The sequence below is a fragment of the Esox lucius genome, chromosome 20 (genome assembly GCF_011004845.1).
Source record: "Esox lucius isolate fEsoLuc1 chromosome 20, fEsoLuc1.pri, whole genome shotgun sequence".
Classification (NCBI taxonomy): Eukaryota; Metazoa; Chordata; class Actinopteri; order Esociformes; family Esocidae; genus Esox; species Esox lucius.
This window is the reverse complement of record NC_047588.1, coordinates 11,035,905-11,324,262: the sequence shown is the minus strand read 5'-3', so window position 1 is coordinate 11,324,262 and position 288,358 is coordinate 11,035,905. Positions and strand designations below refer to the sequence as shown.

Below are 288,358 nucleotides of genomic sequence, written 5' to 3'. Positions count from 1 at the left end.
AACAACCCACTGTCATGATTTACGGAGGCAGATGGAGGCAAACGCAAATTCAAAAAGGTTTCTTTAATGACATCAAAAGGAAAACCAAAACTGAGTGCCGTGCACTACAACATATAACAAGGCGGTACAAAACAAACTGAACATGGAACGTGACTTGCAACACAATGACCGACCAGGACAAGGAGAAAATGGCTGAACTAAATACACAGACTAACAAGGAGAACAGAAACAGGTGGGGACTAAACAGAGGAGAAAGGTATAAACTAATTAACTGAAATGAGAACAGGAAAGACCAAACAAGGACATGACAAACCAAGGACTCACAGAAAACACGTCCGGCTGGGACCGTTACACTCACATCAATTCTCCCCTAGAGTTTGCCAGAAGGTATGTGTGAGACTCTGAGACCATGTAGATAAATATTATACAGTAGGATGAGACCGAAATAGAGCTTTTTGTCCGCAATACTATAACAGCTATATTTGGTGCATATCTTCCTGAGGACACCACTCCTAACATTAAACATGGTTGTGACGGCATCATGATATGGGGTTGCTTCTCTGCATCAGGGCATGGAAAGTCTGTGACAATAGATGGCAAGATGAATGCAGCAAATTATAGAGAAATCATGGAAGAAAACCTGCAAGAGACCTGGGACTTGGGAGAAGATTCATCTTCCAACAGGACAATGACCCCAAGCATACAGCTGAAGCATATGGGTTAGTGTCAGGTACTGGAATGGCAGGCCTGCTGTGCCAATGAGATCCAACACCTTCCCTCCCTCATTTGAAGCACGAGGACCTGTTGGTTGTAATTGCCCTCACCAGTGTTCTTATATCTTAGTTCTTTATGAAAAGTGCTCCACTCTTCATGTGCTGGTGTCCTGCCTCCTCCAAACAACTTCACCATTAGGTTCACAATGTTGTTTTTGCGTAACTTTGTGGCCTTTCTTCATGGCAATAGTGTGTGTGTGTGGGGGGGGGGGGGGGGGGGGGGGGGCAGCTCTGTTTCCACCTCATTTTGGAGCCAGTGTGCACATAGTATGACTTCTCTCAATTGTCGGTCTGCCTGTCAAGGCCTCAACAGGAAACAAAGCCATGCTAAATGAGTCTGTAGATATAACATTGTCTTACTAATTTTGGGTCTGTTACAGTGTTTGGGTATTCTGCCACTGAGTACTCTATGTAGAAGCTTTCCAATATGCTTTATTTTTTGGTTGATTACTTCCAGTGTATCAAATAGCCCTCTTTCTGTTTTCTAATGATGTGTTTGGGTCTAGCTGTGTTTCTCCTGGGGCTCCGTGGGGTCGGTTTGGGTTGGTGAATGGAGTTTCAAACCCAGCAGGCTTAGGTGGCCCTCGCTTGGATGAGTGCTCTGCCATGGAAGGTATTAGAGTCGCTTTCCGTACTGTGGCTGTGAAATAGAACAGCTTTGTTCCTGGATTTTGATGATTAGTGGCTATAGTCCTAATTCAGATTTGCGTGCATTATTTGGGATTTTGAGTTGTACTCTGAGGATACTTCAACATAAAGTCTCCATTTGGTGTTTATCCAGTTTAGTTAATTATTGGTTGGCAAGTGGGCCCCACACCTCACAACCCCAAAACGGTATTGAGTTCTATGACTGATTGGAGTATTTTATCAGTCTTTCTCATCTTTATTAACTCTACCCAATGTGAGTCGAACTCCAGTTCACTCAGCTGGCTGAGACCACTTCACCCTGATCATCACATGGGAGAGGTTTCATTCCATCCCTGGAAGCTGATCCTACACGTCTGTCTGCTAACATGTTTTTTCACTCTCCCTTGTCGTGTCACAGTATAGTGGAGGGAAGAGTGAGCAGCGTATCTGCAGCATCTGCAAGAATACAAAATGACCCACCACTTCTCTTTTGCTTCATTATTGAGCTGAGATCACAGCAAGATATTCCAGGCAGGTATCAAGGTGTTTCACCTTACATTAACTCTTGCACTCAACCACAACGTCAAACCACCAGCAACCCTCCAGGGTATCAGATGAGGACGTTTCAGTCTAGCTGTGGTAGAGATGAGCTGATCAGCTATTCAAAAATGACTCTGTTTTGAAACCCCCTTGAGTTTCACAGTATGGCTTTGAACGCAGCTCCTATGAATCTGTTAAACTGCTGTGGACACCGTCATAGAAGTCTTTCTTGACTACACTTTTCTCTTACATGTGTTGTCAGGGGTTATTCATTGTTTAATAATATATTAAAATATGTTTGTAATTTTAATTAACTAGAAACATGCAACAGAGAAACAGTATTACACAGTATTATGTCCGATAGCAGCATTTAGGGATATATTCATTTCTTTGAACACATTTGGACTTCTCTTGCCATTATATCTTATACCAGATGAACTACAGTGTAATAAATGATGCAGTTACTCTAAGGCAGTAAGTGCATGCTATTATAGAGTTAGTCCCCAAACTGTTCATGAAGTTCTGCCCATTTAAACTGAATAGCCTGCTTTCTAGTTTAGAGAACCAGTTTTTCAGTCAGGTCGTGAGAAACCCCTACACCATACAGTCTGTAGGCTTTAAAGCACAACTTGACTGCATCAGGAACAAAATCCCTAACAAGAGGAGAGCCTTCTTTATGGGGAAAGCATGCTTAATGCAGTAAACCATCCCATAACTAGTGTGGCATACCCCGAGTAGCCTGTAGCTGAATCCTGGAGAGAACCAGTCTGAAGAGATGCTTCTGTAGGGAATTCCACAGCTTACACTGATCCTTTTGTGGTGTGGCTCCTGTGTGTAAATAAGCAATCATGGCTTCCTTTAAAAGTGCTGACCCTGAATCCCCTTTGTCTCCAGCTACATTTGCCAGTTGGAGTTAGAAGTCATAGGGCTACAGGTTCTTTAGGCTGCAGCATTTCAAAACAGTTTTAAAGCAGAAAACACAAACTAGTGTTTTTGACACCTCTAAAGCTTACAGAGATACCAGTACCTGCCATCTGATGCATGGATGTTAAAACAAAAGTTGTTTATTGAATAAAGCCTAAACTATATATTAGACATAAAGCTTTCTATGAGACGATGCTCTTTCAATGGTGTGCGTTATACTTTTATACAGTGAATGCAGGCAGTACACTGTTAGAATGTCCACTGGCTCAGATAGCTTCTTGTGATGTCAACAGCTATTGGCTGAATTCTAAGCTGAAATGTGTTACAAATGTTTTAATCGTCTGGTGTGGAGGAATCTAAAAACAATGAATTAATCTTTGTGGGCCTTGATATAGGAATTCCTTTAAATCTTTAAAAGAGAAGATCATTTTCAGTGAATATCTGTCTGTCTAATATGGGCACAGGCTGTACGAAACAATATGCGTGGGCCGTGTGACATGAATGGTGTGTTGTTTGACCATTTGTGTAGTGCATTTAATGGAACTAGCCTGTCAAAATATGTGCCAACACAATGTAAGGCAACTGATCATGAACCCATTTTTTGTCTGTACTTTGCAAATCCAGAATGTGCAAATTCACTGTGTGTAATGAATGGGGAAAGGGAGAGAGGGAGAGGCTGGTTCCAATCGCGGAGCAGGCGGTTATTCAAGGAGACAAACTCCCGGTAGGGCAAGGCGAAGGACGGTCGCACAGGCTAGGGTCAGAATCACGAGATACGAATCAATACAAAATCACAGGGCTAGAGACGGAGTCGAGGAGTAGATCAGGCAATGGTCAAAACACAGGAAATCTATATAAATGTAGCACTAGGCGACAGCGAGAGTAGAATGCTCCGTAATGATGGGTGAAGTGACAAACAATACCTCACAAAGGTTAGGGAGGACTGAACAGAACTAAATAGGGGCATAAACCAGAACCAGGTGGGGACACAGGTGCTCAGAATGAGGGGGATTGGGATCTGATGACTGGGGTGTATTCATGAGCCGTGGATGGAGCGCGGAAGCAGGTCCACGCCGGCGGAGGACGTCACACTGTGAAAATTCAATACTGTCCAGCTTTCCAGCTTCGTCTCGAATTAAGGGGTTTACTAGTGTATTGTTAAATTTTGGGTATAGTAAATATAAGAGCCAATTCAGATTTACTTCTGTATCTTGCCCACTGACTAATATCTTAGTGGTCACAAAAAGAGACAGTTATGTTGTTTTGGAGAGGAAAAAGTGCTAGCCCTGGATATGGTCAAAGAGAGAACTTTCTAGAGCTTTGGTTTTATCTGTGCCTGGAGGCACATAGGCCTATACACAGAGGCAATGAAACATGTGGATGGAAGGAGTTGTACAAAGGTGGAGGTACAGAGAGTGCAGGAAAATTACTTTTCTATTAGCACTATTAAACGGCTGTTGTATATTCAGCAAGTACCCTGTATATTTGAAAAGGTCTCCTATGGGGAAGAACATATAAGCATTTTGATCACTGAGGGTGGCACTGAGGGTGGTGTCATGAAGAATCAGCCTCAGACCTGTCACAAGCCACAGCCAATGACTCCTGGTGAAATATCTTGGCTGCAACAACCTTGAGAGTGCTTTTCTCACGACAAGCCCGTTTAATAGCCTCTTTTCACAAGGACAGAGCAGAGACAAGATTTTCTCGGCTAGCTAGCGCTAAGTGCCTAGGTCTGAGCACAGAGGCAAGGCCCTATCATTCAGCACGCGCGCACACACACACACACACACAGAAGTGCTGGCATACACACATTCTGTACAGAGACACTCACACGCATGCAAACATAGCCATGTTGTTTTACTACATGTCCTCCCGGTTGGATAGCACAAAACCTAAAAAAAGCATCAAAACTGTTGAGTTAGAATGAACACATGGTGATCAGGTCCAAAGACCCAGCCTGGAAGAGGTCAGACCCTATACAGTCTTCAATGGGAATGAAAGACACACACACACACACAAACAGAGAGAGAGAGAAACATACACACACATTTCACAATTACTTTGCCTTATTTAATATACCTTTTGGGTATACTTCATTAATCCTATTTAAAACATTCCCTAACCCTAAACCTAACCTTAACACAAAACTTATAGACCTATCCCTAACTCCGAATTCAAATTCTAAACCTAATCACTAATTCAAAAATAGGCTTTTTGCTCATGGGCAAACACATCCTCAGATGTCCTTGTTGCACATACACTGTACCGAGGCCAGGTTTTTCATCCAGATGCTATGACAACAGAGCCGAACCTCGGCACTCTGCTTTCCTCTTCCTGCAAGACTTGTAAAGGTCAGGGACACCATTCACACACCAACTGACATTGATCAGCTCTCTCTCTCTCTATACACAGTTTATCAACTGACATGCTTGGGTCAAATATCCCCCCTATTCCCTAAGGAGAGAACTACATCTGACCAGAGCTGTATTGTCCTTCTGAAGTTAATAGGGTGCTATTTGGCATGTCCCCAGTGTTTTACATCTAACCAGAAAATAAATCACCTGTTGACTCAATAAGGAGGCAAAAAAATAAAGCAATGACCTTCTCATTCATCTCTCTATCTCTCTATTCTGAAAGGTTCAGGTTTGTCTGAACTTTCTAGTGCAGACATGGTGGAATAATCAAGACACTACAGCAAGGTGCAGTTGGGTGTTCTTTATCTCGTAAGTTCAAAAAGTACTCTTGACTCCTTTTACAATGGCAAATAATCCTCTATGTTCTGCTATGTGTTCTTCCTGGTCTTCTCCCTGATCTTCTCTGAGTTCTGCTGGGTGTTCTCCCTGGTCTGCTCTGAGTTCTGCTGGGTGTTCTCCCTGGTCTGCTCTGAGTTCAGGCTGGCCTGTTTTTTTCAGGATCCTGTTCCTAAATTCACCAGGCTGGGGTTGTCCACAGGGGCCTAAATTCACCAGGCAGCCAGAGCATTTACTATTTAATTATATATATATATATATATATATATATATATATATATATATATATATACAGTGGGGAGAACAAGTATTTGATACTCTGCCGATTTTGCAGGTTTTCGTACTTACAAAGCATGTAGAGGTCTGTAATTTTTTTATAATTAATTTGCATTTAATTGCATGACATAAGTATTTGATCACCTACCAACCAGTAAGAATTCCGGCTCTCACAGACCTGTTAGTTTTTCTTTAAGAAGCCCTCCTGTTCTCCACTCATTACCTGTATTAACTGCACCTGTTTGAACTTATGACCTGTATAAAAGACACCTGTCCACACACTCAATCAAACAGACTCCAACCTCTCCACAATGGCCAATACCAGAGTGCTGTGTAAGGACATCAGGGATAAAATTGCAGACCTGCACAAGTCTGGGATGGGCTACAGGACAATAGGCAAGCAGCTTGGTGAGAAGGCAACACCTGTTGGCGCAAATACTAGAAAATGGAAGAAGTTCAAGATGACAGTGTTTGTGGGAGAAGCCAGAGACGCCGGAGGAGGAAGCTTGGCCTCTCTGCGCTTATTCCGGCTACTCCCCTCGGATTCACCCTATGAGAGGGGAGTATTCCTGGAGAGTCGATTGGGGGTCTGAATCCCTCTCCTCGGACGACGAGGAGGTGGTGTATGGGAGAGTGGAGGAAGACCCCTTGGAGAAGCAAAACAAGGAACTTAAATAGGGTCCCCAATTGGAGGCAACGACTGACACCAGCCTCCAATTGGGGAGACCAAAAGGATTGGAGGTGGCTAGATGTGCCACCTCCTGTCCTGACTATGCCCCGAGCCCAGCGCAGAGATGGCTAAGGGCATAGCCAGGACGTGACAAAAGCAAAAAAAAAAAAAAAACAATCAACCACTGAATCCCAATGGTCATTTCAGAATGCTGATGAATATCTGAATACATGAAAAGATGAAAACTCTACCTGACACATATTTTGGATGTTCTCAGAAACCAGCCTGTGTTGCTTTTTGTTTTATTAAGAGACACATTTTCCGTGGTTTAATGAAGAATTGTGTCTAATAAATGCTTCACACTGGTCTCACACTCTGCTCTACCAGTGAAGTTGTACAAAAGGCTGAACAGCTCTGAGCTACACCCGGTGTGGGTGTGTGTGTGTGCGTGCACGAGAGAGAGCGATTCCTCAATCACGGAAATGTTCCTTTCACATAGCTGTCACTGTGTTATTGTCACGATTTTAGAAATCTTTACACTTCATATTTGTATTTATTTATTGTGTTTCTGTTTTGTTTGTGCCTGTTTGCGTGTGCACATGTCGGTAATCATGCATGTCAGTATATTTATGTTGATCCACTGTCTATTTCCTGCTGTCACACTGACATGACACACACACAAAATGATGTTAATCAACAGTGCAGTGGCTGACTGACAAGCCAGCACTTAGCACGACCATTTCAATTCAATTCATGGTAGGTAATGAAAAAAAAAAAGAAATATTATGTTTCTATAAACGTTCAACTAAAGGAGCTGTCAGGCGAGAGGATGTATGTCCAGAAAGTGGCTACTTTTTATGTCTGCCTCCCAAATGCCCTCCCTCTAGCCTATTCTATATACACCACTTCTCCTCAACAGAGGCTTGCATATCGTACTCTGTGAATGGAGAACGGTGTTTTGGGACACGCCCTACAACAGGTGGCACACTGTCATACTCCTTGTGCTATGTAAAGATCCATAATGAATGATTCTGAAAGGGACACACGTTTGCAAATAACATGCTAATGAGTGTCATGCTGTGTTCCGAATCTGTTCACTTCAGAATTTTACACCTGAACACTTTATAACAGGAGCTGCTGGGCAGGTGCCCTTGGCTCCCTCTGACAACTCAACTGATGACGACTGTCCTTTTTTCAAGACCAATACCTTACCAGACCTATACCTGAATACTATTTAAAGTCCTTTTTGAGCGATGTTCTTTGAGTCTTTTCTTTGTCAGGTGTTGTCAGGCAGGTGCATCAATGCCCCTTTCCAACTTTTCGGTTGTGCCCAAGCAATCTCAATGTGGACAAGATATTTGTTCAACTGGGCCTATTCTCAGAGCAAGTATCTACACTGAACAAAATTATAAACGCAACACTTTGGTTTTTGCCCCCATTTATCATGAGCTGAACTCAAAGACCTAAGACTTTCTCTATGTGCACAAAAGGCCTATTTCTCTCAAATATTGTTCACAAATCTGTCTAAATCTGTGTTAGGGAGCACTTCTCCTTTGCCGAGGTAATCCATCCACCTCACAGGTATGGCATATCAAGATGCTGATTAGACAGCATGATTATTGCACAGGTGTGCCTTAGGCTGGCCACAATAAAAGGCCACTCTAAAATGTGCAGTTCCATTACACAGCACTATGCCACAGGAGAGCCATGAAAACAAGACATGCGAGAAAGAAGGAGTACGAGAGCATGATCAAGAAAGAGACGGCGAGAGGGAGCAAGGTTGACAGAGAGAAAAAGCAAAACAGAGGTAGCTGTAAAAAGTGAGAAAATTTTTTTGTATGCTGAGTGACACCTCATTGATTGGTGGAGCGGGGATAGCGTGTCCACATCAGCACTGATGCATTCGTTTGGGAGTGTATCGACCAAATGGGTCCAGAGTGCTCTGGGGATGAAATTATGGGACACGTTTAATTAAAGGCCAGGTCTACTTCTCTGTTGAAAGGGGTGAGACCATGTTTGGGCCCGAATGTCCCAGACTAAACTCTGGTCCAGCCCTCCATCCTGCTGGGAAAGAGGGGGATGGTGTCGGGAGAATTGGGTTTGGGGGGTGAGGATGGCCGATCGATACATTGAACTGACGTGATAAGGCAGAAGATCACACAGCAGTGCTAATGAAAATACCCATTCACTTAATGAGTTCAATGAGTGGCCAATAGGAGCGTGAAGGTGGAACGCCCTGAACTACACGCACATGTCATGCTGCCATCATACCCTTTAAAGCATGTTGATGAACCATGCTAAATTGTCTCAGAGATAGTGTGCAAAATGAATAACAGCACCAGGGCATAAACAATTCAATACACATTTCCTGAATATGTACTACATTTTCTCAAAACTATAAACACAAATCTCAAAACTCATACCATATTGACTGAACCACTGACTTCTTACACAATATGAATCGTTATACACAAGACCATTATCTGTCATATAAATTACGTTTTTCCCTCAGATGCCAATCAAAAGCATCAATTACAATGACACCATTAAATGCCCATTGTACTCTCCTGTGAGGAATTTAAAAGATGATAACAAGAAAAGGAAGCGGTCAAGCCTAGTTCAGCCAGGTCACAAGGAAATAATGTTGTTGCCCTCACTGTATTCGAACCGGGGTCTCCTATGTGACAGACTCTCTTTAACCACTACTACACTAAGCTTTACATGTACAGAGTGTTCTGCATTGTCAAACCAATTAGTTGAAACTCCACAGTTCTGAAAACTAGTTCCCTACATTAGGTAACAACCAAACCAACAACAGATATAACAGGGTTGAATGCGTTAAAATAGAAAGAGATTGCTGTAGGGACCGTTTGGGAGCCCCTACCTCATCATAAAATTGCGTCTCGACATCAGATCATTTTGTCACACATTAACATCACGGCAAGTTTAAATATTTAGCTAGACACCATTAAGCATTGTTAAACTGACTAACGTTTCTTATCAAGTTTACTTCCAACACAAATAGCATCTATGAACTGTATGGCTTTTGCCCCTGGCTGTTTTAACAGCGTATTAGCAAGTAATAGGCAAGGCTTACTAGTTTCAACTAACTTACTACTTGCAATAGTCATAAGAATTGAGCAATTGCTAGCGAGACTAACTTTACACTGAAAAAGCTATTTAATTTCATGGCACAACAACATCTGTTTTTCTTTTGTTCGTGAATGACATTGATTCAATATTGGTGACAATAACTACTGCGCAAGGGGTTGTGATCTATATCACCCCAAAAAGCATGCACGAATGCGTACTTCGAAAATCCACCAGAAATAGTTGCAATATAACCGTGTATACTTTTATTTTAGGCTTTCTATAACAAAGCCACTAGATTATGAAGTTTTTGTCTATCCTGAACAAATTCTACTACATTCTTTGTTCTAGCTCAAGGTGAGGATCGAGCACCAGTCATCCACATGGCAGTCAGTATCTCTAACCACTACGCTTTTTCACAATGGACAGTCAGTTAGTCAGTCAGTCAGTGACATTTGCTCTTCTTGGCTGGCTCTGCTTATGTGGGCCGGCAGAAAGTCATTAATTAATCAATAGCCCTCAAGCATTCCAGCATTTTCCCTAAGAATTGTACACTCTGCATGATACTATTGATTGTACATTATTTCAAAGGGTGTACTAAAGTGTAAAGACAATTGCTTTCACATTCAGGTTTTGCAAACAATGGAAATTACCAAAACGGAATTGTGAAAACAAAAATAGCCAAAGAATACAATTAGAAAAAGGTTAGGGCACACACAAATAGGATTAGAGTCGTAACAATACATGTTTATTCTGTCTCAGCCAGAGCATCTTCTCTCTGCCCTCGGCCAAAGATATTCATATACATCACAGGCTATTCTATCTCTATACCTTGGAAAATAACATTGTCTTAAATTATTCTTGACTAGAGCCATATAAGTTGGTTTTCAACAAACATTTTCACTTGGGCATCAGAAATCATGGATTGTCAACTGGTTTTCTCAAAAATTTTGCAAAAATAGAAAAGGAAAGGTGTTTGGCAAACACATACATTTAAATACATTCTTCTGCTCCCTCATAAGCTTCCTCATTCCCACTCTGTCTCGCTGTGATGTTGTCATCCATTGATGCACAACACAGGTAAGCTTACCTGTTGCATTTTTAATTCACATCAATGATTCTGCTTGCATGTTAAACTTTTTTATGTTTCTAACTTAAAACCTGTTTTGAAAGTGTTAGAATTGTGAAGATTGGAGTTACGTCATTCAATTGTACATTTTGTCACCCATTCCGTACGTACAATATTTATATAATTTGGGTGTGCAACTTCTACGATATAGTAACACATTTGACCCTTAACATTAGAATTTGGTGTGCTTAAAATCCCACAGTGGGTCATTAGTTTAAGAGTTTTCTCAACAATTTTGAACCCTGAATAGCTCAGCTGTGCACAGCGTGATTGAATTTCCAGTGCTCTCTTCCTCGATTTCTAGTTCTCAATCCCCTCCTCCCTCCCTCCTACTCTCAAGGCCAACCAAACGCTACACAACCCTTTGAGAAAATGTACATCAACAAAGATTAATGACAACGCGGCGCCTGTACATTGAAGAACCTCTCACTGTTCCTCTGTGTGGCAGCTTTGTCAAAGATGGATACCTCTGCACTGCCCAGGCCTGTCTGTTTATACAGGACAAATAGCTGACTATTGTTTCTCGAAGTAGCATTTTTGTATTGATTCACATTATCCACAAGTCAAAAAAAACAAAACACAGAAGATATTTCTAGAACAGTTTTGGTTTCACAGTTGCCTTCCATATCTGTGTAAAACTACTTTTTGACATTTAAATACTTGAAGCATTTGCTTTTACATGTTTGGAGTGCCAATTGTGGGAGTATTGAATTAGTCCATTAAACCAGGCTCCAGCATGTACAGAGAGAGTATTTCATTATTTCAATTATTTGTATCCAGGTCTGTCTCCTTCAAGCTCTTTATATCCTTTGAATATTTGGCCATTTATCTGTCGAGCTGGCACCTTTGCATTAGACTCCAAAAACTGATCAACTCTCTTTTATTTCTCCATCAATCAGAAGACTAACACTCCATAACTTCTTCTTAGGGGGAAAATATTTCTCTGTGCAACTGCTGAGAAGGCTTACAAAGCAAAGACCGTGAATGAGTGAACAAGAAAAATGGGAAGAGAATGAATAGCTCTGTTGGGTTTGTGTGCCTTTTACAAAGAAATATATATTGATCTTGCACTTTTTCCCCTCTACAATAATTTTTGTACAATCGTCCAAAAAACTCTTCTGAGGTTAATGACAGACCATGTGAAGACAATTGAAGTTACAAGTCATGGTTCCAATAGCTAGTCTAACATTCTCACTGTAGGAACTCTGCACTGCTGTGAAGTCTGCAAATGTCCAAGCGTGTTACCAAAGAGTACGCCACCTGGATCCATTTGGTCTTGCACTGTGAATGTCAGTGCATGCCATATTCCGAGGTTTCTTCTACCTCGCAAAGCCTCACACGAATAGTGTATAAACCGAACTGAGATCTGAACTCCATCCCAGTGGTACATCACCTCACAATACACAACAGCAAAGCAGTGTTGGGTGTTTTCGTCTGTCACACTGTTACAGCAATATCTTGTGCACAGCATCACCTCGTGCAATGCAATTCTCAGGATGGAATAGTCTGTGTCCTGATATGCCGTGCACATCTAATCAAGTCATTGTTCCTTAAATCCGCAAAGAGAACCAGGTAAGGGAGAAGAGCAAGAGAATACCATTCTAAATAAGTCACTGCTGATCACAAAGAGCGAGCTGGGGGGGGGGTAGGGGGGGTGGAGAGAGTTGAGACAGGGTGGAGGGGCGGGGCATGGGGCGGGTGGCATCAATAATAAGAGATGGCACAATCAATTCCTGACTAAATGAGAACGATTGATTTGGGGGCAGAACAAAGGAAACGGCTATCAAGTTAGGGGAGAGAGATAGAGAGGGGGCGGGAGAGAGGAGAAGAGGATGAACAAAACAACAGTGCATTACAGGGAGGAATCGGCTGACTGAGTAGAAAGAGGAGACAGTGAGAGGAATGGAGAGAGACTCAAACGATAAGACGACTAATGCTATGCAAGAATTCAATTTCTATGCTGTGCTTTGACGCAACTTTGAATGAGGGCATCTATTCTGCATAAAGACATGTTTCCCCCCGATGCTCATCCACTGTGTTCCTCCCTCATTCACTACAAGATGAGTCCTTTGATTATGCACATGACCCACATAACCTCCGAGGCATTAACCCGCACCACAATTACAAAAAACTGTGCCATTGTGATTTGTCTGAAATATGAATTACAGTAATCAATGGGAACATTTTCCCTATGTTTCAGTCGAGTTCCCTCTGAGTCCCACTCCCATCCAGTTTTTCTCTATTTCTACCCGAGGCACAAACCAAGGTCGCTATCGTAATTAACTTGCTGGCTTACTCAAGCTCACTTCCGGCCAGACCCAACTTCAGCTGCTGCACTCATTACTGCCCAATCAGAGAGAGTGAGTGAGAGAGAGAGAGAGAGAAAGAGAAGAGAGGAGAGTGAAAGAGGAAAGAGAGGAGAAACAAAGAGAGAAGTGACGAGTGAGAGGAGAGAATAGGTATGTAAGGGAGGCAGCAAAAAGAGAAGGAAACAGATGACTGCCCTCGGTAAGTAATGAAAGTTGAGGAGAGAAGAGGAACGAGAAGCGAGAAAAGGCAGACAGAAGGCGAGAGGGAGGATGGGGACACAGAAGCCTTTGTTAGGAAACAGAGGAGGGGCTGAAAGAGATGATGTGTGAGCAAGTTATAAGACTTGTAAGACTCTGTGTTTAAAACTACAGCACTTGGCATGGTGTGATTTGATAGATATCTGCTGCACAACACATGTTATTCATCACTGCCATATTTTCCACAGGCCTGGGGACTGGCAATTTCGTGCAGGGGGGGGTGTCAAGAACCCACTTTCAGAAACACATTCCCGAAATCCTTGCCTTAACTGATTCAAAATGGCTTTCTATACAGCTTTCTTATGTCTGAGTCAGAGTTCAATAAGCTCTACAAACATATGGTTAATTTATGAGGAAGATTGGATTAAAGTTAAATTTCTGTGGAAACCAAATAGTCTGTCCTACTGTCGGTGAAGGCTGTTTTATTTGAAATAATCCTAAAATCCATTCGTTTTCAGTGGTCAGACAAATTGTGAACCATCCCTTTGTCAGTGATCATTACGAACTATACATTATAAAAACAATGTTTTTCCACAATCTATAACCTTATGCTACTCAGAGGCATAAGTTATTCCTCTGGGAAAAGTTAAGTTATATTCTTTAAATAATGTTCATTATGCTATTTTAAACAGGAGTATATATTTTTGAGGCAAGGCTAGGGACAAAAGTAGAAGAAGAGAGTGAGGTCAAGTAAGGCTTTTAAGAAGTAACTGCAAGAGGCACTTGAGGCAACCTAAGCACAACACTTAACCAGTAAGGAGGGAGGCAGACAAGCTGGAAAATGCAGTGAAAGAAGGAAGTAGAAGCTTGGACTAAAGATAGGAATGTGCTTGAACTATGTTGCCATTTTGATGCACTTATATTGATACCAATAATTGGTAATTCTGAATAAACAGATCCCCTAGATGCAGTCTCCCCTAGATGCAGACCTGGGATCACTACTGTTAGCCAGCATCTATCTGAACTCCACTACTGTTAGCCAGCATCTACTTGAACTCCACTATTGTTAGTGAGCATCAATCTGAACCCCACTACAGTTAGCCAGCATCTACCTGAACCCCACTACTGTTAGACAGCATCTACCTGAAATCCACTACTGTTAGCCAGCATCTACCTGAACTCCACTATTGTTAGTGAGCATCAATCTGAACCCCACTACTGTTAGACAGCATCTACCTGAACCCCACTACTGTTAGACAGCATCTACCTGAACTCCACTACTGTTAGTGAGCATCAATCTGAACCCCACTACTGTTGGACAGCATCAACCTGAACCCCACTACTGTTAGACAGCATCTACCTGAAATCCACTACTGTTAGCCAGTATCAACCTGAACTCCATTGTTAGACAGCATCTACCTGAAACCCACTACTGTTAGACAGCATCAACCTGAACCCCACAATTGTTAGACAGCATCAACCTGAACCCCTCTATTGTTAGCCAGCATCAACCTGAACCCCACTACTGTTGGACAGCATCAACCTGAACCCCAATACTGTCAGACAGTATCAACCTGAACCCCACTACTGTTAGACAGCATCTACCTGAAACCCACTCCAGATAGACAGCATCTACCTGAACTCCACTACTGTTAGCAAAGATCCTAGATCTGCACCAAGGGGATGCTTAACCAATGAGTGTCAAGTGTACGTTATGACTCTTAGAAGTGCTAAATGTAATCAGTTGGGTTATAAGTCTGATCAGTTTGTACTAATAGTTTTGTAGTAAAAGTTTTGAAGAATTACAACATACTATTATATAAAAAACTAGATGGTGGGCTTACATCCAGGTTGCGAATGGAGTAGAAGTGTCCGCCTCATTTTCCCACTACACTGATTATTGTGTTAAATAACCCTGTACTCATGTTTTAGCTTTATTTCTTGGACAACCTAATAATAGGTACTATACAATGTTGAAGATGGGCAAATTTGGCAAAAAGGATGCCAGTGCAAAAGACAAAATGCCCGCGGTGATGCCTATATGGCCACCATGGCTAGCTTACTGGAAGAACATAGAGCGGCTCTTTCGGCAGAGTTTAAATTAGTTATTTCACCTCTGGAGGCAAAGATAGGAATTTGGAACTGTTCATAATTCCCTCCACCCTCACTAAGGCCCTGGTTCCAGCTGAAGAAAAACAGCCCCAAAGCATGATTCTGCCACCACCATGCTTCACTGTGGGTATGGTGTTCTTTGGGTAATGTGCAGTGTTGTTTTTTCGCCAAACGTACCTTTTGGAATTATGGCCAAAAAGTTCAACCTTGGTTTCATCAGACCATAACACGCTCTCCCACCTGCTTTTTGGGGACTTGATGTTAGTTTTTGCAAACTTCAGCCGTGCTTGGATGTTTTTCTTTGTAAGAAAATGCTTCCATCTTACCACCCTACCCCATAGCCCATTCATATGAAGAATACGGGAGATTGTTGTCATATGTATCACACAGCTAGTACTTATTACAAATTCCTGCAGTTCCTTTAATGTTGCTGTAGGCCTCTTGGAAGCCTCCCTGACCAGTTTCCTTCTCGTCTTTTCATACATTTTGTTGATATCTTTCAACAATGAGATCCCTCTGATGCTTTGGAAGCTCTCTGCGGACCATGGCTTTTGCTCTGAGATGCGACTAAGAAAATGTCAGGAAAACCCTACTAGAACAGCTGAACTTTATTTGTGATTAATCAGAGTCACTTTAAATGATGGCAGGTGTGTAATTACTTCTGTTTAACATGAGTTTGAATGTGATCGGTTAATTCTGAACACAGCCACATCCCCAGTTATATACGGAAGAGGATTAGTGCCAAGCAATAATAAAAAAATAAAACCATCTGGACATTCACCTACGCGCGATTCATCGAGGTTTCGTGGTTTCCCAGGATACCATAAAACGGATTATTAAACTTTATTCTCGATATTTAATGACTTTATTCTCAAGATTGTATTTCGACTTTTTTCTCAAAATGTAACAAGTTTAATCTCGCATTATAATGACTTTAATCTCGAGATGGTTTTATTATTTTTATTATTGCTTGGCACTAATCCTCTTCCGTAGTTATGAGAGGGTGTGTGTAAGTTTTTAAAAAATATTTTTTTCCCTCAAAGATTTCCGTTTGTTTTTCAATCGATTGTTCACATTATACGTCACATTAAAAGTGGAAAAAGTCTCATTCTTTTACATCACAAAAAGTCTTTGTCTCATTCTTTTACATCACAAAAACCTGTCATTTTCACAGGGGTGTGTAGACTTTCTTAATCGACTGTATATATGCATGTAAATGTGTTCTCATTATTTTGTTTAGGTACATTATTTATTTAGGCATTTGCTTCTTATTTTAATTTAGACTGTTTTTTGTATGCGTTTATTATATGTTGATGTATTCTATCAGAGTTGGGGACTATCGGATTACAAAAAAACTCTAATCCATTAAATTACCAACTAAAATATTGCAATCGGATTACAGACACTTATGATTACTTTTGGTTTACTTTAATAGATTTAAAAATATATATGTTTCAAAAATAACTATCGCGAGCTTCAGGTGTTGGGTGTGATCGTCATGCGCGCAAAGGTGGGCGTGCATAACCAGATTAGTGACCGATGAAGCGCTATTTTAATTGGTAAAAACAGTGTATCTACGATAATATAAGCCTACCCATATAAAATGTGATTTATTATCCACTCCACGCATCTTTTTCTGAACGCTCTACCGCTGTGCATTGTGGAATTGTTGACGTGCTGTATGCTGCTTGCTGTTACCACCTGGCTAGCTGCCAAACTTTTTCTAATTTACTCTATATAAACTAATTGGTTAAATTCTATTTTAAGAGTTTACAAACGCAATAATTTTATCTGTTGACTTTTTACCCAACTTTTCTACACCGGGACTCTTTTTGGACATACTTAACGGAACTCACCCCTGCACTCGAAGCTAAGTACTATTATTAGTCTGGACAGATGAAAAATGTAATAACGCTTTTTCCGGATGAAACTTATATCATGTTTGTCATGGAGGCCAGTTAAATAATATTACCTTAAGCTGCTTGCTGTAGTTTAAAAGAAATCGCAAGAAAACAGGCATAATTTTGGGGCCTTTTTCACCCTGGTTCTTGCTATCATTTCTATTGAGCGCTGTGGCATCGACTCTACAGAACGCGTTCCAAACATTCGAATAATTGCCAATTGTTCTACGTCACAATGCCGTACTAGCCCATAGAGTCAATGAGATTTCAATGCGCCGTAGGTTAGCCTCACAACATTTCCTTGAACAGGCTACTAAATATCTTATTCGCCTGGGCTTTCTGCCACCAACTCATCAAAAGCAAAACCAAAAAAAATCAAAAATGATGCGCACATTCTTGTACTAACAAAACCATACGGTCAGTCATTGCAGCTGCTTAGATCTGAAGCAGTTGCTGTCTTCGATTGAGCACAGCACCCACCAACAGACAGATAAAGTGAAGGTAAAATGTAAAAGAAGGTAAAACAACAACATACATTTTTTTTTAATTACTTTTGTAGTTGGTTAAACGTTTTGCACACTTGTAAAAAAAATATTTGCAAACTTGGAATTACTTTTGTAGTTGTATAAAATGTTCATAACTGTAACTAACTTGATATTTGGAATCATGCAACTCATTAAAAACATTTACTTATGTAAAATACGCTCGGAGTTTTGTCAGAAATATTTCGCTAGAACTTTAGGAGTGTATGTCTGCAGACCGTAAGTCGGGGGCATAACTTAGTATGGGGGTTCCTTAATATTAAGTTACGCCCATTGAAGGTTTCCATTGGTGTGGTGTTTTTGATTAAGTGCATGCGTCTATGAAGGAAGTATTACAGGGTCAATGACGAAGATCATTGACGAAGTGCTTCCAATGGACAACCGCTAGCTATATGTTTAGGGATAGTTAACGTGTTCGCTAAGATCGCTTATCTACTAAAATCTTTGAATCTGAGATTCGAATAGCTTTCCAGAGACAGACAACACGACAACCCTTAGCTACGTTTAAAGATATCTAGCTACGCGACGAGGTAGGCTACTTGTTGTTATTTCTGCCATGATGTGGCACATGGATTGTGATTATTATCTAACACCTATCAGTAATGTACCGAAGCGTTCCAGCTTGCAGTGCAGCTGCAATTCTGTTTCAATCGAATCCTGGTTGAGGCGTATTTACAGTGCATGAGGCTCCAGCAGAGGGTGGTGCAAAATGTACACGGCCCGGGGTTTGACAGGTGGACGTTAAACACGGTTTGGCTTGTCTCGCACCACCCGAGGCTTAAGCCAGGTCTAGTCAATTAGGGTACGTTATAACTAGCTAAAGATGTGTGAGGCAAGATCCATTTATTTTGTAGCTTAATGACACTATGTTGTCATTATTTAGAAATGTAAACAAAATAATAATTTATCATGGCCATCTTCTATGCAGTGGTGTAAAATATAGTATTTGGCTGTGTTCACCTGTTTTGTGAAGTTGCTAAGGATGAGCTAAATAACTAACCAGTGACCTTAATTGATTATTTACACTCTTTTAATTCTATTGATCACTGGTTAATTTTGAACTTCCAAAATTGTCTACAATTAAACCCATTGAGATTATTGTGTTAGGCAACAATTATTAGTAAAGAGCTGGATTCTCAGGCCCTTAAAACCAGGGATCAAGTGGGTAATCTTGGTGTTCTGATAGACTCAGACCTCACATTTAACAGTCATATCAAAACAGTCACCAAAACAGGATTCTATCATCTAAAAAATATAGCCAGAATCAAAGGCTTGGTGCCTCAAAAAGACCAAGAGAAGCTCATCTAAGCTTTTATCTGGCCTCTTAACTGGACTCCCCAAAAGGACTGTAAAACAGCTGCAGCTCATTCAGAATGCTGCTGCTAGAATGTTAACCAGGACCAAGCGAAAAGAGCACATCATTCCGGTTCTTAAATATTTGCATTGGCTTCCAGTCAGTTACAGAATAGATTTCAAAGTGGTGCTTTTAGTTTATACATCTCTGAATGGTTTAGGACCCAAATACATTTCTGATATGTTTGAAGAATATAAACTGACCAGGGCTTTTAGATCCATGAACACATGTCAGCTAGTAGAGCCCAGAGTCCAAACTAAACATGGAGAAGCTGCGTTTAGCACTTAGGCTGTACACAAGTCGGAAAAGGGTGGCTTGCCTACTTCAGGTTGGTGGAGAGTTCTTGCCTCAAGTGGAGGAGTTTAAGTATCTTGGGGTCTTGTTCACGAGTGAGGTAAGGATGGAACGGGAGATTGACAGACGGATCGTTGCAGCTTCTGCAGTAATGCGGTCAATGTATCGGTCTGTCGTGGTGAAAAAAGAGCTGAGCCGCAAGGCAAAGCTCTCGATTTACCGGTCAATCTATGTTCCTACTCTCACCTATGGTCATGAGCTTTGGGTCATGACCGAAAGGACAAGATCCCGGATACAAGCGGCCGAAATGAGCTTTCTCCGCAGGGTGGCTGGGCGATCCCTTAGAGATAGGGTTAGAAGCTCGGTCACCCGGGAGGAGGTCAGAGTAGAGCCGCTGCTCCTCCACATCGAGAGGGGTCAGCTGAGGTGGCTTGGGCTTCTTTTTCGGATGCCTCCTGAATGCCTTCCCGGGAAGGTGTTCCGGACCCGTCCCACTGGGAGGAGACCCCGGGGAAGACCTAGGACACGCTGGAGGGACTATGTCTCCCGGCTGGCCTGGGGACGCCTCGGTGTCCCCCCGGAAGAGCTGGAGGAAGTGTCTAGGGAGAGGGAAGTCTGGGCATCTCTGCTTAGACTGCTGCCCCCGCGACCCGGCCCCGGATAAGCGGAAGAAGATGATGACGATGATTATGACAACTGGAATAAACTACCAGAAGATCAGAGACGTGCACCAAATGTATCTATTTTTAAATCCAGGTTAAAATCACTTCTCTTTTCACGTGGCTATGACTGAGCTCCTAAACGTAACCACACTGTTTAGCCTTATATTTTCCTGTGTTTTATCACATTTTATTATTTTTATATTGTCTTATTCTGATTTTTATTATGATGTTTTAATTTGTTTTGATGTTTTCATTTGAGTATTTGTTTTGTTACTGTATTTTTAAATATATATATATATATATATATATATTATTTTTTTCTTTTTTTTTCTTTGTAAAGCACATTGAATTGCTTCGATGTATGAATTGTGCTATATAAATAAACTTGCTTGCTTTACCTGGTTACTTAGATCTTAATTAGATATTTCCCTAAAGTGGTGAACACAGCCGAACCCAGTTGAGCACTTTTACTTTGTACACCTCTACTTCTGTGTGATTGTTGTGATCTTTCATTTCAGTTCCAAAGATGCGTTGTTGAGCTGGGGGATGCTGTTGCCTGGGTAAATGCCAACATGGGCCTCTTCTGAGACTGGGTACAAGTCTTCACCCCTGAATGATGAGGAAATACAGGGACCTGTGCAGATGCTCAGATAGGCTTCAACTCTAGAGGAAGAACAATAAGCTCTCTCCCCATTCATGTTTTTGTTTAATAATTTTGAAGACACTGAAACATTCATGGACAAAATAGACAAAAGAGGACTTAGTGATAATTTTGAGCTTCTCTGTTAATTATTTTTGTTTATGAGGATACCTATTAGCTGTCTTTAAACCATCATCTAATGCTGGTTTCCACACAACAACAATTACGAGATCCAGAAAACACAATACAATTTGACGAGACAAAGAGACAAGGAACATCATTTATTTAGCAAGAGTAAACTAGACAGTGTTTTGGAAGTGTTCACCTGGCCATACAACATGATAGGATGAATCCAAAGCCTGGGCAAAGCGGAATACACAGTACATAAAGAAACAGTTTAGTTTTGACAGTGTTGGAATGTAATGTTTTGAATATTTAATGGGTAATTAAATGTTTAATTGTCTAACTGGCATATCATTTAATTTTGAATTTCTAGGTTATGCCGTTAACTAAGATTTTGGGCTATATTAATTGACTTTCAATAATGTATGTTTTGCTCTTTTGGACCTGTTCTACTTGTAATTTGTGCTATTGAATCAACTTTTAGGATAAGGGTTAAATTAGATGAAACACTTATATTCTTCCCAACAATGTTTGAAGTCCATAACCACGTCATTACTATATAATAAAAATTTGCTTGTTCCAGACACCCCTGGAAAAAGAAATGTTCCTGTAAACGGATGTTGACCTGACCTCTACAAGATGCAAATTGAAACTTACCACCTTTCTGCAACAGGCTATAGAAAATTCCACACTTCTAGTTACCAATTTCAAATTCATAGAAGATTGCTGTTAAATTGAACAGTGCAAGTCAGAGGAAGGAGAAACCATTACAATGATTTGTATGAAAACTGGTCAGATCTACACAGCAGAGCCCACAGGTCTCGGCAAAGGACCTTCAGAACAGTTTAGCTGACACTGAAGTTGTTGCTCACAGGTCCACCGCGCAATGTACCTTACACAGCATGTTCACATTTGTCTAATATGTTGAATCTATGGAAAATACATAAATGGTAATACTGTATTAACTTGTACAAAAGGAAGGCCTGTTTCTCTTTGTAACACAAAGAGCTCAGATCAACTGCAATAAACAGCATTCTCAACCATCAACCTCCTAATGATGGCCTTCTACTGTATCACATATAACCAAGCAATGGCTACTCAAAGAAAAACTGACCATGACAGGCATAGTGAGTATGACTGTGCATGTGTATGTATGCATATGTCTGTATTATAACTGCACTCAGCAGCTTTCTAAACCACCAGCATCTCATTCTTGACTAACCAAAAACATTTAAAACTTTTTTAGAGGCACTACAGTCTTCAAATTAATATACACTCACCTAAAGGATTATTAGGAACACCATACTAATACTGTGTTTGACCCCCTTTCGCCTTCAGAACTGCCTTAATTCTACGTGCCATTGATTCAACAAGGTGCTGAAAGCATTCTTTAGAAATGTTGGCCCATATTGATAGGATAGCATCTTGCAGTTGATGGAGATTTGTGGGATGCACATCCAGGGCACGAAGCTCCCGTTCAACCACATCCCAAAGATGCTCTATTGTGTTGAGATCTGGTGACTGTGGGGGCCATTTCAGTACAGTGAACTCATTGTCATGTTCAAGAAACCAATTTGAAATGATTCGAGCTTTGTGACATGGTGCATTATCCTGCTGGAAGTAGCCATCAGAGGATAGGTACATGGTGGTCATAAAAGGATGGACATGGTCAGAAACAATGCTCAGGTAGGCCGTGGCATTTAAACAATGCCCAATTGGCACTAATGGGCCTAAAGTGTGCCAAGAAAACATCCCCCACACCATTACACCACCACCAGCAGCCTGCACAGTGTTAACAAGGCATGATGGATCCATGTTCTCATTCTGTTTACGCCAAATTCTGACTCTACCATCTGAATGTCTCAACAGAAATCGAGACTCATCAGACCAGGCAACATTCTTCCAGTCTTCAACTGTCCAATTTTGGTGAGCTTGTGCAAATTGTAGCCTCTTTTTCCTATTTGTAGTGGAGATGAGTGGTACCCGGTGGGGTCTTCTGCTGTTGTAGCCCATCCGCCTCAAGGTTGTGCGTGTTGTGGGTTCACAAATGCTTTGCTGCATACCTCGGTTTTAACGAGTGGTTATTTCAGTCAAAGTTGCTCTTCTATCAGCTTGAATCAGTCGGCCAATTCGGCCCGTCTGGCACCAACAACCATGCCATGCTCAAAATTGCTTAAATCACCTTTCTTTCCCATTCTGACATTCAGTTTGGAGTTCAGGAGATTGTCTTGACCAGGACCACATCCCTAAATGCATTGAAGCAACTGCCATGTGATTGATTGATTAGATAATTGCATTAATGAGAAATTGAACAGGTGTTCCTAATAATCCTTTAGGTGAGTGTATTTCAGTTGTATGTTATCAAACAATTTTAATCCTGAAACAAAATACAATTAAATGTTATTGGAAAATACCATTTTATTTTACATAATTGGTACAAGCATAATCAGACTAGAGTGCTTTTTCAAGATGTAAGCAAAGCAAATACACTTTTGTTTTCTATATCAGTGCTTGAACCTAGTGTTTTATCTTGAAAAATGATATTGAATTAAGTCACATGGACTCTGAGATAAAGTTGTAACTTTAGTTTACTCTTCCTCCATTAGTACACTCAACGTAATGACGTCATACCCATACAAGACACCTAGCGTTGAAACGTGTGTCAAACCAGGATGTAATTGAAACCAGGATGTAATGACATTGGTAACTGGAAGTGTGGAATTTTCTATAGCCTGTTGCAGAAAGGTGGAAAGTTTCAATTTGCATCATGTAGAGGTCAGGTCAACATCCGTTTACAGGAAAATAACTTTTTCCAGGGGTGTCTGGAACAAGCAAATTTTTTATTATATAGTAATGACGTGGTTATGGACTTCAAACATTGTTGGGAGGAATATAAGTGTTTCATCTAATTTAACACTTATCCTAAAAGTTGTTTCAATAGCACAAATTACAAGTAGAACAGGTCCAAAAGAGCAAAACATACATTATTGAAAGTCAATTAATATAGCCCAAAATCTTAGTTAACGGCATAACCTAGAAATTCAAAATTAAATGATATGCCAGTTAGACAATTAAACATTTAATTACCCATTAAATATTCAAAACATTACATTCCAACACTGTCAAAACTAAACTGTTTCTTTATGTACTGTGTATTCCGCTTTGCCCAGGCTTTGGATTCATCCTATCATGTTGTATGGCCAGGTGAACACTTCCAAAACACTGTCTAGTTTACTCTTGCTAAATAAATGATGTTCCTTGTCTCTTTGTCTCGTCAAATTGTATTGTGTTTTCTGGATCTCGTAATTGTTGTTGTGTGGAAACCAGCATTAGATGATGGTTTAAAGACAGCTAATAGGTATCCTCATAAACAAAAATAATTAACAGAGAAGCTCAAAATTATCACTAAGTCCTCTTTTGTCTATTTTGTCCATGAATGTTTCAGTGTCTTCAAAATTATTAAACAAAAACATGAATGGGGAGAGAGCTTATTGTTCTTCCTCTAGAGTTGAAGCCTATCTGAGCATCTGCACAGGTCCCTGTATTTCCTCATCATTCAGGGGTGAAGACTTGTACCCAGTCTCAGAAGAGGCCCATGTTGGCATTTACCCAGGCAACAGCATCCCCCAGCTCAACAACGCATCTTTGGAACTGAAATGAAAGATCACAACAATCACACAGAAGTAGAGGTGTACAAAGTAAAAGTGCTCAACTGGGTTCGGCTGTGTTCACCACTTTAGGGAAATATCTAATTAAGATCTAAGTAACCAGGTAAAGCAAGCAAGTTTATTTATATAGCACAATTCATACATCGAAGCAATTCAATGTGCTTTACAAAGAAAAAAAAATAAAAGAAAAAAAAAATTATATATATATATATATATATATATATATATATATATATATATATATATATCTATTTAAAAATACTGTAACAAAACAAATACTCAAATGAAAACATCAAAACAAATGAAAACATCATAATAATAAAAATTAGAATAAGAAAATATAAAAATAATAAAATGTGATAAAAACATAGAAAGCTATAAGGCTAAACAGTGTGGTTACGTTTAGGAGCTCAGTCATAGGCACGTGAAAAGAGAAGTGATTTTAAACTGGATTTAAAAATTGATATGTTTGGTGCACGTCTCTGATCTTCTGGTAGTTTATTCCAGTTGTGTACAGCATAAGTGCTAAACGCAGCTTCTCCATGTTTAGTTTTGGACTCAGTTTATATTCTTCAAACATATCAGAAATGTATTTGGGTCCTAAACCATTCAGAGATTTATAAACTAAAAGCACCACTTTGATATCTATTCTGTAACTGACTGGAAGCCAATGCAAATATTTAAGAACCGGAGTGATGTGCTTTTTTTGTTTGGTCCTGGTTAACATTCTAGCAGCAGCATTCTGAATGAGCTGCAGCTGTTTTACAGTCTTTTTGGGGAGTCCAGTTAAGAGGCCATTACAGTAGTCAACCCTACTAGAGATAAAAGCTTAGATGAGCTTCTCTTGGTCTTTTTGAGGCACCAAGCCTTTGATTCTGGCTATATTTTTTAGATGATAGAATCCTGTTTTGGTGACCACTTTTTGACTGTTTAATGTGAGGTCTGAGTCTACCAGAACACCAAGATTACACACTTGATCCCTGGTTTTAAGGGCCTGAGAATCCAGCTCTTTACTAATACTTGTTGCCTAACACAATAATCTCAATTGGTTTAATTGTAAACAATTTTGGGAGTTCAAAATTAACCAGTGATCAATAAAATTAAAAGGAAGAGTGTAAATAATCAATTAAGGTCACTGGTTAGTTATTTAGCTCATCCTTAGCAACTTCACAAAACTGGTGAACACAGCCAAATACTATTTTGTACACCACGACATACCCGGCTTCTCCTACCCTGTCGTACCTCAGTTGTTGATACTATACCAATCATTTTATCAGTTCGTTCAACGTGACAATGCATTTGAAAAGTACGAAAAACAGATTTGAATGAAAACTATTTAAACGCTTTAGGAACAATAACGGTCTAAATTACTACAATGGAAAAATAGTAATTAGCTAGGATCTTGACATTGCCAAGTTACCTACTGAAACTGCACTGTTCTTCGGAGCATAATTTCCTATAAAGTATAAAAGAGGGATCAAATGAAGTCTTAACCTTTTTAGATTTACAACTGAGTAATTTAACTATTCGACACCAGTAAAACTTTGTGCACTGATTTAGCTAGGTGAAAAAATCTTCTAAAAGGTTTCTAATCCTGTGAAAACTGAGGTAGGCCTAGGCTACGAGAATCCGACTGTGCTTAGCCAAGTTTTTTTGTTAGAAGGTGAAAACGTGTTGCGTTCACGATGCATTCAGTTCATTGGTCAGAAAATCTATCTCCGCAAACGCTGTGAAACGTACTACCGAAGGCTGTGATTTATAAATAAAAAAAATATTTTGTCACAATTCTAGCAACATTATAGTGACAAAACACTGTGCGTCCGTATTTTACATTGGCAAGTGTTATAACGAGTTGCATGATTCCAAAACGTTTTTACCCGTGGCATGGTTAGGCCTGGGCGTCTGGGGCTATATGAATAGCCCGGGATCTAATTGACCAAAAACATTTATGATCTATTCATCCATAAATAATTTGTATCGCGCATGATGACAATATAGATATGTAAGCCACTAGTGTGAACATCGACATTTTCCGCTTGTACATTCAAAAACCCTGTACTTTCTGTCCCGGGTGGGGCGGGGGGTTGGCTACGCCCGAATGTGTTGTTATCCTAGCGGTGCCTCTGGTTTTTACAATTACAAAAGTTATTCCAAGTTTGCAACATTTATTTACAAGTTTGCAGTCATTTTTACAACTAATAAACCTATGTCTCTGTTTTACCTTCATATGTTATACCCACCAAGAGTGAGAGGAGCAAGTGAGCTCAATAGGCTACACAGTAATACGATAATAATGGCAATCCGCTACACAGCCATACGACATTTAATGGCATTTAACATTAATATGTATTAGCAATTATATATACTGCCTGGGTGTTATGCACCTGTTGAGATGGTGGTATTGCTTAATGTTGCTTTTAGGAAGGGGATTAGGGCGCAATTTTAGCAAGAATAGTGACATTCTGAAACGTCTTTTAGCTATAGAAAAGTACAGAGATATTGTTATTCACGTTGGCACCAACAACGTTAGGATGAAACAGTCAGAGGATACGAAGCAAAACATAGCATCAGCGTGTAAACTAGCTAGAAAGATGTGTCGGCATCGAGTAATTGTCTCTGGCCCCCTCCCAGCTAGGGGTAGTGACGAGCTCTACAGCAGACTTGCCCAAATCAATCGCTGGCTGAAAAGTTCTGCCCGTCGCAGGAGGTAGAGTTTGTAGATAACTGGCTCTCTTTTTGGGACTATCACAGAAATAGGGCCAGGCCTGATCTGCTGAAGTGTGACAGATTCCTTTCTAGCTGGAGTGGTGCTCTTCTTTTATCTAGGACCATTGACAGGAGTCTCACCATGAGATAGGGTAAGGCCACAGGCTGTTAGCCAGCCTGTTAGCATAGTGGATTCAATAGCATAGCCAGAGTAGCTAGTACAGTTTTTCCTATTGCGACAGTGACTCCAGGCTGAGAAAAATTAAACAAGGTAGTGCTAACAATAGCAACCTTATCAAGATGAAGCCTTCCTCCACCTCTGTCACAAATACAAATGACTGTATCACCTCGCATCTCAAAATGGGACTCCTAAATTTTAGATCCCTTGCTCCAAGGGCAGTTGCAGTAAATTAATTAATCTCTGATCATAAACTAGATGTTTTTGGCTTGTGTGAAACTTGGCTAAAGCCTGATGAATTTACTGCCCTAAATGAGGCCTCTTCTCCTGGCTATACTAGTGATCACATCCCCTGTGCATCCCGAAAAGGGAGGGGATGTTGCTAATATTTATGACAGTAAATATAAATGTACTCTTAAACACATCACTGGTTTTAATTCTTTTGAAGTTTTACTCAAAGTTAACCAGGTTGATAAATCGTTTTACATACCTACTATTTACAGGCCCTCCGGGCCATACACACTGTTCCTCAATGAGTTTCCAGAATTCCTGTCACGAGAAATAGATATTGTATATCTAATAATTTCCCCCCAAAACTACAGTTAAAACAAGAAATCCACTTGCTCCGCAAACAATGAGTTTCAAAAGCTGTACTATAAATTCTCAGACTACAAATAGATTTCTTGACATTCTTACAAGCTTGCTCATCAACGACAGAGTAAATAAATCCGCAAACGATCAAATCGAGGATCTAAACTCAACACTAAAAAATACTTTAGATAGGGTTGCACCACTAAAAACAAAATAAATATGCAACAAAAAACTTGCTCCCTGGTATCCAGACAATACTAGAGCACTCAAGCAAGCCTCCAGAAAATTGGAGCAAGAGTGGCACTCCACCAAGTTGGAAGTATTCAGACTAGCATGGAGAGACAGTACACTACAATGCCGAAAAGCACTCACATCTGCTCGATCACCTAATTTCTCCAACCTGATTGAGGTGAACAAAATCTATCCAAAATGTATCTTCGATAAAGTTGCAAAGTCAACAAAAAAGCAACACTCAACAAGTGAAGTGGGTCTTCGCTTAAGCTGTAATGAATACATCAACTTCTTTGATGAAAATATCAACACCATTAGAAAACAAATAACTTACTCCTCCTTAAATAGTTACAGTCCCCAAAATCTCAGTTGTCCTGAGAATGTCCTGAACCTCCCTGACCAGGTGTCAATGGGGACACTTGAATTTTTTGATCCCTTATCGCTCGACACATTCACAAAATTTGTAATGAGTTCTAAACCCCACAAATTGTCAGCTAGACCTGATTCCAACAAAATTATTTAAGGAGCTATTTCCGGTGCTAGGTCGGCCAATGTTGAACATAATAAATTGCTCCCTTTTCTCCGAAAGTGTACCAAACTCACAAAGAATTACTGAAATTACGCCTCATCTAAAAAAATTTATCTGGATCCATATATATTAAACAATTATAGGCCAATATCGAACCTCCTGTTCCTACCAGAAATCTTAGAAAAATGTGTTTCCCAACAACTGAATGCCTTCCTGAAGACAAATAACATTTATAAAATGCACCAGTCCGGTTTCAGTGCCCATCATAGTACTGCGACTGCATTTGTGAAGGTAACAAATTACCTTCTAATGTCCTCAGACAAAGGTTCCGCATCCGTCCTGTTGCTTCTTAGTCTTAGTGCTGCTTTTGACACTATCGATCACTCCCTTCTCTTAGAGAGGCTGGAAACCCATATTGGGCTACCTATACATGTTCTAGCCTGGTTTAAATCTGAAAGATATCAGTTCCTATGTGTGGATGGCATATCCACTGACAAATCAAAGGTATGATTTGGTGTTCCTCAAGGCTCGGTTCTGGGCTCATTATTGTTCTCACTATATACGCTGCCTCTGGGTGATGGAATCCCGGAATGACGATGTCAATTTTCACTGTTATGCTGATGACACACAGTTATATATTTCAATGAAGCATGGAGAAGCCCAAAAATTAGCTACTTTGGAAGCATGCATTACAGATATTAGGAAGTGGATGACCAAGAACAAAAACAGAAATGCTTGTTTTAGTACCCAAGCTTTGTTGGCAGATCTCACTGTGAACCTCGATGGCTGCATGGACGTATCCCAAAAAACTGTAAAAAACGTAAGCCTTACCCTTGACCCTGACCTCTCCATTTATGAACATATAAAATACATGTATATCTCAAGAGTTGCTTATTTTATTCTTTGAAACATTGCAAAAATCTGAAAACTTTCTATCAAAAACTTGATGCAGAAAAACAAATCCATGCTTTTGTTACTTCTAATTAGATTACTGCAATGCTTTAAACAATTTAACACATTACTCCAGTAGTAGCCTCTTTACACTGGCTGTCTGTTAGGGTAAGGGCTGATTTTAAGGTTTGATTGTTAACCTATAGATCAATACACGGACTCGCTCCTACTTACCTCACTGAAATGATCCAGCCATACATACCTACACATAACCTTAGATCGCAAGATGCAGGCCTTTTAATTGTACCTAGAATTTCTAAACAAACAGCTGGAGGGAGGGCCTTTTATCATAGAGCTCCACTACTGTGGAATTATTTGCCAATTAAGGTTAGAAATGCAAACTCAGTGCATATTTTCAAGTGTCTACTAAAGACTCATCTCTACAGCATGGTCTATGATTAAGTGTGGTCTGGCCCAGGGGCATGAAGGTGACCAGAAAGACTTGATACTCTCCACCCTTGCTGTCTTGCCAGGTGGGCTCTCATCGCCACTGGGATGCCCTCGCTCCAATGCCATTCGGGTGCAGAGACACTGGCTTTTTCTGTTTGGCACATGTGCAATTGGGCTGTACTCTGCTGGCCATACTCTGCCCACTTTTGGGGTAGTTGTGGTTGGTGGGTGTCCCTTTGGTTGATGCTTGGCTATGTGTTTGGATTGATTTCCTGCCTGTTGGGCCCTGTCCAGGGCCACAGTATCACTGGACCCCCCTGTCTCAGCCCCATGGTCTTACACTGCTATATTATTGGGCTGAGGGAGTAGAGTCAGTTCTCCTTCTCCACTATAAGGAATGCATTTTCTAAATTTTCCCTGTCTTCTCCCATTTTCAACTTAGGACATGAGGTCTTGGCCCACACCTGAGGAGTACCAGGCTTGAAAGAACCGTTGCTGTCCCTGTCCAAAGTCCTCCTGGTTGTGTTGCAGATCAAGACGATTCCTGACGATTTCAGCTGCCACTGTGCGTGTTGTCCCTGTCCTTGTCCATCTGGTCATGCTTACAACCTGGACTAGGTTTAAATAGACTCTGGACTCACATGCATTTATTTATTATTACAATATGTTCACCCGGCACAGCCAAAAGAGGATTGGTCAGCACTCTGAGCCTGGTTCCTTTCTAGGTTTCTTCCTAAATTTCGGCCTTCTTAGGGAGTTTTTCCTAGCCACTGAAATTCAACACTACTGTTGTTTGCTCCTTGGGGTTTAAGGCCGGGTGTTTTGTAAAAACACTTTGTGACAACTGCTGATGTAGAAAGGGCTTTATAAATACATTTGATTGATTGAATTTGATTGAGAACAATGATAGGCGATAGGCCTACCTGGTGTTATATATTCTTCAAGTTTCTAGGTCTATTTGTCAAATGCCCCAAACAACACAGGCAGGATGAGTTGCACTGAACAACTCAGACAGGAATTGTTTTGAAGTTTAGGCAACTATTTGTTTGATAGCTTTAACATGGCGCTACCTTCAAGATAAAACATTATAAGGAAATTATTACGACATTTGAGGAGGAAATGTGTTGGGAAGCACTTTGCCAAAGGATGAGGATTTGCATTTGAGGCAGCCACCTCATCATTGGCTGCCGACTGCATTGAATTTACGATAAGAAAGCAGGTTTATAATCGCAGTTTATTTCTTTCATTAGCATTTTGAAAATCCATTGCTGGTGGCCCTAATAATCGCAGGTTAATGTCTTTGTTTGCGGGTGTTCACGATTGTAAACGTGCATTCGCATAGCTGTGGCTTTTGCAACGTTTTGACAACGTTTGTGGTTGTGGAGCAAAACATCAGACTACTGTAGATTTAGTGTGCACAAGTGTATGCAAATTCCGTTTTTGGCCAGCTATGTAAACTCTAACATTGATTGATCCTGCAAAATGTGTTCAATTGGTTACAGGCTATTCCTATTGTTTTCTAATGCCTCTTAATATTAAAGTAATCTAAAAGTTTTTCAAAGTAATCAGATTATGTTACTGAGTTTGAGTAATCAAAAAGTTACATTACTGATTACAAATGTGGACAGGTAACTTGTAACTGTAACACATTACATTTAAAAAGTAACCTACCCAACCCAGTCTGTAATACATGCAGCACTTTACCAACTTTGCAAGCTGTCGTTCATGGCACTATGTTAATATTGGTCACTTATTTCAATAGCAAAAACAAACTGTGCAGTGAGTGTACACTACTCACTGTGTAAAACTTAACCGGTATGCTTTGTTTCTTATGGCCTATTTTATTTATATTATTCTATTAGCCAACATCAGGTAATGTTTTACCATGTTGTTAGCGTCATCCATCTTTCTTGAATGTTAGGATTACCATGTGATTTGGTAGGATATGTTTTGGAGGTTCCTAAATGGGCTAGTTAAAGCCCTTAAGAGCTTGCTGCTGCTTAGTACAGTGGCTTTCTTTTTTTATTTTTGTGTCACTTAGATTCATAAGTTGGAATAAGAGAAGGGGTTAAAAGAAGTAAGATTCTTGCTCACATGAAGCAGCTAAAGGCGGGCGTTTTCTTCTTACGGGAAACCCATCTAAGATGAGTGGATCTCTCTTGCATTCACAACGGCTGGGTTGGGCAGCTCTTTCAATCATCTTTCCAAGCTCGGGCAAGAGAAGCAGCCATTTTGATTCATCGAGATATATTATTTACGACCTCTTCTATTGTCTCAGATGCATATCGTCTGTATTTAATTGTCTTGGTCAAGTTATTTAACATGAATGTAACTTTGGCTAATGTCTATGCCCCGAACACAGATGACGCTGGGTTTTTTCAGAAGTTTTTATCTCTTCTTCCTGATCTGAACTCTCACTGTATTATACTTGGGGGAGACCAACTTTTGGCTGGATCCAGTGTTGGACCGCTCTTCAGCTAGACCTTGTGTGGTAAGCAAATCTGCCGCCTATATTCAGCACTTCCTTTCAGAGTATGGCATAACTGATCCGTGGCGGTTTTCACATCGTAAAAGTAGGGGAATATTCTTTCTTTTCTAATGTACACCACAGGTATTTCAGGATTGATATTCATTTCATTGATAGCAGGCTCATGCAAAAGTTTCACTCCTGTGCATATCATGGTATAGTCATATCCGATCATGCCCCACTGACACTCCGTTGAAGGAGACATTGGCGTTTACACTCCCCCCTTTTGGCAGATTAAGATTTTGTTATGTTTATATCTGAACAAATACCTTTTTTCTGGGGTGTAAATAAATCCACTGACATGTGTTCTTCTACTACATGGGAAGCACTAAAAGCTTATTTGATGGGGGAAATAATTTTGTTTACGGCTCACAAATGAAGGTGTCTGAAGGAGAAGCGGGGAAATATCTTCAGATCAAAATATAATTAATGATACGTTTAGGTAATTTTATTATAGCATGTATACATATTTTTTTATATATATAGTTTAAAAGTGCCCACCTTATCCTCAGATGTCAGACTAGATCTTGAGATGCTAAGTACTAAAGTGGACGTTGGGATAGCCATATCCTCCTTGCAATTGGGAAAATCCCCGGGACCTGATGGATTCCCTTCAGAATTTTACAAAAAGTTACATGTACAACTTACTCCTCTCTTCTCCCACCAACAATGAACTAGGCCTGTATCTCCTTACTTGCTAAAAAAGGTAAGGACCCATTAGATTGTGCCTCCTAGAGGCATATTTCACTGCTTAACAACAATGTTAAAATACTAGTCAAAGAACTGGCCCCTCGGCTTAAGGTTGCGCTTCCCACAATTATATCCCCCGACCAAACAGAGTTTATAAAAAACTGACAGTAATTTTATAATATATGTCGCTTATTTAATATTCTATACTCTCCGTGGCAGGACACTCTGGAATGTGTAGTGTTGATGGACACGGAGAAGGCATTTGACAGTGTCGAGTGGGACTATTTACTAAGCGTCTTGGATACATTTGGATTAAACTGGATTAAACTGTTGTACAACTTCCCCTCTGCGCCCTATACTCCAAGCCATTCGATCTGCGATGTGGGACCCGTCAGGGCTGTCCGTTGAGCCCCGCCATCTTTACACTTGCCATAGAACCATTTGCGATTGCCCTGTGTGATTGCAAGCAGTTGCAGGGTGTGTTTAGGGGGGGCATTGCACATAAGGTTTCCTTGTACGCGGACAACCATTTACTTTATATTTCAGACCCGAGGACCTCCTTGCCTATAGTACTCTCCCTCCTCAATGAGTTTGGCCTGTTGTCTGGATACAAACTGAACCTGCACAAGAGTGAACTCTTTTCAATTAATCAACTGGCACTACAGCTGAAATTCCCAAAAATACCACTAAAGGTAGTCAAGGACCAATTTGCATACCTTGGAGTCACTGTTACTTGTCAGTACAAGCACCTTTCCAAAGAGAACATTGAGAAACTGTTTGATCAAACTAAGCAGGATCTGGCCAGGTGGTCTATACTTACTACCTCACTAATTGGACAAATCAATTCTATTAAAATGACCAAATTCATACCTTTTTCAGTGTTTACTTTGTTCATTCCCCTTTCATTTTTTAAATCTCTAGACTCAATACTCTTATCATATATCTGGAATGGCAAGCCACCACGAATATATAAAACTTTCCTTCAGAGGCCCAAATGTGGCAATGGTATGGCCCTCCCGAATTTTAAATTTTACTGGGTGATCAACATACGGTCAATGTTGTACTGGAAACTATATCATCGCCAACCAAATTGTCCAAGTTGGGTTGCCATGGAGACACATGCTCCCAGGCAGATCTCCCTCTCAGCACTTCTAGGAGCATCCCTGCCGTTAAACTCTGATGGGCCTGCTCACAGTCCTGTTGTCAACCACTCGCTGAGTGTGTGGGTTCAGTTCAGGAAAAACTTTGGTCTCCAGGGTTCATCACTTTCTAGTCCAATTGCTTTCAATCTCCTTTTCACGCCATCATTGCATGATGCAGCCTTTCAGGGATAGGGAGAAGGGGCTGGGGTGCTTTTGGAACCTATTCATCGACGCCTCCTTTGCTTCCTTTGAGCAACTTTCAAAAATATGTGATCTACCTGAATCCCACTTATTTAGTTAGGCATTATGTGCAATGTAATGTTCCTAATTTCCTGTTGAGACCGCCTACCAGCTCTCTGGATATGTTTCTTTCTGTAGATCCTCTGACACACTAATCTAAGTGTGCACGCCACAGACTCATTCAATTTAAAGTGGTACACAGTCCATGTATCCAAAGCATAAATATAAGACTATAGATGTGTCTCTGATACCCATGTTCTGGACATGTCAGAGTATAGAATGTTTTTGGAGATCTGTATTCGAGACCCTCTCTGAAGTTTTACAATGCAGAATAGAACCGGGCCCACTTGTAGCATTATTTGGGATCGCGCCCCAAAACTTTGCCCTATCTGGCCCATGGAATAAAGTCCTTACATTTGCCTCTCTATTAGCACTTCAGGGCTATATTGCTTAGATGGAAGGGGTATTCCCCGCCCACGCTCTCCCAATGGCTTAAAGACCTTGCAACATGCTTAAAGCTGGAGAAGATTAGATACTCTTTACAGGGGTCGGGGGAAAGTTTCACCTAACCTTAGGTTTCCTTGACAGATGCACATCTGCGGCCCCTGATTAGCCTGACTTACTATATGATAGAACTCCCCCTATTTACTTATGTTTTACTTTTTTGTTTTTTTGTAGTTTTTTGGCCAGGAAGTAACTTGTCTTTGTACTCATACTCAAGTGTCTCATTTGCTTAGTTCATGTATGTGTCACTTCTTTTTATCACTGTTTATTTTTTATATATTTTTTTTTATCTTTGTACACTTTGGTCAGCTGGGAAAGGGTGGGGTGTGGGGTTAGATATATTGTGTTATGATTTAAAAACTTGAAAAAACTATAAAAAGAAAAAAACTGTAGATAAAATAAAAATGTCCTTTAATGCTGTTTTGAATACAGTGCAATGCACCTACAAATTTATTGCCCCCCTTTAATCCTAGCAAAGGTTATTTAAATGTTTAATTGTTTTCAATCAGCATAATCTTACTCTAGAAATATGAGGGAAAACCTAAAGGTGTTCAAAGAAAAAAACGTAATATTTTAAACAAAGATTCTTCCCCTTAAAAACATATCACCCCTAAAAATATTCTTATCAACCAAATCAAAAAGATACATTTTTTTATTGACATGGATTTTCAATGAGTTCATTTGACTGAATAATAACTCAGTCATCCACTGCACTACAAATTCTGGTTCACTGTAGCATAAATATCAGGTAACACACATACCAAATTCCCTTATTCATCTATCAACATGGGGAAGGTCAGAGCACACATTACTGAAAAGAGACAACTGCTTGTTGACATTCATAAATTAGACAATGACTTTAAACAATCAAATGATGAACCTGTCTGGAATTGGAAACAAATGTACAGTATTTTGCCCTAATGCACATTGGGGAGAAGGTTTTGAGTGGTTTTCCATTGATCAAAGTTGGAGAAGTTAGTTGAATCGTATCTCTATGAGAACAAGCTATTTGGACATCTTGCCATAAGAAAGACTGCTCTCATTAAGACATAAACGTCAGCACCTGATATTGTATTTTTTTTAAACGTCATCATCAATGCAGTTGGAATCAGGTTGTATGGTTAGATCTGCCAAATATATATTCACAGATCAGCCATTACATTATGACCACTAACAGGTGTAGTGAATAACACTGATAATTATCAAGGCACCTGTCAGTGGGGGGGATATATTGGGCAGCAAGTGAACATTCTGTCCTCAATGTTGAGGTCTTAGAAGCAGGAAAAATGGGCAAGTGTAAGGATCTAAGCGACTTTGATAAGGGACAAATTGTGATGGCTAGATGACTGGGTAAGATAATCTCCAAAACTGCAGCCCTTGTGGGGTGTTCCTAGTCTGCAGTGGTCAGTACCTATCAAAAGTGGTCTGAGGAAGGAAAAGTGATGAACCGGCCACAGGGTCATGGGTGGGCCAAGGCTCATTGATGCACGTGGGGAGCAAATGCTGGCCCGTGTGATCCGATCCAACAGATGAGCTACTATAGTTCAAATTGCAGAAAAATGTATGCTGGTACTGATAGAAAGGTGTCAGAACACACAGTACATCGCAGTTTGTTGCGTATGGGGCTGCAAAGCCGCAGATCAGTCAGGGTGCCCATGCTGACCCCTGTCCACTGCCAAAAGCACCTACAATGGACATGTGAGCATCAAAACTGGACCACAGAGCAATGGAAGAAGGTGGCCTTGTCTGATGAATCATGTTTCCTTTTATATCACATGGATGGCCAGGTGCGTTGGTTACCTGGAGAACACATGGCACCAGGATGCACTATGGGAAGGAGGCAAGCTGGCGAAGGCAGTGTGATGCTTTGGGCACTGTTCCACTGGGAAACCTTGGGTCCTGCCATTCATGTGGATTTTATTTTGACACGTACCACCTACCTCAGCATTGTTGCAGACCATGTGTACCCTTTCATGGCAACAGTATTCTCTGATGGCATTGGTCTCTTTCAGCAGGATAATGCGCCCTGCCACAAAGCAAAATTGGTTCAGGAATGGTTTGAGGAACACAACAACGAGTTCAAGGTGTTGACTTGGCCTCCAAATTCCAGAGATCTCAATCCAATCGAGCATCTTTGGGATGTGCTGGACAAACAAGTTCGATCCATGGAGGCCCCACATATTATATATATAATATCCAGTTGTGCTTATAAGTTTGCATACCCTTGCAGAAATTGTGAAATTTTGGCATTGATTTTGAAAATATGACTGATCATAAAACAATTTAAGGATAGAGATCATATGAAGCCATTTATTATCACATAGTTGTTTGGCTCCTTTTTAAATCATAATGATAACAGAAATCACCCAAATGGCCCTGATCAAAATGTTACCCTTGAATGTTTGGCCTTGTTACAGACACACAAGGTGACACATGAAAATGGCGATTAAAGGTGAATTTCCCACACCTGTGGCTTTTTGTATTGCAATCAGTGTCTGTGTATAAATAGTAATTGAGTTTGTTAGCTCTCAAGTGGATGCAGTGAGCAGGCTAGATACTGAGCCATGGGGGGGCAGAAAAGAACTATCAAAAGAACTGTGTAACAAGTTAATGGAACTTTATATAGATGGAAAAGGGTACAAAAAGTTATCCAAAGCCTTGCAAATGCCATTCAGTACTGTTCAATCACTTATTAAGAAGTGGAAAATGTGGTATCTCTTGATACCAAGTCAAAAATTCAAGTAGATCGGCTTTGTTTGATGGCTTGTGACCTTCCATCTTCCTCTTGATTCCAGAGGTTTTCAATGGGGTTCAGATCTGGAGATTGGGCTGGCCATGACAGGGTCTTGATCTGGTGGTCATCCATTGACCTGGCTGTGTGGCGTGGAGAATTGTCCTGCTGGAAAAAACTTCTCAGAGTTGGGGAACATTGTCAGAGCAGAAGGAAGCAGGTGTTCTTCCAGGATAACCTTGTACTTAGCGTGATTCATGAGTCCTTCACAAAGACAAATCTGTCCGATTCCAGCCTTGCTGAAGCATCCCCAGATCATCACCGATCATCCACAAAATTTCACAGTGGGTGCGAGACGCTGTGGCTTGTAGGCCTCTCCAGGTCTTCGTCTAACCATTAGACGACAAGGTGTTGGACAAAGCTGAAAATTTGACTCGTCAGAAAAGATGACCTTACTCCATTCCTCTACAGTCCAATCCTTATGGTCAGCCGGGTCTTCTTTGCTTCTCATTGATGAAGGGCTTTTTCTAGCTTTGCATGACTTCAGCCCTGCCCCTAGGAGCCTGTTTCGAACCGTCCTCGCCGTGCACTTTACCCCAGCTGCTGTTTGCAGTTCTTTTTGTAGGTCACTTGATGTCATCCTACGGTTGTTGAGTGACATTCAAATGACTTGACGGTCATCTCGGTCAGTGGACAGTCTGTAGCTTTGTTGTCCCCAATGTCACTGCTTGACCTTGTTCTCAGGATGGAAGCAACCTGATGCTCACTGTATCCCTCTGACAGTAAAGCCTGAATTGAACCCTTCTTTTCCTCACTCAAAGTTTTTATTTTCTACTCTTCTGTCATGCTAAATAGTATTTCTTTTATTCAAATTGAGGTACACTGTTTTTGCCCTTCCAGCTGGTCCTATTGCAAGAGGATAGTGATGACCACAGCAGTGGTTTTAATACTTTTCCTCATTACATTTGATTTGGTTCAGGTAATCAAATTTGTTTCTCCAAATCAGTACCTCATTAAGTAAAATGGAAGTACCTCATTAAGTTAAATCGGAAGTTAACAGACACTTGGACGGAATGGGTGCCATTAATGTAGAGAGGCTGATTTAGGAAAAATAGGAGTGGTCTCTCAAATTTTTCCAGAGCTGTACGGTATATGGGTAACAAGCAACAGAAAAATAAAATAAATCCACACTGAAGTATTGATGTAAAAATAAATCCACACTGAAGTATTGTGGTAGATAGTGGTAGGATTTTTTTTTGCATTCGAGGAACTAACCTTATAACTTTGTTAGGATACATTGCAGCATAAACTCTGTCATGTAGCAGTAGATTGCAGAGCAAAATCTGACTGACTTTGCAATGAGACTAAAACTGGGTCAGTGGTGGATCTTCCAGTAGGAAAACTATCCAAAGCATTCCTACAGAACCACACAATAATGGCTGACAGGACAGACAATAAAGCCTTTGCCATGGCCATCCCAGTTCCCTGACCTAAATCCAGTTGAACAACTGTGAGGTGAGGTGAAGAGTAGAGTACACAGACAAGGACTCTAAAGGATCTGCATTGATTCATGTTCTTAAATCCCTTGTTATGTGTTCTTTCACCTCATAAAAGAGAATATTCTGTTATCTTTTGAGAGGAAAATGTTTTTCTTACTTTAGATTATATATGTATATTTACAGAACTGTACTTACATTAAAGATTAGAATTCTTTTATATTTTAAATGTGAGATCAAGCAATGAACTACAATGACATGTTTTCATAGCCTTTTTTCTCATCTTGACCAAGGTGGCGGGGGGGGGGGGATAATTTTGGAGGGCACTGTAGTCTCTCCTCTGCTGTGAGAAATACGTCCACAATATAATATACTTACATAAATATTTATAAACATTTATGTATTTATTGAAGCCTGATTGATGTCGAGATTTCCTGGGTGAGGTAATTCCATTTCCTTTGCTTTAAGTATTTAAACTGTGTATAATTTTACATGTCCATTTCGTTATGCTAAATCTATTGTACTCTAGTCACTGAAATGCTATATGACTATTACTGTTCTGGCACATCTACAAATTACAATTTCAGAGTCTGAATTACAATTTCAGAGTCTGAATTACAATTTCAGAGCGATTGAGAACGTTGAATTTCAGAGTGACAGACAGAGCCGGAGAGTGAGAAAGAGACTAAGGTGTGTGTGTGTGTGTGTGTGTGCGCGCGCATGCACATGTGAGAGACAGAGAGAGTCAGCGAGAAACAGACTGTGTGCAGGTGTGCGATGTAAGAGAGAGCAAGAAAGAAGGTGATTGAGAGAGAGACAAAAAAGGGTCTGGTGTGTGTGAGAGGGAGAGACAGAGAGAGAGGGAAGGAGAGAGGAAGGGAGGTGATATCTATACATGATTAAACCCTATAATCTCTTACAGCTTGGTGCTTTGATCTGTCTCCAAGGCCCCACACTCCCACTGTACCACGAGCCTTGAAAGGTGACTAGTTTCTCCCCAACATGTTTCATCGTAGATCTACCATACATAATTAACACAAGCCCCAGGGGATTCATAGGATTAAACACATACACACACATTTTGGACTAAAATAATAATGTCTTCAGAAACTTCACAGGAGAAAGATGGAGTACAAATGTGTATAAGAGTAGCCATTTTAAACGCTAAATGGAGAAAAAACTCCCAAGACACCCTTTTTGTTTTCTTTGACAGTTTTCTTTTTCTATTCTTCCTTCCGTGGTCTTTTCTACGTCCTTTGTTTCCTCTTCCCTCACTCTTCTATGCCTCCTTCAGTAGATCCTTTTCTCTTGGATTTGGATTCAGTTTTTCAATTTCAAGGTGCTTTACAGGCGTAACGTGTTGCAGCGGCAATCAGCAGAGAAAACAATTGTATGTAAGTGGTTGTAACGACATCAAATTGGGCCGCTCTAACAGCAGGCGTGTTATCAAGGGTGGAAAGGAACAAGATTAATACAGCGAATAAATGATTCCTCTACATGGTGAATAGGACGTTCTGGCAGTGGGAGGGCTGGAATCTCACTGACAGAGACAACCCTACACTCTTAAAGAGGATATTCACAGGGCTGTCCACAATGGACAATTCTTATTCCCACCATGTTTGGTTTCAGAGAAAAATACATTGTGTGTTCAATGTAGAACCCTTAGTGGAAAAGGGCTTTACCTGCAACCCACAAAATTTGAATGATTTCTCCCAGAAGTACAGCCAAAAAGCTCTTTGGAACATGTACATTCTGATAGTGTATTTGGACAAAAACCGACGGCAGCTCTTTTATTCTTACAGTGTATCCGGACAACAACAGGAATAAACGCTTTTCTTCTGAGTGTAGCCTATTTGGAGAACATCAGGTGAAAACCCTTTTATAAAATCCTTTCAGTTTTGCACAGACCTCTGCCTCTCTCTTCCTCAGTCCAGCTAATTGTCTCCCCTCCTCACTGAAAGAGGATCTCCGATGGTAAAGGATGTCCCACCTCCTCTCTCACTTCACTCTCTTCCTCTCTCTGGCCTTTTAGGGATGTTCACATGAGACCCAGCTCTCCTATTCACCCACTCAGCTTGCTCAGCCCTTTATTCCTCACTGTCCTTTTACCTTTCGATGTATGTACTGTGCCTTCAGAGAGTATTCAGATCCTTTCAACACATTTCTTATATGTATTATATGCATCATTTAGAATTAATAAAAAGGATTGCCATGAATCTACACAAAATACTCAGTAATAGAAAAGCTACGGCATTTTTTTAAATGAAAGACTAAAATATCTGATGTACATACACTGTATATTCATACTGTTTATTCTGGAGTATTTGTATATGCAGTTTTTGTAGCAATCACAGCTTTGAGGCTTCTTGGGTATGCTTCCATCAGTTTTGCCCACCTGGATTTGGCCAATTTCTCCCATTCTTGCAGATTCTCTCACGTTCAGTCAGAATGCCTCACTCTGACGTCCTGGGTGCTCTGGACCAGGATTACCACCATACATCACCATAGGGATGGTATTAACCAGCTGACTAGTGGTACCTTGGTTTCGCCAGTCATTCAGGCCTAATAGTTCGATTTTTGTCTAATCAGACCAGGCAATATTTTTTCTTATGCTCTCAGAGTCCTTCAGACGGCATGTTATAGGCCTTTAACTCAGTAGTGGCTTCCATCAAGCCACTGAAACATAAAGGTCTGACTGATGGAGTGCTCTAGATTGTCCTTCTGGCAGGTTGTCCTTCTGACAGGTTCTCACATCTCTGCAGAGAAACTCTGAAGCCCTGTTAGAGCGTAGGTTTTTTTGGTCACCTCCCAGACCAAAGCCATTCTTGCCCAGTAACTTGGTTTGCCTGAACAGCCAGCTCTAGGAAGGGTCTTGGGGTTCCAAACTTCTTTCATTTCACAATGATGGAGCCCACTGTGCTTCTGGGAACTTTCAGTGCTTTGGCAATTTAGTTTATAACCTTCCCCAGATCTTTTCCTCAACACCATTCTATATCTGCGGTCTACGGAGAGTTTGGTGGATTACGTTGGCCGCTATATTATGTCCAATCAATTGAATTTGCCACATGTGGACTCCAATCAAGTTCTAGAAACATCTCAAGGTTAATCAAAGGACACAATATTAATCTTATATCAATTTGGGTTGTCATGACAAAGGGTCTGAATACTGAGATTTTTTTTTTTTCATTTTCAATACTTTGGCAGACATTTGTAAATACCAATTTTTGCTTTGTCACTATGAGGCATTGTGTGTAGATGGACGACAGAAAAATATGTTTCATCAATTATAAATTAACTCTTTAACAACTAAATGTGGAGAAAGTGAATGGGTGTGAATCATTTCATTAAGCACTATATGTCTCTCATCCATCCACTCTGTCTCTCATTCATCCACTATATGTCTCTCATTCATTCTCTCTCTGTAAATTGAATTCAATAGATGTTATTGACATGGAAAGTTAGGTAATTTACATTGCCAAGGCATACATAGAAAAACAGTTAACATTAGATCAATGGCAGACCGGCAATACTATCTATGTCTCTCATCCATCCTCTCCCTCTGTTTGTTTCATCCATCCATCCTCTCTGTTTCTAATCCATTCTCTCTGTCTTTCTTTCTCTAATCCACTCTTTCTCTTTCAGCCTTTATCTCTTTCTGTCTTATCTATCCATTTTCTTTCTCTTCATCTGTCTTTGCTCTCTCTATTTTCGGTCTCTCTCTCCAGTCCTCTAGGGATAGCTGGTTTTAGAGCCTCATCCCAATTGGATCCAAAGCTTTCTATCCCTCTGTGCCTCCCTTGTTCTCTCCCTATCTCACTGTATCCCTCTTTCCAACCCCTTATTCCCTCCCTTGCTCCGCAGGGCTCTCAGGGACAGTGAATACAAGCATTTGTCGGTCTCCTCTGCCATGCCAATTAATGTAAGAGCAGGGGGAGGGAGAGGGAGAGGAGAGCACCAGCATTTCAATACATTACCATACTTAACACTGGTGACGGGGCTTTCTTCTGCCCAGGCCCTGGCATGGACACACACATGCACACAGTCAGACAGACTGTTAGCACCACACACAGCAGACCTTGAGGGAAACCTTCCCTGGCGAGTTTCATTCGAAGCGCATCTGATATAGTGATGGGGTGTTTGAATATGGGACAAATCCCAAATAGCACCTTGTTGCCTGTAGTGTGCTTCTGTTGACCAAGGCACACAGGGAACACAATGGTTCCAGTCAAATGTAATGTATTATATAGGGCATTTGGGATGCAACCAATGTACAGACCAGAATTCTGATCTGCCTGCAGTTCATCCCAGACCCCACTTCTGGTTTGTGTTGTCAGTCAATGTTTTCCAACATGTGCCAATAGAGTAACGGTTCTGCTAAGTTTGTAAAATCCCTTTTAATATGTTATGTGGTTGTAAAATCACCATTTCTGTTAATACTTTTTCAGGTATTTGCGCTTTATGGATATACACAGTGGGAGAACAGAGAGAAGAATGTTTTTGCTGAAAGTGCAGATTCAAATCCATGCTGTAGCAGTACATTTGCACCGAAGTCCACAGTTTTGACCAGCTGACCACAGTAGGCCAGAAATGAATGTGATGTGTGCTAGGACTTTCAGCTGTTCAATCTCTATAGCTCTCGCTCAGATGCACCAGAAAAACAGGTCAACTGGCACGCGCAGGCGCCCACACACTGACCCACACATGACCACTCACAAACACACAGAAACTGGGGATTGTGAATCCCAATATTTCACAACCTTCCATTGATAGAAAAATATATTACCTAATTATCATATAACTTTCTGGATTGACATCCTAAAGCATGTCCTTGGTAGATTCAAAATGACATTTTGAGAACACCTGTGAGGTTCGGAGGACTGATGGTAATTGGCTTTGTCAAATAGACTCAAAATGCAAATTCATGTCAACCTTCCTCACAGGTATTTATTTTATTAAAATATATCTGAAACAATGGAATACAAACTAAAAGCTGCTGACAGGTTTATAAATAAATACTGTGCCTTGTACAGCCGCCTGGTTGGATCACTGATCATAAATTCCATTAATGGTGCCCTGCCACCATACTCTACTGCCACATATCTCCCTATCAAATATGTTCAGTTCCATATGAAACCAATGTGTTTATATGCTAATAAAGAACCAGTACTGTCTCCTGCGGCATTTCAATGCAAATATCTCCAAGTCTAGTTATGTGGGTGAGCTTATTAGAAAATACCACACTGTATGTTTATACTGTGTTACAACGAGAAGAATATGGGCTGAGAATGTACACTAATATTGTAAAATATAAAAATATTGTATATGAATAGCATAGCCTATACTCCCTTAAAACCATTGAACGTTATTTAGCGGTAGGCTCTGGGTTCAAAGATGAAACAATTCTTGAGGGAAACCTCCTCGTTGGAACTGGCCACTGTCCAGGTGCTGAACTTCTTAATACCCACTTCAGTCACTATCCATTCGAATGGTGCTGAATCTCTCACCGACGCTATTACATCTTTTTTTAAATCGGTTCTATGCTTTTAGTTTGAATTAATATATGATGTGTGTCGGAAGAATTGTTGTCCAATGCTTCAACACAGTTGCAAGCAGAACAGGTAGTCAATCATAATTCTGTTCATCTGCTGGCTCAATCTCAAATCCCATCTTGACCACACATCCCGCTGTCTGATGTATCCTGTTCTAAGATGGTGGGGCTTCATCCTTACTCCCGTCATGTGGTCAAGCCCAATTCATATGGCCAACAAATCAATCCATATCCTTCACCCATTATCCAAGAATTCAGTCCATTTCCCACAACGCAACGGTTCGTAGCCCAGCCTCAACTTGTCCTCTCTCTCTGTCCCTGTAGGACTACTAAAGGTATTAGTTCCGACCCCAAGTGGCCCACTGTTTCTACGAGTACTGCAGCAACACTAAGCTTGCTATAAATCACATGGCATTATCAGCGCGCGGTTCTTGCCTCGCGTTTTTCCCCGCCCACAATGGTTCTCGGATTGGCCAGTCCGCCTCCTGTTCAACCCACTCCAAACCGGGCTTCAGTGCAATCGTAGGTCCCGCCCCTTCCTTGGTTGTGGTGATTGGAAGAAATGAGTTATCCTTGAACTGTCAATCATGACTTTTCTAGTGCGGTTCGCATTCGTTGTCTCCCGTCAATGCACTGAGTGCAAAGCGACAAGACGCGCTGCATACCGACAGAGAAGGAGAGTAGGCTAATTACAGGACGAATCTTCTACAACCGAACGTAGTATATATTAGTTTTCATTATTCTGTACAATATTTCCAGAAAATATTTGACTCCTTTCCTTCGCGTCCAGATGCGCATTTGAGCAATTTTTCTACCCAAAGCATTGAAAACAACATTTATTCTGTGATTGGAATAACTTATATTTTGCTCCAGGATTTTCTTTTATTTGGCATTCACTGTACGTTTACCAGAACAACAACAACAACAAGAAGAACGGCATCGTTGGCAACCTAAGGGGAATCATCAACGAGAAAAGTCCAGGGACTCATGTTTTTGTTCTGTAACCTGTAAAAGCGTTCGGTTATTATTGTTGTTGGACATAAATAATAAAACAGATCAGATCGATCTTTAGTATATATATTTTTCTCCGTAGCCCATTCTACTACTAAAACAAGAAAGAAAAATCTACCCCAAAACTCCTAACATGGGCTGTCCCGTCTTGTGGAACGTGTTCGTTGGTTTACTACTCGTTTTTCTGTCGAAAGGTAAGTTCTAGTAAGCTTTTCAGATTTTATGTTACAGTTAGAGTGTCTCCATGCATGCGTCTATCCCCTCTCCGTGACGGTGCTGGAGGTGAATACTAATGCTGCGTCTTCGTGATGGGGGTCTACCTGCCTATGAATCATGCGTGTGTGCTACAGTGCACACTCAGTTTCCATTTGCTCACAGTGTGGAGAAAGAGGTAGAGGTGGAGGGGGGGCATGTGTGATGAGATGAAAGAGTGTGTGTAGATGCTACAGGCTAGGTATACGCAGCGCACCATCTCTACTGCTCGTATGAAACTCTCCTTGCGCTCTGTACTGCTACGACTGGTGCATGTTAACATATTTCACTTCAGAAATGAGACAGCCCATTCCAATCCTCTGAGCATGCCACTGGGTCTATCAAAAGGCGGACATTCCATTACGTGACATGAATCATCTGGTGGCAACACGCATATATGACGTGCGTAGATGGTGCTCACACTGCTCCAACATGATTTTCGATGTAATGTGAAAAAAGACGAACAACAGAAAGTGTGGAAAAAAATATTTGTTCGAGGTTCTGATCATTTAAAAGCGTGATGGGGCTATTAGGCATTCCGACACGTAACCTTCAGTATACTTCCATGCGCCGTGGCTACTATTATCTACAGAAGCAACATACCAACCTTGCCTCCTGTCTGGTCTCATTCTCCTTCACTACATTGTGTGGTGTTTTAAAGGACCTACGATATTTGCAGTGCTTTCTTGCACAGCCGGTTGATTCATATTGCATTTTAGGAGGCCAATACGCTTCATTATTAATTGCAAAAAGGATTGAAGCGCGTCCGAAATTAGACGATGGTCAGATCATGTGTAACTGCAGAGGAAATTAAACTTGGACATCACAAAATTGCCATGTCACATCAGTTTGACTGATATTGTTTTATTTTTAACGATTTGTTTTCTTAATCCTCACTCTTGATACTTTATGATGCAGGAGAGGGTAGATTCGCATCCCCCACTCGGTCCAACGTAGTGTGTGCGACGCAAAACGCTCGTTAACCACAAACCACACACATGCTTGCCTTAATTAATCTCCCTCATTACATATGGGAAATCATTCATTAAATAAATAACCTGGTTTTAATAACAATAATTGATGTATCACTGAAATCAGATGCAAGGTTAACTGCTTACAGATGTAGGTGAGGACCAGGTTTGTCTTCTGCTGCCATGTTACTTCACATTGAGTACCCCAGCTGGTTTTGATGGTCTTCCAGTATGGCCTAGACTACACTAGCATTGGGCTTACAGACAGCCCTGCAGAAAACAAAACAGCATGACAAAATACACTCTAAAAACTGAAGGGCTAAAAACAATTGCCTTTGTTTTATTTGATAACTAAGTGCTGGTAGTTGACAGACAGACATTTTGTGGTCTGGTTATTTCGATTTGACTGGGCCTACTTTATATCAGAGCCATTCCCAGCAAGAAGGTGGGCTGCATGTTTAATTTTTTTAGCTACGATATCATTGGTTTCCGAGCCAGTCTGTAGCCCACTGTTAAATTCTGAACAGAACCGCTGATGTGGAGGCATTTATGAATGATGAGGGAGGGAGTATGGAACAGGGCCATTAAAAGCCTGGTCCCCTCCCTGTTAAATCATGCAAGGTGCTAAAGGAGGGGAGCATGTGTTGTAGGGCTCATTGGAGTGTGTCAGATGGAGTTCCCACTCCCAAATCGACCCCTAGGCCTTAGCTGTTAGGATTTTATTAGGATTTCCATTAGCTACTGCCAAAAGCAGCCTCTTCTCTTCCTGTGGTCCAGCTGTTACATCATCTGTGAAGAACTGAAAAGGTCCAAGCAAGGTGAAGAACTTTATTTCCTACCCAGGAAGGTGAGGTAGATGCCATATCTCTTATACCTATACAGTTCTCTGAGAGTTATACACACATATGGATCCATTTTGGATTGGGCATATCGTCTCAGTCATTACTGTTTAATCTAGATTCATGTGTGGGTTATATGTATAATTTATGAATCAAATTTCCAGTTTTTGCTGGAAGCTACATCCATTTAGCCTCTGATCAGTAGCAGTCTCGTTAAGCTGCTACTGTCAGTAACCAGTAATGAAGACCGTGTCAATCATCTTTCTGCTGACCTACGTGGGGTCGTCAGAGTTATAGCTATTGCATCCCTAATCCGATGCTTAGCGGGCATTCTGAGGAGCACTTAAGTGTCATAGGCCTTTTTGTCATAATGGCCTGGCTTTGGCATTATTGAACTGAGAGAGACTAAGTCTTTGGTTTAGTATGGAAGCAGTATTTTTCCATCCTCAGCCAGAGTGCGAGTGAACATAAACTAAATGCAAGGACAGACAGCCAAGCTTAACAGCTATGTCAAAGGGCTACTCAGGCTTGATCTAGGAGGGGATGTATGGCCTCTGATGAAACCAAGAAGTCTGATCACCTATAGCTATCGCATTACCATACTGAATGCACAGCTGGAGCATATTTACTTGGCACATTATTAGCTAATTAACTTAATAATATGATTTTAGCTGCCAAACATTTATAGTGGATTTCAAGGGTCTTGTGGTACTCAACAGCGGATCTTGAATAACAATAACATTGGGAGGGTAGTGTATCTAATCTCTGTACTTCATAGTGCTATGTCAGAATAAATCCAATGTTGAATACAGGGTTATAAAGTATATCACCCAAGCTTAAAAGGACCCGGTTCTTCTATACCTGTCTAGTCTGAGATGCCATGCTAGGAGACATTTCCTACCCACTCATTTTCTCAATAAAAGGGAATTAAGCCTGAGTATGTAACTTGCAACTACACACCCACACACCAAATGAAACCACTTAGACGATCGCTTCCGCACCGCATTCGAATTCTACAACATGCGTCTTGGCAGCCACGCATTCTATTCAAACATGTCTATATTCGGAGAGAAATGGATTCACTTCAAGGTAGCACAGCATAACCTGGCGTTTGACGTTTGGCCTTTTGCCTTGTTAGCCGATCAAGCTCAATCAGAAGTCCTGTAATCCATGAAGTTCACCACGTGAAGCTCTCTCCCTACTACCTCACTGTCTTTGTTTTTGCTCAGACACATCATTAACCTTTGAAAATACACTGCTGTATATCAATCATTAAAGCCATTTCCAAACACCCCGACAGATGCTTCTGGCTCTGACGGACTCCAAACGAGCACCGCACTACAAAAGGTGGCCCAAATGAATTGAAAGGTACTGGCGCGGGTAGAGGGGGCGTGTTTCGGGTTGTATCGGGTGCAGGTAAAACGGGCGGGTCGCTGCATCGCCCCCGGTCCTCCTCGCTACTGCGACATATGCAGGGGGCAAGTGGGGTCAAGGCGCACGGCACATGTCATTGCACCCCCCCACCACCCCGTGTTTGTGTGCCGTTTGGTCGAATTACCGGCTTTGGCATGGAGATGAAGGGCTGGGAGACGCAATGGTGTGCCAGCCCCAACAGATGCCTCGCGCTCCAAATTTGGAGGGGCCTCTGTTCCCCTCCGTCCTCCTCCTCCGTCCTCCTCCCTCTATGCCACCACTTCTGTGCCTCCGTTGTTCTCCGTGCCTGGCTTGCATATGCTCCTTGTTTTTTTAGAGCATGAATTTGTTTGCCTTTCTCTCCGCTTCTTCTTCATCTGTTGCCAGACAAAATTGGAAGTGACACCGAGAAGCCCACGGTTTGGGTCATCTCTGGGAGTTGCTATTTTGGAAAGCAGGATAGGGAAGCTGGATGCGGAGGGACGTGTAGTGGTGACGTGACTGAAATGCCATTTCTTTTTTACCAGGCTCTTTTCATGTGGACAGTATTTTACACCTGACGGACCGGCCAATGCGACATGGACGATGTGTTTCCACCATAGCTCTCATCCAGGATGAGGAGTTGATAAATAGCCTTGTGTGGTTCAGACTAAATCAGCAAGTGTTGTTATGAAGAGTGGATTATGGAGAGAGTCGCCCAGAGCGTTTCTCTGGAATCTTATCTTTGCTTAATCATGACTCGCCTTAAGGACTGTTCCATCCACATCTATACCTGAAAATGTTTCTTTAGGTATTTTCATAGTTTCCAATGACTTTCAAAGACATAGATGAATTTCTCTAGTCAGGTACTGAGCTTGGTCAGTGATGAATCGTGGGTGGGTGGAGTTGGGGGTGGAGACTGTGGGGTCGCAAGGTTAAACGCTAGGTGGGCGGTGCGAGTGCACGGGCGATGAGGGTGTCACAGGGTGACCCTTGACATTACCCCTGTGACGCTTCAATCAACACTTCAGTGGTGTCCCATAATGCTCCTGGCATTTCAACCACACATACATTAACAGTCAGTGCAGAAACAATAATCGTAGCCAGACTGGTTTGCAATCATAATTACAGTTAGGAGTTTATTGTAATGGAAATGAACGAGGATCACTTCCAACATGGGACAGGTCCTTCTACTGTGTTTAATCAGGGTAATTGTGTAATACTTCCCTTCTCTTCTAGTCTACCTCCTTGCCCTATCCTCAGCTAGACCACAGTGGCATGTGCTGCCCAGTGCATGAATATGTGATTGAGCAATGGGCCCTGACTCCAATAGTAATAAAAAGGCCTATGCTTTATTTAATGCGGGATGGGAAGGATCATTCAAGAAGCAGCAGGAGTGTTGGAGGCAGGCAGACGTTGGAGGCTTATTTTCTAGACTCTCACTGTCTCATACAAGCCCACACACACACACACACACACACACACACACACACACACACAGGCACTAAGTCAAATACACATGAGCTCATAGCGACACACACACTCAGTCACGCGTGCACACACACGTACACACAGACACACACACACTAAAACTATTTCTTTATAGGGCCACACTCAAGATGAATTTAAACAATTCTCCCTGTGAAGGTGCAAACACTAAATCAATGAAGCCCATTGGAGCCAAGCGCACCCAGCATTAAGAGGGAGAAAGGAACATCTATATATTCATACATCTTGGTGCACATAAATAACCTTCATTGATCTCTTATCAATACGGGCAAATGGGGAAAATCGAATAAGTCACTAGCATGGCCTAAATCCTCAACCCTCTGTTTTGGCTCGGAGGCCTGTGGATTGAGCTATCTGGAGAGAGAGGGAGAGAACTAGAGATAGAGAGAAAAGGACAGAGAGGGAGAGTTGTTTTCTTCCCTGGATCTCTCGTCTTTTTGTGTGAGGGAGTTAGCATCGTTGGAAAGACAATTCAGATTAGAGCAGCCGTTGCTTGGCTGCTTCTTTCTCCTGTGAGAGCCTTGAGGGACCCGGGTCCCGCTTTTCTCCCTGTCCTCATTACCAGAGACAAGAAGCTTCGCCGTCAAATCAATGGAAAAGGCTTAGGAAACTAATGCTGCCTGGGCCATGCCTGGTAATGGGACTGTGTTGTGTGTGTGTGTGTGTGTGTGTGCACTCGTGTGCAGGACCAGCTCCAGCAATTTTGAGGCCCTAACAAAGATTTGGTTTGGGGGGGGCCTTGATGACAATACATCTAGATGGCATCCCTGTTGTAGGTTTAACATTTCGGAAAATGTTGTCATGGCTTTTACAATTGTTCCTATTTTGCCATGGGCTGGATAGAACATTTTAAAGCAATTCCCCTAATGTTGGGGCAGACATGTATTAGTTTGCAATTCCCCTGTAATAATAGGAACACTTGATGTGATGTCCAGGTGCTATTTATGCCTTTCCTCATCAGCAGCAGCCCACAGCAGGTACGGGAGAGTTCAACATCCTGATGTGTCCGCTGAGGCACATGTTGACACGCCGTTCTGCCTGTCTTATCGCAAGGCTCTTTCAACCAGGACATTTTGGCTGAATGTGAACGCCTCCCCCGACCAGCAGCCACTGTAACACCTGACTGTAATGGTGCACTTCCAGACAGCGACTTAGATCACCACAGAGGCCACATCTTGCAGGGATACAGTTGCCTAGGAGTTATAGGTGTTGTGCGGCAGGTAGCTTAGCGGGTGAGAGTGTTGGCTGACAAGGGGACATCTGTTGTTCAACCCTTGAGCAAATCAGTTAGCCCTAATTGCTCCAGGGTTACTGTCAATACTGGCCGATCCCCTGGCGTTGACCTCAATCTCCAACGGCTCTCCAACGGCTCTTCATAGATGGTGGGATATGGTGGCATATAGTAATTATGAAATTGGACAAAATAAATGTCCACCTAATATATTTCTTATTAGAAATGTTAAATGCTGGCTGTAGGGTAGCTAAAATGTATATACCCGTATTATTTCTTGGGTTAGTGCTTCTGAGGATCACCTTTTGAAGTTTATTTTGAGTAAGACATTTAGTTAACGTTGCTATGGTCTTGAATGCCTTACCCTACTGCCCGACTTTCTCACACTGAGATAAAGTAAATCCTAAACAAAACCTAATTCACTGTGGGGAACTGATGAAAGAGCAGCATGAGCAAGTGATTAAAACCACACAATGGTTATGTTTTAATGTTAATTCCAAGTTATTAAGGGTTAAGGTTTAGTAAACGCTTCACCTTTTGACTTGACCAATCACATATTTCTTATCTTTGCTGTAGCAACAGAATGTCAAAACAAATATGCAACAAATGCTTCTAAATGTTTTCTGAAACCACATTAACAAGGTTTTGCACTAATGTAAAATAACCATCTCCGATGCTTTATACCTCAGCCTCAAGTTTTCAGTGTTAAAGTTAAATGTGAATATTGTCATCCAAGCATCACACAGGAGTGACACTAACACATCCAGAGCCAAACTCATTCCGTAAACCAGTCTAAATTGCAGGTTTTGCTGACAGAAAACTACAAAATAAGTTAATGACCTAGCAGCTGGAGTTGTTTACAATTCCCCACATCTCTGGCAAGCACTTTGGAGCAATGTAATATTGTTTAGAAAAAGATAGATTGTGGTGTCAGCCAAGCTAACTTATGAGCACAGCCATCTTTTGTTTACAAATGAAAACCAGAGATGATGGATATATCAGAACAACCTTCAAAAAAGGATTTTACACTCATCATATCGGTCTAATACAATGTATGCCAGAATCAAAATGCATAATTTGTCACCAGTCCTTCAAATCAAATGTACACACAAGGACAAAATAGACTGTTCCCAAACGGAATTTCCGCTTTCCACCATGCACCAAGTACATCTATTTTCATATTCAGATCCTAAAATGTGTGTAGTGTTGGGAATATATTGAGATGCCTTAGCCCATGGCAAGGTAAATCACATCAGCCTTTGCGGATCCGTGCGAGGAGCGATCCAAACACACACACACCAACACACGCATGCAGAGTTTCTGACCGTAGGGCTCCTTAGTGACCTCCCATGTGGCTGAATCTACTCCATCCTCTACAGGGAACTCCACCCTCCGCCCCCATCAACAAGCTGTAACCTACAAGTTTCCATCAATGAAACGTCTAATATATACTCAGTAGCTGATGTAGGAACAAAATAACACACACAATCAAAAGTAGATGCAGCCAGTGGCGCATCGATCAGTGGTTTAGAGTGATGTGCCTGTTGAAGGAAGAACTCGCACAGCGACGAACCCAATAAATATTTAAAACCATTCCAAAAGTTTCAACAGAAAACAAGTGCCTGGTACTTGTATTGAGCATGTTAGCCCCAGAGTTGGAGTCTCAGAATTTGAGTCTCGGAGTTGGAGTCTCGGAGTTGGAGTCTCGGAGTTGGAGTCTCGGAGTTGGAGTCTCAGAATTTGAGTCTCGGAGTTGGAGTCTCGGAGTTGGAGTCTCGGAGTTGGAGTCTCGGAGTTGGAGTCTGTGCTGTACATCCATCCTCGATATTTCAATACAAAAAATCGTCATTGCCCCCTAGGCTGGTTTTCAAGGGATATATCGACATCCTGGGGACATCCTGGACAAATGTCTAATTTCATCTGAGAACTATTGTTATGTCTCTTAACATGCGTCAATGTGTGCGAATGCGATTGTGTTCGCCATGTGACCGCCTCCAGTACGTGAAGAAGTCGATTTATTTGTACAACACACGGAAGACAAACAGTTGTTTCCATCCCCGTCTCTATTGTGGAACGTTGGAGTACTCTCTGAGCACCCTGTCAACATCAACAATATTTACCAGTGGGATACGACACCACAGAAGCCCCTATAATTACACTGAGAAAACATTGGATTGATCAGCTCAATCTGTCTAATGCTGTGCATCCGTTACCTGATAGTTGCCATGATTACCGTTGTAGTTCTATACTATTGTTACTGGCCTTGAACAAGGAGCAGTGCTGCCTTCCATTCTAACAATAAAGCTATCAGAAATACTATCCATCAGGCACTTGACTTGTCAGAAGCCGTTTTCATGCTATGGCATTGTGTTCTCCCTGGCACATCCTTACACCTCTAGTGTTGTTGTCAGTGCAACTAAGGACCGCGACATAATACTTAATGACCCTGCTATAAACATTAAGTGCTCAGCTTGTCGGAACAGTTCTTGTTCCACAGCTACAATGTAGTCTTGCATGCCCTGACAACTCTTCTGTTGTTCCACAGCTATGAGCTGGGATGCAAAAAATTTGCTAAATCTTGGTGTCATGTTGTGGTTCCTAGTCCCTCCACCGCCTGTCTGACATATCCTGGCTGGTCAGAGCTGAAGGTTTTTGGGTCGGGAGAGAGTGTGAGGGGAGAGTGTGAGGGGAGAGGGTGAGGGGAGAGGGTGAGGGAGAGAAGGTGAGGGAGAGAGGGATGGAGGAAGAGAGAGAAAATAAATAAAGCTGAGAAAAACAGATCAATAAATATTTCAGCAGGTGGCTAGTGCTCTCCTCCTTACGCCAAATGACGGAGAGAGAGATGAGTGAGGAATGGAGAGATGGAGAGATGGAGAGAGAGAGATGGAGAGAGGGATGGAGAGAGAGGTGGAGAGAGGGATGGAGAGAGAGATGAAGAGAGAGAGATGGAGAGAGAGGTGGAAAGAGAGGGATGGAGAGAGAGGTGGAGAGAGAGATGGAGAGAGAGGAATGAAGAGGGAACAGGGAAATTAGCAGGAGAGAGTGAAAGAGGGAAGAGAGGGAAAGAGAAGTTGCGACACAGATAGCCCTAATGAGTCTCACATATGGCGCTGGTCCTCTTATGGTAGATGCAGAACAGTCTGAGAATAATTAACAAAAAAGTGGACCAAGACAGGACACAATGGCTTTCTTAGAATCTCTCCTTCTAAATTCCACATTATGATTCATATCACTTTCATCCCATGAATTACTGACTGAGGTCATCACTGGGTGGGTGGGATGTGCAGTCAGCCGTTCCAGACGATTCTGCATCGGCTGGCTGCTGACTCCCGGAGAAACGTGTTGCAGAGACATCCGCTATGGACGGTTTCTGCTCATTGCCCACCTACTCATTTCAAAGTGATTTCAGAGAATTGAATACAATGAACACCATTTGTGTCCTCTCCTCGTGTACCGCAATGTTTAATTCAACGGGACAGAGTGGGAGGGAGGTGAATGGAGAGAGAAGGATGGAGGGCATATTGAAGTGGACAGGCCGGAGAGAAGAAGAGTTATGAAAAAATGATCGAAGGAATCGAAGGAGGGTGCCGGGAGAGAGAGAGAGAGAGAGAGAGAGAGACAGATGGCAAGAATGAGGAAATGGGAAGGAGGAAGGAATAGGTGGGTATAAGGATGGGAAGAGCTGCAACAGGCAGCGGTCGAGGTAAATTCACAGGACAGATAATTAGATATTACAGAACTGGCAGGTTTTATATGATGTGGGGGGGGAGGGAACGGTTTGGGTAATATTAATGGTGAGTGGGTGTAGTAAACCTGTTTCAGAGTTAGTCACTGTGTGATATCGCAGCGGGTAAATAGCTGGTCTTAATGTGATATTCTATTCATTAGGGATTCGTTCCAGGGAGGCATCTACCTTGAGTAACTCTAATAAGGCTCTCTCACAGTCATTGTTCCACCTGCCTGGCAATAAGTGGTGAGGAACTTAAGGAAACCGCCGACGGCCGAATAAGTCACCATACCCTCTTAAATGTCATTTATTTAATTTTCTGCCGGTAGGAAGTGGTGAATAGTGGTATCAGCGGTGTTGGTAGTGGCTGCGCAACTCTGCTGGGAAACACAAATGTCCATCCTGCTACTCCAGTTCCCACTGCTGTGTCACTTCTCTGCCAACACGAAGAGATTCACGGCACTGTCCGTGCCATTCAAGGCCTTCATGGTCAGCTGTGAAGGTGCCAGTGGGAGTTATTTGTAATAGAAGGTCCATATTAGCAGCATGGATCTGACAGTAAATACCCAGTAAGGCAGGACTTTCATCGGGATTTCACTTGACAGCCGCCTAAAGAGACTCATGGGAGCGGTTAGAAACCGAAATCCTCTCCCTCTAATACCAGCGGGTACTCCGCTAATCGGTATTAAGAAATCTTGGCACGTGCCTGGTCTGATATTCCCATATTCTAACTCTACCTCATTTGGAATGCGATGACGGAGAAATACATTCTTTATTGTTTTGTGATTCTTCCAGTAATTGGGTTTAAGGTGAGATTTCGCTGAGTGATTTCTGTGGCAATGGTCCTGTAATTGGGTTTGGCAGGAGATTGCGAAGGGTTATTGTGTGGTAATATTCTAACTAATTAGATGTGGGGTGAGATACCACACAAGCTAAACGTCTGTGTTCCTGCCAGTTCAGTAATGCATGCAAGACCGTGATTCCATTTGTGTATTGTGTTGAGGGGTATTCCACCAGGATGTAGTGGTCTAGTGGGAGAGAATTCCATTTAACAAATGCTTATCTTCTGATGGTATCGTCAAGTTTAGTTCTGGTTGTATGAAACAATGAGGATTGATCTAAAGATCCTTAGTGTTTTTCCAGAATGAGAATGGAAGATGAGTGATGGTCGTGTACCGGGATGTGTTGCCCTTGGAATGAATGTGTGGAATCAATGGTTATAATTTGGTGCTGTAGACATGCAAAAACTATGATCAATTCTGAGACGTAAACTATGTTGCACAAAGCATACGCTATGGAATAGCAAGCACATACACCGGTTATAGTGGCCGATTACTCTTCATTAATTAAATGGTGTATATGCGTAGTTGATAAATGAGGCTTGCAATTCCTAAGATTAGTAGTATATTCCAGAAAAAATTCTAATTAATACAATTATTTCAACATGCAAATTATAACTTTTTATGGGAGCATAACAACTTTTCCCCAAGCTTATTTGATATCCATGAATTATAGATGTTATATAGATTTAGGCATATTCTAATACCCACTAATGAACACAGTCAAGAAAGTTACATTTTAGGCAATCAATTTTTCCCTGAAGTCTCTCTGTTTCTCAGCAGACCTATGTTCGAATATACATTTCAAAAGTAGTCAAGTGCTTGTTTGAGCATTACTTGCTCAAAACAACCAATTAGTCCTAAAACCTCAAACCTTGGCTAGGTGGTACTCCACGCTGGCTAAAGCAATGTTTGTAAGGACAGTATGTGGAAGATTTCAAGTAGTATTTGAATCCAGGTCTAAATCCCAGTGTTATCTATTGTCAGAGCAATGTAACATCACACCAAATGCCCATTAATGAAGGCTGTATCGATGCAACCTTTATATGGTCAGCGGACCTCTGTTCCTATTAAAAATAATGAAGGTGTCGGAAAAGGCCAATTAGCTGCCTAATGATGGGCAACAGTACTCTTATATGAGCCTAAAATGATCTACAGTAAAGATTAGACTTGCCTAAAATGATCGACAGTAATGGACTGACTTTTGCAGGGAAGTTTTCCGTTGAGTACCCGCAACACTCAGGTTATGGAGGAACTACTGTTGGAAGCTGTGATAAAGTATGATAAAATGCTTTCAAGACAGAGTCAGACTTCTGAATCCCCAGACTAGTTAAGATGTTTCAGACTGACATGTTTCTGCAGACAATAAAAGATGATCAATATTGGTTACCAGCAGTGGTAAAAAAAGAAAAACATTATGCCCATTAGTTTGTGTTGTTACTTTCATATGGTCAAAATTATTCATACCTGAAGTTAAATGTTTAAATGTTTTTATTTTATTTTAAGTCAGTTAGAAGCTTTTGTGTAATATAGTTCAGAGGAGTCAAGTCAAAAGAATACTACATTTAAGTATTGCTTTACACGTTAGGTCTAACTTAATGCCTTGTGCCCAATGCGGCCTCCTGCTGGATATAGTTGGCAGTATTTAATGTGGTTTCAGTCAAGGCAAGCAAGGCCCAGGCCCTAGAGTATAGGAAGGCCCAGGCCCTAGAGTATAGGAAGGCCCAGGCCCTAGGGTATAGGAAGGCCCAGGCCCTAGAGTATAGGAAGGCCCATGCCCTAGAGTATAGGAAGGCCCAGGCCCTAGGGTATAGGAAGGCCCAGGCCCTAGAGTATAGGAAGGCCCAGGCCCTAGAGTATAGGAAGGCCCAGGCCCTAGGGTATAGGAAGGCCCAGGCCCTAGAGTATAGGAAGGCCCAGGCCCTAGGGTATAGGAAGGCCCAGGCCCTAGAGTATAGGAAGACCCAGGCCCTAGGTTATAGGAAGGCCCAAGCTCTAGGGTATAGGAAGTGCATGGTCAGAGCTTGGAGAAAACAGTTTCTGCACTGCTGGGTTGATATAGGTAAAACTAGGCCATACTGTTTGCTTTGCAAACTGCAGTGTACAGCAGAAAAAGGCAACTGGATTCAGCCACGGGCACATTTTGGTCAGAACAGATTGTCGTAGTGGGGGAATATAATTATAGTAATGTGAAGGCGTATATTTGTACAAGGCAAATGGACCACAACTAAGTCCAAAAACAGAATGCATTTTAAACTATCATTACTTCCATGGCATAGCTTAGATCACACATGTGTTATTATTCTTTTGACTGTGGGTTGCCAAAATAAACAATGCCCAGGGATCCGCCATTATTTACATGACCCTGGAGTAATTAGGGTTAACTGCCTTGCTCAAGGGCTGAAGGGAGGGCCATCCATCCAACTCCATGTGAGCTCCCCTAACGGGTTTCAGGTGTACTGCGGTCATGTTGAGAGTTAAAATCCCAGAGCTGATGAAGTGGAACATAAAGAATGTTGGTTTACCTTTGAGCAAAGAACTTACCCTAAATGATTTCTGCGTTACTGCTGCTAATGGAGTCTCATGGACAGATGTACCAAAAAGCGTTTCTACTCCACACCTGTACAGGACTGCTCACTAATAATGTGTAAAACTTGCCAAATATAAGCACCTACTATGACTCAAAGTTACAATGCATCCAGAGCTGTAACATGATTGAACTGTGAGTGTTCGTTTCACTTTGACAGCTGAGATCAAAATGGATCTATATACTAGAGAGAGCATCTTAAATCAGACGCACAAGGCTGAAGACAGTGCAGGTGTTTTCTCAATCAGCCAGACCAGATTGATTCTCCGTGGAATCCATCATGATCAAGTCGCATAGACAGAGAGATGCTCTTAAGATTTTTTTGTAAAGGAAGAAAACCAACATGGCGGCTCACTGATGTTGGAGGAAAACTATGTGGCCTGGTGTTGGAAATTGTTTCAGAATTTATGACAACACAAAGTGAGATGGCCACTCATTGATTTTGGAGAGACCTATTTTTCAGCCTAGTATTGTTGTTGTTTTAGCAACATTTCAGTTCACCAGGCGTATATAAGGTACAACTTTGCAGGAATTCAGTTAGTGCCATTGATTTTCCTATAATTACATTCTTACAAGTCCTAGTTGGTGTGGTTGGATTCAGTTGTCAGTTTATTAGGGTGGATGAGCATTGCCTATGGGTTCAATTAATACATTTATTAAGAAACGTAGTTCACATAGATTTTATCTACAATACATGTCGCAGATTTGTGAGACGTGTTGGATGACCTGTTCTGTCTGCAGAGTGTTGGCTTCCCATTACCTTCCATAAATTCTTTCTACATTCTGGAATCAGACCAGACAAACTTTTTTCTCCTATTCATCCATACAACTGTCACATATAATTCGAAATAAACCCCATTTCAATTGCATTTTTTAGAATTCATGTGAATAAAAAAAGATACTGTGAAAAACACACTGTATGTATCTTCATGTATTTTTAATACTAACATTGGTCAGGAAATAAAAGTATTTGGCAAGTATTATACAGCCATGGTTGTCTTAGCTCAGTATTTTAGCTCAGTGTATTACCTGAGTCAATGTGTAGGCTGTTTAGTGAGTAACATTGCGTTGGCGTAGCCCACTCTTTCGCTCTTCTGATTTGCATCATTTTGTTCAGAGCCTCTCAATGCCCAGACCCCTTACCACCTCCTGCTCTATCATTCCTCCCACCCTCTGCGCAGAGCACGCACTGACAAACACACACACACACACACACACACACACACACACCCACACAGACACACACACACACACCATCTGCTAGCCTTTTACTTGACAGCCGCGTACCACTGGGAAACACTATTGTGCCGGCTACAGTCCTGGAGACATGACTCGGCTTCTTCCGCCCACCCCCCTAAGAGACCCCCTCACCCAGTAATAAGAGCCCTCCACCGTCGCCACGGCTCCCCTTCAAAGGAATGTTAATGGGAACGACGTGAATAACGCCATTATTACCTCAGCAGTCGGCGTCCCATCTGAATATGATACTTTGGAAGAGAGCTGTTCTTACAGGTCTGTGACAACATTAGCGGGTTGTGATCCGTTGGAGTCTGCCCCTAGACAAACACCTTGTACAACCCCACGCCCGCACACACAGAAACACACAGAAACACATAAGGAAACACACAGAAACACACAGAAACACACACAGAAACACACAAAAAAACACACGGAAGCACACAGAAACGCATGCGGAAACACACACGGAAACACACGCGGAAACACACAGAAACACACACGGAAACACACATGGAAACACACACAAAAACACACGGAAACACACAGAAACGCATGCGGAAACACACACGGAAACGCATGCGGAAACACACATGGAAACACACGCGGAAACACAAATGGAAACACACACATGGAAACACATACATGGAAACACACACATGGAAACACACATGGAAACACACACATGGAAACACACACATGGAAACACACACATGGAAACACATACATGGAAACACACACATGGAAACACACACATGGAAACACACACATGGAAACACACATGGAAACACACACATGGAAACACATACATGGAAACACACACATGGAAACACACATGGAAACACACACATGGAAACACACACATGGAAACACACATGGAAACACATACATGGAAACACACACATGGAAACACACACATGGAAACACACACATGGAAACACACACACGGAAACACATGGAAACACACACATGGAAACACACACACGGAAACACATACATGGAAACACATACATGGAAACACACACATGGAAACACACACATGGAAACACATACATGGAAACACACACATGGAAACACACACATGGAAACACACACATGGAAACACACACACGGAAACACATACATGGAAACACACGCAGAAACACACATGGAAACACACACATGGAAACACACACGGGAACACACACAGAAACACACGCGGAAACACACACGGAAACACACGGAAACACACACGGAAACACACATGGAAACACACACAAACACACACAGAAACACACATGGAAACACACAGAAACACACACAGAAACACACATGGAAACACAGAAACACACACGGAAACACACAGAAACACACACGAGAACACAAATGGAAACACACACAGAAACACACATGGAAACACACACAAACACACACAGAAACACACACAAACACACACAGAAACACACATGGAAACACACAGAAACACACGTGGAAACACAGAAACACACACAGAAACACACATGGAAACACACACAAACACACACAGAAACACACAGAAACACACATGGAAACACAGAAACACACACAGAAACACACATGAAAACACAGAAACACACACAGAAACACACACGGAAACACACAGAAACACACACGGAAACACACACAGAAACACACATGGAAACACAGAAACACACACAAAAACACACACGGAAACACACACGGAAACACACAGAAACACACACGGAAACACACAGAAACACACACGGAAACACCTCCAGCGTAGACTGTGGGTGCTGCACACGCGCGCGCACACACTAACACAAAGGCACACACACCACAACTCCAGCACAGACTGTGTGTGCCACACACATACACACACATGCACAAACTAAAACAAACAAAAACACACACACACACACAAACTAACACAAACAAACACACATACACACACAGGCACCTGTCTACATCAACTGTAGCTAAAAACAGATTGCTAACGAGAAAGCCTCAGCATTGAGAGGCCAGCCGGTGGCAACTCTGCAGATCAACAAATGAAATGGAGTCTTTGACCTCCCGGCTAATCAGTGATGATACATCTGGATGAGTGTGTGTGTGAGACAGAGACGGAGACAGAGAAAGAAAGCAAGACTGTCTTATTGGCTCATGTTCTTTTTGCAGCAGCTCCCCAAACTCAAAACAAACCCAACTGGAGAATCAGGCATAGTGCCAGCATCTGAAATAAGTTGTCACCGGGTCGAATTGACACTTCCATTTGATCTGTTTCCAGGTTGCTTCTGTGTGGTGTTATTTTTACTTAGTCCAAGGAATATTCAACTATTGTAACTCTGTCTTAAAAGCCAGACGACATGGGCTGCTCATCAAGCATCTCATCATTTCAGACAACATGATCTGAAGTGAAAAACTGATCCTATAGCGACACTCTAAGGCAGGGGTGGGCAATATTTTACCCTGGGGGGCCACACTGAAAATGCCAGAGAGCATCCTGGGCCAGATTACCTTTTTAACCAACATGCCTAAAAAACACACAACATAGCTAACTCTGTTGACTTGCATATTATATTTATGCATATTTATTTTCCATGCAATGCCGTTTTTTACTTAATTTACTTTAACAGTGTTTATTTATTTTTTTGTTCACAACTGTTATTATGGCAGGCAAAGGCCTAAAAAATCCCTTTTTTGGGTTATTACTCAACAGAAATGTTACAACACATATTTACCTTAAAACTTAACTTTCAACTCAACAGAGTAAGCTACATTACATAAGGTATAGTGTATAACAGTTATATAGGTATAATAGTTATTAGGGCAGACATAAGTCTATGAAATCACTTCTGAAGATTTTCACTCAAAGCAAATATTGGTATAATTGCCGTCATCTAACGTCATACAGTATATTTTTTGTACTACGTGATTTTAACGACAGCGATTCCAGCAGCCCAGACCCAAGAAATCAACTTTTAGGGCTACTCACTCAATATGAACAGGAGAGCCTCGTATGGGCGTTGACAAGTGAGGTGAAGTCAGGAGTCATTTCTGTTGAAGCAGTGTGTGGTACTGTTTAAGCAGTGTGTGGTTCTGTTGAAACAGTATGCGGTTGTGTTGAAGCAGTGTGCGGTTGTGTTGAAGCAGTGTGCGGTTCTGTTGAAGCAGTGTGCGGTACTGCTGCAAGATGTTCATCAGTGAGGCTGCATCTGCTTTGACTTCTTGAATTGTAGTATCGGGTTTTTGTATTTCCCTGCTTGTTTGCTTTGGAAGTGCTTCTGCAAATTGTAGTCTTTAAAAACTGTGACGAGAGTTGTAACATCTGCAAATAAATAGTTTTTTAAATACCCTGCTTTCGTTATCAACTTTTCTTAGACCAATTTCCAGAGATCGCTAGCCATCAATTGCGTATAGTACGTCCAAATGATAACTTCCGCGTGTGGAGTGTGGTGCTGGTCCCTACGTATCATAGAAACGCAAATACCTTGTTTCAACTTAAAGGTATTTTAAACAGACAGTATGATACTGCTGTATTTATTACTGGGAGTGCCACAGGACTTTTAATTTGAAAATAAATAAATATGCAACAGTAAATAAAGTAAAGTAATCTGCGGACCTCTTCAGGTATTTTTTATTTTGTATTATTTGTATGGCGGGCCGGATAGAATGAATCAACAGGCCCGGGGGCCTTATCTTGCCCAGGTCTGCTCTAAGGGCTCATTTCAATCAGGTCTGCTTTGACATATTTCAACAGTAGCCTTGGGTCTTTTATAAAAAATGACAACTACCTTTGCTACTTAGTTACAAATCTGAGCTGTGGCTCACAAACGTATTCACCTTTAGACCTTTCCACATTTTATATACAATAACTCATTGTAAATTCATAAGCATTCATTCCCTTTGCTATGACACACATGAATGAGTTGTGGTGCAACCATTTTTGTCTTTAGAAGTCACATAATACGTTAAATAGAGTCCACCTGTGTGCAATTAAGGAGTTTCATATGATTTAATCTTAAAAAGACTTATGGGAGGTCCCACATTCATGATTACATCATGAAGAAGGAATATTCGAAGTATATCTGGACTAAGGTTATGCAAAAGCATCAATCGTTATAGCTCACTCCCCACATACACACACAACCCTCAAATGGACAAATCAATAACCCCTCCCCACATACACACACAACCCTCAACTAGACAAATCGATCACCCCTCCCCCCACACACACACAACCCTCAACTGGACAAAATATTGCAGCTTACATAGTAATTTTTAGTTATTTTTTTGTAATTTATTAATGCTGTCTACTATTTTTATGGTCAGTTGCCCACTGTTCTTATTCGTTTTTTCCACCTTATTCCTTTTGTATAAATTGTTACAGCAATGGCCAGAACAAATTCCTTGTTTGTTATCAAACTTTCTTGGCATTACAACTCTTTCTGATTTCTGATTCTGATAGAATATAAGAACATTTCTAAGCCATTGAATATCCCCCTGACTCATAGCTGTAATAGCTGCCAAGTTTCCTCTATCAAATATTGACTGATGGGGGTGAATACTATTTTCAGGCAATCAATTATTTTCTGTTTTGTATTCGTAATTAATTTAGGGCAATTTGTACATTTCATTTTTCACTTAGACATTATGGACTGTGTTGATCTGTGGCAAAAAGTCTTGATTTAGATTTGATGTTGTAACACAAAATTTGATTATGAGTAGATCATTTTCCCTTGCATGTGGACTTGCAGTACTATCTAGATCGATTGAAATATGTATTTTTTTGCTAGCCAGCTTAACATTACACGGCAGCGCCTAATGCAACAAACAGGTTACATAGGTATTTCTAACCCAACTCCCTAGTAGCAGGATACATGTTACTCATGCCCAGGGTCTTGTTCAAACACTGCTCAAAAAATAAAGGGAACACATAATCATCACAGTCTAACACCAAGTCAAAATCGAGCGATATCAATCTATCTGGTTAGGAAGCATAAGCGATTGTGAATCAGTGTCACATATTTTGGTGCAAGTGAGAGTGACAACAGGGGCACTGGAGAGGCAACAGCAAGACAACCCCCAAAAAGGGAATTGTTTTGCAGGTGGTGGCCACAGACAATTGCCCTTTCCTTATCCTTCTTGACTGATTTGTCCCTACTTTTGCGTTTTGCTAGTGTTCTTGACACTTTCATATGTGCCAACAGAAGAAGGTTTTCTCTGTCTCCCAATACAGTCTTAAGAGCATGGAGGAGATACCAGGAGATGGGCCATTACACGAGGAGAGCTGGACAAGGCTGTAGAAGGGCATCAACCCAGCCACAGGATCGGTATCTGGTCCTTTGTGAGAAGGAACAGGAGAAGCACTACCAGAGCCCTACAAAATGAACTCCAGTGAGCTACTAGTGCACATGTTTCTAACCAAACTGTCAGAAACACACTCCATGAGGGTGGCATGAGGGCCTGACGTCCTGTGCTCACAGCCCAGAACCATGCAGCTCGATTGGTATTGGCCAGAGAACACCAGAATTGTCAAGTTCGCCATTGGCACCCCGTTCTCTTCAAAGATGAGAGCTGTATCACACTGATCGTTGTGACAGACGTGAAAGAGTCTGGAGATGCCGTGGTGAACGCTATGCTGCCTGTAACATCATCCAGCATGACTGGTTTGGCGGTGGGTCAGTGGTGGTCTGGGGAGGCATGTCCTTGGAGGGTCACACAGACTTGTTAGCCATCGGTACCCTGACTGCTGTGAAGTACCGGAATGAAATCCTCAGACCCATCGTCAGACCTTATGCTGGTGCAGTGGGCCCTGGGTTCCTCTTGGTGCAGGACAATGTGGCCAGAGTGTGTAGGCAGTTCCTGATCTTTAATATATTTCATTCATCAACACCCGATGTGAGATTTACGTGTTCCCTTAATTATTTTGAGCAGTGTATTACTGTACATTTCATGAGACGTACCTAAGTAGACATGAGACGCTATATTTTCTGGTTATATAAACTAGTAGATATCGATAGCCCAAGACACCACCTTCTGAGGTAGCGTGCATCACATTTTGGATAGAGACCCCTGGAGGTTTGCAAGTTTTCAGTTCTGTCGGAAATGTATAACGTTTCTGTTCATTGCGCATATGTATCGCTTGATTTTCCCAGGATTGGCGTACACAGTCCCGCGTGGCACATCTTTAACGTGCTGGTATATATTCAAAAGCAAAATAAATTATGCACACCAAGATAAGTAAGTCCATCATTTTATTCTCTCTCCTAATGTAAACAAGCCCTGGAACATCCTGGAACTCCCTGGTAGCAGGATTATAGCCAGTACTTCTTTCTCTCATTATTTTTATCCATTTGCAATGTATTTTTGGTGAATGACAGCTTTATCTAACATTTCCAATTATGATTAATAGAAAAGCCACATTAGAGAGTTCTTTGCAAAAATCTAAGTTGCTGGAGACATTAGGCATCATTAACAAAGTAATATTATATGTTAAATATGTGGTCAAAATTTGAAACTGAGCACCAAAGTGTGATGTTTTCATGTTTTCACCACTTTATATTAAGTTGGCAGTTATGTATTTTATCATTTCTATTGTTTTTATATTCATTACTGTATAGTTACTATTTAATATGTTGTCAGATGTTATTCATTCAATGTGTAAGACATAGAAGAAAGAAAGGTGGGCTGTGAGTAGGTTTTATGGTTTTATTGTTTTAGGATTTTATGGGTTTGTGCGAGTTACCCAGTGAATCACAAAACTAGCTTTTTAAACCTAAATTCTTTGATTTCTCAGAGGGCAGTCATTGGTAGTTGGTCATATTTTGATTGTGCCATGCGCATGTAAAAATGTAAAAGACCTCGATAGAACTTGGGACTCAAAACCTAAACTTTCTTTTTCACACAGTACATGTTCTGTACTACAGTAGCAATAACAGCTCTGAATTACTGAGGGAAAGTCCATTGTGTGAGCTATGTCTATCTTATTTAACTAGTTCAGCAGAGTTGGCCTGAGCCAGATTCTGGGGATTGTCAGAGGCATGTGAGAGACAGTAGGGTGGAGGCTGAGGCCATTTATAAAAGGGACATAAATGAACGGTCCTCTAAACATGCTCACTGTGACACGTATTACAGTGCTTTCTGTTATAGTTTGCATATTGTACAGGCTAATCATTGGTTGTTCTCATATCGGTTTTGATATATCTTGTATTCAGTCATTTATCTTTAATTGGATTACAAAATAAAGAATTTGTTCAGTGCCCCCCAGAATTCTTGGACCTCTTGGTAAAAAAATGTAGGTTGTGCAAAATGTCGTTTTGTCAGCTTGTTCATACACTGTGACAATGTACATATCTAGATTTCAAGTAAAATGGTTTCCAATGAGGTGCCACCTCCATGCTAACAAAGCTATTTTGACAGGTTTCTACTCTCATCTGACTAATCTGGTTCCCATCAAAGTTCCAGTAACATACAACAAACTCTAAATGTTTACATTTATCTCTTTAGTATTATTTGGCTACTTGCCAAAATAGCTCTTTGGCATGGAGGTGGAATCTACTTTTAGTTCTGGCAACTTGGTATTGACCCCAAGATTCAACCAACATCTGCAGTTCTTGATCAGTGATATTTGGATATTTTTTATCCCTCAATCTATCATGCGTATTGTGCTTGGGGTCACAAAGTAATTTTCTATGCAGTTTGATTAAAACTTGTTAAAATAGTATTTTCAGGCGTGTATCAATATTGTATAGTCTATGCCTGATTGACACAAGCCAACAACCTTTGTTGTGTTCTCTGACCTTTTATATCACATTTAGATAATTTAGCAGATGCTTGTATCCACAGCAACGTAACGTAATAATGCAGCACATACCTCAGCATGCTGACTTATGACTCAGAGAGTTTGACATGTGTGTCACCTTGTAACGAGGCCATCCCTCCCGACGTGGTGTTCGGCGTGCGTCATCGCCGGCTTTCTAGCCACGCCGCTCCTCCTCCCACGGCACTGTCATGTCCTGTTATTGCACACACCAGGTGTCCATTCCCTTATTAGGTTGCCAATATTAGTTCCTGTGTTTCTGGGCGTCTTTGTGAGGTATTGTTCCATGTCTGGTGTTTTACAAGAAGTTTGCACGCTTGTTGTTGCGCTTGAGCATTTGATTTTCTGCGTGTCATTTAAGTATTGATATACAGTTACGTTAACCGCCTCCCTGCGTTTGACTCCTTCATTCTACACACACCACAACGACACCCATTCTGACACACCTCATATTTATATCCCAAACAGGACACCATATAAGACAATTTAATAGTCCTAAGGAATAAAAACAGATACACTGTATATAAATGGGAATGCCCTATTTGAAAATATCTTGGCATGAAAATAATGGTGATACAGATGTACTGGAAAAATATATTTCTTTTAACAAAAACATCAGATTTCAATAATAGTTTTTTGTACATTCCAGCTGAATTACAAAACATGTTTAGCCTTTTTCACTAATATTTTCCAAGGGTCCAATAATTATCCAATAATTCTTGAGAACCCAGTATGGGCTGGTCTGTAAAAGACCACCATGACATTAACACAGCTGCCCAGGGTGGTTTTCTGACTGCCTTACCTGTGGTCGAATGAGCACAAAGACATGTCAAATTGTGTGAAATATCTGACTGATTTCACCTGTGTGAATACACCTTTATAAAGCAAGCCTTTTGCTGCCTAGTTAACTGCTTATGTCAACAATGTGATGTGTTCTTTGACCCCCTACCTTAGCCCTTTAAAATTCACACCCATTGATCCATCTTATTCACACAGGGGTTATAGTGGACAGTCTAGATGTTCACCCTTGTACACCAATAAAAATGTATTGCCAACACAAATCTAGCAACACACCTTACGGATCTAAATAAAACCAAATGTAAATAAGCTGTAAGAAAAGGACCTGAGATGGCCTCTGTGTTGGATGCAAGCAGAATACTTGCCTGTCCGAGAGATTCCCCAACCTAACTGATACCCCCTGTCACCACCCCCTCTTCTCATGGACACTCTAAACCCCCATGGGATTGGACTTGCCCTCTCGTCCTCTCTCCTCCTCCCCTCGCAGCCCCTACTCCTCAGCCCATATCACGCAGACAGCAGCTGCTAAAAGATTCATGCATGTGGACTTTAGGTCACCAAAGAATGATCTTGAGCAAGACTTGACTTTTTTCTCTCACTCATGATGAAATCCATTTTCCCCCACTGTATTTCCCCTCCCTACCTAATTTTCGCCCCTTTCCAGCCTTGTTTCCTTGTGTGTTTACTGTCTGTTTCCTTGGCCTTGTGTGTTTACTGTCTGTTTCCTTGGCCTTGTGTGTTTACTGTCTGTCTCTCCATCCTCGTGTGTTTACTGTCTGTCTCTCCATCCTCGTGTGTTTACTGTCTGTTTCCTTGGCCTCGTGTGTATACTGTCTGTTTCCTTGGCCTCGTGTGTATACTGTCTGTTTCCTTGGCCTCGTGTGTATACTGTCTGTTTCCTTGGCCTTGTGTGTTTACTGTCTGTTTCCTTGGCGTCGTGTGTTTACTGTCTGTTTCCTTTGCCTCATTAACCTACCAAGGGCCTCCTAAAGGCACATTCCAGACCAGAACAGTTAATTATGAGGGGTGACTGACTCCTTGTGTAACATAGAGCAGGGTTGCGTGTGTGTGTGTGTTGAGGGGGGTTGATGGGGACGAGGGGGGCGAGGTAACTGCACTCCCGGGTCTTATGCAGATGGAGGTCACACTAATCAAAGCTTTGTTTTAGCAACTGCCCACGATGTCGAGTAATTGTCGGAGCCGCTGTATTAGCGCATAATCAAGTTAGTAAGAACAATCTGATGCGTGTATGTCCTCCAGGCACGCTCATAATGCCACAGAAGTCTGCACAGTTTATGTGTAGTCACACTGGCGCTGACAAACTGGATCATCTGACATACAGATATATTTTCAAGGACCTACTACTGAGGAAGTACTGGTAGGCTACCCATGCAAACTGTGTGCAACCCTTGTGATTGTTGATTTAATCATCACTGTCATCTCTCGTGGACAGAATATGTAAACATAAATGGTAGTGTAGACCTGTCACGATACAACAGTTTCTATGCGATAACGAGCAGCATTAGTTCCGGTGCGTTGGACAAGATTTTACAGGTGTTAGCATATTTTAATATTTCGAGAGAGAGAGAGGGAGATTTGGTCCGTCGACTCACTCTGAATTCTCAAAGAAAAAGGGATTGAGCTCTTCATTCCTGTTAACAATCACACAAGACTTTAGTGCTGGGTTAATCGTCTTCACATTATCATTAGAGTGACCACATTTTCATTTTTTCAACAGATTTGGATTACATGTTGATTACATATTAATTACATGTTGATTTGGTTGATTTCACATTGAATTCCTAATATTCCTCCTCCTTTTACGGTTACCATTATAATTGTGTTGCAAAGCACAGTTAAAACCACTATAATCATTGTCAACCACAACAACAAGATAACCTTATAACCACAACAACAAGATAACAAGATACATCTTTATAAAATCTTTATGTTCTTCTTCCCTTGTCATCATCAGATTTTAATACAACCACTATCATTACCATCATTATTTAATCACCCTAACCACATATCCTGCTATCTCTTCTCTTCCCATATTGTTAACATCACTGGTGATAATGCCTGGTATCACATTCAGCTCGGTGCTGCAGTCTTGTCTTGTGTTGTGGCTCAAGTCATGGTGTTCTTTACCACAATTACATACTCCACTGAAGCAGACGAGGTAATCCTCACTGTTTCAGATTATATTTTATTGCGCTCGTTTTTCATTTGTCTCCCTCCCCTATCTGCTATCTGTTCAGCTATCTCCAGGCTCCTGAGGCAGATTCTCCAGTACCTTCCCTAACTCTCTCTGTATCACTCCGTCTATCCCTCCGTTTCTCTGTCGCTCATTCCTGTGCCCCCCCCCCCCCCGCCATGTCTTGCTCTCTGAGACCACCTCTTTCCTCCCGCAAACCATGTCATAATTGAAGAGATTGCAGAGTGGACTGCATCGCATGAGGTTGGACCGCAGCTGGAAAGATTGGCTGGACTGTGTGTGTGTTCCTGTGATGTAGGTCTATCACAGAAATACCCAAGAAGATGATAAAACCTGACAAATCAGTACTTGCAAGGTTTTTGGTCAGTCCCCACAAGATTTTTTTTTTAATTCCAGCTTAAGGGTCAGGTTAACTTTCGGGTAAAACAATAGTGCTAAAATTTTAATTACTTTTAGGTTTAGTCATTACGGTTAGGTTTAGTCATTACGGTTAGGTTTAGAGCTAGGCATTAGGTATCGGTTATATTTAAGCATTCTTCTTAGGTTACTGAGGTAAAGTATAGGGTTGGATTTTGGTAAAGGTTAGGATTAGGATTAGGGGATAGGGAATATGGACTTCCAATTGTCCCGTCCCCACAAGGATAGAAAAATAAATATCTGTTCACATGTGTGTGCGTGTGTGAGTGTGTGTGTGTGTATGAATTACAACACATACTAGACTGCTAGTCGGAGTTGTGTACCCTAAAACGAGTCGCATGCTTCTTCGTTTTGGTGTCAGTGGGACAGTTAAGGGAGCTGAGCTGGTAGCGACCATTTATGGCTATAACAAGTGGGAGGAAACCATTGCAGTCACTGCCGAAGTTGACCAATCATGATTAAAGGGCTCAGGCGTTGGATACTAGACTGTCTGTCAATGTTGTGTGCACTAATCCTTGAAGAGCGAAACAACTGCATTCTCAACATGTTTTGTCGTAATACATGCACACACTTTTGCGACTGGGAATCACGATGAATCATACCAATGAAGAGGTGGGGTTAAAAGGTCATTGGAGGAGAGCATTCCTGATGAAAAAATAAGTAATTGGCTCTGGGGTGAAGTCTTGTACAGATCTAACATTGGCTTTTCTTTTCACAACCCATGCAGTCTTTTTAATGTTATTTTATATAATCGATGTTTGTCTAAAAACCTCCCTGAGTGTGTTCACTTAATGAATATTGCCCTTACCTATATGTATATTCACAGAAAAACACTAACTGGTCTACTACACTCAGATCATATTATCATTGGTCATGACCTGGGCCAAAAGCTCAATCCCACCTGAAAAGGCTGATATCCTCTTTTATTTCCGAATCTTGTATCACAGTGTGAAAATATCTTCAAACAAACTGGAAGATTGTTTTAAACCTCTGGCCCTTTTAAAAATGGAAATAAATGCTAAACTGAGCATCAGCCTAGTCTTAGAAGGCACCAGGAAGAGACGCCGGATCAGAAACGTTTTCAAAGAAGAAACACACACCACCCCACACACACAAGACACACAACCCTGGTTACTTCCCATATTGTTATCTCTCTTCCTGTACCGTTAGTTCCAGCTCAGAGGTGGCTGCCAGTGCAGATTGGGGGGAATAAAGACATCATGCCCACACTGGAGAAGGAAGAGAAGCGACAACAGTGGCCTTATTTACACGTGTTTTCTAATTGGCTGTGAGCGCTGACAGACAGCCCAGTATTGCCTAACAAGACACAGTCCCTATCTATAAATACAGTCCAACACGCTGGCTATGCCCCCCAGTGCAGAGACAGATATACAGCGAGGGACACACACACACACACACACATACACACACACAAACTCACTAGACAGATACAAACAAGTGCATAAATCAGGAGCTGAATAAATCGGCTAGATCTGGATAAGGATGCTTTTTTTCTTCTTTCACCTCGTCTTTTCCTTCCGCAGGCTTGTTCTTTTCCCAGCCTAAATGAGAAAAGAGAAATTGAATAAAAATATGCTTTTGATATCTCTTCCTTGCCACCCGATAAATAAAATAGTTTGAATCTGTCAACAGGCTGACTCCCCGACTCTCCTCCGTCCCCCCTCCGTTCATCCCCCCGTCTCCCCCACTCTCCAGATTGGTATCTGCAAACCCATTTGCTTTCGTCTTCTCCTCCCCTTGCCAGCCTGTGTCAGGTAGTCTGTTCACGTCCCGCTACTAGCTTGTTCCCTCTCTACTCTCTTCTCTCTCCATCTCTCTCCATCTCTCTCTCCATCTTTATCCCCTTGCCGTCTGCTGCAGGCTCTGTGGAGAATTTGCCCAAATTACCTGTCATACTGGCAGCTACGTGTAAATAAGCCTGGATAGTGTGTCACTCTCTTCCTCCCATCCATCCATCTCTATAACCTCACTCCACCCCCCCCCCCGCCTACCTCCCTTTCACTCTTACATTACTCCACCCCCCCATTCTCAGATCTCACTTTTCCCCCTCCCATCTGTATTTCATCTCACTGTACCTCCTCCTTCTTCTTTTTTTTGTCCTAGCAGGACAACCAACTAGGACGCCCAGGAAGTCTTTGTGCTCTTTTCCTGGGGAGAAAATGATTTTGGCTCGGGCTCAGTGGGAGACATTTCAGGCATAGAAACAGACCATTGACTACCTGTCATTTATCCCTGCAGCTTTAGAGAATTAGAAACTACAGCCGTTGGTGTGTTACTCACAGCTGGTGGAGGATACGTGTGTGTGAGTGTGTTTGTATGTTTGTGTGTGTTTGCATGTCTGGGTATATGTGGGAAAATGAAACCCCCACAAAAACAGTCAAATCGTATGTCCCCACAGGGCTTTTTGGTCTCCAGTTGGAAGAATGTGATTTTAGGTTTAGGGTAAAACGTACAGTTGGGAATAGTAGAATTGGGGTTGCTTTTTATGTTCAAGCATTAGTGGTTAGGTTATTGTTATCCTGCATAGGGATGTGTTTAGATAAGGCATACTTGTTAGGTTAAGGAGTTTAGCAGTTAGGTTAAGGTTAGGGCAAGGTTAAGGCAAGGTTTCGGTTTAGGGCTAAGGAATAGTGGAAACTCATTTCGGAGGAAGGGTTAGGTCTCAGGTCACCACAAGGATAGAGAAACCTGTGTATGTGTGGATTGGCCTATAAACACACACACACACCCACACACTTTAGATTTTGCTATCCTTATTGACCCTTTTCCCTTATTTCCAAACCGTTACCTAATCCTGAATTCTGACCCTGACCCGAATTGTAACTTTTGCCCTATATCCATGAAAACAAAACATACTTTTTTCCTCATGTGGAACAGCAGGGATGTTAGGTACTCAGAGGTATAGTATAACACACACACCCACGCATGCACACACACACACACACACACACACTCTGAGGATGTGTCTGGATGTTTAGCCCATTTCTGCTGGCTTCAACTGTCAAGTGGGTTCTACCTGTGTCTGTGTGTGTTTTGCCAGGTTCATCAGTGAGGGTGTGTCCAGAGGTATATGTGGCAGGTCAGAGCCACGCTCTCAGTTATTTTTCTAGTTTAGAAGGTGTAATCCTTTCTCACCCAGAGGTTACAAGGCAATTATTTCGAGGAAGAGATGGCAAGTGAATGAGAAACCTGAAGAAGCAAGACGTGCAGAAGGAAGAGAGAGAGGAAGACCAAAATGTGCGGCAGATAGGTACAGAGGAAAGGGATAGAAAGCAAGACAGAGGCAGAAGAAAGTGGGAGAAAAGAGCCTCTCAAAGCCTGTCCTGTTAATACTTTAAGAGTGCAGCCCACCCAGTGACAATCTATCCAGCCTGTAAGATTGAGCCCCCCCCCCCCCCACCCCCACCCCTTCCATCCCATCCTAATCATAAGGCAACAGAGATGTGTCACCCTGATAAATGAAGAAGAGGTCCGGGTTATTTCTGGCCTTTTTAAGGAGCCTTCGGGGAGCAAACACTCCCACAACGTTCCTAATTCAAGGACGACACTTTTAAAACCTGACCCACTTCATTCATCAAAGTCCCTCTTACTGTCCATCAGCCCCCCGTCCCCCCATCTTTCCCCTCCATTTTTTTCACGCTGATTTTAAGAGGACCATCCAGGCTTAGCAGGAGCTAGAATTTACTGCCTTTGGCCAGCATCAGACCTCTTGGGATCAAAAAGCGCTATGATCTTTCAGATACACTCAAGCCAGTTTCAGTCTCCCTGGAGTGACGGGCGGGGTTTGGACCGTTTGGACCATTTCTGTCGCTTCTTTTTCAGAGGCGTTCGCAGTCAGGCAAAGTATTGAAAACAAGCCTGGAGTCAGGCACAGGTGAAGTACTAGAAACAAGCCTGGTCGACAAACATCAGTGATTTCGCGACCGTCATTGCACAATTGAAACCCAGGCTCTTTTTTTTTTGTTCACCCAAAATTTTTACGTTTCCTTCCAGTCAGAGATTTCCCTGCTGCGCAAAGCCTTTGTGGTCTAAGACATGCGTGATGGGCTAAGTGGAAGACGGCAAGGGGGAAAAGTGCTAGAGATTTGCAGGGATGATAGCACCTGTTAGCCAAAGCAAGCTGCATCACGGCAAATCCCGGATCATCTCCCTGCATGGGATCTCACAGTGCAGCACAGACAGGAAGGATGGCTGAGGTGAGGCGCTCGCACAGAGGAGCCACTTAACACCGGGAGAGATCCGTCTACCATTGGAAATGGCATGGTGCGTTGCTTCCTAATTGAAGTTAGCGCTAGTCTGCGCTGCCGCTAGCATGCGGTGAGGGAGGAAGAGAAACCGTGCCCCCAAAACGTTACACGGAATGTGTTATTCATATTTAGTAGTAAAATCGATTCATGCAGATTAAAGAAGAAGCAACACACACATTAAATACGTTAAGACCACTGATAAAATGTGTATTTCAAACAGGAATTTTGGTTATATGCTTGGCCATCTAGGAGCACAAATAGCACATTCCTTCTCTACGCTGAAAGAGCTGCAGTGCCTCATAGGTGCTCTGCTCTGAAGAGGCCAGACATTGACAGCCTATGGACATGGCCAAGAACCTGGAATATCAGCACTGCAAGTTTGCACAGATAATCAAGGCGCTCAGGTGTAATATGAGGGGCTGATGTCTAAGCAACTTGTCAACAAATGCAGAAAACAGGATTATTAAGCCAACCAGGCTTATGTGTGCGCGATACTGGCGTTGCTACTGGTTAAACCGCGCTTTCTCTCAGAAGGACAGAAGTGTACGTGTGTTCGTAAGAGCAGCGAGCGCTCAAAGCATGGGCAACATTTGTGTCATGTACAACGTGACGGGGCTCACGGTTCACGGCAGGGTATTCAAAGTTCTGTGTTGTCTGGAGAACGTGCCATGGCTGAGAATGTCCTCACCAGGTGCAGCGTTCTGACGCGTGGAAGGTGAGACGGTGGTCGGCACAGTCCAGGGCCGTGAGTCCCTCCTGCAGCCTGAGGCCAGTCCTGCACTGCCCTGGACACCCCTAGCTGATACTGAGCCGAGCTGTCCTCCACGTAGGACAAGATGTTCCGTCAAGTGTAACAGAAGCCTCCGCTGCCACACGGGGGTCTGCCACGACGGCACATCTGTCTGAATTTGAGAGATTGCTGAGTGGACTGCACAGCATGGGTTAGACTGCAGATGGAGACACCAGGAGATTGGCTGGACTGTGTGTGTGTGTGTGTGTGTGTGTGTGGGGGTGTTCATGCGTGTATAAATGACAGAACAGACTAGATTGCCTGTGTGAGTCATGTACCCTTAGATATCAGGTGGGATTAATAGGTCATAGCAGGAGACAGAAAGCCTTCCTTATAAAACAATACCCTGTAAAGTGAAATCTTCAGAGTACAGATCTAGTTGTTTATTTCTTTACATTTTATATCATCACTGTAGATCTAAAAAAAAACCTTTGTTTGTTTATTTAATGTAAATATATTAAATACTTAGTCAAGGGGAAAACATGGAATGCACCTATTACAGACTGACTGATTCTGGTCTATTCAGATAACATTGTGATTGGTCATGATCTGGGTCAAAAGCTCAACCCCAACTTAACAGGTGGAAATTCATGCATTTTGTTCAAACTGTTCTTACACTAAAAGGACATTTCAGTGGTATTTCATGGTGGGGCAGTTTCATCAAACAAACTGCTACCGAACTGCCCCTTTTAAAGAAAAAAAAAAAATGTAATGCTTAACCAACCCAAGATCAGCATTGCACAGTCACTGAAAGAAGTTTTTACCTAATGCACAGTTTTTTTTATACCTAAACTGCTTTGCTTTGGATTCACAAGTCAAGGCAAATCTGAATTTAAAGGACAACACACACACAGACACACACAGACACACACAAACACACGCTGATGAACACACGCGGGCAGCGCGGGTCGGTCGGTCAGCTGTCCAGTTGTGTGTGATGCTGTCTTGCCGGGGGCTGTCTCAGATATTGCCCTGGGGCATGTGATCGGCGCTCATCTCCGGCCGATGCCGTGGTAACAGTGCTGCTTTCCCTGCTGTCCTGGCGATTGCCCGTCAGTCAACTAGAAGGCAGCCAGTGACATCGTGATAGGGGACGCTGGCCAGACAGACCTCGGATCACCCGGCTCTGACGTCATTGGATCAGAGACGCGCTTCCTGCTGCTCTGGTCAGGGCTCACTGTCACACGGCACGGTCAGTTAGTTGTCATGGTGTTGGGCGGGGGCATCCCTCTCAACACCTTTACGTCCCAGAGACACACTTAAAACCAGCTTAAACAGACTGCTTTCAGACTGCTTTCCGGTGACGGAGGGTGAACCGAAATCAACGTAATCTGTGAAAATGGCATCGGGGGAGGGGGGACAGGGGGAGGAGAGAAAACATTTAATCAGCGTGGCCTTACCATACCAGAGCAGGGAGTAGGAACATGCATTTCCTAATGAGCTCCCGTTGAAATTCCCCGCCACGCGATGTTGGCTTTTTAAGGCTTGATTTCACATCCATTTATCCACCCCCGCACAACAAATGGGCCTGCGAATGTATTGGTGGCGGAGCAGCTGGAGCAATGCCATCAACACAGGGAAGTGGGAAGTAACAGACTATGGATGATAAAGGAACTGATAGATCAATATCAAGGACTCGTCTCTCTCCGTGTTGAGTCAGTCGACTGGAGCTTAGAGATGATGTAGTAGTCAGTAGTGATGCAAACCCCCAGACATGAAAGGACTCGCTTGAAATAAGTTGTTTGGGTAATTTATTTTCCACTTTTTGGAAGACTAGAATTGTAGAAAAAATAAAAAACAAAATCAACGTATGCCATGCTACAGTATATTTACGCTCTGTTGCTTGGTGAATGCTTCTCCTTTCTCTTTCTTTGTTGCACTATTTTTTCCCCCTCGTTTCTTTAATGTACACAGGACACCGAGACTAAAAGCTCAGACAGAGATATACAGCTTTGGAGGTTGCGTTGCGAAATCTGATTGAATTCTAAAGCCCAATTCCACCCAGAGCGAAAGAGAGAGAGATAGAGAGACAGAGAAAGAAAGCGAAATGATGCATCTCTCCTGTTCTTTAAAACTATCTTCATTCTCTAACCAATTTAACTGTGTAACAAATACAAAGCAAAGGCTTGGAAGATTTGACCTTTTTTTTTTTACTTAGTCTCTTATGGTCATGATAAGCTTGTCCTTGCTTTGGCCACAGGAAGACAAACAAAAGTTTGATTTGTTTTACAAACTTAATTTGAAGTTTCTAAATGGGGGACTGATATCGATTTGTGTATTGTCTTTTAAGCTAATGGTTTGTGGTTGACCAAACGAGCACATAATGCTATCCTCTTGCTGAGTTTTGATTAAATTAAATGTGAATCCAGGAAGTGATATGTTCAATATGACAGCAGTGCAGATGTGGAGTCAGAGGACATGCTCGGATTGTGATGGATCTAAAGGCTGAGTCTCAAGAGGAACGTTAGCCTAGCCACATGTCTCCATGACCTTTAGCCTGCAAAAAACAGTTAACCTGTACTGTAGGTTAGGGTTAACATCCCCTTACTGATGTCAAATGTAGGACATATGTGTTGTGCAGTTCTGATACCATGTTACTTAGGCCTGTGGTTTAGAACCTGTGGTCTGACAGTTTATTTAGAATTTTCAGAATGCCAAAAAGAATAACAGTTGGGAGAATATGATTTTGGCATTACCTTTTACTATTCCAATTGTTAATAATAATAATAATAAATACATATAATATTCATTTTATACACACTCTAAATTGACCAAAATATATATTTTATGTTGAAACATACTATTTCTCTGAAAAGAGCATTTAAAAATACTTGACTTTGGGAACTGCTGGTTTAGTTAAGCTACTATGACTGCCTTGATATAAAGCATCACATCTCTTTTCTTCCCATATTTCTTTTTTGTCTTAGGTGTTTGCCTGTGTTGCGCGATATCTTGGGTGACATGTGGCTTTTACGCCAAGCCAAATTATAACATTAGCAACATCACACGTGTTTTGTACACTCAAGTGATGCATAAAACCGTCAATGTTTTGGGGGTGTTTGACAGAGGAGAGCGGCTTTATATTTCATCCCATCTACGTAGAACCCTTTTTGGGTTTTAAAGGGACAACATAATGACTCTATAGAGTGTCTTTCTATGAGTGTTCACCTGGCATCATCAACTGTGATGACTATCAGCTTTGCCTCTGCCTTTCCATTAGCTTAAATGACACATAAGGGCCATTCCATACAGGGTGAACTGATCCCTTTAGGATTATTGCTACGCTCCACGGGAAACCGATGTGTGTCCACCTTAGCCTGCCATCCCGCCGTGCCGAGGAGACTGACAATGTGCTGGGCAGAATGTCCCGATGACTCCTCTTCAGTTTATTATCAGGACGAAGCGAGTGGGTGGAGGGAGATAAAGAGAGGGGACTGAGAGGAGGGACACAGAGTGGGGATAATAAGAGTGTTTATTGGACTGAAGTCACCGGGAGAGATGTGGAGACAGAGGAGAGGGGACACAGAAAAGAGAAAGAATCATGGGAAATGGAAAGAAATGTAACATGATTGTTGCAGGGACAAAAAAGGTAGCATGGAAACTTGAAGAATGCAGAATGTGGAAGAGGGAGGAAAGATGATAATGAACGGGTGAGAATGGTGTAGGCGGAGAGACGTGAGCTTGTATTTAGAGGAGAGCGGGAGGAAGAGGGAAGGATGCAGAGCCTTGCCAGACTCATCCATTATTGCTGGACCTAAACCTGGGCCTGATACATCACCAGGCCAGCAGAAACACTTCTTCTTGACAATGTAAACATCATCCATTTATATGTCTGCGCTTAAAAGACTTGATAATCCCTCAAGGTTCAAAGAGCTTGATCTATTAGCCGGGTAATTGTGAAACACAAATAATGGAGGTGGAGTGAGAGAGGGAGCTGAATATATTTACTGTCCTTGTGGGTTTTAAAGTGACTAATACTCACTATTATAAATGGCTGCCTGTCTGCCTGCCGTGTTTACCCCTCCAGTCACAAGACAGGCAGACAGATACAGAGCTAAGAGGTAGACAACTTACCACAGGGGTGACAAGTCTGCCTCATTTCCCCGGGGAGGACCTCGATGTCACCTTGAACAAGGTACAGAGACTTCAGGCGGTCCGTAAACAACGACAAGTGGCGGACATTTTGTTGGAGCAGAGGTCCCTCTCGATGAGGCAACGAGCTAATTAACCTGACTTGCACACACACACACGCCAACATTACACTGATGGTAATCAGGAGCATAACGGAAATAGAGGAAGACAAAGTGTTTCTAACTGAAACTAACATGCTTGCCAGTCTGCCATTGTGTATCCCCAGCAAACTGGAAACATTCCCAGAACATTTCCCAGAAGTTTTCTTATTTTATTAAGATGATAATGTTCCAAAAAAGGGTATTATTATATACTTACAGAGAAAGTACACACATATGGAGAAACGCAGACACACACATATTGACACACTTTTGTTATTCTATCCTTGTGGGGACAAGCAGAAATATTTTTCCTCTCCTCTTACCCTTAACCTAACCCTAAACATTGCTTTAATCTTTACTCTAACCTCTATATCCTAAACATTATGTGAAAACCTGACCCTACACTTAAACCTAAACTTAACCTAAACTTAAACATCCTAAACCTATAAGTAACCCCAAATGTACGTTTTATCCTAAGAAAATACCTTGTGGGAAGACAGTTTCACAGTCTGGTTTTACAGTCTTCAGGGGGACGTTATGTCTCCACATGTGTAGTAAAACCAGGATCTCTCTCTCTCTCACACACACACACACACACACTGCTTCCTGCAGCCATCCCTCAGGTGTCTGATATCTGATCGCCTGAATTGATCGGCCCAAGGAGAGCGTGACATTCAGCCGCCGCGCTGTAACGATGTGGAATGAATCTACAGAGCAGAGGGAGCTCTTTTACAGAAAGTTAATTAAAGCCAGAAGAAGAAGGCACACACACACACACATGCCCACACACACACACACAACCAAAGATCCACCAGCTGCCAGGTATCACATGGACACCAAGTCCAGGACAGTCCTGCAGTGGAGCTCCCATTCTTCCGACTCCGTGGGCTTTTCCAGTGCATGCTTCAAGGTGTGTCCTTTCGGAATTCAGTTCTGTCTCAAGACGAGGCTGAGGCTTTTACTGGGACTCCGGATTGGCTCAAGTACTGCCCTTGGATCCATCGATCTATTGATGTGCATTTACTGTACGGATTACAGCAAGCATGCAAATACAGAAGACCACAGTACCTACACTTGATTAACTGAAAGCACATTATGAAAGCTGTATCTAACATACATGTTTGATGGGAGTGCACTAATGGTTACTGTACTACAGAAATACCACAGTTCTGAGGGCCTATAGAAAATGTTGTTTAGCAGAGGTCCCTGATTTGCATTGAGTGTTATCTGCTGACGTCCTCTGTTACACTTGTAATAGACCATAAATATATACAGTGGATATAAAGTCTACACACCCCTGTTAAAATGACAGGTTTTGGTGATGTGCAAGAATGAGACAAAGATAAATCATGTCAGAACTTTTTCCACTTTTAATGTGACCTAGAATGTGAACAATTCAGTTGAAAAATAAGCTGAAATCTTTGAGGGGAAATATAAAAAATGAAAACCTTACAATAACCTGGTTGCATAAGTGCACACCCTCTTATAACTGGGGATGGGGCTGTGTTCAGAATTAACCAATCACATTCAAACTCATGTTAAATAAAACTCATTAAAAACCTGCCATCATTTAAAGTGACTCTGATTAATCACAAATAAAGTTCAGTTCTTCTAGTAGGATTTTCCTGATATTTTCTTAGTTGCATCTCAGAGCAAAAGCCATGATCCGCAGAGAGCTTCCAAAGCATCAGCGGGATCTCATTGTTGAAAGATATCAGGCAGGAGAAGGGTACAAAATAATTTCCAAAGCATTAGATATACCATGGAACACAGTGAAGACAGTCATCATCAAGTGGACAAAATATGGCACAACAGAGACATTACCAAGAACTGGACGTCCCTCTAAAATTGATAAAAAGACAAGAAGAAAAATGGCCTACAGCAACATTAAAGGAACTGCAGGAATTTCTGGCAAGTACTGTCAGTGTGCTACATTTGACAACAATCTCCTGTATTCTTCATATGAATGGGCTATGGGGTAGGGTGGCAAGACGGAAGCCTTTTCTTACAAAGAAAAACATCCAAGCCCGGCTGAAGTTTGCAAAAACAAACATCAAGTCCCTCAAGAGCATGTGGGAAAATGTGTTATGGACTGATGAAACCAAGGTAGAACTTTTTGGCCATAATTCCAAAAGGTATGTTTGGCGCAAATCTAACACTGCACATCACCCAAAGAACACCATACCCACAATGAAGCATGGTGGTGGCAGCATCATGCTTTGGGGCTGTTTTCTTCAGCTGGAACTGGAACCGGGGCCTTAGTCTGGGTGGAGGGAATTCAGGGTGAAAAGGTTGTTCCAAATACCAGGTAATTTTGGCACAAAACCTTCAGGCATCCGTTAGAAAGCTAAAGATGAAGAGGAAGTTCACCTTTCAGCACGACAATGACCCAAAGCACACATCAAAATCCACAAAAGCATGGCTTCACCAGAAGAAGATTAACGTTTTGGAAGCCCAGACCTAAATCCAATTGAACATCTGTGGGGTGATCTGAGGAGGGCTGTGCACCGGAGATGTCCTCGCAATCTGACATATTTGGAACACTTTGGCAAAGAAGAGTGGGCAAATATTGCCCCCTCAAGATGTGCCATGCTAATAGACTCCTACCCAAAAAGACTGAGTGCTGTAATAAAATCAAAAGGTGCTTCAACAAAGAATTAGTTTAAGGGTGTGCACACTTATGCAACCAGGTTATTGTGTTTTTTATTTTAAATGTTCCCCCTTAAAAGATTTCAGTTTGTTTTTCAATTGAATTGTTCACGTTATAGGTCACATTAAATGTGGAAACAGTTCTGACATGATTTATCTTTGTCTCATTATTTTACATTGTAAGAACCTGGAATTTAAACAGGGAATTTAAATATCCATTGTATACAGTACTGTTCAAAAGGTTGGGGTCACTTAGAAATGTCCTTGTTTTCGAAATATAAGCACATATTTTTCTCCTTAAAAATAACATCAAATTGATCAAAAATACAGTGTTGACAGCAGATTTTTTAATTGAATATCTACATAGGTGTACCGAGGACCATCGTCAGAGACCATCAGCCCTGTGTTCCAGTGGCATGTTGTGTTTGCTAATCCAAGTTTATAATTTTAAAGGTTAAGGTCTCATTGGAAAGCCTTTTTGCAATTATGTTAGCACAGCTAAGAACTTGTGCTGATTAAAGAAGCAATAAAACTGGCCTTCTTAAGTCTAGTTGAGTATCTGAAGTATCAGCAATTATCAGACTAAAAATGGCCAGAAACAGTCATTTCTTGTTCTGAGAAATGAAGGCTGAACGTCACCAGTGAAGACACGACTCCGGGATGCTGGCCTTCTAATTAGAGTCTCAAAGAAAAAGCCCCATCTCAGACTGGCCAATAAAAAGAAAAGTTTAAAATACAAAAGAACCCAGACACTGGACAGAGAAATATTGGAAAAAAGTGTTATGGACAGTGTGAGACAATGTGATGGTATGGGGATGCTTTGGCAGTGGTAAAGTGGGAGATTTGTGCAGGGTAAAAAGAATCTTGAAGAAGGAAGGCTATCCCTCCATTTTGTAATGCCATGTCATACCCTGAGGATTGTGCTTGATTGGAGCCAATTTCCTCCTATAACATGACAATGACCCAAAGCACAGCTCCAGACTATGTAGGCACAATTAATGGAAGAGGCAGTCAGCTGGTATTCTGTTTATAATGGAGTGGCAAACACAGTCACCAGATCTCAACCCTATAGAGCTGTTGTGGGAGCAGCTTGACTGTATCGTACATAAAAAGTGCCCATCCAGCCAGTCCAATTTGTGGGAGGTGCTTTAAGAAGCATGGGGTTAAATCTATGTTATGGGGGGAGACACGAGTGGGCCCAAGCGCACGACACCAGACACAATCAGGTAAACGAAAAGGGTGTTTTAATGGTGGCTGGGATGGAAGGACTGAGGCCAGGCTGGAGGGGTTGGGGCTGGGCAGGAGGGTAGGTAGGTAGGACAAGGCAGACAGGACAGCGGGTAGGCAGAGCAGGTGGCTGACAGGCAGGCAGGTGGAGGTGTTGGAGGCTGGGTAAGGTGGGTCTTGGTAACGGGGGTGAGTAGGAAGGAACAACTACCGAGAACGTTACAACCTACTAGTGAATAACAACAATCTACGACGGAAACCAGGGTATATATAGGCAGGCTGATGAGGGAATGAATAGCAGGTGTCGAGACTTGAGGGGCAGTGGGGGAAAGCCCCACATACATTGACAGACAGGAGAGAGAAAGCCTGCCCCGGACTATGAGGAGGTGGATGCAGAGGGCGTGACAATCACTTCAGATTACCTCAACATATTGACTATTAGAATGCCAAAGGTCTGCAAGGCCATAATTGCTGTGAATGGAGGATTTTTGATGAAAGCAAAGTTTGAAGGACACAATTATTATTTAAATTAAAAATCATATCTTCTAATCTTGTCAATTACTATTTCCTATTCTTTCCAATTTCATGTATGTTTTCATTAAAAGCAAGGACATTTCTAGGTAACCCAAAACGGTTGTGTGTGTATATATATATATATATATACAGAGGGTTTTTTTCTTTACAAAGGGAATGCACAATTGGAAAGCAATTTGCACTTTCAATTTGTATTCCTTCCGCTTGAGGAATAAATAATTCCCACTACTCCCACTTCAGATATTTTGCATAGTTTTCGATCAGTATCCATGAGTGCCATTTTTGTGGGAAAGTTCTTTCTATTCAACCCACAAGGACTCATATTAAAATATCTACCCTTGTAAGCTAATCGTCTAATGGCAAGGCCTTATCAACATTCATTTCATGGACTAAGGAATTGTCAACCAGACTTATCGTGAGCTTCAGTGTTAACAGGGATCTGTCAGAAGTCACACTGGCGCTCCCCATGGATCAAGATCCGGATCCTTGGTAGTGCAAGATCCCCAACTACATCATTAGTATTATCTCAACTCCAGTCTGCTTCAGGGAAATCCACACATTCTGTAACCTTCCACTGGAACATCTATGCCTAGACACTGGCAGTCATCAGAGGACAAAATGAGTCTGCTGGAGAATCAGAGAAGTGTTCATTTAAGATCAGATGCCTCTTTCTAATTCATTACTATATGAAAGGCAAAACTGGTCCTTGATGAGCTATTCTGATACACATTGTCAATAATGTTCAGAGCTCCAGATGCACAGTGGAGATAAACGGTCTGCACTCTGTTTCTTTTTTTTTCTTCGAGAACTAGTGTTTGTATATTTGGCAGATTTTTTTCCTCGTCAGCGTTCTATTTCCTCGATGCGGCTCACCTCCGTCGTCGGAAAACGTTGTGGTCCACCCCTGAGGATTCGGCAGGCCTGGCCGGCAGCCACGAGTGTCCAAGGATGTTATGCCAGTCTTTGATCATCACCTGGGAGTGGAGAGTCTCACACTTCACAGCACCTTTACGTCCCACGCCCCCACACACACTTAACGCGTTGCGCCCTGCTGCACGCCGTCCTTCCAATGTCTTCGAGCCATGTTTGTGCTCCAGCTGTACACTCAGCATACAAGGGGGCCGTCTTCTTGTGACGACGAGGTGGGAAGTTCTCTCTGTGCATTTTATTATCAGAGTAGGAAGGCAGGTGGAGATATAGGAAATAATATTAATCTAAGCCTTTAAGGCTTAGGACAAAAAAATTCAAGGATACATTTTTTATTGTCCTAGACTAGGTTTAACCTGTTTCCATTGTTATCGGCCAGTAATGTCCTAGGATATAAAGTAGATCAACCTTCATTAGCTCTCTACCAACACACAAAACACTGGATTACATTCTACATCTATACCCATCTAATTTCTCTAAAACTGAGTGAAATAAATTCCCTATTTGCGCAAACAATAATTCAAATATTTTGGACGCTTGGTTGAGACCGAAAAAATAACATGATGTAGAATATTAGACGGTGAAACTTCCAGTGAAGCTGACGGGGCTCAGTAATATACAGTGAAACGGTTTTGCTGGAACGGCTTCTGCTTCGCCCAGTCAGTGTAATTGCTATATATTTTACTCACCACTCAGCGATTATTTCCAACACATCAAAGGCCCAGACTAACCGCTTGGCTTTCTTTCTTAAAGAATGGATCTACTTTGTTAGGTCACACACGCTCCATTTCCAGCCAACCATTATGTAGGCCACACACAAATACAGCCGCAAGACACTTCTTGTATTCTCATAAACATGGAGACAGTGTACACTGCTGTCGGGTGTTAGCACATGCAGGGGACTGTGCTGTATGCCGATTTTCTGCACTAAAAGCATTTCTATTAACTTTCCCCTTTCCAATTTTTTATTGGTAAACATAGCGAAATGGCATGAGTCAACAGCTTTGCCTGTAAGGTAATTTGCATGAATCGCCTTTTGAACTGGTATCTTCCCTCTTACCACATACAGTATTTAAGTCTATACCATCTGGCATTTGGTTGGTGCTGGATTAAGCTGTAGATCAAGCTGTATAAAAATCCTTGTAGTTATTCTCCCACCGAGAAATGATGAACGTATCAACTTCCAACTCATTGCTGCGACTGCAATAATGCTATGGAGCCGGCGCCGAAAAACGTTAGAACAAATTACATGATTTACGACGGCACATTCCAGCTGCTGTGCTCTGAGAAAGAACAAATTTGGTGGATGAACCGACATCTGTTTCCATTGCACTTCTCTGACACCTGTCTTTGAGGGTTAAAACAATGTAAGTGTTTATTTTTCTGATGTGTCAGACAAACTTTGCCGACCGTAAAATAGTCCTACTTGGATACACCTGCTGCACAATAAAATGCTAACTAATATAGAAAAAACAATAGAGTTAATGTTTATTTTCATCACGTCTTGAAAATGGGTGTCTGCCAAGCCCGAGAGCGATGATAAGATGTGGAACGTGCCGGTGAATTTTAAAACAATTCAGATCTTCTCTCTACTTGTTTCGATTATCATAATCTTCAAAGATGCTTGTCTTGTTCATTTTGCTCATGACCCTGGCAAGTAGGTCATTGAATTTCCTGAAATAACTGCAAATAAGAGAGCCATCATTAAGGATCCCAAGCGGGTAGCTGTGACGGGACTGCAGAGGCTTCAGATATGAAAGGACAGACAGTGATGGCCTTGGTAACGATATCAACCACATTCATGATGTGCATTCTAATATCCAACAAAGCGTTCTGTGTTCCCATTCAGCCAGGGATGAGATGGACAACCTGCATGATCAAACCACCAAAAGCATGTATGTTTTAATGTTGTAGGGTAATTGGGTATTGTTAGATTAATGCATCTTTCAGTCACTATTTAGAGGTGAAATTCATGTTACATACAATTAATTAAGGGTATTAATGCTTAGTCATAAAAAACAAAATATTGTTTGCAGATATTAGCTGTACTGTACCATGTTGATAGAGGTTATGTGAATATTAATGATATCCATGGCGGTTTACACATGTTACATAAGCCCTTAAATCAGTGAAGTATGGGCTCTGTACAATTGATACAGCATCTTTACCAAGGCTTAGGCCTCCATGGGTTGGTCTGTGTTGTTCTACACTCTCACAGAGCCTCAAGGTGAACTAAGAACAACTAAATGTGGTCTACTTATGCTACCTAACCCTCTATGATCATGGTATGTACATTTGCTCTTTTACTTACCGTAAATATATATATATCAGCATCTCTACCATCAGTGTCTGTATGGCAGACATTTCATTCTAGTGTCTGTTAAATTTCAACACAGGCACACCTCATTTTACTTAATGAGGTACTGATTAGGTGATTACCTGAACCAAATCTAATTTAACGAGGAAAAGTATAAAAACCACTGCTGTGGTCATCACTATCCTCTTGCAATAGAACCAGCTGGATGGCAAACACAGTGCAAGTAGTACCTCAAAGGTAACTTGAATACAAAAATAACTATTCAGCATGACAAAAGAGTTGAAAAGAAAAGCTTTGAGTGAGGAAAAGAAGGGTTCAATTCTGGCTTTACTGGCAGAGGGATACAGTGAGCGTCAGATTGCTTGCATCCTGAAAAGACGGAGGTTCATAGGAACAAGGTCAAGCGACAGACATTGGGGACAACAAAGCTACAGAGGGCGAAAACAACTGTCCACTGACCAAGATGACGTCAACTCGTTCAAATGTCACTCAACAACCGTAGGATGACATCAAGTGACCTACAAAAAGAATGGCAAACTGCAGTTGGAGTGAAGTGCACGGCGAGGACGCTTCGAAACAGGCTCCTAGGGGCAGGGCTGAAGTCGTGCAAAGGTAGAAAAAAGCCCTTCATCAATGAGAAGCAAAGAAGACCCAGGCTGAATTTGCAAAAGACCATAAGGATTGGACTGTAGCGGAATGGAGTAAGTTCATCTTCTCTGACAAGTAACATTTTCAGCTTTGTCCAACACCTGGTTGTCTAATGGTTAGATGGAGACCTGGAGAGGCCTACAAGCCACAGTGTCTCGCACCCATGTGAAATTTGGTGGAGGATCTGTGATGACCTGGGGATGTTTCAGCAAGGCTGGAATCGGGCAGATTTGTCTTTGTGAAGGACACATGGATCAAGCCAAGTACAAGATTATCTTGGAAGAACATCTGCTTCCTTCTGCTCTGACAATGTTCCCCAATTCTGAGAATTGTTTTTTCCAGCAGGACAATGCTCCATGCCACACAGGCAGGTCAATCAAGGTGTGGATGGAGGACCACCAGATCAAGACCCTGTCATGGCCAGTGCAATCTCCAGACCTGAACCCCATTGAAAACCTCTGGAATTTGATCAAGAGAAAGATGGATGGTCACAAGCCATCAAACAAAGCTGAGCTACTTGAATTTTTGTGCCAGGAGTGGAATAAAGTCACCCAACAGCAATGAAACAGACTGGTGGAGAGCATGCCAAGACACATGACAGCTGTGATAAAAAATCTGTGTTGTTCCACCAAATATTCATTTCTGAACTCTTCCTGAGTGAAAACATTAGTATTCTGTTGTTGAAAAATGAATATGAATTGTTTTCTTATCATTATTTGAGGTCTGAAAACAATGCATATTTCTTTTGGTTATTTTGACCAGTTGTTCTTATCTACAAATAAATACTCTAAATGACAATGTTTTTATTTGGAATGTGGGTGTTATATTGTCAGTAGTTAATAGAATAAAGCAAACATTTTCATTTTACTCAAACACACACCTATGAATTGTAAAACCAGAGAAAATTATAATTTAGCCGTGGTCTCTTAATTTTTTCCAGAGCTGTATATACACACAAGGATACACAAACAACTACTTTCTTAAACTCCTTGCAAGCTCCCTTAGGAACTGTGTTAAGGGATGAAAAACAGTGACTATGCTATTTTGTTTTGAAATGGATCTAAATGCTCGTGAAAAAGATCCCTATGTGTTTTATTTGTCCTTTGACATCCTTGCCGGTACCGTTTTCCAGATGATGTGACGTTCTGGGATCAAGGGACACACTGGAGGGAGTAAGGACACTGAGCTGGCAGTACTTGGGGTTTTCTGTTATATGAAACAAACTGTATATTTCTTCTTGGCCGTCCAGAAATAAGCAACTCCCCCAAAAATTGAAATAAAAACTGATAACACAGCGCTTTGATCCAATTCAGGTGTGGCGCCTCATGTGCTGGAATATAAATGACTAGCCAAGGGGAAAAGTACAGGGAGAACAGACTCGGAATCGTTTGGGTTTCTAGAGATGTACTGTAACTTAACGTTCACACGGAGACTAAGGGGCAGGAAATCCTTCCCTACTGGTTGTGGCGTCCTATCATCTGTGAGCCCCGTGTCGTGTTATCGAGGCTTAGCGCTGCAGCCCCCACCTCCATCTCATCCCGGCGCCCGTCCACAAGGTGTTCCACAGCCTCCCCTCCGTCCCCTTATCCAGACTTAATGTTTTATTCTGTCATTTATTCGCTTCATAAATGCCCTAATCTAATGTGATTTAAGCCACTTACATTTTTCATACAGTGCACATTAGCAGTTTAGTCGTGCCTGAGCGGACCAGGTTAAGGACTTTCCTCAAGGGCATGCTCCCTCCACACTGCTCACTCTCCCGTCAACAGACCTTCTCTGTGGGGTGGCTCCAGGAGCTGTGACATGCTGGCTCCCCTTTGATAGGTGTCTCAAAACCTATTTACTGGTGTGAATGGCCAGGGTTCCACTTCCAAAAGGTCCTTGGTCTTCTCAGTACCTGACTTTGTGCAGTAGACAGTATGTCTTTAATGGAGTGGTTTGACAGTTCATGTAGACCTGTATACAGTACACTAGCATTCTAAACCTAACCACTTCTTGTGAAAAACTGGCCATTATTTAGAGACACAGGCCATCAAATGCAAGGTGGTGCATATTGATGTATTCCCACCCTGTAAAATGCTCTACGTTTCCATGTTGGTCACTTAGCTGACACACTTACTTACATATACTTACATATATTATTGATTGCATACATTTAGTACCTATAGTGCTTTGCAATTATTGTTTTAGCGCTAATATTTTTATAACATATGCAAAATGAACTTAAGGAATTGGAAGGTACATTCTGTTTATAGAATGTATATTATGTATATTACGTATATATAATATATCCATGTAATTGGGTTGTAAAATGTGTGTGTTCATTGATTTGCAGAGCTCTATAACCAGCAGCGCACAAAGACAACCTACTTGCTCATTCAAGATGATCAGTTCTTAACTTCATTGGAGAAATCCAAGGCTAACTATCACTACATATTCAGGATTACATAATATCTCACTAAGAAGCTGGATCTGTCTGAGACAAAGTGAAACGAGTTTACCAAGGGCACAGCACATTCTCCATGGGGAGCTGAACGGGCGTCTGCAATGAGTTCAACAGCCTTGCTTTCCTCCCGTTTCCTCCTTCTGGACCCCTCCCGCTAGTCCATCATGCCGCCAATGTCATAGATGGAGGAGAGTATTCTGGCTACATAAACTCACATCGATCTAGTCCGTCCAGTCCACACCGAAACCTGCTTACTCCTGGCAGAAAATGAAGAGACATAAAAAAAGAAAAGCTCAGCTCTTTTTCTCCACTCCTTTACATCTGTACCTCTATGGCCTTCTTACAGTCTGCCCCTCTACCCCTATCCTTCTCTATCACTTGGCCCCCCTCTGTAAAAACAACCAGGTTACTGCTGAACTCTGGCCCTGTAGTCTATTGCATCTTAGTTGCTTTAGACGCTCCCTTCTCCTCTTTTCACTTCTGATCCCATATCAGACTTGACTGCTTCTCCTATCCTCTTGCTCTTCAGCATTTTTGCACAATCCAATTTTCCAATTTCCCTCACCATCTTTCTGGTTCCCAACTCTGTATCATCCATCTCAACCAAGCTTCCTCTTCTTTCCTCTATACATCCACTCCCCCCTCCCCTGCTGAAGCCCCCACCAAACACACACACGCACACACACACACACACACACGCCCGCTCCTGGAGAGGGATCAGTCCCAGAGGATTAGAGACAGTTGATTAGGCTCGCTACGGCTCTGCTTCCATGGTTGTGGCTGTGCATAGCGGGAGGATTTCCACCAGGCATTTAATAAGACACTGTGTTGGGGTCCTCAAATGAGCCTGATGTCTTATTGACACAGAGACCCTCAACTCCCGTGGCCATCTTCACAAAGGTCTCAGAGTAAGGGCGCTGTTCGGGGATCTTTTTTGACCTATCAACTTGTAATTAGAAGGACATGGGGGAACTGATCCCAGATCAGCGTTGTATCCCACACCTGTTCCGAGATGCTTGAGAAGATGGGCCTCATTCTGGATTCAGAGCAGGCTACAATCATCACATCTTAGACCAGAGATGAGACTCTGCATGCACGGCACACATTCCTACGTGTGTTCCATATTTTCTCCATCAATTTGAATTAATCATCAAAGAGACATTCTATTGGACTTGAAGGGCATATTCGACACTGACGGCACCCTCTCCTGATTGCCTACAGTACGTTTAATGTGGGATATGATACACCCCACATATTCAGGTTTCGATATTCAGCGGGGGGGAGCGCTTCATATTCCGGTTTCTAACATCTGCCCCTTTCTTTATAGGGCATTTTCATCAGAGTGAGCCAGCCAGCTCCTGGATCAATGGCTACAATGTCAGGCGGTGTAGATTGGAATCGGGGGACAAGGGAATCTGTAACAATGCGTTTGTGTTTATGCATGCCGTCGCATCACTCTGTAGCATTTTGCTGCATCTCAACGAGGTGGCGGTGAAAAGACCCTTTGCCTCCCCTCTTCTTGGCTGCCTGCTGAGCTGATGTCGGCACTATCATTAAAATCAATGGATCAACACGTTGCCCTGTCTTCTCAGCCCCATGGCCAGACGTGCTTGAGGTGCTTGCGCTTGTTGGTTTCCTTCATCGACCTCTGCTACTGCAGAACACCCAATAAGAGACAGCTTTAACAGAGTCAAAAAACCCGGTTTATTTCCACAAATGAGTGTCCGTGTTCCTCATTAGGGCTGTAAACGAGCTCTTAATGAGTTAATTGGCTTATTACGGCGATTGCTCCCAGGGCGGCCGGTGTGGTTTGGCTGTCATTCATCTACAAACAGCCATACAGAGATAGGAAGCATGGTGGTTTCTGAACCATTTGAAAGGATGGAAAAGAGCGTGTGTTTGTATTGGGGGGATCTACATCTGAACCACAAGGAGAAATGGAAGGGGTGGGGGGGTAGTGCGTCTGAGGGAAACGGAAGGGGTGGGGGGGTAGTGCGTCTGAGGGAAATGGAAGGGGTGGGGGGTAGCGGGGCTTAGGTCTGGACTAGTGGACATAGAATACGTTGACTTGAATAGGTAGAGGTGTTCTGGTGAAATCATATTTTCAGTGGCAGCCACATGATTAAACCAACTGGCAGTTTTAAGATTGGTGGTTCACCATCAACATTAGTTTGCACTGTGACTGCGACCAGATGAGAGGTAACCTTCACTTAGAACCATGGCTTTCACCAGGTGAGAGGTAACCTTCACTTAGAACCACAGCTTTAAACAGATGAGAGGTAACCATCACTTAGAACCATGGCTTTCACCAGATGAGAGGTAACCTTCACTTAGAACCATGGCTTTCACCAGATGAGAGGTAACCATCACTTAGAACCATGACTTTGACCAGGTGAGAGGTAACCTTCACTTAGCAACAGGACTTTCACCAGGTGAGAGGACAAATTCAGTATTTAATCAGCTATGGGTGGAACTGTAATGAAAACAACAATCAGACCATCTAGAGCTGTGTTCATTAGGTACCAAAAATAAATAAATAGACAAAAGAGGGACACTACTTGGACTTGTTCAATAAGCAATGCATAGTTACGTTTTTCATTGGAAAATGGGTTTTGATGGTTTGCCTGAATGAATACCCCCTACACCCCAACTCATCAGGTTCTGACAATTCTATTACCACTAAAAGGTAGGAGTAGAAGCTGAAATCGAACACTTTTTTTCTCCCGTTCCGTATTTCTATATTCCTCTGGGCTCTCATCCTTCACCCTTCTCTTGCAGTATATGCAGTGAGGCACTGTGAGGAATTTCTGATTGAAGGAGATTGATAGTAATTGATAGAAACTGCTGTATAGCTCTGACTTGGAGAGGCTTGAGAGTGCTGTGAGAGTGGGAGAGTTTATTGGAACCTGTTCAGGAGATGTCTCAGGTCTCCGCCAAGCATTTATTTCTTTATGATGATGTACTGTAGGAAGTTGACTCGTTAGTGGAGAGGATAAACTGCTTGACTCAAACACACTCAGTTCCAGAAGGAGACATTGGTAGGTTTCCTCTCCAGGCCTCTCCTCACAAACTAAGATTAAAACCCAAGTGTTAAGTCATGTTCTAGTTTTCTCTCACCTTCAGATTCACCACTCCCGCTGCTGAAGGAGAGATTGTAGGTTGTGATGAACTGGCCTCTTAACTGCCATATTATTCCACTGAGGGAAGAAAAAATGTCAGCCAAGATGAGATTGATAATAACCGCCAGGAGATGTTGTGTCCTAACGTTCTGCTTCTGCTGTGCGAGCACAGGCATAACTAGATCATGACCATCATCCAAAGCCTTCCTATTTGCAGAAACAATCACAGTACCCCTCTGCCCCTCCCCACCCATATTCCCTGCCTAATACCCCACCCCACTACATCCCGTAGATAAAACTTATTTTGTTAGTGACAGCAGCAGACATTTCCCTAATTTGAACCCTCATATATCATCCTGAGACCAGCAAAGCCCTCGATATTAATACTAATTTTAGAATGGTATCACGAGAGGTTTGCATAGGGGTACAGAGGAAATCCTTACCCCCTTGACATCAATTGTCAATCGTCAACTCCTTAACACTCAAAAGAAACTTCATCCGTGGATGCTGGTGAGCGACAGTATGCTGACTATTCTACCTGTCTGTATTAATGAGGTTCAGCAGGCTAATAATTCATTTCACAGAAACATATTTTAATTGGTATGCAGTAGGTTGTTAACAACATCATCAAAATACCAGACATTTTAAACAACATTCCCAGCCACTGAGAAAAAAATATAACATTTTAGAAAATATAGCAGGTTTAACAAATCTTTTATGGTTTAGTTTAAATGGGTGCCAATGGCCAAATGTTATTTTATTAATTTTTTTACCCGCACCCCATTTGAGGGGCTGGCCATGGTAAAATGTAAGGATCTATGGGATTATTTCTAAAACATACAAAACAAAGAAAATCCATCTATATTAGGTTGGGCGGAAACTTTTTTGCTGTGTAACAAAAACCACATTTAACCGTTCAGTGGGATGCAAACCGTCATCAATACATTTCCACACTTGTAAACACAAAATAACTGGGATGTGTTGCCATGCAAATCATTTAAATGCCCATACACTGCATGAGTTGCTAAGACTAATGTTTCCTGCGATGTTCAAAGGGGCCTGTTTGCCAGCTAATAACGAGCTTGGTTCGGGCCCCTGTGCCTGCGCGCCGCACACAACTCCCCTGGCTGTCCGCCAAAGTGTGTGTGTGTGTGTGTGCTTGTCTGTGTGTCAGTGCTTGCGTATGTGTGACTGCGTGTGTTTCTGGGAATTGTGGGGGTTTTGATGGTGTGATCTCATTGGCAGTGGACCCTGGCAGATCTCGCTCTCAAGGCTAATGTTTGCACTTGACAAAAAAGCAGTCCTCCCACACACATTCTCATAACTAGCTAACTCGGTTATGCAAGCTGAATTCACATAATAGCATGGTCTCCTTGGGATCTTTTCTTGACACAAAAAGAGAAACCACAGATCTGCTTTACAGGCAAAGTTTAACAAATGGTGAAACAAGGGGAACAAATTATCTATGAAACCATTTGTTTTTCCTTTCAGCAATTGTTGCATTGTGTTTTATTTAATTGGCTGTGAACTTATTGGTATGTATGCATCTCTGTTCAGCGAGCAAGCCAAACGAGTCTTCCGGGGAAATGAAAAGCCCCAACAAATCAGCGTATTCACAGGAATGTCAGGGTTCTGGGTTAAGGATGATAGTGGAATGATAGAAAATGATAAAAAAAAACATGCCTCTGTGATGATCTAAAACACGACTGCTTCCTTCATATCTCACCCAGGTGCACTGTAGGTAAGGATCTCTTATCTTCTTTAGCTCCTCTACTCCCCCATATCAACATTCGCAGTCTGAATCAGACAGCCCCCGAAAGGCTAATTAGACAAAAGAACGGTATGCTCAAATACATTCAATGTCCTGTTGAATCCTATCCCATTTTCAGGTTATGCAATTTCATAAGTAAATTCAAGTCAACTATGGAGCGTTTTCATCAGTGTGTGCAATGCAATGCATTTGACAGTTTTAAATATAGAAACTTGCTTTGCTATAGAGAGACATTTGGTCTTCTGCTTGAGGGGGTTTGGGGATGAGTCACTGCAGATTTTTTCTTTGATTTGGCTGCTACTCCAGTGAGTGGATGGCAGAGGGTTGGAGCAGGGGGTGGAGTCACAGACAATTTTCTTTTTGATTGGCTGTTTCCCCAGTCAGTGGACGTATCCTTAACTCCATCCCACAATTGTACCCTTCACCTGACTAGGGCCCAAGAGTATAGGGTGGAAATTGGTACTCTTCGTTCCCGTAAAAGGCAAGAAAAGGACCGGTGATGTGGGGTGTTTGACGAGGATCACCAATCACTGACCTCAATTGTCCCTGACGCGAGGCCCCAGTGCCCGCTCCATGAGGCTCACCTCGGCTGGTGTATGTGAGTGTGTGCGTGGGTCTGTTGTGCAGGGGTGTCTCATCAGACGTTTATCCAGGTCCTCCAAATGTCAAACAGTGACCCATTTTGCAAGGAGCCATTTTTGTTTTAAGACTGCCCCTCAGGGGATTTGTACGTAGCAGCAAACGTAATGTTCCACAGCATTTTCTTACATTTATTTTGTTTTAAAACTATTTTTAACCATATCACAAAACTTTGTGGAACAATGCAGTCCAAAATAGGTATACAACAGACATTTAGACATGATACCTCAAATATTCATATGAAACTGTGAGGTCAGGTTGGTGTTTTTGTGTGTGTGTGAGAGAGAAAATGTAAGACGGTGTAGTGAATGTGTAAGAAAGAGAGATGTGAAAGGAGGCTGAGAGAGATGGCGACAGAAAGAGCAGTCCACATTGATGTCTTACACCTTCTTTCTTCACCCTTCCTGTATGATAACTTTGCCACTCTCGTTGTATCAAAACATGTCTTTGTCCTCATGTCTCATTACATGCTATTTCCATTTCTGAACATATTTATTTTCCCTATGAATAATGCAAAGTAAAAATGTATTGGGTCGCTGACTTTTTAAAAATCATGTCGACTTTCAAGTTCAGTTGACCCTAACCCTGCAAGTTGACTTGTGAAGAGCAATCACACTTGCTGTCACTCATGTTGACAGTCTTTTCATATCCTCATGCTGAGCGGAAGACTAGCATGCATTTTTATGTCTCCGTCAAATGGAAATTAGCTGCCCCTGACTGAAGATTTAACAAGTGCACGGATACCCTGCGGGGCGGCTCCAAAAGCCAGAGCTGTCCCATGGTAGACAGCGGGACCTCTGTCTCTGTCTTACGCTTTTGAGAAGCTGTAAGTGGCCTGAGCTGTTCAGATAATTAACAAATGAAGTGGTTGCATAATAGAAGTCAGAGAACTCTGTGGTCGCCGTCCTCCTCACCAGAGAGCTGATACTGACAGGCATGCATTTAATGACAGTAATTAAGCATGTCCCCTTCGTTCAGTGTGACAGGGTTCAGTCCCTAATTGTGAACATTTTGTTGACTGTTTACATTGAGCCTCGGCTGTTGCTGAGCACCGAACACCATCCACGCATTGGGTGGCCTGACCAATTTATTAGCGTAATACAATTAGACACTTGTCCGTTTAGGCCAGTCATAAGTCCTATTTGTTCGGGACTATAGTAATACCGTGTGATGATGGTTATGTAACCATTATGCCAGTAGGCTATTTACCAAACTAACTCCTGTCAACTGATTGATGCCTGAAGGCTGTTCTAGAAATTAAGATATTCCAACTTGTCTACAAATAGGCTAATTGGCTTTTAGTTTGGAGAATCGTTTGATTAAATATGTTTATTAAGTAGTTTACTCTACTGTATGTCCTTGTGAACAAATAAACAATAGCATTCATAACAACACAGAAATTGAATCGTCAGTTAACTGTCTTTCAACCGCCCCTCCAGCTGTTCCACGCAAACCCCTCCCAGCCTGATCCCCGCACCCCAAAATGCTCAGAGATCCAGGAGCGATGTCTTCAATGAAAAGCCATTTTCATGAGAATGTCTTAACTCTCCTATACATTCTGGGTGTATTGGGTAGTTAAGTACTTCCGTAAAAACATAAACATTTGCGCCGTAGGTTTTATCAAGTGACTGGATTTCACTGAAAAAGCGTGGATGCTAAGGACAGCTTTTAAGGCAAGCCTTATTAGCACATACATTTTGATGAGCATAGTCTATTGCGCGATTTGTGAGGTCCTGCACTTATTTCATCCCAAGTCAAGTGCTGTTTATAACATTCAGAAGGGACAGTCTTTCACATATAAAAATAAGACTTAATATGACTATTTTATCCACTCAGTGGATAAACCCAACAGATAATTCTGTTCATTAAGAGCATCCAAGTATTTTGTTATAGTCCATGTTTTTTTTTAAACAGTCTGTTTAAAATATGTTTATGGTAGGCTTTTTCCTTTTTTATTTCTAATGGAATGTAGGAAGTTACCTTAAATGATACCAATCAAACCCATGAACTGCAAAGCTGGCATTCATTTACAGACATTTTATCAAATTTCTGGCATAATATCATCTATGATCTACCTCTGCCCTTATTTTGCAATATCTAATGAAGTAAAATATGGAATTCGATCTTGAGTTTAAGGACCAATATAAATATACAAAACGTAATTTTTCTTAGATTAAATTACAGTGAAATTGTCATTTACTGCTTTGGTGCTTACAAATGAATTTTAAAACGCTGTAACATGGCTGAAGAGATAATAACTCATCTTCCAAAAGAGGAATGTGCTGCTCTTACATAAATATGTTGACTACTGCTGCTTCTATTTCATCCAAATAACAAATTATGTATACAAAATGTGGTATGTACCCATGGAAAATACTTCAAAAATATCAGCCTATTTTTTGATTTTGAGTATCTCTGTCAACGCATATGACCTAGTTTTCATTATTAGAAATAGAATATATCAAACACTCACCCACCACACACACAGACTATTTAAAGTTGCTGTAACTTAATTGTCAACTTTCCAAGGTGGGGTGATGTCAGTGTTGCATTGATTAGATATGTAGTAGCTGGAAGGACCTGATACATGTTGTTTATAACAGTTAGTGGTGGAACATTGGCGACTCTAAATGTCCATGTAACTCTAGCGGTGAAAATCCCAACTGAAGACTTTTCAGAATATGTTACCTGCTTGTAGTAGCTCACATGGTTGGGCTGAGCTTATATAAACAAGTGATTTTCTGTCTTTTCTGGAAAGTTTACTCTGATTATACAAAGCATTTAAAAAAAATATATGAAGTCACATACAGTGGGGAGAACAAGTATTTGATACACTGCCGATTTTGCAGGTTTTCCTACTTACAAAGCATGTAGAGGTCTGTAATTTTTATCATAGGTACACTTCAACTGTGAGAGACAAAATCTAAAATAAAAATCCAGAAAATCATATTTTATGATTTTTAAATAATTATTTTCCATTTCATTGCATGACATAAGTATTTGATGACCTATCAACCAGTAAGAATTCCGGCTCTCACAGACCTGTTAGTTTTTCTTTAAGAAGCCCTCCTGTTCTCCACTCATTACCTGTATTAACTGCACCTGTTTGAACTCGTTACCTGTATAAAAGACACCTGTCCATACACTCAATCAAACAGACTCCAACCTCTCCACAATGGCCAAGACCAGAGAGCTGTGTAAGGACATCAGGGATAAAATTGTAGACCTGCACAAGGCTGGGATAGGCTACAGGACAATAGGCAAGCAGCTTGGTGAGAAGGCAACAACTGTTGGTGCAATTATTGGAAAATGGAAGAAGTTCAAGATGACGGTCAATCTTCCTTGGTCTGGGGCTCCATGCAAGATCTCACCTCGTGGGGCATCAATGATCATGAGGAAGGTGAGGGATCAACCCAGAACTACACGGGAGGACCTGGTCAGTGACCTGAAGAGAGCTGGGACCACAGTCTCAAAGAAAACCATTAGTTACACACTACGCCATCATGGATTAAAATCCTGAAGCGCACGCAAGGTCCCCCTGCTCAAGCCAGCGCATGTCCAGGCCTGCCTGAAGTTTGCCAATGACCATCTGGATGTGGCTCAGAGGAGTGGCTCCGTAAGAAGCATCTCAAGGTCCTAGAGTGGCCTAGCCAGTCTCCAGACCTGAACCCAATAGAAAATCTTTGGAGGGAGCTGAAAGTCCGTATTGCCCAGCGACAGCCCCGAAACCTGAAGGATCTGGAGAAGGTCTGTATGGAGGAGTGGGCCAAAATCCCTGCTTCAGTGTGTGCAAACCTGGTCAAGAACTACAGGAAACGTATGATCTCTGTAATTGCAAACAAAGGTTTCTGTAGCAAATATTAAGTTCTGCTTTTCTGATGTATCAAATACTTATGTCATGCAATAAAATGCTAATTAATTACTTTAAAATCTTTTTAGACTCCGTCACTCACAGTTGAAGAGTACCTATGATAAACAGACTTCTACATATTTTGTAAGTGGGAAAACCTGCAAAATCGGCAGTGTATCAAATACTTGTTCTCCCCACTGTACATGAAGGCTTTAAATTGGCAAATTCTAAAATTTTATTCTGAAGGACGTAGCAAATATGACTACCACAAACACATTCAGAGCTATTTAAGAATGAGCATGCTGTCACAGTGACATGCATGTCGAAACAACTTTTGGGAGTAGAGAAATTGGGGAAGGATCAAAGCACTTTTTATGCAACACATTTGTTCCATGTTCTTACCAAATCGATGTGGAGCACATTCCCTGTGTTTTGTGGTGGGTTAAAAGATAAATCGTCATTTACTTGTCAACATCTCACAAAACACTGGGATTGTCAAGTTTCACCAGTTTTATCAGAGGACCTGTGAGTTTCCTGAAAACAGTCAGGTTTTAAGACTGCATTAATATCTTTCAGCCAGGTAAAGATTACTGGCATTGTCAGTACGGGTGGTATATAAATTATGGATGTGGATTTTTTGTGCCTGTGCACATAATTACATTACACAACCTCCCCTAGTAAAACGAATCCTGTCTTAGTAGGTCTATCGCCAGGTTTTCTGAATGGAAAAATTCACCACCTGGCACCTGGCACTCTAGTCCAATATCTGTTATTCTTCCACCAGCCTGCTCTGCTCCATGCCAGAGATTCATTAGAACATTCACCAAGTTTAAATTACCCCATGTGACAGTAGAATGGGTGAGCAAATGATCAAAATAGACTTTGACGATTCTATGCGCTGATATAGGAACTGGAATCACTGGGTTTATGTGGAATTGGATCAGTCACTTCGAATTGGTAGTTGTGATTCTCCAGGGTGCAGCTAGCTAGCAAGGACGAGTATGCTTAGCAGTAATCAGCCAGGAAACAGGTAGCATCAGAGGCGGTGGCTCTAACCCAACACAGACTTTGATAAATGAGGCGCTAGCTTTTGCTAATGCTAACACTTGGCAGTCAGCTAATGCTACAGTGACTACATCATGTCCTCTGGCTCATTCCACCAGCATTAAAACAAAAGGGTGTACAGTTAAAAATGTAGAAACACAGAGAACAGAGCAATACCATGTGTTGCTCTGTCCAACTCTATTGTACATCCACAACGGTAGTAGATCAATGTCCCCATCCGCTGCTTGCATGCGTAATAAGTCACTGCTGATCTGCGTTAGCAGGACTGCTAACATGCTTGAGCGTGCCTAATTAAAGGGATCACTGTAAATCATCCCCGGACGGACAACGCCTGGCACATGTAGAAGCCTATCCGACAATCTGACCTTTACTCTGCCAGCTTAAACCTCCATCTCCACTTGTCACATAGTCTGACTGTCTCACCATGTTGTGGCACGCAGGCAGCGTGGAGACACTGGCTCTCTGTGGATGCCAGGGACAGCCAGGGAATGGGCATAATGAGACATCGCTTCTTTGTCCCTGGTAGCTCTATATGTGTGGCAAGACGTAGAGCTCTGAAGCTATGTTATCCCCCTGGAAGCCTTGGTAGCTCATGGTTGTGGGCTGATATGAGAGGGAAAAACATTCTGGGGAATATGGAGAGGGTAAAATAACCATTCCATGCGGCTGTTCATTGAAGTATTTTCAGAAACACTTATAATCTCTTTAGAGGGCTGAAGAAGAAAGATGAGGCTGCTGTTTTTCTGTTCCTTTTTTCCTCTGTACTCATCTGAAGCACTTTGGAAAGGAAACAAACTGGAACAAAGAGGCAACCGGGACCAATGTAAATGAAATCTAGTGATTTAATCAAGATGAACGCCTGAATCGAGCAGTGCCGGTTGATGTTGAGTTGCCTACCTTGGAGACGGCCCTCATCGGCTCTTTCTCTGGTGGCGATGGCATCAGACGACAGTGCCAACTCCACACCAAACCCCCCTCTTTCAGAAAATGGACTGTCTGGGGCTTCAAGGGGCGAGCTCCTTCAGGTAGTTTTTAATTAGCAACTCATTAGGACCCATGGAAAAAAAATGCAGGAACCAGCCGGTGTGAGGTCTTATCCAAATAACGAGTTGAAGTTGGTAATTAAGACATGGGGTAGAGTGGAAATGAGCAAAGCCAGCCTGAGTCTCTAAGGAGCCAAGGCCACACCTGGTGATGGCTAAACACTAACCTCCTGTGAACCGCTGTGTATCCTGTGCCCACGGCGGAGTCATAACAGACCTCCCCAGCTACACAGTGGTGTGGAAACCCAGGGATCAATTTAGAGCCAAGATAGGGGGAGGAGGGTGTTTGGCAAATATATCTAGATGAACGCATGAAGCAGTGGATAAAAACTCTCTCGATGGATCTTCTCATGAAATCCTGCTGAAAACAAGCGTCTAGTTTGCCTTAATAAATGCGCTTCTGGTAACAGTGAGGATGGAAGGAAGAGACACCAGGTTGTCCACATCCAGGGAAATCATGGCTCCTTCATGCAGCATGGAAGGCCATCATTGGTTAGACCCGGTGATTTATAAACAAGCCTTGCTGCTTAGGTGAATAGGAGGATTTGATTTAATCTCCTTCAATGTCAAAAGGATTTGTGACAGTTGATGGGAGATATACAGTGGACTATGTACCATTTAACCCCGCTGACATACTCCCTGATTCACCGTGGCTGTCTGACTGACACACTGACTCACCGGGCCAGCAGACTGGCACACGACCCACAGCTACAAGGAATCTCATTACAGGTAGAAAAGACAGAGAGAGTAAAAGAAGAAACCTTCAAGCGTTCCCCAGTGTGTTTCCACTGTCTCCTCAGCTACGGGGTGAGCCAGGATGCAAAGAGCCCACAGTCGAAGAAGCAATGTGAAAGATAGACGGAGGAGATAAATATGTAAAGATCAGACTTCCCTGAGAAAGGTGAATAAAATACGATAAAATCTGGAGTGAGCATCATCAATGGGAGGGGAGGCTTGGTCTCTAGATCCCGGAGGGAGTGTGTTTGTCTTTCTCAGATCAATAACCCCTACATTAATGCCCCTGAAAGACAATTTATGAGGCATAAAGGACAGCCTCGCTGCTGTCGCTCCCACTGTTCTCTCTCCACTTGCATTCCCTTAAGCCCTCGGTTCTCTTGCTCCCACTTTACCTTCCACATTTTTTGATAACACATTTAAATGTAAGTCATTAAGCAGCCACTCTTACACAGATTAACTTACAGTAATGGGAATTGAACTCACAACGCTGATGTTACAAACAACATACGAAGTGAGTAACATACTTGCTGTGTGTTATCTTATCACTTCAGTTATATAATAAAATTTTTAATATTTGTTCAGTTCAATACATCTTTTGTAACGACATTGTAATTTCAGAATTCCGAGTAATACAAGCTTTAAAATAATCACTTGCCTACTCATGTTCCTTGATGTCGTACTGTGTGGGCTATACTGGGTGGGCTATACTGTGTGGACTGCACTGTCTGGGCTATATTGTCTGGGCTATACTGTGTGGACCGTACTGTGTGGACTATACCGTGTGGGCTATACTGTGTGGGCTATACTGTGTGGGCTATACCGTGTGGACTATAGTGTGTGGGCTATACCGTGTGGACTATACCGTGTGGACTATACCGTGTGGACTACAGTGTGTGGGCTATACTGTGTGGACCGTACCGTGTGGACTATACCGTGTGGGCTATACCGTGTGGGCTATACCAAGTGGACTATAGTGTGTGGGCTATACCGTGTGGACTATACCGTGTGGACTATAGTGTGTGGGCTATACTTGACTCTCTGTCAGGGTGGTCTGCGGTAGTTAGGTGTCCCTTTAATTGTCTCATTGTCTAGTGTTGGCAAAGTGTCGAGAGCTCCTGTATTCCATGCCTGGTTAACCTTGTCTGGGGTTATCTTTGAACAGGGCCACAGTGTCTCCCCGAACCACCTCCCTCTCTCAGTCCCTATGTTAACGCTGCAATAGTTTGGGCTGGGGGACTAGTGTCAGTCAGTCCTATCTCAGTCCCAGTGTTGCATTTTCTTATGAGACGCTGGACTAGCTTCTGAATTATATGCTGGAATGATCCCTTTTCTGGTGTCCTGTTGAACCTTGACATGAGCCTCTGGGCCAAGTGTGAGGACTACCTTGCCTGACAACATCTAGCAGTCGTTGAAATTCCTCCTGGTTGACTTGCAGATCTAGTTTCTGCCTGATGATTCCTGCTGTCACTGCCCAGAGCCCACCTGGTTGTCCCTGTCCATGTCCACCTGGTTGTCCCTGTCCATGTCCACCTGGTTGTCCCTGTCCATGTCCACCTGGTTGTCCCTGTCCATGTCCACCTGGTTGTCCCTGTCCATGTCCACCTGGTTGTGCAGCGGATCTGGATTCTGCCTAAAGACTCTTGGCATGGCCCACCTGTACTTACTGCTGATCCACTGAACATCCAGAAGAGGACTCAGTCCAGCACCTGTCTAGGTTTCCTCCTCAGGGTCTGACCCTACTAAAGAGTTTGTTCCAAACTGCTGTGCAACCATTTCTTGTTGTTGCTTTGCTCTTGGACCTTTTCAGCCTGGTATCATAATGAGCTCAACTTATACAGATATCCGGCTACTGTTGACGTAAAAAGGGCTATGAAAGAAACTTGAGGGATTGCTCCCACCTACTCTCTCCTGCTGTCAATCATTTTCATTTTCTCTCTCTCCCTCCCCTATCCCGCCTCACCTCTGAATTCCTCTTTCCATCTCTTCATTCTCTAATTATATCTCCTCCACCATTTCTCACCCTCTTTCCTCTTTCTCGCTCTGTGTCTCTACCCGTCCATCTCTCTCTTTCTGTCCGCCAGCTGTGTGATGGGCCAGGGGACAATGAGGGCTCGTCAGCTTCTCTCCATATGGCTGGTTGAGCAGCAGCTGCCAGGGGAGCTGGTGGAGGTGGGAGGTGCAGGCTAGTGCGTACCAGGAGGAATGATTTGAGTTTTCTGAGGCATCCACATGAAAACGGGGTACACACAAAAGATAATCAATGGTTGAAGTGTGCCGAAGTGTGGCTGGAGTGCCACATCTTCTGAGACACTGGACATTCAGATGTTTGGTTGTGATTGTAGCTTAGTCATTTTTAAGTGGTGTGTTAGGTTGCTGGTGTGTTGCAGTTAGCCTACCTAGTAGTGGTGGATAGGGAATGAGGCATCCAGTGTCCGGAGAGTGGGGTGTGTGTGTGTGTGTGTGTGTGTGTGTGTGTGTGTGTGTGTGTGAGACACCCTGATGACAGAAGCATGGAGCAAGGCATCTCACTGGGGTTCCATTTTGAATAAGCAGATACCCAGTGATCTATTTCGAGCAATATGAATTGTTCAGGCTAAAAAGACATGCAACCGTCTGTATTGCAAATACTATGCTCTTTTCAAAGCCGTATCTCTCCAAAAACCTATTTCTTTCTGAACAATGACTCATAAAATCTAATTATTCTTTTCCCTTTGACATTGAACCATGTTTGACCAGGGCATCGGGGATGAAAACACGGCCTGATAGAATACCATTTGGTTCAACAGGAACAGCTTCATGCTAACAGGGTTTGTCCGTGGGTTTGAGGGCACTTGTAACTGTGACTCAAGTGAGCATAGGGAGGCAATGTAGGCCGGGGAGAAAATGGATGCTATCAATGGACCCACTCAATAATCTCAAAACATTTTGTGGGTGGAGGCAAATATGTCTGTCAGGCGATGGCAAAACTGTCTGAAATTGGCAGGTTAGGAAGGTGTTGCTATTACTGTGTACAGAACTGACATTTAACAGACAATGTGTGCTATTAGAGCATATCATATCAGATATTCTGAGGTAGAATACACACACACACAGGCACTCACATTGCCAGAGACGGACAGGTGCTCACACAGACGTGTAATATGATGTCTAACCCCATGTCTCAACCCATAACCTCGACTCTGACAACTTTTTTGTTTTAGAACAGTCCACTCATTCTACAGAACAGCATCCCGTTTTCCCTCCCCAACTCCACACTAGCTCCCCTATGTACTTAAAACAAGGCCTGTTTTATTTTATCGTTCGGTGGGAAAGGTAGAGGGGGCAATTAAGTGGCTCTGGGGGCCTTGTAAGGAGAAGAGGATTGAGAGAGAGAGAGCGGCCCCGTGCATGACAATGAGGAGACCATTCAATTAGCGGCAGTTTACGGCCCCTGATGTTGATTACCTTAGACAGGCCAGTGAGTCCCAGCCTTTCACTGATTAAAAGAAGAAGAGGAGCATAGGAATGAGAAGTAGACACTGGAATCGTCGGTCCCAGATATTAGAATCTCCTCCTGTTTAATAAGTGAGGGAGGAAAATGAGGTCACTGCGTTCTTGAACGGCGGAAGGCTGCGAAGGCCTCTTGTGTACTGTCGCTCTCAATGTTCAGGAAACAGGACCGGAGAAATATATATATTCTACATTTGAAAAAGCTCCTTAGATGATGTGTCCCTCTTTAGTATGTTCCTATTAGGAGAGTGTGTTTCTTTTTTTCCCTCTATTCATTAAAGCACAGCAAGTTTTAACCAGGGAACCCGAATGTCCATTGGCTCAGTGATGCATCGGCTGACGTCAGGATCTCTCCCACAGTATCAAGATGTCCTTATCTATTATGGCTGTCTATTTGAGTCTGTCAGGAAACTCAGTCTGCTGCTCTTGCTGTTCGTCTTAGCGTGTGATCACTTAAATCACCAGCCAACCCTGTCTCCACCTGTTTGGTTCTGTTTCCTTCTGCTGGGGGATTAGTACTTTGCCTATGAATATTGTGGTTAATAATATTACATTATTAAAGTAAGTTTACTTATTTTATTTTTATTTTTCCTCCTATAGTGGCATATCATTGTTATTTAGACTGTCAGTTCAGCACACCCAGAAGTCATACTAGGTTGGCATTGTACAGACTACAGTTTAAAATATACAAACTAATATAAAAACAGATTAATATAAAAACTCAATTTCAACATTTTAAGGCAGCTGTGTAGGGTTGTGAGTTTGCTCGAGCTGATTGCTTTACAATGGTACGTTGAATCAAATTCCATGCTGGATCACAAAGAGATACGTAATTCCTATTGGAATCAAGCCAAGTGTTTGGATATCTAATTGGAACTTTTAATCACCTGAAATCTACATTGAGGATTACTGCCGTGAAGATTGAGGGTTGATACTTAGCTTAATCATATAAACTGGAACAGTCACCTCAGTAACTGGTGCAAAAAGTCTAATAACAATCACATAGTTATTTATGACCATATGATTAATCAATGTGCAGGTGTTGAAACAAAACCTTGACAAAAGTCGATAGAGCATACTGAGGAATACTGAAGTATCCAGTGATGTGGATTAGTTTGGAGCCTACATAAATTTATAATTTCACCTAAAGGTGCTAGACGTGGGATTTGTCCTCCATGTGGAAGACTGAAAGTGAAGTACAAGAACATTATGCTCCATTCAATACAAATCTCCCTTCCCCCCGCTCCATGGACTTGACTCTTACTTTACGTCTTGCGTTTGATTTCATCTCCCAAGTTTAAGCAGCTGTAACAGGATTTTGTGTCATTGAAAATAGTGGTTAAAATGATTTCCTGAAATCTTTCCAAATGACTCTAGTGTTTTCCTCATACTAAAACATTAAAAAGTAAGGAGTTATGTATAGTGAAATAATGCCTAGTAGTATTTTTCTGTAATGACGGCGTCAGAGAAGCCGGATTGCTGGTTCCAAACGCAAAGTGTTCGTGTTTATTTGGGGTGTCGTTCCAAAAAAAGGAGGAGGCAGACTCAAACAACAGGCAGGTGATGGTCAAAACCAGGAATCAAGTCGAGAGACAAACAGGCCAAATCACAGTGCTTGAAATCGGGGTCTTGAATACACAAGCTAAGGTCGAAATCGTAGCAGAACTGGAATCAAGGCTCAGTAAAGAATGGTGAACGACAATCAAAATACCTCATAAAGGCTACACACACAGAGAACATAACTATATAGGCTTGATTGAACACAGGTGAGCAGAAACACAGGTGACAACAATAAACTAATTCTAGGGAAAGGCTACATTCAGGCACAACATAGCAACACTGCAAAACAAGGGTAAAAAACAGAAACAGCACAGAGAAAACAAATGTCCAATCAGTGGAATGGTCCAGGTAACAAAAGAGGCAACTAAGCCCCCAACCTCACATTGTCTAGAATTTGTAAAGCCCTATTTTACAGTTATTCTATGTTTTTATTTACTGAGAGTTTTTAGAAGAGTCTAGAAAATAATGAATTACAGAATTTGTTTGTTTAAAATTGTTAATGAATTTCAACAATACAAGGATGTGCTTGTATTGAAGGTCTTATCATGGGGAAAAAAAAGATTAACAAAAGAAATACAAAGAACGATAATTTCGAAGAACACAGGCTAGTATTTTCATTCATTTATTAGGCTCTAGACGAGGTCCATTTCTCCAAATGAGTAGACTATGTGAACGGCACATTTTTGCAGGTCTTTTGATGTCAAATAGTCCATTAGCCTATATTGTTTGTATTATGTTTTAATAATAGCCTAATTAATTTGTTTAATGGTCATGGAAATCTTGGTCATGGAAATCATTTATACAAATCTTGTCCATTCAAATTCAACCAAGGCTCTGATCATTCATCTGGGAGAATCGCCCATTAATCTATTGACGTCATGCTTTCAGTGAGGGGTGAGGTATGCCTGGGGAACAACGCTAAGTAGCATGTGCTTTTGTCAGAAAATGGTTAAAATAAAACAGTTAAATAGTGAGTTCAGAATTCTGGCAATGGAACTATTTAATATACGCCTATTTAGGAAAAGTCATGGAAGGAGGAGGGTATAGCTTTGAAAATGGCTGTTTTTATATAATTACAAACTCTATTGGCATAGGCATTTGGCGGTTCTAGTGCTAATGAAAGTGACAGGTAGTCGCCTCACATGCAAAACACATTTGCAGCCAGATACCTTTTCTACAGTCTGCCATACGAATAGAACCAGACAATTTGTTGTTTAGCTATGGCAGTTACCATTTATGAATGAAATCAGAAGAAATGCAAGAAAACATTCAACTTGTTAGCAGACTAGACAGCTAAATACTGTACAGTTACAAGAGCAAGCAATCATTCGAACTGCACAGCTGATGCACTCGTCTATTCACGACAGACTTGCTATGGTAATCTAAAAGATAATACCAAAATGTCACTGCGTCAAATATAGACAACACCAAACATATATCTGCAGTTCACTTGTTACTCACCACGACATCATTATCGCTTTCAAAGAGCAAGGATGTTTCCTTCTTAGTTTCACCAGGCAATGCAGAAACAGTCTCTTCTTTTCAAGTGTAAAAAGTAATGGCCACTTTGGTGCTAGCATTTGGAAAATAAATTTAAAAAAAGTAAAGAAATAAATAAAACAAAAAAAGTCAAATGACAGCATACCCTTTTTTTGTTTCTTATTAACCATTTCACATATATGTTTCAAATATCACTTAATGGCCCCCCTGAGTGAATTGCGCGTGATTTCAGTACTTAGAGTTCCAGAATGGGATTATGACATCACAATACATTTCATCCACAGCTTCACAAAAACCCCACACTGCTTACTAGTTATGCATCTCATTTTTGATTTAAAGGTATATTGAATAATTATTGAGATACCATAAAAAATACTGACCTTTTTCTAAAGATTGCGGCGCAAAAGATACTGCCACGCTTCACTTGTTGTATCAATAAATCATACGCTAACTATCAGGCAATAGGTGGTGTGTAAATAATGTATTTACGTAATTATTCAGAAGCTTTCAAAAGTTACAAATGACAAATTATGAATTCTGATTCTTGCACATTCTTGAGACATAGTCCCTCCAGCGTGTCCTAGGTCTCCCCCGGGGTCTCCTCCCCGGAGGCATCCGAAACCTTTCATTATCTTTGGTTGATAAACAAACATAGCAGCACCCACAAACAGGGGTAATGTAACTTTTAGAAAGTTCTTACACAATAATTTTAACCAGTTGTCAGCTCTCCCAGGAGATCAGATGTTCTAGTCGCGAATATCATTTGTTTTTGTGTCAGACGTATTTTGATTATTTTAGATAAATAAGACGTTTGCTACCTTGTTAATATCCTAGTGTATATCTTCAAACAATTACAATGAGGAAATAAAGATAAAAACACTGTTTGAGCTAAATGTGAGTAAATAAAAGTGCGCTCTGACCAGCCATTGTTACGTCACTCGTACCTAGATGTTCTAATGGTGCGTTCTAAACAATGCATTCTAATCTCACCAGTGTGATCCCACGCTTCAGGGACCACTCTAACCTGATCACACCGGTGTGATCCTACGCTTCAGGGACCACTCTAACCTGATCACACCGGTGTGATCCTACGCTTCAGGGACCACTCTAACCTGATCACACCGGTGTGATCCTATGCTTCAGGGACCACTCTAGCCTGATCACACCGGTGTGATCCTACGCTTCAGGGACCACTCTAACCTGATCACACCGGTGTGATCCTATGCTTCAGGGACCACTCTAACCTGATCACACCGGTGTGATCCTATGCTTCAGGGACCACTCTAGCCTGATCACACCGGTGTGATCCTATGCTTCAGGGACCACTCTAACCTGATCACACCGGTGTGATCCTATGCTTCAGGGACCACTCTAACCTGATCACACCAGTGTGATCATACGTGTCAAAGCGTTAATGACAACATCCACAGGAATAACAGGTTTTTATCAGGTAGATTTTGTGACATTTACACAACTATTATTGTCTATCTGCTTATATCCCAACCCAAATTTAAGCAAATTAGCTAATTCTTCTTCTCCACGTAGGACAGTTATTGTTTTTCAACAACAAATACCTTTGACATAACGGGTGGACTAATCTTCCTATAGTCGAATACCTGTTCACCTGATTTTGAAATGTGTGTCACCAGTGCCAACTATGAAAGCTGTTTTTTTCATATTGACAGATTTATCAGGGGTGAGATGCCTGACCAATATTTCTTAAAAAATACTGTGTTCAAATAAAAAAATTCCTTTGAAAGGTGCATTTTAATTTTTTTTTTTATGGTCAATACTTCTGCATGTATTACCTCCCTAATTTTAAAATGACTCACTGCTTCATATATTTCTAAGTCATTAAAACAAAACAAAATTTAAACAGCTGCCTGCAGGTTGCCTGCTGTCAGTGGCAAATTGTCCCACCACCTTCAACACACTAACTGTACTCCTCACTTTATCTAATGCCTTTGTCACGTTTTTTGTATTTGCATCCATATTGTGGCACTATTACCTTTTGCATCTTGGATTCCATTTGTTTGTATTTCTCTGTGGTAATCCTATATTTTTAACCACACTATTTGTTAGTGCTTTATAGTTCTGCAAATTGCCACTATTCTGACTTAACAGACATCTCCAGAGCATCTCTTTGTTTCATTAGTTACTTTATGGATTCACATAAACACGGCATCTGAGCTTTTCTATTAGTACCTTTTCCATATTTCAGATACCTATTGGCAATTTGTCCTATAGAGGTCATTAATCGAATTTCAACATGAATTGATAGGTTCATTTGTTAGTACTGTATCCACGTTGACATTTGTAAATTCTTTCTCAAATTTTAACGAATCATTCTTGGGAGTATAACAGTTAGTTGTCTTATGATTTCCACCATGGTTTATTGATTAAGTGCAATAAAGGTCTTATTCTGATCAGATAGTCCTGTCACTAGTTTGTATACTTTTTTGCAATTCAGTCTCTTCTATTTGTGAACATAAGATCTAGCTGTGACTGGAGATTTCTATTTATTGGTATGGGCCCACAACTCATTTAACAGAAATGTAGTTTTTCATGACAGCTTAGTCTCTTAATACCAGGTTTATACATACAATTGTTACCGAGGTTACCAAAAATCAGCCATTCAGTTACTTGGATGTAAAAGATGATACTGATTGTTCTGTATGTATGTTTATGTACTATTGCAAATCACATACAGGGTGACTGTACCTTACTAGAATATTAAAATGTATTTGTGGTTACAGTGAGACATTTATAGCTTGACATTCCATAGATGGATCACTTCCTGTATATACTTCTTTGCTACAAATTTCCTTCATGTATATATTTTAGAATGCATCCTTTTCCAGTGGTCCTATCCCATTGTAAATAATGTGTATCCAAGAACATTCATAATTTTTATTAAAATGTTATTATAATAAAGCCACTTTTAAGTAAGAAATATTTTCTGAAAATTAAAAATGTAATTTCCATTTATAACAGTTTAATGGTTCAATATCCTAGTGAAATACCAATAGATGCAATAGAATTTTGCTCAACATTGGGAAGTTCATTGAGTTGGCCTAGCATAGTCTGGGATTCAAAAGGCTCACTTCGAGCAAATATTCATACATTTCTACATAGCTCCATTTGTTGTTCTTCTAAAGGTAACAGTAATCAAGCAATTGTTTAAATTAGCTTATTTACATTGTAGATACTTGTTCTGCTGTTGTGTCTATTAAACATCTTGAGAATTAGTTAGGGTCATAAAATATAACACATCTGTGTGTTCAGCTCAGTGTGTGTGTGTTTGTGTGTGTGTGTGTTTGTTCAGTGTGTCCGGGCCTGATTTCCTTCTTATCACTCAAGGCGGCAGCCTCGTCAATGCTGAGTGGCATAATTGCAGGCACACAAAAATAAACACTGACATTAGCTGGCAAAGGCCAGTCCCTGGCAGAGCCTGGTAGTTATTGTTAAAAACAACTGTGACGGACAGCTTGGACGTCCAGTATGGGGAAGTGAAGAAAGAAGGGAGGGAGGTTAGGGAGGGAGAGAGGGATGGAGGTTAGGGAGTGAGGGAGGTTAGGGATGGAGGGGTGTTAGGGAGGGAGGGAGGTTAGGGAGGGAGGGAGGTTAGGGAGGGATGTTAGGGAGGGAGGGAGGGGTGTTAGGGAGGGAGGGAGGGGTGTTAGGGAGGGAGGGAGGTTAGGGAGGGAGGGAGGTTAGGGAGGGAGGGGTGTTAGGGAGGGAGGGAGGTTAGGGAGGGAGGGGTGTTAGGGAGGGAGGGAGGTTAGGGAGGGAGGGGTGTTAGGGAGGGAGGGAGGTTAGGGAGGGAGGGGTGTTAGGGAGGGAGGGAGGTTAGGGAGGGAGGGGTGTTAGGGAGGGAGGTTAGGGAGGGAGGGGTGTTAGGGGTGTTAGGGAGGGAGGGAGGGAGGTTAGGGAGGGAGGGGTGTTAGGGAGGGAGGGAGGTTAGGGAGGGAGGGAGGTTAGGGAGGGAGGGAGGGGTGTTAGGGAGGGAGGGGTGTTAGGGAGGGAGGGAGGTTAGGGAGGGAGGGAGGGATGTTAGGGAGGGAGGGAGGTTAGGGAGGGAGGGAGGGGTGTTAGGGAGGGAGGGAGGGGTGTTAGGGAGGGAGGGGTGTTAGGGAGGGAGGGAGGTTAGGGAGGGAGGGGTGTTAGGGAGGGAGGGAGGGGTGTTAGGGAGGGAGGGAGGGAGGGAGGGGTGTTAGGGAGGGAGGGAGGTTAGGGAGGGAGGTTAGGGAGGGGTGTTAGGGAGGGAGGGAGGTTAGGGAGGGAGGTTAGGGAGGGAGGGGGAGCTAGAACAAGCATGGATAATTCATTAATTAATTACATAATTCTCTCCTCTGCAACTGCCTGAAGTTGGAGTTGTTTGTTTCACACACACACACACACACCCACCCACACACTCACACACACACATATACACACACGCACACACACACACACACACACACAAACACACAAACACAGCCTGCATTTTAGAATTGTTTGATTTTGCCTTTAATAATTTATACAAAGCCACTGACCCACTCAATTAAATTCCAGACGGTTCCGTTGGCATTGCCTTCTACAATGTTTTCCGTCCTAAGGAAAAAGGTTGAAGAACACAAATACATTTTACAAATGTTAATATTCAAACAGTTTCAGGGGAGAATGAGCAAGCAGGGGGAATGGCTAATATGTTTTTTAATTAAAGAAAGGAAGGGTAAAGAAAGAGTAGGGGGGGGGGTGGTCTGGGGAAGGTGTTAGTCATATCTGGAATATGTTTGTGACAAAATCCCAGAATAAAACAGAAGCAGATTAAAGACGAGGAAGAGAGGAAGAGATGAGGGCTGGAATCGCATGAGCTCTCAGAGGCTCTGGGCTGCAGAGGAAGACCACTGTGTCCTCAATGCTAAGCAGGAGGAGTTGGTGTGTTGACTGTGGTGTTTGTGTATGCACCAATCATGACATTGAACATAAGTATTTGGACACTTGGCTTCGCAGCTGTATCTTATCAGGCAGGTGTGTTCATTTGCATTGTAAATGCAGGCACCAGATAGCAGTGAATTTCTCATCTAAATTCTAGGCTTTGCATTTGGAGTCTGTTGCTGGTGGCTGAAATCAAGGACCAACACATTGCCACAACTACTGTAAAATAATATTTTTTCGGACAAAAAGTGAAAGGTTCATGAATGTGCAAGTCGGTCACCGAATTTGAATGCGGTTTACATGGCTGAAGGCAACAGGGCCCAGAAACAAGCAAGATATGAAGATGGCTGCAGTACAGGCCCTGGCAGAGCATCACGAAGGAAGATATCCAGCATCTGCTGATATATAAGGGTCACAGACTTCAGGAAAGTATTACATGCAAATGATATGAGACTGAGTACTAAATATTACGTTGTTGTACCTAATTGTTAATCTGTCCAAATATTTTGGGCACCCTAAAATGGGGGACTATGTACAAAACATATTATAATTTCTAAATGGTCAAGTCGATAGGGATAAAATACATAAATATATATACTAAAATTAAAGCTTGCAATCTGCACTTGAAGTTAACAGTCATTGTATAGTTTAAAATCAAAGGTACTGTAATACAGAGCCCAAAGAACTGTCACTGTCCAAATACGTGTAGGGATCGCTATGTGTGTGCTTGGTTGGTCAGATACACATTATGGCCGATATAATGGGCAAAATACTTGTGTACCAACAACTATGGTAAGTACAATGAAAAACAAGAAAATCCTTATAAAACGTTACGCTATTTGCCAATGTCCATCTGATCTGTTTATCTTCTTTTTTTTTGAAAGGCTAATTTGGAAACCTGTGAAAATTATATTAAACACCTACTTGTCATTGATGTTGTAATATGTTCTTATTAGCTAGCCTGGTAGCTAGCCTTCTTCTTCCCAGTCCAGTAGAATACTGTACTTTTTCTTAGATTTTAACAGTCACTTTAACTAAATGTGCTGTCTGTCAGTACTCTGGCAACATGTTATTGAGAATATCTCTTTCCAGAAATATGAATATATATATATATATATATATATATTTTTTTTTTTTTATTATATAGTTGAAGCTATAATTATTTTGAAGATCAATATACGTACAACATTTTCAGTAAATTTTCAGTACAACAATTATTATATTTTTTTAATTTCCAGGTTGGTTGAATGCACTAACTAGGAGTAATGAAGGACAAGGGTAGCTACTAAATGAACATCAGTTAACATTTAAAAATGAAATATTACAATGTAACACCAAGGCATCTGAACCCCTCTCCTCTTCCCCTTGCTTGGTCCATCCTTGCAAGTAACTAAGACCATTTTTATCAATGACTAAGGACTGATTGATAATTGAACAATTACAAATTGTGCAATTTATTGTTGTATAAATGCAGAGCAGTTTCCCATTCAGAGGAGTAAATGGTATCTGCTATGATTTCATTTACTGACATTCACTGGTCTGAATTTGAGATTCACTAAACTGAGTTTTGAATCTTTTTTACTGAGTGGTTTACAATATTATGCATGCATTATGCATTTACTCAGAATGCATTGCAAGTAGGGGATGAATGCAGACTCTCTGTACACTACCTTGGACATAATGGATGACGCAATGGGATGAGGATTATTGTTCAGACACTCCACTTTGAGTCTGCATTCTGTTTTCATTGATCATCCTTGAGATGTTTCTACAACTGGATTGGAGTCTGCTTGTTTGTAAATCTGTCTACCTTGGAAATCTATCTACCTTGTAGATCTGTCTACGTTCATCACTTAAACTAAAACAATCAAAGACGAGTGTACAGTGGATTATAAGAGTGCTATAACATACCATAGAAAGGATTGTGATGCAGTAATGATGAGCTGCTCATTGACAAAAACATTATAAATTCATGATTATAATGCTTTACGATCCCTGAGGAAAGATTTTCCAGTAATTATGAAGCACTATGTTACCGTACACTACACGTGATTATCATTATACTTATAATGCATTAGCACACTCTGAGGAGATTCTGAATGTTACTTGTTTCAGTCCACCTCAGATGTGTGTGAGATGGGCCGATGGGCGTATGATGCCAGTAGGCCAGTGGGCACGTGATGCCAGTGGGCCGCTGGGCGTGTGATGCCGGAGGGCCTGTGGGCGCGTGATGCCAGTGGGCCGATGGGCACGTGATGCCAGTGGGCCGATGGACACGTGATGCCAGTGGGCCGCTGGGCGCATGATGCCAGTAGGCCAGTGGGCACTTGACGCCAGTGGGCCGCTGGGCGTGTGATGCCGGTGGGCCTGTGGGCGCGTGATGCCAGTGGGCCGATGGGCACGTGATGCCAGTGGGCCGATGGGCGCGTGATGCCAGTGGGCCGATGGGCACGTGATGCCGGTGGGCCTGTGGGCACGTGATGCCAGTGGGCCTGTGGGCACGTGATGCCAGTGGGCCGATGGGCACGTGATGCCGGTGGGCCTGTGGGCGCGTGATGCCAGTGGGCCGATGGGCACGTGATGCCAGTGGGCCGATGGGCACGTGATGCCGGTGGGCCTGTGGGCGCGTGATGCCAGTGGGCCTGTGGGCGCGTGATGCCGGTGGGCCTGTGGGCACGTGATGCCGGTGGGCCTGTGGGCGCGTGATGCCAGTGGGCCTGTGGGCACGTGATGCCGGTGGGCCTGTGGGCGCGTGATGTCAGTGGGCCTGTGGGCGCGTGATGCCAGTGGGCCGATGGGCACGTGATGCCGGTGGGCCTGTGGGCGCGTGATGCCAGTGGGCCGATGGGCGCGTGATTCCAGTGGGCCGATGGGCACGTGATGCCAGTGGGCCGATGGGCGGGACGCCGGTGAGACAATGGGCGTGTGGCGCTGGTTCAATATCCGTTCAATTTCACCACACGATCAAAAATGATCCATGCATCTTCCTGCGGCCATGTGGGCGTTAAATAACGTGGTACCTAAAAGGAATCCTGCTGTACTCATTAGGGTGTGATGGAGACCGACTGAACGCCAGTGTCTTTCAGGAATCTAGATTGTTGGCTACATAATGTCTTTTTCGCGTTGCTGGTTGTTTAACTGGCAGCACTCTCGGACCTCTACCCTGTCGGTCGGCTCATGGTCATCGGCCAAACACCATCGTGTCCTCAGCATATCTGATGATTGAGTTGGAGCTGAACAGGGCCACACTCTGCTGGGTGAACAGGGAGTACAGGCCCGAGCACGTGTTGGATCCTGTTCCGTGTTGGCAAGGGGATGTCACCATCCCTCACCTGAGAATGGTCTGGTGATGTGATAGGGAATGGTGTTGTGGTCTGGTGATAGAGCATGGTGATAGTGTCTGGTAATGTGGTCTAGTGATAGGAAATGGTGATAGGGTCTGGTGACGGGTTGTAGTGGGTGGGGCGGTGTGGTTGTGGGTGGGGCTGTGTGGTGGTGTATTTTGCTTCACTGCCCCTCTGAACCACTCATTCACTTAAGGGGAGGCAGGCGATGCTAGCAGACCTTTGATGTGTGTGTGAATGTCAGTGTGTGTGTGTGTGTGTGTGTGTGAGAGAGTGAACACCTGTCAGGGTTTGGCATGTGTGTGTTGTGAGTGAGTGTGTGTGTAAGTTAGTGTGAGAGTAAAAGCGAGTTAGTGTGTGTGTGTGTGAGACTGTGTGAGAGTGTAAACGCATGTGAGTGTGTGTGTGCTTGTTCGTGTGAGTGAGTGTGGATGTTGGCAACGGTGACAGCAAGGCATGGGTAAGATCAATCGCACCGCGACCGTGGCTGGAACAAAGTGCTCTAGCCCTCTGTGTTGATGTGGTGGAAATTGCATCTTCAAGGAAACGTGCTTGATGAGATTGTGGGATCAATAGAGAGAAGGGGAAAGTAGAGGGCTGGGTCTTGCGGAAAGCTGAGGGGCTGCTAAGGTTGAGAGGCTTGCTGGTGGCGTTGAATGAGAATTGGCCTCTGTACGCAGCTCCTCCCTAACCTTCAATGATGTTCTAATAAAACATAACGGCAAGAGGATGACCCGGGGAGTCCACAGAGATGGCTTTTTTGGAAACACCCATCACATACTGGGATGCTGGGCCGGAAAATGTGACGGATTTAACCCAGCCAGCATTGGGCTGGGTGATGATTGTATTAAATGGAGCACTGGACACGATGTGGCTGCTGATTGTAAAATTCCTGGCGTACAGTGACGTCGCCTGTATGTCCCCCAACTTTCATCGGTGTAATCAAACGCTTGAAACCTGCTGGAAATACAGAATCACATGACGGTCAAAAATGTATTCAAACCATGTCAAGTTGAGGAACGCCTGCACACCTGTAGGTGCAGGAGGGCCTTCTTTTCCACAGCGCCTTGCTGCCCATGACCTTCGACATAGAATACAAACTAGTTGCTTACAATCTGGGGGCCACTCACTGTCAGCCTGCCCCCTCAATCACAACAACTGCAAGTCTGCACCAATACCCGGCGCTGTTCAGCTGTAACCTGGTTGGTATTTAAGGCCCTTGTCAGAAAAGGTCTGCACCTTTTCTGAAGTCAGATAGGCATCCCACTTTAAAGATGAGCTCTTCCCCCTCCCAACATGGTCTCCCTTCACAACAACGTCTGCCATATTTGGTTCTCAGAAAACACCCCGTCGCCCAGGTCAAAGCGGGCTGTTCGAGACCACCTGTCTTACCGTAGGCGCTACTAAGTGGTCTGGTGATCTACACGTCCTTATATGAATGGCATCCCTTGACAACATGGGCATCGGATTCTATTCAATTTGACTAAGCGTTATTGTGGAAATCCCAAATCAAAAATTGGCGCCACTCTACTCCACTTCCCCCTGGATCTCCGGAGGAGATGAAGTTTGTTTTCTCCTAGAGCAGTTTGGCATCTAGGCTTTTTCGCACAGAGACATGAGCATCCACAAACACACACACACACATGATTTCACTCATGCACAAACACAGACACACACTCAACACTCATGCAAGTCCAGCAATGCGGCAGAGATCCCCCCCCCCTTCTCCCTGTGCCGGCTGTTTCCATGGCAACAAGCTCCATTTTCTGGCACTGAAAAGTGGAAACTGACAGGAAGTGCGAGCAGCCTCCAGTGGGCGGGCGGTGGGGGAGTGAAGAAGGGAGGAATAAGGTACAGGGGGAGGAAAGGGGGGGGGTGAAGGGGGAAGCTGAAGGAGCAGGTGTGGGGCGGAATAGTGATCAACCTGCCCGCTCTTCCCCCCTCCCTCCGTCCTCCCACTGCTTGTTTACTTAGATTAGCCAGGAAACGCTGATTGGCATGGAAGCATTTGCTGCCTTGTAAATGGGGGCTTGCTTGAGGGCCTAGCAAGGCCTGCCATCGAGGTCAGGGGTGCATGGAGGACAAGACTAACTGCTGGTGATTACTCCCTCCAATCTGTCCTCCAGTCACATCCCAACAACATATTATTGTGGGAAGGGGGATTATGCATTGGTTAAAGCTCAATGTTCAATTCCAATCTCCCAAATGTCACATCTAAGTAATGTTGATGAAAATGTGCACGTTAAATATCAACGATGTGCTACTCTTTCTTGCATTTTGCATAATAAAATGTAATCTCCTTGACAGTATACTTTATTTTCCTGTCTTGAATCAAAAAGTAATATTTTGTAAAATTCAAAAAAGAAATGCAATCTCTGATAATAAACTCTGACACTTGTCAAACGGGTAGCAGAATACTGAGTAAAACCGGCATGCTGTACTGAAACGAGTTGTTGTGGGAATGAGGCAATAGAGCATCTTCAGTCTAACTATTCAGACTCTCAGAATAAAGCTTCAACAAATGTTTTAATTGCTATGTGTAGCATGGGTTTCCCCAAACCCCACAGAGAGAAAACCTAGTTGGTCGTTAGGCCATATGTTGACACTAATATGTTTGAATGAATGTCCTCCGAGGTACAACAGCAGTACAAATATTTCACAATGCTGAGAAAGCATAAGCTCCTAAAATATATTTTCAACTATGACTTCAAATGTTTATGTGGATTCTAATGCTTACATTCTATTAATATTAATAATAATAATCCACTAAATCAACAATTGGCAAACTGCAGACTTTATGCATTAAATATTGTTCTACAAATATTAGAGACAGCGTAGAATTATCAAAATGGAACCATATTGAATAATTATGAAATTTATTTCAAATTGATTAAATTAAATAGCCCCCTGGCTATTTAAGCTACCCTAAGGCAGTCTTCATGTTATTTATATTCCGTCATCTCTGTTGTTTGTAATAACTGCAAAGATATTGGGACCTTTATATTTACAGTCAACTTTGCTGTGGGGGAATGATGGAGCAGTAAAGCCTTGGCTTTGCAGAATAGCTCTGTCGTTGCAAACAGTAGCTCAAATCCTATGGCATGAAGACAATGCTTTGTGTCTCACGTGTGGTGGTGTGAATTGGATCAGCTCCGGGTTTGCTGGGTTTGATGTACTCTGGTGACTTCTTGTGGTAGGTCAGCACAACGCGAGCTCAGTTGCGGTCGTTAGCCATGGGATTTGTTCAGAGTTTCTGATGAGTTGTTTCTGGTTAACAGTATTGGGTAGCAATATTCTGCTACCCAAGTTGAACGATCTGGCAAGATGTGGTACGTGTTGCTGTGCCATTAACATACGTTTGTGAGGGAAAAGAAAACAGCTAAACTAAAAACAGTTAAGATGTAAATTAAAATGTTGCTGTGCAGTTTGGCATTGCCAGTGAGACAGATGAACACCTATTGATTCAATGCTTATACCTCATTCAGACCAACGCTATGAGGCTGTCACTAGATTAGCTGAGTCAATCAATGCACTGGCATAACTCCAGGACAATAACATACATATTCATTGCTCGCTGCTGAAAAGCATAACAAACAAGAAAAGTTAACACAAAACAGTGTAGTGAACTTCAATGGGAAACATTTCTGCACTGGCAAACACCGATTACTGTACCTCATTCATGCAAAGCTGGCAAGTTAGCTAATTTTATAATAAATTGTGAACAATGTAATAATACATGCTATTAGCAAGCCACAGAAAGAATAGCACAAATATTCAGCAATTTCTATTTGCAGGAGATTTTAGCATAGATGTTCAGTGTATAAAGAAGGGCCAATAAGTATCTAAAAACATACTTAGCTGTTCAGAGATAGCTTGAATCCTAAGCAACCTGCCTACACATTTTTTCATAGAATAAACCAGCACAGCTACTGTAGTTGGTCAAAGTTGTGTGCTGGTGTGGTAGAACATGTGTGGATTAGCCATTGGGGCGCCTTCTTTCCTTTTTCAGCTTCAGAACAATCCATACTTCTCACTTAGAATTGTGTTTTTTGTTTTTAATTCCATCCTGCATTAGGAGACCAGAGTTCTATTGAATGTGTTAGTTGGTAGAGGTGGCTTAAAAGCGTGAAAGCTTATCAGTGCCTGCTGCTGTGTAACCCTGACACAGTGAAGAAGGGTGGCTGTGGAAGTGCCTGCTGCAAATCCTTCAGTCATGCAGAATTATCTCCCTTAAGCATTGAGAAACACATTATGAATGCAGCTCCATTCAACAGCTCCCTGATTGCCTCCCACAAGGCAAGACGTCTGGGTTGGAGTGTCAGGTTTGTCTGGGCTTTGGTCGGGCTCACCTGTGTGGAGCAGTCCACATCTCAGGTAAAAAGGTTGGGCTTGCTGACTGGTGTCTGTCGGACCCTGGTGCGCTCGGCGTGCCTGCATCATTTATTTAGGAGCACGTTCTCTCTCAACAAACTCCATCACTAACTCCGTCTCACGTTGCCTCTTCCTTCTCTGCACCCACATCGCACTCTAGAGATTCCTGACTGTGCCACTGTACGACGCATCAGAACGCCTCTTTTTTCTCTCTCTGTCGCTCTCACTCTCCCCACTGCCTGAGTTAACCCCCGCCAGACGCTCTTCCACGCTCCCTCTCTTCCTCGCATTCTGTTGTTCGCTCTCACGCTGTTGTTTCCTCAGCCGTCTTGATCCTCCGTCGTCTGCTCTTCTCTCCCACCGAACTTTGAGGCCCAACATGAAAAAAAAGAACAAGTGATTGACATATCAAGGGGAAATCCCAAAGCAGTAGACTTGAAAAGCACTTTTTAGAATTTAACCAACGTACACCACATTTTAGGTGAAGTGTCAGTCAAAGGCGTCTCTGGATTCCTCCACCCAATAACCTTGCGTATGTACTTATTAGTCAGCACACCAGGTAGAGAAAGTGTGAACAGTAAAGTAAATGTCGATGTTTCTAAAGGATGATCTGGAACAATGAATCGGTGGCACTGTGGAACAGTTCAGAAAGGCATTTGCTGTTGCAGCCTATTAGTCTCTCCAACTTTGGATTTTACAGAACGCTGCAGTCTTTTCTGAGCCCAAGGTCGCGCCCCAATTCTTTTTTTTTTGTATTATGTATTTCATGGCAAAACTGGAAATACTCATTCCTCAACACTGGTTCAGCGACATAGAACGCTCATTCAATACAACAAAATAACCATTATGTAAGTCTGTTGGCCTATAAGCGTAAGACCAGAATGGGCAATACAGTTTTTTTCAAAGGTCCCCAACCACAACAATCCAGAAAATTCTTTAGAGCACGAGGGGTTAGCCCTGTTGAACTATGAGGTCGACGGAGCCAACATCTTTGCTGTTTGCCCTTTCTGGGTTGAAGCTTTTCTATGTCAACCAGCAGAGTCGCTTTGAAATCCTAAACACAGCTATGTGAAGCTCATGAATGCCTCTGACCCAGTTACTTCTTTAATTGAGCTTTTCCTTTTTTTATCCTCCTGCATCTCAATCTTAATCCTCCCGTGAGTCAGTGTTTCTCTCCATTATCTGTGTTCTGTGTTTTTGTGGCTCCAGTTTTTCCATATGTTTTCCTCTTTCCCTCTCGCTCTCAGTCTCTCAGCATTTCAATCTAATCTATCAGTCCTTTTCACTGTTATCTCTCTCATGTTGTCTCCCTGTCTGTCTGTTCCTCTGTCTTTTTCCTACTTTCCCTCCATCTATCATGGACAGGCCACCCTCTCTACTCGCCTTGTTCTTTTCTCTTATTATCTGCCTTAATTTCACCTTGACTGGAATCAGACAACCCCAATTCTTCTGGCCCTCCACTCTGTGTTGTTTCCAGGCCTTCCACAGCGCCGGACAAATCTGACGATCGATTCACCCCCACCTTCCCCACTTCCCTCCACCCCCCCCCCTCCCCCACACACACACACCTCCCCCATCACCGCCCGCCCCACGAGCTGCTCAGAGATCACTGCTCAGAGATCACCGGCATCCTGCCAACCAATTACGACACCATCCTTCCCCCCCACACACACACACGCACACCCACTTGCATTCCTTTCCATTCCTTTTCCGTGTCCCGATCCACTCACCTCTTCCTACCGACCTCCCAGCACGGCGGCCAACCTGGCGTCACCCCCATTACCCGCCGCGCTGACGTCTTACCCCTGCTGGCCCCTCTCATGACTGACCGTCACCTCCACATCCCAGACAGACCGACAGACGTCCACAATTATCACCTTTCTGTTTTTTTTTTTTCTCTTCTCCACTTTTCCCCATTACCTGAGATATTGCACCTTCCCCACCCTCTCTCGGTTCCCCTTTTCCCGCCTTTCCCACCAAACTCTTTGTACCCCCCCCGCCGCGCTCCCTGGTCCCGCGCGAACCTCCCTCGCAGCTTTAATTGGGCCCACTCTCGCGCAAGCGCCCAGGTCTCATTATCCCGACGACTTCCCCCATGTCCTCTCACTGAACATACGTACTACAGCCTTGCTGCGGCACTCTCATCATTACCTCTGAGGCATTCCACATCCGCCTCATTCTCTCCTAAGGGTTACGTCTGCCATTCCCCGCCGTGCTGCGTGCTGTTTGAGGAAAGAGCACTAGTTGGTCTGGCCTATTTGGTTCCCCCCATTGATATACAGCCTTGCATTGTTCCTGCATTCTCAGACATCTCCCCGTGTGTCGTTTAATGGCCCTGGATGTGTGTCTAGCCTTTTCTCAGTTGATCCAAGGACATTTCATTGGGGCTGTTTAAGGGACAAGATGGTGTTGTGTGCCTGGCTGTTTGTACACTGAACACTGAGTACGATGCTGACCCCGCTCTGTGAACTGGGCTGTTTCATGCCGAGGTGTCCTGGGACGTGTGTCTAGGGCGGCTCTCAACCACAGGCCGTTTGCTTCTTTCCCAACCTCTTGGATAAAAGCCTCGTCTACTTTCATTTTTCCCCCTTTTGTCTCTTTTAAAAGAGCTTAGTTGGGAATCGACCGGCTGGTTCGGACGCGTTGTCTCGGTGGCATCCAGGGCACGTTCCGGTGTTTTCTCTTCCTCCTGTTTGCTCTCATTTGTTTTGCCTGATGGCCGAGGCCAGTGTTGGTGACCTCTCACTCTGTTAAATGGCTACATCAACCTGGAGGTCAGCAGAGAGCTGCTTCCTAACTGCTGCTGTGGGCGGCCTCCCTGTGGCAGTTCGCTCGTTTCGCTAATTGAAAGGTATCTTAAAAGCTCGAGGAGACCCATAGGCTCTGAGACGGAGGGCTGCTATGTGTCAACCTTTAAGAGTAGTACCCATCAGAGAAGCAGGGAAGCAGTTGGGGTGGCGAGTCCTGAAGTGGCCGGTACAATGAAGTCATCGGACCGGTGCACAGCTCCACTCTCAGATGTGGTCCACCAATCACCTCTCCTGTCCGCAGCTCATCAGAAAAAGAGCAGCGTTCAGCATCCGCAGCACTTTCGACAGGCTCTGTCAGGTCGCGTTTACCCAGAAGAACCATTCATTTGGTACACTCGTCCATGGTGTTTTTGACCTCTGATCCCACCACCATGCACCTGCATTCCACCAGCCTGACTCCTCACCTCAATTTGCTGCTCCACATCCACCAATCGTGGCCTCGGCGTTCATTTCTTCAGGCTGGCGGGTCGTCCTTCTACCTTCTTCCCTCATTTCAGAATGTCCTTTTGAAGTAAAGTTAACTCAGTAACATTTCACAGGCTACTTATTTCCCAGGCGTTTCCCTGAATTCCTATTGATTCCCTGCTGCCTTGTTCGAGTGGAAAAGGAGAAGTTAAAAAAGAAGGAGCAGAAAGTTAGACGGAGGGAGAGGAGGAAGACGGTCGATGCCGGTGTGACCTCCCGTGGGGTTTTGGTTGGGTGTGCTGGGGGGGAATAATTAACCAATTCTGCTCTGCCAGTCTGGGCAGAGTTAGTGAAATATCGATATGTTTTTTGGTTTATTTTTTTCGAAAGAGCACCCAATGTTCTGATGTATTATGCAATTTCCTTTGCTCTTTTTCACATATTGAATTTGCAAATACTGTGACTGCAAGTATGTCGACTATTATTCGAAATCATTGTGAAGCGTCAATAGGCCTGCTTGTGAGCACAGCTCTGCCTTTGTAGATAATTAAGTTAAATGTCTGGATTCAAAGTATGACTGCAGAAAAAGGGAAAGGGGAAGCATATGAAAATGTTTCACCTTTTATCAAGTGATTTCTTTTTAATAATCCAATTTGAATAAATGTCAATAAATTGTCTCAAACTCTACAAAAACAGTATATTAATCTCTGATACTTCACAGTATCACAATGCACTGTTGGCTTTCAGTCTCATCCTTTAACACTAACATTTGTAGTGTCCCAGTTTGGTGTAGCAAGCGTTGCCATGTTATAATGACCGCACAGGCAAGAGGTAACCGCTCAAAAGGCAGATATTAAAACACTAGCAGTAATAAAACCCCAACTACATTCTGCCGATCGCTTGAACAATGAGATATGTCCTCCTGCTTGTACATGTACACTGTCCAATACATTCACTGTAATGTAATATAAAACAAAGATTTGCCTACTCCAAAGTAAACATGCATAGCCAGGTGGATGGGTGGCACCTCCCAAAGCTACTTAGCAGCTCGTCTTGATATGTGGCCAGCCTAGTTCACATGCTACTCAGCTACGTATAATACAGACTGACCTCATGACTTCCATGGCGATGACAACAATGTCTCCATGTCTTATAATGACAAATAAACTGTAGACACACAAAAAAAAGAAAACGTTGATCCTTTCATTTAGATAAGTAAGAAATAGAGGCATTGGTCTTATGTTAATAGCCTTTTTACTGACATGAGAGTCAATGAATGGTTTGAAAGGTTGGTGGCGATAGTTCCCCCAGAAAAAAAAAACACTGGCAGGGTTCATTTGAGGTCCTCCTCTTTATTACTTGGACTTAAGGTGCAAGAATGAATGCAGTTCCCTGACTGAAGTTATAATGGACACAGATTTATAAAACCCAAACACACACAGAGCCTGTGTTTAACAATCTCCAGAACGAATGAGTGATTTGTTCAATTGAATGATTTCTTTGAACGGTGGACAGCAGTGGATCTGGGAGGATTCGAACAAGGTCCTCCAGCTCACTGCTCTAACTAACAATATTGTTTGTTTAATGTGCAAAGAGAAAAATAGATCAAACCGCAGGCAGCATTTGAGAAGAAAAATACACGTTTAGAACTGATGATTGGAAGCATGGTGCAATAATGAATGCAATTAATTGTCTATTGAATGTTACGCTTTATAGAACAAAAACATACATTTCACAGAGCCTCTCCTCAACAAAATGGAGAACGATATGTGCTCATCACCCTTGCAGCAGTTCACAATTTACTTGCAGCCTCAATTAGTTCTGGTTTGAAATACTCTATATCGACAAATACACTTCATTTGTATGTCTAGCAATGTCAAATACAATGTCAAATACAATGTCAAATACTACATTAAAGACTTCGACAAGTTTCAGTCACAAATGACAGCCGTAAGCCCCCTGTGCTGCATGAAATGTGAACCTGAGGATTGTAGAATCAATGCTCTTTTGTTCGCCCATTCGGTCATCGGTCATCCTTGCATTCTCTTGGCTGTACTGACTTAAATGAAAGAAAGGTTTGTCTAAATATCCTTCTGAACATTTGCTGCTTTTGCTGAACAAATTAAAATGATCAGTCAAACTTCCCATAACTGGTTGTAATCCCTCGATCTGTAGTCCAACACGACAGTTAGAGCACCATCTTGTACTCTTTTCACATCTCCAGTTCTCCAACTAGACCTTTTTGCTCATCCCACGTGGCTTTGGCCAACCGTGTAAATAGCAAATGGACGTCTCCATGCGCCCCGTCAGCCCCTCTTCGCCCATGACTTATTCATGACTTTTGGCTATGTTGTGTAGGCTGTCCATCGTCACACAGCATGTCAAACACACACGCCCGCTCAGAACACCCCCAGGGCCGGGCATCCACCCCTGTGACATTCTCACTTTACGCGCTGTTGCACTTCCCATCATGCCCTGCAAGGAAAGTGATAATAGGAATGGCTGAGGCTAACGGGGCCACACGCACGAGAAATGTAATCCAATGTCCAATCAAATGTCCATAAGGATGCATTCTCCACTCATCGTTGCTTCTGAAATGTCTAGCCAGTCAGAATAGAGCAGCCACCAGTTCGGACTGCTACATGGAGAAAGCATTGCTGACAAGCAAGTCAGTCCGACGAGCAGATTGAATATGTACTGTCTGTGATTTGCCCATCCCATTACGTTTTCACTGGACTGGTTATTAGTGCAAGCCACTGTCTTATTCCCAGGTATACAATATGTGGCCGTCAGATTGCAGGCCTTTATAATCAAAGGGCCATACTGCTAGCTTGGCACCGCTCTGTGTTAGCGGTCATCTGCAGTCTTGCTTAAAAGGAGGGCTATGTTTGCACAAATATGCCCTAAAATGTAATTGTAAGTATTTCAAATGTGTGTGTGTTTGCATGTTACAGCAGAAGCCAGGAACGGGACGCGTAGCCACTGGTTAGTGATGTTACGGGATTTAAGGCTCAACCCCGAACCTGCTGAATGCGTAAAGAGCAGAGTGGAGCTAAATGAGCAGCTGAGCTGCTGCTGATGTCGACACGGTTTTTAAGAAATCTGTTCCACTACCCCACTTCCCAGGCATATATTACACAAACTCACTCACTGTTCTCTGCCATTCAGTAGAAATGAGGGGATTGGAAAGTAAAGGAATCCACAATCCCTGTAAAAAGCAACTGACACTGAATAGATGTCACTATACTGAACAATATGAAACCCTTGCTGAAACGTATTGAGCCGTCTAGAGCCGTTGTGGTTTGATCTTTTGGACCGACCACTGAGGACCACCGTTCGCAGAGGTTATTACTTTATTACTAGCAGTCCGAGGACACCGAGATGAAAACCACTGGTATACTGGAATCAACCTCAGCATGGGCTTTACCCAAATAACAATTAGGAAACACCTTTGGTATTTAAAAACCATTTTGGGAATCACAGGTTCTTGTCGCAGCATGTGCTGGGTAAACCTGAAGTGTCCCCCACACACCAGGGGCGAGTGGAGTTTAAAGAGCTCCCCTTTAACAGGGACGCTATCTTTTAAGGATCAACTGATCGATTACGTCTTAACAAGACAACTGAGACGTGCTCTCCACTGGGCGTACAGGTTCCATCCATCATTGCCATTGCTCTCGTTCCTTCCTCCCTCTGTCCTCCCCCACGCGGTGCAATCCATCCCGCTCCTAACTGGGAAATTATCTCCTGATGAAAATTTAATTAAAGCAATTTAACTTCCTATTATTCTTCTTCTTTTTTTTTTTTTTTTCTCAATATGATTACATGAATGAACGAATGCTCTAAATGGAGATATTCACCAGATGTTACCGGGCATTAAATTACCAGGACCATGCCATTTACTGTTCCTTACTCGTTGTGACAAACACTACAGAATCACTGCAAATCTACTTAGCTAAAATAATAATTGAATCATCCCTATATCCGGCTATCTCTCCAGGAGATGATGTCATTGGCTTGGTCCTCCTCAACAGTGACCCCAGTGATTGGCTATGACAAGTTCAGCACTGAGACCAGTGATTGGCTATGACCTAGTCAGCGATGAGTCCGGCAGTGTGCTACAGTACAGTCATTTGCAGGCCTAATGAAGGCCCTCACCTGGTGGAGACCCCATGGTGGTAAACGACAGACTAGTAATTGAATAGATGATTCTCTTAATGGGGCTCATGTGGGGCCTGCCGCTCTGTGATAAATCTGTGGTGTGAGTTTGTGTGCGTGAAGACGGGAATAAACACTTTCCGCTGCGCGTGTGTGCTTGTGCGTCTGCCCGTGACATCTTTCTGTGGTGCACACGCGCGTGTGTGTGCCTTTCTCTCAGGGCTGTGCCGTTGCTCTTTAATGACCCGTGACCTTCTGAAAGCAGTGGCTGCGGTAGGCATGGTGAGTAATGGCCTGAGTCCTCCCAGCACAGATAGGCGTGCTTGGAGCCAAAGCCCTGTCTTTAGCCAAGGCCTCGCCACTGTCACGGCCACGGACACAGCCTGTGTGTGTGTGCGCGCGCGCGTGTGTGTGCGCGCGCGCGCGCGTGTGTGTGCCTGTTCCCTAGCCACGACCTTTGCCGAAGCCCTATTAAAGTCAGGCCCGGTCCCGCCCCGGCCCCAGTGACGGCACTCTGTGACTGACTGTTTACACTCTTACTAAATGTGTTTATGTTTCTGCGGCTGGCGGGGGCTTCGTGATGCATTTATGTGACAGTATGTGTGTGTGTGTGTGTGTGTGTGTGTGTGTGTGTGTGTGTGTGTGTGTGTGTGTGGGTGGGTGGAGGGATACGGATGAGATGTGAGTGGGTGTTTGTGTGTGTGGTGTCTAAGTGCAATTGCATGCATTATGTATGAACTATATGGGCCTGTGAGTGAGGTGTGTGAAGTATTTGTGCATGTTTTTCCAATGCGTGGGAGTGAATCTATAAGAGTATGGGTGCGTGCGCGCGCGTGGGGTGTGTGAAAGAGAGTCTATCTCAGTTTTATGTGGTTGCAGGGTCCAATACATTTTTAATGCCATGCAGATTAGCAGTCGAGTCGATAAACGATGAAATGATGGCTGTCCATTCCCTGGCCACTCTCCTCAGCCTTCGGGATAGAGAAGGGAGACGCAGAATGAAAAGGACAGATGAATGGAAAAGTTTGAGTTTGTTTTTAGTTGTTTACCCCACTGGGAAGTGAGAGTGCGTCTGAGAGAGAGACTGAGAAAGAGAGATGAGAACACAGCAGACTGAAGGGAACACAGAGTCCCACAGACACTTTTCTCCCCACTAACAGTTGAGTTAGGGTTTGGGGGAGGGTATGCTGATCTTAGATCTGTGCCAGAGGGTATGAAGTGGTGAATAAAACCTTGAAAGGGATCACGGGAGGTAAGTTCTTTGCACCTGAGGGGTGAGAATTGTCTGGTTTTATTTGAGTGATTATGCAGATGCGTGTGCGTGTGAGTGAGCCATGTGTATGTAAATGTATGTAACGCGTGTGTGTTTTAAGCACTTTGTTGAACAGATCAGCTCTCAGATGTGATAACAGCCGTATGCCCTTGAGTGAAGCAATTAACCTGTAGCCACACTGGTGCCACTGATAAACAACAATGGACACAAATTGTGTTTATCGTGTACGTACAAGATAAACATAATTGGTCCAGTACATCTTGCCATTTGTGAATTAAAAAGATTTATATTGCCGTCATTTTGTATCCAGATGTCTTCGAGGATAACTTGGCCGCAGATTAGTTGGCTGTTAATAACTGAAACTTTCCCCTGTGCCACCCTGTAAGCACACGCCGCAATGCTGACCGAGCTTCATTAAGAGAGGGTAACACCTTCCCAGCACATCTTGCCTGAGCTCAGCAGTGCAGTAGCCCAGGAACGCTCCCACAGCCAGCTACACAGGCTTCACAGTGACCTTGGGCTAAGTCTTAGTTGGTGTGATAGCCCATTATTCTGACGCTATTTCCGTCTAGGAGTCATTGTCTATACAATTGCAATACACAAATATAGAGTAGTTACTGCAACTGCAAACTTCACGTAGTTGTCATAACTAGTTTAATATTCATTTATGTACCTATAACATTCTATAAATTCATGTTTTATCAATTTATTACGAGGCGGACCTAATAGAAAAAAATTATTCACAATTCACTACCACTTATGCTTCCTAACTGGACAGATTGATAACTCTGAAGTTAAATTGACTTGGTGTAATACTGTGATGATGACATCTTCCCTGAACAGTGTACATACAAATTCATTCAGAAAAAACAGTGCCCTTTGTTGTTGTTTTGTCACAAAACCAAATGCTGGAACCTAATGGTTGAAGCTGCAAACAAATACATTATTTAGACTTGGTAGAGTTTCTGGAACACAAAGATTTTTGTGGTTTTATAGTTTGACAGACTTGTTTTGGTATTCATCAAAAGGTAAGCTAAGTAACATTGCTGTAAAGAAATTGTAAAAAGGCTTTTTTGTTTTGTATTGATAAAGAGAAGAGTGAGATTTTTTAACAGATAAAGAGAAGAGTGAGATGTTTCTTTATCTCTCAGGTATAGGCAATGCACTTCCAAACTCATTACACAAATACTTATCTGTTAGCCTTGCTAAGTATGTTTTTACCATGTGTTTCTAGGAACCATATTAGGCATATCAAATGCTGTTCTATAATAGTTTTTGTCTAACTACATAGGTTATAAAATGTCAAATAAAATTGCTAAATGATCCATGGTATGGCCATTTTAAAACAATCCCATATTTTTAGTTAAGGGCATAGAAGGGCAAAGTCTTCAGGGTGATTAATAAGGCAGAGAATTGGTGGGGTCAAATTCATCCAAAAATAGAGTGCAAAAAGGAAGTATAGAATGAACCCATATTGTTATGGACTTTCTGAGGAGCAAGGTGACTGTGGGTAGAGCAGTTTCAGGCCTCCAAAGTTACATGGACAGGTCTTTGGATTTAACCAGATGACCAGTGAGAGATAAAGAAGTAGGATGGAGAGAGCAACAGCCAATGGGCAAAGGGACAGAAGGAAAGGAGAGAGGAAAGCCGGAAGAGGGGGAGTTCGCTGAAGGGAAACACAGTGTTGTTTGAATGCGGTGTGCTGGGGCCATCCTGTTTGAAAAGGCAGAGGCAGAAGGAGCCCTGAAGCCAGCAGTGGCTGTCCGCCTCACCATCTGGGGCTGCAAAGTGCCCAAAATTCATTAGCGTGCCCCTGGAGAGGGAAGAGGGAGACGAGGACAGCGTCACACAGGAAGACCGCAGGGAGGGGCGAGACGGAGAGAAGAGGACATGAAAAGAAACGAGTGGTAGAGATGGAGAGATAAGGAGTGAGAGACAGAGATGGGCTGAGGAGGGGGTGAGGGATGAGCAGGACGAGGGCTCTCCGTGGCAGAGCGAGAGCTTGGAGCCTGTCGGCGACTGACTGCAGCTCTGGATTTGTGTGACACATCTGTACAACATCTCCATCAGAGGCTGTCTGTATCCCTCTGTCCTTTATCTTTGGCCCGGAGACTCAATGCCTCCCTATTCTCCCTGTCTGCCTTCTCTCGTCTATTTTTTAACTCGTTCGTTTCACTGTTTCTTCCCCTTGTGCATCCTCTGTCTTTCTGTCACTCACCCTCAATCTCTTTTTCATTTCTCCAGTGCAGCCCACTTCCCCCAGTCGCATTCCTGCTCTCTTGTTTTCTCCTCCGGCTCTGACTCAAGTCTCTCTGGGAGGCTGGGAGGTGGCGGGCGTAGGGGGAGCTTTGTAGGGACTTGTGTGCTCATAAGCTGAAGAATTAGAGGGTGGAGATCAGGAGCAGTGTCAGTGATGAGTACAGAAAGGACGAGAGGAAATGAAGGCCTCCCTGCCAGCCTAGGCACACACACACACACACACACACAGAGTCTCTCACACAGTCTCACACATTCATCTGCCAGCGAGCGGAAGACATTTGCATTCAACTCCAGTAAGCTCCAGTTTAGTACCATGGAGGAGCTTGAACTCAGCGAAGGTCTTCCCATAAAAAGGTGTCCAAAAATTGCTTTAGGGGATAATACATGGGACTACAGCATATAAAAGACGTGTGAGGGGGCTGATAAGGTCTGAAAATGAAAGTAATAAGCTTCGACTCTAGTCTTTCTTCCCTCTCATCACAAATTCAAAAGTTATTTCAATCAGTTTGCGGCGTGAACTCTGGGAGCCAGGCAATCAGGTCTTGCCACTGCGTGAAGTATCACTTTTGGGGATTTAATTTTGGCATTCTTTTTTTTAAAACTACTTTACATACTACGTGTGGGAACATGAGAGTTGCATTTTTCTGAGGTCAAGAAAAGTTTTGGTTAGTTTCTTTGAATATGGACTAACATACTTTTCAAATCATCAAGTCACAGTTTTATGACGTGACCCTGTATATGAACAGGGAGAGTCACAGTTTTGACGTGACACTGCATTAGAACAGGGAGGTTCACAGTTTTGACGTGACACTGCATTAGAACAGGGAGAGTCACAGTTTTATGACGTGACCCTGCATATGAACAGGGAGAGTCACAGTTTTGACGTGACCCTGCATTAGAACAGGGAGAGTCACAGTTTTATGACGTGACACTGCATATGAACAGGGAGAGTCACAGTTTTGACGTGACACTGCATTAGAACAGGGAGGTTCACAGTTTTGACGTGACACTGCATTAGAACAGGGAGAGTCACAGTTTTATGACGTGACCCTGCATATGAACAGGGAGAGTCACAGTTTTGACGTGACCCTGCATTAGAACAGGGAGAGTCACAGTTTTATGACGTGACACTGCATATGAACAGGGAGAGTCACAGTTTTGACGTGACCCTGCATTAGAACAGGGAGAGTCACAGTTTTGACGTGACCCTGCATTAGAACAGGGAGAGTCATAGTTTTGTGATGTGACCCAAAATTACAAGAGAGAGATTCACAGTTTTATAATCTGAACCCGTGAGACTCACAGTGTTACGCTGTGACCTCTCTTTTATCAGCGTTGGGCATATTTCCCTGTGAGAACCTCCTGGCAAAGAGACAAAAAATGTGCCCCTAAAGCAAAGCATAGCTGCTACCTTTTGACAAGGCACACCTGACTCCAATCAAACCTCGTCAGGGGGGATGAGAGAGCCACAGATGAGCTACTCTGCACAGAGGAAGGTTCGAAAAGGAGGCTGTGACGTGACAAAGATGATGCAGGAAGAAAAGGAGGAGAAGAGTCTAAAACCCTCTAACGCTTTGACCGCCTGCCCTGAGGACACCCAGGAATAACTACACTCTCATGTATAACCACTGAAAATGCTAACTGTCCCGGAAACTCTGGAGGGTAGATCAATCATCCTCTAGCAGTGGAATTCGACCATCAGACCAGAGGGAAGAGTGCACCCTGATGTCTCGCCAACACCACTCCCTGCAGCATCTGGTCTGCTATCCTGGGACAGTTCAGGACCGACCCCGAGGCAACCAATCAGTGGGATGCGGTGCTGTGCTGCTGGCCGTGTTCGACTCCTAATCCAGTGGTGCTCTGCCGTGGACCGTGACGTGTAAGATCGCTGAAGAATAAATGAACATCACCACCATGAAAGATGTACCCGGGTAGGCTCTGTCAGACAGTGTGCCTACTCACGTCTACCTGTTTGTTTCTGCATCAGTATCAGGGTGTGTAGTACACTGCTGTTGGACTGGTAGAGTAGTATACTACTTGCTTCCAGATCATTCTCCCAGATTAGCACATACTGCAAGGTAGAAGAGAGACAGATACCCTCTTCTGAAGCAAAACAAGGCATTAATTCAAAGCAAACAGCCTGGAGGAGAAAGAAAGTTGCTAATAGCATCTGGAGACTTGATTTGTGTAACTTTTTAACACTGAGCATAAATTTAAGGTTTATCATAATCACATTCCAAAGACATGAATTCAAAAATATAGCATATGTTTGAAGATAAATGAAATATACATTTCTTATTAATATCATATTTAATTAGGTATTAAATATTGAATGGCCTTTGCTAGGTTGCTGAAACCCATTTAGTCCCCGGGGCAACAATAAAATAACTTCATCCAGCCTCGTCTTTGGCAAATCCATCAAGGGAAGGCTGACATTATAATACCCTTTCTAGTCGCCCTCCCTCAGGTGACAATCGACAGTACGGTGAACATATAAGGACAGCCTCACTCTCGAATCCTGTTGAATATGGAGACCGTACTTACTCGTTCCCATTTCAGCCAGACAATGAGCTTTAATGTACCTTTGGTCCAAGACAGCGGTTAGTAATATTGTCCATTTCTCCCTACACAAGACCCTCTTATGCTCTCAGCCTGGCTGGGTGTAGTGGTGAAAAGATTAAATGGCTCTCCATCGATTGCTCTTTTCTAATGGTGCTCTGTTGCCTCCTTCGATAAAGAAATACCCAAATATGTAATCAGAGGCTGAAGCCTTCTCGTTGGTCTACCAGAGGGTTTATTTCACTCAGAGCAAGATGAAGATTATTATTTTTTTTGTGTGTGTGTACGTGTGTGTGGCACACATGCAAGCTAGCATAGGGTTTGCTAATGCTGTTGTCGAGGGAACAGGGCTTTTGTGTAAAAGAGCTAGCAGCTTGCTGCGACACCAAATTAGCCCTGGTTTCATCCCAGCCACACAATGAGAGAACTCTTGGCTTCCCTCCCGCTGTGTTGCGAGGAAGAGATCTTTGGCTTCTGCTGCTTCTTTGTGGAAGGAAGATGTCCAGAGGATGAAGTGCTCAGACCAAGCCTGCCCTAATATGCACTAGATAATTGCATAACGCCTAGACACATCAGACGATGCAAGGGAAAGTACAACAAGGCGAGGGGCAATGATGTTCTGAGCACTGTGAGGCAGAGCTGAGAAGGAGTTTGGTATTTTCAGTGGGACGATCATGTGTCAATTCAAGCATCCTTTGCACTCAGCAATGACCAATGAGTAAAATAAGTTGTATAGGCAATTCGGTAAGCCTGTCTAATCAATGGTCCAAAACTAATGTCTCAATAAAAAAAATTCTAATGTTAGATAAGCAATAATGCACCCTGATGTATGTTATATTGTTGATGTACCAAAGCTAGTTTCTCATGTACCACAAACCCCTGAGGTTGTTGTTGTTAGATTATTACTATTTAACACTGATCATTTTTTTGCAGCTGGCTCAGGGTGTGGAGCATTTAGACAATCAGCCTTCAGGGTTCGAACCATCTAATTTATGCTGGTATTTTCATTTGGAAATAATACTCCAGAAAGTCCTAAATTCGGGTGACTAAACCCAATGATCTGGAGAGAAAAGTTATCATAAAAAGTCAGCAAAATTGCAACTGTGTATGCCAAGTGCCTATTAGAGATATATATTTTTAAGCTAATGTATGGTTCATTGGACAGGAAAGTGGTGAAAGAGACTTATTCCTGAAAGCAGTGGGTCTGTCATGGTGCGGTGAGCAGCAGCGCCACCGTGCCATGTTTTCACAAGTTCCCATATCTCACGAACACATCCCGGACTGTCACATGTTTCCAATCTTCCACACCAGGTCCCAATCTAGCTCGTTTGTATGTGTATATATGTTTCCCCTCTGCTCCCCACATTGTGGATCATTGTTGCTGTCACTGTCATTGGTGCTGTCTGTATGCTGGTGAGTGTTGTTTGTGCTACTGTTTGTATGTTAGTTGTTAAGTCGCATTGTTGCGCACTTTATTTTCATTCAGTAGAGTAGTTATTGTTTTCCGTTCGTGTTCGGTTTGTTGTTTGTTGTTTTAATAAACCAATGAACGTGATCTCTGCCTGCGCCTGGTTCCTCCAACGCTACACCACGACAGTTGTTACAGAATGATCCACCGCAACTGGAGCCAGCAGGCAGCCCCTCCAGAGAGGGTGTATACGTGGAGGGGCGATTGGGGGTCTGACTCCCTCTCATCGGACGATGATGAAGCGGTCTATGAGAGAGTGGAGGAGGATCCCCTTGGGGAGCAGTGCTGGGGGTTGCCCCAAGATGGGTTCGGGGTGCCGCTGTGGGGCATGGACCAGTATGGAGTGGTCAAGCCCCTCACCAAAGAACAAGGGGAGCTGGTGAAGGGTCTCCTGCAGGACATGCAGGAGGCAGGAGGGTCAGGACGTAGGCGAGGCCGGAGGAAGAAGAGGGCGAGGTGCCCAACGCTCGGTCCGAGGTCCCCCCAGGAAAATTTTAGGGGGGGGCTGAGTGGGTGCCCGGGGGAAGTCCCGACGACGCCCCCTCTATGTCCGGTGCCTCCTCGACCCCGTGCAGGCTGGCCAGGCTGTAGGCTGGCAATTAGGCGCACACCGCTTCCTGCTCCGCGGCCTTCCGCTGCCCCTGTCCCTGCGCCACGGCGCCGATTGCCCACTGCTGCATTGGAGCAGCAGCCAGCGCCTCCTTCCTGCCAGCAGCAGCAGCCTGCACCGCCTGAGGCCGAGGAGGAGTGGCCTGCACCGCCTGAGGCCGAGGAGGAGTGGCCTGCACCGCCTGAGGCCGAGGAGGAGTGGCCTGCACCGCCTGAGGCCGAGGAGGAGTGGCCTGCACCGCCTGAGGCCGAGGAGGAGTGGCCTGCACCGCCTGAGGCCGAGGAGGAGTGGCCTGCACCGCCTGAGGCCGAGGAGGAGTGGCCTGCACCGCCTGAGGCCGAGGAGGAGTGGCCTGCACCGCCTGAGCTTGCCGGGGTTTGGCCGCCACCGCCCTCTCCTGTCCCGGCCGCCCCGGCGCCCTCTCCTGTCCCGGCCGCCCCGGCGCCCTCTCCTGTCCCGGCCGCCCCGGCGCCCCTTCCTGTCCCGGCCGCCCCGGCGCCCCTTCCTGTCCCGGCCGCCCCGGCGCCCCTTCCTGTCCCGGCCGCCCCGGCGCCCCTTCCTGTCCCGGCCGCCCCGGCGCCCCTTCCTGTCCCGGCCGCCCCGGCGCCCCTTCCTGTCCCGGCCGCCCCGGCGCCCCTTCCTGTCCCGGCCGCCCCGGCGCCCCTTCCTGTCCCGGCCGCCCCGGCGCCCCTTCCTGTCCCGGCCGCCCCGGCGCCCCTTCCTGTCCCGGCCGCCCCGGCGCCCCTTCCTGTCCCGGCCGCCCCGGCGCCCCTTCCTGTCCCGGCCGCCCCGGCGCCCCTTCCTGTCCCGGCCGCCCCGGCGCCCCTTCCTGTCCCGGCCGCCCCGGCGCCCCTTCCTGTCCCGGCCGCCCCGGCGCCCCTTCCTGTCCCGGCCGCCCCGGCGCCCCTTCCTGTCCCGGCCGCCCCGGCCCCTCCTTCGGCTCTTCCGGCTACCGACCCTCCTTCGGCTCTTCCGGCTACCGACCCTCCTTCGGCTCTTCCGGCTACCGACCCTCCTTCGGCTCTTCCGGCTACCGACCCTCCTTCGGCTCTTCCGGCTACCGACCCTCCTTCGGCTCTTCCGGCTACCGACCCTCCTTCGGCTCTTCCGGCTACCGACCCACCGTCGGCTCTTCCGGCTACCGACCCACCGTCGGCTCTTCCGGCTACCGACCCACCGTCGGCTCTTCCGGCTACCGACCCACCGTCGGCTCTTCCGGCTACCGACCCACCGTCGGCTCTCCCGGCTACCGACCCACCGTCGGCTCTCCCGGCTACCGACCCACCGTCGGCTCTCCCGGCTACCGACCCTCCGCCGGCTCTCCCGGCCTCTGACCCTCCGCCGGCCGCCGACCCTCCGTCGGCTCTCCCGGCCTCTGACCCTCCGCCGGCCGCCGACCCTCCGTCGGCTCTCCCGGCCTCTGACCCTCCGCCGGCCGCCGACCCTCCGTCGGCTCTCCCGGCCTCTGACCCTCCGCCGGCCGCCGACCCTCCGTCGGCTCTCCCGGCCTCTGACCCTCCGCCGGCCGCCGACCCTCCGTCGGCTCTCCCGGCCTCTGACCCTCCGCCGGCCGCCGACCCTCCGTCGGCTCTCCCGGCCTCTGACCCTCCGCCGGCCGCCGACCCTCCGTCGGCTCTCCCGGCCTCTGACCCTCCGCCGGCCGCCGACCCTCCGTCGGCTCTCCCGGCCTCTGACCCTCCGCCTGACGCCGACCCTCCGTCGGCTCTCCCGGCCTCTGACCCTCCGCCGGCCGCCGACCCTCCGTCGGCTCTCCCGGCCTCTGACCCTCCGCCGGCCGCCGACCCTCCGTCGGCTCTCCCGGCCTCTGACCCTCCGCCGGCCGCCGACCCTCCGTCGGCTCTCCCGGCCTCTGACCCTCCGCCGGCCGCCGACCCTCCGTCGGCTCTCCCGGCCTCTGACCCTCCGCCGGCCGCCGACCCTCCGTCGGCTCTCCTGGCTCCTGGCCCTCCGCCGGCTCCTGATCTTCGGCCGGTTCTGCCTCCCCGGCCTGTCCCGACGGCTCCGCCACCCTGGTTAGTCTCGGCTGTTCCGCCCCCTCGGCGGGTTTGTGCCGATGGGGGTACTGTGCTGCCCCGCCCCCCCTCCCTTGGGCTGGGGTTCGTCTTGGCCCGTCCGGTGGCCGGGCCTTTGGGGGGGGGTACTGTCATGGTGCGGTGAGCAGCAGCGCCACCGTGCCATGTTTTCACAAGTTCCCATATCTCACGAACACATCCCGGACTGTCACATGTTTCCAATCTTCCACACCAGGTCCCAATCTAGCTCGTTTGTATGTGTATATATGTTTCCCCTCTGCTCCCCACATTGTGGATCATTGTTGCTGTCACTGTCATTGTTGCTGTCTGTATGCTGGTGAGTGTTGTTTGTGCTACTGTTTGTATGTTAGTTGTTAAGTCGCATTGTTGCGCACTTTATTTTCATTCAGTAGAGTAGTTATTGTTTTCCGTTCGTGTTCGGTTTGTTGTTTGTTGTTTTAATAAACCAACGAACGTGATCTCTGCCTGCGCCTGGTTCCTCCAACGCTACACCACGACAGTTGTTACAGGGTCAGATTGAAAGCCACACTGCAGCGTACATGCACAGCAGAGGCAGTAGGACAATAGGACAGATCATGATGTATTTATCTTAATCACTTATGGACAACTATGTTTATGTGCTCCATTGGCAATTCCTATTATGGCTAGCACAGTATAAATATTATCCATAGCAATGTCTCACTGCTCTGGCAGGCTACCTATCAGACAGGCCCACCTTCATTGACATTAGTCATTTAGCAGACACTCATATCCAGCACAACTTGCAGGAGAATTCAGAGTTAAATGTCAGAAAAGACAGAGTGACAGATCTTTCCAATGCTCTAACCGCCACCCTACCTAGCGCTTGAAGGCCTTTTATGCATGTTACATTTCAATATTTCCTAATAATTTTCTTTTACTTCTTTTTAACCTTTTATGCACTGCAAAACTCAGCTTGAGGAGAGATTTCTCTGTGAAGGGAAAAGGTCCCATTCAAACAGCATCACCTCTGAGGGGGGATTAAACTAGTCAAATCATGTTTAAAAAATAAATGTCAGTTCATCCAAAACCTCTGACATTACAGGAGTGATCTGTGCTGATTGATGATGACACAATTATGTAATATAAGCAAATTAAACATTTTGGTTTGGGCTCAAATCAGAGAGTAAAATAATACATTTATCTTTTGAAAAGCAGTCCGTTTTAATCATTTCAATTACTGTTTCTTAATCCCCTGTAGTGCCAATTTAAGTAATTTCAAGTGATTGAAAATATCATACAAATATAACCTATGCTATGAACCTACACTATGAACCATAAACCCTTTTTGCTTGGTGCTTTGGCTTTCTTGTGGCGGCTAATACACAGAGAGAAGCAATTTCCAGTATCTCAGACAGAGAGGTTACTCTGATACTTAGATATTGATTGTCAGCATTTAATGGGCTGGACTACTGGAAAACAGATTGAACAAGGAACTCATTTTGGCACTGACCGTCGAACTTTCACAAATTACTAGTCTTAATTGATCAAAGGGCCATTCTAAAAGATATAGCATCCAGATCTGGCCCACGGTCCACCAGCTGAATATCCCTATCCTATAATAGGTCTGGTTTTCTTGCTACTTACAGGGGTTGGACAAAACAACGGAAAAACCTAACAATATATTAACTTCAAGGACCTAATAAGGAGTAACGCCTTCAATTGCAATCCTTTTTGGAATTCAGTCATACAAGTCTTTAACTTGGATTTTGGGCCATTTTCCAAGAAGAAAATCCTCCAGTTCTTTGAGGGATGAAGGACGTGGAAATCTACTTCCTGGACTTCACATGAAGGTTCAATGATGTTCAGATCTGGTGACTGTGGAGGCCGTAGAATGCGTTTGACATCTACCTGGTGTTCATGAATCCACTCCAGAGTTTTTCTGCTGCTGCATTTGTAATAGTGATTTAGTGGTGTTTCCGTTATTTTGTCTGGCCCTCAGTATATGGCCCACAGTTCTGAGAGTCCAGGACCATTTTGGACTTCTGTTGGTCCACCCGGCTACTAGTAAACCACTATATTCAGCATGCTACATGACTGAACAATACGTCCCTTTACTCTTTACCTGGCAGTCGGCAGTGCAGTCTTGCATACTCTCACCGTTCTCCTAACTCCCCCCTCTGTCTTTCCCAAGGGCTCCCTTCTAAGCAGGTGTTAGCTGATTTCTGCTTCCAGAGGTAATTCTATTTTTCTCTTAGTGCTAGTGGTGCTAGTGCCGTGAATTATCCTGACAGCACTGACTCTTGGGCTCTGGCCCCTTTCTCCCCCAATCTGCCTTCCAATATCTCCCCCATCCACCCCTTTTCCCTCTTTCCCCTAAGAAGAAAAAAAGGGAAATGAATATGTGGTATGTCGGCACAGAAGACAAGAACATGAACATTTGATAATATGTACTCTAAATGTAGTATGTGCAAATATGGTTTCACAAGGGTCATGTGAAACCTGCTGCTCTGAAAACAACATCTTACACACCCGCCCCCACCAAACACACAGGCTAAACAGAGCAACACCTCCAGAGACTGGGCCTGGGAGTAGAGTTGGAGATTTGACCACAGCACCCAGTTAGTTAGTTAGTTAGTTAATTAGTCAGTTAGTGCAAATAGGAATTATCAATCAGATTTTATGAAGCTTTGAGTTCCACTGATAAATGCCTTGTTGTCCTGGTTCTGTTTAGAAAATGTTAAGGTAAACTAAACTTCATGCTAACATGTATGCTTCTTTAGTGATGCAGCTTAAAATGAATATCTAATTGGCTCATTTCCAAATTAACAATTCACAATTAACTGGCCTTATTATGCATTTTAGCGTATCTCCGTTTTTTGCGTATTCAAACTGAAATGTCATTATCGAGCAGATAATAAATTGGTAGGAAATTAATAAGCTAAGTCCATTCTAACTGCTATAAAGCTTATGCATGCAAAACTAAACAAAAGGCAAATTGGATATTTTAGCCATGCCCTAAATTGAATTAAGATTTTTGTTTAAAATTCAATTTGCTAATGCATTTTGCAGGATTTTATCTATGCCATGTGTGGTTGCTGTGTGTGTGTGTGTGTGTGTGTGTGTGTGTGTGTTTGGAGGGAGTGGGGGTGCAGGCGTTTTATAATCTTTCTAGTGTGAAACTTGGCTCACTCAACTCATAGTTACACAGCAGTGACTATTCTGCTGATTGCTAGAAAGACTGGGAGAGATGTAAATGCTGCATTACTACATATAATCCATTCTGGCCAAAGGCAACAATTCAAGTAACACATATTTCTGTCTACAGGCAATATTGATGGCCATTATTTAACACGTTTCTTTTTAACATATTTCAATGGTGTAAATGGCTCATTGTCCTCAGGCATATAGTAAAGGAAACACAGTGCCCTCTGTAATTATTGGGACAGTAATTTTGGAGTTGAAATCAAACAATTACTATAAGGTTGACGTATTGCTATTCAGCTTTAAGGATATGTAATGCCCCAGACCTACTGCGATACTATAACAATATATACTGTAGATACGGTATGCATTACTGGTAAAATTCTGATACTTCAAAAGGAAACAGCTGGGTCATGAGTAAATCTGTCCATAAGAAACACCGAAATGAACTAAAAGCTATGAAATGAATAGGGGGTTTCAAATGACTGTCATTGGGTATTTATTAATAAAGTATTGATACAGTTGAAACAGTATATTAAAAGTCAAATTAATAAAATGTAATAAGATATTAATTTAGATGGAAAGAATTTAGTATGTTCAATAAAAATCCAAATGAAACTGGATTTGGTTATCACAATAATTTATATATGATTTACATTTTGTGTATTTATTGTATCAGATTGGTTAGCACTTAACTAACTGAACTTCAAGCAGGACTTGACATTAGGCTCTACCCCTTTGTGGAAACTCACTGCCATCTCATGTTTGTGGATACAATACTAGTACTAACATCATTAACACAGTAATGTTATTATTAGCGATACCTATGGCTCAAACAGGAAAATGTTTTGGTTTGACTATTTATTAGAGAGACACACAACAATACACACATGATGACCTGCCGTTAGGTTCTGTTCCTTTGGGGTAACTCATCACCATCACATGATCATGTACACAATACTACTCATAACAACATTAATACTGCAATATTATAATAGCAATACATATGGCAATAAGCGCGCTACGCAGTACCGATCCCTCCACACAGAAGGAAACAGAACCAAACAGGTGGAGGCTGGGGTGGTAGGTGAATTTAGCAACCGCATGCAAGACGACCAACAGAGCAGCATACTGAGTGAGTCCCCTGACTAACTTAAATAGGCCGCTATATTAGATTAGGAAATCATGAGACTGTGGTAGGAGCAATCCCGACCTTGACTCACGCATCGCTGAGCCAATGCCCACTCGGGGTCCCTGGCTGAACTAGCTGCGCTTCGTATAAAAACAACAAACACACTGCTCACAGCATTTACAAAATAGTCTACTGTGCAATATGAAATATCAGTTGTGGGCATACACATGCACTCTTATTCTCACACAAATACCCTCAACCCCTTATTGTAGGCCTGTGTAGTTGCTAGGGTGCAATGTGACCAGAAAACAGGCTCTTTCTCCATGTCTGATCATTGCTCACGCCCCCAAAATAATCACACAAGATGCAGCAGAGTAACTCAGGGCTTTCTCAGTCACCCCGAGCACTAACTGCTGGAAAAATTGTATCTTCCCCCGGTCAAGGAACCCAGCTATTCCATACTCCAGTTATTTGGTTTCACAATGTTTTAATATAAGTGCAGTTGATAACTATCTCCGAATCACGTAGCCAGCTAACTAAACTGTCCTTCAATGGAGATGGGAGAACCGGCCAGAAGGACATCCATTTCTGCAGCACTCCTCCAATCAGGCCTTGATGGTAGAGTGGCCAGATGGAAGCCACTCCTCAGCAAAAGCCACATGACGGCCCGCTTGGAGTTTGCCAAAAGGCACCTAAGAGACCCTCAGCGAGCTGTCATTTGCCTTTTACTGAGGAGTGGCTTCCGTCTGGCCACTCTATCATAAATGCCTGATTGGTGGAGTGCTGCAGAGAGGGTTGTCCTTCTGGAAGGTTCTTTCAACCCAGCACCAGAACTCTGGAGCTCTGTTAGAGTGACCATCGGGTTCTTTGCCACCTTCATGAATGAGTCTGTTCTGTTTGGCCGGACGGCCAGCTTAGGGGAGACTGTTAATGTTATTAAGAATAATGGAGGTTACTGTATTCTTGGAAACCTTCAGGCATTGACAACTGTGGAGCCATATACAGACAGGTGTGTGCCTTTCCAAATGATGTCCAATCAATTTAATTCATCACGGATGGACTCCAATGTAGATGTAGAAACACTACTTGAGCTGTCATATCAAAGGGTCTGAATAGTTAGGTAAATGTGATATTTCTGTTCTTTATTATGCATTAATGGATTGATCATTATGGGGTATTGTGTGTAGATTGACGAAGAAAAAATGCTTTAATCCATTTTAGAATAAAACTGAAAAATGTAAGGATGCACTGAATATACAGTAGGACAAAACTCTACTTGCTTATGTTTTAACAGACAAAAATGTGTTATATACATTTTAGGTTACTGACAACATTGAACCAAGCAACAAATATTTGTGCACATCTTGACTGTACCATTTAGAAATCATACATATAATATGTAGACTCCTTTTTTCCAATTTTGACAATTGATTTGACAGGGATAGCATGTATGACTGCCACTGGAACTGGCCCCCTGCTCTTCATCCACAGTGTAGCTGGCCCACTGGTCTTCATCCACGGTGTAGCTGGCCCACTGGTCTTCATCCACGGTGTAGCAGGCATACTGGTCTTCATCCACGGTGTAGCTGGCCCGCTGGTCTTCATCCACAGTGTAGCAGGCATACTGGTCTTCATCCACAGTGTAGCAGGCATACTGGTCTTCATCCACAGTGTAGCTGGCCCACTGGTCTTCATCCACGGTGTAGCAGGCATACTGGTCTTCATCCACGGTGTAGCTGGCCCGCTGGTGTTCATCCATGGTGTAGCAGGCATACTGGTCTTCATCCACGGTGTAGCAGGCATACTGGTCTTCATCCACGGTGTAGCTGGCCCACTGGTCTTCATCCACAGTGTAGCAGGCATACTGGTCTTCATCCACAGTGTAGCAGGCATACTGGTCTTCATTCACAGTGTAGCTGCTGATGGCAGTAACAGGATGAATGATGTAGTGTACAGAAACAGCTTGTCTGTGAAAGTACAAGCAAACGCCTCCAAACTTATTTGATCGCGATTCATACAGCAAGACACTGACCGCAAACACATTGCCATAGCAACTAGGGAGTTGGTCAGAGCCAAAAACTGAAGTGAATGTGTCACTGGCTGAGTCAATCTACAGATTTAAATTCAACTGAACATGTCTTTAATGTGCTTAAGATGAGATGGCTACAGTACATGCCTGGCAGAGAAGATATCAAATGAATGATGGGGTCAATGGATTGCAGGTGTCAGGCATTATTGCATGCAATGCTGCCTGACAAAACTGTGTGCTATAAATCTACACTATCCCAATACTTTTGGTGCCCTGAAATCTTTTCTAGTTGTCATTTCTAAGTTGAAACCAATATGTACACAAATACCCAAAAATCTGTACTTTTGCTGTTGTTATTTTGATGATTTTTTTAACTGCCACTATTTCAGAGAACTTTTGTCTCTGCTGACCAAAAATAATATGGATACGGTTTTTCTTTTTGGTTTATTTATTTCTCATATTTGTTTTGGACGTCATTATTTTCAGTTCTCTGCCAATGAGTAGAACAAATTGCAAAAGATTCAAACTTGACCTTTTCTTTCCTCCTTACTCTGTACAGTGGGGAGAACACGTATTTGATACACAGCCAATTTTTGCAGGTTTTCCTACTTACAAAGCATGTAGAGGTCTGTAATTTTTATCATAGGTACACTTCAACTGTGAGAGATGAAATCTAAAAAAATCCAGAAAATCACATTATATGATTTTTTAATAATGTATTTGCATTTTATTGCATGACATAAGTATTTGATCACCTACCAACCAGTAAGAATTCCGGCTCTCACAGACATGTTAGTTTTTCTTTAAGAAGCCCTCCTGTTCTCCACTCATTACCTGTATTAACTGCACTTGTTTGAACTCATTACCTGTATAAAAGACACCTGTCCACACACTCAATCAGATTCCAACCTCTCCACAATGGCCAAGACCAGAGAGCTGTGTAAGGACATGAGGGATAAAATTGCTGGGATGGGCTACAGGACAATAGGCAAGCAGCTTGGTGAGAAGGCAACAACTGTTGGTGCAATTATTGGAAAATGGAAGAAGTTCAAGATGACGGTCAATCTTCCTCGGTCTGGGGCTCCATGCAAGATCTCACCTTGTGGGGCATCAATGATCATGAGGAAGGTGAGGGATCAGCCCAGAACTACACGGCAGGACCTGTTCAATGACCTGAAGAGAGCTGGGAGCACAGTCTCAAAGAAAACCATTAGTAACACACTATGCCGTCATGGATTAAAATACTGCAGAGCACGCAAGGTCCCCGTGCTCAAGCCAGTGCATGTCCAGGCCTGTCTGAAGTTTGCCAATGACCATCTGGATGATCCAGAGGAGGAATGGGAGAAGGTCATGTGGTCTTATAAGACAAAAATAGTGCTTTTTGGTCTAAACTCCACTTGCCGTGTTTAGAGGAAGAAGAAGGATGAGCACAACCCCAAGAACACCATCCCAACGTAAAGCATGGAGGTGGAAACACCATTCTATGGGGATGCTTTTCTGCATAGGGGACAGGACGACTGCACCGTATTGAGGGGAGGATGGATGGGGCCATGTATCGCGAGATCTTGGCCAACAACCTCCTTCCCTCAGTAAGAGCATTGAAGATGGGTCATGGCTGGGTCTTCCAGCATGACAACGTCCCGAAACACACAGCCAGGGCAACTAAGGAGTAAGAAGCATCTCAAGGTCCTGGAGTGGTCTAGCCAGTTTCTAGAACCCAATAGCAAATCTTTGGAGGGAGCTGAAAGTCAGTATTGCCCAGCGACAGCCCTGAAACCTGAAGGATCTGGAGAAGGTCTGTATGGAGGAGTGGGCCAAAATCCCTGCTTCAGTGTGTTCAAACCTGGTTAAGAACTACAGGAAATGTATGATCTCTGTAAATGCAAACAAAAGTTTCTGTACCAAATATTAAGTTCTGCTTTTTGACGTATCAAATACTTATGTCATGCAATAAAATGCAAATTAATTACTTAAAAATCATACAATGTGATCTTATCCATCTTAAATCATTTTGTGAAATAGGGAATTACTCATTTAAAGATGCAGTTAACAACTCTTGACCACTAGTTGTAGAAGTGGCGCTGTTGAGCCAAATAGGATCCATAAATATGGTGTACTGTCATGCATGTGTTGATATGTGCCCCATGTAATCAAAACGATTCCCTTTCAAACTTGGAATTTCATGGCTGACTGAGGTATAATTGTTTACTTACAGGTTATGGACAAAGTATCCCACATCCAGTCCAAAAAAAACGATGTTGTAATTTGCAAACCTTTAACTTTCTGACCTGGGGAATTTCTACAAATTTGGTTTTCCTAACTGTCTGCGTGTCAAAAGACACAGCATACTTTACAGCAACGCATACAGTAAATTGTGCGAAATACTATTTTAGGCCTCTCACGTGCAGATAACACAGACTTACCAAATCTGTCAGTTTACACCTGGGCTCGGGGTATATTTACAGTAGTCCACTGGGTCTGTATGAGGCAGTAATGCGGTGGGTGTTTGGTGGTCTCTAGGAGGGAAGTAGCAGTTTAACAACACTATTGATTTCAGAGTGCTAAGGGCTTTAGGCTACGGTCCAAGGAAAATGGGGTAAAATACCGTTCGGGATGCTTCATTCCAGGAGTTAACGCTCTGCTTTTCTCCTCCGCAGCTCTGGAGGATTCAATGGTAAAGATCTGTGGCCGCCCATTGAAGTCGTACAACTTTTAGATTGAGCGCTGTATGGCTGTGTGCACTCTGCAGTGCTCTATTGACTGTTTTGTGGCGAGGGGATTAGGGAGAGGGATAGATGGAGGGCAGGGTGCGGGGGGGGGGGGGTGTGTGTGGATGCAGCACTTGACTAAAGAGGGTTTAGGCCAGAATGTCACTGCTAGACAGCAAACGGTCTGTACTTGTGATCTAACAGTAAAATCAGACGGATGGTTTTGACGGTGGTTGCAGTCTTTCTGGATTTTTCAGCCGTTGCTATAACAGGTTTTTGAAATCTTTTCTTGATGAATTGCGTTGCGAGGACCAACCTTTATCCGACCTTTAGAATCTGTAATCGAAATGACCACTGACATTTTAGGGAGATGAAGGAACTAAGAATATGCTAGAAACAATGTCTCTCTTACATCCCGAAGACACGTTTTCACGCGTCAGCCATTCATATTCATTTGTAGCCCTGATGGCGCTGCTAAATGATGCAGGTTTCAGAATAAATAAACATCTAGGAGAAAACATGATGCAGCACAAATTGAAAACAATCCATTCACCACAACTTCCATGGCATTTCTTAGATTTCCCTGTCAGCTAAAATCCGGGCCACATCCATTTCCCCTGTACTCAATTGGGAGAGCAGGTTACCTGTATCCGTCTTGCTGTGCCATGTGAGAGGTGTCCAGGTGGTGTTCACTGCTGCCCATCACTCTTAGCTGCTGCTCTCATCACACAAGGCCTGACAGGTGTTGGAGGAATGACAGGGGCAGGCTCAGAGGCTGGCCAGGCCGCTTGTCAAGGGCGTGTGGGGCGAGGAGGCTAAGTAACGGGGCAAGCAGGGACTGGTTTTGTTCGGGAAGGGGGGACAGGCAGGGCTGGATTGGTTTGGAAAAAGCTGTTTACATGCGACCGGGGCTGCGTCTCTTTTTGTGGGGTGGGGGGCACAGGACAGGTAACAAGGAGCCTGCCCGGCTGTCAGGGGTGTGAGGAGGCGATTGTGGCTGGGTTTTGGCCGGGGAGGGGATGTCTTTTGAGGGGATGTTGCGCTGGGAAGGGTTGGACGAGCTAGAGTTAATGGGATCAGACAGGGAAGAAAAGGGATCTATTTGGCGGGTAATGTTTAATCCCCTTTCGCCCCAGGCTCCCACCATCTGATAATCCTTGGGCTGCCTCTCTTCATCATCAAGGTGTCAGAGGGAAGTGCCTCTGTAAATATTTAATTGGCTGCAGCATGCCGCCATTAATTATGCGGGTGTGCCTCTCGTCCGTCTCTTCTCTCCTCCCTCTCCAATATCTCTTTGTCTCCAGCGCGTGTTGTGTTATCGGTGCCGTGTCCAAACTCTATCTTGTCTGTTGCTCCATCCTCTTCTACCGGCTGAGTTCATGGACAACCCCTCGCCAGCGTCGGAATGACCACATTTCTTTGTTCGTTTGCGTTCCGTAGTCTCGCTCATACGCCTCGCTCTGTCCCCCTTGCAGGTTTACCCTCCCATTCAGAAGCAGTTTCCTTTAAATGGATTATTGTCATGGCATTCATTATTTCCGCTCCTACGTTATCCTCCTTGACGCCCGCACGTTCAACGCCCCCCCCCCCCCATAAATGTTCTATTTATTTTATCGTCAAGGGCAACAGGAAATCAATGTACAAATGAGTGCAAACAGCGTTCCAGATGCTCCACAGGCTAATGTTCTGACTGGCGTCTCAATAGGATGATAGTTCATAAGTTGGCTCCAGCAGCAAGCGCAATTACAAAGGGCTGCTTGTAAAAGTCAGGAGAATACAGATCATGTAATGTATGTCTACTGGAGCCAGAGACAGCTGGAGGCACAGGAATGCCGGATCTTAATTTGAGCATCCTGTTACAGAAATATTTCTCTGCGAAACGGGAAATGCCAAATGCGTAATGCTTTTGAGCTTGAAAAAGGCTTGCCGAAGTATATCATGTGCATTTCAATGTTTTGGAGTCGATATGAACCCCCCCCCCCCCCCCCCCCCCCCCCAATAAAAAGGATAACCCGTTACAAAAATTTACATTAATTACAGTCCATGTGATAATTCACAATGACTGTTGCTGCAGGGTATTTTCTTGCTTGGACAAACCTTATCAAATTTAGATTACACAGTATCTGTTTGAAGACGCATAGTCAGCGGAATACTCCAGGAGAGGTCACAGTGAGGGCGTCTTGCGATAGTGACCCGGAGGTCTGTTGGCTAGATTGACTGTTTAGTCTGTTTGCACTAGTCCAGAGAAGAAACGGAGTAATACGAACAGGGTAGAAAAGGGTGTAAGGCAAAGATATGAATTATTACACTGACCCATGGTTTACAGTGACAGATGTTGTGTATCTATATTCAACCCTGAATTCTGTTGGGAACTGTTTACTGGGTAAAGGGAATATTATACTCAGTCTCGGCTTTTATACCTGATATCCTGCAAGGACCTACGGTCATGCTGTTGTCTGTGAACACGGTGAGGCGGGGGGGATGCCAAAATACTGGGTCACATCAAGGACAAAAGACTGCCAGGATCGTTCCGATTTGTGGTGGATGTCGTGATAGGGGAGATTCAATATGAAGCCACACTGGTGCTCTCATGCACAATGTAGGAATCTTCAATCCTGCACCTCAGCGCAAACCACCGCATTGCCTTATCCCAGTGCAAACACCACTACACAGGGATGTTTGTCTGTTTACCCGCAGTTCATAACGTACAGCTCGGTTTGTTGGTTTTTGGCTTTTACTTTCCCTTCCCTCAATTTCTTCATCTCCTCTCTCTACCTCCATGTTTCTCCCTCTCCTCTCTCTACCTCCATGATTCTCTCTCTCCTCTCTCTACCTCCATGTTTCTCCCTCTCCTCTCTCTACCTCCATGTTTCTCCCTCTCCTCTCTCTACCTCCATGTTTCTCCCTCTCCTCTCTCTACCTCCATGTTTCTCCCTCTCCTCTCTCTACCTCCATGTTTCTCCCTCTCCTCTCTCTACCTCCATGATTCTCCCTCTCCTCTCTCTACCTCCATGTTTCTCCCTCTCCTCTCTCTACCTCCATGTTCCTCCCTCTCCTCTCTCTACCTCCATGTTTCTCCCTCTCCTCTCTCTACCTCCATGTTTCTCCCTCTCCTCTCTCTACCTCCATGTTTCTCCCTCTCCTCTCTCTACCTCCATGTTTCTCCCTCTCCTCTCTCTACCTCCATGTTTCTCCCTCTCCTCTCTCTTTCACTATCTTTCTTTCTCTGTCTCTCTTGACCTTTGTCCGGCTTTGTCTTTCTCCCTGTCTCTCTTTATCGCTGTCACACCCTTTCTGTCTGTCTCTCTCAGTCTCCCTCAAGCTTTTCTCTTTCTCTGTCTCTCCACTGTCTCTCTCGACCTCTGTCTCTTTCTCGGTGTCATTAATGCTGAAGGGTGGCGGACGTGTGCTGTCAGACGCCCAGGTGTTTTCACGCTCTGTCGTCGTCGGTCCTGAGACTCCCTGTCCCATCCACACTCACACACCCTGCCCCACTCTGGAGTATTTCAATTGACAAGTGCCTGACTCTGCACATACAACTGTCCAGTGATGACACACCAGACACACCCACCGCGGTGACACACGCCACACACACTCATACGCCACAGACAAACACGCACAGACTCTCTCTCTATCCTTTAGCTTCTCATCTCTGCTGTGCTGTCCTTCACCCGGAGCCAAGGTGAAATCTGCAGCCTTTATGCATGATACACTTTGAGTTTGACTGACTGACAGGTTCTATGCTTGTATGCATGAATACGTGAGTGGGGTGGGGGGGGGGTGGGGGGGCAGTTACTGTGTCTGATGACTGAATCCGCTTGCGTGTTTTATGAGTGTACGCTAGTTTGGGCTTTGGGTTGCGTTACTGTGAATCTGAGCCGTTTGTGTTGACCTGGTTAACACAGTACGCAGTGAAGAAGGGTACAGACAGTGTGATAGTGATTTTAGAATCATGGGTGCCAGTTGAGCTGTAGAAAGGGGAATTGCTTGGGGAATAGGGAATAGCACCCTCCTGCCGTGACCTTTGCAACGATATTTTCAGGTTTCACTTCATTCATTCTGTGTGTGTAAGTCTGCGTTTATGTTCCACACATGCCCTTGAGCGAACCCTGGTGCTGAATTAAATTAGCCTAAATAAAAGCTAGCATACAGTACAGAACAATGAACATGCTTAGAGCTACAGATGACGCAATAATGATAGGCCTGCATGAAGTTCAGTTATAGTCATGGTGACTTTTCCTCAGTCCTAGTTATACACTGACAACAGACACATGTGAGGGGACAGCCACAGTGAGGGGACAGCCACAGTGAGGGGACAGCCACGGTGAGGGGACAGCAACAGTGAGGGGACAGCCACAGTGAGGGGACAGCCACAGTGAGGGGACAGCAACAGTGAGGGGACAGCCACTGTGAGGGGACAGCCACAGTGAGGGGACAGCCACAGTGAGGGGACAGCAACAGTGCGGGGACAGCCACAGTGAGGGGACAGCCACGGTGAGGGGACAGCCACAGTGAGGGGACAGCCACAGTGAGGGGACAGCCACTGTCAGGGGACACCCACAGTCAGGGAACAGCCACAATGAGGGGACAGCCACGGTGAAGGGACAGCCATAGTGAAGGGACACCAACAGTGAGGGGACAGCAACAGTGAGGGGACAGCCACTGTCAGGGGACAGCCACGGTGAGGGGACACCCACAGTGAGGGGACAGCCACAGTCAGGGGACAGCCACAGTCAGGGGACAGCCATGATGAGGGGACAGCCACGAAGAGGGGACAGCCACAGTCAGGGGACAGCCACGATGAGGGGACAGCCAGAATGAGGGGACAGCCACGATGAGGGGACAGCCACTGTCAGGGGACAGCCACAGTTAGGGCTGGTGGTGCTGCAGCAGTCTGCTTTCTGCTTGGGTCTCTTGGCCAGCCTAGCGGAGCAGCAGCAGCAGGCAGCGCGCTAATGTGATTATGGCTTTTAGCTGGAGATTTTAAGGCACATTCTCCATCCCTCTCCATTTTTTAAGGAGCCATAAGTTCTTTCCTTACAGGCCATGTGCTGTGCACACACAAACACACACAAACACGCACTTATGTATTAGTATATATTTAGTTTGGACTCAGGAAAAATTGGCAAGCTTACTGCATATTGGCTACAGCCTACCACAGTGTGTTCATGTCCCCCGTAGCTCATAGAGCATGACACTTGCAATGGCAGGGTTGCCGGTTTGATTCCCACAGAGAGCAAGTGTACGAAAAAAGGATGACAAGTATTTGTATTCACGACTGTAAGTCACTCTTGATAAGGTCGCCATTCAAAATTACTTAAACGTGAATGTTAACAAAGACAAACCTCTGGCTCTTGACTGCACTGCGTTTCTTCTCATAAGTCACAGGTTATTAAGCCTTGGAGGCAAGGCGACGACAGCAGCACAGAGATATTAAGGACACGTTGGGAAGGGAGAGATGGAGCAGATTGGCGGGGGACGTAGAGGGAGGACATCCTAATATGGGCACCGTATGGGTGGACTTGAGGCGCATGCTGACATTTGGCACGGACAGGGCTGGCGTCATGCTGGGCACTTGCCTCAGCACGTCGCTGCTAAGATAGCACTGTTCACAGGGTCAGTTGATGCACATTTCTGGAAAAATTCAAGAAGGGTAAGATTCAAGAGTGCTGTATATAATCGCTTCAGTAGTTATCGTATTTATTTATTTTTTTCTGTCTGAATGTGTGTCACCCCCCGCACATCAAGCCCAGTTTTCCATTTAGTTTAATGCGTGAGTTTGTGTGTGTGTTTGTGTGTTTGTGTGTGTGTGTGTGTGTGCATGGGTGTGTGATTTGTAGGCATGGTGAGTTTTACTCGCCAATTCTTTCCTGTAGCCGTTGCTGTCCCCTCATTTCACGCTCTGACACCTCTGCGTGAAACCTCCTCTTCCCCTCTGCTCATTATCAACACTGTTCAGTGAGAGACACACACAGGGCAAAACCAAATATTTATTTGAATAAAACGACGGGTCAGTCCAGACGCTACAACACCTTTCTTTGTATATGTATGATTTTCCTTCACAAATAACTATGTAAACCTCCAAAGTCACCCGGGCTGATCTGGATCAATGTGGTACTGAGCACCGAGGAGTCTGGGACGGCGATTAGGGGATTGGGGAATTGAGAAAGCGAACGGACCGTCTGTTGTTGTTATAACAACATTATGCTCACAATTCTCCCTCTTCCCCTCTCGTTTTCCTTGGCAGGGCGAAGTGTGCACGGAGTCGAGTCCGGCCACCTGCCCGACAACATTACAGTCCTGGAAGGAGATAGTGTCATTCTGAGGTAATTCAAATGATTCATCTGCACCTGATAATAATGTGTTCCAAATGTTGATATTTCACAAGGCATCGGATTTGACTTAATTGCCAAGTCACTGTTAGTGGAAACTCCATGATGTAGACCCCGACTAGGTCATATATATATAATATATATATATATATATAAAATAAGCAGCTGATTTGTCAATATGCTGTCCTTTGAGGCATTCATCAATCAACATTTGAACCATTACACCCACTGTCAGGTGGCATTCCAATTCTTCTTGCCATCACTGTCACCTCATATTGCCTAGCCATGGACACACTGACTGCCACAGGCTCCTTCAGTTACCAGACGAGGCCCTTTGATACCTCCAGGCTTCCCTGTCCAGTGGATGGGTGATTTAAGGTAATGCAGTGTCAGGGGCACATCTGAGGCCTGTCCTTTGGAAGCTGTATGATCTAGCTCATAGATATGTTCTACCCTGGCCACATCAATTAAATGTGACCACTCAGGCCTATCCTCTCCTGGCCTAGGTCCCCAGCTGAAGCTTGTACAGACATCTAGTGGTGAAAGACAGTACTGTACTCATATTCCATTTATCTCATGCTAGATGTCCCAACTCGAAACCCTTTCACTAAACTATGTTACTATATTTGTTCACACATTAGCACGTAAACTCCCCTCAGGATGTGCATTTTGTTCCTCTCTAAGGTGTAAGATTGACGAGGAAGTGACCCACAAGGCTTGGTTGAACCGCTCCAACATCCTGTTTGCGGGGACGGACAAGTGGTCGCTGGACAGACGGGTGTCCCTGATCAACAGTAATGCTAGCGACTTCTCCATCCAGATTGAAAAGGTGGAGGTGGCTGACGAGGGGCTGTACACCTGCAGCTTCCAGGCCAGCAACAAGCCCCGCATAGCCCACGTCTACCTCATCATCCAGGGTGAGCCTCCGAGGACCTGACCGGGAAGGGCGAGGCTTGGGAAGAACAAATATTTGCATGTCCATCACGTTCTCAAATCATCCCAGTGTGGTCGGGCATTAGCTGTGCGGATCCATGATGTGTAAAACATTCTAATTTGGTAGATATTTACAAATCATGGGATGTTCTCTGTCTTTGTCCAAAGACTGCATTCAGAGTAAAGAAACAAATGTTATTGTTTGTCATATTACATTATGATAGTTTTATTTAGATAAACAAAAGTTGTACCAACATTTGCATCTAATAAACATTTTTATATTGAAATTCAAATTTTCGCCCCTCAACTTCCGAGGTAGCATGGGACACTTCTATGTACTCCTTGGCGTTAATGAGGTCTAAATACAACTGTGTTGCTCAAAATGTGAGTAGTGATGTTGGAGGTCACAGGAAGTTTCCCAAGTAGCAGAGACAAGTAGCACCCATGTTGTGTGCTACACTGGTTATCAAAACCCTTTTGTTTAATAATAATTTGAACTGGCTGGCTCAGCTTTGCTGTAGGCAGGCTAATTCCCATGATTTTCAAACTTCAGGCTATTAATTTATAAAACACTGTACAGTAGCTATGAACATAGTCTCATTTAGGTAATTACAAGTGGAACAGTTACAGTGGATATGTAAAGTCTACACACCCATGTTAAAATGCCAGGTTCTTGTGATGTAAAAGAATGAGACAAAGATAAATCATGTCAGAACTTTTTCCACCTTTAATGTGACCTATAACGTGAACAATTCTATTGAAAAACTAACTGAAATTTAGATGTTTTATTTTTTTGGCTGCATAAGTGTGCACACCCTTAAACTAATACTTTGTTGAAGCACCCTTTTATTTTATTACATCACTAAGTCTTTTTGGGTAGGAGTCTATTAGCATGGCACATCTTGACGTGGCAATATTTGCGCACTCTTTTTTGCAAAAGTGCTCAAAATCTGTCTGGGCTCTGGCTGGGCCATTCCAAAACGTTAATCTTCTTCTGGTGAAGCCATGCTTTTTTTGGATTTGGATATGTGATTTGGGTCATTGTCGTCTTGAAAGGTGAATTTCCTTTGAATCTTCAGCCTTCTAACGGACGCTTGAAGGTTTTGTGCCAAACTTGCCTGGTATTTGGAACTGTTCATTATACCCTCCACCCTGACTAAGGCCCCAGTTCCAGCTGAAGAAAACAGCCCCAAAGCATGATGCTGCCACCACCATGCTTCACTGTGGGTATTGTGTTCTTTGGGTGATGTGCAGTGTTGTTTTTACACCAAACATACCTTTTGGAATTATGGCCAAAAATGTTTACCTTGGTTTCATCAGACCATAACACATTTTCCCACATGCTTTTGGGGGACTTGATGTTTGTTTTTGCAAACTTCAGCCGGGCTTGGATGTTTTTCTTTGTAAGAAAAGGCTTCCGTCTTGCCACCCTACCCCATAGCCCATTCATATGAAGAATACGGGAGATTGTTGTCACATGTAGCACACAGCTAGTACTTGTTAGAAATTCCTGTAGTTCCTTTAATGTTGCTGTAGGCCTCTTGGAAGCCTCCCTGACCAGTTTTCTTCTCGTATTTTCATCAATTCTGGAGGGTTCATGGTAATGTTTTTTGTGCCATATTTTAACCACTTATTGATGACTATCTTCACTGTGTTCCATGGTATATCTAATGCTTTGGAAAAAAATGTATACCCTTTACTGACTGATATCTCTCAACAATGAGATCCCTCTGATGCTTTGGAAGGGCGGACCATAGAACAGCTGAACTTTATTTGTCAGGTGATGACTTTAAATTATGCCAGGTGTGTATTGACATCTATTTAACATGAGTTTGAATGTGATTGGTTAATTCTGAACACAGCCACATCCCCAGTCATAAGAGGGTGTGCACACTTATGCAACTGGGATATTGTAAGGTTTTTATTTTTCATTTTTCCCCCTCGAAGATTTCAGTTAGTTTTTCAATATAATTTTTCACATTATAGGTCACATTAAGAGTGGAAAAAGTTCTGACATGATTTATCTTTGTCTCATTCTTTTACATCACAAAAACCTGGCATTTTAACAGGGGTGTGTAGAATTTCTATATCTACTGTATGTTTGCTTTGGCCTGAAAACAATGAAACTGCTGTCCTTTTTAAGGTTGACTTTAATCCATAACGACCATCACTTGTTGTTCTATTAACTTTAATTCATGACAATAACTACATTTAAAAAAAACAAGAAAGCTGGCCAACTGTCTAGCCCTGTTGCCCTGAGGATACAATGTTTTGACAGGTCAAGACGGTGATTTTTTTTTTTACTTACATATTATGCAAATGTCATTTAAATTAAATTGTTGTCATGATAATTGTTGTATTCTGAATAGACCCTTAGAAAAGATATCAAGAGCTAAAAGTAACAAACCATGTGGTGTTTATAACCCATCTGTTGTGCAGCCTGCCAAAACTTCACCATCCCCCGAACACTGGATCTGAATAAGACACATTACACTACATTACATCAGTTTGAATGTACAATATAAAATATTCATGCCTCAGCACCTAGCTACGGTTAACTAGACCGATGGAAATAGTTTTAGAACAGATGTGTTAATACCGCCACATGTTGGGTTCTTTTTAAACACATCCGTGACCAGTTTGAAACGACAGGTGTTGTTACTTATAACACATCTTTTCTAAGAGTTCACTTTAATCAACATGTACCAATTTAAGCATAATTCGTTGAAAGAGTCATTAACTTAATGGTTTCAATCCAGCAATAATTAACACATAATTTTATTTTACTTTACTCAAAACAAATGCTAGGTGACCTTGGGCCTTTGTTAGTGCCATTGATGTAGACCAGGGACAGAACTAAACAGCTAACTGAGTCCTTAAATAAGAGTGCCCCCCCAGTCCATATATTTGCACTAATGCAGGCTTATCTCAGCACTGTGTGAAGTTTCTACATTCTAGGGTAAGTGGGTATGGCAGCAGGGGGCGGCTGTACAGGGGGCTGTCCAACCGCCTGATAATTGACAGTGCAGGACCAGGGCTGGGTCTGTCGTCTAGGCAACAGCGGAGTGAGTGAGAGTTTGACTGATTCTGAGTGACATGATTTATTGGCGCCCAGCCGCTCGGCTGAGGGATTGCAGACCTTTTTTCCCTTGCATGTGTCAATTGTTATGTACATTCTACCTTGTGTACTGGCATATCACAGAATTACAAGACGGGCGGAATAAAAATGAAAGAAAAATTGTGGTTTACAGTACATCAACCAGCCAGGGCGTACACACACACAAACACACACTCACAACATGCTGCTGCGTTGATAAAGAGAGTGAGTGAGATGGGCAGGTTCAGAAGGAGACTGATTGTGTGTGTCCATGCATGCGTGTGTGTATGTATAGGCAGAGTTCAGGCACCATTTCCTGGGACCATTCACACATCAAATGTGTCCCCCTGTAAGTCGCTTTGGATAAAAGCGTCTAGTCAATTGTGTATATTGTATTATATTATATAGAGTTCTACTTGTAGCATTAATATAGCATTCGCTATCAAATCTTGGAGCAGTGTTCACACAGCGCAGCAGCCAAGGCCTTTATCTGCAGGGCTAAGGCTGGGCTCACAAATGGCCGTATTTCCTTGATTTCAAGTCTGCTCCAATTTCAGTCCTAGCCACAATATCATACGAAATAATTAAACCCCCAAGTAACTGCATCAAACATGGACAGCCTTGGCGGGCTAGTGGCGCCTCCAATCTCTGCTTTATGGTGGTGTATATTTTCCAGGACAGATAGTAAAGATCTGAATCCTGCGGTTGGACACCTCGCAGAAAAGTGCTCTCATGGCCAAGCTCATTAAAAGCAACGATAATGGGCCATTTAAATTCAAGGGCCATCTAGTTATCTATCTAACTATAAGCATAGTGCCTGCTCTGGAATTGCAATTTAGAGCGAAACAAGCATTTGATGGTGGTTGTTCTGTAAAAAAGCAACAAACAAAGCATCAAATAAAAGAGGGAGTTCTAGAAGGTTCTTTCCCATTAGTAAATTCTACACTAAAGCGAAGAGAACATTTTCTAGATCTGTTTTCCTGATTGTAGTCAGAGATACTATCTCTAATGTTTGTCATTATTAGGATGTATTTTTTGTTGCTCCCTGCTAGGATACTTGTCACTTTAATGCCATGTTGGTTTTGCAAGTGTACACAGTGAGGGGAGAGATGGCAGCTTATTTTTGTCCGCTCCTTACTGTCCCTGAAAAACACCTTTTTGTCTTCTAGTCCCAGCCAGGATTGTCAACATCTCCCAAGACGTGTCAGTGAACGAGGGTGGCAACGTCAACCTCTTTTGCTTGGCGGTGGGACGGCCCGAACCCACCGTCACCTGGAAGGACAACAAATGTAAGACAACCGTCCAAACACCCAGTCCATTGGTCTCTTTCCCTGGTGGGCTGCCCGATCCCATTCCCTGTACCCCACCTCCTGATGCCGTCCCTCTCCGCAGCTCCTTCCCTTGTTTCCCGTCAGTCCCTCATTCCAGTCCTTGTATTTGTCTTGTGCGCGTCCCCCTGACCTTGATCCCATTTCCACCACACAAACACATCACACCAGCCTCTAATTATCTGGGAATAAAGCGCGCCAGCCCCAATCATCAGCATCTGTCACCGACCCCACTGTCCCCGCTGCCGTCACCGTGGCAGCAATGCTAATAACAATGTTTGTCATTAGAGCACTATTTATATCTTCCATCATCATCCAAATAAATCTCATTGGTTGCCGGATGGTAAAATGATAAAAGGCCTAATACGCAAAGTCATATTCATTTAGATTTGTTCATGAAATGATTCCCATTACCATTTCTGGCAGCGTCTACGGTGGGATTTTACATAATTGATTTGATGTTGATGCCTCTTGTGGAATGCGTGTTGAAGTTACCCTGCTAGGTGTCGGCTAGCTTTAGCGCTGTGTTCCACCAGCAGTGCAACAGCTTTGAAGTCATTAGGAGTCCAGCTCCATAGCCCCCCCCCCCCACACACACAAACACACCACACCCTTAAAGAACATAACAGTCCCATGCTGTCGTGTTTGTCTGCGGACCTACACCATTTCTCCCTTGTCAGCCGTACAACACCCACCCTTACTCTCCCCCACACACCCATTCAGTTTGCAGTGTGAGATAGGGCTGCATTGTTATTCTGTGGGAGTCACTGCAGCGAAACCACGGTCTGCTGGGGGGAGTGGTGGTCGGGGTGGGAGGGAGGGAGAGGGAATGAAGAGCGTAGAGAAACACTGAGAGGCTGTGAACCATCTGTCCCTTATTCAGACACTGCAGTGGGTGGAAGACAAAGGAATGGGGGAGAGAGGTGAACTGACTGGGTGTACTGGGTCAGAACACACCTTCAACGGCCTCTCTTTTCAGAACCTGCAGTGGGGGGGTGGGACAGGGAGGATGGATGGGAGGGGGACAGTAACCCTGTACCTGGCTTTGTGGCCCAATATTGGCATCTCTGCCCTGGCCATTCATTAGTCCCTCATAGTCCTAGTCCTGTTACTCAATATACTCCTAGTCCTTTTCCTCAAACTACTCCTCATCCTGTTCCTAGTTATACTCCTAGTCCTGTTATTCAATCTACTCCTAGTCCTGTTCCTAGTCCTGTTCCTCAATATACTCCTAGTCCTACTCCTAATCCTGTTCCTCAAACTACTCCTCATCCTGTTCCTAGTTATACTCCTAATCCTGTTACTCAATCTACTCCTAGTCCTGTTCCTCAAACAGCTCCTCATCCTGTTCCTAGTTATTCTGCTAGTCCTGTTACTCAATCTACTCCTAGTCCTGTTCCTCAAACTACTCCTCATCCTGTTCCTAGTTATACTCCTAGTCCTGTTACTCAATCTACTCCTAGTCCTACTCCTAATCCTGTTACTCAGTCTACTTCCAGTCCTTTTCCTCAAACTACTCATCATCCTGTTCCTAGTTCTACTCCTAGTCCTGTTACTCAATTTACTCCTTGTCCTGTAACTAGTAGTAATTCGAGTCCTACTGCTAGTCCTACACCTAGCCCTACTCCTAATCCTGTTCCTCAAACTACTCCTCATCCTGTTCCTAGTTATACTCCTAGTCCTGTTACTCAATCTACTCCAAGTCCTGTCCCTCAAACTACTCCTCATCCTGTTCCTAGTTATACTCCTAACCCTGTTCTTAGTTCTACTCCTTGTCCTAATCCTCATTCTACTCCATGTCCTGCTCCTGCCCACTTCATCTCTCATTGATACCATCTCCATTGCTCAGTCACACGCTTATCATCTAACCCCTCTTTTCAATCTGAGACTTCCAGTCATTATCACTGGACATCCCATTAGACAAGACGCACACACATATTAACACAGGAAAATGCTCTTACTCACACACCTCTCAGTTAAATGCCAAACGCTCACCGAAACACGAACTCTATGCAGTTCGCTACGGATTAAAATCAGACTGCATTTTTTAGTGCATGAGTCAAACTCTAGCTGTCTGTTACCTGCCCCACAAATACTGAAACCACAGCAACATGTAACATCACACAGCCATTAAAACAAGTTACATTACCCTCCCATTGAAGCACATTGTATCATACAACAACTAAAACATGTAACATCACACAGCCGCTAAAACATGATCCATCTTTTGGGTATGTATTAGAGGTGTAGCGATACGCCTAACACAAGGCACAGTACACACATGTATTGCGGTTCGAGGGTCGTGGTTCAGTGCAGATTTGGTACAGCCCAAGAAGGTATTGTCAATTACAGAAGATCAGTTTTTAGTTTTTTGGTCAAAAGATGCAACACTAACCCAGGAATAATGTGAGCCATATAATGTCTGATAAAATACTAACATTTAATATTTTTTTTAAATGAACATAATTATTATTACTCACATTTGTGGTCTGCTGGAAAGCCAAAGTGCTGCTAAACATGAGATTCCTCTCTAAATTTGCCTCAAGAAAATGCCAGCAATAACAATCATGACAGGCACAAATGCTCTCATTTAAACAGAATAGCCTTTTTTCAGCTTAATCAAATGTTCAGTCTAAATCAGGGACACTTATTACTGCGACTCAAAAGGCATGTATAGACTGTGCTGGTCCTCAGATGTAAATGGTGCAGAAGAAAAGAAAAGTTCAAAACTCAAGCCCTGCTAGATCCTAGCCATGACCTTGGATGCCAATGCTGCTTTTGGGAATAAGGTCAGCTTCGAACCATCAAAGTAGTTCAGGAGGGATGGAACAACAACGGGTGTAAATGACCAACGTATGGCTGAGGCCAGGGGCAGGAGCAGCACAGTTTAAAAGTCACAGAGTCCAGGCTTTGTGGTGCCCAGAGTGCAGTCAGAACAAGGGTCAGGTCCCCGGAGGGCATGGCCTAAACCATTGTGCACTGCCAGGAACCCACCCCCCTTTTTCATGGTGGTACTCCATCAACTCCAATATGGCAAGCCGAAACAACCGCAAGGTAAACAATCAAATTGCTGAAAAAATGAAATGACTTTTCTCGAGGAGTTCTTGGAGGAAAGCCAAGATGTCCGCAACAGAGCTCAGAAAAAAAACTCTTACATGAACCAGCCACAAAGAAAATCTCTTACATGACACAGCCACAAAAATATAGTAAATGACAGAGTCACAAAAAGTTTGTTAAATGAAACAGCCACAAAAATATAAAGTTGCTACATGGCTCAGATGAGTCATGCCAGACACAAGATAAACGTTAAACGATACGTCTTTGAAACACTCTAAATGACAGAGACCCAAACATTTATTTAATGACACGGCTACGAGAAAATCATGCCAGAAGAACAATGTGAGCAGTGGAGGAAATGTTCTTGGTAGGTGCTGTTCCCAACTGGATAAACACCTGCATGGTTATTAAATGACACAGCTACTCAAATATGTTACAACACACATCGACTTAAACACAAGACACCCGGTCATCCTCCCACCGGCCCGGGGGTCTTTACTCTTTTCGTTTTCCAGTCTTTCTATCTTTTTTTCTGGACATCTCTCGTTCTGTCTCCTCTCTTTCCTTCCACAAATCTGTCTAAAATACATTAGACCAGTCTCTTAAAAAAAAATAATTGCCGCTCTCTTTCTTTTAGTGATTCGGAAGTCTGTCTTCTTTCCTTGCCCTTGCTTCTCTTCTTCCCAGCCGGCTGCGTCGGGTGCTGCTCAGCCAGCGTGGGCCGAGATGTCACAGGGGAGCTATATTTATTAAGCTAATAGAATGAGTGAATAACATTGCTGTAAAACCCCAACATGCCACAGCACCGTTCACTACAGGGTGGCAGGCGGCACGGAGCAGCGACTGTACCGTCTCTGCAGCAGCCGCAAAGCTCAGTAGCCGTGGCTAATAATCCTCCAGTATAATCTTCAATTAGAACCTCTGCGCTAATCTCTGACAGGAATTTTAGCTGCTGTTTAGTGAACGTGCGTGTGTTTATGCGAGTGAAGACGTGCGTGTGTGTATGTGTGTGTGTTTGTGCGTGGTGTATGTGTGTGGGACCCATTGGTCTACTGTCTGACTGGGTTTTGGTAATTTTTATTAAAGGAAAACTGAACAGCAATAAGTAGCGGATTTCCATGTTAGCGGCCAGATTATGTGTGATTCCGTGTTCCGCAGCCTGACTTCTTTAATGGAGAAGAAAGGAGACAAGCTGGTGTTGGAGCTTGTAGGCTGCCTGACAGACAGCTGGTTCTGTGAAGGCACAGTACGGCAACATATCCCCAACATTCCCTGAACATTCCCTAAAGGTTTATTCTATGTCACTGTCCTCATAACACCTCTACATCCATCTCCTTGCACGTATAAAATCAATATCTTCCTCGCCTCCATGTCTCCTCAACTCTGTAGAGATTTTTGATGTTGTCTGCATCGCCTCGCCAGAGGAAAACGAGGGCTGCCAAAGTGCAAGGCAAACTAATTCTCTTTTCAGTGCACAAGAGAGTTTTTTTCGACACCAAATAACAGCCACATTTTCTTATTGCATTGTGACGCACACGGTTTCCCGCTAGTGACCTCAGTCTGGCCAAGGTTTTAAAAATAAACCCATTTATTTATCTAGAGCCTTTGTGAAGTATTGATGTCACATTATTACCAAGCCCCAGTTTGGCCTTACCTTGAGTGCTTTATGGCTGTGGTACTCAGTGACATCCTAGCCATTCCACTAAGTTGCACAGATCTAAGATTAGTTTCCCAGCTCCTCCAATCATAAGCATTCGTATCTCAAAAAGGATTCTAATCTACTAGTGGCCTGTCAATGTGAACGGTAACCTTTGACCTATGTCCTGTCCAATCAGACGGCCTTATGAGCGAAGGGGAGTTCCTGGACATCACAGAGATCAAGCGGCATCAGGCGGAAGAGTTTGAGTGTGTCACCAACAATGGAGTGGCCCAGCCTGACATCCGGAAGGTCAAAGTCGTCGTCAACTGTGAGCATCCCTGAAAGACACACAAATACCACACGGTCATTATGTAACAACATCCCATTATGACATGATGTGTAAAAATGGCTGATAGAATCAGTTGTGTACATATCAAATAACTGATTGCATACGTGTTGGTCTTAGTCATTTGGCTGAATGTCACTGTATTTATCAACCTCAACCTCTTTTCTTTTGTATTTACATTTTAGTCATTTAGCAGATGTTCTTATCCAGTGCAACTCACTGTAAGTGCATACATTTTTAAGAACTAGGTGAAACAACCTCAGGTTTAGTACGCAGTGCATTCTAATTACATGTGCTAATTGACAACATTTAGTTCTGGAAAGTAGACCATACAAATTATGATAAAAATCATAAACAGCTAAGATAACAAAAGACAACAGAGGTGGTGGCAACCTTCTTAAATTTGAAGACGAGTTAGTTGCTTCTCAGCAACTTCTATGAGATTCTTTCTTTACACTTTCCTTGTTTAGACCCTCCCATGATCACAGATGTGAAGAACATGCCAGCCCACCTGGGCAAGACAGCCATTTTGCGCTGTGAGGCCATGGCAGTCCCTACGGCCTCCTTCGAGTGGTACAGAGACGACCGCAGGTAGGAGTTTTACCTTCATTGGTCTTTCTCTGACAGATTCCTGTAATACTAAGACCTTGTTATTGCTATCACACCCATTCATATATATACAGCTCCTGAAAAAATTAAGAGATCACTGCACCTTTGTCTTTCCTTTCCAAAAAAATTTAAAAGGAAAGTTTTGAATGAGGAACAGAAGCGTTCAATTTGCAGTGGTCTCTTAATTTTAACTCTTCTGTTCCTCACTCAAATCCTTCCTTTGGACTTTTTTGGAAAGGAAAGAAAAAGGTGCAGTGGTCTCTTTATTTTCTCCGGAGCTATATATATATATATCATTGTAGACAGGTAATGACTGGATTGGAAATTAGTAGTATGTTAAGAGCTCAAACTTGCCCTCAGAGGATACACGTGGAATGTGATCTGTAATGCCAATCCTGATCCAATCCTTTCAGATGTAAAGTGTAATTCCAAAGTGGAAAGAAAGGGAGAGAAAGAAAATAGTAAATAAAGGGACCAAAAGAGAAATAGAGAGAAAGGGACGGGTAGATATCAGAGTACAATGGGGCACGCCAGAGGTAGATTGAAATTATATTAGAGTTGGACATTTAGAATTGCCAGATGAGCTAGTGTCAGAAAGAAAGATATCTAGAGATCTCTGGAGACACATTGCTCCAACTAAAAGGTGTGATTTATTGTTCCCCCTCTCCTCCCTTTCTCCTCTCTGCCTTTCTTTCCTCTCTCTCTTTCCTCTCTTTCTCCCCTCTCTCCTCTCGGTCCTTTCTTTACTGTCTTTCCTCTCTCCTGTCTTCCCTCTCTATTACAGGCCGGTAGAAAGTGATAACACTCTGAGGATCAAGAATGAGAAGACACGTTCGCTGCTTCTCTTCACCAACGTGACAGATAAACACTTTGGCAACTACACCTGCTTCGCCTTCAATAGACTGGGATCCTCCAATGCCAGCATGCTGCTCTTCCGTTAGTCTTTTTAAGCATTTACACACATACACACCCATATATGCTGATAGAGACACATAGAAACACACATACACACCTATATATGCTGACAGAGACACATAGAAATACGCAAATACACTATAGAAAGGTTTAGGATCTGGATACGTGACTGATCACTTTCCTTTACCACTTTTTATGTGTGAAGACTTTTAGAATTTAATTGTAACAGTATTTAAATGATACATATTAGATTATAACACCAAAACACGTGTATCAGCTGCAACTCTTTTTTAACACAAGGACATTAATTGAACACAAGGTCTTCAGCTTCTCAACACTAGGAGTGTGGTTATCTCAGTCAAATCCATTCATTTCTACTTTCTGCCTGTTTGACATTTCTATTCTATTAGTTTTTATTCACACATAGGCAACCTTTTATGCATTGCATATCTCAGTTACCCTGCATCACATTCTGCTCTATTTTCATCATTTCCTTATACTCGGCCCTCTTTTTTTTACACATAGTAAACCTTTCATGCATGGCATATCTCAGTTGACTTGCATTTGCAGTTAAGTTTCACTTTGGGATCAGAGAAGATTGTGTTGCAACTAAATCATCACCTTTGTGGGCAGATTAAACTCATCATAACCTGTTTTCAAAAATATATTTTGTTGTCAAACTCACAATATAAAGCTTTTTTTATAAGGCTTTTTTTAGCGGCTCAAGCCATAAAAAGAAAATAACCAATTTATTTAAAAAAGCAGTCAATTTTTTTAATCATGTCAATAAATGGTTCATCCCTTTCCTGTACTGCCAAATTAATTGGATTCAATTTACAGATGTCACCTCTTTACAGACTGCTCATAAAGCACTTTAACTAGATGTGAAACAAAGGGTAATTAGAAGTGTTGGTTGGAAGTCTTTACCCCCTGAGTCAATACTTAGGGGAGGGGTGGGGGGGTGGAATGGCGCAGGATTAAATCTAAACAGAATTATCCTCATTGTAAAACCAGGGTTCAAATTCTGTTTGTGGATTAGCACTGGGGTCCCGTGGAGTGCAATGCACTGACAAGCACTGTTCAGGATAAATGATCAAATGGTCGCATTACCTTGTTGGGAGATGCTGTGATGAAGATAGGCCTTAATTACAAATAGAGTAGTAAGACATAAGGGACAAAAAACAGGTAAAATCAAAGAAAACATTGGCTTGCAGTCCCTGCCTATGAAAAGCATCCCCATAACATGTTGTCGCCTCACCCAACCGCATGGACTTCAGTGCTGTGAACAGGGCACAGAACATTACAGTCACACACATAATACAGTGGGGAGAACAAGTATTTGATACACTGCCAATTTTGCAGGTTTTCCTACTTACAAAGCATGTAGAGGTCTGTCATTTTTATCATAGGTACACTTCAACTGTGAGAGACAGAATCTAAAACAAAATTCCAGAAAATCACATTGTATGATTTTTTAATAATGTATTTGCATTTTATTGCATGACATAAGTATTTGATCACCTACCAACCAGTAAGAATTCCAGCTCTCACAGACCTGTTCGTTTTTCTTTAAGAAGCCCTCCTGTTCTCCACTCATTAACTGTATTAGCTACACCTGTTTGATCTCATTACTTGAATAAAAGACACCTGTCCACACACTCAATCAGACTCCAACCTCTCCACAATGGCCAAGACCAGAGAGCTGTGTAAGGATATCAGGGATAACATTGTAGACCTGCACAAGGCTGGGATGGGCTGCAGGACAATAGGCAAGCAGCTTGGTGAGAAGGCAACAACTGTTGGCGCAATTATTGGAAAATGGAAGAAGTTCAAGATGACAGTCAATCTTCCTTGGTCTGGGGCTCCATGCAAGATCTCACCTCGTGGGGCATCAATAATCATGAGGAAGGTGAGGGATCAGCCCAGAACTACACGGCAGGACCTGGTCAATTACCTGAAGAGAGCTGGGACCACAGTCTCAAAGAAAACCATTAGTAACACAATACGCCGTCATGGATTAAAATCCTGCAGAGCATGCAAGGTCCCCGTGATCAAGCCGGCGCATGTCCAAGCCTGTCAGAAGTTTGCCAATGACCATATGGATGATCCATAAAAGCACTCCACTCGCCGTGTTTGGAGGAAGAAGAAGGATGAGTACAACCCCATGAACACCATCCCAACCGTGAAGCATGGAGGTGGAAACACCTTTCTTTGGGGATGCTTTTCTGCAAAGGGGACAGGACGACTGCACTGTATTGAGGGGAGGATGGATGGGGTCATGTATCGCGAGATCTTACCCACAACCTCCTTCCCTCAGTAAGAGCATTGAAGATGCGTCGTGGCTGGGTCTTCCAGCATGACAACGACCCGAAACCTACAGCCAGGGCAACTAAGGAGTGGTTCCGTAAGAAACATCTCAAGGTCCTGGAGTGGCCTAGCCAGTCTCCAGACCTGAACCCAATAGAAAATCTTTGGAGGGAGCTGAAAGTCAGTATTGCCCAGCAACAGCCCCGAAACCTGAAGGATCTGGAGAAGGTCTGTATGGAGGAGTGGGCCAAAATCCCTGTTGCAGTGTGTGCAAACCTGGTCAAGAACTACAGAAAACATATGATCTCTGTAATTGCAGACAAAGGTTTCTTTACCAAATATTAAGTTCTGCTTTTCTGATGTATCAAATACTTGTCATGCAATAAAATGCAAATGTATTACTTAAAAATCATACAATGTGATTTTCTGGATTTTCTGGATTACGTCACTCACAGTTGAAGAGTACCTATGATAAAAATTACAGACTTCTACATGCTTTGTAAGTGGGAAAACCTGCAAAGTCGTCAGTATATCAAATACTTGTTCTCCCCACTGTACATTCTTGTCACAAGAGCACTTCATAGCTGCTGCAACCAGATTCCTTATTAATATAAATTACAGGTGATCTTCTAAATTCGGTCTCCACTAGCAGACATTAGTTGAATAACAACACAGTGAATTGTTTTCACTTTCAGTCAACCTGCTTACAAAAGCTGTACTTGTGGATACTGAAAAAATTTAAAATGTGATTTAGATAGCACAGTGATTCCACAGTTCAGTGATCGCTTTCACACATGAACAGAAAATGAGTGAACTGTGAATTTCACTTGCCATTGCTTGTTTGAGGGGAGAGGATCGCATGTCTGTGATGCCGATGGACCACAGAAACTACAGTTTAGGAACTGGCAGCCCACTTGCCAGACAAACTCCACTAACCTCATGTCTGGAATGGTTTGGAATGGTTCTGACCTTCCCTGGTTAAGGGACTCGTCAAATTCAAGGTGTCATAAAAAAGGAAACATTAAAAATAATGGTGTTGGATAGTTAACATTAACGTCTAAAGGCTTGGTTCTGTCGACATACTCGATGCACTGTTTGTCCAGACTAAAAGGTCAGTTCCTGTTAAGCACCATGCATCAAGCACTCTTTTTATCAGGCCCTTCTCATAAGGCTTGCAATCCCACAGTTACTCACTGGACTATTTTCACCATCTAAAGCCACATTCAAAGTCTTAACTGTTCTACAACCTTCTTTCCAAATACCGGGAGGGAAAATAATATTTGATTTTTGAGTTTGTACGTTTGCCCACTGACAAAGAAATGCTCAGTCTATAATGTTAATGGTAGGTATATTTGAACAGTGAGAGACAGAATAACAACTAAAAAATCCAGAAAAACGCATGTCAATCATTTTATGAATTGATTTGCATTTTAATAAGTGAAATAAGTATTCAACCCCTCTTCAAAACATGACTTGTTGGCAATCACAGAATTCAAACGTTTCTTGTAGTTGGCCACCAGGTTTGCCCACATCTCAGGAGAGATTTTGTCCCTCTCCTCTTTGCAGATCTTCTCCAAGTCAGTAAGGTTTCAAGGCTAATGTTTGGCAACTCGAACCTTCAGCTCCCTCCACAGATTTTCTATGGGATTAAGGTCTGGAGACTGGCTAGTAATGTGCTTCTTCTCGAGCCGCTCCTTTGTTGCCTTGGCCGTGTGTTTTGGGTCATTGTCAGGCTGGAATACCCATCCACAATCCATTTTCAATGTTCTTGGGGTCATAGGCAGCATTCCTCCTTCTCCAAACACGACGAGTTGTGTTGATGATCAAGAGCTCGATTTTGGTCTCATTCTGTGGACACAATACTTTCACCCAGTTCTCCTCTAAATCATTCAGATGTTCATTAGCAAACTTCAGACGGGCCTGTATACACTCACCTAAAGGATTATCAGGAACACCTGTTCAATTTCGCAATAATGCAATTATCTAATCAACCAATCACATGGCAGTTGCTTCAATGCATTTAGGGGTGTGGACCTGGTCAAGACAATCTCCTGAACTCCAAACTGAATGTCAGAATGGGAAAGAAAGGTGATTTAAGCAATTTTGAGCGTGGCATGGTTGTTGGTGCCAGACGGGCCAGTCTGAGTATTTCACAATCTTTTTAGTTACTGGGATTTTCACGCACAACCATTTCTAGGGTTTACAAAGAATGGTGTGAAAAGGGAAAAACATCCAGTATGCGGCAGTCCTGTGGGCGAAAATAACTTGTTGATGCTAGAGGTCAGAGGAGAATGGGCTGACTGATTCAAGCCGATAGAAGAGCAACTTTGACTGAAATAACCACTCGTTACAACCGAGGTATGCAGCAAAGCATTTGCGAAGCCACAACACGCACAACCTTGAGGCAGATGGGCTACAACAGCAGAAGACCCCACCGGGTACCACTCATCTCCACTACAAATAGGAAAAAAAGGCTACAATTTGCACAAGCTCACCAAAATTGGACATTTGAAGACTGGAAGAATGTTGCCTGGTCTGATGAGTCTCGATTTCTGTTGAGACATTCAGATGGTAGAGTCAGAATTTGGCGTAAACAGAATGGGAACATGGATCCATCATGCCTAGTTACCACTGTGCAGGCTGCTGGTGGTGTAATGGTGTGGGGGATGTTTTCTTGGCACACTTTAGGCCCCTTAGTGCCAATTGGGCATTGTTTAAATGCCACGGCCTACCTGAGCATTGTTTCTGACCATGTCCATCCCTTTATGACCACCATGTACCCATCCTCTGATGGCTACTTCCAGCAGGATAATGCACAATGCCACAAAGCTCGAATCATTTCAAATTGGTTTCTTGAACATGACAAAAAGTTCACTGTACTGAAATGGCCCCCACAGTCACCAGATCTCAACCCAATAGAGCATCTTTGTGGTGTGGTGGAACGGGAGCTTCGTGCTCAACTGCAAGATGCTATGCTATCAATATGGGCCAACATTTCTAAAGAATGCTTTCAGCACCTTGTTGAATCAATGCCACGTAGAATTAAGGCAGTTCTGAAGGCGATAGGGGATCAAACACAGTATTATTATGGTGTTCCTAATAATCCTTTAGGTGAGTGTATGTGCTTTGTTGAGCAGGGGGACCTTGCGGGCACTGCAGGATTTAAGTCTTTCACGGTATAGTGTGTTATCAATTGTTGTCTTGGTGACTATGGTCCCAGCTGCCTTGAGATTATTGACAAGATCCTCCCGTGTAGTTCTGGGCTGATTCCTCACCGTTCTCATGATCATTGCAAAAAAAAACTAAGACCACAGCACCTTTTTCATTCCTTTCCAAAAATGTCGAAAAGAAAGCTTTTGAGTGAGGAACAGAAGGGTTAAAATGAATAGACCACTGCAAACTGAACGCTTCGGTTCCTCACTCAAAACTCTCCTTTTCAACTTTTTTGGAAAGGAAAGAAAAAGTTGCAGTGGTCGAAACTTTTTCCGGAGCTGTATTAAATGTTGAAACTGAGACAATCAATTGTTTCCTGAAAAATACATGTCCACTTTTCTGATACCATGCTGCATTCATCTTGCCGTCAATTCACACAAGATTCTGCATGCTTTTAGAGCTCACACCCCCAAAACATCAGTGAGCCACCACCATGCTTCACACTGGAGATGGTATTCTGTTAACTATAGGCCTTCTTCACCCCTCTCCAAACATAGTGCTATGGTTGTATACTATAAAGCTCTATTTTGGTCTCATCACTCCAAATTACAGTGTGCCAGAAGCTGTGACGCGTGTCAAGGTGTTGTCAGGCATATTGTAACCAGCCTTTTTTGTGGCATTGACGCAGTAAAGGCTTCTTTCTGGCAACTTGACCATGTAGCTCATTTATGTTCAAGTATCGTTGTATTGTGCTCCTTGAAACAACCACACCGTCTTTTTCTAGAGCAGCTTGTATTTCTCCTGAGGTTACCTGTGGGTTTTTCTTTATACCCCGAACAATTCTTCTCACAATTTTGGCTGAAATCTTTCTTGGTCTACCTAACCTTTTGCTTGGTATCAAGAGAGCCCAGAATTTTCCACTTCTTAATAAGTGATTGAACAGTACTCACTGACATTTGCAAAGCTTTGGATATCTTTTTATATCCTTTTCCATCTTTATGTAGTTCCATTACCTTGTTACGCAGGTCTTTTGCTAGTTATTTTCAGCTCCGCATGGCTCAGTATCTAGCCTGCTCAGTGCATCCACGTGAGAGCTAACAAACTCAATGACTATTTATACACAGGCACTAATTGCAATTTAAAAAGACACAGGTGCGGGAAATTAAAATATAATTGCCCTTTACACCAGTGTGTGTCACCTTGTGTGTCTGTAACAAGGCCAAACATTCAAGGGTATGTAAACTTTTGATCAGGGCCATTTGGGTGATTTCTGTAATCATTGTGAATAAAAAAGGAGCCATAAATTAATAATAAATGGCTTAAATCACTATCCTTAAAGAAAGAAGAGTTTTTTTTGAATGATCGGTCATATATTCAAAATCAATGCCAAAAACGTATGAGTTTCACTATAGGTGAAACTGACTAGGGTTGAGTCATCGGACAGAGACTTGCCGAGGTAATGGGAGAGCTAGGGAATGAAAGAAGAAAGGGAGGAGATGAAGGGGCTCACTTAAGATGGTAATGCCGGAGCGTGGAAGACGGGGGGAGGGAGGGCGAGAGGGAGACACTGAACCCAGTGTTGGAAATTGCTCATTGTAATGGGCTGATGCGAGACGGGAACCGAGAGAAGGAGAGAAATGACAACTTCCTGGGGTAACAGGACAGAACCAACCAAGGGATGGATTGAGAAGGAGATGGAGGGAGGAGGAGAAATGGCCAAGAGAATCTCTTTGGCGTAATGGGGCGGCAAATAAAGAGATCGAGAGATGAAAAGGGAGGTAGGGGGATGGGGAGACTTAGAATTAGAACTGCCTGTATGCGCTAAATATTTTTACAGACCCAGAATTTTACTTGGTGTTACGGTGCTGCTAGAAATAGACAACACATAGGATCATAACCAATGCCAAGTTGGCATACAGTATCTTCTCCATTCCTCGCCCATTCCTTCATTCCCTCTTCTGTTAGAACCGATGTCCATCGTTTATCCATCTCCTCTCCTCATTTCTCCTGATTTTCCCTTTCCATCACTGAGTCTGGATGTTCTGTCTGTGTAGGACACTGTGCCAACATCTTCAGATCAATTTGGGGGGTGGGTTTGGGGGGGGGGTTACACTCTGTAACTGTCAATGCTCACACTTCCGTCTGCTATATTATTTGACCTCTGTCGAATTTCTAACTTTCTGAATTTCTAACTTAGATTTTCTTGTTTCATTTTGCCGAACAAATGATTCTCCTCTCTTGTTTCACTTGGTTCCTCCCCCCTCCCCCCTCCCGATAACTGATGCCTTTCGTCCTCTCCGGGTTGTCCCTCTGCAGGGCCAGGGGCTGTAATTGGGCGAGGCGTGGCCCTGAACGCGGGGGTGAGTGCTGGCATCGTCTTCTGGCTCTGCCTCTCTCTCTCTCTCCTAATGAAGGTCTAAGAGCTTTTTCCCAGAAGTCTTGTCCCGTCTGCAAAAGGAGGAAGGAATTTCTTTAATTACGAACCCATCACTGTGAACACAAAGAATATGCATTATTCCAGGAGCCATTGACGCATCGCATCGCCCACACCCGTTCACCTCTCTTCCTTACACTGCTACGCCTCCTATAGGCCGTCTTTAATGCATCTATACCTCCACCACCATCAAACTGTTCTCTTTCTTCTCCCTCTTTCCCCGAGGGTCACCATGGTGATGTCTGTAATGTGTATAATAAGAATGATAATTGTGATAATGACTGTAATTGAGAGAACAGATTTTTAACACCAGTATGACGCTATTATAAATCTAATCGATGACTGATCAACACTACTGTTGGTCTCTTGGAAATTACTGTTAACTCAACACAACTATTTGCAGCTGGAAAGTCTGTATAAAAACAACTGTTGGTTATGATGATGAAGATGATGCGGGTCAGGTGACCTTGATGAAAGCTGTCCATTGGCCATTTGGCCCTGTGACATTTGACCATGTGATGATACGAGTACAGTGTAATTACAGTTAATAACCGTGTGGCAGTGAATCTGATGCGGCTGCTACGGATGATGTCAAAACCCACGGTGGATGTTGGGGGCTCTATATAGTGTTTGCCCTTCTAGCACAATCTATGGAATCCAAACCGAGACTAAGCATGTGAAAAGACGCCCGCCCAACGCCCCGTCCACCCGTTACCCCCACCCTCCATTGCTAAGGTGGTCTGTGCTCTTCCCTGTGTAAATATGATGCAGTACAAAGACCATGCCGTGACTAGAGGCAATCTGTTTAGCAAAACAACATTACCCATCAGCCTCTATTGCAGTCTTCATAAACAGGAAGGGACTGAACAAATAACAATGGTGTCTCCTGCTTTGAAGTCCGTTGGCCAATCATCCTCCTTCCTTGTCGCTTGTTGATAGCATGTACCGGTTAGAAATGTTCCTGTCGTGAAAACCATCAACACCTGCCGTGTCCGTTTTACTGCAAGGTTGAACTGCTAATACTTTTTTGGTGTTGATAGTAATACTGATGATGATGTTAATAAGTATTTCAATAAATATGATATTAATTCCATTTGAAAAAAAAGAACACAGGCTACTCCAGAGTTGATGACAAGCCAAGTCCGCAAAAAAAAATATTTTGTACTCAATCGCTCTGAGAAATCATACTCATTGAACAATGATGACAAAAGGTCAAGTCAAAAAGTGATGTGCTCTATTTTGCCATGCCAAGCTTTTTAACAACACTGCAAAGTCGATAGCAAGGGAGACTTTTCATTCAAAAGAGTCCACAGTTAATGGAATGTAATATCATTTGTAAAAATGTGTGTATTTTAACCTTTTTGTCATGCTATTAGCTGTATAATACATATAACACCGCATTACAAATATTCCACAAATATACCCTGCATTCATAATGTTTCACTCTATCTGACTGAGTCAGATAAATGACCTGAACTGTATGTGTAAGAAGCAGCGTCCCCGTAAGTCAGTCAGGGTCTGTACTGCAGGGCGTGAGCCACAGAAGATAAAGACGTTATTAGCCGTTACCTGTGGCTGGCTAAGCAATAGGACCTACTCTCCCCGCCTTCCCCTGTGTCCTTCCCGCCGGGCCAAGGACGGGCCCCATTAATCACTTTCAATCGTGGCCCTGACAGGATCCCCCTCAAGGACACCCTCGTCCCTGTAAAGCAGGCATGCCACGTCCTCGCAACCCACCGTGTGTGGGCCCTGATTGAAACCCCTAGGGCTCAATTATCCAGCCACTTCATAGCACAGATCAGCCACAGTGAGGTGTACTGCAATGCAGCGATGCCATTGACACACCTTGTCCAACCGCCCGATCGCTGTCTCTGTCACGTGCTGCTGGGTCTGTGTGTCTTATGCAAAATTCCCAACAGACAACCTGCCTTCCTAAAGAGAAGCCACTAGCTGACTAGCCACAATTCTGGCGACCTTTAGGAAATACAAAAAGTCGTTATTCTGCAAATCGCGTACGCTTTTTCTCCCCCCTTTGATTTAGCCTAAACAGGTCACTAACAATCTATAAGAGAATTCAGCATTCACTGTGGTAATACTGTACAGTATCCTAGTGACTGAAGTGATGTAAGGTTAAGTGTGAATGTCCATTTTATCAGGATGCAAGTCCACAAATGATGTTGGTCTCATTCAGTAGAGTGAGATGTTTTCGTCCACCTCTGTTGAAACCCATTGCCCTACACATTTAGTTAATCATTGGGTTCTCTGGAAAAAGCCACAAACAGGACACGTTTTGTTCATTTAGCTATGGTCATACTCACAGGACAATGATGGGTTTTTCGATTTTCAAGCACAAGAGCAGGTTGTTATGGTCAGTGCTTCTGTTTTTCTTTCTTAATCACTCTTGATCTTTATCTGACACTTTCGTTCTGTTTGTCTTCTCTCGTTCATCTCTTGTGGACAGATTCAAACCTAAACCTTACTGTTGATCTGTCATGTAACAACAGTTTGTGTGAGATAAAGAGCAGGGTTGTTCTGGTGCTTTGGATGAATCACAGTTTTGCAGGTGTTGGCATCTTTGAATTTCCTTAAGGGGAGAGGAAATTGGGCCCGTTGAATAACCCATAGTAAGTTGCAAAGAGAGAGGGGTGGACCTCTTTCTGTCTGTTTTTATTCCCTTAAGGATGCATTCCAGGATTTCTGGCGACTGGTTGTTAAATTGGTGCTGTGGAGACAAAACCGTTCCCTAGAAATGGTGTACTATGTCACATACAGTATGTGATGATATGTGCCCCATGTTATTAAACCATTTGCTTTCAAACTAAGAATAGCATATTTAACTGAGGTATTATGTGTACTTGTAGAGTATGCACGTATAAAAAAAAACATATTTTACATCCTGCCCAAAATGGGAGGTTTAAAAACAATAGCTTGTTATGAAAAAAAGCGGAATGCATCTTTAACACTTATGGACCCAGAACTTAATCGAGCGTCTGACCAATTAGGTGATACTTTTGTTCTGGGTTAAGCAAGATTACTGTTTCACATACTCTTTTCAATGTCCGCAACCAGTTCCCTTTGTCAGTGGCATTATCATCTGTATGTACTTATTCTGTCCTTAAAAAAAAAGAAAAAAGAAATTAGCAAAAAATAAGGAAAACATACTGTCATGTTTCTCAATGTGGGTTTGAAAAAAAAAAAAAAAAAGCACGTAAATGTTCGTTATGGGTGGATTTTGAAGAAATATCTGTATATTGTCTTTGGGTTTTTGGGGTAAAGGAAAGGCTGGGGGATATGTTTTTACATCCGTGGAGTGGGTGATGACGTGGAGGATGGTGGACATTTGTAATAACCTCAATTGAGTTTGAGCGTCTCCATGAGTTCTCCATGAATTGCATCAGACTGGATGGTGCAGAGGCAGAGGACTGGAAATAAGGGAAGGAAGGAGGCGGTGAATAAACCTCATGGGTGGGAGTGCGAGGACTTGTTTGAAAGCACCCTGTACATACACAGTGGGAGGAAAAAGCCCAGACTTGTCCAGACAGAGCTCTGAGCCAGAGGGAGATGGGATGACTCTGACCAGACAGTAAACTCTCCATTGAGGAGAACAATAAAAAAAAAAAAAAAAAAATAACATTGTGCAAACGCTCAATAGGAAATAACAGCTTGGATTTCATTTCTAATGTGAGCACCATTTCGTCTCTCCTGGGGGAAATAGTACACAATAGTGTTGTTAATGATTACACTGTGTAATACGACTAGCCTTAGCACTGCATTTAGAAGCCACATTGTCTGGCCCACTCAAAGTGTCTGGCCCACACATTGTCTGGCCCACATTGTCTGGCCCACTCAAAGTGTCTGGCCCACACATTTTCTGGCCCACATTGTCTGGCCCTCTCAAAGTGTCTGGTCCACACATTGTCTGGCCCACTCAAAGTGTTTAAATCACTTCAAGAATGTGGAGGACAATGTATTTATCAGTGGCTCACAGAACTATGCTGACATTCCCATAACAACGCCCCTTTAATCTTCAATTATGATGTAGTGTCATATACATAGCTTGACTAGTAATTACAGCATGGAGGCAAATGATACAAATAGACAATGGCGCTAAGAGGTGCATCCCCATGTAGTTAATCCCTCCCAACACAGGGTGGCAGTGGCAATCTTACCTGCACCATTTTGCTAAACTGCTAATTTTTTGGTTGTTGTTTTTACATAATATACACCTACTTGCCTGATTTATATTGTGTATTGAATTATTTGGAGTACTTGTTTTTTTAAGAAATGTGTAACAGTATATTTTCTTTCTTGGTGAATGTTCAGTCTGGTAGTACAGTTGCAGTATGTATAAAGCCATTCAGGGTTTGCATGTGTTTCTTTCTCACAGTTCTGTGTCTGTGTTAGATCCTGAATCACTGTTACTCTGTTCCAGTTCCACCACAGTGAACAGATCTTTGACAGACCTTCAATTCCAAATGAAATGGTTAATCAATACATTCGACTGGATCGCTTGAAATAAGAACAATTTCTCCCTGGCTAACGTTACAAGGGCCCAAAGACTGAATTGATCAACTGTCTATAGTTAGGCCTTAAAATAGAGAACATCATTTATCATGCTGTGATACAAGACAACCCTAATTGATTATTGATTTTCTCCCCTTCTCTGAAACAATTTAAGCGAGCTATAATGCCAACTAAGTAAATTATGTGTTTAAAGAACAGAAGATGAAGAATGAGTCGTTTACTTTATTTTCTTGCTAGTACAAAGTGTAGCTAGCGAAGGTATTTTGTTTATTTTGTTACTTATGGTAATGACATGTCTAAGAAATGTCTGCATAATGACACCTATATTACATAATATTTTATTACTGTGCTTGATTAAATGATTGATATGTAACCAAATGTTAATTTTGGAAAAGTCAGTAACTATCGATACTGTGTATCTAGAGGCTTGTGTCTGACAAACACAGTAAAATCTTTAGTCGGTAGAGTCTAGAACGATAGAATGTGCCATAGGATGAGCTGCGAGATAGAACTGTAGTCATGATAGCAACAGGTCTAAATTCAACTTACATGCTAAATTATCAGCATTATGTCAGATTTTTCAGTACAGGTACTATGTATCAGTTAAACAAAAACATAACATATGTTGCAATGAAGGACAGACTCGTTATTCTGTAAACTGCAGACAACTTCCTTTGTATCAACAATGTATCCCTTAAACAATAGCCTGTATCTAGATAAAAAAAAATTCTAATGATCTATTGTTCACCAGCTATTCTACAGGCCTGTTCAGTTCTTATGGGCAGCGTCAACGTTGCGAGTCTATTTGAGCTCCAGTAAATTTCCGTTTGCTATACTAATGAGTACATCGATGAATAGCATGTTGGACTGTGGTTAGCTAGATGACGAAAATAGGTAATTACTGGTTAAACATGCTGACTACAGACATGTTGCCATGCAGAAGAGGAAGTGATATTTGCCTTGACGCATGGAAGGATGAACCAGAAATGAGCTAGCTAGGAACTGTAGTCAGTGGGTAGTAGTTGAATAAATAGATAGACAAGGACAGAATGGATAGATTCTGTAGATCGAAATATAGACGTGTTTAGGTGGGTAGATAGATACATCTGACTGTTATTTGTTAATTGATCGTTTCAATTCTGGATTGTAATTAGGATAGATTCTTCTCAGTGCGAAACATTGACATTATGTGTTCATATGATAGCAGTTTAAAGTGCTAGGCTAGAGCTGCTGTCCCTCATCCATCCTCATCCATTTACAGGAGACAGGCAGATACCACAGCTAGCTGCGTGTCAATAACTCTCATCCTTTAAAATGCAGGTGGTGTACCAGTGATCCTCCTTGAAAACAGGGTCTGCACAATACTGGGAAATTGGGGAGGTTTCCAGCAGCCAGCCATGTTATTTACCAGTAGCCTGTGTAATATCTCCATTATAGAGTGCCTGTTAACTTAGACTTTGTGGCTCACCAGCCCACACCCGCCACTTGGCCTCTCAATCAACTGGGTAAATACTGGATGGCGCAACAAAAACCGACAGTGGACTTTGATGTTGTTCTTGTCAAATGAAATCGTTGACAGCGTCAAGGGAGACTCTGGCGTGTGTTCATAGGATCTGGAGAGGATCTGTCACATGCCGAATGTAGCTGAGGTGTCAGAGATAAAGAATTATACTACATAGAAATAAGTGCTCACCCACTCAGTATTTGCGCACATTTTCATAATCAAAGCATGACCAAAGCATGATGATAGTCGCAAACAGACTGAAACTGTCCCAATACATATGAGATGTCTGGCACTGAATTCACGGCACAGTATTAGACTGGGTTGTCACGACGCTGAAGTCTCACCAGAGCAATTTTAAAAACTTCAGAACAATGACGATAAGCAGGCTGTAATGATACTCAAAGACAAATGACATTTTATCTGCGCGACAACTAATAAGAAATATCGAGGTGTCAGGTCTAACCAGTGCTATCCAGTGGACATCCAGGACACCACCATGCTTGGTTACTGTGGCTGGGAAGGTTCTGGAGAAGTCATGCCCATCTCTCTCTAGCTGTTCCCCCTTTCTCTCCGTCTCCCCTCCCTCTCTTGTCTGGAGACAACCTGTCACTTGTGCCCTTCCAACCAGTCCTGTACCAGTCCTGCTGCCTGCTGCCCAGCCACCTCTGTATATGCCCGGGTACCACCCTAGTACTTCTTTGTTATTGATACTGTACATGAGTGTGTGCGTGTGCATCTGTGTGTGCGTGTGTGTTTGTGTGTGTGTGGTTTATTTCACCTTCACATGGCGGTCATGTTGGTTTCGCTCTACCCCCAGACCTCAACGTTATTGTTTCTATCTGTGTTGACTTTTCAAGATCGATATAACGACTGGACAAAACAACGGAACAAAACCAGCATTGTCTTCAACCTTGACATATTTCTTGTGCTGTGAAGCGATGATAATTCTGATAACTCTTTTGATCGTTTGATCTCCAATCTGTCTCTGTTTTTGTCATTTTATTGTGTGTGGATATATTTTTTTTCTCAAATCCATAAAAGTGGATAAAAAATAACATATATTAAATGGAGGGAAAAAAATATTAAACTGACTTTTGTTTTTAAAAAACAAATCTGTGTGAGTGGTTCATTGTTTTTAATGTGATACTGTATGTCGTTCTCAGTCCCTGCAGGTAAATAGCTAGGTCAGAGGTCAGGTGAGGAATATATTAATGATATCACAATTCACAAGAAAACACATCTTATACATGTGCAATGCATAATAACTGTGGTCTTCTTCCATCAGGTTGCTCAATATTATCTATAGACTTTCAAAGAGTAAACCTCACATAGAGATGTTGCCATCTCAGAACCTCTCAGAAGCTGTTGCCAAAAATGTTGGTCCACATTTATTGTTTTAATGCTATGGTAAATCTGTGGACATAAATACTCAACGTAAACACAGACAATTGCTTCTATATAATTCATTAAACATTACACATTAAAACTATTTAATGTTATCTAGATTTGTGTTGTGTTGTTCATCGGAATGTGCTGTATGTTATGCTAATTTACTAAAGTGTTCTTGATAAATCTTCCCTAGAAAAGTGTTTTAGTAATAGAAACAAATTTCAGCTTGAACAATGGCTGGCTGGCCATTTCAAATTCAACAAATTAATTTAAAATGAGAGACCATTTCAAATGTTGACATTTTATTCTGCACACATTTTTTTTAATCCAATTTGACACTCTGAGCACCTTCCCATTGTAAAATGGACTAATGATTGTTTAAACCTTGTTGTAAACTGCATTTTGCTTACTGTTCCATTGTGGTTTGTGCAGTCAGCAGAACGTGGCATACTGATGTGTTACGACGTACACTTGTGCTGCAATTCATTTCTTGATTTGGAGCATGACCTAATTATGGCACACAGAGCATAATGAAGTCAAGAAAAAAGTGAATTGTGTTCAGAGGAAAGGTTGACACCTAAAGTGGCCGTTCAAGCAGTCAATTCAACACTGGAGATTGGAAGGAGAAATTACAACATGACAGATATCCTGTTCCTGTGTGTTCTTCTGTTGATTGTCAGCTCAATACCAGGTTAGTGCCAGCCATCATACTGTACAGGCTATCAATCTTATCACAAATAAAAAATCTTGTATTTTTTGTGAACAATGAAAATGCATTACATTTTTGTTGCTTTTTCAATGACATACTGATGTTAAATGTGAACTAAACGTATAACCTAACACATACGTTTACCAAAATATATACAGACGGGTGACAAATTAAAAGACAAACCAACATAGCGTATCAGTAAGGTATTGGGTTAACACCAGCCACCAGAACAGCTTCAGTGCCCCTTAGAATATATTGTACAAGTCAGCAGAACTTGACTGGAGGGAGGGGAAACCATTCTTCCAAAATATATTCCCTCATTTGGTGTTTTGATGGCAGTGTTAGAGAGCACTGTCTAACACACATAATTTCCTCTTGCCATCTTGATCCAAAATCGAGGTCAACTTGACCTGCTCAGCATTTTTTAAATGCCACAGAGCATGACAGGATGTTAAGTGCTTAATTATATCATGCAGTAAACCTGTATGGAAGCACCTGCATTCGCTATGTTCCTCCACTCATTTATTCAAGTTTTTCGTTTTAATTTGTAACCCGTCTGTACATTCTACCCTCAAATGAGCAAGTGTTTAATTAACATCTTTATGGTTGACGACACACATTATTTTCAAAAGTTAATGAAGCTGACAACAGTCATGAGTCACATGTTTGTCTGTCAAGATAAAGATGAGTAAGAGTGATGGAATAATGGAGAAAGTCACTCTAACCCACTTATTAAAAACAAAATCGAGGTACAGTACTATATGAACAGCTTGTAGCGGCTTTTGGGCAAATGCCTTTGACCTGAAAATTTTCATGTTTTGCTAGCACGCCTACATTGTAAACCATATTTGTTTTGTCAATATGAAACATTATGTCTAACATTGGTGAAGAGGCATTAACAGGCTCTGTCCTGATTCAGCTCGGCTACAAATGGTGACAGCAGATGGGCTAAAGGTGGGTCAGTGGCCCCCTTCTCTCACTGTGATGCGGGGCCAGAGTGCCAACCTGTCCTGCCGGTTCGAGGCCGCCTCCTATGGCGTGGAATGGTTCAAGATGGAAGGGGGGAAGAAGGTCCCCATCCCAGACTCAGCAGGGCAGACGTCCCTGGTGATAACCGAGGTGTGCATGGAGGATGAGGGGGTTTATTACTGCGAGGTCAACGTCCTACATAGAGATCCAGAGCTGGGGAACGGCACAGAGCTCATTGTCCTGGGTAAGACAGAAACAAACTAGCTTCTCCCAGATGTGCTTGTGCTACCTTGCCAACTACTGTGGTCATTCTTCTGGCATGATAGCAATCAGAACGACTCAGCAAGACAGCACAAATGGAAATGGTACCAGGCCATTAAGAAACAACTCTGATAAAAAATGAATTAATCTATCATTATTCTTGGAACGTCTTAGTTTTACTCGTTAGCGTTTCTCATCATTATGTTTAATCTTTGTTGTTGGTGTGGTTGACATCATTTTTGTAATTGTCTCTCATTTGTAACCTTCATGTTTTTTTTTTATTAATTAATTTATTTTACAAGCAGTTAGCAGGGAGGAAATTCTGTTTAAACCAGGAGGCTATGCATTCCGATATAGAGCCCTAGCCAAGCTTGAATCTATCAACATCTATGCCACGTGGACATTTCTTCTTAGTTCATCTTTTGCTTAGCGGGTTTGTGACAGAGCCATAAATAATCTTATTGTACAGTGTCTTCTAAATTTCTTTCCAATATATTTATCAAAACAACGTAAGGAGCTATACTTGTAGATTTACCCTTCACATGGAAGAGCAGGCTTCTCCCAAAGTTTTTCACAGTGTGTCCTGCATCATTCTAGAACCTTACCTGTATTAAGAAAATGCTCTGAGTATATCAATTTCAGAAATAAGGGATTAGAACCCAGGGATTATATTTTACTGTACCTACTGACTAAGGCATTAGAACCCAGGGATTATATTTTACTGTACCTACTGACTAAGGCATTAGAACCCAGGGATTATATTTTACTGTACCTACTGACTAAGGCATTAGAACCCAGTGATTATTTCCCATTCCAGACAAAATACATTTGTCACTCAAGATTAAGTGTTTTTCTCCAGGTCCCTTTTCTCGCCAAATCTGTTTTAATTATCAGTATAATTCAGATGAACAGAAAAGATAAGACGTTTTGTTTACACGCTAGTCACAGCAATTTTCAATCTGTGTACTCCCAGATTATGTCGGTAGTTTTTTTCAGATAAGGGTAAATCTTTGCATCTTTTTGGTTCTCATGGAATAATTCCCTTTATGTAGATCTGTCCATTCTTTTATACATTTTAAGAATATCCCACAACCCTGCTGATGGCAAGCATTCCCCCCAGTATGATGCTGTCACTCGCAGACTTCACTGGAGGTTGAGGTGTGAGTAGTGTTAGATAAGCGCCACAAACAACACATGTTTTGTGGTTAGATGAGGCCATTGAAAGTTCAGTGACTTTGGAAAGAGGCCATTTGCTCCTCTAACCACAAAACCTTCAATGTTGGGTCACACCCTTGAATTCAGATGTGTCCAATATACAGTATGCCAGTTTTATGTTTGGCTTGGTTGATCGGTGCCTATTTACGCCTCTCCCAGCCACTGAACTTTCAAAGAGTAAACCTCACAGAAAGATGGATATTAGTTTTTTTTTACATGTCAGAAACTGTTGCCAAAAGCTTTTGGATGCTGTGATTAAACTGTGGATGTTTTTTTGGGATGTTTACAAAAAAAATAATCAGAGAATTTGTTCAAATGCTTCATCTATACATTAGACTTAGTTTATGAATCACTGACATAAAGTGTACAAGTGGCAAACTGCATTTCACACAGAGTCTTTTGGGCTGTTCATCAGATTATGCTGTATTTTAGCCATAGAAAACCTGCTGTTCTACAAAAAAGTTCCTGAAAACACAAACTCTACTAGAATATAGTTTTAGTAATAAAAACTGTCAGCTTGAACGATGGCTGGTTAGTCCATTTCAAAGTCAACAAATTAATTAGAAATTACAGACAATTTCTAACGTTGACATTTTATTCTTCACACATTTTATTAAACAAATGTGTTAATGAATAAGTTCGCTGACATTCTGATATCCTTACCATGGTGAATTTTTTGTCGTTGTAGACTGCATTTTGATACGGCAGTTGCTTTGCGGGTTGGTGAAGTCAGCAGAATGAGGCATATTGGTCTGCTAAGACGTACACTTGAGTCGGAATAGGTGCTGAAATTTTTGTTTTGAAGCATGACCTAATTATGACACAGAGTATAATGGAGTACGTTGTCTTTTCTCTCCACTGAAATGTATAGTCCCTTTTTATTTGCAACTCTGCCTAGAAGGCAAGCAACCTAACGTCGCCTCTTCACTGTGGACGTTGAGACTGGTGTTTTAATGATCTGTTAGGCTTCTTTCTCAAGTATCCTTATTTGAGGGCAAATATTCTAGGGATGCATTTTTTGAGTAACAAGTACTTTTCACATTATTTTCTGTGTACTGTAATTTTACTTTTTAGTCAAGTACATTTTAAAGAAAAGAACATGGTCTCTACATTTTAACTACTCACTTGTCAGAGCGTAATTGACAGTGTAATTTGTCAGAGCAGTTCAACTTCCTTCTTGGCTGAGCAGTTCAACTTATTTCTGATTCCAGCTCTGCTCCACTCCGACACTGCTTTTCTGAGATGGGGAGGTGGCGGGTGCTCTGAAGCACCAGGCACTGATGGGAAGCCATGGCAGGGAGGGAGACTAGATAAAACATCAATAGTTGGCTATAGCCATAAGCTATAACATGTTATTGTTACATCATGGATTTTATTAGGAGTTTTTTGCCGCTGATCAAAACAAAAATAATGTCAAATAAAAAATGTAATACAACTATAAATCAGAAAATAAATGCGTAAGTATTCAATCATTTCTGTTGATATTTAGTAGAGACAACTTTGGCAGTAATTACAGCCATGAATCTGTTTGGATAAGTCACCAGCTTTGCACATCAGGAAACGGAATGCTTTGCCCATTCTTCTGCTCTTCTGACAACTGATCATTAAATAAGGTAGCCATGACTTTTTATGTTAATTTCCTTGGTTCAATATGCTGTTTGTTCCTGTTTACTACTTGACTGTGTGCCTTAGCAGCACTGCGTACCACTTTGACAGAAGTTAGGCAGCATTGTGGGGCTGTTGTTGGTGTGTTGGGTGGTGGGCTGGTTTTGGTGAAACTCTACGTCTGTTTTTCTATCCAGTTTTTCCCTTGAGAAGTTTTCTCAGATGTTAACTTTTACTTTTACATGAGTACATTTTTACAGCAGCTGTACTGATATATTTATTTTCAGTACTCTACCCACCCCTACTGATTATGGATCCAACAGTGCAAACTGGGATATAGAAAGACTTGTACTCTTTTCCAAATCTATACATTTGTATTACTTTCTTGCTAATGTCTATAAAATTGTCTTTGATCCTACCTCTAAACAACGAATACATCATCAGAATAATGTTTTTATTCAATCATATTATGTCCATTGTAGGGTCATGTTAAGCATCACAAGCAGCTCTATTTCCAATAATTTGTGATCCCAATGTTCTTCATTAAGAATATGAGTAATACGGAATTGTTGACAGTGAAAAATGTTGTTCCCACTTGCAATATATAATTAAATTAACATCTAACATATTTGCTACATTTATTGTCAATTTGGCATAATGTGTTTTTTGTGATAGGACAAATGTAATTTGCTAATGTGAGATGCGTCGCAGATGGCTTTGATTTATGGGTCCTTTAAGAGGGTGTGCATGAGTTCACCAATTCTTTCTGTCCATTCAGAAGGTTTCTTAAAATTAGCCTAGCCTGTCTGGACTTCATCTCTTTAATCTATTTTACAGAGAAAACTGTAGGCAATAAACATCATCATGACGGACAGTATATTCCCAATGAATGATGACGGGGCCAGTTGTGTGTCCTCATTATATATGATGCATGTAGTAACTGAATAAAACACAACCAAGTTCCTGTCATGATACATCTCATAACATGTGCAGTAGCGTATTATATTAGCCCTATGGGCTTTCAATACTGCATCCTCTCTAGCCACAATACCATGCCACTTAAACGGACCGCAGAAGTGGTGGTATTTCTATGTGAATATTAATGAAGTGTAAATTGAAAGATTGATTTGGTATGAATGGTTTAGTAGGTCAGTAACAGGATCAGTATTTTTTTTTCTAAATTTCATAGTATAGTAACAGATCGCAGGTGAAAAGAAAAGGGCTTTATAGAATCTTCAGACGATAATCCCTTGAGTTAAAGTGCCTTATTGCTTTTTAGCAAGCGCTGGACAACATAAAAAAACAATGACATATATTAATTGAAAAACATTATTTTATTAAGTACGTTTTAATTGTATTTTCATCCTTCCACACTAGACTGTTACTTGATCATCATGACTTACTACATCTGACTACCACACCGGACAACCCCACCAGACTACCCCACTAGACTACAACTACTAGACTACTACTACTATTACACCAGACTACCCCACCAGACTACCCCACCAGACTACTACTACTAGACTACTACTACTATTACACCAGACTACCCCACCAGACTACCCCACTAGACTACTACTACTAGACTACTACTACTATTACACCAGACTACCCCACCGGACAACCCCACCAGACTACTACTACTAGACTACTGCTACTATTACACCAGACTACCCCACCAGACTACCCCACTAGACTACTACTACTAGACTACTACTACTATTACACCAGACTACCCCACCGGACAACCCCACCAGACTACTACTACTAGACTACTACTACTATTACACCAGACTACCCCACCAGACAACCCCACCAGACTACTACTACTAGACTACTACTACTACTACACCAGACTACCCCACCAGACTACCCCACTAGACTACTACTACTAGACTACTACTACTAAACTACTACTACTACACCAGACTACCCCACCAGACTACTACGCAGGAATACCCATATTGAAATCTAATATATGGCCATATACATTCAAATACTTACAATATACAGCTCCAGGAATATTAAGAGACCACTGCACCTTTTTCTAACATTTTGAGTGAGGAACAGATGCATTCAATATACAGTGGTCTCTTAATTTTAACCCTTCTGTTCCTCACTAAAACCTTCCTTTTCAACTTTTTTGTGAAGGAAAGAAAAAGGTGCAGTCGTCTCTTAGTTTCATCCAGAGCTTATATTGTAAAATACATGACGATATATTTTGACATATACAGTGGGGAGAACAAGTATTTGATACACTGCCGATTTTGCAGGTTTTCCCACTTACAAAGCATGTAGAGCTCTGTAATTTTTATCATAGGTACACTTTAACTGTGAGTGACGGAATCTAAAACAAAAATCCAGAAAATCATATTGTATGATTTTTAAGTAAATCATTTTCATTTTATTGCATGATATAAGTATTTGATACATCAGAAAAGCAGAACTTAATATTTGGTACAGAAACCTTTGTTTGCAATTACAGAGATCATACGTTTTGGGATTTTGGCCCACTCCTCCATACAGACTTTCTCCAGATCCTTCAGGTTTCGGGGCTGTCGCTGGGCAATACAGACTTTCAGCTCCCTCCAAAGATGTTCTATTGGGTTCAGGTCTGGAGACTGGCTAGTCCACTCCAGGACCTTGAGATGCTTCTTACTGAGCCACTGCTTATTTCCCCTGGCTGTGTGCCACGACCCATCTTCAATGATCTTACTGAGGGAAGGAAGTTGTTGGCCAAGATCTCGCAATACATGGCCCCATCCATCCTCCCCTCAATACGGTGCAGTCGTCCAGTCCCATTTGCAGAAAAGCATCCCCAAAGAATTATGTTTCCAGCTCCATGCTTCACGGTTGGGATGGTGTTCTTGGTGTTCGAAACTTAACAAACCTTTCAACAATGTCCCATTATTTCGGGAACTCTATGTGTTGATCAAACCAAACATACATGTTTTCAACAAGAACACCAAGAACACCACATATATTGCCATATATTAAATTTCTGTATGGGTACCAAACCAGACTACCGCACCAAACTAACACACTGGACTACCACACCAGATCATCATGGCCCAGAGTATTTGTACTACGGGGGAAATCACTAAACAATGTGTTGCATATCATTTTAAGGGTTAGGGACAGATTCAGCACAGTTTCACTCCAGGGGACATATTAGTACTGTGGTTAAATATAAAAGATCTGATATTGTTCAAATGAAATACATTAATGCATTGTATTACCATTGTATATTCATGTATCTCATCTTGCCCCCTGCAAGCCCCCCCTTCTGCCCCACAACTCCTCCTCCAGGTCCCCTCGAATACCCAGACTGACCGGTGGGCTCTTGTCTGTGTCACTGGTGGATTCCACCCAAACCACCTCACCTTGACTTGGACCGAGCAAAGTGCAGGACATGGCTCCCACGACCATGTTGGCAGCAGTTGCACTCTACGTCCTAACCAGAATCACGTCAACCAATCGCATGGCCAGTTGCCAGAGATCTCAACTCCCATTCGGATGGAGGACTGTTTTCAATTGACAGACATCTCTAGAAAAGAAGTGTACCTAATCAGCGTTCTGTACCTACCCAAAAGGCTGTTTGTGGATGCTGGCGTCAGCTACACTTGCACTGTACAAGATCACCCTGGCCTGGACTCAGCCCTGTCTGCTTCCTTCTCTTGGGGTGAGTTGTTCACTCCAAGGCTGTATTTCACTTGGCTGTATTTCACTGTATTTCACTTGGCTTATACTGTATGCTTCTAAAGTCAAGTTGCTCATAACCAACAGCTTGCTTGGCATAGTTTACAAACTCACAGAGTTTCTTAGCAAATTCATTACATATTTGCTTCCATTACACACAGTGTCTTTCGATCATCTGCATTTTACAATTCTACATTTAACTGACTTAAGTCTAATCCTTAGGTCTTAATGTTCACAGGCGCAGCACCGAATGAGGTGATTAGATGCTTGAATATACTTAAGATATGTGTCCTCTGTGGAATAACTTTGGTGTTTTTCGTTGCAGGTAAGTACTATATGGTCACATGTAACAATGGAAATTAGGTCATGGAAATACCAGTAATGATTGAGACAGAGAATAATACTTTCTTCTTTACTACAATTTTTTTTTTTTTAAATGGAATAATTACTATGTCATATTATTCAATCTCAACTTGTATTTGAATGTATTTGTATACATATTTGTTTTGTCTAGAAATTACAACACATTATATATAGAACAATATTGAAAAGTGTTAGTAATTGTTAAATGGTCCATGTCTTGAGCATAAGTTGTTTCAGATCTTATCTTCTTCTACACAGCGCTGACACGTTTGTCCACATAAAATAAGACCAATTCATGGTAAGTACATACACACACACTCTTTTTTACACCTGTATCTGTTTACCAATTTCACTTATCCAACATTGTGTGAAAGAGTCAACACTGACAAACAATCCTTATTTGTCCAAATTATTGTCTTCCAGGAAATAAAGGCAGAAAACCAAAGAAAATCCAGAGAAACAAAACAAAGAATCTGACAACACCTTCTGTTGGCAAACAACTTTCTGTCAAACCATTTCCTTAATAAAAAAGCTGCCTAGAACCACTTCCCTACGAATGTGTATTGTACAGTGAATTCCCTGTACCTATGATGCAATGGGTCTAACAGTGAGTCTGCAGGTTTTTATTGAAGCACTTTTTGGGACCATGACCTACCAATAGCCTTACCTTAAGTCTCCCTGCATAATTATGAGCGATTGGAGGTATTTCAGACATAATTATGCACCACAACGGTATTTTTGAAATTGTGTTGGATTTGTTTACAGTAGCATATTGAAACAGATATCCTATACATATATTTTCTGCACTTTTCAAGTCTGGGTTGACATCCACCGGGGGCAGGGGTGTGGTGGGTGTGGAGCTTGCACTGGAATTTTCTTGAGGGGATGTACTCACAAAATATTTCATTTTACAACTAAGAGGTCTCCTAAACAGCAATAAAAGTTCCTAGCCAAGAGTTTCCTCTTAAAACCTATTCACAAAGCTTCTAAGACCAACTTTTACTAAAGAACGGGGAGATGTCTTAAGCTAAAAGAAAGGGCGGGGTTGACCCCGTTGCTATGGATGATGTTGTGTTCCATGAACAAGTTTACTTACTATGCCCACAGTGATTGGCTGAAGGGTCTCCGTCAGTGATTTCATCATACAGTAGAAATATGGTAGAAGGATGTGTCATGTTGCCATATTGAAATAAGGATATTCAAATAAAAATGTAGGCCAAGTGTCTCCGATTAAACATGACAACAAGAATTATGCACTGACTAGTCAAGATTTGTTCAGCTAATTGTCAGCCTCTTACAGTTCGGCTCAAAAGTTTGCATACCCCTGGGAGAATTGGTTATATATGTACCATTTGTAAATTAAAAATGAGGGAGCAGGCAAAACACGTCTTCTATTTCTCATGGGATTCACACTCAACTGTAGGTCATAAAAGAATGGCACAATCATAAAACAAAACATGGCAACAAAGAAAAAAAATTACTGACCCCTCTTCAAAAAGTCTGCATACCCTTAGCTCTTAATACTCTGTATTGCCCCCTTTAGCATCAATTTCAACGTGCAGTCTTTTGTAAAGGTTGTCTATAAGGCGCTTAATTCTTGCAGGTGGTTATAACTGCCCATTCTTCTTGGCAAAATGCCTCCAGGTCATGCAAAAGTCTTTGGGTGTCTTGCATGAAACGCACGTTTGAGATCTCCTCAAGGTTGGCTCGATGATATTACGGTCAAGAGACTGTGATGGCTATACCAGAATAGCTACACCCCTGCCAACTTCAGGAAAAGCTACGACTAGCTGGCACCGAACAGGGTCCCACATCAGCACCCCCACCATTGCGTCCTCATCCATGTCGTCATACTCCGAGTCATCCAAAAAGAGGGAGTCCGATCCCCAGTCTCACTTCCAGGTGTACTCGCCTCTCATCAGCAACATCGGAGGGGAGTAGCCAAAATAAGCATGGAGACGCCTGTGGTTCTTTCTCTGTGACCACGGAGAGGGTTGTGCTGACTTTAACACAGCAAACAGCCAAAGACTCACCATGTACGTGTGACATAGCAACAATAACCGACAAGTGAGGGGAGCAGAGGAGAAACATTTAAACACATACTGATGATTGGAACATGGTGTGCAGGATTGTGGCAGACAAGACAATGGATGAGTCCGGGGTGGGTTCATGGAGTGGCGGAAACCGAGAGTGGCGCAGGTCATTACCATACCGTGACATCGACCATGCAGCATTTTTGTTCAGTTATCGTTGTATCGTGCTCCTTGAAATAACCACACCGTCTTTTTCCAGAGCAGCCTGTATTTCTCCTGAGGTTTCCTGTGGGTTTTTCTTTGTATCCTGAACAATTCTTCTCATATTTTTGGCTGAAATCTTTTTTGGTTTACCTGACCTTGGTTTGGTATCAAGAGAGCCCTGAATTTTTCACTTCTTAATAAGTGATTGAACACTGACATTTGCAAGGCTTTGGGTATCTTTTAATATCCTTTTTCATCTTTATAACATTCCATTACCTTGTTACGTTACGTCTTTTGTCATTTATTTTTTGCTCCCCATGGCTCAGTATCTAGCCTGCTCAGTACATCCACGTGAGAGCTAACAAACTCATTGACTATTCAAACAGAGACAGTAATTGCAATTTAAAAAGCCACAGGTGAGAGAAATTCCCCTTTACTTGCCATTTTCACCTCTGTGTCTCACCTCGTGTGTCTGTAACGAGGCCAAACATTCAACGGTATGTCAACATTTGATCAGGGCCATTTGGGTGATTTCTGTTATCATTATGATTTAAAAAAGAGCCAAACAACTAAGTGATAATAAATGGCTTCATATGATCACTATACTTAAATAAAAGACAGTTTATTTTGCATGATCAGTCATATTTTCAAAAGCAATAGCAAAAGAATCAAAAAATGACAGTACTGAATGCTTTCATCCTGTGTTACATCACAACCATTAAACAATTTGGCACAAGAGGCAGTGTTCTATTATGAATCAGTCTGAGCTATTTCTTGCTGACAGGATCCAAAACAACCAGTTTTGTAAAAGTGGTTAATGTTCCCTGTTTTGTTGGTTTAGCAGTGCTTGTCATTTTGTCTTATCTAATGCAATTTTATAAGTCCGGACCCTTACATAAACAACATATGTGTGGCAGATTTTCTGGGGAACTTTGCAGCAAATTAATTCATTTGCCAAAATTCTTTGCCGTAAGTTTGCCAATGTTTGCCATTATTGGCAAACTTCCAGCAACTTTCTGGCAATATTGAGTAGTTCACCACTACTGGCAAACATATTTACTTTGGCACTACTTGCAACTTCTGCTACCCAGAAGTGATGTCCGCCTCACCTCACTCTCCCAATCACCTGAACACACCTCATTCCTTAGTTGCAGTCACCAGAATTCTAGTGACCTGTTTACTCCTCTGTCATTAGCCCCACTATTTAGTTCTGTTCACTTCACCTTGTCATTTGTGAGATATCGTTTGTTTCGTGAGAACTCAACTAAGCCTTTTTGAATTACCTGTTGTTTACTAAATTCTTTGTGTACCTACCAGTTTCTGCACGCCTTCTCGTCCTTTGTTTCCCATGTATAACCACCTTCCTGCCTCCCGACCAAGACTTCAGCTTTCTCCTGTGGAGTGTACTCTAATAAAGCCTGCTGCGCTCTGAGCTTGAATCCTGACCTTCCTCTCCTGAGTTTTCATTACACTCTGCCATTCAAAAGTTTGGGGACACTTAGAACGTTCCTTCTTAGAACGTTCCTTCTTAGAATGTTCCTTGTTCGACCTGAAAGCATACATGAAATTCGTTTGAATAGGAAATATTTGACAAGCATAGAAATAATGATTTGCAATTGAAATAATAGTGTACTTCAAACTTTGTTTTCGTCCAAAAATTCTCCATTTGCAGCAAATACAGCCTTGCAGACCTTTGGCATTCAGGTTTTTAATTTCTTGAGGTAATCTTAAGAGATTTCATCCCATGCTTCCTGTTGCACCTCCCACAAGTTGGATTGCTTTGATTGGCACTTCTTATGTACCATACAGTCAAGTTGCTCCCACAGCAGCTCAAATAGGATTGAGATCCAGTGACTCTGCAGCCCACTTCATTATAGATAGAATACCAGCTGAGAGTGTCTTCCCTAAATAGTTCTTGCATAGTTTGGAGCTATGCTTTGGGTCATTGTCCTGTTGTAGGAAGATATTGGCTCCAATCATTGCCATCCACAAGGTATGACATGGCATTGCAAAATGGAGTGATAGCCTTCCTTCTTCATTATCCCTTCTACCCTGTACTGATCTCCCACTTTACAAACACAAAAGCACACAATGGACATAGCTCATCAGACCATCACATTGTCTCCACCATGCTTGACAGATGGCGTCTAGCATTCTTCCAGCATCTTTTCATTTGGTCTGCATCTGACAAATGTTCTTCTTTGTGATCCGAAAACCTCAAACATAGATTTGACTATCCATAACACTTTTGTCCAGTGTCTGTGTTATTTTACCCATCTTCATCTTTTCTTTTTATTGGCCAGTCTGAGATATGGCTTTTGCTTTGCAACTCTGCCTAGAAGGCCAGCATCCCAGAGTAACCTCTTCACTGTTGACATTTCTCATACTAGACACTCCAATGTTTTTGTCTTCATGCCTCAGTAAGCTGTGCAATGGGGCCTCCCACTGCTCTTTTTATTTTGGTTAGAGACAGTTTGTACTGTACTGTGAAGGGAGTAGTACACAGCGTTGTACGAGATCTTCAGTTTCATGGCCATTTCTGGCATTAAATGGCCTTGATTTCTCAAGAATAGACTGATGAGTTTCAGAAGAACGTTTTTTGTTTCAGGACATGTTGAGCCTGTAATTGAACCTACAATTGCTGATGCAGAAGATACTCAACTAGTCTAAAGAAGAACAGTTGTATTGCTTCTATAATCAGCACAACAGTTTTCATCTGTGACATAATTGCAAGAGCCAACATAATTACACAGAACTGATAGTTGCTGATAATGGGTCTCTCTACACCTAAATAGATATTCCATAAAAAATCTGCTGTTTCCAGCTACAATAGTCATTTAACATTAACAATGCCAACACTACAGTATAGTTCTGATCAATCTGATGTTATTAAAATGGACTAATATATATATATTTCAAAAACAAGGACATTTCTAAGAGACCCTAAACTTTTGCATCGTAGTGTGTGGTGATAGGCCTAGAATTCCAGGTTCTAATTGGCTCTGGATTCACACCCTGCTCGTTCATAACTTGGGGCATTTTATGTTGTCAGCTATGCTGATACAATGCCAGGTTCTGCCGTACTGGGTGTTTTGCTTTGGGCGTTGGGTGTTCCAGACTAGGCTGAACACTCAGTTGTGGTTGTTTACACAAAAACTTTGTATCCCTCATGAGAAACTTAACACAACACAGATGTGCTGACTACGATAGATAGGGAGTGATGCCTGTTACTGGGCCCCACAAATCCTGTCCATACATCATGCTACGAGTTGCCCATGTGTCTTTCATACCATACAAGGGTCTTTTGTAGGATAAACCTTTCTTATTGGAGGGTATTGGACTGTGTAATAGTTGGTTATGACTACTGGCCACCTTCTATGTATCCTGGTATAATTACTCTGTAGTTATTAGAGAGAGATAATGAAAGAACTATGGAAGGTTAACATCGTAGCCTCATGCTGAATAAAGATGGCTCTCCCCTGACTTTTGGTTGCATTCATTTTGTTCATGGATCAAAAATGGACAGAATCTAACATCTGGAAATCTTCTTGGCACTTTCCTTGCAGGTCAGGCCTCCTGTTCTGAGTGGATGGCCCACCTTGCACTTTGAGCTTAATCAGTGTAGAAGACTGAAGATGTCCCTCCCTCCAGCCAAAGAGGATTGTGGTATAGATTTTCTAGTTGAGCAAGCAGCATGATATGAACCAAAATGGGAGATGCTGTGATAGGGCAGGTCCTTAATCATAAAATGGATATCATGAAATTGGGGAAAATGTATTGTTAAGTACTTTAAAGTACTTCAGTTTTTGATCTTACTCAAACTCTACATCCTTAACACTCTGGTCCGTTGGCTGCCCCAACGCTACCGAATGGCAGCTCCCCCTTAGCCCATTCAAAACTCTTTTCTATCCTGGAACCAAAATAGTGGAACTGGCTTCCCCTTCAAGCTTGGACAGTAGAGGTTATGGCCAAATTGAAAGAAAAAAAACTTAATTTCATGTGAGAGTCTGCTAAAAGTCAAAATGAAATGAAAAAAAAAGAATATATATACTTCCCTAACACAGAGAGGAAGATGGTTTGGGAACCAAAGAATAATCCAAGGGCCACATTTGGAGAGTTGCATCTTCGGATTACAACGTGTGCAAATCTACAATTTGGCACCAGTAGCAATAAGCTATTAAATATGTTTATTTAGAGTGTAAATAAACATATCTAGGGGGCCCAATGGTGGAAGGCCGCTATCTTCCGTCCCGCAGACACCACCTGTGGTTGGCCCAAGGAAGCAGCAGCACAACAGTGCACACCTGCTGCCACACCCAGTTGGGACGGCCAACAGAGGATACAAAAGGAAGAACTCCAGAGGTGGTGGGGAGAGAACCCCAACCTACAGCCTGATTCTTCTTTAGTTGTCATATTATTTGATGTACATATAAGTAAGTCCATATAAGGTCTTTTCACGCAGCGTTGCTCTAAGCCCTGGGCTATCACACAAGAGTTTGTTAACCCTGGACTAAGGTTTAACCCTTAGGTAAGGATTCACACTACAAATTCTACGTTCTCATGTGAAAAATTTTACAGCAGTCTACATCACTGACACCCGATCAATGTAACGCAACCATGATTCAATTAACCACTTCATGACATTGGTTGATCAAGATGCCCACCCTGTCGGTATTTGCTTTGACAACTTTGTTAAAGCTACATAAAGAAAGAGAAAAGTGTTAGTCAACCTTCATTCTTTTGACATTCTTTGCTAGATTTACGTCCAAAGCAAGCTCTAATAACTACTTTGCTAAGATTTAGCAGGTATAATGAAACAACAAACATTTGCAGAGTGAAAGGACCGAAACAGAAATACGGAGCTGTTAGTAATGGCGCATGTCAAGAGTGTATGTAAATTAAATGAAAGTGCAGGTTTTGTGATTGGACAATAAACATTCTATGATTTTGTTTTTAACCCTATATCACACTGAGTACTTTGTCACCGTGTTTCTGGGGCTAGCCCTGAAAAGTCAGTGCTAACCCTGCTCCAGAGCATGGCCAGCTAGCCCTAGGCTAAGGGTGGTGCTAGCCCACTTCAAAATATGCAAGCTTAGCCCAGGGCATAGAAGGCCCTTAGCCCTAGGCAGTACACTGTGAACATGCCTGTAGATTCCAAGTGGGAGTAAAGCTTTTGTTTCAAGTGTTCAAATGAGATTGACAGAAAAAAATTTGCATGAATACACACGCTGGTCAGTGCCCTGGGGAACAGATGATCTCACCCTTTAGTGTCTTCACTCTTCACATTGAACAAGCCCTTGACCAGCCTTGTCTCCCCTATGACGCTACTAGAGCAACCAAGAAATGTGCTTTTGGCCACCCATGTAAAACAGGTTGATGCATGTCCACTTAACACCATCTTGTGGTTATTTTAACATATTACGGTAGCTAAAACCTTTTTGTTCAGTGAAGTTGATTTGATTGGTTGTCTTTGGTCACATGGGAAGGTTAAAGTGAAATCTGTCAATTTTACTAGAGGTGTTATAGAGAAAGTGTGGTCCAGTAAATTCCAAATGAATCCTCCCATCATCCACTCTACCCTCCACACTCAAATTACCGATTCACGCTCACCTCCCCCACAAGCGTCCCAAAGCTGAGGGAGTGAAAATGCCCAAGGGAGTAGGGGCTACTTAAACCCTCTGATGGTGCCTTCGAGTGAGTCTGCATCTGCCGGCTCTCTTAGCATTTTAGCTAGCGAAGTGGAATACTATAAAACACTGTGTTATTTTAAAGCTTGCATAATTTGGCACAAAACAATGGATACTCTGCATTTGTTTGATTTCTATACAAAATCCATACAATACATCAATAAATATTTACTAAATTCAACTGTCAGTTGTATATCATTATATCATTCAAGACAAAAGTGTGTTCCAAAGATACGCTTAAACCCCTAACCTGTGACGTGCGAGTATGGCGAGTGTGCTAAAAGGTGAGGCAAAAATTAAGTACTACCAAAACCAGGAATAATGAAGAAAAGGTCGGTTTTACATAGCAAGTATATGTATAGATCTGTATAATCAATGGGGTGCAGTGGTGAATCAAACACATATATTAACAACTGATTAGTGATGGGGACCAGGTGCGTCCTCGGTGAGCGCTGCTGCCATCAGTCAACACTACCTACTGCATGCGGACATGGGCAGTAGACCAGACCTCAACAGACTTCCTGAACCACTCCTGCACTGTCTGGACTTTGCAGGAACTCTCCTCCCAGGGGCACAGCGGCAGCTGAAAACCGAGTGTGACCAGGGCCACTGAGGTACTGGGAGAGAATGTAACTTTCTTGCTGGAGCCAATTGCGGCTCCTTAGACTGTGAAGTGACACCTGACATATTCCAGGTTCTGATGGTCGGTCAGGACAGTGAATGGCTCCTGGGCACCCTCTAGCCAGTGTCTCCACTCCTCCAATGCCAGCTCCCGGACACCCATGTCGTAGTTCCTCTCCACAGCAGACAGTTTGTTGGAGTAGTATGCACAGGGGTGTAGCCTGGGGGGGTTCCCATGCTTCAGGGAGAAGGCCATGAACCTGGGAAACACCCTCAGTTCACCAGAGCCACTGTCCCCCCACCCTGTTGCCCATTCGAGGGTGCGCCCAGTGAGAAGGGAGATCATTTCGCTAACCTTCTTGTTGTCGGAGACCGGCTGATCCCCGAAATACAACTCATATTGGAGAAGGAAACCACAACAACCCTCCGGATTGCCATAGTACTTTTCTGGCTAAGCTGTCCAGTGTTCCCTCTCCTGGGCGAGACAAGACTCCACACGACCGACCAGAGGAGGGGCCACCGTTCCGCCGGGCTCAACAGGGCTCTCCTCTTTCGGCCATGCTGCCAGGTGAGACATGATATCGCGAGAGCTGCAACTAACCCCGTGATCTGTTCCTCCATGGCGCGAAGTATATCCTCGAGCTCCAGGGCTCACCCAGGAGGCCCCGACGCTCCCCCGGGCCCGCCCTGGCTCATCCTGGGATGTGGAGTGAGGAAGGAAAAGCAAATATGGGAAAAACCTGAAACATTTCAAAAAGGAACAAAGGGAAACAAAACAAAAGGTTCCTCGGGTTGGACAGATTATTCTGTGACGTGCGAATATGGCAAGTGCGTAGAAATGTGAAGCAAAAATGAAGGAGAACCAAAACCAGGAATAGCAAAAGGTCTCTAATACTTGACAAGTATTTGTACCGATCTGGACCTCACATTGTGAAGCAACAAACAATAATCCGTGGGGTGCAGTGGTGAATCAAACACTCACATTTCCAGAAAAAATTAAGAGACCACTGCACCTTTTTCTTTCCTTTCCAAAAAAGTTGAAAAGGACAGTTTTAAGTGAAGAACAGACGTGTTCAATTTGCAGTGGTTTCTTAATTTTTCCTAACTCAAAACCTTCATTTTTGACATTTTTGGAAAGGAAAGAAAAAGTTGCAGTGGTCTCTTAATTTTTTCTGGAGCTGTATAGTGATAACTGATTAGTGATGGGCAACAGGTACTTCCTCGGGGAGCTCTGTTGCCAACAGTCTCCAGCCAGTGGTTAGTATTCCAGAAGGCAGAGCGTCGGAGTGGAGGGAGAGCCGCCGTGCCACATGGAGCAGATGTTACATAGTCACTCAGTGGAAGTCACCCTCGCAGTTTTGTCAGCAACATGTGACCATGGAAGGCACTCCAAGCAAGTGTGTAGAGGATAGGAGTCAGGGGTTTTCCTCTTTTGCTTTTTTCTTCCAACTCTTCACGCTGACAAAAATATCCTGTTTATGACAGTATTGTATAATGCATAGGCAATGCAGTGGTCTTTTGTGGCTCACACTACCAACACCAAGGTTTGAATCCCACATACAGTGGGGCAAAAAAGTATTTAGTATTTTGTGCAGGTTCTCCCACTTAAAAAGATGAGAGAGGCCTGTAATTTTCATCATAGGTACACTTCAACTATGAGAAACAAAATGAGAAAAAAAAATCCAGAAAATCACATTTCTTATGAATTTATTGATAAACTATGGTGGTCAATAACAAAATTTAAACTCAATACTTTGTTATTTACCCTTTGTTGGCAATGACAGAGGTAAAATGTTTTCTGTAACTGTTGCTGGTATTTTGGCCCATTCCTCCATGCAGATCTCCTCTAGAGCAGTGAAGTTTTGGGCTATTCCTGGGCAACACAGACTTTCAACTGCCTCCAAAGATTTTCTATGGGGTTGAGATCTGGTGACTGGCTAGGCCACTCCAGGACCTTGAAATGCTTCTTACGAAGCCACTCCTTTGTTGCCCGGGCGGTGTGTTTGGGATCATTGTCATGCTGAAAGACCCAACCACATTTCATCTTCAATGCCCTTGCTGATGGAAGGAGGTTTTCACTCAAAATCTCACGATACATGGCCCCATTAATTTTTTCCTTTACACGGATCAGTCGTCCTGGTCCCCAAAGCATGATGTTTCCTGGACCCCAAAGCATGACGTTTCCAGCCCCATACTTCACAGTAGGTATGGTGTTCTTTGGATGCAACTCAGCATTCTTTCTCCTTCAAACACGACAAGTTGAGTTTTTACCAAAAAGTTATATTTTGGTTTCATCTGACCATATGACATTCTCCCAATCCTCTTCTGGACCATCCAAATGCTCTCTAGCAAACCTCAGACGGGCCTGGACATGTACTGGCTTGAGCAGGGGGACACGTCTGGCACTGCAGGAGTTGAGTCCCTGGCGGCGTAGTGTGTTACTGATGGTAGCCTTTGTTACTTTGGTCCCAGCTCTCTGCAGGTCATTCACTAGGTGTGGTTCTGGGATTTTTGCCCACCATTCTTGTCATCATTTTGACCCCACAGGGTGAAATCTTGCGTGGAGCCCCGGATCAAGGGAGATTATCAGTGGTCTTGTATGTCTTCCATTTTCTTATAATTGCTCCCACAGTTGATTTCTTCACACCAAGCTGCTTACCTATTGCAGATTCATTCTTCCCAGCCTGATGCAGGTCTATAATTTTGTTTTTGGTGTCCTTTGACAGCTCTTTGGTCTTGGCCATAGTGGAGTTTGGAGTGTGACTGTTTGAGGTTGTGGACAGGTGTCTTTTATACTGATCACAAGTTCAAACAGGAGCCATTAATACAGCTAACGAGAGGAGGACAGAGGAGCCTCTTAAAATAAGTTACAGGTCTGTGAGAACCAGAAATCTTGCTTGTTTGTAGGTGACCAAATACTTATTTTACTGAGGATTTTACCAATAAATTCATAAGAAAATCCTACAATGTGATCTACTGGATTTTTTTCCCTCATTTTGTCTCTCATAGTTGAAGTGTACCTATGATGAAAATTACAGGCCTCTCTCATCTTTTTAAGTGGGAGAACTTGCACAATTGGTGGCTGACTAAATACTTTTTTGCCCCACTGTAGGTCACAAACAAATCTATGACCTTAGAATGGTGATTCTGCACTGTTCAATCAGAACATGGTAGGCAAAACAATGTAAAATACACAGTAAATACACCAAATGGTTAAGTGATGATCAATTAGGAACAATGGTGATAGTAAAAGATATTTTAACAATATGGAAGAAAATTGTATCAAAAGTGTTGTATGTATGAACTATGTTTTTAAATGTGAAACAGGTCTTTCTAGATGTTTTTTTGTACTCAATGTCAAAGTTGTGAAAAAGGGGCTTTTTTGATGATCTGTTGTTAATTCTGTACTAGGTGTATTGAAATATTAGCCCATACTTGTGTGAATAGTCCAAAGTGTCTGAAAAAAATCTGTAAGGAATGTACATTGTTGAATTTCAACAAAACCATAGTGGTTGAATCACTGTTCTAATGGTGAAAGATGTTTACAACCAAATGAAAGCAAAATGACCAAGTCTTTCTCTTCTGTCAGTATCCATTAATCTTGGTCATTTTTTAAAGTTCAACCGCAGGTAGGTGACACAATGAGTTGTTTTATTGCATTTTTAGCTTTTTAACACACCAATGTTATTTAGCTGCCAGAAATCAACACACAAATGTTATTTAAATGTCCATCTGCCTCAGACGACATAAGGCATTCATGAATTGCATCAAATTGCATAGCGTTTGTTAAATGCTGTAATCAGAGTAAAACGTGAAGGAAAACTCAAAAGTCAAGAAAATTTGTTTATTCTCCCAACTTTTATAGCCGGACCTATATACAAATATGTAGTCATAGCTACAAATGAATAAATACATTAAAGTCAACAATCACTTCTCTCTTTTTAATAGTGAATGAATTGTCTTTTCCCATGGTGACGTCTAACAAAAGGTTGTTGCTTTTGTGTTACATTATTTGTATACTGTACCCAAGTGAAACAGGAAACCATGAAAGCCACAATAGAGTTCTTAGAAATTAGATTAAAACTCTAATATTGTGTCATTGAAGCATTATAGTTTGCGCAGTAGAAAGGCAAAGGTGATTTCAGACTGAGCCAACACTGATTGCAGTCTCCGCTAATCCTTGAAAATTAAATCACACCCTTACAATGATTCTTTAGTGGCAATGATTTTGTAGGTGCTGTATATTTAATTTTTTCACTTCTCTTTCTCTGAGCAATATTAATAAAATGAAATTATAAAATATTATCTTTTTAATCATAAAATAATTTAATTTGTATTGTTTATATTTTTAAGCACATTTTGATCAAGGTTGCCAGTAATTGTGGATCTGACTAAATATTCTCAGAAGCGCACATGTACTGTAACATTCCATGAAGTTGATGCAACACTGATGACAGTAACTTTAGACATGATGTGTGTAGATAGAATCCTCTTCCTGGCATTTTGCAATCAAGGCTACAGTAGGGATACTGAATGCTTGGATTAGTCATACTGTACTGTCGCTGTCAAATATATCTTTACAATAAACCACTCAACCTATTTTGGTTCATGATAATCCTTAACCAGATTAACAAGATCAAATAAACACAATGCACATCCTTGTGTGACTTTTTTCATTGTATGTCTTTTTGTACGTGTGGTACGTGCTCTTATTGCATGTTTTCCAGGTACCATAGAACAGTGGTAGTATACAAACTCCATTCATGTCATTTCACTAGAAAATCTGTACCTATGTAAATATTTGACAGGCTCATAAATTACCATGTTATGTTGTTTGAGGAATTATCAATGTCTTAACGTACAGTCATCTTAATTCTGCTTCAATGTTAACATGTTAAGAAAAACACACAGCATCCTGATACATCGTGTTACAGTATGCTATTGCCATAATTTTTGCTTGTGATTGTGTAACTAATGCAAAGCTGTTCAACTACAAACGTTGTCCTCTATTTCACAAAAAGGAAACATTTTTATTTAAACATTAGTACATTTTTTCATAGCCAAAACATAATCCAACAATGAAGAGCCCACATTTTAGAGGTGTATACAAATTGGGGACAATGAGTTCACATTAATTGCACAAAGCAAATAATAGTAATCTTATGATCTCACGCACTCACACAATCTCTCTCACACAAATCCACAAACACACTCTGACAGTGCTCCATGCTGAAATAGAAATGAAAAGCACACAGAACATATCGTGGTCCTTTTAACCAAGATATTACTGTGACACTTGTTTGTGGGGCTTATCTTTCGGTGTCCAGAGATGTTGTTCTTAAAGTGTTTCTCAGGTTTTAGAGCTGTTGGTCCCTACAATTGAGATCTCCCATAATGCTCCCAAAACTATTCATTCCGTATTGTGGATGTTTAGTATTACATATTTAGTTTTGCGATTAAAATGTATAGGCAATGTTGCTGTTTTATGAGACACTGCATAAAATATGTCAATTAACATTTCATTTATTTTGTGAAATCTGTAATGTTTCAGATTACAGATTGATCAGAGACACTATTTCTGTAAACAGGCATCAACCTTATGAAAAATAATTGGAAAACAATATGGTAAACACACCTTTTACCTGCTAATCAATTACATTTCTCTGTTCTGTTTGCCAGTCTTGTTAGGCAAATCAAGACAACACATGTACGGTCACCGTCACAGTAGGTGTGTATTTATAATACATAATTGGCAATGACTGCACTTGATTCCAGGAAACTTCATCAAGGCAGCAACTACCCCTTGAGAGCCCTTGTTTTGTGTCTCTCAGGAGGAAATCTCTGGATCTCCCATATCCTGTTTCTAATCTGAGAAGGAAGTTTGCCAGCCGATGATCAAACAGAGATTCAGACACAATAAATGACAGTCTCTAAATGACACTCTCTCCGGACTCACGTGTTAAAACATAAACATATCTCTATGCATGAGGAGCCGCAGGGCCCTAGTCAATTAGCTTCAAATAGCATTATTCTCCACTTGTGTCGATCTCATTTCTTTCGGAGGTTTTCTCAATCCCTTTTGAGGGAACCAGAGGTTGTGACAACCACAGTGCACACACTTGGCCATCCTGATTCTGGCTCCCTTAAGCAGACTCCCTAGGGTCCCTCTAACGGCTGCAGAGGAGAAGTAGAATATGAAGGGGTCCAGGCAGGCATTAAAGGTGCTGCAGAGCAAGGCCATGTCCCTCCAGTCAGGGTTCTTTCCTGTTATAAAGCCCACAATGTGCGAGATGTTGTAGGGGCCAAAGCAGAAGGCAAACACCAACAGTGTCCCCAGAGCCAGGCCAATAGCACGAAGGCGTCTTCGACGCCCAATGTGTGGCAGGCCGGACAGGATGCGGATGAAGTTGATGTAGCAGAAGCTGCAGATGAGAAAAGGTACACAGAATAGAACCAGGCAGAGCTCCAGACGCACAGGTAGAAGTATCTCTAGTTGCTCCTTGCTGAAGTCCTCATAGCACACATTCCTGGATGAAACAATGTGGTCTGTGTCCCTAATGGATCCATTAAAGTTGGTTGATAGGTAGCCACTGGAAGAGTTGGTTGTGGAACTGACAGAGTCTTGCGAGGGGTTATAAAATGGCATAATAATGACGATACTCAGTTGGAGGACCGAGAAGACCCAGATGAAGACACTGGCTGCCACAGCATACAAAGGCCGGCGCTTCAACGAATGCTGGATGGGGAAGGCCACGCCCAGGTAGCGTTCTACGCTGACCGCTGTCAGGAAAAAGGTGCTAACATAGATTGTCATGTAGAAGATGAAGCTGGATACAGGACAGAGGATGTAGGGCAGGTTCCAGGCCATATGGGCAGTGACTTCCTGCATCTTGAATGGCAGAAAGAGAAGGAACAGGAGGTCGGAGATGGTCAGGTTGAGGAGCAGGATGTCAATGGGCGTAGGTTTTTGTCTCACTTTCTTGCTGAAAGTGTAGAAGGCCACAGCATTGGCCGGGAGGCCCGTCAAAAAGGTGATGAGGTAGACGGAGAGACACAGTGCGGTGTGGCACTCCTGCATGGTGGCCTCAGCAGTGGAGACACAGTCACAGGAAGGCACAGCGAGCGAGACCTGTCACATCGTCTCACTGCAGTCCAGGGGGATGAAAGCCTCACAGCACAAAGGGCTTGATCTGTCTGACAGTCAGAGGCTTTGGATACGAATGCTGCTTATTGGGTCAGCAGCCCAGAACAAACCCAGTTAGACAGTGTGGTTTTCCTGTCCCTGCAGATAAAACCAACTCATCGTCTCTTCAAGGGCTGCAAGACGCTTCTGACAAGAGAGGATAGAAAGAGATTAGTACACGTCGCGTTACGGTTTGTGCCTTTTGTGAGTCACTACTCTGTCCTAGTAAATATATCAACTGGAGGGTGTAATTGAAATTGAGCATTTGTGTGCTGAATAATCACAACACAATAATAGCTGAGAAAATAGAATTCAGATCATTGTGAACTGTGATGTAAAATACCTACAACAAAACCAAGCAATTGGGAAGACAATAGGGTCAGTGTCTTTTGGACCTGAGTCTACCTTAAGATTATATCCAGTTTTACATTATGTGACGACTCAGGATGTGTGTTTGGCACATAGCTCTGTATTCAAAGTATCATATCACAACAATATTGCTTCCTGTGTGGTCATAATAATATTGCCTTATCTTTGGATGGACACCCATTCTTAAATACACAAACACAGGATAGCTTGTAAAGATATTGGCGCACATGCACTGAATAGCTATTGGGTAATGTCCACAAACTGGTAGTGTGTGGTCCTAGCTGCTACTTGTTCTAGTTAGTTAAACAGTGTTTTAATTTCCTCTTCTTAAACATCTCCCATAGGTCAACAACAGATAAAAAAAGTCTCTGACATCATCAAAAGGTTACACACGAGGAAAAAACAGCAATAACTCATTCTACCACAACATGGTATCTTGTTTTGGACCGGAAGGGTTAGGCAAATATGTTATATAACAAGTGAAATATACTCAGAGAATTTACATGCAGACAATCTCGCCCTGGGGGGATGTAACTTACGGGTTGCTTTGACCATATAGCATCTAGAACATTATTTGTTAATTATTCAAAGCTCTATTTTACAGAACAATCATCAGACGTTGGTAAAAAGAATGAATAAAGTGGAATGTTTACCAAAGCTACTGTGCAACCTATAACTATAACATATAATACAGGTCTGTTGGATTATGAGTTATAACAAAGTGCTGCACTGTTCAGCACTGTTCATTTATGATTTGGCAACTGTTAATTCGATTGCCAATTAGGCAATTTCATCTTGTTTCTTGCTCATATCTATATTTGTGAAAAGGATCTTTATTTCTTTTTATAGTTTCGGTGTTGTAGCAGCATGTAGTCAGAATATATTTGATAGCTTACTCAAAATTTGGTTTCTATATTAATAGCACTTCTGAATGAAAACTATATTTCCGGGTGACCTATTGAAAATGGCTTTCTCCATGGTTTCGGTGTTAAATATACTTCTCTTTTTTGGTGTAAGCATTTTGTTGATGTAGGCTGTATGTTGAAATGAAAAAAACACTAAGTCAAGCATTTGTTTTACATATGAAAAGTATATGCTACAGAACATCCTCGAGGGTTATCACTTTGTGAAGTCAAATTAGCCAATCCATTTATTAATTCAAGTAATATTTCAAATAAGTCAAGGCTCTATTTGTTATGTGTTCCTCTGTTATTGTTTTCTTTTCATGTAGTTTGTTATTTTATTTTCTAAATTGATTATTGAAAAGAGTAGCCTTACACACAGACTCACAGAACCTATAAGCTAGATGCTAGATGTCACTGACAACACATGATAAGTAATGAGATAGTTATCGAGATAGTTATCTTGTTATAATGGTTATCTTGAAGTAAAAAGATAAATGTAAAACCTTTTTTTTGTTTATCTTGTTATTTCAAGATATTTATCTTGTTATTTCAAAAATAAAATACATTTTAAGAATTTTAAGATGCAGAACAAAAAGAAAATGTTTTACCTTATGGTAAAAGAGTAGCTCTTACTACTCTTATTCAGCAGACTTGTGTTTTGAGGCTACACTTACAGTCACTTCTCAAGTGAAGCATTCAAGAGATTTATAGTTATTCTTGAAATGGTTGACACAGGGGTGGGCTGTCAGAATGCTTATTACTCATAACACAAGGGATGTTGAGTAATACTGTTAAGATGAAATGAGTGAACTCTGTATGAGAGTTTCTCTTTGTGGTCAGTTCAGGTCAAGATCAAAATACCAATGAGAGGAACATTTTAACTAGAAATGGGTGAAAGGCCAATACTCTGTAATGTGATTTCTTTCATTTGTCTCTCCATCATGGGAGCATCCATCAATAATTACTTTTATTGAAAGAGGAAAAGAAGAGCTTTAGTTTAAGACTGTTCGTGAGTTGTTAAGTTATTTGACCACACATACTACTTCAGTGAGAAATTAAGTAAGAGAACGGATAACATGGAATTGTCAAAGGCATGGAACCCCATTAGAACCCAATTTTAAGGGATAGTTTGTCCAAACTTCATATTTTTCTCAAAGTTCACTTACCAAGAGATATTCCAGAATTTTTTCAAACAATATATTAATCAGCTCTGTCCAAGTCTCTGGTTAGCGTTATTAGCATCATCCAATTTAATGAATGGAAACAGTTTGTATAGCTATCGCAAAGCTGCATTGCAAGCGGAAAACTACTCCAAAACACTTAAAACTACATTCAGTGATCTGTCACAGCAGCATGGATCTTTTAAACTGTACACTAACTAAACAACCTCAACAAGCTATGTGAAGAAGTTGCTTCACCTTGCTGGCTCATTTTCATTGGTGGACATCAGAATAATATTTGTAATTGTGGGAAATAACATGGTCAAGGAAATGTACAAGGCACGTGGGAGAGGAGACTTGTGGTTTCACTTATTGCCATATTTGTAAGGTGTGTTCACAGTTCCATCTCTCAAACACATCACTGGGACGACATATTGCCTCCAGATCCCGGCGAACGGAACACTCCTCCCAGCTCCCAATCACTGAAACACTAAACCCCTTTCAAAAGTTTGTGGTAGCTTACTAAAATTATTTGATCCTAGCATGCGTTCAGTTTTTTTACGATTTAGCTTATCTTAGTCTGTACCTTCGCTTGTGCCTTTTTGACATACGCACTTGTATTTTGGATTTTCGCTGCTAGTTTACATAGTTATGTATATTATTGCTATACTTGCTATGTCTATAATATTCAATACTTATACCCATCAGTTTCCCCATCCTCCTCTTTTTAAAACTGCTGCTAGTTTACACAATATTTTTTATTTATTTTATTTATCTATTTTTGCTTTGTATATTTTTTTTACTTCTTACTACATAGATCATGTGCCATTTCACAAGAATTTCACTCTGCAGGATGACACTGTTACTTTGAAATTTTGGATTTGCTTTTTGTTTGTGTTGATGTCGACTTCTGCCTGCTCATTTGCCTGCACGTAGGTCTTGAAACTCTTAAATTCCCACATGGAAAGAACCTATATGAGGATATATGCGCATATATGTAACCTATATGCAGTCTATATGCACATATATGCTGCATATATACAGCATATATGCACATATATGATAATATATATGCTGCATATATGCGTGTATATGCCACATATAGGCAAAATTGAGGTGCATATATGTGCATATACAGGCCATATAGGTCTCCTGTATTGCTTCTTTATATCCACATATAAGCCCTATATGTACATACAAGATACGTCTCCTAGCTCATGGCAAGATCTGGTCATTTTGTAGCTCATATCTCACTTTGGAAACTGTCATACATGATGCCTAGCTTATATTTTCTATTATCAAGGCAATAACTAAGAAATAACTAAAAAAAATTATGCAAGAACTTATGTATGTGCGAACACGTGAAATGGGTATCACATCTAATTGGCATGTTATGGAATTTAACTATGGCACTTAAGTGAGAGGAGATGGAAAGCTATGATGTCTACACGTTTTCCTGAAACATTTACCAGGTCAATTCTTTCTTGTATGAAAATAGTGGAAAAGAAGGAAATGTATAACAAAATGGTTTGTGTTTTTTTTATTTTTGTCAATCAAGCCTTTTTTCAAGTCACTTCCAGATTCACATTACAGCTCATACACATCCACACATTCACCGTTACATCCACCAAATGCAATGTTTTCTGTATTGTCTTAATGCATTTTCCAGAATATGGCTGAAAGGTCATTATAGTCTGAATGTAGCAAAAAAACTAACAAAAGAAAAGTACATAGAACATACATTCAGGTAATCATCATCATCCCACATCTATCTGAGCATTTCACTGTGGTTAATGAATTTGAAGACAATGTCAACATTTCTGTTCACAGTTTTAACAAACAGACACTTTTCTTTTATCTGAGATGCTTGTATAGCAACTAAAGGCCCCAGACATTTCCCTACAGGGATGAAATAACAAGGATTCTTAAATTGACCGCAGATGTCCTGTTTCACTTTTTGGTAGTACTTCCCCACTGCATAACATGTCTCCCCCTGCCCCAGATCACAGACAATGAATGTCTTCACAGAGAAAATACTTTCCTCTCGATCAGAAAGAATGACAGTGTACGAGTTTCTCCGAAAAGTACGCGAGTAGTTTTGTGAATGAACTATTTCAAGATTAACCACTACTCTGCAAAAATACTTCACAGTGACTCTATTTTCAAGGTTGCTGATGCTGTTCAAGGCCAGAAAATCATCATTTCTGATCATACAAATTTTAGGCCTACCCAGAGATGTAACACCATGACAGCGACTTACTTCCTGCACCATTTTTTTCTCAACTGAAAAAGACTCTAAGAGAGCTAAGTAATCATCAGAAGCTGCCACCATGTTTTTTTGGGAAAATGATGGAAATGCAACCTGTAGCCAAACTGTTTTCATTATCTGCAGAGAAACTCCCTGGCTGCTCTTTATCATATCTAAAATGATCCCATTGTATGACTCAAACACAAATGCAGACTGTGCCCAGAGGGGACCCCAGTTCCTCACAGTATTGGGCAGATGAAGGCACAAATGTACATTGAAAGTGACATTATTGATCCCATAAAGGGTCTCCATTTCCTGAACAAACTCTGTTAGCAACCCCTCAGATTCTGATATGTGCAGTGGTGATATATTCTCACCGAGTAGAAGAGAAACCCCCTTTACCAACTTAAACCAGTGCTTCAGATATTTTTCAGGTAAGACCCCTTTCAATGTTGGTATGCTGTAATAAAACAACCACATGTTCCACTCGTGTGCCTTCCAGAACTTTTTCTCTTTCACTGAGCGGGGGACACGGGAAACATTACAGGGGGGTTTAATAGAAGTTAAAATGTCATCAATCTGTTCTGTTGAGTGTCCGATATACCATGGCGATTGGTTGTTTTCAGAATGAAACCACAGCGTGGTGATGCTTCTTGCTACACCCAGCAGCACACTGTGCATATAATCTGGAACACAGCCATCAATGATATTAAAATCAGGTAGACAAGACAAAATACTAGGCCCTTTCACTCCCTTAGTGGGGTTTCCAGCAAGAGCCTCTTCCACCAGATCATCAGTCTGGGAGGGATTCCTCAACTCTGCTTTTTCATAGGGATAAGCCCTTACACGCCCCCTGCGTTTTAGCACACTTGTTCCTTTCTGCATACAAAAAGAACACCCAAACTCACCATTAAACTGTTTAAAGTTCTGAATCAGTGGCCGAGCAACTGAATCTGCCACCATGGTAGTAAGCAGTACTTTACTTGTGACAATTTCCCCACTTTCACTTTCCCATATAAGACCATTAGAGTACAACTCTATGCATTCATCGACAAATGGTTTCATGTAAGTGTTCATATTTGGTTTGTTTTGACCAAACCACAGGCCACAAAGCATAACATGTTTTGCACGTAGCTGTATTGGCAGTTCATTAATAGTATACAAAATTGGCCACAAACTTTTTGTGTTTGATTTGTGCACTGGCACTCCATCACAGTTGAAAGTCAGTGATATGCTGTCTGGTGATGCAAGGGGTGATCGTTTTTTATATGTCCATCATATATATCTTTGATGGAGGCATCCTTCTTCTCAAAGCGGTGTTTCAGGTGTTTCCCTAATTGGTGGTCCTCAAGCAGTTTTTTAATTTGGTATTTTAGTGGCAAGTACAAAAAACACTGGTCTTTTTGTGCATGCGCTTTTGATGTGTCCTGGTCACAGACTGGGCACTTGACATTAAAGGGACCTTCCTGCATGCTTACCTTGCAACTCTTGCACACATAATGTACTTCTAATATGTCTTTCACTGAATCAAATGCTTTGTAGAAAAGGTACTTTGAGCCACTAACCAATTCCCCACCAGGACCAGCAATAAAGTTGATAAGATGCATGATGTCCTCCAAGGCTCTATTTGTTAATCCATGTTTGAGTTTTAATGCCAGCAGCAGGAGTTCCACCTGTTCTTTTGTTGGTTTCTGGTCTAAAGTTGGACTTGTGGGGTCTTCTAGATGTTCCTCTACTGGCTCCCCAGGTGAAGAGCTAGGGCCAGGTATGGGTTGGTTCATCTGTGAATTTAAAACATTGGATTAGCAATCCCAAATTTGCACAGACTCATACAAATGTACCATTTCATGTGGTTGGTAACCACTTGCATTTGAAGGCTCAAGTGTCTTTGTTTATTTTTTTTAACAGTCTTCTCCAAATTAATTTTATGCCCCCTTTTGTCCACATGTATATTTTTCTGACACTTTAAGCAACATCAGGAAGAATTGGGTTGTGGAATTATCTATGATGATTTACATTAACTAGTGTGCATGCACATGCACGAACAAAACAAAAAACACCTAACTTTAATATTTTTGCCATTTTTAGCCACTTACTGTGTCATCAGAAGCAGTAGACACCGGGTCATCTTGATTGTCCTCTTGGGTGAGATACCTAAAATAAAAATAAAAATCATTCAGCAAGAAATATGTAGGTTTTTTTTATTTGGTATTTAATTTGGTGTGCGTGTTTTCTACTTACTGAGTTGTAGAAGAAGAGGCCACAGCTTCTTCATCATCACCCATATCTTCAGAAATGTCCCTAACAAAAATGTTGTGGTAATGTTAAAACACTTCATGCATCACTCAATATAATAGGATTGATATGACTGATTGATTAAGTCCAAGCAGGTAAATTCCATTCATGAGGTGAAACCTTTAAGACTGTAGATTCAAAACACACAAAGTGAAACATTTTCCTGGCTAGAGTTCCAACTTGAACAGTTTTCTTTATTTATTTACTTTGGACATGGAAAGGTACAGTGGACATGGAAAGATACATTTTACCTTTATACAAACATACTTAACATACATTAAGGGGAATTATGCCACATGCGTTTACATGGTATAGGAAATTATCTGTAGCTGGTAGCTTTGTTAGCTGGCTAATTTAGCTAGCTAGCTTCTAGTACGTTTTGTTACAAGACTTACTTTCGTTTACGTCTTCTCTTTGTTCTTTCTGGAACGGGTGCTTCGTCGTCAACGAGGTACCTTTTGTAACGTACTGGATCCATATCTATTGCTTTTCTTTAATTGCGTCTAAATTGCATTTCTCCACTCTGCTGCCACCGATCAGCCGCTACAGCGTCGCGTAGTTGATGACGTCATCCGCATGCGGCCCAGCACACTATCTTTCGCGCCGAAAGATAACGGCTGGGCGTAAAAATTGCGATATCAGCGTTGGAGATCCGCTATGTCCTACTTGAATGGACTGAGGGTGAGGATAGAGGGGCCCATAGTATTTTGGCTCTCGACTGTGTCCGGAATTTTTCAGTAAAAAAATTTCTTGAAAGGACTGAAAAAAACGAGAAGCTGGTGGAATGGCGAAAAGGCCGCCAACCCTGGCCGGTGCACCGAGCAAGAATTATTGACGTGGCAAGTATGTTACATGCTAACTTTATCTGACGTTATGTAGTTACATACCACATTTAATGTTTTTTCTCGCTCTTAAAGAAGTCTAAAATGGATCTTGCTAGGTCCCTGGTTAGCAATAGCTTCGCTTTCTGGCTCATGTTAGCTACATAATTTGCTAATGTAAGCGAAGTCCAATTGGGACTAATGTTAGATTTGGTAACGTTAAGCATGATTAGACAAACGTTTGCAGTTCATGATAACATTTTAATTTTATTGCACCAGAATTTGAAAAAACTCTCCAAATTAAACTGCGTGGGATCGAGATGGAGAAAGAAGTCACACAGCAAACAAAACGTCCTCACATCCCAAACTCAAAGTACCGTGATCAGGGGCAGACTGAGAAGGCTTCAAAGAAAAGGGTAACTGACTGCACCAATTGGTGCTTTACTTAAATGATCTCCCCCTCTCTCTCTTGTTTCTTAATGTGTAGGCATGTGTGTAGGTTTGTAATTGTGTCATCTATGATGATTTCATGTGCTTTGTTGACAAGATGTATGTGCAAGGTGGTGTAACGTAAGTTAATAAGAGTTGGGCTAAAAGTCAGTCTGTTTCTCTCTGTCAAGGTTGACAATAAAAAGAGATGTCCTTCTAAATACAACCACGAGGAGGAGGAGGAGAAGGAGGAGGAGGAGGATGAGGCGCGTCATGACAGGCCTTCAAAGAACAAGGTACACTACCAGTCTGCATCCAGTGTGTGTTGTTACATTGCAATACAGTAAAGATAAGTAAGACTTTTATAATAAAGTGCATTACCAGTAGCTGTAACAAGGTATGACACCGGCACAGTAGGCAACTTTGTCCTCTCTCTTTCTCTCTCCCTCCCAGCGGGCCAGCGAAGAGGAGGAGCGTATTGGGGATGAAGAGGACATAGTACCACCCTCTAAGAAAAAGGTAGCCTAAATGATGACATCCATTGTGTGGTGTATTACATACATACATTACATGACATACAAGATGAGGAAGTTTCATGTTTTAAGTAAGGAATAACCACCAGGAGGCCAGACAACCAGTTACATATAGCCAAGTGGAGGGACTTCTGCCCTAGACTTCTTGCCACCTTCCTCTTACACCTCTCGTGACATCCTCCCAGCCAATCAGAATCAACCATTTACAAAATAAGTTATATAACAATTAGCTGTTGTTCTTCTCTCTGTCTCTTTCTCGTAGACAGCTGCTGAATTTAGAAAACACCTGGATGAACAGATGTGGGAGAGAAGGAAACTTGACCAAATGCAAAGAAATTTGCAGGAGTTGAGAAATGAAGTCCATTCTCTTAAAAATGAAAATGCACGTCTGAAAGACATTATCATCAATCGTAAGTATTCCTAATTTTTATATTTATTAGCAAGGTTTTTTCTGGAGATGGATATTGCGGTGGCAGAGAAGTGTAAACTTAGAAATGTTATGGGCTGAAACACGTGTTTGGCAAAATATGTTGTTAGCTGGTGAGGTAGTGTGTGTGCTCATATAGCCGTTGATAAGATTCAAATTAGATTTATATTTATTTGTCTCTTTCTGGAGGAATTTGTAGAGGGTTAACAAAAGTCATGGCCTAGAGAACATACAGTTCATGAGAATAAATGATGCTTTTCTGTCTTCAACGGCTCAAGAAGGCAATCGGCTCCAGAAAAAAACCCTGGGGAATTAGAATTTGGGAGAAATTGGAGAAAGAAAATTGCGTTCACAACCAGGTTTCCTATGCAGAGCCTTATCAATGGGCTTTGGAGGGTTTTAGCTTGAGTTCACACCTGCAGGAAATGTCTTTCGAAGAGTAAGGGCACTGAGTTGCTGGGTGCTATTTTGATCTAGTGATTGTAATTATAGTTTTTTCTTTATATAACCTCTTTCTAGAAACCCCTCAAATGAAAAGTGACATCGCCATTATTGCTCAAAAGGTAAGTTCCTCTGATTTTCATTGCTTTTTAAAATTGTTTCTCAAGCAGAACTGGAGAGACTTGTGATGTTGGGCTGATTGATAGTGTTAATTTTTTATGTATTTACACTTTAATTTATTTAAGAGAATAACTATATTTTTCTTCTATGAAGAAGACTGGAAGGACTCCTGTGGAGGATCTAGATTCCTCCTTCTCGACTTTTGGAGAAATGCAACCGGTGAGTAACCCCCTTGCATTTTTATTTATTTATTTATTTTAATTGTTACTCAAACAGAGCTATATGGATTTTTATTATGTTTGGCTGATTACTTTTGCATGTAACTTTAATTTATTGGCATGTTTAATGTTTTTCAAGCCCCCCCTGTAAATAAGAATCTATAGTGGCTTGCTTGGATGAATAGAAATTGTTGAGTTTGACTATGTTTCTTTCTTCTCTAAGACTCCAGAGAGGAGACAGAGCCCAGAGGACACCGAGCCCTTTAAAGAGAGTCCCATGGTGACTGAGCGCTTTCGAGAGACACCACAGGTGTGTGTAACCCTTTTATACCTCAGATTTTACTTAAGGCTCCAACTGAGCTATAGGGATTTTTATGTTGGGATAGTTAGTGGTAATATGTAATTTACTTGCCCCATATTTATAAAATTGTTGAAGAGTTTAACAATGTTTTTCTTCTCTAACAAGACTGCAGCAACAGCTGAGACCTCAGCGAAAACACAGGTGAATAACATATTATGTAGTAAGGATGGGTATAAACTGTGTGCTTTGTAGGAGCCAATTAGTGTTATAAGTGACAATCATCCTCTCCTCCTGCCCCCCTTCACTCCTCTCCACCCACTGTCTTTTCTCCTTCCCTACTCTCCATCCAACCTCCTCCTTTCCCCCCACCCTGTCCTCCTCCTTCTCTCCTTTAATAACGTTTTGGGCAGTGATTAATTTGTTTCATTTCTTTATCATTCATCTGCATTTATACATATCATTAATCTGCATTTATACATAAAAACCTATTAACTATTGGGAAGCTAAGCATAAGAATCAATATGAAACATGAAAAAGTTTCTAAAAATTGCCAATAAATGTATATTGTGATGTGAAATTATTTTTCAGATGGAAGTTATAAAGGGCTCTGGGGTGTTTTGCCAGGCTGAAGCGTGGAAAGCAGCCCGCCTTGCCCCCTCTGCTACTGCCATGGTGCGGAATCTCCTGCTGGGCACCTTTGATTTGGAGACTTTGCTGAAAAGCAACCTGAATGGTACAAAACAACATGTTCCTAATCTCTTCTGTCCTTGAAAAAAAAAACAGTCATATTCTGTGGAATAAATTATGTGTGTGCGGGCATACCATCGCTTTTTTACTTGGCATTTTTGTATTTCCTTGCACCTCAAGAAAACATGATGTGTATATAAAAAAAACTCTTGCTTTCTCCACCTTCATTTTACACCCCTTTCATAATAATTTTGAAATATTACTTTAAGGTGGGAAGCCAACCAGAGGGGATGGGGAGCAGCTGGTCGCACTTGACCAAATTAAAAAGGCAGCCATTATTGGTGAGTAAATGCATAATGCATTGAGAAGGGAAAACCAAACTTTTAAGACTTTATAAGTTCACCACTTTAACCATAGCCTACTTGTATCAATATTTATTAGGCATCAATGGAGACTGCATAAAGTAGGGCACCAATTATTGTTACTGTATCTGCTTGGCACCTTTAATACTAATTCATCGCTTTCTGACTTCTTGATCCTACCTTTCCTCTTCTAAAGCCACATTGCTGGGGTATTGCGCTGTAAGGTGTGTAGTCCTCTATTTTGTAGAACATATAGTGTTGCAAATAACCTCATGGCATATTGTTGTCGTCTGAAGTGTTCTTAAATAATCATATTCACCCCTCCTTCACCTTAATCCCCTCTGTCCTGTGTTTGTGCCTTATTTTGTCTATACCGGTTATTGATTTGCTTGATTTTATTGCTTGATCTTATTGCTCTTCGAGTAAACCTAGCATGGCAGCTCGCGGGTGGAATGTGTGTGTGAATGGGTCAATGGGAGGACATTGTAATGTATTTTGGGGGTGCAGGAAAATGCTATAAAAGTGCAGCCCATTGACAACTAGATATGTTTACATGTGCAAAGTTTCTTACATCAGATAAAAAATTTGAGGGATTAGAATATCTGAATCTGTTTACATGGAAACAAATAATCTAATCATGACGTGCATAAACATGCACCAAGCCTTATTCAGAATAATAGCATTTTGACATCCGCAGAGCGGTCTTAATTTCCCTAAAACAACTGCAGAAGTTGTACTTCACCTGTGTTTTAAGCTAAACAAAAAACTCGGGAGTGGCAACATTTTTCCTATCCATGAATTTTCTCTGCTTTGGATGCACATGATTGACTGTGTGACTGTTAACAATGCAGTTCCCATGACGGACGTGTGCATATGAAAGAACAATGCCCCCCCCCAAAAAGGGGGGGTGATGTTTCAAATCAGAATTTCTTTCAGATTTAGCAGAATCCAATCAGAATCTTCCAATTGACGTGTTTACATGACACATTTTTTATTATGGTCAGCCCTTTATCCAAAATATGTCTCCAGTCGCAGCTGTACTGTAAGCACTTTGGGTTCCTGATGAAGCACTATATTATTATTATACTGTCTAATTATTTTTGTCTTCTCTAGATGCTACATTGAAGAAGTGGCCGGCAGCCAGCCGAGGGCAGATAGGCACATCTATCAATTCAAAGCTCAACAAGATAAATAGTTTTTTTTTTCTATTCAGTTTTTTGTCTTGTTTTTGTTCTTGTTCTATTTGATTGTTCTTAAGTAAATAAATAAATGTACATTTCTACATTTTGGGCTTTTATTTATGTTGCATAGTAGCTATGGATTTTAATAATTTTACTAATATATAGGTAAACATATAGGTGCATATATACATGCATATTTGCACCCATATATACTTGCATATATGTACCTATATAGGTACATGTATGCACGTATATATGTACCCATATATGTACACATATGTGCATATATGGGTACATATATACGTGCATATATGTACCTATATAGGTACATATAAGCCCGTATATATGTACACATATGTGCATTTATGTGTACATATATGCACACATATATACGTGCATATATGTACCTATATAGGTACATATATGTACCCATATATGTACATATATGTGTATATATGTACATATAATATAGGAAAACGGCCAATTTTATATATGTCACATATATTAAAAACATATATCAAAACCTATATTTAAACATATATGTTTATATAGGTTATTTCCATGTGGGTTATATTCTCCCAGCTCTGCAATTGGGACAATACCTCTGCCTTTGCTGTGTCGTAATGTGGGAGAATCAATTGAGCAACTTCAACAAACGAAAAATTCAATTTTTGCAAGAAACATTTTAATACGGCCACATATTTAATCATGACCCACTTTCACTTAGAAGAGGACTAAAGGCAAATGCAATTCCATCAAGTTACCCAGTTCAACCCGTGGGGACAAGACAGATTGTTAGTAATACTTCCGATTGCTATGTTACAAAGTACACATTGCCTCTTGATATTCTGGGTAAGGGTTGAGGATTAACGTGTTCACCATCGTCCCCCTTTAACTACTGTCCAAGCTTCTATTCAGTCAATTCATCATCTGTGTATTATGGTTAGAGTAAGTAAGGCTCTATCCCCCAAATTATTTTCTTCCTGCTCGTATTCAGAGTCAGACTTAATATATATGTATTTATAAAGCTTGACTGTCCGAGGTTAAGATCAAAGACAATATATGTAACTTCCTTTTTGGCTAGCGAATACAAACTTTCGTTTACTGTGATGTGTACACTTGTTCTTCTCGAACGAACGCATGGATTGATACACTTATGAACAAAACTGACCGCTAAACACAGGAAGTACCCATTTATTTGAAATGAGTATTATATTGCGATAATTAAACCTTTATTTTGAGGAATACAACATTGTTTTGTTCTTTGAGGTAAACAACACCACTTGTCTTAGTTGAAAGAGTTTTTGAGTAGTTTTCCGCTTGCAGTGCAGCTTTGCGATAGGGGTACGTACTGTTTCCATTCATGAATGTGTACGATGCTAATATGCTAATAACTGACTGAGACCGAGCAGAATAATGGATTGTTTTAAAAAATTACTGATGTGCCTGAAGGACCAACTCAGAGTAAGGGGACTGTCACCTAAATATGATTTTTGGACGAACTATCCCTTTAAGCCATATCAGATTTCTTAAAACCTTCTTTCAACAGCTGATAATGATGTTGGTATAAGATATGAGGCTTAACCTTGTCCCTATTTCAACCCAACATCTTGTTCCTGCTATGTTTTGTAATATATGAAGTACAAAAAAGTATGTAGTAGGTATAATGTGTACTCTATGGCATATAGATTAGACATGAGAGTGGCAGACAGTTAATCTACATGTTATGTTGTGACGAGTAAATAATAGTGAATGATAGTCCGTTTAAGCTACACTTCTTCAACTCATATACATAATGATTTTGGGAACGACCATTCACTACCACAATCAGTATGGCGTGAATAATTGGGAGAGCAGCTGTGTGATTCACATTAGTGTTGACATCAATATACGACCAGGTGATATCCGTAGCCAATCGCCTGTGCACCACACCAGTGGTTGTCAAACACACCGTGCGGGCACATGCACACATGCAAACATGAACCAAGGCACACACCAACAATTTGCTGCAACATTGTAGCCTGACAAACGTAGTCCAGTCGGCAATGGATTTTTAAAACGGATATAGATAGACAAATACCCTGTGTTTTACAACACCTACAGTTACCAGCAGCCATTCTAAACTAGGAGTATCCTGTTACTGCTTTAGAGTCCAGAGCAAATGGAATTGTATGGCCTATATGTATTAAATGAAGGTTAGAGGCAGGGAGGGAAAACCTCTTTCTGCAGCCTACCCTATCACTGGGCAGATTGCTCATTGCCAACAAATATATATTTTCTCCTCGAATATCAAATAAAGTTAGCATTTTGCCTCGTCATCCTATAATACTGAAGGAATTATAGCTATGTTTAGACGTTTTGTATAGCCAGTGGCCACTGAAAAAGTCATGAAATTATAATGTATGATTGTGTGATTAGGGCATGGAGGATGGTTGAGTTTAAGTGTCCTGTTTTTCAAGGGGAGGAAAGGATTTTTATTCCCTTTTTTGTCTTTTTGTTCATGCATATTGGTTCCAAAATATGGATTTTCACATTACAATAATTATATTGTATATGAATACAGTCAGCTAACGTTAGATACCAGATATTTAAGATGGCAATATTATGCTTTCTGGTGCACACATTCTATCTGTTTATAATTTAAAGTACCTTGGGATTTGGTTAGATCTGTCTTTTAAAACACGTTAGTGTCCATTAAGTCAAAGTACATATTTTAAAATATATGTAATCTGTGTGTGTGTTTGTGTGTGTTTGTGTGTGTTTGTACCTGTCAGAACCAAAATTCACCAAAATCTCCAGACAAAACAAGATTTAAGAGCATCAGTAGAAATGCCATAGTGCACTTCAACTGGCTAGTAAATCTTCTCTTTAGGAATATCTGTTTAAGAACAATGTAATGAAGGAATTTCCTGTACAAATATGAATCACCTGTTTTGCAACCCGAGGACAGCCAGTACAAAAATCTAGTCCTGGGAGGTGGGTGTGACTTACACCAGGGGAATGCATAGCATTTGTTTTAGAAACAGCCTATTTGCCAGTGGGCTATTTCATGGGATTTATTCCATCTTTAAAGGCTTCATGTCACAACTTTTCTGTTACTATATCTACAGGACAGTTGCTACTGTTATTACTGATGTAGTACCCAGCTCGCTAGTGCCTGAATTTGGCAGTCTATGTTTCAGTATCCCAAGCTAAGCTGTCAGGTTGCGCAGTCCTCAGAACAGGATTTATTATAATGTATTGAATTTGGCATTGGACGAATGGGGGCTGTTGTTTGGCTGTTCATGGTAATAGTGGAATTGTTTGATTTCTTGTAAATCCTGATAATTTATATTGACTAGATTAGTAATTGTGGAGGATGAGGTCAACAGCATGCAGACATGCATTTCTGCATACGTTTCATTCATTCAAACACCACAATGCAATAGCCAAGCTACCACATAGCTCCACCAGTGAACCATTGCAGTTGTGGTTGTTGTGATTTGGGGTTATGTTTAGGTAAATATTTCCAATAAACTCAAGGGTCAATTCTGGAAGATCGGTGTGTATTTACTGAATTTGAAAGACTGGAAATGTTCGGTTATTAATGTAAGCTCAGACATATTATTATCTGTATTGAAGAAGAAAGCAATAGGGTATAAACAAACATACTCAACCCAAGAAGTAAAATACAACATCCATTTATGGCTGGCTACATAAACCTGATTCCTTTTTGTCTCATTCTTATATCTCTTAATAGAAAATAAATCAGATGACATTACTGAGTACTACAAAAATGTTAATATTGACTACAACTTCTGACAGGCAACTAGTAAATGTAATAAGGTTTACATTCATAAACGAACCCACCCATCCTCACACACATGCACGTAAACAACAATGACGTCTGCTATTGGACAATTACTTTTTGATTGCACAATTTCCAAGTCTGGCACATATCCCACTTAAGTTCCCTTAGAATTAATATACATGACTTGAACTTAAAGTTAGTATTTATTTTGGAATAGGCAACATTTAGAAATAAAACATACCTCATTCGACCTTTGGATATCCTGCCAGGTGCAGCAGCAATGAGTCTGTATCTTTACTTTAGTCTAGCCTTTGAGGTTCCGACCTCCTATCGACTACAGCCAGACACTCGGTTTACAGAATAATCAACATCCAGTGCAGACAACGGAAAATTATTATTAGATAGATATCGCTGCCATCAATCCCCAACGCTCTCCAACCATCGTTTCCATAGTTACACTGTCATGTGATAGAGGCTTGCTGGTCTTTGGGCTGAGGGCTTTGATGAACCGGCATGGCTACTCCATTGGTTATTAGATGTAAACTGTAATCTGGCCTCGACTGTGCTGGCCACTTGATTAAGAGAGAATGAGAGGGGGGAGAAAACAATGGAGAAAAGTGACTCACATCTGTTATATGCAACCTATAACAGCTCCTCCCTTACACTTTTGTGAGGTCAGCCACCGAACCAGGCATACAACTATATGACTAACATCTATTTTTTTCCATTCTGTAGACAATTGAAAATCAGAAAAAGTTTTGTTGTATAAAGTCTACAAAAATGGTGTCCTATAAAGTAATTACCTACTGTGAACTACAACCCTATTTCCAAAAAAGTTGGGACACTGCGCAAAATTAAAATAAAAACAGAACGTAATCATGTACAAATTAATCCATGTATTCAATAGAAAATTGTACAAAGAGAACATCAAATGTTGAAACTGAGAAATGTTGTTTCTTGAAAAATGCATGCCCGCTTTGAATTTGATGCCAGCAACAGGTTTCCAAAAAGTTGAGACAGAGGCAACAAAAGACTGGAAAAGTAGTGTAATGCTAAAAACCTAAACCTGGTGGAATATCATACTACAACTAATTAGGTCAGTTGGTAACAGATTAGTAACATGATTGGATATTCAGAGATCATTCCAGAGAGGATGAGCCTGTCAGAAGTGAGGATGGGTATGGGTTCACTACTCTGTGAAAGGCTGTGCAGGCAAATCGGGCAACAATGTAAGAGTAAAGTGTTTGGGGACCTCATTATCTACGGTACATAATATCATTAAAAGATTCAGAGAATACGGAGAAATCTCTGTATGCAAGGACCAGGCCAAAAACCAATATTGGATGGCCGTGATCTTCGGGCCCTCAGGCAGCACTGCATTAAAAACAGATATGATTCTGTTTTGGAAATAACTGCATGGGCTCGGGAACACTTCCAAAAACCATTGTCTGTGAACATAGTGTGTCGCTGCATCCAAAATGCAAGTTAAAACTCTACCACGCATAGAAGAAACCTTATAATAAAGATCCAGAAACGATGGTCTTCTCTGGAACTGAACTCATTTAAGATGGACTGAGGCGAAGTAGAAAACTGTCTAGTGGTCTGACAAATCAAAATTTGAAATTATTTGTGGGAATCATGAATGCTGCGTCCTCCGGACTAAAGAGCAGAGGGACCATCCGGCTTGTCACCAGCGCACAGTTCAAAAGCCAGCATCTGTGATGATGTGGGAATGCATTAGTGCTCATGGCATGGGTGACTAGCACATCTGTGAAGACAGCATTAATGCTGAAGAATTATATTTATATAGGCAACATATGCTGCCATCCAGACAATGTCTTTTTCCAGCCTGGTCTCAGGACACTACGTAGACAATTTTACATACATTTTAGCCAGGGGATTTCGTAAGATATATTACGTTCAATAAAATAACGTTAGAGTCGGAATGGAGAAAAAAACTTTTTTGTTTCCTAACCGTAGCCCAAACCCCTAACCCTAACCCCATTGCTATGATGCTTTACGTTGACCTAATTTTAATGATAAAATGCTTTTATAACATATTCTAGCAACCTTAGTGTTGCTGTTACTCATCCTAAATCTGTATATCTAGTGTGGGGCAGTGGGTAGGGGGACTACCTTCTCTTCCAAATGTCACTGGTTTGAAACACAGGTTAATCATTTTGTGAAAAATTATTCTTTCATAGCGTTCGTAAATATCTTACATTTGTCTAGCATTCGTATGTGATTTAACGTTTTAATAGCGTTTGTAACATTTAATACGTCAATCATTTCTACAATGCTCTTGTGAAGTTTTATCCATAACCCGTACAGAACAATAAAGCATTTCAGACTATTCTGCCCATTATGGGGAACATACATTTCATTATGTATCATACGTTTTGGTGGCGCATTGTAATGTAACCTAACGTAACGTTACATATCATACGAATTCGGGTGCCATGGATTTACGTAAAATAGTCTACGTAGTGTCCTGAGACCAGGTTGCTTTTTCAGGGAAGGCCTTGCCTATTTCAACAAGACAATGCCAAACCACATTCTGCACATATTACAACAGCATGGCTCCATAGCAAAAGAGTATGGATGCTAAACTGGCCTGCCTGCAGTCAAAACCTGTCACCCATTGAAAACATTTGGCACATTATGAAACGGAAAATACGACAAATGAGACCTTGAAATGTTGAGCAGCTGAAATCCTACATCAAGCAAGAATGGGAAAACATTTCAATTTCAAAACTACAGAAATTGGTCTCCTCAGTTCCCAAACACTTACAGAGTATTGTTGAAAGAAGAGGTGATGCAACACAGTGGTAAACATGCCCCTTTCTGAGTCCTTTGTATATATAAGGATTGCACTCTCTACAGTTTTTATTATTTATCATACCAAATATAATGTCACACATGATTTTTTTACTAATGCAATTGACTAATTCTGGGTGTCTTAGAATATACTCATGTAGGAATGAACAAACCAGCCACATAACTGGTCTGTTTCAGATAAGCACATTCAAGTGGGAGTCGTGCCTTGCTGGGAAATCTCTGGAAATCAGATAGGGTCAACTTCAGGGACAACATTGACTATTCCCAGAGGACCAAAACTGATAAGAAGTTGTTTGTGCACTACTACAAGAGACCACAGCTTACTATATGTCTTAAGATATTGCAGAAGTGAGTTCAGGCACAGTGAAACATTAACTGAATTAATTATTGAATTAAACAACCATATTAGTAAGTGCAACAGAATGTGCTGGGTTACTGAAGGAGTACTGGGTCAGAAGGGCTCTGCTTAAATAAACACTTTCTGGTAACACTTTCAGGTGTTTGGATCGTAAACATTCCCAATGCGACCACCCCTCTCTGCCCCCTACTGGCCAACGTTTGTAAGTGTCCTTCAGTTATTAATCCCCATTTCAAACAGTACATATCCCCAAATGCGACCATACATTTTGTGTGCGTCACACCTATTTGACAAGTAGCCAGCCTACCTTATTAATAATGGTAAATAATGTAATAATGTATATTACTTACTTTTCCTACATGAATGCAGGTCCTGCATCAGAATTAAAAAATGACAGCACAAACTTCTAGTGAAGGGAATTAGAGAGTTGTTCGAAATGTTTACCAGTAAGAAGGTTACCGGGGGACAGCTAGGAAAATGAGTGCAAGGGAACATAACCTTAGTGATAAATAAATATAAATATATAATCTGACTCCATACTGTTAGTAAATAAATGTTATGGTAAATATCCATATGTTGGAAGTCCTTAGTAAAGGTTGACAACTGTTTTCGTCACAAGCCTAACATAAACATTTCTGGATCCATCTAGAAGGGTCAGAAAACTCAGATCTTAGGGATGCCTGCAATGGCATGTGTCCCTGGGACCAACCTAGACCCAGATCTCAGGGATGCCCACAATGGCAAGTGTCCCAGGGACCAACCTAGACCCAGATCTCAGGGATGCCCACAATGGCAAGTGTCCCTGGGACCAACCTAGACACACAACTCAGGAATGTCCACAATAGCAAGTGTCCCTGGGACCAACCTAGACACACAACTCAGGGATGTCCACAATAGCATGTGTCCCTGGGACCAACCTAGACACACAACTCAGAGATATCAAGTCTGGTCACTTCAACTTATGTATTTTATTCCAATAAAGGAATAAAGTTACAATACAAAATATAGTTACAAAACAACACAATTCTACATTATCATCAATAGTCTAAAGGTCTACTAGGTATAGCATAAGACACATTATAGCACGAAGGTGTGTTAATGATAGACTCCCAAATATGAATACAACGCAACGTGTTGGGAGGTCTCTTTAACAATGACTAACTCCTGAACATGAATACAACACAACGTGTTGGGAGGTCTCTTTAACAATGACTAACTCCTAAATATGAATACAACACAACGTGTTGGGAGGTCTCTTTAACAATGACTAACTCCTAAATATGAATACAACACAACGTGTTGGGAGGTCTCTTAAACGATGACAAACTCCTAAATATGAATACAACACAACGTGTTGGGAGGTCTCTTTAACGAGGAAAATCTCCAATAACTTTTTGGAGATATGGCTATTTATCCAAAAATCAGACATATATAAAACACTGCCCCAAATAGTCATTAGCATTCCTTTATCTTGGCAAACACAAACACAAAGGACAGGAACTGTCCCACATAATCAATGCAAAATAATCTAATGGACGGGGCGTTGCTGCCAGTTGTTGTCAGACATGCAACAAGGACAATCATTTCTACAATGCTCTTGTGAAGTTTTATCCATAACCCATACAGAACAATAAAGCATTTCAGACTATTCTGTCCTTTATGGGGAACAGGGGGAAATCCAAACACTACAGATAAGTGTCCCCAATATCATGCATTTAGTTACACCCCAGTTTGTGCAGAGTTTCAGGAGAATGGGGCTGATGGCTCTTTAGAGAATCAAATGTTACCCCGTACAGCCTGGAGGTACTGTATATGTTAGGCACAGCCCTGAGAGAGGTATGGTCACAGCCTGGAGGTACTGTATAGGTTAGGCACAGCCCTGAGAGAGGTATGGTCACAGCCTGGAGGTACTGTATACGTTAGGCACAGCCCTGAGAGAGGTATGGAGACTGCCTGGAGCTGTGATAATCCATTGAAGGAGTAAGTGCACAAGTAAGAGTTTGAGGTTATCCACACAGCACCCATAAAACTAGGGTTGCCAAGCTACATGTTATGGAGAGTAGCTGAATTAGACTGGTCAAATAGGTCCTAAACCAAGATCAGTGGAGAAGAGTCAAGGGAAAGGAAGTTGGGGTTATATTTAATTATTAAAGGATTCCAAAACTGTATCTCTCGTTGTCCTACATTTTTGTGATACACTTTTGCCATGCACTGAGGTCATATGTTGCTGAACACTTTATGTGTAACAATTGTTGTATCACCGGCAAGCTTGCAATAAATCATCTCAAGTAGATTATATTGTTTTTCTAAATAACATATTTGTAGTCTATTATGCTTTATTAAGTCCCTGGGAGAACTCACCAATGAACCTAGAGTAGTGGACACAGAGTTTTGTCCGCGACGTACGCTTAAAATGTTTACCTGACACAGCCAGAAGAGGACTGGCCACCCCTCTGAGCTTGGTTCTTCTCTAGGTTTCTTCCTATGTTTCAGCCCCTTTTAGGGTTTTTCCTAGCAACTGTGCATCAACCCTGTTGTTGCTTGCTTGTTGGTGTTTCAGGCTTGGTGTTTTATAAGAGCATGTTGAGACTGCTGATATAACCACAAAAATTAACCAGGCAAGCCTAGGTCAGCTGGCACACAATTAGAAAGGATGAATGTTGTTGTTATTGGCTAGTTTCAATCCACAGTTTCCTGTGTGGGAGTCTGTGTCTTTCACCATTACACTATTTATACAGTGGGAATGCAATTACATTTTTGCTGTAATAATGTGGACGGAACTGAAGTGTACTCTTCTATAATGATTATTGTAGATGGCTAGCTAATAGCTATATAGCCTACCTGTAATGAAAACAATGACTCCAATCACTCCATAGCTGGCTTGTTTCTTTAGAAAACTATAACAGTAAAAAAGGTACACATAATACAATTATTCTTTTACATGTATGAGATTCAGGCTATTGGATAAATATTTCTGAGGGACAAAAATTGGAACATCTGAAAGAAGAATCAGACTGGTGTCAAAACACTGAAAGTCAGGGATAATCACACAAGACCGCATGGCTGGTAGTCAGTCCACCTCCATATAGTTTCCAAATGCTACTTTTATCCCAGACATTACATTTTTGCTGAAATAACATGGGCAACAGAACCATTATTAACAGAACTAGTGTACTTTTGTACAAAGATTACTGTAGATGGTCGACCATACAATAATAGCTAACCAATACGCTATGTGAACTACCAGGAAATTGAAAGCATTGGCTGAATCTCAAATCGCATACTACTTACTTCGCAGATGAGGGGGAAGTACATTCTGTTTTGTATATAGTAAGCTACAATGCCATTATTGGGACCGATTGGGACATACTACCTCGTCAGAAAATTGCATATCGACGTTAGATCATTTTGCCACGCATAAACATCACACCAAGTTTGAATATTTAGCTATATTTAGAATATTTAACGTTTCTTATTAAGTTACAGTATCTCACAAAAGTGAGTACACCCCTCACATTTTTGTAAATATTTGAGTATATCTTTTCATGTGACGACACTGAAGAAAATACACTTTGCTACAATGTAAAGTAGTGAGTGTACAGCTTGTATAACAGTGTCAATTTGCTCTCCCCTCGAAATAACTCAACACACAGACATTCTTTTTTTCAGATCCTCTGAGTTATTTGCCATGAGGTGCCATGTTGAACTTCCAGTGTCCATTATGAGGGAGTGTGAGAGCGATGACACCAAATTTAATCCACCTGCTCCCCATTCACACCTGAGACCTTGTAACACTAACGAGTCACATGACACCAGGGAGGGAAAATGGCTTATTGGGCCCAATTTGGACATTTTCACATAGGGGTGTACTCACTTTTGTTGACAGCGGTTTAGACATTAATGGCTGTGTGTTGTGTTATTTTGAGGGAACAGCAAAAGTACACTGTTATACAAGATGTACACTCACATGAACAGATATAATCAAATATTTAAAAGAAATTGAGGGGTGTAACTCACTTGTGTGATACTGTAACTTCCACCACAAATAGCATCTATGAACTGTATGTTATTAGTCAGTAATAGGCTTACTAGTATCTACATATTACTTGGAATAGTTATAAGAATTGAGCAATTGCTAGCGAGATTGAAGATTAACTTTACACTGTCAAGGCTATTTAATTTCATGGAACAATGCACATTTTTCTTTAATTCGTGAATGACATTCATACAATAACTATCAATATAGGTGATGACAACAGATTTTACATCAAGTGAAAAGAGAGAATCATGGAAAACCCTCCTCTTTTACTGCACAAGGGGTTGTGATCTATTGGCTATTACCCCAATAAGCATGTACGGATGTGTACTACGTCTATCAGAAATGGTTGCAAGATAACTGGAAGCAGTGTTATTTTAGGCTTACTGTAACATAGCTACTGAAGGTTATAGCCAGCAAAGTTTTTTGTCGATCCTGAACAAATCCTAATGTGTAATTTGTTAGCAAGAATGAAAACCCGGTCGCTTGCATGAAAGGCTGCATCTCTAACCACTACACTATTAAACAAGGGGTAGCCCATCAGTTACTCACTCGTTCACTCACTCATTCACTAAGAGACCGCTTACGCGGTCCGGCAAAAAGGGCTTTATAGAAATCATTAGATTTGTTTATTTATTTATTGGTCTAAATAATCTATAATGAAATAGATTATAATCACCACATTTGTCAATATGAAGGCTTATGGGACACTTCCAAATGTAAAATATAAAAATGCAGTATGATAGGTGAATGACATATCCGATTAAATTTAAAGAACAGAAAAAGTATTTCATCAAGTTGCAAATTCAAGAAAAAAGTGTTCATTATAAAAACAAATATACAGTGGGGAGAACTGTATTTGATACACTGCCGATTTTGCAGGTTTTCCTACTGGTTTTCCTACTGGTTTTACTTACAAAGCATGTAGAGGTATGTCATTTTTATTAAAGGTACACTTCAACTGTGAAAGACGGAATATAAAACAAAAATCACAGACCTGTTAGTTTCTCTTTAAGAAGCCCTCCTGTTCTCCACTCCTTACCTGTATTAAATGCACCTGTTTGAACTTGTTACCTGTATAAAAGACACCTGTCCACAAACTCAATCAAACAGACTCCAACCTCTCCACAATGGCCAAGACCAGAGAGCTGTGTAAGGACATCAGGGATAAAATTGTAGACCTGCACAAGGCTGGGATTGGCTACAGGACAATAAGCAAGCAGCTTGGTGAGAAGGCAACAACTGTTGGTGCAATTATTAGAAAATTGAAGAAGTTCAAGATGACGGTCAATCTTCCTCAGTCTGGGGCTCCATGCAAGATCTCACCTCGTGGGGCATCAATGATCATGAGGAAGGTGAGGGATCAGCCCAGAACTACACAGCAGGACCTGGTCAATGACCTGAAGAGAGCTGGGACCACAGTCTCAAAGAAAACCATTAGTAACACACTACGCCCACAAGGATTAAAATCCCGCAGAGCACACAAGGTCCCCGTGCTCAAGCCAGCGCATATCCAGGCCTGTCTGAAGTTTGCCAATGACCATCTAGATGATCCAGAGGAGGAATGGGAGAAGATAATGTGGTCTTATTAGACAAAAATTTAAACTCCACTCGCCGTGTTTGGAGGAAGAAGGATGAGTACAACCCCAAGAACACCATCCCAACCGTGAAGCATGGAGGTGGAAACATCATTCTTTGGGGATGCTTTTCTGCAAAGGGGACAGAACGACTTCACCGTATTGAGGGGAAGATGGATGGGGCCATGTATCGCGAGATCTTGACCTACAACCTCCTTCCCTCAATAAGAACATTGAAGATGGGTCGTGGCTGGGTCTTCCAGCATGACAACGACCCGAAACACACAGCCTGGGCAACTAAGGAGTGGCTCCGTAAGAAGCCTCTCAAGGTCCTGGAGTGGCCTAACCAGTCTCCAGACTTGAACCCAATAGAAAATCTTTGGAGGGAGCTGAATGTCCGTATTGCCCAGCAACAGCCCCGAAACCTGAAGTATCTGGAGAAGGTCTGTATGGAGGAGTGGGCCAAAATCCCTGCTGCAGTGTGTGCAAACCTGGTCAAGAACTACAGGAAACGTTTGATCTCTGTAATTGCAAACAAAGGTTTCTTTACCAAATATTAAGTTCTGCTTTTTCTGATGTATCAAATACTTATGTCATGCAATAAAATACAAATTAATTACTTAAAAATCATATTTTTTTAAATTTTATTTCGTAACTCACAGTTGAAGTGTACCTATGATAAAAATTAGACTTCTACATGCTTTGTAAGTGGAATAATCTGCAAAATCGGCAGTGTATCAAATCCTTCCCCACTGTAAATATGATGTATATGTTACTGTTAGAACTGAGATGAAAGCAATGTTTTTTAACAAAGGTTTGGTACAAACCAGAGAATATCTTTAAAAGTTTTAACTTTTTAATGACTTCAACATTTAAAAAAAACTTCCTTCCTATTTATTGACATTTACCAAGTACAAGTACATATTTACTGAAAACACATTAGCAGGCTTATTGTTTACTAGGCACATTTTTGAGTTTCTACTGATTACAGTTTCTACTTACTTTGAAATGTAATCTATTGATTTTGATCCCCATTAACTCCAGCCGAAGCAACAGGCAGTTTTTATGGGATCCACAGAAAGTTACAAATAACAAAACACAGATACATTGATTGACCAGAAAGTTACGCCAACTTCCTTTAGTCATTTCTTCTGCTTTAGCTTTTTCTCAGAAAGTTGTCTTCACTTATCAAATGCATCAGAGGAATTGGTAAAATAATACAATTGTTCATTTAGATATAAAATAAGAAAATAATGAGCTGATCGTCAACTTTCTGTTTTACCCAGTTTTGCATACTGAAAGTTCTGTCAGTGTAATCTATTGCTAAATCAAGTTTCAATACAAACAAACCCATACTTACAACATAAACACATTTGTGCAAACAGGGGGTATTATGCAAACTATTGCATCCCATTTTTGTGAAATCTTTTTAGAGACTACGTGACATAACTTGAAATAATTCCCGAAGGCATTATGCTGCAAGAAATGCTTTTCTTACGAAAGAGATTTAAGTGTTATTGCAATTTATTCTTAGGCCTCACAATTTGGATAGTATATTGAATTGTGCCAAATATTGCAATTAAGATTAGAAATGACAATTCCAAACACTTAGAACAAAGAAATCATAGCCTAAAAAAGTAAAAATTAAGTGCAAACAAGTGTAATCATACATAGCTTATTCAATGACATTTGCTATGTTTGTGCCTTTGCCTGAAGTTACACAAATCTTCTCACCCCTTGACCAATGGTTTCTCAGATATCAAGTATGTCCGCAGGCACCATCTTTGAGTCTCTTAAAAACCATGTTGTTGTGTATGTGGGACATCTCAGAGACACTTCCTATCTTAAAACAAACATATTTGCCAGCAGTTGTTGTTTGACCTTACGTTAACATTGAAAAACCATCAAACATTTTAACAAAACAATGTAAATTGGAAAGAATCATAAAAACGAAGTCTTGTTTAAGGAGAAAATAAAGTATATCTTATATCAGCCCACTTTCCAGGTGGCCTATACTACACAGTCTGTGGTTGGCACTTATTGCAAAGAATTATGGGATGTGTCCAGCTAATATACTACTAAAACAAAAATGGCAAAGATGGGTCCCGATCTCTACTGGGGTACAGCAGTTTTGATGGACCACCAGCAAGATAATCTGATGACTGATAAACTACACAGCTGACCCACGTCTCATTTGCCAGTATTTTTTTTGCAGAAGATCACAAGATGGATTTCAACACCCCAATTTTGATCATAACTCGATTAATCTTGCATCCCTAAAAAAAAAGTGTCCAACATCTCTGTCTACACTATAACGAGCTGTCATTGGAGCATTGTGTGCTCTCCCTCTGAGATCTGGAACAAGATGTAATGGAGCATGAGAGAGCCTTAGGGCAGCCGCACAACCTCTGCATCCTCTCCACCGACTTCTTAAAGAGGTTGTGGAAGGTATTCCTGAGGGCCGACGAGGAGAAGTAGAAGATGATGGGGTCAAGGCTGGCGTTGATGGTACTGGACAAGAGTGCGTAGATCCTCCAAGGTGGACTCACCCAATTGACAAACCCCACCACGTGTGACACATTGTAGGGTGCAAAGCACACAATGAACACCAGCAGAGTCCCCAGAGACAGGCCAATGGCCCGCATGCGTTTCCTTGGACTGACATTGGGCAGATGGGAAAGGATCCGTACAAAGTTGATGTAGCAGAAGCAGCAGATGAGGAAGGGAACACAGAATAGAACAAGGAAGAGCTCCAGACGAACAGGCATTAGGACCTGAAGCTGCTTTTCACTGAACGTCAGGTAACACATTGGTTCTGTCTGGTTGAAGTTGGTGTTGGATTGGTCAAAGTATTGCATGATGTAGACAATACTGATGTGTGCCATGGAGATCACCCAGAAGAAGATGCTGGCCACCATGGCATACAAAGGCCGTCTTTTGAGTTTGTACTGGATGGGGAAGGCCACCCCCAGGTAGCGCTCAACGCTAATGGCGGTCAGAAAGAAGGTGCTGTTGTAGATGGTGGTGTAGAAGATGAAGCTGGTCAATGAACAAAGGAAGTATGGCATGTTCCATATCATTTTGTCCATTGCCTCTTGCATCTTGAAAGGCAGGAAGAGCAGGAAGATGAGGTCTGAGATGCTTAAGTTGAGGAGCAGGATGTCAATAGGTGTGGCTTTCTGCCTCACCTTCTTGCTGAAGGTGTAGAAGGCCACAACATTGGCTGGGAAACCAATCAGGAAGGTGATGATATAGACCACCAGCACTAGGCTGCTGTGGCCATAACTCTTCAAGATATCCACCTCAGTCATTATTCTGTAAAAAAGGAAAAATGAAAACAATTATAATATATATAATGTAAGCATCAGCTAATGCAATATGTTTCAGTTACTCAGTTAGAGGTCCATCAACAATTCAGGACACTCATAGACAATCAGTAAATGTATTAATCTGTTAAAGCCAATATTTCCAGTGTCAGTACTTACAAGAGCATATGCTTACAAGAGCATATGTCATTGTCATTATGGTCCTCTAAATGGGACTTGTTAGCAAACCTGGCCTACATTTGAAATAGCCTGTCTGTATGCACAGTTTATTGGGTGAAGATGTTCATGGCAAAGGTGCATATAGATGGTGCTGTCTCAAATGTATGTTATTTATCTGCACATACCTACACCGAAATGCCACACTTGTACATGTTCTGCTTGTTATAGTATTCAAATACATTGTGCTACACATGGTATTTGTCCCCAATGTGAAAGTTAAGTAAAATACAAAAGATATATGCTTAATTCCAAACTGTTTTTTCACAATGTAGCCCCATGAGTCATTTTTAATAACAAAGGGCACAGATGCATTGCGTTCTGGAAGGAGTATAGAGGACTTAAATCAGTTAAATTATGTAATTTTGAGACAGAGACCTTTTTTGTTGTTTTGCTACTGTGGCAAATGAATACTCTATCAAAACAATAAATTGAATGGCGTGTTTGTACTTCACAGCCTTATGTATCCCAGAAACCTCTTGGCTAATCCCTCTGTTAATACCCATTGAAGGCATGAACCCATAAGCCTCCTATTATTAATGGTAGAGCAAAATAACAACAAAATACTCCCATCATGACACTAGTGTTCAATGGCTGGTAAGCCACATGGACAGTATTTGAAGGGTGACTTTAATTCCAACAGAAAGAGGTTACTTGGTTCCCAATTGTGCATTCCCACTGTCATGGATCTCAGTTGAAATGGTTATCAAATGCTGTATTTTCGCTGACAGAGTAATCACATACGACCTCTGCATTGGTACTGGCTCAGAATTCCCGATTTCTCCTCCCCCATGAATAAAATAAATCATAAACTACTAAAGTATGCAATAACTACATCCCTAAATAACAAACATATCACAGTTTGCAAACAGAATAGGAATTAAAGGGAACATGGGCTAAGCTGATGAAGCTAAATAGAATTTCAGATATTCCATTTACTGCTCCGTATAATTCAATAATTTGACAGCATGTGCATGTCACTATAAGAATATGCATAGTTTATCCAGGTCTTGCCATACTTCCAAAAACATTGCAGTCACAGCTCCTCTTTAGAAGGTCTAAACACTTCTTTATTAGTCATGACTGTTATACTTTTTTAAATATTTAATGAAAATTACATTTAAAAAAGTATCCTCCCACATTCTAGTTGAAATTATCTGCATGTTTTGCTCTGTCCAAGGAAGGCATTTGATGGGCTTGGTGAGTTTAAATGCACCATTAAGTTACACATGTTCTCATTTGGTGTTTTAGGCTACTTTTTAAGATAGAGTTCTTCAGAAGACTTTAGAATGTAACCAATAATTACTCATGAGATCTGTTTTCTGTGGTCTAATCTATCTTGGGACACATTATTTAACAATTTATTTAAAATCTGTGAATTTGGGAAATCTGTCTATGTACCTAAATCTGTATGACAGTGTGGGATTGTTGGACTGTCTGTCCAAGACAAGAACAAATCTTGACCGGTCATATACGTCTACGTTTGGTTTACACCAAGAACATTATGGACCAGAACAAATCTGAACCAAACACAGGTGGTATAACTGGTTCAGATTTGGTTGAGTCATGATGTCTGGGGACATTGACATAAATACCTGGAACAACAGATCATATTTCAACATCTTTTCAGTTGGTAATAGTACTTACTGGTTATCTAGTAAAAGGCTTGTATTATCGGAATAAATATTTACACACCATGGAATAATTAGATATTGATAGAATGTTGATTTGAAAAAGGCATGCATATAGTATTTTCAACTTTTACCCATAAATTGGATGAAATCAGTAAAGTATGCATTTCTTTAGTATTGACGTTTTGGGTGTTGTTCAAGGCAATATGATGACTTGCATTTGTTCAGTCTACAGTGAACTATGAACAGTGAACTGTGAACTAAAAACAGGCCTATATATAGTTGTGTTGTTTTGGGTGAACTGTCTGATGTACTGTATTTGAAGAACCAAAACACAAGAAGTCTGAATTTGCATTGCAAGTTTAAATTCTAGAATTATTTAATTTGGGTGCTGATGTTTGCAATATTGTCCTCAACCCTTGCAGAAGTCTATCAATTTTACTGCACCAAGACTCATTCCCAGTTTAGTCAGTTTGCTAATACATTTTTTCAAAGGGATCAAGATATTGTATTCCTGGCAATCACATGTCACCTCCAACATGATGGTTAAACAAGAAAAGGGACCAAGCATGCCTAGTTCGGCCAGCTGTTAGAAGGAATGAATGTCATTTCTCTAACGGGATTCAAACCTGTCTCCATTGTGAGAGGCTGTGTCTTTAACCACTACCCCACAAACATGTGCCAAGTGTCGGTATAGCATCTCGACATTAGATCATTTTGTCACACATTAACATCACGCTAATTTAGAATATTTAGCTAGACACCATTACGTATTGTGTGAAACTGACTAATGTTTCTTATTAAGTTTACTTCCACCACAAATAGCATCTATGAACTGTAAGGCTTTTGCCACTGGCAATAACAGCTTATTAGCCAGTAATAAACTTACTAGTATCTACTTACTTACTACTTGGAGTAGTCATCGGAATTGAACAATTGCTTGCTGGACTGAAGATTAACTTAACATTGCCAAGGCTATTTCATTTCTTGGCACAATGCTCATTTTTCATTTGTGAATGACACTGATACAATAACTATCAACATAGGTGATAACAGACAGAATCATGGAAACCCCTCCTCTTTTATTGGGTTAAAAGGGTTAAAAACAAATCCACCAGAAATAGTCGCACAATAACCGTAAACAGTTTTATCTTAGGTTTACTGTAACGTAGCTACTGAAGATTGTATCCAGCTAAGTTTCTGTCTATCCTCACCATATCCTAATGCATACTTTGTTTTGTGCCATTTCATTTTATGGCACAACAATGTTTGTTTTTCTTTTATTCGTGAATGACACTGATACAATAACCATCAGTATAGGTGACAATAACTGACCTTTTCGTCAAATGAAAAGACGAGAGAATCGTGGAAACCCCTCCACTTTTACTGCGCAAGGGATTGTGATCTAATGTATGTTACCCGGAAAAAGCATGCACGGATGCGTACTTCAAAGAATTCACCAGAAATAGTTGGAATATAACCATAAACAATTATATTTTAGGTCTCAGTGCCATCCTTGCAAGGGAAGAGTGCACAACATACTGAAAACAAGGATACCAATATATTTCACTTGTCTAAAAGATTTCAAAAGGCTTATAGCTATTTGTATTTAAGTATGTCTTCTTTTCAGAATTTATCAAAAATATTCTATCTAGATTTCCAACATGTATGTAATTTCTTATAATTGCACAAAGAAGAATAAGGCAAAAAAGTTGCACATACCTTAGACAGCAAAACCACACTGACACACACAAGGCATCAAATGGTAAACTAACTTCAGTAAATGATTTGTCAATTGTATGTACTTGAAGACATTTTCCACTACAGTTAGCACACAGGAAATATGCAGATGAAACAAGTTCCCTTTTTGTGGGTTAGGTTTGGGGGGGCGGGACCGGGTTAAGTTTGAAGAAGTTTGAAGACTTGACCACAGAAGTCAGAACTAAATGCACACTGTAATATCACAATCTTCTCTGTCTTCATGCTCTGTGAATGTGGAGGGGGGGACGGAGTGGAGAAAGATGCAGTGTAAGGATTATGGAAGATGGGATGAATGAGGGAGGTTTCATGAGGCTGTCACTGCCCCCAGTGTAAGGAAGGTTGGAGGTTTGCTGGCTATCTGGTCTCTGGGACGAACCACGGGATGCACTCAACCCATTCTAATAAAAAAAGGGTGGCTCTCATCCAAGAACTAAAAGGAGGTGTACCAGGCATACCGGGTGGGGAAAAACATGGCAGCCATGCACCCTGATGAGGCGTCTTGAAGAATGTATGGCTTCGCAATCATCTGTTTCCCAGTCTATCCTCAAGTATGGTTGACAGTTGTGATGCAGGGACTAGTGTTCCTCCACCAAGACAGGTTATGAAATGCAAGAGTCCAGTCCTACTGGTGTCCCACATCTCTTGATCTGATGGTACCTTTAAGTTGCTAGGCCAAACAGGTCCACCCTTCCTTTCTTGCAGACAACAGTATGCATCTAATCCCTATGTTTCCTTTCAAGGTTCTTTGGTATGCATAAGTGTACAAAAACTTGTTGTGTTCAATATAAGTCCCCTCTGTACATGCGGAGGAAAAGAAAAGATGCAACTGAACTTCATCAGTCAAGTGGAAGGTGCCTGGTTCAAGTCTGCTGGGTGCAGTGCGCTGTTGCACACTGCGAGACCAGCGGCTCGTCACCTGGCTACAAGGAGAGGATTGGGCCGGTCTGGGGTCACAAAACAATGTAAGCAGGTTTCGGTCCACCAAGGGTTCTGGAATAATATTGTTACAGTGCAAACAGGATTGTTTACTGTGCCTAGTGTGCAAATGTTCGTGGCCGCACAAGCAACCGTCCTCTACCAGCCCACAAGGGGGTGCTCTGCTCAGTGGGAAATCAATGCCATTGTGTTTCCCACATGAAGAAGATATAACGTCTAGGCACAAGCTATATACAATTTACTGTAAATCCCCCAACATTTTAGGGTGTTATGTTATGTTAGGGTATGTTATCTGTCCCACTTGTACAACTGCCCATTCTGAGAGGTTTCCTATACTGAAGCTGTTCCCAGGACACACCACCTTGAGGTCCTTGAGGTAATTCTGTTTTGGAAGAACTGTGCTCTATTCATAACATCAAACCAATAAAGCCATTACAACTTCCCTGCTTAAATGCTATTCTGAAAAATAAATGTTTTGGCGTGCCTTCCTACAGGCTATGGTAAAAATTACATTTATTAAGCATGGCCGACTTATTGAAATTGAAAGTCATAGATATTAGTGGTTTCTCTGGCTAGTGGTTTAGAATGCTGCACAGAAGATTGCGACAGGAGCCACATACCGCTTTAGTGTTATTATATTTTCTAAAGCAAGTGTGTAGTCTGGGCGCAATAAGGACAATTTACCTAGGAAGGTTATGTTTGTTTCTCAAAGATTGAGATGGTTCACCACAAACGCGACATACATCCACAAATTTCGATGGGGTTTTATTTGGTGATTTTTCTGCCATCTTCACTTAGCTCGCTACTGTTGCACTGAATGCATTATTCAAGTGAACACATGTATAAGCCCCTCCCAAGCAATGCATTTGATTGGGTTAGTGTGATTTGAGACATTACTGAAAAAAAAAATACATTCTAGGCCTGGTTTAAAAGTCTACTTAGAGGGCAACAAACTCTCAATGTTCAGATTGAGCCAGACGTTAATGTCTTTGTGTCCCGACAATTCGTTTGCTTCAGCCAATTTAGAGGATTGCTTATTTTCCATTTCCACAGCTAACAGTGGACATCCTGAGGATCCAATTTGAAGCCACAGCATATTAATTCTTGGTTCAAGTTTAGTTTCTCCCTTTATTCTCAAGCCTTTTCTAGGCTTGTGGAGGCAGGCGTAGCACTACTAAGGAGCGAACAGTTTAAGAGGTTGGCATACATGGATGATTGGTTCCAAGTTGCAGTGTCATAAAAGCAGGCAGTGCACAAAATAATGGGACTGCTCTCCCTCACTCAGTCACCTGGGGCTTGTGTTGAATGAGGAAAAAAGCCGCCTGAGTTGACATCAGCACATTCCTTTATCTGGACTCAGAAATGTACTCAATCAGGAACACAGAGCAGGAGGAAACCTTCCACTTTGACCAAATTCACATCCGTCTACACTTCTTAGGTTTGATCGCTTCTAGGATAGCTCTCATACATCGTAGGCCAGTATGTATGGGGCTTTTTGCGAGCATCTAAACATATCATGTCACCTCAACAGAGTATGAAACGCACCCCGTTCATGCCTGAGGGAACTTGTTTGATTGACAGCCCAACGGCTATTACTGCAGGGGTTTCCCATGGGCGGAGTCATATCACACGGGGTGGTCAGGAAGGACACAAGCTGACACGGTGGGGAGCACTGTGGGAAGGCAGCTCAGTGAAGGAGATAAGGGTCTGCAGAGCAAATAGCCCTAGTACCACTTTGTCATCCTGATAGACTCATCTACAGACCTGATTCAGCCCAAGCCGAGTACACACAGTGGGCCTGTCAATTATCATAGGGGCTGCCGCTGGCCCTGTGAGACATGGTTTCTGTAGAAACTTTTTTTTGTTTGTGAATACACTATTCAAATGTACTGTAGATAATGCTATCTTAAATAAAATTCACAGATTGAAAGACAGCATTTTATTTAAGCAAAAGTATACTTAATTTGTCTATTCTTTTAAATTGAATGTGGATTTGGATTGCAGTGGTTGTGTCTATGTACACCCTAACTAATTTCATTAGCCTCTTTGCAGGAAATAATACGTTTTCACACTACAATTCACACAGATTATCAAGCAGATCACAGTTTAAGCTGTCTAGCCATTGAGTTCATTGTTGTGTGTAAATGTTATGTACACTTATCAGCCATAACATTATGACCACCTGCCTAATATTGTGTAGGTCCCACTTTTGCAGCCAAAACAGCCCTGACCCGTCAAGACATGGACTCTGAAGGTGTGCTGTGGTATCTGGAACCAAGATGTTAGCAGCAGATCCCTTAAGTCCTGTAAGTTGTGAGGTGGGGCCTTCATGGATCGGAACCAAGCGTGCCGCACAAGCCCTGAAAAGTGAAGCCAAAACGTCTCGATCGCCCCCTGGTGAGTGGTCCCAGTATAGGTCATAAACCCCGGCCCTCCCCATGTTATTCAATGGGACGCGAGATCAACTAAACAATTAAATTACCCTTCAAATATATTTTTTCCGAAGCTGGTTTCTGTCATTTACTGTAGTTTGTATCACGCTAATGTAAATTCAAGAGTTTGTTTTTAAAATAAGTTTGTTTTTAGTTAGTTATTTAATGCTCTAAAAACGGTGGTGTGACGTCGTGATTCACAGCTGTGATTGACAGCTATCTGAGCCGAGGAGCCACTGAATCTTCGGAGGACTGAGGAGATTGGAACTTTACATTTAATCTCTAAATTTCTATAATTAATATAATTTCACACGGACATAATGGGTTGTTCTGCAGTACATTGTGCTAACCGATCTGGCATTTCCAATCGATCTTTGAATTTTTTTCGGTAAGTTACATTTATAAGCTATTTAATTAGTAAATAAATGTAATGGGCTAGCTAACGTTAGCTAAAAGACAACAAGCCTCGTTAATAGCCATGTTAATAGCTAGCAGGTGATCGTTAGCTAGAAGTTACAAATTATTTTTGTATTAGGCCTATTCTAAATTAAGGTTAAACATGATGTAAGTTAGGCTATAACATATCGTCTAGGTTTAACAAGCAAAGGTTGTACTGTACTTGGACTTGCGATTGATTACGGTATGCGCATTCTGCGAGGGAGAGTGAGGGCGGGGCACAGGGGTGGCGCCGTTGATTTCGCGGCTTTACGGCTTTACTTCCTTCTCGCTGCTGCGCATAACTACTGCGCAGAACTGGTCCCAAGATCGCTATCTGCGCAGACGCAAGTCCAAGATGTCCGCGCCGTATCAGGACACTGGTGGCTTCATTTTTCACCAATGGAAAAGAGCGAAAGGGCGTCGTCCATTATATATACAGTCTATGATCGGAACTGTTTGTCTAGCACATCTCACAGATGTTCGATTGGATTGAGAGTCAACACCTTGTTGTTGTGTTCCTCAAACCATTCCTGAACAATGTTTGCTTAGTGGCAGGACGCATTGTCTTGCTGAAATAGACCAATGCCATCAGGGAATTCCATTGCCATGAAAGGATGAACAAGGTCTGCAACAATGCTCAGGTAGGTGGTACATGTCAAAGTAACATCCACATGAATGGCAGGACCCAAAGTTTCCCAGCAGAACATTGTCCAAAGTATCACACCCGCTGGCTTGCCTTCTTCCCATAGTGCATCCTGGTGCCATGTGTTCTCTAGTTAAGCAATGCACACGCACCCGGCCATCCACGTGATGTAAAGAAAATGTGATTCATCAGACAGGGCCACCTTCTTCCATTGCTCCGTGGTCCAGTTCTGATGCTCACGTGCCCATTGTAGGTGCTTTCAGCAGTGGTCACAGGAGTCAGCATGGGCACCCTGACGGGTCTGCAGCTACGCAGCCCCATACGCAACAAACTGTGACGCACTGTGTGTTCTGACACCTTTCTATCAGTACCAGCATTAACTTTTTCAGCAATTCACTCCCCACGTGCATCAATGAGCCTTGGCCGCCCATGACCCTATTGCTGGTTCACCGCTTTTCCTTCCTTGGACCACTTTTGATAGGTACTGACCACTACAGACCAGGAACACCCCACAAGGGCTGCAGTTTTGGAGATGCTCTTACCCAGTCATCTAGCCATCACAATTTGGCCCATGACAAAGTCGTGCAGATCATTACGCTTGCTAATTTTTCCTGCTTCTAACACTTCTAACAGAATGTTCACTTGCTGCCTAATATATCCCACCCACTGACAGATGCCATAACGAGATTATCAGTGTCATTCACTTCATCTGTCAGTGGTCATAATGTTATGGACGATCTGTGTATCTTATTAATGTTTTGAATGTAAATGCATGTTTTGTTGTCTTAATGTTTTTTATCAGTGTGAAACCCATGCCATAAATGCCTTACTGTTCAGCATTTATCCATGTAGAATAACATTTTAACATTATTATTCGGAACAATTCGGTGTACAGTGTCAACCCAGCATTTGAAGGATCTGTGTATTGGGGAAATTCCAGTGTTGAAAAAAAGGAATTATCAGTATCACGTACGAGCAAGGAATTGCAATGTTTAAAGTATACACTTAGACTGTATGATGAAATTGTGGGTAACACTGTTTGAGGAAATCACACTTTTCAATAGTGATAGGGCATCCCTAATAACTATAACTACTATAAATAAGATACATTGTTTACAAGAAGTCCTAAGCAGTCACTTCCCATTCAAAGAAAAAAAAAGAACGGAAGTAGAAATAAGGAAGTGTCTTTATATTAGAACAGCCACATCAAACATGCTTTAATTATTAGATACTATATTCATGTATTTATTTGAAAACAGATATGTATTAATTTCAAATTTAATCTGTACAGTTGTTTATTAAATATACAGTTATTTGTTAAATATGACTTATAAAAAACCAAACAGAACTAGTTCTTTCTCTGACAGTGAGTGGGGCATAATCATTGATTTCCTAATGACTGTTATTTCTCTACAAAATAAATGGAAAATATTAACCAATATGACAGAGAAGACTGTCATTACCACATTTAATGGAAAGCAGAGGCAACCGGGCTGTGTTCTGACTCTCATTCACATGCACACACACTTGCACGTACACAAGGACAAAAATATACGCACGTAGACACACAGCCACACCCATCCACCAGAAATGGTGAGTCTCTCTTATTCACACAAGGGTGTAGTGTGGAGTAAATGTGTGAAATTACATACTGTGTGAAATAGCATTTATAAAAATATAATCGTGTTCACTTGCTCACTTATTATTTATTTTTAACAGTCGGAACTCTGAGGCGTATGGCATGCTTTTTACATTGCCTTGCTCCCTCTACATTTGTCTTCTTAGCACATGTATTCACCAGCATGCACAATGGCAAACCCTGCTCAAATTGGATGCTATAAAGGTGGCTAGCTAGAAGTGTTAAAAATGTAAAAGTAGCTACATTTAAAATAGAGCATTACCGTAGCATAGTCTTTCTTAGAATGTATGACATGATAATGTTGCTTTACAGAGAGCAGTGAGGCAAGACTGCAAAGCAGGAGGCAAATGAGAAAAAAGGTATGTCCAATCAAGAGCAATTTGGGTATAATGGGTATTAATAGTATAGATAATCTTCTAAGAAAAGCAATGTTCCGTGTCCCTATTATAATTTGTTCAGATGTTGTCTGAGTTTTTAGAACTCTAGAATGGGTAAAAATGTAGTTTCCTAAATCAGTGAAGTCCAGAGAAAAAAAAAAAGTGGTTGAATCATGAGAGTTGCAATCCAAAGGCGTACTAAATGATGTACCCTAGTGCCTATTGTTGGACAGACTATGACAATGATGTTTTAAATGTAATTCAGCTCGTGTTTGTTTTTCATTATTACCAGCTAATAAAGTGAACTCCAAAAGTATTTGAACCAGGTTAGATTGCTAACAATTAGTGAAAGTTGCTGAGCGGCCTTCAGGGGCACTTGGTTGACAGGAGCTTTGGCCCTATGCTGATGCAAGTGGTTCCGCACAACATAATAAACACTTTATGTAGCTCTGGACAAAAATATAAAAAACTAAATAAAGTGCTCGTACCATTTTTGATGAGCTGAAACAAAACAATCCCAGAAATGTCCACTCACACACAAAGCTTACAGTATTTCTCTTATTTGAACATTCCCATTGGTGACGTTTTCTCATGTGTCATTACAATCCATCCACCTGACAGGTGTGCAATATCAAGAAGCTGATAAAACAGCATAATCATTACATAGATGAACCCCAATGATCCAGGGGAGAATTTACAGCCACTGCTTTAAGATATTTAGTTGAACATGAAATACTGTTAAATATGCATAATGCCACCGATGTTGCAAGTTTTGAGAGAGCATGCCATTGGAATGCTGATTAGGGGATTATCCACCTAAGCTCTTGCCCCTCTCTAATGTTGTTTTACAGACCTTGGCTGTACATCCAATTGACCTCACATACCAGATCAAGTGTAACCATATCAGCTTGAGCACTCCACCTTCCTGCTTTTTGACTTTTGTGGGTTTGTCTAAGAAATAGTGATTTATTTGTTCACTTAGGCTCTCTTTTTTATGTTAGGTTTTGTATAAATATATGGAAATGTTATTTGACAAAAACAGATTAAATAAAAAATGGAAACAGGAAACACCTGTCCACTGCTCTTAATAGGGAGTTTTAACTCGGTGATACATATACAGTGGATATAAAAATCTACACACCCCTGTTAAAAAGCCAGGTTCTTGTGATGAAAAAGAATGAGACAAAGATAAATCATGTCAGAACTTTTCCACCTTTAATGTGACCTAGAATGTGAACAATTCAACTGAAAAACAAACTGAAAAATTTAAAATAAAAAACTCACAATAACCTGGTTGCATAAGTGTGCACACCCTTAAACAACTACTTTGTTGAAGCACCTTTTGATTTTATTTCAGCACTCAGTCTTTTTGGGTAGGAGTCTATTAGCATGGCACATCTTGACGTGGCAATATTTGCCCACTCTTCTTGGCAAAAACGCTCCAAATCTGTCAGATTGCAAGGACATCTCCTGTGCACAGCCCCTCTTTAGATCACCCCACAGATGTTCAATTGGATTCAGGTCTGGGCTCTGGCTTGGCCATTCCAAAACATTAATAGTCTTCTGGTGAAGCCATGCTTTTGTGGATTTGGATGTGTGCACATTTTCCCATGTGCTTTTGGGGGACTTGATGTTTGTTTTTGCAAACTTCAGCCGGGGTTGGATGTTTCTTTGTAAGAAAAGGCTTCCGTATTGTCACCCACCCCATAGCCCATTCATATGAAGAATACGGGAGATTGTCAAATGTAGTACACAGCCAGTACTTGCCAGTAATTCCTGCAGTTCCTTTAAAGTTGCTGTATGCCTCTTGCTTCCCTGACCAGTTTTTCTCCTCATCATTTCATACATTTTGGAGGGACGTCCAGTTCTTGGTAATGTCTCTGTTGTGCCATATTTTCTAGACTTGATGATGACTGTCTTCACTTCGTCCATGGTATATCTAACACTTTAGAAATGATTGTGTACCCTTCTCCTGACTGATATCTTTCAACAATGAGATCCCTCTGTTGCTTTGGAACCTCTTTGCGGACCAAGGCTTTAATCTGAGATGTAACTGAGAAAATGTCAGGAAAATCCTACTAGAACAGCTGAACTTTATTTGTGATTAATCAGAGTCACTTTAAATGATAGCAGGTGTGTAATTACTTATATTTACCATGAGTTTGAATGTGATTGGTTAATTCTGAACACAGCCACATCCCCACTTATGCAACCAGGTTATTGTAAGGATTTAATTTGTAATTTTTCCCCCTCACGGATTTCAGTTTATTTTTCAGTTGAATTGTTCACATAATACAGTGGGGAGAACAAGTATTTGATACACTGCCGATTTTGCAGGTTTTCCTACTTACAAAGCATTTAGAGGTCTGTAATTGTTTATCATAGGTACACTTCAACTGTGAGAGACGGAATCTAAAACAAAAATCCAGAAAATTGTATGATTTGTTAATAATTAATTAGCATTTTTTTGCATGACATATGTATTTGATCACCTACCAGTAAGAATTCCGGCTCTCACAGACCTGTTAGTTTTTTTTTTTAAGAAGACTTCCTGTTCTCCACTCATTACCTGTATTAACAGACTCCAACCTCTCCACAATGGCCAAGACCAGAGAGCTGTGTAAGGACATCAGGGATAAAACTGTAGACCTGCACAAGGCTGGGATGGGCTAAAGGACAATAGGCAAGCAGCTTGGTGAGAAGGCAACAACTGGTGGCGCAAATATTAGAAAATGGAAGAAGTTCAAGATGACGGTCAATCTCCCTTGGTCTGGGGCTCCATGCAAGATCTCACCTTGTGTGGCATCAATGATCATGAGGAAGGTGAGGGATCAGCCCAGAACTACACAGCAGGACCTGGTCAATGACCTGAAGAGACCTGGGACCACAGTCTCAAAGAAAACCATTAGTAACACACTACGCCGTCATGGATTAAAATTCTGCAGCGCACGCAAGGTCCCCCTGCTCAAGCCAGCGCATATCCAGGCCCGTCTGAAGTTTGCCAATGACCATCTGGATGATCCAGAGGAGGAATTGGAGAAGGTCATGTGGTCTGATGAGACAAAGATAGAGCCTTTTGGTCTAAACTCCACTCGCCATGTTTGGAGGAAGAAGAAGGTTGAGTACAACCCTAAGAACACCATCCCAACCGTGAAGCATGGACGTGGAAACATAATTCTTTGGGGATGCTTTTCTGTATAGGGGACAGGACGACTGCACCCATTGAGGGGAGGATGGATGGGGCCATGTTTTGCGAGATCTTGGCCAACAACATCCTTCCCTCAGTAAGAGCATTGAAGATGGGTCGTGGCTGGGTCTTCCAGCATGACAAAGACCCGAAACACAGCCTACTAATGAGTTGTTCCGTAAGAAGCATCTCAAGGTCCTGGAGTGGCCTCGCCAGTCTCCAGACCTGAACCCAATAGAAAATCTATGGAGGGAGCTGAAAGTCTGTATTGCCCAGCGACAGCCCTGAAACCTGAAGGATCTGGAGAAGGTCTGTATAGAGGAGTGGGCCAAAATCCCTGCTGCAGTGTGTGCAAACCTGGTCAAGAACTACAGGAAACATATGATCTCTTTACCAAATATGAAGTTCTGCTTTTCTGATGTATCAAATACTTGTCATGCAATAAAATGCTAATTAATTACTTAAAAATCATACAATGTGATTTTCTGGATTTTTGTTTTAGTTTCCTTCACTCACAAGAGTACCTATGATAAAAATTACAGACTTCTACATGCTTTGTAAGTGGGAAAACCTGCAAAATCGGCAGTGTATCAAATACTGCTGACACTCTGACCAAGGTTTCCTGCATATGATGTATCTTATTTGTGATGTATTGCACAAATATTTGAGTCTCGAATTCTAACCAATATTCTTTTCATCCGGACCACAGATGTAGCCATATATCTTAGGGCACTCAGAGGTCGTCAACTTTATCTTTGGAAACATACCACGATTCTAAAGACTAAATTAACAAAAAATACCAAAAACTTTTAAGATTTCCTGGATCACTCATTGACTTGATACTTCAGAGATACATTAAATGTGCAGCAAATCAGAGAGAAAAAACACAAATAACATTCTTGACCACTACAAAATATGGTAAAATAACTAAATAAGATATATACGATTTTGTCAAAACATCCTGGAATTCATCAAAGTTGGTTTTGCTTTTCCTATAATGCAATGAATGTATAGCTTTTCTCTGTGGTTATATCCCCACATTCTGGGTACTGGCACTGCAGTGGTGTTTACAACCTTGTTTGTTAATCTGCTGTAGCAGAAATACACCAATATTTCTTGTGCCCTTATTACTGTCAGGACTCACCTAAACAGTAATAGGAATGCAATGGAAGATTTAACAAGGAAAAATAAGGTTTTCCCAAATGGAAAGTTACTAGTGCAAAATGAAGTGCATTTGATGTCCTCTTTCCAAAATTGTCACTTTTCAAAAGTTGACAAGTTGAAAAGTTTAATGCGCTCGATGTTAACAGCTGAAATGCATTTGTTTCAAAGTTGTAACCACAGACAGTTTTTTCAGCAGCAAAGACATTCGCCCTACTTTGGACTAGATTCTACTTGTTCTTTGATTCAAAGGTGATTTAGAATGGACCTGACCATGCGTGATTCATGCCATTTTGTTTAGCCAGCCGTCTGACTACAATAAAGAACAGGACACCCTGGACTGTAGAAGTCTTTACTTATCAGCTGGTCTCACATTGCCTTATATCTTGTATCGGTGTGCAGTAGTGTCGTTAGTCTTGGGCGTCCGGGGCTATTGCCCCTGGATATTTTATGAATAGCCCTGCATCTCAAATTGACCAATTTGTTTTTATAAATAGCCATTGATCTATTCATCTGTAATTCTGATCACAAATTATGACAATGTAGACGTGTAGGCTGCTAGCATGTACATCGAAATGTTCCTCATGTACATTCAAAACCCAGTACTTTTTGTCCCGGGGGTGGGACATGGGGGGACTAAGCCCTGAAGATATTGTGATCCTAGCAACGCCTCTGTTGGTGTGCAATGCAAAATCTGGGTATAGCCTATGTAATGAAAAAAATGTATGACCATTTAAAGATTTCATTATACCAATGACTTCTGATGTTTTTCACCCTACCTGAAAGACAGTAGATGAAATGGGGGGCCCCATCTGTGGTGCACCCCTAGGTTCACACCAGGACAAACTTGGAAGGAGAGCTAGTTGTCTTCCAAGTGATAGTGATGGATTCTGCAAGCCCATTTGTAACTAACTAGTGGATGTTACTATAATACTGAAGGGAGAATGTTCCTGATGTCCTATGGAGTGCTCTTCTGCCTGTAAATCTGTAATTCATCCCCCTTGAGGCTGTGTAAAAGATCTTCCTGCATCTCAATGAAAAACGTTGGCCACAGGCTGACTGACATTTTCTTTTTTTTGTCACGGGTTATCTTTTGATGAGCTCTGATTCAGAACAGGGACATAAGGAAAGCTTGTGGTCAGTTGAAATTGCTGTACTGCTCTCTGTGTGTCCAATAGATATGGCTGTCTGAGAATGCACATAGCTAAATGCTAAAAATCTCTGCTACATTTGAACAGTTTTAGTTATTTTTGTTTATATTAGGTGAACTGTACAAATGACATCCTAAGTGGCAGCTATAACTAGGACCAATACGTTTTGGTTTAACACCAGTGAAAGTTATTATGCTCTGTTAAATACATATCTCAGAAGAGAATTTCAGAGCTACACTATAGCATGTTTTCTTTTTCCTTTAGACATACAATGAATGGTAATAATAATGTGGTATGCCCTGATTCTGGTGCCATACTATCTCAATATGGTTTAACATTGAGACATGGTTCTTTTTTATCTTGAGTCCTGAAAATATTTTTGGGAATCATGGACTCCGCATCCTTCGGACTAAGGAGAAGGACCGTCCAGCTTCTTATCAGCGCAGTTCAAAAGCCAAAATCTGTGATGGTATGGGGGTGCATGAAATGGGTGACTTGCACATCTTATTTCAGCAAGACAATGCCAAACCTCATTCTGCACATATTACAACAGCATGGCTATGTAGTAAAAGAGTCTGGGTGCTAAATTGGCCTGCCTGCAGTCAAGACCTGTCACCCATTGAAAACATTTGGTCAATTATGAGATGAAAACTATGACAAAGGAGAGCCCGAACTGTTGAGCAGCTGAAATCCTACATCAACCATGAATGGGAATATATTTCACTTTCAAAACTACAGCAATTGATCCTCAGTTCCCAAACACTTACAGGGTATTGTTTAAAAAATAGGTGATGCAACATAGTGGTAAACATGCCCCTGTCCAAACTCTTTTTAAACGAGTTGCTGGCATCAAATTCAAAATGGGCATGTATTTTTCCAAAAACTTTAAAATGTCTCAGTTTGATATGTTGACATTTGATAAGTTGTCTTTGTACTATTTTCAATTAAATATAGAGATAAATCATTTGCACATCATTGCATTTTGTATTTCTTATAATTTTATGCAATGTCCCAATGTTTTGGAAAGAGGGTTGTATTATAAATACAATATGTGAGCATACAGATCTGCATATCACATTTCACTGTCTTAAAAATGAATGCACATTTCTTGAATGCACACTCAGCCAGGGTGTGGCTATCCAACATTTTGAATATTTACTCACCTGCAACCCCAGTTTCAAATTGACTGTCAGGACTAGAAAGACTACACATCTCAACTAGAACAAACATTTTTAACGTGTGTAATGAGTCAAAGTAATAATAATAAAGACATATTTGTTTTAGATACACTACCATTCAAAGGTTTGGGGTCACTTAGAAATGTCTTGGTTTCTAAAAGAAAAGCAAACTTTTTTGTACATTTAAATAAAATAACATTGAACAGAAATATACTGTAGACATTGTTAATGTTGTAAATGACTCAAATGGATTATCTGCATAGGCGTATTTCTCAGAACAAGAATACACTTAAGTTATTTGTTTCTGGTCAATTTGAACATTTGAACCACAAATGCTATTCTGAAGTAATTGAACAAGTCTAAAGAGTTTCATTGTTTCTTTAATCAACAGTTTTCAGCTGTGCTAACATAATCGCAAAATGGTTTTCTAATGATCAATCAGCCTTTTAAAAGTATCTATTTGGATTAGCAAACACAACACACCATTGGAAGGCAGGACCAGGGATGTTGCATAACATTCTGGGCCCTGTACATAGGCAGTTTCTGAGGGCCCCACCGTTTTTATTAAAGATTCAAACATTTTCAAGGGCCCCTCTACACGTTAGGGCCCTCTATACTTTCCCCCCAGCCGGACACCATTGCGCAGGAGTGATGGTTGTTGATAATGGGCAAATGCTACAACAGTCATTTACAGAATTAACACTGTCTACACTGTATTTCAGATCGATTTTATGTTATTTGAATGGGAAAAAAATTCTAAGTGACTGGACATTTCTAAGTGACCCCAACCTTTTAAACAGCAGTGTAGTTGAAAAGAATAAAATGAATGAATGTACTGTACAAAAACATATGTAAAATTTGCTGAACAAAGGTGGGATAAATAAAAACTAAACTAAACAAAATACAACAAGCCCGCCCTTATACAATATGTATAAGTCCTAATGAGCTACATGAAACTGACTGAACCCAAATAACAATCTAGGTTAGGTTATTCAAACAAACAGACCACTTCACTCTAACAATATTGAGTTTGTGTCAAATTCTTTCTTGCATAATCACATGGTTCTTCGAAATAGACTAAATAATGTAAATACATCTAACGTCTCAGTATGTTTTAGAAGTTACATGAGGACAATACAGATTAATGCTGCCTATGTCTGAATTTTTGCATTGCATATAGTTCAGTACCTTGTCAGTTAGGGAAAAAAAAAAATAATCATCCTCCCAGTGAGCATGGATGATTCTGTGGGCATGATCAGCCTGTCTGCAGGCCAGGGAGATGTTAAGTCTGTGCCTGGGGAATTCAGTAGGGGAGAAAATGTATCCAGGAAGTCAGCCGAGAGATCTGTAGAGGTGATCTCTGTATTTGCCTCTGGTCATAGTGGGTTCATAGAACTCAAGGCTGTGAGTTCTGCGTGTGGGGTTTCTCTGGAATGCAGAGAAACCCCAGTCATACCTGCATGACCTCTTTTCTCTGTGTATTTGACGTCAACAAAATGTGCTTTGTTTCAAACATTTTGATTATAATTTATGTTCAAGGGCATGACAAAGTTCTTTTAACTTCCGGCAGCATTGGATTTGTCTCAATATTATTTATGTGAAGAGACAGACAATCCGTGAGTAAACATGTAATCTGTATGAAGAGAGGGACAATCTGTGTGAACATATTGACAATCCGTTTGTAAATTTAAAATCTGTGTGAGCAGGTTTATAATCCATACATACATTTTAAATCTGTGAGCAAAAAAATATACACATTAAAATTTCACATATTAAAAAGATTTACAAATACATGAAAATAATTTGTGGATCTCAATTCTGCATGTACTAATTTAAATTCTAGCCATACACAGAACTCGTTTTGAGACAAATTTCCCTTCAGACCAGCGGAAATCAATTTGTATCACTTGGATATTTTCGTATAGCAGATGACATAATTTATTTCCTTTCAGAGTAAGATCATGTCGTCTTTCTATTAAACCTTTCTAAATGTAGGCTTTATAATCGACGATAAGTAACATAAATTGATTATTTTATAATATTATGGATATTTAATATAAAAGCTGTCTGCAAATGGAGATGTTTATGTATGTTTCAGATCAATTTGCGCACATAAAGCAAATTGTCCCATTTGCTTGACACTCGTTTCAGCAGTGTGCATCTAGCATTATGTTATCGGTAGTCTGAATTGGCTTGTTCATATTTAAACAGTTTTTCCACATGTAATAATTGTTTCAACCCTATAAAGCCAGTGATTATGGAGAAAAGGAAACGGAAATCGTTTCTGGAGAACAGAAACGGAAATTGTTTCAAAGAGAATTTAATTAATTTAGAGTTTCATACTCCTCCAAGAACTGCCACCTTAACGTGGTGGAGGGGTTGGAGTACCCGAGTGACCCTAGGAGCTATGTTGTCTGGGGCTATATGCCCCTGGTAGGGTCTCCCAAGGCAAACAGGTCTTAGGCGACGGGTCAGACTAAGAGCGGTTCAAAACCCCCTTAATGAAGAAAAACATTTTGAGTACCGTGACGTCGCCCGGTATGGCGCAGCCGGGGCCCCACCCTGGAGCCAGGCCCGGGGTTGGGGCTCGTATGCGAGCGCCTGGTGGCCGGGCCTTCCCCCATGGGGCCCGGCCGGGCTCAGCCCGAACGGGCGACGTGGGGCCGCCCTCCCGTGGGCTCACCACCCACAGGAGGGACCATAAGGGGCCGGTGCGAAGAGGATCGGGCGGCAGTGGAAGGCAGGGGCCTAGACAACCCGATCTCTGGACACGGAAACTGGCTCTAGGGACGTGGAATGTCACCTCGCTGGCGGGGAAGGAGCCTGAGTTGGTGCGTGAGGTTGAGAGGTTCCGATTAGAGGTAATCGGGATCACCTCTACACACGGCTTGGGCTCTGGAACCACACTCCTTGAGAGAGGATGGACTCTTCACCACTCTGGAGTTGCCCATGGTGAGAGGCGGCGGGCTGGTGTGGGTTTGCTCATAGCTCCCCAGCTCTGCCGCCATGTGTTGGAGTTTACCCCGGTGAACGAGAGGGTCGTTTCCCTGCGCCTACGGGTCGGGGATAGGTCTCTCACTGTTGTTTGTGCCTACGGGCCGAACGGCAGTGCAGAGTACCCGACCTTCTTGGAGTCTCTGGGAGGGGTGCTGGAAAGTGCTCCGACTGGGGACTCTATTGTTCTACTGGGGGACTTCAACGCCCACGTGGGCAACGACAGTGACACCTGGAGGGGCGTGATTGGGAGGAACGGCCCCCCGGATCTGAACCCGAGTGGTGTTCAATTATTGGACTTCTGTGCTAGTCACAGTTTGTCCATAACGAACACCATGTTCAAGCATAAGGGTGTCCATCAGTGCACGTGGCACCAGGACACCCTAGGCCGCAGGTCGATGATCGACTTTGTTGTCGTCTCATCTGACCTGCGGCCGTATGTCTTGGACACTCGGGTGAAGAGAGGGGCGGAGCTGTCAACTGATCACCACCTGGTGGTGAGTTGGATCCGATGGCGGGGGAGGAAGCTGGACAGACTCGGCAGGCCCAAGCGTACTGTAAGGGTCTGCTGGGAACGTCTGGCCGAGTCTCCTGTCAGAGAGATCTTTAACTCCCACCTCCGGCAGAGTTTCGACTGGATCCCGAGGGAGGTTGGAGATATTGAGTCCGAGTGGACCATGTTCTCCACCGCCATTGTCGAAGCGGCCGCTCGGAGCTGTGGCCGTAAGGTCTCCGGTGCCTGTCGAGGCGGCAATCCCCGAACCCGGTGGTGGACACCGGAAGTAAGGGATGCCGTCAAGCTGAAGAAGGAGTCCTATCAGGCCTGGTTGGCTTGTGGGACTCCTGAGGCAGCTGACGGGTACCGACAGGCCAAGCGGGCTGCAGCCCGGGTGGTTGTGGAGGCAAAAACTCGGGCCTGGGAGGAGTTCGGTGAGGCCATGGAGAAGGACTATCGGCTGGCCTCGAAGAGATTCTGGCAAACCATCCGGCGCCTCAGGAGAGGGAAACAGTGCCCTACCAACGCTGTTTACAGTAGAGGTGGGCAGCTGTTGACCTCAACTGAGGATGTCGTCGGGCGGTGGAAGGAGTACTTCGAGGATCTCCTCAATCCCGCTGACACGTCTTCCATTGAGGAAGCAGAGGATGAGGGCTCAGAGGTGGACTCGTCCATCACCCGGGCTGAAGTCACTGAGGTGGTCAAGAAACTCCTCGGTGGCAAGGCACCGGGGGTGGATGAGATCCGCCCTGAGTACCTCAAGTCTCTGGATGTTGTGGGGCTGTCTTGGTTGACACGCCTGTGCAACATCGCGTGGCGGTCGGGGACAGTGCCTCTGGGATGGCAGACCGGGGTGGTGGTCCCTCTTTTTAAGAAGGGGGACCGGAGGGTGTGTTCCAACTATAGGGGGATCACACTTCTCAGCCTCCCCGGGAAAGTCTATGCCAGGGTTCTGGAGAGGAGAATACGGCCGATAGTAGAACCTCGGATTCAGGAGGAACAGTGTGGTTTTCGTCCGGGCCGTGGAACACTGGACCAGCTCTATACCCTCTACGGGGTGTTGGAGGGTTCATGGGAGTTTGCCCAACCAATCCACATGTGTTTTGTGGATTTGGAGAAAGCATTCGACTGTGTCCCTCGGGGCATCTTGTGGAGGGTGCTTGGGGAATATGGGGTCCTGGGTCCTTTGCTAAGGGCTGTCAGGTCCCTGTACAACCGAAGCAGGAGCTTGGTCCGCATTGCCGGCAGTAAGTCAGACTTGTTCCCAGTGCATGTTGGACTCCGGCAGGGCTGCCCTTTGTCACCGGTTCTGTTCGTAATTTTTATGGACAGAATTTCTAGGCGCAGCCAGGGGCCGGAGGGTGTCAGGTTTGGGGACCACACAATTTCGTCTCTGCTCTTTGCAGATGATGTTGTCGTGTTGGCCCCTTCTAACCAGGACCTTCAGCATGCACTGGGACGGTTTGCAGCCGAGTGTGAAGCGGTGGGGATGAAAATCAGTACCTCCAAATCTGAGGCCATGGTCCTCAGTCGGAAAAGGGTGGCTTGCCCACTTCAGGTTGGTGGAGAGTGCCTGCCTCAAGTGGAGGAGTTTAAGTATCTAGGGGTCTTGTTCACGAGTGAGGGAAGGATGGAACGGGAGATTGACAGACGGATCGGTGCAGCTTCTGCAGTAATGCAGTCGATGTATCGGTCTGTCGTGGTGAAGAAAGAGCTGAGCCGCAAGGCGAAGCTCTCGATTTACCAGTCAATCTACGTTCCTACTCTCACCTATGGTCATGAGCTTTGGGTCATGACCGAAAGGACAAGATCCCGGATACAGGCGGCCGAAATGAGCTTTCTCCGCAGGGTGGCCGGGCGATCCCTTAGAGATAGGGTGAGAAGCTCGGTCACCCGGGAGGAGCTCAGAGTAGAGCCGTTGCTCCTCCACATCGAGAGGGGTCAGCTGAGGTGGCTTGGGCATCTTTTTCGGATGCCTCCGGAACGCCTTCCTGGGAAGGTGTTCCGGTCCCGTCCCACCGGGAAGAGACCCCGGGGAAGACCTAGGACACGCTGGAGGGACTATGTCTCCCGGCTGGCCTGGGAACGCCTCGGTGTCCCCCCGGAAGAGCTAGAGGAAGTGTCTGGGGAGAGGGAAGTCTGGGCATCCCTGCTTAGACTGCTGCCCCCGCGACCCGGCCCCGGATAAAGCGGGAGAAGATGGATGGATGGATAGAGTTTCATATAACAAACAATCATAAAGTTTATAGTGTAATACAATAACTATTTGCTATATACGATCAGTCATTAGTTCAAAATTGTATTCACTGTTGTCTGTTGTACCTGACATGTCGTCTGCCAAAGGACACGTAAAAAGCGCCGTAATTGTCTTGTTCAGTACGGCGTCTTAAGCTGATTATTGTGACCCCATTGGCGTTCCATATTACTGCGTCTTAAGCTGATGATTGTGACCCCTTTGGCATTTCAAATTACAGCATCTTAAGATGATCATTGTGACTCCTTTGGCATTCCATAAATCCATACCCAGGTGCTAATCACTCCTTAATGAATCAATGAATGAATGACAGTGGATGTACGGGCGATACTCCCAGATAAAATATATTTTCCCAAAGCACTAAGATGATTGTAAGATCCACTTAAGTGTGTTATCTTATCGGTGCATTTCCCGAAAGCATCATTAGCTACTTAAGCGGTATCACTCGTTAATTAACAAGTGTTCCGAGAAGCTTCCAGCTGCAGCCCTGCAGACTCTGCATGCTAAAACACTGCATGCTAAAACACTGCGGGCTAACACACAACGGGCTAAACTTCATGCATCATTTCCTATTCTTCATTTCCTTTTCAGTCCGTTATGTAAAAACTACCTAGAAAATGATTAAACTTCAGATGATTTATAGATAGTGCTAGCATTCAAATATCTGTCTAAATATCTAGCTAGTTAGTAACATTGTTTGTTTTCAAATTACAGGGTCAGGCCACTTGTAAAGCTAGCCACAGCCGGCCAAACTTCATGCGTCATTTCCGATTCTTCATTTCCTTTTCAGTCTGCTATGTAAAAACCACATAGTCAGCGGTAAGAAAATTATTAAACTTCAGATGATTTATAGATAGAAAATGTGTGTATTTGAACATTGTTTGTTTTCAAATTACTGGGTCAGGTCACTTATAAAGCTGGCCAAAGCCGGCCACTGTTAAGTTTGGCAGATGCTATTTGCACCCGGTTTTCTGTAGCCAACAATGCTATTTGGACCCAGGTGTCCGTAGCCAACAATGATATTTTTACCTGTGATGGAAATTGCCCATGTATCTACATTTACACCCAGGTGTATATAATGGCAGACAATTTGTACCCATGTGTCCGTAGCCAACTACCCGAGTGCAAATACTCTAATCACACCCCAAAACCATTTGCATCGATCTACATTCACTTTGACTATTACATGGTAAACACCCTATGATTTGGTGAGATAATGCCTTAATTCATCTGTAAGTTTCAGGTTTATTACTACAGTCTGTGTATGTATATCACTAATACAAAACATCCCCAGAATACCTAGTATTAGTTCTACCTGTTGTGAGTAATTTTATGCATGATGCATACGATCACTATATTCACACTTTGGCCTTGGCCAGCTAGGACAAAACATGCATATCTGTGCTGAGCCTTGGAATTATTAATCATATATATCAAAAGAACCTAATTCAGGTCATCAAATGCACCCTTGAAACTTCGATAATATGTACGTACATTTCCCCATTGCCCAATGTCCCATCTAACGATAGCTAGTTAACATCATGACATTGGACAAATTTGATACTACAGTCTACAATCGAAACATTATCCATATTTTTGGTGGTTTTTGGTGGTTAGCTATATGGCAACACAGCAGAGTATTTTGATTAACTGCAGGAGATGTGAAAGTTTCACATTTTGCCCAAACATGTTCAGCTGTAGCCAATTAGAGCTGGCTAGCTAAAACTAACGATACTGTTAGCAACATTTCTGTATGACTTCATTATTGCTGGCTAATGTTTGTTAAATTACTTGGCTAACGTCTAACAGTTGCTAAATTAGCTGGGCATAGCTAACCATAGAAGTTTGCACATTGGATCATTTTAGTTTAATTATACAAACAGCAAGAAAAACACAAAATAGAATCTTTTCAACAACATTGTGTTAATATAGCCTTCCCCCTTAGGCACCTGCAACCGTTCAAGCACGTAGCTATCAACTTTTCGGACAAGTACAAGTACAGTACAACGAAATGCAGTAAAAGTCATACCCCCTGCGTGGGTTGAACTCACAAGCTAGAGACTACTATCTGCTGCCAGTGCCAAGTGACCAGTATCCTTTGGCGTCTGCTGCCGTTGATGAACGTAGCTATCTGTCATGTATTGCGTCATTTATTTGGGTGGGTGTAAATAGCCAATTAGCTGCCCTGTGGCTATTCTCACCTGGGTGCAAATAGACACACCGTTTAAGTTTTCTACAGCAGCTATATAGCTAGCTACTGTACATAGCTATAGTACCATAACTACACATTGTTTTATAACGAAAGCTATAGGTAGTTACAGTATCTCACCAAAGTGAGTACACCCCTCACATATTTGTAAATATTTGAGTATATCGTGTCATGTGACAACACTGAAGAAATGACACTTTGCTACAATGTAAAGTAGTGAGTGTACAGCTTGTATAACAGTGTACATTTCCTGTCCCATCAAAATAACAAACACAGCCATTAATTAACTGCTGGCAACAAAAGTGAGTACACCCCTAAGTGAAAATGTTCAAATTGGGCCCAATTAGCCATTTTCCCTCCCCAGTGTCATGTGACTCATTAGTGTCCAGAGGTTGTCTTTGGGAAATAAACGAATGAGTGCTGGCAGCATTGCTGCAGCGGTTGAAGGGGTGGGGGGGGGTCAGCCTGTCAGTGCTCAGACCATATGCCGCACACTGCATCAAATTGGTCTGCATGGCTGTCGTCCCAGAATGAAGCCTCTTCTAAAGATGATGCACAAGAAAGCCTGCAAACAGTTTGCTGAAGACAAGCGGACTAAGGACATGGATTACTGGAACCAAGATAAGCGTATTTGGTTCAGATGGTGTCAAGCGTGTGTGGCGGCAACTAGGTGAGGAGTATAAGTGTCTTGCCTACAGTCAAGCATGGTGGTGGGAATGTCATGTTCTGGGGCTGCATGAGTGCTGCTGGCACTGGCGGCACAGTTCATTGAGGGAACCATGAATGCCAACATGTACTGTGACATACTGAAGCAGAGCATGATCCCCTCCCTTCAGAGACTGGGCCGCAGGGCAATATTCCAACATGATAACGACCCCAAACACACCTCCAAGACGACCACTGCCTTGCTAAAGAAGCTGTGGGTAAAGGTGATGGACTAGCCAAGCATGTCTCCAGACCTAAACCCTATTGAGCATCTGTGGGGCATCCTCAAATGGAAGGTGGAGGAGCGCAAGGTCTCTAACATACACCAGCTCCGTGATGTCATCATGGAGGAGTGGAAGAGGACTCCAGTGGCAACCTGTAAAGCTCTTAACCCTCCATGCCCAAGAGGGTTAAGGCAGTGGTGGAAAATGATGGTGGCCAGAGGGAAAATGGCTAATTGGGCCCAATTTGGACATTTTCACTTAGAGGTGTACTCACTTTTGTTACCAGCGGTTTAGACATGAATGGTTGTGTGTTGTGTTATTTTGAGAGGACAGCAAATGTACACTGTTATACAAGCTGTACACTCACTACTTAACATTGTAGCAAAGTTTCATTTCTTCCGTGTTGTCACATGAACAGATATAATCCAATATTGTATATACAAAAATGTGATGGGTGTACTCACTTTTGTGAGATACTGTATATGTTTATGTTTGCTCTGAGTATAAGTATTGCCTTATTGATTTTTTTGCAGAGAATGTGAGAATGTTTTTGTTAAAGAATGTGTGGGATACTCAGGAAACAGGAAGGATGGGGTTCTGCAGGGTAATCTCATGGACCCATCATTTCCTGTACAGCCTCCTGATTGACAGTTTAAGGGGCAGGAGAGCGGATCGTTTTTTTCTGTGTTATTGAGATCAAATCTGTTGTTACTGCAGATTAAAAGATTTTAAGAGTTGATTAGTTGTGGAGCTTGAATGCTTGGGAAATGTATTTCTGAACATTTTGGCAAATCTGTGCAAATTGTTGACCTAAATATTGGTATGGGCTTTTAATAATTTTGAGTTCAGATGTTATAAACATGTGAAACAAAGTTATTTCGGTGTTTAATATAAACAAAAGATACTGTTAGCAAGCTAATAGGCCTACTAGTAATGCAATGTAATTTTCATAGTCAATAACATTACTTAATGCAAATTAAACAACAGATAATTTTAGTGTCTGTCTGTCTGTTTTGTGTTTGTGTTCCTTGAGCATGCCCCAGTTCCAGTTGCCGGGCAACGAGTGGGAGGCAGGAAATCCTGGAGCAAGCCATCACCTGTTCCTTGTTAGGAATCAGCACACCTGGTCCTGATCAGCCTTACACCACCACTTAAGCTGAGACCTGACAGCCAGTCCCTCTCAGATCATTAGACCACACTCGTATGTTTGTGCTCGCCCCTCTGACTGAATACTCCATTTATGCCTATTTGCTTGGTGTTTCTTGCTCTGCCTGCTCGTCTGACTCTCGTCTCCCTCTGCTTTCAGGATCCACGCCCTGGACTTCCCTTCACTCCTGCCAGACTACCAGAACCGCCTACCCCCTCGTTGGAACACACTACCACTCCATCAAGCCTCCCGTTCTCACTGTTCTGCACGCCTGCCATAACCCACTTCATCACCGGACTGTGCTCAATAAATACTTGTTTTCCTCACCACTTACCTTGTCTGTGTCTGCATTTGGGTTCAGAACCTGGGTCCTCTGACAGGCTGCAGCTGGAGGCTATTGAGTGTCCGGGCCACTCGTTAGTCCATCGTAACTGGCCCTTTTCTGTTTTTGTGAAATAGCACCCCTCCCTCAACATGCGAGGAGTGATCACAAACAGTTAATATTAAGGCAATATAATGAATAAAAATCATCAAAACAGTAAATCTCTTTTTTAGAAAAATTACATAAGTGCATGAGTGAATGTAAATTTAATTGAATGCAATTGGTCAACTGAGGATAAAGAAAAACATGTAAAACAAAATTAAAATAAGAAAAAAAGTGTTAAAAATTTACCATTCACAAGTCTGAAACCCTGCATCATACTGGTACTGTCTTTGATGGATAGGCTCTTCCACCGGCACCACCAATGGGTGGTCATGGTTGGCCATGGCCACCCTGATACAATCGCTGGCCCTCCCAGTGGCCCCCCCTCGCGAGTCACATGTGCGTAATATGCGTCAATCTGATATTTTACATTAGGTACGATTAATTTAAATGTGGAGTATGTATGACTCGGGTAGCGACAACACAGCCAATCCTGTTCTAGCCACTCTTTAGCCAATCATCTTTGGGGAGGCGAGGTTTGGCTCTGTTTGTGAACATGCATACTGCCTGGAGGTAGAAAATGTCCGCGGTAAGAAGCTAAGAAAAAAAAATTCAGGCAGAAGCTACAATGGCAGCCAGAGATGACAACAAAATGCCAATTTCTCTGAAACAGCGTATACATCTAAAACGGCCAAGCGAAGATTTCAGAGAGTAGTGCTATATTTAGAATTTTTTGGGGGGGCGCTGTTGGGGGAGCTTTTTCTCACATTTGAATTATTTGCAGTATATTACCTTCTGCAGGTTTAAATCAATAACATATTTTTTGGCGGATTGTGTACTGTAAGCGGAGCTGGACAAGAAGAGCAAATGTCTCTTTCTGAGTGAGCGGGTGAGTGACTGACTGACTGACTACCCATTGTTAAATTGCATAGTGGTTACAGACACAAACTGCCATGTAGGCGACCAGTGTTTGATCCTCGCCATGGACAAACAAATTATGCATTAGGATTTGTCCAGGATAGACAAAAACTTTGCCTGCTACAAGCTTCAGTTGCTATGTTATAGCAAGTCTGAAATAAAACTGTTTACGGTTATATTGCAAATATTTCTGGTAGATTTTCGAAGTATGCATCCATGCATGCTTTTTGGGGTAATATAGACCACAACCCTTTGCACAGTAAAAGAGGAGGGGTTCAATTCTTATGACTCTTCCAAGTAGTAAGCAGATACTACTAGTAGGCCTATTACTGGCTAGTAAGCTGTTAAAACGGCCAGTGGCAAAACCTATGCAGTTCATAGGAGCTATTTGTAGTGGAAGTAAACTTAATAAGAAACGTTATTCAGTTTAACACAATGCTTAATGAAGTCTAGCTAAATATTCAAACTTGGTGTGATGTTATTGTGTGACAAAAGGATCTAATGTCAAGATGCAATTTCATGATGAGGTAGAATGTCCCAATCTGTCCCAATACTGGCATACTAGATTACTATACTATACTATACAAAACAGACCAGTACGTACTTCACCAATGAAGGAACTGAATTTTGACCCTTTTAAGATTAATTGACTATTTGGAATTAATTAACGTAACCAATTGAATTTAATATATAAAGAGAGTATTACAAGTAATAATCTTAAGGATCACGCAAGTTAGGCAATTAAAACCAACACTTTTGTTTCTGCATTCGCTCCTTACAGAAACAACTGTTAACCATAAACATTCCAATGACAGCCTACTAGAATAGAAATTAAGTACATAGGTATACATGTCTATAATAAATAATGAAGAATCATTGAATGTGTAAGACATAGAATTGAACATTTTCGGTTCCTTCACCATCATCCGAGAAGTACATACTTCTAGTATGAAGTATGCGATTGGAGACTCAGACATTGCTTTCAATTTACATAGTAGTTCACATAGCGTAGTGGTTGGCATTGTTTTCTAAAAGGCATTGTCATTGTTTTCTAAAGAAATGAACCAGCCTTAGAGTGATTGGAGTCATTATTTTCATTACTGTATAGCTATTAGCTAGCCATCTGCAGTAATCTCTTTCTAATTTAATGTGTTCAATGGAGTGCAGCGACCCTGTTAAACTTGTAATTGTTTTGGATTTTAGCTAATTTAAGGAACTGGTTTCAAGATCCGTGGAATAATTTGTTTAACAATGCAGAAATAAACACCCCATGTCTATACACATATCACGTGCAACAACAACCGCTGTTTAAATAGTGTAATGGTTAAGGACACAGTCTGCCACATAGATATCTGTAGATCGAATCTAGTCAGGGGAATCAACATTCATCCCTTCTAATCACGGGCTGGCAGAACGCTTGCCAGGGTCCGTTTCTGGCTCATAACTGTTCATGTGAAAGACGATAACAAATGCATAGCCTGGCTGGCCATATCTTGTCTCGTCTTCTGCATGGTCCACAAGTTAGAAAACACAAAGGAGTTGTGCGCACTCCCTGACCACTTGGCAACTATGTCCATTTCACACCCCCGTGGTTGGAGATCACATGTGCATTAATTGCAGGGCAAACTTTTTCTTGCAGAGAACACCCGCAAATCAGTGGAGGGGGTAGCGATCAATGTAGAGGGTGCCATCAATTGCACCTTGGGGGATGTTGACATGGCATCAACACAGTAAGAATTCAGAAATATATTATATATATATATATATATATATATATATGCAAAAATCGAGCAAAAATATAAACTAACAAACATTTTCAAGAGTGTAGAATATTATAAATATAAGTGTAATATGTCTATGAATCATACCTTAAAATATTTTAATGTACATTGAATGTACATAGAAAGACATCAGAGCATTTAGAAGGTTCATGTGTGATCAGTAGGATCATAGATCAGTGTCAATGGTGGAGAAGCCTTACGGCCTGAGGAAAAAAAACTGTTTGTGAGTCTGGAAATGGTGCCCCGATGTTCCGGTAGCATCCACCAGATGGCAGCAGTGTGAACAGACCATAGCCAGGGTGGCTGTAGTCTTTGATAATGTTCTGTGCTTTACTAAGTCACTGTGTGTTGTATATGCCATGCACGGAGGGGAGTTGACAGCTGATGGCATGCTTTGGGGCTTTGCAATCAGCAGCAGAGCAGCTGCCATCCCAGGAATTAATGCAGCCTGAGAGGATGCTCTCAATGGTGCATCTGTAGATGTTGGTGAAAGTTTTTGCAGACATGCCAAACTTCTTGAGTCTCCTTAGGACTGTAGAGTCAATTTTGGGCAGTTTTCACTGCCGAGTCAGGTTGCCTGGACCAGTTGAGGTAATCTTTGATAAACACACCAAGGAACTTGAAGTTGGAGACTCTCTCCATTTCAACTCCATCGATTTGTATGACCCCCCCATGTTGCTTCCTGAAGTCCACGATAATCTCCTTAGTCTTTCAGACATTGAGAGAGAGGTTGTTGTCCTGGCCCCATGAAGCCAGGTCCCCTACCTCCTCTCTATAAGCGGTCTCCTCATTGTTGGAGATGAGACCCAGGATGGTTGTGTCGTCCGTAAACCTAAGGATAACGTTGGAGCTGTGTTGTGGCCAAGCAGACATTTGTGAACAGGGAGTAAAGGAGGGGACTGAGTACACAGCACTGGGGGGCTCCGGTGCTAAGGGTCAGTGCAGAGGGGGTGAGGTTGCCCATTCTCACCACCTCGGGTCTGCTCGTCAGGAAGTCCAGGATCTAATTGCAAAGGGAGGTGTTAAGTCCCAGGGTCCTGAGCTTAGGAACAAGCTTAGCAGACACAGTAGAGTTGAATGCTGAGCTGTGGTCCACGAACAGCATCCTCACGTATGTGTTGCCTTTTTCCAGCTGGGAGTGGTGGGGGGTGTGATCAGGGCGATGGCATTGTTCATAGATCACTTGGGGCGGTGTGCAAATTGAAAGGGGTCCAAGGTGTCAGGAAAGGTGGAGCAGACGTGGGTTCTGACCAGCCGCTCGAAGCACTTCATGATGATGGCGGTCAGTGCTACATGGCAGTTGTCATTCAGGCAGGTAATGGAAGGTTTCTTCAGTACAGGGACAATGGTGGTCTGTTTGAAGCAGGTGGGGACTGCAGACAGAGTCAGGGAGAGTTTGAATATAGAGGTGAAAACATCCGCTCGCTGGTCAGCACACCCCCTGAGAATATGGCATGGTATTCCACCTGGCCCTGGTGATCTTCCGAGGATGAACTTTTTTTAAAACACCTCACGTCAGGTCCTCAGCAAGCCTCCAGCAGCAAGGACAGGTCCTCAGCAAGCCTTCCAGAAGGAATGGGGTTGGTCGCATCAAACTGTGCATAGAATGTGTTCAGCTCTTTGGGGATAGAGGCGGCAGGCTGCGCATCATTGCTGTTTCTCCCTTTAAAGTCTGAGATGTGTCGCAGTCCACAACACATGCGTCTCGTGTCAGAGCTGTGGTTGTTAGACTCCAACTTATCCCTGTAGTCTCTTGTGGCATCTCTGATGACCTTCCGTAGGTCATATCTGGACCTCCTTAAAGCCTCCAGGTCCGTGGAACTATAGGCAGAGGACCATACTCTGAACATCGCACAGACATTACCATTAACCCAGGGCTTTTGGTTGGGGAAAGTCCAAACATTTACCCTCAGGACAGCATCATTCAATGCACTTGGAGATACATATTTTGAGTCTATGTATTCATGTCCCCGTAGTTTGCAACACAGAACACCTGCCAATCTGTTGTTTAAAAGCAGTCCTGGAGTGTGTTAATGGATTCCTCATTCCAGTGTTGAGCTGCCCGAAAACCCTGTTTATCCTGTTTTAGGCATCTGTAGGAAGGGAGAAGAATCGAGGTGTGATCTGCCTTACCAAAAGCTGGGTGGGGGAGGGATTTGTAACTGTTCTGTATTTGTGTTGGGATAATGGCCGTGTTAGGCACCACAGAGTCTAGCCAGGTCTCAACAAATGCCAGCACACCGCAGGTCGCAGTGTCCCGCTGGAAGTTAATCTTGTCTGAGATCTACATAGGATGCCGGCACATTTGCCTTTCTTCCTCCTCCATTAGCATATTGGTAAAGAAATCTACGGCGGGACAAAGGAGTCACAGCAATTGCTCCAGTAAGTAGTGAATAAGTCAGTATTCAGTGATGAACGAATTTCCAAAAGTGCTAGTCCATCATACTGTATGAGCGACAGTGCTGCATGAACAAAAATATATATACAGTAATAAGCAAAAAATGACATAGTGAATGTAGAGCCATTGTTAGTGCGATCTTTCTCTGTGATGCACAGGAAGTATGCTGTAGAGAATGGTCTCTGAAGGCTGTGAAGGGCGTGGCTGGTCTACTTCCAAAAGGTCAGAGACAGAAATGTAGTTTAACCGAGTTAGAGGGTAGGCATGGTCCTTACTCACACTGGGAAGTTCGCCCCTGTGTATGTCCACCCCACCACCAATGCCATGCACAGCTTTGGGCCCAATTATGGCTAAGACCTCCTTCTCTGTGAGGGCAGTAATATCATGATTCTCTCCTCTATTCCGTGCCTTCGCCACTTATAGTTGAGCTGCTTTTTTGGGGTCTGGCGGCCACTTTTTCAACAAGACCTTGGAAGGGCAGTACTAGAGGCTGATAAAACTTAAGCTATTGGTTTTTTGCCTTCATTATTTGTAACACCCTTAAATCTTGAAAAAAGTAGGTGCTGGTTACTCTCTACCTAGAAGAACATTGATTTCTTCAGCTCTGAATGCTTGTTTTCACTTGCATCCAAACAATTACACTGGATTTTTCTTTCCAGTTAAGCAATTATGTGTTGATTGCTATGTGACGTAAGTAGCAGGAATTCTATATAGATATCAGAGAAACTGATAATTGGATGACACGTGGTCAATTTCCAGAGATTTTGATTGGCTGAAGTCCACCCCATTGGTTCAATAAAATGTTTCTCCCTCCCAAAATGTCACTTATTATTCAGGTTTTATATTTTCCTATTGATGCCTAAGTAGTAGTAGAATATATTTCCATCAATATTATATGCTAAATAAATGTAATCAAACTCAATCAAAATGCAATAGGCTATATTTCATAACATATTCATGGCCTAATTCCATTCCAAACCCCAAAGATGGCCTAAGTCCATTGCAATGGCCGTAACGTGGTGATTGCCCAGTCTGACCAGTCCATGACCCTTCTCCATCTCATGGTCCCAAATCACCATGATGGTCTTCTCCGGTGGTCTAATCTGGAACTTGGTCTGCAGAAACAGGTCTCTCCCCAGAGGCACATATTCCTCTGTTTCTGGAATTGCACTGACATGCACTGGTGTGGGTGGGTCGCTGAGAGAGACGTTACTGTGCCTTTTTATGTAGAAATTACTGTAAGGCAATGAAAGGGATCCAAGGCTATTCAATTCTGGTCCTGGAGACCCAAAACACCTGTTTGAATGCAATTAACTAGCAAGTGCAAACAAAAAAGTGTTTTGGGTTTCCATGAACCGAAATTGAATACCATTGGTGTATATAAATACTGTATTAATGGCAGATTTACAGTGTATTACTCACGGAGGGCCAAGATCAGAAATATATAGTAGATCAGAACGCTCCCTGTTTCCAGCAGAGCTATGTAGATACAATGATGAGTGCCCAGCAGCATTTCAATTTGCACTATCAATCACACTGTCATGAGCATAGCCATATAGATGTTTTGGCAAAAGTCTATGCCTTTATGGAAAAAAAAGATATAGTGTATAGTACTGTGCAGTACAGAGGGCTGATGTTATCTGTTAATTTTCACACAAAAAACAAACAAATTAAACCAAATTAACAAAATCATTTTTCTTGGAAAAGCAAATCCAGTGAGGTGCACACTCAGCAACTGGCCAAGTCATCTCTCAGTCATCATCAAAGGGCAGGAGGGGTTACTTTGCATTCAATTAAAGTTTATTGGTGTTTACTTAAGTGCTATATAATGTTTTCTTCCTGAACAAATACTACACTTACTGCGTAAATAAATGGCTTTCCACAATGTTCACTATCATTTGCTCAGTAGCGATTGTAAATGTATATATTAATTACTTGGATATTTGCATAATAAAAATGCAAATACCAGCCAATATGATGACATTAACCTTAGTGAACTACTTCCAAACATTTTAAACTTCAAACAATAGTGAATCAGAAATCTAAAGTAATGTGATCAAATTTGTGTAAAAAGACACTAAGATCCTAAGCAATTATGTTATCATACATACATTTTTATTGATTTCAGAATGCAAATGGTCCAAAGTTCTTATCTTTTTACCTTTTCTCTCTCTCTTTTCCAATACATTGAAACAGAAATTTACTTAAATTAGCTAGTTATCACCATCAATATTGTACTAAGTAATTTGTATTATTTAAATAAGCTTGAGTACTTTTAACCAGACATTTTTGTCTCAACTCTTAACCTTGAAGTCTCAAGTCAAGTCCCAAATAATAATGGGCGACTTCAAGTAAATCCCAAGTTCCATAGCTCAGATAGAGTCAAGTCACAAGTCATTCATTTTTGTTTTCAAGTCATCAAGTCAATGGAAGAATTGCGTTATAGAATGAAATCTTTTTCTGTTGTTGAATTCTTGAATGAGGTGAAAGGAACCTAAATAGTATGAAGTAGGTTGTCTTCATATGTTGTCAACGGTCTATGTATTTAGTGCACGTTATCTAGCTAGCTAGGCACAGCACAGCCGCAATATAATTCTTACCGGACTTTGTGGGATTTCAGGTGTCTTACAAAGTTAGACGTTGTGGCAATCACATCAGTAATTCTATTTTTGCATTCTACTGTCATTTTCCTTCCCACCACAACATAGTCCTACAATCCACATTACTAGTTTCAGAAACCATCCAGACACCATGATAGCGTGTTCTCAGTCACATCTGAATTAACAACCTACCGTTGAGAGCTAAACTTTAGACCTAGTTTAAGTGATATTGAGAAAACTTGTATTGTTGTGTTGTCCCACCCATTTCCACCTAATGGACGCAAGTGGAGAACATTGAATACCAGGTCTGTGAGCGTCGGGGAGCGCGAGAAGACAAGAGATGTGAGAGGATGAGAAGAAAGTACTGGGAAAACAAGTCTCTAAACAAGCCTCTTCACTTGGACTCAAGTCCAAGTTAAGTCATAGGCATCAAGTCGAAGTCAAGTTCCAAGTGTTTTCTCTTTTTTCCAAGTCAAGCCTCAAGTCACAAAATATGTGACTCGAGTCGCATTCAAGTCCAAGTTATGTGACTGGAGTCCACATTTCTGCTTTTTACGGCTAGTAGTTTTACTACTACTTAAATATAAATTAACTAACTATACTTCGACTTGAGTAAGTTGTGTCAGTCTCGTTCCACCCCTGCATGTATGTGGATACAATGTTCTTAATGAATAGGCAGTGTTGTTTTAGCATTATGTAGCCTACATCTGTATAGATTGTAACCTGTCAACAGGTGCAGGAATTATATGCCAATTTTAGTCATATTTTTATTGGTTTTGTCGGAATGTGTAGTCAGCCTTTCATTTATTCATACAGAACTATTACCATTCCACAGTCATAATCACTACCATTCCCTTGAACATGTACATCTCTATGCCTCATTTCTGTGTGTGTGTTTGAGTCATGGAAATACTGCGTTTGAGTCATGGAAATAAGGCTCAGGCTGAACAGATGGCATACCTGTTTAGAGCCGGTTTGGTCACTTTTATGTGTCTGTATAGTTTCTGTTTATTCAGCTATGCATGCTACCTTTTCATGCATGCCATTGAGATAATCCCTTCTATGAACTCTGTTTAGTATATATTTCTGTACATTATTTTGGTGGCAATATACCATGATGTGATTCTATTATACATTCAGTAAAATTGAGTGCATCATTTTTGCTGCCTGATATTTTACTTTTTTATTACCTGCCATTTGGAGACCTCTCTTCGTACTACTCTCATCTCGTTTATAAACATGGCATACAAATGTGGAATTGACATGCAGTATTAAAGTCAGTTTGAGACAAAGATATACTTTTAAAAATATAGGCTATTCTATGTATTTACCTTCTAATACATGATACCGTTTTCATGTCCGGCCAACCTCATCTTGGACTTTTTTCAAGGATCTTCACTAATACAAAAGAAAGAGCTCATTAACTTACTGTTATTTGGATGTTGTCACAAGTGTTTGTGATGAAGAGGAAGAAACCAAGCGCAGGCAGAATGGTAGTCAATGTTGAAACGTTACTTAAAAGTAACACAGAGCACTTAACACATGAAAACAAAGGGCTGGTTATACAGCAAACTGTAACTAACCACGGGCAGAACACAAGGAGACGTGAACAACAATGATCAACAAATGTGTGGAGCAGAGGGGAAACATTTAAACACATACAAACGAGATGATGGGGACCTGGTGTGCATGATTAAAGACGTGACACAAAATAAGTCCAGGATGCGTTCGTGTGTGATGGGAACTGAAGGTGCACGGAACAGTGGCGCTGCTGCTCGCCTTACCATAACAGATATTCTGTGACTGTACAGGTCAGCTGAGAATATTTCTGTTTTCTTTGTGTTCTGGCTAGTTTTGCATAATTAATGTATCTTATCACTTGTAATATATTCCGCTTGTAAATTGTCAAACCAGTTTTTCTTTTCCTTTCCACAATCCAAGGTCTGAAATTAAGATTACCTTTATGGGAAAATGACATGATGTGAATACTTAAGTTTTGAAACAATTCACATCTGATGATTTTCATTATGATATACACAGAGAACTTTGAAAACAGAACTGGGTTGCGGCCTGAGCCACATTAAGTGGCAGAACATTGGAGATTAAATCCCATGAATAAAGCAGAACTGATTACTAAACGTAAATGATGAAATTGTCCCTCCCACACCGGGCCTGGTTTGACGCACTCCCAACACCATAGTAAACTCCTGCCATTTCTGTATTTGTTTTCTATTTGACTTCAGTTGTATTCTGATATTGAGGGAGGGTCCATGATTAATTTAAATCACAAAAGGCATTCCGAACACAAAGAGGTTGACAACCACTGCTGTAAATGTGCATTGAGGGAAAATTGCTGTCTTTCAAATGGTACTGAAATTTTACTCCAAAAAATATAACGCATTGTATGGTTGTTTCTAGCTCATTAAAATTATTTTAAGATGTGGCTAGTAAAAGCCAATATTTCTTGCACCTGCCCATGGCTGTTAAGCCAAATATATTTACAGGAGGTCAAAAAAACTTGAACAGAGAAATTGGAAATTCCTTATGTTAAAAAATACATTTTAGATAAATTAGCCATCTACACATAGTGTAAAGTAACGCCAGCACTAGGCCACATACCACTGTGTAGAAAAACTAAAACACAACCACTACTTATGCTAGGCTACTTCAGATGACTTTGTCAGGAAATAGTTTTTTAGGGTATCATATTTAGAATCTAAGCAACAAGTTATTAATGAATTACATAATTATTAGGTCTGGATGTTTTTAAATAGCTATTGTTTAGGTCCAGGTTGCTTTAAAATGTAAAATTATTATAATAATTTATCAGAACTAGAATACATTCTACATACTACTGTGCCACTGGATAAGTGTGTCTGCTTAAGTATTGTTTGTGGTCGATATGGATAAATAAACAAACCAAACATGGATTACATGACCTTCTATGGAGCGCAACTGTACCCTTAAGAGAGCAGGTGTGACCAAGACAGGAGAGTTGTCATCAAACAGGGACTTAGCTGAATGTGTCACACGTTTTGAAATGCAATTCGCTCCGGTGTGAGAGTCGGTAGCTAGGTGAGACAGGCGGAGCCAGGAAACAAGAAGCCACCTCTCACACATAAACAAAAGCGTTTTACCATGCAGTAAGATATGCCTGTGGTGGAACATGACAAAAGAGATGAGTCATTTGTAAGTGTTGATATTTTTTACATGTTATCAATGTTTTAAGTAATAGTAATCTATGTTCACAACAACTGTGTGAACACTATGTTCTAATCTATTATTTGTGTTTTCAAATAAACAAAGCCATGGTTTCTAAATGTCGGTGTTAAAATGTCTTAAACAGACACATTTCCTTCTCTTTTCTCTTACTCTCTTACTCTATAAAAGTAAAGTAAATATACAACTTTTATAGAGATGTAAAACTGTCCACAGGCTTTCCTTGCTAATACAATGGCCCGACACCTGCCTCATGTTGTGCTTTCATTGACAGGTAAGACATTACTACCTTTAATTCTTGACAGGTGTTTCAACTTTAACTTCATTAAGTAGCCTTATTTGACCTATGACAACAGTGGTATGTGTGTGTATGTGTATATTTGAGCTGTAGGAGATCTCCATGTTTAAAATTCCAAGATGGCCGAAACAAAGTCACTCCTTAACCGGCTGGGCTACATTCTATGTCAGTGTACTATAGAAATAATAACAATTACAGGTAGTACTTAACACTTATTATACGTTATCAGGGTGTGTGATACTGTGTGTGATACCACTCACAGGCCAGCGGCCAATCAACTCAGGGGGCATTTCCATACATGGTGTACTAAGTGTGACCAGACCGTATGAGCCCTTATCAAAAACAGTGCACTACAAAAGCAACAGAGTGCCAATTGAGTCATACTTTCAAATGCTCCTATACTGAAGAGAGGTGGACACTGTGTTTTTAGAATGGCTTTAAAGGTTGTTTGTTGTTTTCTGCAAGTGATCAATGAGAGAACCTCCATGCAATTTATCTCAATATTTGCACTTGTCATTTTGTACCCTGTTAACTGCCGCACAACTTGTAAGCTGGTCCGCCGTGACTGATCAAGACCATTGATTTAATTCAGCAAAATTAATCTGCTGAATACTTTTGTACACTTGTAACGTGCACTGATGCTTGCCTTAACTTAATACCACTCGAATTGTCTCATTACCGGTGTTATAACAACCTGTCACCATCATTGTACAAAAGAAAGCAAGCTGTAAATGATCAGTGTATTTCACTCTTACCCCCCTCTCCTACCCTGTAGTTCTCCTTCCTACGGCACTCTCACAAAGCCCTGTTCCAGTCCAGTTCAGCACAAATCCTGTGCTGGTGCAGACTGGTACTAATGCGGTTTTCACGGTCATAACAATACCCCAGGTGTACTCCATCACATGGGGTTACCCGGGTGGAGGGACCCCACTGGGGACATGGATCGGGGGCGGCGCACAGTTGAACAGTGTAGCCCAGTACCAGGGCAGGGTGAACATCACCGCGACACAGCTGCGTATCAGCAGCGCCCAGCTGGGTGACGCTGGGAACTACACGGCGCTGGTGGCCCCCCTGTCCACCACGGGCCTGATTGGAAACACCGGGTCCGTGCAGCTGTTCGTATTCGGTAAGGAGTGATGGAAGGTTCGGGGGGGCTGCTAGAGACAGAAGCAGGAAGGGAGGGAAGGAAGTCAGGAGGCAGGAAGTGAGGAAGAAAACAGTGGATAGGAGAAGGCTATTACTGAAGGAAGCTGGAAAATCAAGCATGAAAATGGATAGTGATTATATCTGCTTGATTGTCCTGGCCTGGTTTTCTTTGTTATTGCAGTCCTTTGTAGCTACAGATAGCACTACATGGCTCATCTTCTCTCCATCTAGTTATTTGACTTTGCAGGCCTTCCGCCAGTTGGCATTTCGACAGCCACTGTTGCTGTCTGCTCCTTTATTTACCATCTGCTACCACGTCTGGATGTTTTTTTCCCACTCACAACCCTCTATTATTTTCATTATACAGAACGTGTTTCGGCCACAACAAAAAACTTGTGAAAGCCCAATAATGGTTCATTTAAAAGCTGTCCTTTGTGGTTCTCCATGTCAGGCTAATCCTGTAATTAATCGAACCATTTTGTCTTGCTAGCCTGAGCACAGAATTGTTTGTGGCACGGCAATTACCCCAGGAGTCGACTATAACTGTAGGAGTTGACAAGACTGCACAAACAGATTTGGCACCAGGCTATAATCTCCCTGCTTATCAGCTCTTTTTCCATCCCTCTAGATGCAGTGAGTGGAGTGAACTTGCTGGTACCCTCGGTTGCTCTTGAGGGAGGCAACGTGTCTTTGAGCTGTATCTGGACCAAGGGGACCCAGGTCACTGTAATGTGGGGCAAAGGGGGCACAGCCCTTACCTCCAACTCCAGGATCACTATCACCGGGGGTAACCTGGTGATCTATCCGGCCAACAGGGCAGATGCTGGGGTGTACAGCTGCACTGTCTCTAACCCTGTCAGCGCTCAGACTGCCACCATGACCCTCACTGTTTACTGTGAGTCAATGCATGACCAGCCGCTAATGCTAAAGATTATTACATGATCTAGTTAGACTGGGACACTGCCTCGGCACCAGGCCAAAACACACAGAATAGAATGAGATTTGCTTTAATGGGGAAATCTTACTAAAATTATTTGATCTCATGAGCTAACCAGTAGTTTAACATTTGCATCCAAGCAGAACCCATAAAACCAACTTATTTTACTCCCCCTATGGAGAATTATTGAGATCAGCCAAAAAAGGTGGTGGTAACTCTTCAGTTAGGTGGATAATGTATAAGGCACAGTAGATGACATGCTAATGCTAATGACACAAGCTAGTTGTTAAACTCGCTAGCATTACACCAGGCTAGACTAGAAAGCTATAAGATTATTTTCGCAAGTTTGATCTCATGCTGGAAAAGGTAGGAGACCCCTGCTTTTACATTGACAGACTGGATGCCACATGGGCCATCTGTGAGTATCTGTTGACATTCTCTTCCCACCTCCGCCTTGCAGATGGGCCTGACACCCCCGTGCTGAGCAAGGCCTCGCCGGCAGACTGTGTGGGAGGAGCAGACGCTCTGGTCGGCCAGACGCTTCAGCTCACCTGCTCATCCAGCTCCCTTCCCCCCGCCACATTCTCGTGGCAATACAACAGTGCACAGGTGGCGTCTGGCAGTGTGTTCAGCCTGCAGACCTTTTCCACCAACCAGAGTGGCCAGTACACGTGCGTGGCGAGCAACGCCATCACAGGCACCACGTCACGGACCGGGATAAACCTATCCATTGTGGGTGAGGAACATGGCACAAACATTGGCCTTGACCAATGTCCTGATCGATTCTGATGACAGTTAGTCTTGAATGGTGCTGCAGAATCCAGTTTTTGACTGAGAGGGGGAACATTTTAGTCAGGCAATCCCATTAGCAAATGACTTACTGATCTAAATGCTCACGCAATGAAGATTAAAGTATTCTCTTTTTCCACAGACCTTCTCTTCCTTTATTGCCTTTGTTCTGTCTCCCCTATTTTTCTCTGCCGTCACTTCATCATAACCTTGTTTTTTTCTGTTCCCTTTGGCTCTCAGACTCATGGTCATTATTAATTCTACCTCTGTCCATCTGTCTTTCTGTCTACCCATCCCTCTCCCCCTGTTTCTCCATCCCAGGCACATGTCTCAGTGCAGGGGCAGTGGCAGGCATTGTGATTGGCTGCGTGGTCATTCTGGTCCTAATCATCGTAGCCATTGTACTATGCGTGTGTTGGAGAAGAAGTAAGTATTGTCTATCTATCAGTCAGTTTGTAACTATGTTATTGAAGTATCTCATTAATTATTTGTAAATATATTGTACTCACTGTGATATCGTATTGTTGTTTGCACAACTAAATGTTGACCTGTGTGTACAATACTCATTTATATACACATTCCTCGATTTGAATATACATTTTTCTACCTTAATATTGTGTGTATGAATTCTCATTGACATTTTGTTTATTTCAGAAAAACGAAGACAGAATGAAGCGCCAGGGCAAAAGACAACCCCAGATACCATACTTATAGTAAGACACTAATCTCCGCCACATTAATTACAATTTTGAAAGGATTTAATTAAATGAACATGCTCATTAATTGAATAATCTTCATCTTTTCCCTTTGTCTCTCTTCCAGCCTCCGGCCAGGCGCTCCCACCCACCGCTGTATGGCTATCATAACTACAATGCCCCGGTCGATGGCCATAATAACACTAACACACTTCAACACAATGGCCACGCCAACCGCAATGGGTTCCCCCACAACGACCGACATCAGAATCCAGATTCATATCCAGACAACGGCACCGCGCAGGACCAAAACACTTTAACACACGCTCAGAATGCAAACACGCTTCGAACACACCCACAGATGACTCAAAGCCACCCAAACATTCTCATACAGGCGGGAACGACACAGGTCGGTGTCAATCTTAACTCGCAGGAAAACAACCGCACGCAGCAACCCACGGTTCATGTCAATCTCAATTCCTACCCGGCCAATGGTCAAGAACCCAACGAACCGTCGCCAAGAAGCTTGTCCCGTCCTGGAGGTACTTCACGGGTAAACCGCAGCGACTTGGACACTGGTCTTCAAGCCTCTGATGGCCTTATTGCTACCGGGTACACACACAGCGCTCCACTTAGCAATGTTCTGCATAACGGCAACACACAGACTCACCGGAGTGGCCAGGACAGACAGCCCCGTGGTGCCAGTCACTCCACAAACAGTTCCAGCTCTCCCCACCAACAAATGCCCCGGAACCGCCTCAGGGAAATCCCGGCGTACCCCAACAATTCCCCCAGAGGCCAAACTACAGCAGCGACTCAGGACGGAAGAGCTCAGACCCAGATAACTCAGGCTGCTCCCCAAAGCCAGACGGGCCCCAGGCAACAAAGTGCGTCACACAGCCACCACAACGCCCAGCCTCAACCAAAAGGACCAGGAGCTCCCCAGGGACCGCTAACCCGGGGCAGCACGCTCGACACTCGAGCTCTTGCTGATCCAAATCACTTCCTGCCACATACACAGGCCGGGATTCAGCAGGGTAGCGGAGACCCTCTGGGGGAACGGCAGCACACACCAGACCAGAGACAAACTGTAGCACAATCACAGCCTGTGAAACAGAAATCCAGTGGCCTCACACAGACTGCCCTGGAAAGGCATGAGCAGACCACCCCTAACCCCTTCCGAAACCGCAACCACCAGACCCAGGCCGCCCTGCTCAACAGCCAGGCTCAAGGGCCTAACCGCAGGCACAAGCGGCCGCCCTCGCCCCCACCCACCATCCCTCTGGCTCAGTTCCAGACAATTCCCAGGGATCGCACCCAGTACCCCGGCGCCACAAGGCCCACCAATGTGCCCCGTCACCAGAATGGGAATGGGCACCACGTGCAGGCTGGTAATATACACAGGCATGGACAACACACCCACGGGCTCCCCGCCCACCCTCGGCAGGTTAGTGAAACACTAAGCGGTGTGTCAACCAATCCCACACGCTCGATGTGGGCTGATTTAATATTACTCGCCACATGATGCTCTGTCTCTGATTCGGGATCATGGTGGCTGTTTCGGTGTGTCCTGTCATTCTCTTCTCTGTATACTCGTTGAATGTCTGTCAACGTAATGGTTTGTTTTGTTTCCCCCCATCTCTATCCCACTGACAGTTTGGCAGCCTCCCAAAAGAGTAGTGCACTCCATTTCACTGTGGTGTTTTGGTTCTACAGAAGTGCGCAGTAGAGGCTGTCATTCGGGACTAAGTGTTTCTGTTGTGTGTATGTTTGTATCTGGAAGGCTTGTGAAGAGGCTTTTCTGGCAGCGGCTGCACTTTTTTTTGAGTGACAAATATCTTTCTGCCTAAGTAATGACATGGGTATTTGGCATGGGTACAAAGATGCAGCCAGGCTGGTGTGTCTGTCCATGTTAGAAAGATGTCACCTCGGCTGTATCAAGTGGGTATGTTAAACATGACTTGCATGTTATTAACAGCGTGTTCGTTCTCTCCAATAGCAGACACGCCAAGGAAGGCCAAGACGCTGAGAGATGTCAACTGACTCTTGCCTACGTTGGCAGAACTGACAGACACACTCACACACACTCACACAAACACCAGCAAGAGAACAACCAAGGATGAATGTTTGTGAGCAATGGAGACCAAGCAAAGCCACGCAGTTGCCTCCGACGACCCTCCTGTGACGTTGCTATTATTTATGGGTTTTCAACACTCCAAACAATGACTCAGTAGAAATCCCACACAGATGTATTTTTTCTGAAGCACTTCTGTGTCGTAGGAAAGAACATAGTCACCAAGGAAAGCCTCACACACACACACACACACACCCAATCAGAAACTCACACCTCACAAACGGACACACACTTACTGCAGTCAACTCCCCCTGCTAGTCATTGGTGGTTAACAATGACTCAATAGAAATCCCACTCCCAGGCATGTCGCAATGAGGGAAAAGGCCTTGTTCTGAGTTAGCCACTCAATGATGTGTGTGTTTGGCCTTTCCCATTCAGCGTGTCCAGAGAGAGAATAAAACACCACCTCAACAATAAGGGCTTAAGATGTTTGCATTACTCTCTGTGTGTATTGCTCCATGTGAATGGAATCAGCAGTACAATAGAAAGAAAGAGGGAGCCTTTTCCGGGTGGATTCCAGCTGATTGAACGGACTTGACCCATGGGAAGTACTGCGTGAAAATTCTGGGAGCTCCTCGGTGACTCGATTCATTTAATATTTTTCCCAAAGTATTTATTTGGTTCCTATTTGTTTACAGATGCTTCTCTTGACGCTGCTCAATTAACTGGATCCGCCTCACTGCCTATGCTTCAGAAGCAACTAACTATGAAGGAGACCGCACACAAATGAACAAGCCACTTATTAATTAAGGACTTTTGTGCAACATAAGTGACTGTGAAAAAAAAATAGCTATGAGTGGAGGAGGTCAGCATAAAGAACTGCTGAGCCGCCACTTTTTCCCAGACAAGCCAAGCAATACAATTTGCTCAGGGACTATTATGCTCTTTTGTGTGGGTGATAGGCACATTAAACGTTCCCTATTTTGGTATGGAACATTACATATTTCTTTGGAACAAATTGTGTATTTATTGTTGTTGCTTTTTTGTAATTGATGTATAATAAAATATCTGTTAAATGAGAAAAACATAATACAGTGTAAATTAGGTTTTAAAATATTAGGGTAAGCCTAGTCTTGGATCAGTAAGTACTTTTTTTTTTCTCTACTCTGCCTAAGTTTACCTCCCTTTTTTTCTACTGACATCATAATTGCATGGTGTCCAAATTGTGATTATGGCCTTGCCTCAGCGCAATGTCAAAGATCCAGATCTGCATACTGCCAACCTCTACTTCTAATCCACAGAGGTTTGAGTCCCTATATATTTTCCATCATGGAATCTGCAAGAGCATGAACATTATTGAAAAAGAATCTGCCATTTTCATTTAATCCAACCTCAACTTTTCTTGATCACCCACTTTGACAGGAAGGTCATGTGAGATTATGGGCATGAAAAGTAATGAAATTAACTATGACAAAACACATGAGAGTACTGACTAAAACTCCACAAAGGGGATAGGTAACATCTGGTTCCAATTACAGATGGGGCCCCACTCCAAGACTGTGTAGAGCTTGGAACTCGAAGACATTGGATGTGAGTGTGTGCGTGTACAGTATATGTTTGTGTCAAAAAACACATGGATAGACCCATGGTCAGTACAGACCCTACAAGAGTCCAGTGTAGGATACACATTTCTGATTGGAGGATGCATAGACTGTTTAGTGACCTAATGACCACTGGTTGGTGAAATGACCATTGTATAAAACTCCTCTCTATTTTGGCATTAAAAAACTGTTTATGCTTTGTCCATTGGAGAACATGTAAAAATCTACTTAAGGCAATATCTTGTTACTCATGCTGTTAAAGATGTTCCCTGCTGACTTTCCTGTTTTAAGATTTTGTTCAAGGATCAAAAGTGGACAATTTCTAACTGTCAACAGCCAGTGGAGTTGAAAGTCCTATCCAGGGGTCTGCCAAACTGCCAGGTCATTAGAAAGGATGAAAGTCTCTGTCAACACACTTTGACAAGAGCCGTCCTATTGGATTGATGCATTGATGTAGCAGCATGTTTTGTTCTAGAAATGCCAGGTATTAGATTAGATTCAACTTTATTGTCAATGAACAAGTATAAGTACAGTACAACGAAATGCAGATTTCCAAATATGATACAATTGGCGTTACAGCGTTTTCAAAAACATATTTTATTTTAAAACAAATTAATTTTGGTAGTGAATTATGACAGAATGTTTAATAATAATGTACAATATATGTACGATTCATAATTGACCTATCGCAAAAGGCACACCTATCTGTTGCTATGCTGCTTCTTTGTAGCGCCAACTACTGTAAACAGCCAAGCACATAGGGGAAAAGTAGAATATTACTGGTGAGTGCAAGTGATTCTTTTTGGAGTAATACCTCCATAACATCCTCCAGATCGAGGGATTGCAATATAGAGTGGAAGGCTATGTTCACAGTACTCAGATAAACAAGAATGGGACACAATCATTGAAACAAGCATACAGATCTCAAACAAAGAGAGACCCCATGAACTCAAATGCGACCAGCACAGATGTGTGCACCAGTAATGCTCTTGCACTGCCGGGTAAGTTCTGTTTATATAACTATATTGAACTATATTATCAGTCAACATCATCCAATATCGTTGTGCAGAAAGTCACCTGTTAAAATCACGCCTATAGCCGTACCCCGATGTAACAAGTTAATAGAGGTAGCTAAAGTAATAGTAGCAAGTAAGTCATTAATGTTCACGTTAGCACAAATAACTATTATGTCAGCGTTAGGTAACATTGTCGTTTGGGGGGTGAATATGATTGGCAATCAACATTAAATGTATTGCGCTGTCAGTGTGCTTGCTGCTGTCCCATAAACACAGCTGAATGTTACACCTCGGCATGTTCAGTTGTTGATCTACTGTATATCTGTTTCTGATACTGCACGGCATAGCAACGCACAAGTTGAAAATTCCATCGCGACTGATAATGTAGGAGCCATAGAGCTCCGAAAAAATGTAAGAGACCACTGTACTTTTTTCTTTCCTTTCCAAAAAGGTTTAAAAGGAAGGTTTTGAGTGAGGAACAGAACGGTTAAAATTAAGAGACCACTGCAAATCGAACGCTTCTGATCCTCACTCAAAACGTCCCTTTTCAACTTTTTGGAAAGGAAAGAATAAGGTGCAGTGGTCTCTTAATTTTTTCCGGAGCTGCATGTGTAGAAAATAGAAAAGAACATCCATTTTGTCTTATTATTTTTGTGTTAATGAATTTAACTAATTTAATTTTTGGTATGGAATGTAGCTCCATTAGTTTAGTCTATTATGTTCATTTTGTTAGAAGGTAAAAAGTCTATGGACCACCACTGCTTTTTGATTGTTTAATCATGTGACCATGTACATTTGTAAATGTTTGTAATATTGTTTTAAACTTTTCCTCACTTGTTTAATTTTCTCAAGTAAACAGTGAAACAAAGGATGAATTGATCCATTGATCCCAATATTGATGTTTAATTTCTGATACTCGATCCTCACATTAAAATATCAATACAAAGTGCTTATTTAACCAGAGATTTTAATAATTTATATGAAACTGAATGAGATGCATAAGATGCTGACATGTACACAAAGCAGTAGATCTTTAGGATGTCCTCCCCCCTCTTCTCCTCCACCTATACACAGACAGACCAGGAAACACACACAGTTACAGTGACACAACAAGCTGGAGTGAAAGCGGTTACCAGGGCTCATCTGTTTTAATGGCAGAAAGAAAGCAAAGCATTGTTTGGAGTAATTTTCACTTCACTAAACAAAAGCAAAATGTGATATGTGTCAAAAGTCTGTATGACACTGTAGCAATAACACAACATGAAACACATGCAAATCAGCCACAAAAGAGCATGAGAATTATACAGAGGAGGCTATCAGAGTTGAGGGAGAGAATGCAGGCAGGCAAAATAAAATACACAAGAAGACTTTGAAAGGTATCAGTACCACCAATGGAGGAGGAAAAAGAAGGGCAAACATGCCGGCGTCCTATGTAGAACTCGGACGAGGTACTGCAATCTGCCATTACTGAGCATTTTACTCGCACATGTTCAATCACTGGTCAACAAAATGGACGAACAACACGCACGGACTAACTTTCAGTGGGACATTGCGAACTGTTGTGTGCTAGCGTTTGCAGAGATCTGGTTGGACTCTATGGTGCCTGACTCGGCCATCACCCCTGCAGGTTTTTCCATCTCACAGCAGGACAGAATGTCGGAGTCAGGTAAGCGTAAGGGCTGAGGGGTCTGCATTATGGTTAACGCTCACTGGGGCTCGGATGTTGCAGTACTTTCAACACACGGTTCACCACACCTGGAGCTATAAATTCTTAAGGTTTGGCCCTTGTACCTTTCGCAGGAATTCAGTTCTGCTATAATCAAAAGCAGTCTACATATAAAACATGCACACTGGAGGACATTGATGAAACATTCAATAGAATGGAATTTACACTGACAGACTATCTAAGCAGATATCTCTATGTGCATTGATGATGTTGTACCAAGAGTAAATGTTCAGACTTTCCCCAACCTAAAGCCCTGGGTTAATGGTAATGTCCGCGTTATGCTCAGAGCACGGTCCTCCGCCTGTAGTTCTGAGGAGGTCCAGATATGACCTACGGATACCCATTAGAGATGCCAAGAGACTACAGGGATAAGTTGCTGTCTAACTACCATTGCTTTGACCCGAGACATGTGGTGTGGACTGCGACACATCACAGACTATAAAGGGAGAAACAGCAATGATGCCCAGCCTGCCGCCTCTATCCCCAAAGAGCTGAACACATTCTATGCACGGTTTGATGCGACCAACACCATTCCTTCTGGAAGGCTTGCTGAGGACCAGGACGACTACATTCTGTCCCTAACCATGGCTGTCGTGAGGAGAGCTTTTAAAAAAGTGAACCCTAGGAAGTCACCAAGGCCAGATGGCATTCCAGGCAGTGTCCTCAGGGGTTGCACTGACCGTTTAGCGGAGGTATTCACCCTCTCCCTAAATCAGTCTGCAGTCCCCACATGCTTCAAACAGACCACCATTGACCCTGTAGCACTGAGCTCCATCATCATGAAGTGCTTCGAGCGGCTGGTCAGAACTCACATCTGCTCCACCTTTCCTGAGACCTTGGACCCCTTTCAGTTTGCACACCGCCCCAATAGATCTACGGACGATGACATTGTCCCGACGACAAACACTGCCCTCTCCCACATGGAAAAACATTTATGTGAGGATGCAGTTCATGGACTACAGATTCAACACTATGGTGCCCACTAAACTGGTTCCTAAGCTCAGGACCCTGGGACTGCACACCTCCCTTTGCAATTGGATCCTGGACTTCCTTAGGGGTAGACCCCAGGTGGTGAGAATGGGCAACCTCCTCTGCACTCAGTCCCCTCATGGCTGCATACTCAGTCCCCTCATGTACTCCCTGTTCACAAAGGGCTGACCAAAACCATTTTTCCTGAGCAGACACAATAAATCTACAGAAGCACCATTGAGAGCATCCTGTCAGGCTGCATTACTGCCTGGTATGGCCGCTGCTACGCTACGGATCGCAAGTCCATCCAGAGGGTGGTGAAATTTGCGGATCACGTCATCGGCTGCCATCAACCCTCCATGCAAGGCATCTACCATACATGAAGCCTTAAGAAAGCACAGAACATCATCAAATACTACAGCCACCCAGGCTATGATCTTTTCCCACTGCTACCGTCTGGTAGGCTCCTCAACCAGCAACACTGATCAATGACTATATTGATTACCCATGAACATTCCAGATGCTCTCATGTCTTTCCATGTACATTCAATGTACATTAGAATGTTCTTTTGTACATGTATGTACCATTCCTAGACATATCACACTCATACTGTATCTATAATATTCAATACTTCTACAAATAGTTCATACATTCTACTCTTAAAATTGCTGCAAGTTTACATCGTTTTGTATGTCATTGTAAATACTTCCAATAACTATAATAGTCAATACTTCTACCCATATTGTTCATATTGCCCATCCTACTCTTTTAAAAATTGCTGCTAGTTTATATTGTTATTTATATTATTGCTATATTTTTTTATATATTTTTGCTATATATATATATATATATATATATATATATTTCTTGATTTTTTTTGCTGTTACTATTTAGATGTCATGTGCCATGTCACAAGAATTTCATTGTACAGGATGATGCTGTGTTATTTGGTGCATTTGGTAAATAAACTTTGAACTTTTTAAATGTATTCCACAGAAAAGGTTTCGTCCATCCCAGGTTTTCTAATCCAATAGTGTGCCTTACGGGCCACTGTTAAGTCTTTAACTAATAACTGGGATCTGCTGAGCCCGCAGTTGATTCCTAAATCGTTCTCGATGGCAGTGCACTTGAAATGAATTAGTGAGATCCACAGCAACAACCTGATATTAGAAACTCTGGAAAAATTTTACAGACCACCGAAAATCTAGAGTTTATTTTTCTGTCTGCCTATGTTATCACCTCAAATGATATTGGCCACAATTATGTGCTCTGCAGTGATGACTTGCATGATATTACATCATTTCATAGTATATACAATCCTCACACATCAAGAAAAAAGTAATCTGATACTCTTCACTTTTCTGTCAGAGTTGTTTTCTATTTAATTGAACTATGCAAATCACCGCAACTGATATTGTCTACATTTATGAACTCCATAGTGAAGGGTTGTGTGATATTAGCCATTTGATAACGTTTCCAGAAGTAAAGAAAATAAGAAAAGTTTTTTTCATAATTTTTAATTAAAAGAATAGTTGGTCCAAAAATCATATTTGTGTAAAAGTCCACCTACCCTGAGTGGTGAAGGCACATAGAATCATTTTGTAAAAATGCCATTATTCAGCTTACTCCCAGACCGTATTTAGCATTATTAACATCATCCAAATTCATGAATGGAAACGCTGGGTACCACTATGCCAAAGCTGCATTGCAAGCGGAAAACAACTCCAAAACACTTCAAACTACATACGGTGATCTGTTGCCTTTTTTTTTAATTTTATTCTGCCAAACAACCGGCAGAATGGGCTGAATTCAAACTGGCACTAGCAAAATATTTCCTGTAGCTACCATACACAGCTTCGGATCTTCGGCAGTGATGTCATCGAGGTGAGTGTGAACTTTAACCTCAAGCTATGTCAAGATAGGTGACCCATTTTCGTCTGACTTCAGAATACTATTTGTAATTGTGGAAAATGCCACAAACATGTTTTAAGTCAAATTCCCTGTTAAGAATGTGATAAAATACTTTATTTTCTGTGTTGAACTTCAGTCATGTTTTATTATTGATATATTTTATTGAATATGTTGCTTTTGAGAAAGAATGCAGACTCCCTTGATGAGTAAGTTGTTGTTCCATATTATTCAAATGTGTGTCTATTCCTCAGCTTGTTATGAATTAATTTGAAGTGCGTTTGTCAGTCCTGTAGCACAGCTCCAACCCTGTTCCAGAATAGCATAACTCAAATAAAGCACAGCACCACAGCCGCTAATGACAAAAAACTTTGTAATATTGAGTAAGTTAAAAGAAATAAAGTTGAAGTTAGCTTATAGTTGAATGACTTTCTGTTATAACAATTATGGAACTGGTTATGTCTGATTGCTGCTCCATTCCAAATTGAAATATGTTAGTGGCAGCTGATTATAATTGTGTTTTTTCTTTCTTAATTTAATAACAAGTTGGGTGTGTCTGCCTTTCTATTTCAATTGTGTGTGTGTGTGTGTGTGTGTGTGTGTAACTAG

At 42.2% G+C, this 288,358-nt stretch overlaps 7 protein-coding genes and 1 long non-coding RNA gene across 10 annotated transcripts; 5 read left to right on the top strand and 3 right to left on the bottom strand.

Annotated features, from left to right (window-relative positions):
- Positions 1 to 45,664: 45,664 nt before the first annotated feature.
- On the top strand, positions 45,665 to 179,710 carry iglon5 (IgLON family member 5). Of its 2 annotated transcripts, none has more exons than XM_034288926.1 (8): positions 45,665 to 46,241; positions 156,177 to 156,255; positions 156,946 to 157,178; positions 161,461 to 161,580; positions 166,512 to 166,643; positions 167,132 to 167,252; positions 168,055 to 168,206; positions 175,962 to 179,710. In XM_034288926.1, exons 1-8 carry the CDS (start codon positions 46,181 to 46,183, stop codon positions 176,063 to 176,065), a joined length of 1,002 nt encoding a protein of 333 aa, XP_034144817.1. In that variant the 5' UTR covers positions 45,665 to 46,180; the 3' UTR covers positions 176,066 to 179,710. The 2 variants fall into 2 exon arrangements, with proteins under 2 accessions (XP_034144817.1, XP_034144818.1); XM_034288927.1 differs by lacking the exon at positions 45,665 to 46,241 and adding an exon at positions 156,497 to 156,639.
- Positions 179,711 to 183,964: 4,254 nt separating this feature from the next.
- LOC105027353 (tyrosine-protein phosphatase non-receptor type substrate 1-like) lies at positions 183,965 to 192,853 on the top strand. Its single transcript, XM_020041039.2, has 6 exons — positions 183,965 to 184,187; positions 185,125 to 185,418; positions 191,536 to 191,940; positions 192,196 to 192,282; positions 192,579 to 192,618; positions 192,744 to 192,853. The coding sequence occupies exons 1-5, from the start codon at positions 184,133 to 184,135 to the stop codon at positions 192,599 to 192,601; spliced, it is 864 nt and encodes a 287-aa protein (XP_019896598.2). The 5' UTR covers positions 183,965 to 184,132; the 3' UTR covers positions 192,602 to 192,618; positions 192,744 to 192,853.
- A 13,103-nt stretch (positions 192,854 to 205,956) lies between these two features.
- LOC105027352 (free fatty acid receptor 2) lies at positions 205,957 to 224,665 on the bottom strand. Of its 2 annotated transcripts, none has more exons than XM_010899428.3 (2): positions 224,577 to 224,665; positions 205,957 to 208,195 (listed from the first exon to the last, which is right to left on the bottom strand). In XM_010899428.3, exon 2 carries the CDS (start codon positions 207,941 to 207,943, stop codon positions 206,882 to 206,884), a length of 1,062 nt encoding a protein of 353 aa, XP_010897730.1. In that variant the 5' UTR covers positions 207,944 to 208,195; positions 224,577 to 224,665; the 3' UTR covers positions 205,957 to 206,881. The 2 variants fall into 2 exon arrangements, with proteins under 2 accessions (XP_010897730.1, XP_010897731.1); XM_010899429.3 differs by lacking the exon at positions 224,577 to 224,665 and adding an exon at positions 209,931 to 209,996.
- On the bottom strand, positions 213,933 to 215,521 carry LOC117593522. The gene is made up of 4 exons (XM_034289139.1): positions 215,421 to 215,521; positions 214,972 to 215,031; positions 214,827 to 214,884; positions 213,933 to 214,511 (listed from the first exon to the last, which is right to left on the bottom strand). Exons 1-4 carry the CDS (start codon positions 215,501 to 215,503, stop codon positions 213,954 to 213,956), a joined length of 759 nt encoding a protein of 252 aa, XP_034145030.1. The 5' UTR covers positions 215,504 to 215,521; the 3' UTR covers positions 213,933 to 213,953.
- LOC117593459 (cancer-related regulator of actin dynamics homolog) lies at positions 215,781 to 220,559 on the top strand. Its single transcript, XM_034288714.1, has 13 exons — positions 215,781 to 215,868; positions 216,126 to 216,262; positions 216,467 to 216,571; positions 216,729 to 216,794; positions 217,071 to 217,218; positions 217,755 to 217,798; positions 217,950 to 218,015; positions 218,238 to 218,324; positions 218,481 to 218,516; positions 218,904 to 219,048; positions 219,272 to 219,343; positions 219,561 to 219,588; positions 220,478 to 220,559. The coding sequence occupies exons 2-13, from the start codon at positions 216,167 to 216,169 to the stop codon at positions 220,557 to 220,559; spliced, it is 975 nt and encodes a 324-aa protein (XP_034144605.1). The 5' UTR covers positions 215,781 to 215,868; positions 216,126 to 216,166.
- Positions 224,666 to 233,982: 9,317 nt separating the features above from the next.
- Positions 233,983 to 240,128, bottom strand: LOC105027351 (free fatty acid receptor 2). The gene is made up of 2 exons (XM_010899427.3): positions 240,040 to 240,128; positions 233,983 to 236,459 (listed from the first exon to the last, which is right to left on the bottom strand). Exon 2 carries the CDS (start codon positions 236,453 to 236,455, stop codon positions 235,454 to 235,456), a length of 1,002 nt encoding a protein of 333 aa, XP_010897729.1. The 5' UTR covers positions 236,456 to 236,459; positions 240,040 to 240,128; the 3' UTR covers positions 233,983 to 235,453.
- Positions 240,129 to 259,704: 19,576 nt separating this feature from the next.
- LOC105027350 lies at positions 259,705 to 263,552 on the top strand. The gene is made up of 3 exons (XR_829281.4): positions 259,705 to 259,783; positions 263,136 to 263,303; positions 263,409 to 263,552. It is a non-coding gene; the product is annotated as an uncharacterized LOC105027350 (long non-coding RNA).
- Positions 263,553 to 274,433: 10,881 nt separating this feature from the next.
- si:dkeyp-97a10.3 lies at positions 274,434 to 282,396 on the top strand. Its single transcript, XM_010899426.2, has 9 exons — positions 274,434 to 274,559; positions 274,806 to 274,863; positions 275,663 to 276,013; positions 276,662 to 276,928; positions 277,431 to 277,706; positions 278,081 to 278,185; positions 278,414 to 278,472; positions 278,582 to 279,901; positions 280,454 to 282,396. The coding sequence occupies exons 1-9, from the start codon at positions 274,521 to 274,523 to the stop codon at positions 280,481 to 280,483; spliced, it is 2,505 nt and encodes an 834-aa protein (XP_010897728.1). The 5' UTR covers positions 274,434 to 274,520; the 3' UTR covers positions 280,484 to 282,396.
- The last annotated feature ends 5,962 nt before the right edge of the window (positions 282,397 to 288,358 follow it).

What these genes read in the sequence shown, in the direction of transcription:
- LOC117593522 (XM_034289139.1), bottom strand. Translation starts at nt 215,503, where the DNA reads ATGGATCCAGTACGTTACAAAAGGTACCTCGTTGACGACGAAGCACCC. An exon ending in AAGAGAAGACGTAAACGAAA is followed by an intron (nt 215,032 to 215,420) that starts GTAAGTCTTGTA and finishes CATTTTTGTTAG; the next exon opens with GGACATTTCTGAAGATATGG. An exon ending in GCCTCTTCTTCTACAACTCA is followed by an intron (nt 214,885 to 214,971) that starts GTAAGTAGAAAA and finishes TTTTTATTTTAG; the next exon opens with GTATCTCACCCAAGAGGACA.
- si:dkeyp-97a10.3 (XM_010899426.2), top strand. Translation starts at nt 274,521, where the DNA reads ATGCCTGTGGTGGAACATGACAAAAGAGATGAGTCATTT. An exon ending in ACAAAAGAGATGAGTCATTT is followed by an intron (nt 274,560 to 274,805) that starts GTAAGTGTTGAT and finishes AACTGTCCACAG; the next exon opens with GCTTTCCTTGCTAATACAAT. An exon ending in CGTGCAGCTGTTCGTATTCG is followed by an intron (nt 276,014 to 276,661) that starts GTAAGGAGTGAT and finishes CCATCCCTCTAG; the next exon opens with ATGCAGTGAGTGGAGTGAAC.
- LOC117593459 (XM_034288714.1), top strand. Translation starts at nt 216,167, where the DNA reads ATGGAGAAAGAAGTCACACAGCAAACAAAACGTCCTCACATCCCAAAC. An exon ending in AGACCTCAGCGAAAACACAG is followed by an intron (nt 218,517 to 218,903) that starts GTGAATAACATA and finishes ATTATTTTTCAG; the next exon opens with ATGGAAGTTATAAAGGGCTC. An exon ending in CTGGGGTATTGCGCTGTAAG is followed by an intron (nt 219,589 to 220,477) that starts GTGTGTAGTCCT and finishes TGTCTTCTCTAG; the next exon opens with ATGCTACATTGAAGAAGTGG.
- iglon5 (XM_034288926.1), top strand. Translation starts at nt 46,181, where the DNA reads ATGGGCTGTCCCGTCTTGTGGAACGTGTTCGTTGGTTTACTACTCGTT. An exon ending in GGAGATAGTGTCATTCTGAG is followed by an intron (nt 156,256 to 156,945) that starts GTAATTCAAATG and finishes TTCCTCTCTAAG; the next exon opens with GTGTAAGATTGACGAGGAAG. An exon ending in TGCCAGCATGCTGCTCTTCC is followed by an intron (nt 168,207 to 175,961) that starts GTTAGTCTTTTT and finishes GTCCCTCTGCAG; the next exon opens with GGCCAGGGGCTGTAATTGGG.
- LOC105027351 (XM_010899427.3), bottom strand. Translation starts at nt 236,455, where the DNA reads ATGACTGAGGTGGATATCTTGAAGAGTTATGGCCACAGCAGCCTAGTG.
- LOC105027353 (XM_020041039.2), top strand. Translation starts at nt 184,133, where the DNA reads ATGACAGATATCCTGTTCCTGTGTGTTCTTCTGTTGATTGTCAGCTCA. An exon ending in GATTGTCAGCTCAATACCAG is followed by an intron (nt 184,188 to 185,124) that starts GTTAGTGCCAGC and finishes GTCCTGATTCAG; the next exon opens with CTCGGCTACAAATGGTGACA. An exon ending in TTTGGTGTTTTTCGTTGCAG is followed by an intron (nt 192,283 to 192,578) that starts GTAAGTACTATA and finishes TCTTCTACACAG; the next exon opens with CGCTGACACGTTTGTCCACA.
- LOC105027352 (XM_010899428.3), bottom strand. Translation starts at nt 207,943, where the DNA reads ATGCAGGAGTGCCACACCGCACTGTGTCTCTCCGTCTACCTCATCACC.